The sequence below is a fragment of the Cetorhinus maximus genome, chromosome 1, assembly GCF_964194155.1.
Source record: "Cetorhinus maximus chromosome 1, sCetMax3.hap1.1, whole genome shotgun sequence".
In the NCBI taxonomy this organism is placed as follows: domain Eukaryota; kingdom Metazoa; phylum Chordata; class Chondrichthyes; order Lamniformes; family Cetorhinidae; genus Cetorhinus; species Cetorhinus maximus.
The window spans coordinates 170,221,406-170,509,763 of NC_135879.1; the positions used below are offsets into that span (position 1 = coordinate 170,221,406).

The 288,358-nt window shown below is 44.4% G+C and overlaps 1 protein-coding gene and 1 pseudogene across 1 annotated transcript; one reads left to right on the plus strand and one right to left on the minus strand.

The window, feature by feature from the left end:
* The first annotated feature begins 64,683 nt into the window (after positions 1-64,683).
* On the plus strand, positions 64,684-207,182 carry LOC144685388 (chondroitin sulfate proteoglycan 4-like). Its single transcript, XM_078549800.1, has 10 exons — positions 64,684-64,860; positions 89,841-90,004; positions 90,089-93,643; positions 104,028-104,501; positions 104,772-104,948; positions 111,439-111,637; positions 140,987-141,118; positions 189,128-189,297; positions 201,429-201,606; positions 204,643-207,182. The coding sequence occupies exons 1-10, from the start codon at positions 64,782-64,784 to the stop codon at positions 206,679-206,681; spliced, it is 7,167 nt and encodes a 2,388-aa protein (XP_078405926.1). The 5' UTR covers positions 64,684-64,781; the 3' UTR covers positions 206,682-207,182.
* On the minus strand, positions 196,294-196,443 carry LOC144688992 (U1 spliceosomal RNA; annotated as a pseudogene).
* Positions 207,183-288,358: the final 81,176 nt, after the last annotated feature.

Genomic DNA, 288,358 nt, shown 5'->3' on the forward strand with positions numbered 1-288,358 from the left:
CAAAGAAGTACCTTCCTTCTCCAACGGGTACCCGAGCTATTTAAACAAATTGACCAAGTTCAGACCAGCTCTTAGCTGGTCTAATCTGCACGGGATCTTCCGTGCCTATTGGCGTCAGGCGCATTTGATGATGTAAGCAGATAATATGGCGAGAAGGCCAAAAATCGGTTCCACGACGTCATGAAACCAGTTTGCAATCGTCCGCTCTGCCCACTGATGGAGAGCCGCGTTTTCCGCCATCGGGAATCTCATAGTAATACATCTGCAGTGCCTGGTCGCCTGCTGGACTTCAAGTTGAGGGGCGTTGGGCAGGGGGGGTGCAAGGGCTGCCCTGCAGGTGAGCGTAGCGCACAAGCACGTGCAGGGTGGGGGGTGTTCAGCAAGTGAAGCTGACTTGGATTAGGAAAACCTTGTATAATGTGACCATTCCTTTGCAGCTGAGACACTTCAGATGCAGCCACATTGATATATGACTGGAGTTGGGCCTTTAGCTTCTCTGCCTACTCAAGCAATGTGGGGGCAAAGTGCCACCAAGTGCTCCAGAGCTTTGGATCCCTTGTGCACAGACTACAAAATAATGAGTGTTTTAGTAGACTGCAGAACAGTTGGATGACTGGGCAAAGTTGAACAATCTCCTTGCTAAAACTGGCCATGGAGCAGTCTCTGGTGGAGGTGCACATAGCCCCTTGCAATGTCAGCATCCTGGTTTGGACCAACCTCCTCCATGGTTCAAGCTAAAAAAGTACACAGCCTTGCAGTGTGGGTTAGGAGAATGCGTGCTCCTGAGCAGAGAGCGTAGCATGCAGTCCAATAGGCAAAGCTGCCGCCAATCGATCAGGTGGAGTGGGGTTTTGGACAGCCATGCAGCGCACTAATCTCTGGCCATCCATGTGGTGGCCAGCACACTCTAGGATGTGGTAAAGGGCTTTCAGATTTAACCAAGACAGGTTCTTAGTACGCCCATGCTTGTTACTCACAATAAGTGAGTGAGGTGGAAGAATTAATCCAGGCTGATCTTTTGGTTCAAGCTGGCTTATTTTCAAGACAGTTCCTCATTGCTACTGACTTCCAAGTAGATTCCACATAAAGTGTTCCAGCTGCATCTTTTTATTCTGTTTAGATGGGATAATCAATGCCCATCACCTGTTTAACTAACAATTGCCTTTAACAAGGGGATTGCCATGCAGTGTGATTACTTATACATTAAATTAAAGAGGTGTCAGCTGTGGCTCAGTTCATAGCACCCTTGCCTTTGAATCAGAGGGTTGTGGGTTCATGTCCCACTCCTGGAAACCAAGAACTGTGATTATACTCAAAAGAGTTGCAATCTGTGACTGTTGATAACTCGAAAGAGTTTAAATTAAAGAGGTGTCAGCTGTGGCTCCGTTCATAGCACCCTCGCCTTTGAATCAGAGGGTTGTGGGTTCATGTCCCACTCCCGGAAACCAAGAACTGTGATTGTTCTCGAAAGAGTTGCAATCTGTGACTGCTGATAACTCAAAAGAATTTTTTTTTTAAATTAAAGAAAAAAAAGAGGAATCTGTCAAAACTTTGAAAAAAATTAAAAGAACATTCTTTTTTGAAACAAACAGAAGGAAATAATGTCACATATTTCCACATCTATAGATCCTGTATTTACTTTATCAAATATATAATTATATAATTTCTTAGAGCAGGCGCTTCTTTTCATAGATCAGTCTGATAGTTGGTGACTCATGTCAACCCATTTTATCTTAGAGATCTCTCTTCTAAGATTTCTTTTATGCTAGCTAGGTCTATTCTTAACCTTTTTTTAAAATGACACTTTTCATCCAATGAAAATTATCCCAAGGAGACTGGTTATCAACATAACATTCTATGGGAAAACTTCTCACATTGCCCCTTATATAAAATATTTCTGTCAGTATATTGGACAAGTAAGCCCACATATCTACTAATGCCAGTGTTTCAGCAGTTAAGGTGCTTTTTACTACCCTTTTTATTTTCTTGGCCTCCCAAGCCAGTTGACAACATTTATCATTATTTCCCACCAAGAATATGATGAACCCTGCTGTGCTAGAGTACCCATCTGGAAGATTGGCATGTGAAGCATTGCTAAAAATGACCAACCTCATATCTTCTGGTTCACCCAAGGCTGGAAACTTGAGCACACATCTCTCCAAATTTAATTTTTTGGTGTTTTATTTGCTCTCAGATCTTCAACTGTAGTATATTTCATCATAGTACTCTGCTCCAACACATCATAACTAGCATCAGGTCTAGTCTGAGTACACAACCAGTTCAACTACCCAATCAAACTTCTCAACTGTTCTGTTTCTTCCTTGGTAGCAGGATCCTCTTTTTGTGAGGATCTAACCAGAGTTATTGGGATATGATTAACATTTTCTAGATAAGATTGTTGATTCAATGTCACTCCTAACTTGCTCTGCTTAATGTCTAAACCTATGTATTTAAAGGCCCCTGAAGCCGGACTTCAGACCTTGAATTTCTTTATCTTCAATTACCCATTGCTCAAATTCTACAGAGCCTCCCTACAGGAACTCATCAACATGCATGAAGATTCTTGCTAGCTTATGATATCAGTGGAACATGGTGGGGTCTGCCTTTAACTGAATACAACCCGTTTTCAACAGGACAAACCTCACTGAAAAATACCATACTCTTGACACATCATTCAATCCATAAACACACTTGTTCAATTTCCACAGCTTTCCTTCTACATCACCAGCTTCTTTGGGCGGTTTCAAAAAAAACTTCCCTTTGAAACTTCTCCCTCTGTAAAAACATCCTTTATGTCAACAGATTAGCACTCCCAGGAATAGGATGCCAAAATAACTAAAAAAATCTTCAAACTCACTTTCCCTTCAGTAGGAGTCTCTTCAAAGCCTCGGGCTACTAATCTCGCTTTGGCCCTATATGTGCCATCTGGGGGTGCCTTTTCTGTATAGATCCATCTGAGAGATAAAGTTGGCTGTCTTCTGTCAGGTATTTCAGAATATACCCCAAATTCCTTCCAACTCTTTCCGTTTGGCTTCCTTTATTAGCTTATTTTCCAATTTACTAGCAGCTACTAAAATCTCTGTCGTAAGGACTTCTACTTATATTGAGATTCCTAGCTTGCTCTCTAGTCCTTGTTCTTGTTAAGCTACGGCCTCTATTCACATTCCTCTCCCTTTCTGGACTCCTACTATATGATCTTTCTCCTGTGTGAGCAGAACCCCATTCGCAAGTCGGTGAAGTTTTTCTGAGGTCACAACCATTTTCTGGTCCACTGTCAGAGCTCATGCTGCACTTTCTGGGTTTCCACAGCTTTGCCTCAGTTGGCCAATCCATAGATCTTGTTATAAAAACAAAAAACTACTGCGGATGCTGGAAATCCAAAACAAAAACAGAATTACCTGGAAAAACTCAGCAGGTCTGGCAGCATCGGTGGAGAAGTCGTGCGGACCCGAAACGTCGACTCTTTTCTTCTCCACCGATGCTGCCAGACCTGCTGAGTTTTTCCAGGTAATTCTGTTTTTGCCATAGATCTTGTCTCCTGTCCTTCAACCTGCACATTTAGCCAACGTTTGTATTTACCAGTGGCCTTTCCTGTCTTCCCTATGATGGTGGCATCCCTCCACACACAGGTCCCTTCTGGCATGTATGTTACCTTTGTTCCTACTTTTGGCAGTTGCCCTTTTGGACAAATGGTGTTATCCTGTAGCTCAGTGTTACAGGGTTGGCTGACTATGAACAAAGTATCTGCCATCACATGCACGCACACACACGTGAAGTGCATGGTGCCTCCTCGCTTTCTATGTCCTATTCAGAATCGGTAAAGGCATAGTCTGTACCAATTAACTGCAAAGAATGTACCCCAACAGTTTTATTGCTGTGTTGCACAATTACTACTTTCCCATCATTCCCTTTTACCTGGTCAGGTCCTTTCCAGCCTTCCCTTTCATAATATACCATGTCTCCTTATCTTAACCGTATTCCTGATGGCTTACGCTATGCTGTAGGGCTCGCTGAATTTTGTCCGAAACCTCAGCTTTAATGAAAGCTTTTCTGCCTGCATGCAAAGCAAAGCATTCAGATGAGCAGAAACAGTGGAGCTAATGCTAGTCCCTTCTAGAGCAGGGGGAGCATCTGATAACACAAAGGCAACTTTGGATTTCTGCTGTATGCCAACTGGTACAGACTATACCTTCCCCCCCCCACAAACCATTTACAAAGAGTCCTTGTGCGCACCACCCATGTTAACGCCATTCGCAATTAACAATTTCGTTGATCAACCAAATTGTATGTAACATGTCATCTATTACCACATGGCTTCTTTCGCAAAGAACATTTTTAAACAGGCTCACAGCTACAGTGCGCCACATAACAGTGATGTTTAAACTTTTGCACATCTTGAAGTTCCTCATTGATGAATTCCCCATCATTATCTGTCAGGAACTGGGTTGGAACTTGGCTCCTAATCCTGTTCCTACCCATTGCTCCATGACCTTATCGACAATGGTCCTCGTCTTTACTTTATCACAGTGTTTAGGCTAAATCTGGTTGCCACATCTATGAAGTGTATTAAAAAAATAGCCTTATCCCAAACTTAAGTCTATTGTCACTGCATCGTTAAACTCCCTGGCTAGTGGCAACCTCCCAACAGTGGTGGTGTCTTACAATACTTAAGACAAACTTCACAGAGCAGTGATTTGTTCAATGATTTTAGCGACCACTCCTGCATTTTACGCTTCAGCGGGGGCGGGCCCGACATGCTGAAGCGTAAAATGACATGATGACATCGGGTGTGAGTCCCGACGTCACCGTGAACTATCGTGATATTTTGGAAGGTGGGCATGCTGCCCGAGGTGCACCCGCCATTAATTAACACATCAGTTAAGGCCCTTGAAGCAGCAATTAACAACGATTTTTCGCAACCAGTGTGATTTTCAGGGCGTCGCATGGGTGCAATGGGCAGGCCACATTTTTAAAAACTTCATCCACAGGTGGGATAAGAGGGGTGAGTGGGCTCGCTAATGTGAGTTGTTAGTACTTTAGTTTTTAAAAACTTACTGCTCCTTGCTTGTGTGAACAGGTCAGAGCTGCTTTGAGAGAAAGAACAGGCTTCAGTTGAGAACTCTGGTGGAATTATAACTCTTGGGGCCTTGCAGGAAACAGACAGCCTTCCCTTACCCTGGGAATGGAGATCGTGCTCTCTCCAGGAGGTGCTTCCTCTGAGGAGGAAGAAAGGGCCAGAAGGGGGAGAAGGCCAAGAGTCCATATTCAGCTTCCAGGGGAGCCACCTTTGGGAGGACAGGCGCAGGCCATAGGGGCGCAGGGCCAACAGGAAGTCCAAGGCGAAAGGGGCCGTATAAGATGCCACTACCCTGCTGCCAGGGTTTACAGGCAGTGAAGCAGCTACCTCAATGTGTTTGAGGTGCAGTGCCGAAGAAGGGTCTGTCTCTCAAGGGAGACAGTGACCTCTATCTGTCAGATAATTGGCCCTGAGATCAGCTCCAACTGTGTGGGTGGACACCCCATGCTGGTGGCACTGAAGGTCACGGTTACCCTAACTTATATGCCTCCAGTTCTTTCCAGGGGTCAGTGGGTGATCTTTGTGGAGCCTCCCAGTCAGCCATCCACAGTTGTGTCAAGCAGGTGACAGACGCTCTGTTCAGGCATGCATTGACTTTCATTCACTACTGCTCGGACGAGGCCAGCCAGAGTGAGCCAGAGGCTTTGCAGCGATTGCTAGATTCCCCCGCACCCAGAGTGCAAGAGACTGCGCACGTGGGCATCAACCATCAACAGGAAGGGATTTCACTCCATGAACGTGCAGATAGTGTGTGATCACAGGATGCTGATTCTACAAATGTGTGCACGGTACCCAGGCAGCTCCCATGACGTCTTCATCCTCAGACACTCCCAGGTGCCGAGGTTCTTCAGTGCTCCAGCCCGGCTGGATGGATGGCTGCTGGGTGACAAGGGCTATCCCCTCAAAAAAAAAAGGTGGCTCATGACGCCCCTTGCCATCCAAGAACAGAAGCTGACCAGCGCTTCAATAGGAGCCACGGCACCACAAGGACTGTGGTGGAGAGAACCATCGGTCTTCTCAAGATGCACTTCCGATGCCTGGACCGTTTTTTTTTGGGGTGGGGGAGCGGTGGGCACACTGAAATAACCCCCTGGTCGTGTGTCACTGATAGTGAAGAGCGCAGCATGCAACCACTATCTGGCACTGGAAAGGGGGGACCCAGTGGAGGATGATGTTGACGCAGCTGCTCTGGCTGCAGACGATGAGCCCAGTAGTAAGTCTGAGGATGAACATGCACAGGAGAATGCTGAGGGGATAGATGCCAACCTGGGCAACCTTCAGGGAGGCAGGGACACCTGGGGGGGCTTTGATCCATCGCTCCTTCAGCTAGCCTACCAAATAAGAACCACTACCACCACCACATGCCAGGGCTGCAGGCCCCATACTCGATACCTGACAGGAACATCTGCCTGGTCAGGAACATAAACTATGTGCCATTTCAATAAAGCTCAATGACAAACAAGTCACTCATAACATCATGTGTTCCCCTTCCCCTGCAGAACTAATGAAACATCCAGAAGCCTGTTGAGAACCAAAACATTTAATGATTGCCAACTTGCATACAGAAATCAAAGTCCATTAAAAAAGGTGTTCAACAGCACACCTACTTACAAACAACCAAAACGGGGAAGCAAAAGAAAACCACCAGCGATAAGCTCGTGGTGTGCCCAAGGTGATTTATGTTCATGTTTGCGGGTGCTATGTCTAGGTGCTCCACCATCACCCCCAAATCGTTGGCACTGGCATTTGAGACAGCCTGCTCCCTCTGTTGTCCTGTTGGCCTTGGCGGGAGTCCTCTGGCCCATGATGGCCCCGACTGGGAGGGAGCAGCCAGTGTCACGGCTGGCATTTCCCCAGACGCTGCAGCATCATCAGGTGTTACGGTCACTGGCACGGGGGGTGGAGAAGCTACTGCCCTCATCCAGAGTGCCCTGAGAGGAGCCCGCAGAGACAGACAGCTTGCGTGCCAATGCGAGATCACTTTAGACCTCCTTGCTCACCATTGATGGACAGGCACCTAGCTAGGATACTGGGTGCCCAATCCATCCCCCACACTGACACTGACCACCTGAGGTCATTGCCTGTGTGAGGACTTGCAGGTCTGAGCGCATCCCCAGGAAGCCCCGATTGTTCTCCTGGAGGAGCCTCTCCATGAGAGAGTTGCCACTCTCTCCATGGAGGAGGCATTGCGCTTGGCCATGAGGGTCAAAGCATTGCCCATGGTCCACATGGACTCCTCCATTACAGAGACCATGGCATGCATTCCCTCATGTATCTCCGCACTTCCAGCATCTGCTGCCTCAGGGACGACTCGAGGCACATCAACCTGCGACCGAGCATTGTCCTGGTCCCCAGCATTCCCCTGACTGCCAGCACCCAGGGCACTGTCTCTGCTTGCATCTCAAGCAAGTGCCCTCACTGCTGTGCACCAAGATACTAGCTGACGATCTTATCCCCAGTGACGTGCTGGTATCTGCGCTGGTGCCTGCCTGGCTGAGAGAGAGTGTGACGTTGGTGTGTTTATATCTTCTGGGCCCTTAGGGGTCAGCGGTGGTCCCTCAGCCTGATTCTGGGCATGTTCTGGTGAGGCTGAAGGGAAGAACAAGGACATTTGATTAGAAGTCGTCGTTATACTGTTAATGTGCATGCCTGGCACCTGGATCAGGGTGCACTCCTCCTTCCATTATCAATGGGCAACCCATGTTGGAGGCTGAAATCAACATACAGTCAACAGTGGAATGTTTGCACTGAGACATTGTGACCTCAGTGCACAGCACTCTTAACTCCCAGTGGCACCCCAACCTCACCAGTGGGTTGAGCTGGGCGCATGGCACCTCTCCAGCTTGAGTGCCTGCTGCTCGTATCTGGTCACGATGAGACGGCGGGTTTGCCCTCCACCAGTCCGCAGCCGCTCAGCATTATTGTGTGCTGTCTTCTCCTGAAAGGAGAGGGGAACATTGACTAGTCCAACCTGTACCTGCATTGCCATTGCAGCATGGCCACCCCCACTTGAGTGAAACATTGCAGGGCTCATCCGATTCATGACTCTGGAGCCACTATGCTCAGTCCAAGCAGCCAGGGCTGACCCCGTTGCCCAGATGCTGCCTCCATCACATTTGCCACTCACACTAAGAGCTTCCAAACCCATAAGCACTTCCACCTAGAAGGACAAAGGCAGCAGATGGATGGGTACACAGCCACCTGAAAACTCCCCTCCAAGTCATTCAGCATCCTGACTTTGAAATTTTTCAGCACTCCATCACTGTCGCTAGGTCAAAATCCTGGAGTTCATCCCCAAACACTACTGTGGGTGTTCCAGCACCACATGCAGTAAATACAGAAGGCAGCTCAGCACCACCCTCTCAGGGGCAACTAGGGCTGGCCAACTTTTTGATGATAAATCTTTGGCTTCCTTAGGTGGCAAGCAGTAATGGCCTGACCGAGTGAGATGTAGATCCAAATTTTTTCCAAGCACGACTGCTCTATCATTCTTCATATCTAGTGCCATCTGAGCCTTCATCGCAGATCGACTTAACAATAGTGGTATCTCACTAGAAACCACATCAGTACTGATAAACAGATGATTCCTGCTATCTTACAAGGGAGGACCACCCATTTGGAGGATGTTAATGTATTGCCATCTCCGAACCTGAAGCAGATAGAGCTTTCATACTCCTTGACCTTCCGCCGGTCTGCCTCATCGAGCGACTCCAGATAGCAGTCAAGCCAGTCCATGCCACACTGTAGGAGTGCAACCACTGTCCAGAACTGCACAGTTGAAGGAATTGAACTTCAAGATGCTCATCACTGGATTCAAACTTGACCAATACAATTCCATCATGGCAGCCACTATAATCATTTTCAGTCTCAGATGAATCCATCTCATGGATCACTTCAAAAACATAATTCCTTCGCTGTGGGCAGTTCACCACATGATACCAGAGATCACACAAGCGCCGATTAACCATTCCCCATGCATTTTTGGGTTTAAACACCTACACTCAGCATTGCAGACACATTTCTTGCCCAGACTCTCAAATTGGCTAGGGTTACAATCATTTGACCTCTTGTCTTTGTATTGGAATCTCCATCTAATATTTGGTCAACCTTGAAATTTGGCTACCATTGAACCTTCTATCCTTTGTTTTACCGCATAGATGTTGACATTTGCTAAGAAAGCGTCAGGGAACGACTGTTTCCCCAGAAATTGTTTCAGGGCAGCAGCCATTTGATCTCAGAAAGATTCTTTCCCCCGGAATTGAACTCCCATTGGTACTAGAAGAAGACTATCAACATGGGAAAGGAGAGCACAGTCCAGTAATTTAAACACCAATACCGATTCCAGGATTTCAAGTTCAAATCTCCAGTCTCCTGTACCATTTATCAAAATCCATGATATATTCTTTCATGGGCTGATTATCTAATTTCCTAAACCTATCAAACATTGCCCAAGCTTCATATGCTTCCAATGACTCATCCTTTTTGTAAAGCTTATCCAAAAATTGTAACAGAAAGTCCAATCCCTCCATGATCCACATAATCCACTTTCCACTCTGAAAATAACTTACTCCTAACCTTACTTTTGGCTGGTATTGATAACACCAAAGCTTCTTTCAGGGGGTGGAAGTAACTAGGTCCACATTTCAACTTCAGCCTTCCATTGCTCAGTTCAGACTCAAAAAATTGGTGGATAGTCAAAGCACCTTCCATCCACCATTCCATAACTTAAATTGTTAGCAACTGAACACTTATTTCCCCTCAGAGGGTTAAGACAAAAAGCTTTATATAGAGCAACAAATCAGCAAAGCTTAAAGTTCATCCTCTGCTACCATATGACTCACAATAAGTGGTTGTGGTGGAAGAATTAGTCCAGGTCAGTCTTTTGGTTCTAGCTGATTTATTTTCAAGGCAACATCTCAGTACCACTGACTTCTACATACCTTCCAATCAAAACATTCCAGCTATATCTTTTTATTCTATTAAAATGAGATAATCAATGCCCATCATCTGTTTAACTAGCAAATGCTTTTAACAAAAACAAAAACAGAATTACCTGGAAAAACTCAGCAAGTCTGGCAGCATCGGTGGAGAAGAGAAGAGTTGACGTTTCGAGTCCAATGACCTGAGTGTAGTTAGGAGAGGGGTGAAATATAAGCTGGTTTAAGGTGGGGGGTGGGGTGGGGGGAGAGAAGTTGAGGGTGGGGTGGTTGTAGGGATAAGCAAGCAGTGATAGGAGCAGAGAATCAAAGGACGTCACAGACAAAAGGATCAAAGAGGTGTTGAAGGTGGTGATATTATCTAAGAGAATGTGCTAATTAAGAATGGATGGCAGGACACTCAAGGTACAGCTCTAGTGGGGGTGGAGTGGAAAGGTTGACAAGGTATTAGTTGTAGATTTAAAAATAATGGAAATAGGTGGGACAAGAAAAATCTATATAAATTATTGAAAAAAACAAAAGGGAGGGGGAAGAAATGGGGTGGGGATGGGGGGAGGGAGTTTAAGATCTAAAGTTGTTGAATTCAATATTCAGCCCGGAAGGCTGTAAAGTGCCTAGTTGGAAGATGAGGTGCTGTTCCCCCAGTTTGCGTTGGGCTTCACTGGAACAATGCAGCAAGCCAAGGACAGACATGTGGGCAAGAGAACAGGGTGGAGTGTTAAAATGGCAAGCGACAGGGAGGTTTGGGTCTTTCTTGCGGACAGACCGCAGGTGTTCTGCAAAGCGGTCGCCCAGTTTGAGTTTGGTCTCTCCAATGTAGAGGAGACCGCATTGGGAAAAACGAATGCAGTAGACTAAGTTAGGGGAAATGCAAGTGAAATGCTGCTTCACTTGAAAGGAGTGTTTGGGCCCTTGGATGGTGAGGAGAGAGGAAGTGAAGGGGCAGGTGTTGCATCTTCTGCGTAGACATGGGGAGGTGCCATAGGTGGGGGTTCAGGAGTAGGGGGTGATGGAGGAGTGGACCAGGGTGTCCCGGAGGGAACGATCCCTACGGAATGCCGTCAGGGGGGGTGAAGGGAAGATGTGTTTGGTGGTGGAATCATGCTGGAGTTGGCGGAAATTGCGGAGGATGATCCTTTGAATGCGGAGGCTGGTGGGGTGATAAGTGAGGACAAGGGGGACCCTATCATGTTTCTGGGAGGGAGGAGAAGGCGTGAGGGCGGATGCGCGGGAGATGGGCCGGACACGGTTGAGGGCCCTGTCAACGACTATGGGTGGAAAACCTCGGTTAAAGAAGAAGGAGGACATGTCAGAGGAACTGTTTTTGAAGGTAGCGTCATCAGAACAGATGCGACGGAGGCGAAGGAACTGAGAGAATGGGATGGAGTCCTTACAGGAAGCGGGGTGTGAGGAGCTGTAGTCGAGGTAGCTGTGGAAGTCGGTAGGCTTGTAATGGATATTGGTGGACAGTCTATCATCAGAAATTGAGACAGAGAGGTCAAGTAAGGGAAGAGAAGTGTCAGAGATGGACCATGTGAAAATGATGGAGGGGTGGAGATTGGAAGCAAAATTAATAAAATTTTTCCAGGTCCCGATGAGAGCATGAAGCAGCACCGAAGTAATCATCGATGTACCGGAGAAAGAGTTGTGGGAGGGGGCCGGAGTAGGACTGGAACACGGAATGTTCCACATACCCCATAAAGAGACAGGCATAGCTAGGGCCCATGCGGGTACCCATAGCCACACCTTTTATTTGGAGGAAGTGAGAGGAGTTAAAGGAGAAATTGTTCAGTGTGAGAACAAGTTCAGCCAGACGGAGGAGAGTAGTGGTGGAAGGGGATTGTTCAGGCCTCTGTTCAAGGAAGAAGCTAAGGGCCCTCAGACCATCCCGGTGGGGGATGGAGGTGTAGAGGGATTGGACGTCCATGGTGAAGAGGAAGCAGTTGGGGCCAGGGAACTGGAAATTGTTGATGTGACGTAAGGTGTCAGAGGAATCATGGATGTAGGTGGGAAGGGACTGGACAAGGGGAGAGAGAAGGGAGTCAAGATAACGAGAAATGAGTTCCGTGGGGCAGGAACACCTGACACGATCGGTCTGCCAGGACAGTTCTGTTTGTGGATTTTGGGTAGGAGGTAGAAGCGGGCCGTCTGAGGTTGGGCGACTATCAGGTTGGAAGCTGTGGGAGGAAGATCTCCAGAGGAGATGAGGTCAGTGACAGTCCTGGAAACAATGGCTCGATGTTCCGTGGTGGGGTCATGGTCCAGGGAAAGGTAGGAGGAAGTGTCTGTGAGTTGACGCTCAGCCTCCGTGAGGTAGAGGTCAGTGCGCCAGACAACAACAGCACCACCCTTGTCAGCGGGTTTGATGACAATGTTGGGGTTGGACCTGAGAGAACGGAGTGCAGTAAGTTCAGAGAGAGACAGATTAGAACGGGTGATTGCCATGCAGTGTGATTACTTATACATTGATAATGCTAAACCATGCATCTCTCTCTTTCAACCTGCAGGGGGAGTACATCAGTACTGATCATGGAGACTGCTGATTTAGCTGTATGTCTCGTGGCTTACAGAGAGTGAAGGTGATGGAAAAGAGAGCGACTGAAGTGCCTGGCTGCGCAGAGGGAGAAGCAGCACCCTCTGGAAGAAGGGGCGGCTGGGGCTCCAGCACACGCCGCTGAAGAGCCACAGTGAGCCATTGCTGGTCAGCCCCTAGCAAGACCCATGGTCTATAGATGCTGCCTTTCATTCCTGCAGATGACCAAGAACCAGTGTCGCCAAAGACCGCACATGCCTAGGGAACTGGTTGATCACATCTGTCAACCACTGCAGGGTTTGGCACCATAGAGACACAGAGGGCATCCACTGCCAGTGGCCATGAAAGTGATCACTGTGCTCAATTTTTACGCCAGTGGGTCCTTTTAGGGCTCCACAGGTGACCTCTGTGGGATATCATAAGCCTCCACCCACAAAGGCCTCCATGAGGTCATGGATCCCATTTTTACAAGGGCACACAGCTTTGTGCATTTTGCCTGGGACCAGGACAGCCAGGTTACAAGAGCAATTGGATTTGCCCAGATCTCAGGGTTCCCACAGGTGCAGGTTTCCATTGGCTGCACTCATGTGGTGCTCAGATCTCCATCGCAACATGCGGTCAACTATGTCAACCACAATGGATTCCATTCGCTGAATGTGCAGCTGGTGTGCGACCACCACAAATGCATCCTGCAAGACTGTGCACGGTTTCCAGGGAGTGTGCATGACTCCTATATTCTCAGTCAATGACAGATCTCTGATGTCTTCCAGAGTCCACAGAGGCTAAGGGTTGACTCCTTGGGGACAAAGCCTACCTGCAGAGGACGTGGCTGATGATAGCCATGCGGTGGCCTCAGACTGCAGCAGAGCAACAGTATAATGAGGCTCATGCTGCAACTCGCAACCTGGTGGAGCAAACCATCAGGATTCTGAAAATGAGGCTCCAGTGCCTGGACTGGTCTGGTGGAGCTCTACAATATAGTCCACAGATGATGTCACATATTGTTGTTGTCTGCTGCACCCTTTACAACCTGGCGCTGCAATGGTGAGAGGGGCTGGCTGAGGTGGAGATGGAGGAGCTGGGGGTTACCTCCGATGAGGAGGATGCCGATGGGGATGTGGGTGAGGAAGTCCTCAAGGGCGCGATGATGGGGATGAGGCCCTTGCACTGACCAGACGAGGCAAGTGCTCGGGAGGCCCTCATGGCTGCTAGATTTGTGGAGGATGATAATGACAAGCAGTGAGGAGACATTGTGTCTATGAACATTTGACTCCAATCTGGCTTATGGCAGTGCACATACCCTCTGTGATGATACTCCTGTCATGGAGACGCAGTGGAGGCCCTAATAGTCACTCAATTGCAGGAGGATGATGACGACATGCAGTGAGGACATCCATAGATCTTCATATAGCCTCTGAGAATGTCTGACTCCTGTCTGGCCGAGGGCAACTCGCTTGGGCTCCGTGATCAGGGTCATCTTATAGAGACGCAGCCATGAAACTTTAAAAGCATCTGATCCTTTTTCCGCCTTCAGCACCTGACCCCTTCAGGAGCACAGCATCACTGGTCACAGATGCTGAAGAGATGAGGGGCCAGCCCCACCTTAAAGGTGCTGAGAGCACACAGAGAATGACGGAACCCAGTGATGCCTGCCCACTACATTCTGGCAGCAATGACAAGCACCATCAAGGTGCAGGCCTCAGTAATGTGTGCAGGGAATGTGAGGCTGGACCATCACTTTGGTCTGTAGGCTGCACAAAGCACATGGAAGAGGCCCTGGACTGAGACATATCCTTTTATCTTGTGCTTTACATCTGAGTTCAGGAACACTGCTCATCAGAACAAGGAGCAATAGGCAGGGAGACATTCTTGGGGGTTTATTGACAATAGTGAGCATTATCTACAAGTGATTAATGCCCGTGCCCAGGCTGTGCAATTTATAGCTTCCTGGTTGGGCTCAGGTGCACCTCGCTCCTGCCTGAGTGAGAGCTGCTGCTGTGCGGCTCTTCCTGCTGCTGTGGAACTGCCTTCTAGCCCTCAACTGGAGGAAAAAGACTGCTGCCAACAAAGAGGAGAAAGGAGTTTGGGGAAGTGGGCTTTTTATTTCCTTTCTGGGGACTCAAAACACCCTGCTGTTATTACATTCTGCGATTGTACGGTGGGGCCTTGTGAGGCCTAGTAAAGCCTGAAGAGCCTGGGAGTGGGAGTTCAAGGAGAGCCGAGGGGAGAGGACTCAACTACAGCCAGAGAGGGAGGACTGCTCCTGTGCTGGAGGTGGGTGCCGGGGTGAAAGCAAAGACTCTGGTTCGACTGCTTGGTTGTCTGCTGGGGGAGGAAGGAAGAACTAAGGAGGGAGGGCAGAGAGAGACTGTACTTTCAGGAGGAGAGAAACCTGTACCCCACTCTGCCCTCCCTGACCTTGCCTTGGTTAGCAAGTGCTGCCCAGAGCCAGCTGTGTCTGAGGACTTTTACCATCTGATCCCAAACTGTGCCTGGGCAGTGCTAGCTGCCCAGGGGAAGAGTCCTCCCCCGCAGCAGAAGATCCGGAATTATACCACCACCACCCCCTCTCCACCTCCGTTAAAACACCAAAGCATCAGCCTATCTGTCCTCCTCTCCCTACCCCTCTCCACCTCCCCTACTCACAATCCTCTTTTCTCCAGACTTTTCCTTTCTGTTTTACCTGTATTGGGGTGAGTGTAACACTCCCCGATGGCAGCACCATGTTCATCGGTGGTGGGGCCCGCCCGGGCCACCAATGTGGGGGCAGTGGCCTCTTCGGCCCCTGCACATCCTGCAGCCCCATCACCATTTAAATTGCTGACCCGCCAGCTTGGGGTGAAGTGCCACCCCACAATGACCATCGAGGCCTGCGTGAAGGCTCTGGCCGGAGTTGTTGGCCCCTCGGCCATAGTTGCAGCCTCGAAAATGTATTCTTTTTAAAGGCCGAGCAGGTGGTGCACCTCGCACTTGAAAAGGGGCTCACAGAGGGTGGGACGTTCCTACCGGTGGACCCTCTGGAGGCCACCACCCCGAGGCTCATATTATCTAATGTCCTGCCCTTCGTCCCTGATGGGTTCTTCCTCCCCCATATTTGTCATCTGGGGGAGGTGAGGTCAGGGAAGGCGCCGATCCTGCTCGGCCTAAAGGACGTGAGCCTTTGTCATGCGTATTCCTTCTGGCACCAGGTTTCTGTTTGCCTGGCCAGCGAGGAGTGCACAGAGTGGGGCCTTGAAGTTGAATATGAGGGGGCTGCCTACCAGATCTTCTGGTTGGCAGATGGCGTACGGTGCTAAGCCTGCAAGGGGGCACGTAAGGAAAAACTGCCCCTCCTCCAAGGCTGCCACATCATCCAGGCGGCTGTGGCTGGCACCCCCGCTCCTCCCCCCACCACTACTCCATCTTCCTCCCTGCAAGGGGAGGTGCCACTGGCAGCCACCACCATCTCGGCTACCAGTGAGGCAGGGGGAGAGACCCCACGCCGTAAGAAGGTGCGGAGGAAGACCCGCCACGCAGCCCCCCAGGTCCCTCAGACCCCCCCAAACCCACCCTGAACACCAAACCCCAGAAGACACCGGCTCAGGGGACCAACATCATCCGGCCCCGGCGTCATGAACGCGTGTGCTCCCAGGCCCGTGTGTGCCCCAGTGCCACGTGCTGGGCCTGGCGTTGTTCCCGTGCGGTTCCCGGGTCCGGCGGCAGTGGGGCACATGACCCCGAGCCAGTGGTCTGACGGGAAAGGGTGAACCTGCCAGAGCCCAAGAGGGCGGAGTGTTAGGGGCTGCTGGGCGAGGCGGGTGGTGGACTCGCAAATGGAAGCCTCCCCAGCCTACCCCGGAAGAGGCGTCACCCCTCGGAGGGGGAGGATCTCATGACTCGTGAGGTATATTGTGTTTCCTGCCCCACTGAAGAGGTGGTGGCCTCCCCGCACTGTAGGCCCTCGCTCTGCCCTTTGGAGGGAGCCCAGCCCTCTGACTCTGTGCTGCGGTCCCCTGAGCAGGGCCCCTCGGGGGTCAGTGAGGGTATTGCCCTCAGGCTGACGCCCCACCCTGAGCCGCCCTATGTCCCCGGGATATCAGCCGGCTTCCCGGGGGACCACAGTGATTTCCCAATTGCTGAGTCGTTGGGTGGCAGTGGCTCCATCTCAGCCTTTGGTGCCGGATGCTATTGCTTCAGGCCTGGAACATTTTCTGGATTTGCCTGGCGACCTGGTGCCTGGGGCGGAGTGGGTCTCTGAGCCGCTGCCATCCTCTGACCCAGAGACCAGAGAGGAGACCAGGGAGGACCCTTCTGGCCTTGATCCTGGGGGTGGGATCGAGGTGGGGGTAAAGCCAGCTGGTGGCTCCGACTCAGCCCCTGCAGGGGTTGGAAGCCGGGGGGCGACGACCCAGAAGAGGATGGGGTGACGATAGTGAGCACCGCCAAAGACCTTGAGTCGTTGGAGCCAGGTGAGGTGTTGGGGGCTTTGGTGCCCACTGTCGATTCCCCCTCATCCCCATTGGAAAACTCCGGGACTTTTTAGTGAGCAATCGCGGTCGCCGAGACAGGGTCCAGTTGGCCTTGGACTAGTGGCATTCGTATCCGCTGGTGTTCTGGTCCATCCGCGAAACCCTTTGGACAGAAACACCCAGCGGAGGGTCCTTACATTTCTCGCTGGGCTCCTGAAGGAGAGGAAGACTTAAAAAAAAGTCCTCCCCTTCTTACACTAGGCATGGTGATGGTAGCACATACTTCTGACAATGAAGACTACCATAGCCAGCCTCAACATCCACGGCAGCAGGGACGCACAGTGCAGGTCCCAGAACTTCTCGGTCCTCAGGGGCAGGAAGTATACAGTGTGCTTCCTGCAGGAAACCCATACTGTTCCGGGAGACAAAGCTACATGGCTCCTGGAGTGGCGACGGGGGGTCACCTAGCCTCCAATTCTGGTGGGCTGGCTATCTTGTTGGCCTCACATTTTCAGCCAGAGATCTTGGGGGTCAAGGAGCCGGTGCCAGGCCTGTTTCTGCATCTTATTATGCACCTGGGGGATTCTGCACTTCACTTTGTGAATGTTTACACTCCCCTGGGCGCGCAGCGGCAAGTGAGCTTCATCTCGGCTCCATTGACATGGGTGAGTGCATCATCCTTGGGGGGGATTTCAACTGTATCCTCGAGGCCAGGGACCGTCTTGGTGCCCAGCACCACTCGCTAGGTGTGAGTAAGTTGAGGGATTCGTCGGGTCCTTTGACTTGGTGGACGTCTGGCGACATCTCCATCCTGACTCCAGCGTTTCCACTTTTGTGTCACCTGGAGTCAGAGCGTCCAGACTCAACCGCCTTTACATTTCCAAGGCACTCAGGTCCTGCGTTCCGTCGGCTTCTGTGCAGTGGGTGCCGTTCACGGACCACCGTCTGGTGTGGGCGGAGCTCACTCCGTTCTGCGCTCGGACGGGGTCCGCGTACTGTCACTTTAACAACCGGCTGCTGGAGGACGAGCAGTTCCTGGACTTGTTCCTTCGTTTCCTTTATATCGAGCCTCCTCCGAGATGGTGCGCCCTGGCGGTATAGTTCTTCCGCAGGTGCACGGCCTGAATTATGACATGCAGCTCCTGTATTTAGACCTGAGGGGCCTTCGGGGCTCCTTGCAGATGTTACCTGTCTTTTACCAGGACCTGATCAAAGTCCGGAACATGGTTGCCTCACAATGCAGCTCTCCACCATCAGGAGTAGTGGCTATCATCGGAGAGCCGCTGCTCCGGAATCCGCACCTCCACCCTTTTCAGTGGCTAGCGGAGAGGAGGGTTGTGGCTGCCGGGGTGACTAGGACCAGGGACGTGCTGGGTGGTGGAGGAGTGGGCTGGATGATTCCACAGCAACTGCCACATCACGTGTCTGTGGACGTCCGGCTCGCAGCCAATGCCATTCAAGACCTTAGGATGGTGTGCTCGGCCCTAATGTCATTCTGGGTCACAAGTTGGCACAGGTGCGCGGTGGTCTTCCATCTGTGCGTACCCCTGTTTGGATGGAATTCCACATTGGCCCCAAGCCCTGCATCCTCCCTCGGGAGCCAGTGCCCCGCAACCTGAGCCACCTTGCGGAAATGCCCTCCGTGTCCTTTCGCATGGCGCGGAGGGGTTTCCTGCACAGGCTGCTGCTGCACACCCTTCACTTCCTTGCCCTCGCCCACCGCCCGGACACACCCTGACGTGCCTTGTTGCCGTCCGGCAGCGGAGATCTCCGTTGGGGGGCCCTCCTCGGAGGTGTCCTCCCGCTTTCCATCGGGGACCTGGGGTGGAGGGTGTTGCATGCAGCAGTCCCATACAACCGTAGGATGTGTCGATTCATGGACTCCCAAGATGCTTGTGTTTTTTGCGGCATCATGGAGTCCATGGACCACGTGTATGTTGGTTGTTGTAGGCTGCAACCCCTTTTTAGTTTCATGAATAACCTTTTACTGTTGTTTTGTTTACACTTCAGTCCCACGCTCCTGATCACAGGCACTCGGTGCGGAGGGGGGCCAAGAGGAAGGATGACCTCCTCATGAACCTGCTCCTGGGTCTGGCCAAGTTGGCCATTAACAGGTCCAGGCAGCGGGTGATCGAGGGGGTCATCTGACCTGACTGCCTTCCCCTCTTCCGCGGCTACATTCATGGCCAGGTGTCCCTGGAGAAAGAGCACATGGTGTCTGCCGGCACCATCGAGGCCTTCCATACTCGGTGGACACTGCAGGGACTGGGGTGCTTTATAGATCCTTTTGATTTGATGTTTGTAAGTTTCCTTTGAGTTTTGTCTTTTATTTTTGCAATTGCCCTTTAAGGGGCTGCTTTTACTTTGTCCCTGATTTTGTTAATTTAGTTAATTTAATTGTTTTGACTCAAAAGGGTTATACTGAAGTCCTTCTATTCCTGTACCTCCTTTAGAGACTCTCCCTTTATTTTATACTGTCTCGCCATATCTTTCCTGCCAAAACGAATCACCTCACACTTCTCTGCATTGAATTTCATTTGCCACTTGTCTGCCCAATCCACCAACATGTCTAAGTCCTTTTGAAGCTCAAGACTATCCCCATCATAGTTGACAACATGTCCAATCTTCGTATCATCTGCAAACTTTGAAATATGCCCTGCACACCACAGTCTAGATCACTAATATGTATCAGGAAGAGCAAGGGTTCCAACACTACCCTGAGGAGCTCCACTACAAACCTTTCTCCAATATGAAAAACAACCATTTATCACTACTCTCTGTTTTCTGTCACTCAGCCAATTTCTCATCCAAGTGCCTACTTTCCCTTTTATTCCATGACCTAGAATTTTGCTCTCAAGTCTGTTGTGTGGCATTGAATCAAATGTCTTTTGAAAATCCATATATACCACATCAACAGCGTTCCTTTTATCAATCTTCTCCGTTACCTCCTCAAAGAAACTCCAGCAAGTTAGTTAAACATCCTACCAGTGTTGACCTCAGTGCGTTGCAATGCCGGCGCTATTGTCTCAGCCTGAAGGTGGATGGACTCCTCCATCGTGCCTTGCAATCTAAGGAGTACAGCGGACATCCCTTCTTGCCGTTCCCGAGCTTGCTTTTGCAGCTCCAGCAACTGTGACATGATCAAGTCCAGAGCTTGTCATCTGACTTGGACTCGTCAAATTTCTGGTATCCAGCAATTCTCAGAATGCCGGTCACCGGGAAGTCCCTGCCACTGCCTGCTGTGGATCAGACAGTATGATGTGCTCCCCAGGTTGTGATCCCAAGACTACTCTAAAGCTAGGTCCCACCCCGAGGTCTGTGTCTCTGCGCTGGTGGAGAGTGTGGGTGAGCACTGTGACGGGACTTGAAGGAAGGTGCCTTCAGATTCCTCTTCAGAGTTTTCTTCGGGGCTTGAGTCGAGGACCTGGGTCATGGACTCCATCGGCTGTTCCCAGATGTGCCTGCGAAAGCAAAGGGAGATAATTAGTGCATGGCAGTGGTCTGTGAAACAGGGCACATCACTCACAGCATGGTTGTCTGATGGATGTTGCACTGTTGGGTCCTCACTTGGTAGAACACTGCTGACCTCACTGTCAGCACAAGACCGGTCCCGATCATCACCGCCCAGCTGGGTGGCTCTGTTTTCAAAGTCTGCAAGGACCATGATTTCAAGAATTCCTCCATCAGTCTGCAATCCCTCCCTCTTGTTGTGTGCCAGCCTGGCCTGCATAATTAGAGGTGGAGAGAGTGTAAGCAGGACGCCTGCCAGGCTAGGTGATAAGTATGCCAGGCATGTGTGGGTGGTGAGTGGTCCCATGGACGGGATGAGGACAATGAAGGTGTGTGTGAGAGAGTGAATGGTGATGTCCCTTGCACTGGCAGTGAGTGAGGGCCCTGTGGATGTGTGATGGGGTTGAGAGTGATGAGAAGAGTGACTTACCCTAGTGGAATGGAGGAGATCATTCATCCTCTTGTGGCACTGCGTGGCTGTCCTTTTTTTTGCAGGGCATTGGTGCTTACCACCGGTGCCATCACCTCCCAAGCTGGATTACTGAGGTTACTGCCCTTCTGCGGCCAGAGCGGGGGTAGAGGACATCACAGCGGGCTTCCACTGCATCCAAAAGGCGCTTGAGGGATGCGTCACTGAACCTGGGGGCTGCAGTATTTTTGTCTTTTGGGGCCATGTCTTCTTTGCAGCAATCATAGTTTGGAAGCATTAAAAGGTGTGCATGCTGCTGCACTTTAAATATGGTGCCTGGCGTGATGAAGCGGCGAGGTAATGGCGTGGCAGGCGAATGAGAGCCCACCCGCCATGGAAACGGCATGTTTCCCAGGAGTGCATAATTAATGCAGCGGGTTTGGGATGTGAAAACCCGCCATTGTAGTCGGCGGGTAAAACAATGTTTTCCCCGCTCACTTAATGCAAATCTGGGACGGTTCCGTCCTATGGGTTTCACACTCCCGGCCTATGAAAATCCCACTTCGGTGGAGGCAGCTGGTGATTTAAATTGCCGGCTGTCTCTGTATACTGCGCCTGCGTGAACCCAGGCCCGACTCCAGGGCCACCCCTGTGAAAATGGGAAATGCCACGTTCGGGGATGGGACTTAGAATTCCTGGGCTCGTCTGCCATTTTCACCATGATGGAGAGGCTCTCCGTCATGGCAAAAATTTGGGCCTCTGTTTTAGGAAGATGTTGTCGAGTGGCAGCATGCAGAATAGAAATTCATGGGGACCAAGTATAGCTATTTGACGGATACCAGAGTTAATGTTGCGGGAGCAATGGTGATTGCTGCAATTAGATAAATAAGGATAAACTAAATGGGTGCAGTCCTACCCAGCTGGACAATGGTGGATAGACATTGGACAAGGATTGTGTGAGCAACCTTATGAAAAGCAGCGGATAGGTCAAGAAGCATGAGGAGGGATAGTTTACCATTTTCACAGTCACATAGGATGTCATCTATAACTTTGATAAGAGCTACGCATGTTTGAAGATTTGACCATTGAAGATCTGACTATCTGCCATGTGTCTCACCATTTGTCCGTGTTCGTGACCTTGGATGTCTGCTACTATCCTCCTCGGTGTATATTACTTTTACAGGGTTTAAAACACAATGCAACAATTTTAAAATGAAAAAAAATGAGGTAGCATATAGAATTAATTTTTAAAATATTGCTATAGTAGGCTATTCAATAAACCAGAAAGAACCACACGGAGTTTGCGGACCATCAGCTAGAGAATCTTGCTTTCCCAACTCATGACTACAACAGCAACCTACCAGAATTGTATGTAATTAAACTAAAACTCTGATTTTATGTCTGAAACTTCTGCTGCAGTCTGCATAAAAACACAAGGCTACTTTTTTTTTTCTGAGTGTTTCTTCTTGTGGAATTCAGATCTTCAAACTACTTTTCCTTTTATACACACCATTAAATGGAGAGTAAAGCATCAGCTGCTGCATAGCTGCAGCATAAATACAACACAACAAATTCCACACATCTCTGTGGCCACAGAAACAGTCAGGGGCAATTTTGTAAGGTCTGCACTTGATATGGCTGATTCTGATTGCAAGCTGTAAACATAAGTGAGAAAAGAGATTTCAAAATCACTAGATATAGACATGGTAGTCTGAACATGATATATTTCAAAAAGGATAGTAAATTATCAGGATTAAATCACAATAGAATTGTTACATTTGTTTTCGACAAAATCGCAAATGTACGCAACCCTTGCTGCTCGTGCCTTTTGAAGGCAAAACAGCAACAGGTACTGATACTGAAACTGAAATTCAATTTAAGTTCTGAAAATCTTGTATTGAAACATACTGAAGTCACCTTTTTTAAGATGCAGGATGACTCATGTTATCAGCCTCATCCAAAATCAATATCTGCATATTAGCTCTAACAAAGTAACAGGGCTAAAGTTAGTTGCTGCATCTGTGCCTGACTTTCTTTCCTGTTTCTTATTTTTAACTTCCTATACTGAGCTTCCTATTTTGGAAGTTGCTGAGCTTCCCTTTTGTTTCCATGTCAGCTTTTCACCTCCTTGCAGAGTATTTATTGTCTTCAATGTGATGAAAGTCCACCAAAAGCAGCCCAGTGCATAAAGAGTGTTGGATCCCACTCAGTAAACTCACGCAAGCAATCAACTTATGTAAAACACTTTTCAAAACTGTATTGTAAATATCCTCCACATAGTTAAATAATCAAAGGATGCTTTAAGCAAGAATCTCAACACATTCACAAGAGGATCCATTAGCTTCATTCCAAATTCCTTTTATTTCTATTATGGCAGAAAACAAAAAGCAACATACCAAAGTTATCAAAAAGAATCATAGCATTGAATGAGAAAATATTTACCAAACAATGAAAACAGTTCTTTATCTAATGAAAACAGGACAACTAGGTCATGATGAGCAGAGGCCAAATACAACACCCAAAATATAGTTTCATCTCAGTTTCCATCCATCCACAATCACTCTAAGATGTACGATTTTGTAGTATACTGGCATTTGCTTGATTGAGTTTTAAGACAAGGAGTAAGATTACGGGACTTTACTTCAGGAGATAAAATGAGCTGTGTGGAGGATCTGATGTCATGGTCTGTGCAAAAAGGTAAAGGAATAGGCTTGAAAGTTCTTAGGGATCTCTCTGTTGACTGACAATTTTGACAATTTTCAACTGCTAGTAATTGCAGGTTTACAGTCCAAAATTGTCTTCAATTGGTTAAAAATCAAGAGTTTCCTTAGGCAAAGACAAACAGGGCAAAAAAAAAAATTATCACATTGGCACAGCAGGAAGTTGGGGTTAAGGTAAGAGATAATTGGACTGACACTTCAGGATCCAAGCTCCACTAGTGGAAGTGGGGTGGGATTTAAATCTGCCAGTGTGCCCTGGAATTGACCACATCCCAAATTTCAAAGGTGGATTCATTTGAAGTGTTGGTGCAGCCATACTTTTAGAGAGGCAACAAAGCAGCCCACCCCAAAAGTATGCTGGAAACTGTAGCAGCACCTTGCCATTACAATTGGGGGTGGCAAAGGGTCTTAATGGGGAATAGATTGTAATTAAAACATTATTGCTTCCCCACAGGGAAACAAAATCAGTGATTATTAGGCAATTGATTCTCTCTGGGATTGATTGCCTTTCCTCAAGATGCTGGGGCCCTTCTTGAGGCCCGGTTTGAAACTCACACCTGCTGTCAGCACATGTGACTTCCGCTTGGTCCAAGAAGATAGTAAATGGGTGGAATTCCCAGGGTAGCCACAGGAACTTACCCCAGAAATTTCCCCCTAAAATATCTGTAGACATGGTGGAAATAGGCAGAAAACAGTCACCTGCCTTCCTCATCCTGCACTGGAACTGAGAATGCTTTTTATGTGGGGTGGAAACCCAGCTTCCGCTCCAAATTCTCATCACCGGAGACTGGAAGTGAGGTGGGTGGGAAGGAGGTTGGTCAGCCTGAGTTGCATCCTCTCCCACTCCATGAATTCTGGCTCCAATGAAAATTATTGATTGGGTTTAGTGCAATTTGTTCTATCACAAAAAATATATTTCCCAGATGCCTTAAGAAGAGGTGCTGATCATTAATTAAGTTAATTAATTAACTTTGTTTATGATTTCCAGACCTTTATTAGTTTTGACTATATGAATGGCAATTGTTTTCCATATCCTGTGACAGAATGCACCATCATTTTATCCAATGCAGTCAACTGAGATATTTATTACTTATTTAATCTACTTGTATTTTAAGAAACTTGCACTTTAAGAAAGGTGTTTGCAAAGTTAGCAGGAAAGTGGAATTAGTCAAGGTAGTAAATGTGCGGAAAATCACTGGCAAAGACTTGGTGGCCTGAATGACCTGTTTCTGTCTTGTAAAATTCAAGGGGAAGAATCGCCCATGCCCGCTGGTGTCAGGCGTGTTCGGTGGCGTGAACAGACGATATAGTGAGAAGGCCAAAAATCGGTTTCACGACGTTGTGAGGCCAGTTTGCGATCGTCTGCTCAGCCCGTCGATAGCGGGCCGCGTTTTCCACCATCGGATGTTGGGAACCTCATTGTAATACATCAGCATATCATTAAAAGGCTAGTCCCCCGGACTCATCACCCCCCGCTAGATTATCCGCCCACGTTGGCGCAACTGCATGTCGACATGTTTCACAACAGCATATAAAAGGCATGCACTTGGTGGTGTGCACTTAAAGGGGACTCGGAGGTGAGTGCACAGTAACATTGTGGAGCGCTCGCAAGGGACGTCTATTGGACTTCAAGGTCGAGGCGCGTTGGGTGGGGGGCACAAAGGCTGCCCTGCGGTTGAAGGTAGCGCACAAGCACATACGGGGTGGGGGGTGGTGGGCAAGGGAAGCCACACATCACCTTGTATAAAAAGACCATTCCTCTGCAGCTGAGACAGTTCAGGTGCAGCCACATTGATATGATTGGAGTCGGGCCCCTAGCTTTTCTGCTCACTCAAGCAATGCAGAGGCAGCAAAGTGCCACCAAGTGCTCCAGAGCTTTTCACCCCTTGGGCACAGACTGCAAAGTAATGAGCATTTTAGTAGACTGCAGAACAGTTGGATGACTGGGCACGTTGTACAATTTCCTTGATAAAGCTGGCCATAGAGCAGTCACTGGTGGAGGCACTCACAGCCTCTTGCAATGTCATCACCCCATTTGGACCAGTCACCCCCATGGTTCAAGCTAATAGCACAGCCTTGCAGGGCGGGTTAGGAGAATGCCTGCACCTGAGCTGAGAGCACAGCATCCAGTCCAGTGGACAAAGCTGCTGCCAATCGGTAGGTGGAGTGGGGTGAAGGTGGGTGGGGTTTCGGGCAGCCATGCAGCGCACTAATCTCTGACCATCCAAATGGTGGCCAACACTCTCCGCAATGCATTAAGGGGCATTCAGACACACCCATGCTAACCCATGCATTTCTCTCTTTCATCCTGCAGGAGGAGTACATCAGGATCATGGAGCCTGGTGAACTAGCTGTATGACTCATGGTGTATAGAGAGCGAAGATGATGGGGAACAGGGTGTCTGGCTGTGCAGATGGAGGAACAGCACCCTCAGGAAGATGGGGTGGCTGGGGCTCCTGCACACGCCGTGAAGAGCCACATTGTGCCGTCACTGGTTGTCGCCTAGCTAGATCCGGGTCCATAGATGCGGCCTTTCGAGACCAAGAATCAGTGTCGCTGGTTGGAGCTGGAGGTCTCCTCCAATGAGGAGGAGGTCGATGGTGAGGAGGGCAAGGAGGTCCTTGAAGGCGACGATGCCGATGAGGCCCTCGCCCTGGCCAGACGAGGCAGGCGCGCTCAGGTGACTCTCAAAACTACTAGATTTGTGGAGGATGATGACAACGTGCAGTGAGGAGACACCATAAGATCCTCACATTGCATCTATGAACGTTTGACTCCAGTTTGGCTTATGGCAGTGCCCATACCCTCTGTGATAATACTCCTGTCATGGAGATGCAGTGGAGGCCCTAATAGTCACTCAATTGCAGGAGGGTGATGATGACATGTAGTGAGGGCACCCCACTCTCCTTCACATTGCCTCTGTGAATGTCTGACTCCTGTTTGGCCGAAGGCAGCTTGCCTGTGCTCTGTGATCAGGGTCATATCATAGAGATGCAGTCATGAAACATTGAAAGCATTTGATCCTTTGTCTGCCTTCAGCACCTGACCTCTTCAAAAGCACAGCGTCATTGGTCACAGATGCTGAAGAGATGGGGGTCAGCCTCACCTTAACGGTGCTGAGAGCACACAGAGAGAATGAGAGAACTCTGTGATGCCTGCCCACGACATTCTGGCAGTAATGACAAGCACCGTTGAGATGCAGGCAACAGTAATGTCTCCAGGGAGTGTGAGACTGGACCATCACTTTGGTCTGAAGGCTGCACAAAGCACAGGGAAGAAGCCCTGGACTTAGACACCTGCCTTTATCTTGTGCAGAAAGGTTTCACATCTGAATGACAAGATCACTGCTCATCAGAACAAGGAGCCATAGTCAGGAAGACATTCTTGGGAGTTTATTGACAATAGTGAACATAACGTACAAGTGATTAACACCCTTGTCCAGGCTGTGCAATTACATCTTCTTAACTTTCCTAACACTGCAGCTACATCTTGGTGCTCCCTGGACATCCACAGCGGAGGTGGAGGCAGCCTGCTGACGGCTACGCTCTGTCTGTGATAACTTTGGCAGGCATCAACTGAAGGGCTGAGACCTGGAGAGCCCCGGCCTGCTTTCCGGGTCCTGCTGTGTCGCAGAGGCACCCTCCTGGGCCTGTGGAGCTGCTGAGGTCACAGAAAGAGGGGATTCAAATGGGCCGAACGCTCCTGGAGTCACTTAGATGGATGGCTCCGGGGAGTACACCTGTTAATCCTCCTCCCTATGGGTGCCCAAGGGCCCCTAGCTGACTCCTTGAGGAGAAGGGGTGGCTGGAGTGAGATCAGGCTGCCCCACACCCTTCTTGTGTGTTGGAGTCCAACTGTGGCATCAGCCTGCGCAGCAGTGCAGGAGCAATGTCATGGACCAAGGTCTCCATGGCGGCCACCATCCTACCAGTGTTGAACACGATGCATTGGCATGCTGGCGTTATCACCTCAGTCTGAAGGCGGATAGATTCCTCCCTCGTGCCTTGCAATCTGAGGAGTGCAGCGGACATCCCTTCCTGATGTCCCCGAGCTTGACTTTGTAGTTTCAGTAACTGTGACATGACTGAGGTCAGAGGCTCGTCATCTGACTCGGACTCAGCAACATTCTGGCCTCCAGCAGTCCTCCGAGTGCCGGACACCTGGGAAGTCCCTGCCTCTGCCTGCTGTGGATCAGACATTGCGATGTGCTCACCAGATTGTGATTCCGAGGCTACTCTAAAGCTAGGTCCCACTGACGTGTGTGTCTCTGCACTGATGGAGGGTGTGGGCGAGCGCTGTGACAGGTCTTCAGGGAGGGTGCCTCCAGATTCCTCCTCAGGAGTTTCTTCAGGGCTTGATTGGAGGCCCTGGGTATTGGACTCTGTTGGCTGTTTGGCAGATGTGCCTGCGAAAACAAGGGGAGATAATTAGTGCATGGCCATGGCCTGTGAAAGAGGACACATCACTCATGGCATGGTTGTCTGATGGATGTTGCACTGCTGGATCCTCACTTGATAGAGCAGCACCGACCTCACCATCAGCACAGGAGCAGTCCAGATCCTCACCGTCCAGCTGGATGGCTCTGTTTTCAAAGCCTGTGAGGACCTTGATTTCGGGCATTCCTCCACTGGTCTGCGACCTCTCCCTTTTGTTGTGTGCCAGCTTGTCCTGCATAAATAGAGATGGATGTAAGCAGGACGCCTGCCAGACCAGATGATAAGTATGCCTGGCATGTGTGGGTGGTGAGTGGTCCCATAGACGAGCTGAGGACAACGAAGGTGTGTGTGAGAGAGTGAATGGTAATGTCCCTTGAACTGGCAGTGAGTGAGGGCCCCGTGGATGTGCGGTGGGTTTGTGAGTGTGAGAATTGAGAGTGATGAAAAGAGTGACTTTCCCTGTCAGAACGCTGGGGGGGTCCTCTTGCAGCACTGGGTGGCTGTCCGCTTTTGAAAGGCGTTGGCGCTGATCACCACTGCCACCACCTCCCAAGCTGGGTTAGTGAGGTTGCTGCCCATCCTGTGGCCAGAGCAGGGATAGAAGACATCACAGCGAGCCTCCTCTGCAACGAAAAGGCGCTCGAGGGATGTGTCATTGAACCTCTGGCTGCAGATATTTTGCCTTTCAGGGCAATGTCGTCTTTGCAGCAGTCCTGGGCTGGAAGCACTGAGAGGTGGGCACAGGGCTGCACTTTAAATATGGTGCCTGGTGTGATGAAGCGGCGAGGTGATGGCATGGCAGGCGAATGAGAGCCCGCCCGCCATGGAAACAATGTATTTCCCGGGAATGCATAATTAATGTGGCGGGTTTGAGACGATACGGTGTGAAAAGCTGTCATTGTGGCCAGCGGGTAACCTCTACCTCACTTACTGCAAATCTGGGGCAATTCCGTCCTATGATTCTATCTAATAAATGTGATATCAGGATCAATATAATAATACCAATATGATACCACGTACTCACAGTACTGCACTATTTATAACAATTGTGAGGTGTATTATATAATTTGACACTGCACTGCCGCTATTAATCACGTGCAGAGAGGGTGAAACTCAAAACAATTACAATCATGAGGGAAAGGGTACTGGGGCCTCCACTTTTTACAATTTATATAAATGACTTGGATGAAGGGACTGCAGGTATGGTTGCTAAATTTGCTGATGGCACAAAGCTAGGTAGGATAGAAAGATGTGAAGAGGGCACAAGGAGCCTACAAAGAGATATAGATAGGTTAAGTAAGTGGAAAAAGACCTGGCAAATGGAGTATAATGTGGTGAAATGGGAAATTGTGCATTTTGGAAGGAAAAATGAAAAAAAGAAGCACATTATCTAAACGGTGAGAGTCTGCAGAGCTCTGAGATGCAGAGAGATCTAGGGGTCCTAGTTCAGGATTTGCAAAAGACTAGTATGCAGGTACAGCGAGTCAGTAAGAAAGCTAATAGAATGTTATTGTCTCTTGTGGGGGGAATTGAATGCAAAAGTAGGGAGGTTATGCTTCAGTTACATAGCGAGTTGGTGAGATCACATCAGGAGTATTGTGGACAGTATTGGTCTCCATACTTAAGGAAAGATGTTAATGTGTTAGAAACAGTTCAGAGAAGGTTTACTACACTCATACCAGGAATGGGCAGGTTGTCTTATGAGGAAAGGTTGGATAGGCTAGACTTGTATCCACTGGAGGTTAGAAGAGTAAGAGGCGACTTGATTGAAACATATAAGATCCTGAGGCATCTTGACAGGGTAGGTGCAGGGTGGAGTGGATGTTTCCTCTTGTAGGAAAATCTAGAACTGGGGTCAATGTTTAAAAATAAGGGGTCGCACATTTAGGAGAGAGATGAGAAGAATTTTTTTCTCTCAGAGGGTTGTGAGTCTTTATGATTCTCTTCCTGAAAAGGTGGTGGAAGCAGAGTCTTCACATATTTTTAAGGCGGAGCTAGATAGATTCTTGATAAGCAAGGGGTGAAAGGTTATTGGGGGTAGGCGAGAATGTGAAGTTGAGATTACAGTCAGAACAGCCACAATCTCATTGAACAGCAGAGCAGGCTCAAATGGCTGAGTGCCCTACACTTGCTCCTAATTCATATGATCGTATATTCATAAAAAGCTGTTAAAAATAAAATCTGACAAGTCCCCGGGACTTGATGGCCTTCATCATAGGATCTTAACAGAAGTGGCTATGGAGATAGCGTATGCATTAGTTGCAATTTTCCAAAATTACCTAGATTCTGGAAAGGTCCCATCGTATTGGAAAAAAGCAAATGTAACTCTGTTATTCAAGAAAAGAGGGAGATAGAGAGCTGGAAACTACAGGCCAGTTAGCTTAACATCTGACATAGGGAAAATGCTAGAATCCACTATTAAGGAGATTATAGCAGGACATTTAGAAAACTTTAATGCAATGTAATGCAGAGTCAACATAGTTTTGTGAAAGTGAAATTGTGTTTGGCTAATTTATTAGTGTTCTTTGTTGAAGTAACAAGCTACATAGATTAAAGGGAACCTGTAAATGTGATGTACTTGGATTTCCGAAAGGCATTTGCTAAGGTTTCTACACAAAGGGCAGAATTTTGCCCTTGTCAGGTGGGCTTGGTGAGGGCGAGTGGGGTGGGGGGGGGGTCAGGAAACTGAGCGCCACCTGCAATCAAGGCTGGAAAGTAATTTCACGCTGGTGGGCCAATTAAGGCCTTCCCAGTGTGAAATGTGAGCAGCAGTGCTCAGCGCTGCCTGTGCAGGCGGGGGGAGGAGGGCAGGCGGGTGGAGGAGGGCGCGCGGGGGGAGGAGGGCACACGGGGGGAGGAGGGCACACGGGGGGGAGGAGGGTGCGCAGGGGGGGGAGGGCGCGCGGGGGGGGAGGGCGCGTGGGGCAAACGCGAACTTCGCACATGTGTGAAAATCTCCTTGATGCTGCCTCAGGGAGATGAACAGTTTTTAAAAAAATGATAAAGAAATTAAAAATGTTATAAAGCATGTGACTCTGTCACATGAGCAGGGACATGTTATTAATTAAGTTTTAAAATTTTAATTTAAATTTTATTTGCTTTAGTAAACCCCATCCCGCCCATGGATGAGGTTCCTAAAAAGTGCAAAGGCCGCTTGGCCTTTTCACCTGCCCGCCAACCGTAAGGTTGGATGGGCAGCGAAAAATTTCTTTTAATGGCCTTAATAGGCCTTTTAATTATTGGTGGGCGTGCTGCCGACTCCGGTACATGCCTGCCGACTGAAGTATCATGTGACTGTGCATTGACATCGGGACATTCTCCTGAAGTCAACACGTGTCATTTTACGCTCGAGCGGGTCAGGCGTGCGCCTGCCCGCCGAGGTAAAAATTTATTAAATGCTCATGGTGTAGAGGTAACATATTAGCAAGGATAGAGGATTGGTTAACTAACACAAAAAAGAGAATAGGGATAAACGAGTCATTGTTGGATTGGCAAGGTGTAATGGGTGGAGTGCCACAAGGATCAGTGCTGGGTTCTCAATTATTTACAATCTATACCAATGACTTGGATGAAGGGACCGAATATATAGCTGCTAAATCTGCTGACGACACAAAGATAGGTAGGAGAGTAGGTTGTGAGGAGGACATAAGGAGCCTGAAAAGGGATATAGATGAGTTAAGCGAGTGGACATAAATTTGGCAGATGGAGTATAAATTGGGAAAATTTGAACTTGTCCACTTTGGCAGGAAGAATAGAAAAGCAGTATATTATTTAAATGGAGTGAGATTGCAGAATTCTGCAGTACACAAGGATTTGGGTAACCAGGCACATGAAACACAAAAAAGTTAGTATGCAGGTACAGCAAGTGATTAGGAAGGCAAATGGAATGTTGGCATTTATTGCAAAGGGAATTGGGTATAACAGCAGGAAAGTTTTGATAAGTTTGTACAGGGTGTTGTTGAGACAAATCTGGAGTACTGTGTACAATTTTGGTTTCCTTACTTAAGGAAGGATATAATTTAATTAGTAGCAGTTCGGAGAAGGGTCACATAACTGATTCCTGGGATGAAGGGGTTATTTTATGAAGAAAGATTGGACAGGTTGGGCTTTTATCCATTACAGATTAGAAGATTGAGAGATGGTCTTATTAAAACATATAAGATTCTGAGGTGACTTGACAGGGTGGATGTTGAAAGGATGTTTGCCTTGTGGGAGGGACTAGAACTAGGGGACACCCTTTAAAATTAAGGGTTCTCCCACTCAAGATGGAGATGAGGAGAATTGTTTTTTTTCTCAGAGGGTTGTTAGTCTGTGGAACTCTCTTCCCCAGAGAGCAGTAGAGGCAGGGTCATTGAATACATTTAAGGCTGAGTTAGACAGACTCTTAGTTAACAAGGAAGTCAAAGATTAGAGCGGGTAGACAGGAAAGTAGAGTTAAGGTCACATTCAGATCAGGTATGATCTTACCAAATGGCGGAGCAGACTTGAGAGACCGAATGGTCTTAATTCGTATGTTTGTTCATATATCTATTTATCCATGATACCCATGAGCATCTAATGTGTTTTCTTAATTCTTTCATGTTATGTGGTGCTCCCCTTTCATTGTTTGGCCCATGTTTGTGTTAATTATCACATATGCCCATGTTGTCCGAATATTCTCTTTTCTTTCAACCTATTAATCTATTCTTAAATGTTGACATGGTTTCTGCTGCACTAAGTACAGTAGTACATTCCATAGCCACATAAACCTCTGTGTACAAAAGTTTTTCCTGATCTCTCACATTTATTTTATATCCATGTGCCTTCATTCTACAATGCTTAACCACCGCTAGACTACATCAATTCCCAGGAGCAGACAGCAGTCTGGGCTGCTATCTGCGCAGCATTCAATGATATCAATGAGGTAAATTGCATTGGTAGTGGCCCGCTCTGCTGCCTGCCCCTGATGGATCAGCGTCAATCTCTGTAGCACCATTAGACACGGTGCTGCACGAACAAATATGCACCCCACCCCAGCCATTCTGTGACCATCTATTTTGATCCATCCCTTCATAAGTTTAAACACCTCTTTCAAATCCCCTTGATCTCCTCTGTTAAAATGAAAATAGGCCAGTTTTTCAAATCTTTCTTTCTATTGGTATTTCCTCATACTAAGTAGCACTTGTGCCTCAACACCCTCCCTATAATGTAGAATTCAAAATGGCACTGTTCTTCAGCTGTGGTCGTACTAAAGTTTTGTGGAGATTCATCTATATAATTGACCTATTAGTATAATTATCAATCCTATTACATGTCAAATTTTACATGTTGAAATACAGATGACAAACTTAACTTTTCCGAAGCTTTTACACTGGATTATATTTTAGAGAAAGAAGTCATTTCACTCTCATTCTATGATTTTACTTGACAAAGTTTCATAACCCAAATCTTTCATAAAAGTGAACTTCCATGTCATTGAGGCGAACATTTCTGATTTCAGTGTCATTAGTATTCAGGATTTTAGGACTCATTCTTAAGTAAACTATGGAAGTTTATTCTCCTTCGATAGTTTATGTTGTATACTTAATTGGTTAGATTATGAAAAAAGATAGTTCACATGTATGGGCTATATTACTGCATTGTTGACATTTCTCTAGAGAACCTAGATGTCAGGAGTTTACATCTAAACAATAGCAAATCAAAAACAGGAAACTGTTGGTGAGAAATACCCTTTATCTTCCTGCAAACTCGCGTCACCGTCGTCCTCGGAGACTGAGATGTGGGAACACCAGGGTAAATAATCAGGATTTCATAGGCGAACATGCAATAATGTTTACAGCAAAATAACAAAAAGGAATTGTTAACTTCACACATCCACATAACAGGAAATTAGGCTATGTCTGGCTCTTTCGCAGAAAACAAGTGTTTAGCTCTAAATAAAGTAATTACTTCTCGTAAGCAACTATTTACAGTTCACAAAGGGATACTGGAAAAAAGGGCAATTGTTTTGTCAACTTATGAAGAATGAGCCAGGTTTGACCTAATTGCTATACATAAACAAAATAAAAATCTAAAAATAATGAGTTCAATTTACTACATTCAGAACTTTTTTTTTAAACATAAAGGTGTTTAAAGGCAACAGCGATATTGGAACGACCACTTGTGTCTGTTGATTGCAGAATGCTGCTAGCAGACATTTGTTACACATCAGACAGATCTTGGCTTAACTGGTATTGAAGTACAGTAAGAACAGAGCTCTGCACGTCATGATCTCTTCACTGCTAATTTTGGGAGAGCAAGGAGGAGCAATTATTCTCTAATGTTTAAAACACACATTTTAAACTTCTCAGGAGGTTTGAAAAGTTGGTGAAGCAGATTCAATAGCAACTTTCGAAAGGAAATTGGAAAAACATGAAGAGAAAATATTTACAGAGCTATGGGGAAAGAACAGGGGACTAATTGGATAGCTCTATAAAAGAGGCATGATGGCCAATTGGCCCCCTTCTGTACTGTATCATTCTATGATTCTATTCTACAAGGTGCTCCCTGAGTAGCTTCAGCTTGGAATTGAGAAGGCTGCTAGGTCCATGATGAGGAAACATGAGATAGCTGGCAACCTGAAAATGTCCAGATTCATTCTGTGGAACCAGGACTAGCACTGGACAAGAGGGTGGCAGGGGAACAAATATGCTATCCTCCTGAGAGAGGGCACACCTCTCCCATGGTGCCACTGCAACTCACATGGAGCAATGCCCACCTGCTGTGGGAGAGCAGGTTTTAGGGCTGTCTTGGCTTCTTGGAAACCCATATCAGTGCTTTCCTTTCAGTTTAGTAAGCTGCAGGAAATGGTGGCACCCCGACACTTTACAGCTTCACTATGTGAATCCCGGAGATATTCTGCGACTGGTGCCAGAGATTCTTGAATAGCAGGCTCAACAGCAGTCTGTATTGAGATAGGTAAGCTCCATGGTGCACGGCAGTGACTCAAGGCCATGAGTGAACGTCAAAACAAGTTGGAAGTAGATGCCTTTACTGTATTACATAGCATCCCAAAAGGCATTCCCACTACATTGGCCACTTCCTGGTTATAGTTCTTTTAAAAACTGGCTCCCAGAAACCATCATCCCTGTCCTCTACAGCAGTGCAAGAAGATGGGCTTGTCTTCTGCTAAGCTGTGACCTGAGCCACCCCTTCCCCCTGAAACACCTGTGCTTGCTGAATAACCTAGTACTGATCCATCTAAATGATTTAATGGGTGTGGATGCCACTGATGTTTGAGAGTACAAGAGTCACAATGCATCTTCAGTTTCAGTGCCCGCCTCGCAATCGCCAATAGGCCTGAGACTTCAGCAAGACTTGGAAAGAGATAATAGAGAAAATGGTTTGCAAAATAGTGGTTTCTCAGTGACGGCATCACTCCTCTAATGTGGTTATTCTGTCTGTCTCTCTCTCTCTCTCTCTCTGTGTCTAGCATTAAGAGCTGGTTTGACCCACAAGAGGAATGGGAGGGTTTTAGTGAATGGTGTGCTGAAGTGTTCTAAACATCTGTGAAGAAGCGTCAAGTATGTTCAAGAGGGGGAATTAATAGTGAGAGCAGTTGGATCATTAAGAAGTGGTAGCATGAAGGGTGCTACGGAAGAGTGTTGCAATGATTAGATGAGAGGAGTGTGAAGCGGGGTGATCGCCTGTACAAAAATAAAATTCTGCAGATGCTGGAAACCAGAAATAAAAACAAAAAATTCTGGAAAATGTGGGTCAGGTGGCATCTTTGGAGAGAGAAGAGTTAATGTTTCAGGTTGATAACCTTTTGTCAGAATTGATGTTGTTAAAGTGGCACAGGGCTGTGCTGACAATGACAACAAAACCTTGAATGGCAGTCTTACCTTAACAGCCCAGGTAAGGCTGTTGAACCTCTTTTTGCTTTGCATCCAGGTACAAGGGGTTAAATATCGGATGTTTACAAACTCAGCAGCCTCAGATTGTGCTTCTCCCATCTGATGTAAATTAGGAAATTATTTCCTCTCCTAACCTACTTACTAAAGTCTCCAAAGCATTGTCAAACAATCTTGTCCCTTCCGGTCCACAAGCAACCTGTAGGTGAACTCTATGATGAGGACTGCACTGTGCATTTACAAGATGCAAGCCACCAGTAACTGGGGATGAAACTGGCCAAATTCCATGCCCCCCCCGCACCCCACCCCACCCCACCACCACCACAGTTCCTCCACCCCAGGTATCCATACAATTCAAGCCAAGAACTCACTTATCAAACTTAAAGGATCCACAAACTTGAAAAGCAATTGTGTCTTGCGTGGGGAATGTGGTTTCCCCCTGCTCATTTTATGCCCATTTTGGAGTTCAGAAACTCCCAGCAGGCTGTGGATGCTGAGTCAATCCAAATTTTCAAGATTGAAATTATTACTGTGTTAGGGTATCAAGTGATATGAATTAAAGAGAGGTAAGTAGAATTAAGGGGAAGAATCTTCTGTTCGGCGTGTGGGGGCGAGGCCTGCATGCCGGTGTGTAAAATGATGCGCGGTGATGTCAGGCATGCGTCCCGATGTCACCGTGCATCATTCTGATCTTCTGTTCGGTGGGTGCGCACCGGAGTCAAAGGCCTGTTAAAGCCATTTAAAAACCAATTAGCCCTATTGAGAAAGCTGCCCGTCAAACCTTAAAGTTGGAGGGCAGGCAAAGAGCCCAGGCAGCTTTCACATTTATCATGAAACCTCATCCACGGGCATAAAAATTTAATGAAAATTAATAAACATGCCCCAGCTCATGTGACACTGTCAAATGAGGGGACGTGTCTGAATAATTTTATTTTTTTATTTTTCCCAACTTTAACATTGCGTGAAAGAGCGCAGGCCCCAACTCTCCATCCTCCCCCCACCTGCACAGGTAGCGCTGAGCACTTCCGGGCACGTGTCATGCTGGGCGGGCCAATTAAGACCCAACCACGCAAAATGGCGACGTGCAGCTGATCACGGGCGGCAATTGGCTCCTTGCCCGCCTGCTCCGCTCCTGACCGGCCCGCCCGATGGGGAGTAAAATTTTCTCCAAGGTTTCAGTCAGCCATGATCGGCTTGTGGGAATGGCCTATTTCTGTTCTTATGTTTGCCTCCATATCCTGAGCAATGTCACTCGTGTTCTTTGGGGCAGATGGCAAAAAAACAGCACTAACCCTTCCTGGCATTTTACACACAACCACTGCTTCAATGCTTGGGGAGCAAACAAATTGCACGAGCATTGAAATAATACTTGGATTTGTCCGAGGTTTAGCTGAATTCTGTCACAACAAAAACAAAATATTTGTATAAAGTGCTTGATTTAGATGGCTTTTGCATGAACTACAATTATCACATTTAACTGTATATAATTTATATTAAAAAAAAATTCCTCATTGTTAAAGATAGAAAGAGGGTTTATTTTTCTTACTGAAAAGCAACTACTGCATTTTTTTTAATGGTTATAGGTAATTTCATAAAATCTGTGGCTACAAGTCCAGGCCAGAGCTTAAGAATCCTACAGCGAGTAACTCACCTCCTGACTCCTCAAAGCCTGTCCACCATTTACAAGTCAGGAATGTGATGGAATACTCTCCACTTGCCTGGATGAGTGAAGCTCCCACAACACTCAAGAAGCTCAAAACCATTCAGGGCAAAGAAATCCACTAGACTGATGCCCCGTCCATCTCCTTAAACATTCACTCCCTCCACCACTTGGTGCACTATAGCTGCAGTGTGTACCATCTATAAGATGCACTGCAGCCACTTGCTGAGGGTTCTTCAACAGCACCTTCCAAACCTGTGACCTCTATCACCTGGTAGAAAAAGGGCAGCCAGTATATGGGAACATCAGCACTTCCAAATTCCCCTCAAAGTCACGCACCATCCTGACTTGGAAGTATATTGGTATTCTTTCATTGTTTCTGGGTCAAAATCCTGGAATTCCCCCAGTCATAACAACAATGTGCGTAAACCTGCACCACATGGACTGCAATGGTTCAAGATGGAGGCTCAACACCATCTTCTCAAGGGCAGTTAAGAATGGGCAATAAATTCTGGCCTTGCCAGAGACATTCACATCCCACAAAAGAATAAAAACTAATGAGAAAATAATAGCAATATTTGCACATTAGCATTTGTCTTGAATGTTCACATATTGATTACTTAAAATCGATATGGTTGGAAAAAAGGGAAATACATGATTATTTAAAATTTAAATATAACCCAGAAATACAGCATAGGCAGGCAGACAAGCTCTCCATTTTAGTGAAAATAGTTGCAGGAACAAATTCGGAAGTCCCACCCCGGAACCTTGTCCCTGCCATTTTTGCATGGGCAGAGGGGAAGAATGGGTGGGTGGGTGAGTTCTAAATAGCACATCTGTGGTTCTTGGAGGCAACTGCACATGTTTAAGTGAAGCTGCCTCAGTCACAACTGATTTTCGCTGGTGGAATGTCCAAAACATGACTTGTGCACTTTAGACCAGGTACGAGAAAGTCTAAACTTACCAGAGTTCTTTGGAGAGGTAAGGTAACCTTTTGGACAGGTATGTTATTCTTTTGGACATGGTCCTGGGACACCTTTGGGAAGGGTTAGGTGCCGTTTTGGAGAGGTCAGATGTCCTTTTGGAGAGGTGAGGTGCCTTCTGGGAGAGATAATGTGCCCTTTGGAATTATTAACAGTGGACAGGAATGTGTGTAAAAAGTGCATAAATTCATTGCAACTGTCAAGCTCATTGCAACTGTCAAAAGAACTGTCAAAGGGAGTTGTCAAAGGAAGCTGTCAAGGTATTTAAATCTGCTGCCCCTTAAATATTTGAAAAAAACTGTCTGCAGTGTTAAAATTCAGTGCTTGTTATTTCACTCTGGCTATTGACACAGCAAAACGGTTACCATTATAGGATTACTGTTGCAAGACCGATTTTACAACCTATTATTATCATAGTGGGGTACCTGTCAGTTCACAGTTTGATTGACAGCTCCAAGTGCTTGCAAAGTCTTTGAAGTGGGACTATGAATACAAATGCTTATTTTTAATAAGGGATTAAAATAAGTTAAATATAGTGAAAGGGTTTTTATCAATGTGAATTTTTTTTTGAAAAATAGTGAATTTATCAATAGGCATTAAGAAATTTATTTAATCTCAGCATGGGTCCTGTGGTCTGCACATTGTGAATACTGGGTGAGTTGGCATGGACGGAGTAAGGACAAAGGGTGTTTGGTGGGAGGCATGGGTTGTCATGAGTTGGCAATGAAATGACATAGGGGCTATATAGGACTATGGGGATGAGTAGGGGCATGGCTTGGTATGAGGGTCATGGGGTGTCAGTAGAGGGGCATAGGTTGGCATGGAGAGTATGAGGGGGCATGCAGGATGGGTAGAGGGCATAGGTTGGCATGAATGGTAGAGGTGCCATGGGGTTGAGTAGAGGGGCAAGTGATGGCATGGGTTGGAATGGATGATATGAGGAGCCATGGGGGTGGTGGGCATGAGGTGGAATGGGTTGGCATGGATGGGACATGGGGAGAGTATGGAGGGTTAAAGGCTGAAAGGCTGTTTTTGCTTTATTCCTTTCTTTCTTGGCTTCAACAAGTACCGAGACCTCTACACCCAGCTGCCTCTGAACTCTTTCAGGCCTCCCCACCCTGGGAACTAAAATCCAAACTTTCGGGGCACTTTCTCCCGGGTTGGGTTTGTGCAGCCAGGAATTCTCCCGACTCTGCAATTCAAGCCATAGGGGGGAAATCATCCCAAATTTGCACTAAGTGCAGTAGCGGGCAGGTAAAACGACGTTTTATCTGCCGGCCGCAATGGCGGCTTTTCATGCCACATTATTCCAAACCTGCCGCATTAATTATGTATTCCCAAGAAACATGCTGTTTACATGGTGGGTGGGCTCTCACTCACCCACTGCACCCTCACCTCACCGCTTCATCTCGCCAGGCGCCATATTTAAAGTGCAGCCGCGTGCACACCTCTCAGTGCTTCCAGCCCACGACTGCTGCATGGAAGACATGGCCCCGAAAGGCAAAAAGGCTGCAGCTCCCTGTTAGTGATGCATCCGTCGAGCACCTTTTGGACGCCATGGAGGCCCACCATGATGTCCTCTACCCCCGCTCTGGCCGCAGGAGGTGCAGCGGCATCACCAATCCAGCATGGGAGACAGTGGCAGCGGTGGTCAGTGGCAATGTCCTGCAAAAGAGGACAGCCACCCAATGCCACTACAGCATGAATGGTCTCATCCATTCCACCAGGGCAATTCACTCTTCTCATCACTCTCAACTCACACTCACAAACCCATCACACATCTACAGGGATCTCACACCTCAAGGGACATCACCACTAACTCTCACGCACACCCTCACATCTCCATCAGGCTCATATCCTCTTGAGCTCACAACCTTATTCCTGTCCATGATGCCACTCGCCACACAAACATTCCATGCAGTGCCATGTGTCCCACTCACACTCTCTCCATGTTTTCATGCAGGAGAAGCTGGCTCACATCAGGAAGAGGTCCCAGACCAGTGGTGGAGTGGGCCACATTAGGCCCTTCACTCAGTTTGAGGAGTGTGCCATCAGGCTGACGGGTGAGGATGTGGACCATGCTTGCGGTGACAGTGAGGTCGGCAGCGAACACCCACGTGAGGATCCTGCACCACATCATCCCTCTCTATACGCAACTGTGAGTGCTCTCTCTCCTGCTTTTGACTCTGCTGCCTTGCACTAATTATTTCTATTTTGGTTCAAAGAGAGCTCTGCCAAGGGACCAACACCCCCAGCTAGCCAGTACTTCAGCTCCATCCAGGTCCTCATCTCCAGCCAAGAGGGCACCTCCTCCATTGAAGAGCTGGAAATAAGCAGCCTGGAAGACCTGGCACAGCCCTTACCTATACACTCCACCAGCGCAGACACAAACCTCAGTGGGACGAAGATCTAGAGCATGCTTGACAATCTGGTGGTCACCGCATGGACACGCGTCCGCAGCAGAAGGAGGCAGGTTCACCTGAGCTCCCTGGCACTTGGAGGACTACTGGGAATCAGACATCCGTGAGGTCCATGTCAGATGATGAGCCTCTGGGTTTAGCCTTCCACACATCCTGGAGAGTCAGCAGAAGGCATGCGAATATCACGCAGAGCTACTAAGAGCCCTCAACAGAGTGGCACGTGAGTCGAGGGAGTGCATCTGCCTTCTCCAAGATGAAGTGGTTCCCTCATTTGCGTGAATGAGGTCTCCATGGGGTGAATGGGGGATGCTATGGAGACCCTGGTCCAGCAGGACACGGAGGTGTGTGCAGACCTGCACTCCATCATACTCCATCACAGGAGCCGTGGCTGAGTTCCTGCCGTGGCAACGCGAGAGGGAAACGGGCACCTTGACGTCCCTCCAGCTGCTCCTTCCCCTCAGTGAGTCAGGCTGGGGCCCCCTGACACCCGGAGGAACAGCGGCAGCTGGACACCCCTGGGTCATCCACTCAGGAATCTCAGATGCTGTCCGCCCCCTCCGGGTCCCCTTTGCCTATGAGCCCTCAACCTCGTCCTCTGTCTGGAGGGAGAAGTGTGTGTGTGGCAGGGCCTTTCGGAACTTTGTGCAAGCACTCTCCCACGCACGCGGATCCTTCACGCATCCCACTCACCTCAATGTCCTGAGTATTTTCAGTGCTGCCTGCTGGGTTCGCTTTGAGTTGTCCATCTGAGCTGACCTGTATCTCTGCCACCCCAATGATCACACTCCCATGCAGCACCTGATTTCTCCCACCACGACTCTTGTTTCACTGTCAATTTGGACAGCATGGTGCTAATTCAGTTTTACCTTCACTCCCCCATCCTTTACCCTCCCCCAGTCACCCATTTCCTTTCCCCCATCACAATTGGCTCCCCGGCATCACCTTTCGCCTCCCCTCTGTGACCTACCAGCCACAACCCCTTTCTTTTGGGGATGTCCAAGTGAATGTGCACGTTCCCTACCTTCCCGAAAATCCCACCCCAATCCACATTCATCTCTCCAAGCTCCTCCTTCCCAACCTCAGGGTCTGTGTCTGCCTCCGAGTCCCCACCAACCACCCTCGCAGTCCCTTCTATCGCCACCGTCAAACCTTCACTCTCTCACCCTACCGCCTCACTCTGCCCTCGGTCATTCTCACCCTTTCTCCATACCACACCCACCCTCAGTTTGCTCCCCAGGAGGCAGACATGGACTTATCAGACCCCTCCCTTTTACGTTTATCTTAATATCTCAGCCTCCGGACCCCTTTCCTCCCCCCCTGGATCCCTTACCCCCTCCAGACCCCTATCCCCCCAGAATCCCTTCCTCGCCCCCACTTAATGCCACTCTCCTGGACTCCCCTACTTAGTCCCCCCTTTCCTGACTCCCTCAGACACCCTTACTTCTTCTGCCACCATTCGTCCTCCCCCCCTCGACTCCTTCCTCCAGTCTCACTTCTTACTCCAACTTTACTCCTTCCCCCTTCCCGACTCTTTCCTCCACTCTTACTTCTTCCTCCACCCTTACTCCCTCATCTCTCCGCACTCCTTTCTCTCCCTGGACTCCTTCCCCTCTCCACACTCCTTCCCCCTCCGAATTCCTTCCCTTACACCTTCCATGCCCTTACACCTACCTCCCCAGTTGCCATCTTCTCTCCAGTTAACCCCTCCCTCCCTCCCATACTCCCTCCCCCCTCCAAACCTCACCTCCCCAGCACGTTCAATCCCCCCCAACCCACCCCCTGATAGCTCAATTCACCCCCTCCCAACCTCATCCCCCGACACCTTCTCTCCAAAACCCCCACAACCTTACTCCCTCCAACATGTCTTCCTCTCCCAGTCGATCCTAATCCTTCCTCTTCCACCCCCTTGACCATCATCCATTGTGAGCATCAACGGTGACTTTCCAACTTCGGTGAGCTGCTTCACAGCAGAGCCATGTCTGTGAGAGTCCACCCAGCATGTCATGGACGTTCCTCCAGGGTGCCAGTGCTGTCAGGGTCCAGCATCTTCTGCTCCTCAGGTGTCCGCGATGTGAGCAAGGCTCTGGCGGTAAGTCCCAACTTCTGCACATCACACTTTTCAATACGTGTTCTGCACCGGCGTGTTTTCCCGCCGATGTGGGCGGATGATCTAGCGGGTGGGGGAATGAGTCTGCTGGACTGGCCTTATAATGATATGCTGATGTATTTCAATGAGGTTCTGATGTCTGATGGTGAGGAATGCAGCCCGCCATCGACGGGCTTAGTGGACGATCGCAATTTGGTTTCAAGATGTTGTGAAACCGATTTTTGGCCTTCTCGCCATATTGCCCGCTCATGCCACCGAACACGTCCGACGCCAGCGGGCACAGACGATTCCGCCAGAGTGTCCAAATGTTCAGGTTTTCTTCTGAAAGTCATGTTTGAATTGACAGCCGATATTATGTCTCCCTCTGCTGGTGATATATCAGTACTACTCTGACTTTCTGAATCTGTATTGGGGTAATAATATGTTACATATTCAAATCAAAAGAATGAGAAAGCATTGCAAATGCAGTAGCATTGCGCTTTTGTGCATTGTAAGTAAGAAAGCTTATTTAGTCGTATAAAGGAGGTTCACAGTCACAGATAAGACTCACAGCATTAAAGACTCAGGCACTGATACCTCACAAACACTGAAAAATGGGTAGAAAATGTTTCAAGATTGACATCACCAAAACTCATCTGATTATTCCTCTTTTCAATTGGGAAACTACAACGAACTTCAATTATGACATTTATTCATATATCTGATTTTAAAACTATTTTCTTCAATGTAAAAAGTGTAATTTTTTTTTAAATTATAGATCGCATTGCGAATTGAAGTTATTTTCCACAAAGTAAGAATCCACAGAGATTGATGAGGCTTAAACGGAAGACAAGATGAATAAAGATGCAGTGTTTGTGTGATACTTTTTTTATTCTTTCAAAGATGTGGGCTTCACTGGCTGGGCCAGCACTTATAGCCCATCCCTAGTTGCCCTTGAGAAGATGGTGGTGAGCTGCCTTCTTGAACCGCTGCAGTCCACGTGGTATAGGTACACCCACAGTGCTGTTAGGAAGGGAGTTCCAGGATTTTGAGCCGGCGACAGTGAAGGAACAGCAATATAGGGTGGAATTTTCCAAGCCCGCTGGTGGCGGGAGTGATAGGTGGTGTGCACGGAAAATATGGCGGGACCCACTTTACTTCCGCTCTGCCTGCCGATGGTGGGCTGTGTTTCTGGCCATCGGTCAGCGGGGAGCTAATTGTAATACATTAGCATATAATTAAAAGGCCATCCCGCCAGGCTCTTGGAACCCCACCGTATCGTCCATCCACGTTGGCAGGAAAGCACGTTGACATGTTACACAACAGCGCGCAGGCAACGTGCACTTGGCGGCCTTCACTTTGGGGGAACTGAGGTGAATAAGCAGCAGCGTTCTCCACAGCTCACCCATTGTTTACAGACCTCAGGGCACTGGGGGGTGGGGGAAACTGATGCCTGGCCCCACAGGCGAATGCTGAGAGGTGGTCGGTGCCTGGGGATAAGTGCTGGCCAGTCTCGAAGGCGACTGCTGAAGGGTGGGGAGGATGCCTGGGGGCAAGTGCTGGATAGCCTCGGAGTGACTGCTGAGGGGCGGGGTCAAGTGCTGCCCTGGCGCTACATCCCGGGCACAGGCAATCGAGGTGGGGGACAGGGTAAGCGAGGGGAGTGGCCACACAGTAGGGACACCTGTATAAGCTGACCATGCCTCTGCAACTGAGACAGGGAGACGCAGCCACAGTGATATGATTGGAGCCAGGATCCTAGCCTGCCTGCCCATGCAAGCAACATGGGGGCACCAAATGGCCACCAAGCACTCCACAGCTTACCTCCCTGCACCTCCCCCCAACCCCCTGGCATAGACTTCGAGTCTGTTGGACGCAGAGCAGTACAATCTCCTCGCCAACACTGGCCATGTAGCAGTCACTGCTGGAGACGCTCAGCATCTTGCAATCTCAGCATCCCGGTTTGGGCCAGTGTCCCCCATGTCGCAGGTTGACAGGGCAGCCATGCAGCACATCTCTGGCCATTCGAGGGGCGGCCAGTACTCTCTGGGAAGCATTAAGGGGCGGTCACACAGGGTCAGGAAAGGTGCTAAGTACAGCCATGATAACCACGTCTTGCTCTCTTTCATGCTGCAGGAGAACCACGTCAGGATCATGGATCCTGGTGGCCTATAGAGACCGTAGAAGATGGAGGAGAGAGTGACTGAGGCTCCTGGCCGCGCAAAGACAGAAGCAGCAACCTCATGAAGAAGGGGCAGCAGGGGCTCCCGCACACGCTGCCCAGGAGCGACAGTGAGCCGGGGCTGGTCAGCGCCTAGCGACAGCCAGGGTCTTTAGATGCCGCCTGCCATTCCTGTAGATGACTGAGAGCCAGTGTCGCTGACGACTGCGCATGTCCAGGGACCTGGTGGCTCACATCTGCCACTTACTGCAGGACTTGGCGCCAAGGGGACATGGAGGGCATTCACTGCCAGTGGCTGTGAAAGTGACCATGGTGCTCAATTTCTATGCCAGTGGCTCCTTTCAGGGCTCCACAGGTGGCCTCTGTGGGATTTCACAATAGCCACCCACAAATATATCCATGGGACCATCTTCTCCATGGCACACAACTTTGTACATTTTGCCAGGGACTGGGACAGCCAGGATGCAAGGGTCATTGGATTCGCCCTGATGTCGGGAGTCCCACAGGTGCAGAGCACTCATGTGGTGCTCAGGTCTCCATTGCTACACTGAGAGGAGTGCAGTGGACATCCCTTCCTGGTGTTCCCTAGCTTGCCTTTGCATCTTCAGCAATTGTGACATGACCGAGTCCAGAGGCTCATCATCTGACTCGAACTCAGCAACGCTCTGGTCTCCAACAATCCTCTGAGCACCGGGGACCTGGGAAGTCCCTGCCTCCGGCTACTGTTGATCAGAAAGTGTGATGTGCTCACCAGACTGATCTCGAGGCTACTCTAGAGTTAGGTCCCACCGAGGTCTGTGTCTCTGCGCTGGTGGAGGGTGTGGGTGAGCGCTGTGATGGGACTTCAGGGAAGGTGCCTTCAGATTCCTCTACAGAGGTTTCTCCAGATCTTGATTGGAGGCCCTGGGTCAGGGACTTTGTTGACTGTTTGGCAGATGTGCCTGCGAAAGCAAGGAGAGATAATTAGTGCATGGCAGTAGCATGTGAAACAGGACACGTCACTCACGGCAATGTTGTCTGATAGATGTTGCACTGCTGGATCCTCGCTTGTTAGAGCAGCACCGACCTCATTGCTAGCACAGGACCTTTCCCGGTCATCGCCGGCCAGCTGGATGGCTCTGTTTTTGAATTCTGTCAGAACTTTGATCTCCGGCATCACTCCATCTGTCTGTGACCTTTCCCTCCTGTTGTCAGCCAGTTTGTCCTGCATGGATTGAGATGGGGAGAGTGTATCAGGAGGCCTGCTGGGCCAGATGATAAGTATGCCTGGCCTGTCTGGGTGGTGAGTGGTCCCATTTGTGAAAATACAGAATATAATTCAGTCAGTTACCATATAAAAAAGTCATACTTACATATTTAAAAACAAAAAACAACCACTACCAGCCAACTACCAATAAAGCAGTCAACTTGCCAAAAAGCAATCCTCAAAAATAACCACAGTTCACAAACACTTCAGTTACTTCAACATCTACTCCATTTTACTACAAATTCACTTCTCCATCCCCTTCTACTCTGCTTGAATTCACTCCACCTTTCAGAAAGGGATGCAAGGAAGGTATCCCAAGGAATGTCCAGTGCAAAAGAACATAATAAAAAGGATAATTGTCAATCATGTGAAAACAGCATTTTGCTCTGGTTAGAAATAGGCAATCCAAATTGTGACAGCATGAAACACAGAAATCTAATAAACACTGAAGATGCGAACAATATTATAAAAGGTACCTCAAACATTAAAGATATTGGGAATTATTTGGTGCACATAAACAGCCACTGCAAATGAGCTGCTATTTGATAGCCCCTTCCTTGTGTCACTGATCAATCCACAGGATCCGGATGATCTTCCTAATTGCACAGGTTGTCTGGTCTTGTATCTAATGGCAATCATTTGGCCTGGAGAACTATTCTGCAATGTGGAGTGAGAGAACCCTCCAATTCTAGTCAAATGTAAAAGTAGATCAACAGATGAGACCATTACTGTTCCTACATTTCTGAGTAGAGTAAATAATGATTGACTATTTTGATAAATAAGCTTTCTCATAGAGACTTTCTTAGATCAATGACAGGCTTTATGAATTTCTTTACAGTTAATACCCTTGTTTTCTGACACAGGATTACTCACCCAACTTTAGTACATTGTATTCTGTACCCATTATAATGGTGTATTTACATTCTTTATCTAATAATCTGTTTGCTTACTAGATTATGTGCACTTAATTCTATTTTGAGAATGGGTTAATTATCCATACCTAGAATACTGTGGCTATGAGCAAGTGACAACAGTAATCCCAAACTTAAAAAAAGTATGTGCAGTTTATCTAATGATATTTTCTCAATCATTTCTAGTTACCTTTTATAGACATACATGATGCTGAATTTCTGCATCACGAAGTATAACCCTCATCATCGGCAGAATATCACTGGACTTTGTTACACTCACAAAGCAGAAGGATGAGCCAATTATGGAATAACTCTTTCTCTTCTTTACTGCGTAGCATTTACCTACAATAAATAAACTTTTATCTGTGCTGTGCTAAGCTTTAATAGGCTTTGGTACTTCATAGCTCAGGGATCAAAGATTTTTTGACATTTTGTTATGATCTCTGTAGAGACTGATAACTTTTAGAAAGAGATTCCAGCTTCCAGTTACTGGCTGAAAGAATGACAGGGTAAGATTTCACATTTTAAAACTTTTACTCTTACAGATGACTTAAAAAAAACACTATTGACTCAATAATTTTCTTTTCACAGAATCACAGAATGTTAACAATGCAGAAGGAGGCCATTCGTTCCATCGTGTCTGTACCAGCTCTCCAAAAGAGCATTATGACCTGGTGCCATTGCCCTGCCTTTTCCCCGTACCGTTGCACATTGTTTCTATTCAAATAATCATCTAATGTCCTCTTGAATGCCTCGATCGAACCTGCCTCCACCACACTTCCAGGCAGTGCATTCCAGACCCGAACCACTCGTTGTGTGAAAAAGTTTTTCTCACTTCACACTTGCTTCTTTTGCAAATCACTTTAAATCTGTGCCCTCTCGTTCTTGATCCTTTTATGAGTGGGAACAGCTTCTCTCTATCTACTCTGTCCAGACTCCTCATGATTTTGAACATCTCTATCAAATCTCCTCAGCCTTCTCTCCAAGGAGAACAGTCCCAACCTCTCCAGTCTATCCTCATAACTGAAGTTTCTCATCCCTGGAAACATTCTTGTAAACCTCTTCTGCACTCTCTCCAATGTGTTCACATCCTTCCTATAATATGGTGCCTAGAACTGTACATAATATTCCAGCTGAGGCAGCTTATACATTAAACTACAGAGAAGAGTTTCCCTATTTAACTTTTAGTATGACACTTTCCTCTAGCTCCTGCTGTGGTTATACATTACACTATCCTTTAAGTGGACACTTCAGCATCCAGGACCCAGTCTAAAATTATTCTCAGCTTCCAATGCCTTGCTTTCTTTTGACTTTCCCAGTTTGGTAACTTTTGTTCCCAGAACAGACTTTCACTGTGAGTGTTACACTGGAGATACCTTCCCTCTAGCCCAAGCGAGGTGAATCTTCCAGCCTCCTTTAAATCTTCACAAACTCAGTCTCTTCAATCTGAGCACAAGCTCACACCCACGTTCAACATGGTGAACAATAGAGTCAACATTTTCTCTGCTTCAGGTGCAGTACTGGCTGCCTCTATCTCCTGCTCTTTGCTCCTCAGATGGCTGCAGACTGCTCCAAACCAGCTGCTGCCTGCCTGTGATTAACTCATTGATTTGTAGGAAAGCCTATAACTTGACCTTAAAAATGGCTTTCTCTGCCCTTTTCCCCATGGCAACAACCTTGCATTCGGGTAGCAATGCTAATTAGCTATCTTTGATCCCAACTCCCTTTCGTCTGAGAAGTAAATGGACAGTTTACAGCACAACTGTTTATAACCCTGTTGTGGCACAACGGATGGTAAATGCTAAGCTGCTCAAATCCAAAAGCGAAACTTGAAACAACTGCTATAACTGTTTTGCAATTTGTATTTTTATTTTGAGATGTGTGCCTTGAATTCAATAGTAATAAATCCACCGAATCTTAGAGTTTTTTTAAACAAAACTAAATTAAACATTTATTAATAAAATAAATAATTTTAAGCACATACATAGGTTTACAAATTACTACTATGATAACTCCTAGCTCCCCTAATTAATCTAACTCCCAGTTATACCTCCGTTAAGGTGACAGTAAAAACAAAATAGATTTTAGCAGACCCAGACAAAGCACATAATACTCTATACAGAGATATTCACTGTGAATTCTCTTAGCTTTGGTTCCTGTAGGCAGCAGCTTGTTACATAGAGGCTAGAGGCTTTTCACATTTGTTAGATCTTAGACATACACATAACTTCATTATCTTTCCCCTTACGCATAGCTTCATCTCCTTTATACATGTTTCTTCCTTTTTAATGTAAATCCCATTGTTACAATATGTCTTTGGACTTTACCTTTCTAATAATAAATATCTTTCATAGTACCAATTTTATCAGTAAGCTTTGGGGAAAAATAAAATGTACACTGTCGGGCTTCTTCTGGCTAAATGTAACATTTCACCCTCTTCTTTGAAATTCAAACTACTCTGGCTTATCTAAAAATGCAAATTTTCCTTTACATTTCACTTTTTAAAACTTCAGCCATGTTTACTTATTTGGCATTTCAAACCCAGCTTCTCCTCTCATACATCAAAACCTTCAGACCAGCTATCTTTAAATCAATTCAGTCCCACACAGAGAGACTATCCAAACTCCACTATTCCTATTTTACAATAAATCCCAATAACATTATGAAAATTATTATATTTTCATGACAACCCAATACCAACAATACCTTTCTGGGACTTTGAGAAACCAAAAATCTACTAAAAGTAAAATAAGAGACTGCTGCTATTGTCTTCAAGGGGAAAATTTTTCCTATGGTGGGTGGACTGGGCGGGAGCGGGCGGGGGTGGTGCACGAAAGAGCGCAGCAATCTACCTGAGGCTTTGAGCTGCCTCAGGGAGATTGAATGGATTGTAAAACTTTTCAATAAAAAAAGTAAAAATATATTTAAACATGTCCCCCTTGTGACAGTGTCACATGAGCTGGGACATGTTTGTGAAGCATGTAAAATTTATTTATTTGTTTTATAAAATTTACAGGGAACCTCATCCCGCCTGTGGATGAGGTTTCCTGAAAACTCAAAGGCCGCTTGGGCTCTTTGCCTGCCCTCCAAAATAAGGTTGGACGGGCAGCATTCTAAACTAGTTTAATTACTTTTTTAATGGCCTTAATTGGTCGTTGACAGTTCGGCGGGCTCGCAGCTACCTCCAGTGCATGCCCGCTGAACGAAATATCGAAACGATGGGTGATGACGTTGGGATGCACGCCTGACATCAAAGTGCATCATTTTACGCGTCAACGTGTCGGACCTGCCCCCTCACACCAACAGCAATATTCTGCCCCAAGTGTAAATATCTTGCACCTTTTTCCCAATCTAAGGTTTCGTTTGATCCCTAACAATCAAACCATCCAGGTTCACTGTCAGGCAGACTATAGAACAGGTCACATGACCCTTTTCATTTATCCTAAATTTAAAGCTCCAGTCCCAAAATATAGTAATCTTATAAACCTCATAATTGTAACAATCCAGCAACTGGAGCTCATAGTCCCAGATGGTGCATCAACTATGAAACAGCTGGATGGTGCAGAAATGCCAGATTTTCACGATTACAAGACGAAGAGAACAATTCATGACTGCTAACGTGTTTCTCTTTTCTTTACATAATTGTAAATGTTATTCTTTGCAGGAAAGACTACTTGCATTAAAAGAATTTGATTCTTATCCTAGTGGCATGAATGGCACTCAGCTATGGTAGCGTAGTGGTTATGTTGCTGAACTAATAAACAAGAATCCTACACAGATAATAAATAGATACACAAGAGCAAATCACACCATGAAACTCTGTGAATAAAAACATTAAATAAATCTGGTATGAAAAGCTGGTACCAGTAAAAATGATCATGATTGTTGTAAGAATCCAACTGGCTCTTAAATGTCCTTCAGGTAAGGAAATCTGCCATCCTAACATGGCTGGTCTACAATATTACTCCAGCCCTACACCAGTGTGGTCAACTCTTAATTACACATTAAAATGTATCAGTCTTGGCTCAGCTGGTAGCGCTCTCACCTCTGAGTCTATAGGATGTGGGTTCAAGTCCCACTCCAGGACAAAAGTCAAGACTGACACTCAAGTGCAGTACTGAGGGACTCCTATGTTGTTAATGCCACGAGGCATTAAATTAAGGCCCCATTTGCTCTCTCAGATGGACATAAAATGTGGCAATATTTTGATCATAATCTATCCTTCAAATCAACATCACAAAAAACAGATTGTCTGGTCACCACCACATTGCGATTTGTGGGAGTTTGCTGGGTGAAAATTGCTGCTGCATTTCCTACAGTAACTATTCTTTAAATGTATTTAATTGGCTTAAAGCAATTTGGAATGTCTGGTGGTCGTGAAAGGCACTGTATAAATACAATTCAAGTCAAGTAAGCCACTCAGTTACATAGCCATAGTTCACAAACACTTCAGTTACTTCAGTACAAATCCACTCCATTTTACTACAAATTCACTTCTCAGTCTCCCCCTCTTCTCTGCTCTACTCTAATTTGCTTCAACTTTCAGAGTGGAGTACAACATAGGTAACCTCTTCCTCTTCTCCAATTTGCCACTATGAGAATTAGTACAAAGAATAAAACAAGATGGGCCACTCGGTTTCAGTGTAAGCAGCGATTTCAGACACACCTCAGCACTCCTCACTAACATCACAGGACATGTGCCAAAGTTTGCAAACTATTCCACAAACTAGACAAGCCACCGCCTACCCTTTTAAGGAAAGGTCATCGACTTGAAATGTTAACCCTGTTTCTCTCTCCACAGATGCTGCCTGACTTATTGAATATTTCCAGTAATTTCTGCATTAATTTCAGATTTCCAGCATTTGTTTTTTGGATTTGTAACAGCCTGACATAGTAGCACTCACAGAATCATATTCATCAGCCAATGTGCAAACATCTCCACCACATCACTGGTGATCCTATCCCAGCATGAGACACCTACCAGAGATAAGGACACAGTTGTAAACAGACAGCAATGACATGGAGTCTTCAGCAGTGGCTTTAGATCCCATGAAGTCTCGTGGTTTCAGGCAAAACATGGGCAAGGAAACATCCAGCTGATTAACACCTACTGCACTTCCTCAGATAATCAATCTGTGCTCCACTTGGATGAAATACTGAGGATTGGAAGGCCACAGAATGTACTCTGGATAGGAGAGTTCAATGTCCATCGCCAAGGTACCGCCACTGATCATGGTGGATGATTCATGAAAGACAGAGCTGTCAGACTGGGCCTGCAGCAAATGATGAAAGAGAGCACAACCTACTTGCACATACTGATTTATCTGTTGCAGATGCATCTGTCCATGATGGTATTGGTAAGAGTGACCACCACACAGTCCTCAAGGAGGCCAAGTTCCACCCTCACAGTGCAGACACCCTCCATCATGCTGTGCTAAAAGGGATAGATTGGGAACAAGTCTTGAAGATCAAAACTGGACATCCATGAGGCAGTGTGGGCCTTCAGCATCAGCAGAATTGCATTCAACCACAATCTATTGTTACAGACAGGAAAGGAGAGATAAACTGAAACCCTCAATTCCCTTCCCTTCTGTCCGTAATTAGTGTGGTTTATGTATGAAAAGGTAGATGTATGTGTTTCTAAACCTGTTAATGTGTGGTCAATTTAAAGAGTACCAGCAGCAGACTTTCATGGGTTTAAACAAAGAGGATTATTTATTCACAAATTCACCCCTAAAGATCTAAATGCTACATCAGTCACACACCACACAATCGGAAAGGCTACAACTGAAGAAGGCAGTGCACTTCTACAAGTATTAAACCAAAGGAATATTTAACAGTTCACATGTTTTTGAGAGTCCAGTGAAGAAGGACATTTTTCCACACTGGAATTGGTTTCCACCCACCCCCTCAGGCTGATCATGCCCCTTTTGTCCCCCTACCCACCCCCCATCGTGCCTCATGACCCCTATGGCAAGCTTTGACACTTCCATGCCTGTTGACCCACTGTACACTTTCTAGAACCAGGAAATGCCATAGTGTATAGAGGGTATGTATAAAAAAAAGCTTTGAAAAAAGTAATCCATTGATAACTTTCTCCTATGCTTGAAAAAAATAGTCTAGGCCCCAAGTTAATAAGTCTCAATCATCCAGGCCCTTTGAGGTTTCAAAAACAGTAAGCCACAAACCCTTGCAACCACTTATGTCAATAAACATTGTGAAATTAACTGCAGAGATCAGAGAGCCTGAGCTGTCAATCAAACAATGCTTCCTCTGGGGGCAGCTATTCAAATAGCTGTCTGGGCTCTCAGCCAAGCATATATAATAAGGCTTGGCTGAGAGCCCAGACAGCTATTATATCATAAGGAATGACGGGGTCTGATTATTACATGAAGCAGAGAGGATATCTAGCAAACAAAATTGTGTTAGTGGGGAAGAGCAAAAAATCTTTGGTACATTGCATTTTCATTCCATTGTATCATTTGCCCTCAGTCAACAAGCTTATTTTGGAGGGAGGAAGGACATGCATTTATGTAATCCTTTTCATGACCTCAGTTGGTCCCAAAGCTCTTTATAGTCAATTAAGTACTTCTGAAGTATAGTCACATCTACACGATATGAAAATGGAGCAGTCAATTTGTGCAGAGTTCACAGTTCCACAAACCACAATATTTTTATTCAATAGTGACCAACACTGCTTTATTTTAGTTACATAGATTGAGGAATAAAAATTGCCCAAGACACTGGGAGAGCTCTACTGCTCTTCTTAAAATAATCCATGGGACTTTTAAATTCACCTGAGGGGGCAGATAAGGCCATCTTAAAAAAACTTTTACAAGTAACAGCTCCAAAATCACGTAAGTTAACATGGCCACCTGCAAGATTCCCTTCAAGTCACAAGTCATCCTGACTTGGAAATATATTTCTGTTCTTTCACTGTCACTGGGCTGAAATGCTGAAACTCCCTCCCTAACAGCACTACGGATATATATATGCACAAGGATAGCAGTGTTTCAAGGTGGCAGCTCACCACTGCCTTCTCAGGTGCAATTAGAGATGGGCAATAAGTCTTGACCTTGCCAGCAAAAAAGATTATAACACTGCAAGTTATAACTCCAGAGGAAAATCAAACTTAATTACTCTGAAATTTAGGAAACAAAATAACCACTTTGCTAAAGTCTAAATCTAGAATTCAAAGTTTCCTAGCTTGTTCGGCTAAATCGTGAATGTTCCCTGTCTTGCCACATGACCTGCAAATCTATCCAATAACATGGAGCCAAATCCAGAAGTACTTTAGGTGTGTCAGACAAGCTTTTTCTTGCAACAATAATTTGGATAAAAGTACATTTTTCCATTTCTCTACACATAAAAGTGTTTTCAATTTAGAAATTTTAATAGAATGGTTGATAAATGTGGACAGATATTGATATCATGGAAAAAAAACTTCCTCGACAAATATGAAAATCTATCAATACCTCAACATGCCTTAACAAATTACATCTCTATAGATCTGGTTGTGCCAAATGGCCAGCTTCTGTGTTGTATCTTCTATTTAGACCTCCTCATATAAAGATTTCTAAGAGCACTTTGCCGGTCAGAGGAAACAATGGCTTCTAAGTAGAAAGATAAAAGAGAAATGGAAAATTGCGTGTACAAAAATATAGCCAAAAAGAAAACTTTTCAGGAATTTTTTGAAAGGAGCAAGCAAGGTAGCAGATGGAAGAATTTAGAGAAAGGAATCCAGAAGGCAGGGGTATACTGGCTGAAAGAATGAACATTGGACGATAGAGCAGAGGTGAAGGAGAAATCTAGCATCAGCAGAAATGGGGTGCAAGCAGGGACATGTTGCTGGGGAAGATCATAACAGTTGGATGTAGCAAAGAAGTGGAGAATTTTAAAATGTAGAAAAGGATTTTAAAACCAGTTCACTGAGACACAAAGGACAGGATTTTTGCTACTGAGGCAGGTAGATCAGGTTGGGAAATTTCCTGACTTCCCTTGGAAGAAAATGCCCATGAGTGTCATAATCTTTGATGCGTGGGGGAGGGTACATGATAGAGTTGGGCCTGTCGGCCCTGGAAGCATAGTGTTGGCAGCCAAATACTGAGGATGGCTGGTTAGAATACCTGCCTTGGTTCTCTGGATTTGTGTAATAAAATGTTAGACCTTTTAGTTCTCATCCCTCACACCCTTCACCCCTCACACCCCACCCATGCCCAATGGCCCTTTATGCCCCCATGCCAACTCATACCAACTCATCCAGTATCCGCCCTCTGCAGACATCAGCAGCCATGTGGAGATGAAATAAAATAAAATTCTAAAAATCTAATACAGCTCTCACTATACAGACTTGATAACAAAAACAAAAACACCAATTCACGGAAGCCCACTTAAAGCCTTTATTAATCTCAAGTGCTTAATTTCTTATAGAAACAAACAAACCTCTATTCGTACCCCACATTAAAAGCAGCTAATCCTTTAATAGTCTCTTTAACCTGTCAATCAAACTGTGAACTCAGAACTTTCCTGCAGAGATACCATTCTGGTAATAGCATTAATAAAGAACCCATAGGGAAATGTCAACAAAAAACTATTGAAATATTGAAACTGCTAGATCAGAGGCTGCACCATCTGGCATGTCAGTCGAAGCAATACAGCTGAGTTTTTTAAACTCTCATTGATGCCTGCAACCTGGTCTTTTTTACATGTTTAAAAAGTTGGGGATTAAAAATACTTCAGAGCATGACATTAAACAGACCTTATAGCCCTTTAAGAGCATTTATGGAAATTCGTAACTCCAAAACTGTGGGTTAAGATCCTCACAACATGGAGTCTGTTTGAACTCAGCCCTGAGTTCGAATGGCCCCGCTGAGTTTGGTTTTCACTCATGAGTGAATCATGCTCTGCCCCCTTTCCTCTCCCAGCAAAATTGGATCTGTCGGAAATGGGGCAGGACTCCTCCATCCGGGTCCTGCCTGCCATTTTTGAAGGTCCGCAGAGATTTTCCCAACAATGGAATCAAAGAGTGGATGGACTTTTCGTGGCATAACAACTTGATGCACCAAGAATCACAATAAAAAAAATTTTCAAAATAATTTGGACATTCACATCTATTAATTAATTACATAGTGAACTATTACTCCTACAACATCACTGTTAATTGAACAAGTTTGATTTGTTTGCAAATGTAGGGTGTGTGGAAGGAAATCATTCAGCCCTTCTTACTTCCACTGTATTTAAGCCGGGCTTGGGTTGATTTTAAAATCCCACATTTCTGCTTTCTCCCATACCCCTTTATACTTTCCTTTATTCTTTATGCAATTTAATTAATCACAATTTGTGACAAGCATTCCACACTCCAGTAACAATCAAATCGCTATTCCCTTTCTTGAACACCAAAACAACATGCACTTATATAACATTTATATTAGTAGAGTAGAAAAACATGCCAAAGTATCTTACAGAGGCATAGTCAGCAAATGGAGCCAGGGCCAAAGAAGGAGGCAATGCTGGAGGAAGGCAATGAAGACTGAGGGTGGGTTAGCAAATAAGGTCCCAAGCATATGCCTAGCATTAAAGGCGCAGCAAAGACAGAGGGATGCGCAAAAGGCCAGATTCAGGGAAAAAGGAACTTTGGTGGATTGTAGGTTGGAAAAAATTACAGTTGTGGGGTGGGATGAAACCATTAAAGGATTGAAACACAAGGAATGAATGGATTAAATTACAGGTGAATTTGATACACTGGGGACCGAGTCACGAGGGCCTTGGTGCAAGAATGAAACACAAATAAAATTTACAGGGGATTGAGGATAAGATCTGGGCCAGGAGAGCAGAGGAGTGGCTGAGTCTGGATGTGGCTTAGGCACTGGTGAGAGCTTCAAACGCAAATTGACATAATTAGGGGCAGAAGTGTTCAATATCACAGAGGTGGAAGTAGGTGGTTTGTGATGGAGGGGATAGGTTGTCAGAACTCAGGTTGTAGTCACACTGCTAAGAAAGTTGACAGAGAAACTAGGGAATTATAGACCAGTTAGCATAATATCTGTGGTCAGGAAATTACTAGAATAATTTACAGTAGGGTGACTGAACACCGTAAAAATTTTCAGCTGATCAAAGAGACCCAGCAGGGATTTGTAAAGGTAGTTTATGCCTGTGTTGGATCCTTGGTCACTAGGTTAGCTGGACTAATGGATTCGGGTTGCACGCTTGTTTCAGGATGACTGAATTGGTACCATGGACATAGCAGATCAGCAGACGGTTCTTATGTAGAACACATTCTATTTATTTACAGAGGAACTCAGCAGCTACACTTGTGTACTTACAACAAAAACCCTGCCTCTACATTACAGACTCTTACTCTAGACTACTGACTACAGACTACTAAGGTAGCTTGCGCTACTTTGCTATTGGGTAATAAGATCATGTGATCTTCTATTATAACATTCTTCTTAAAGGTATATTACACATCAGATTACTACATCCCTCCCCCTTTACTCAGAAATATATTTTACAGTTACAATTATAATTTTTCTCAAAATATCAAATTATTTACACAGGTAAGGAATTTACAAATTCAGTCTTTCTGGGGGTTTCCTTATGTATGTAGAATATCTCAGCTCTATAGCTTCAGATGTTTTGTCAGGAACCTGCTTTTTTGGTGTTTTCGAACATCAGGTTCTTTAGTGGGCACCTGCAAATCCATTTTGTCAAATCTTGCAGGTACAGCCTATCCTTCAAAGACATCTGTATCAGCTGAGTTCTTTCAACAGGAGATATTGACGCAGTCGTGAACACTGGAGGAATGATTTCCTAATACTTTGTTTCTCTCCTCCTTATCTGATCTATATGTCTCTGTATGATTCGGTCTTCTACATTCACGTGGTAAGAAAGAGGTCCAGTAACTGCGCTTATTTCACCTAATAATCACTTAAGTCTTTCACCAAAATTGTTCACATATACCAACTCTCCCACGGTAAACTTTCTGTCATGACTATGCCAATCATGTACAATTTTCTGACTTCCCTGACTCCTTTCCACCTTCCCCCCTAAGTTTGGCATTACTAAGCTCAATCTCATTCTGAGACGGCGATTCATCAACAATTCCGTAGGTGTGACACCTGTTGTCGTGGGAGGGGTGTTTCTATAATGGAAAAGAAAATGTGCTAACTTGGTCATTATGGAGTCTCCAGTTAACTTCTTCATACCATTTTTGAATGTTTGAACTGCTTGCTCGGCCAGTCCATTCGAAGAATGGTGGTATGGTGAAGTTTTACATGAGTAATACCATTGAGGCTGATAAACTGTTGAAACTCAGCACTCGTAAATGTTGTGCCGTTGTCTGATATGACCACTTCTGATAGTCTGTTGATGGTGAAACTTTGTCGTAGCTTGTCAATTGGAGCAGATGTTGGTGACTTTACTTCATATATGTCCATCCATTTTGAGTGAGCATCAACAATAAAGGGAAACATTGTTCCCATAAAAGAACCCTCATAGTCAATATGCAATTGCACCCATGGCCTTTATGGCCACTCCCACAGGTGTAACAGAGCTCTTGGAGGTCACTTCTGCACTTGCTGACACTGCATACAACTTTTCACTAAGCTCTCTATTTCTCCATCCATTCCAGGCCACCATAGGTAGCTGCGTACCATGGTCTTCATTTGGGAAATACCTGGATGTGCACTATGTAATTCAGTTAACAATGGCTTTCGTCCTTTTGGGGGAACAATCACTCTAGCTCCCCACAATAAGATACCATCCTGGCTGGTTATTTCATACCTTCTGTGAAAATACGGTTTCATTTTGTCAGATTGCTGTTCTTGTGACCAACTGTGAAGAACTTGTACTCATACTTTGGATAAGACTGGGTCTTGACTTGTCCAATCTCTGATCTGTCTAGCACAAACCGGTGATGAATCTAAGAAGTTCAATAATAAAATGAGTTCTTGAGGAACTGGAACATCGTCATCATTTTCTTCCAAAGGCAAACAACTAATTGCAATCTGATTTCCAGGCCTGTGGATGGAAGTATACTCTTACGCTGCCAGAATCAATGCTCATGTCTGTATTCTTGCTGAGGCTGTGGGTGGTTTAGCCTTGTCCTCGGTTAACAATCCTATCAAAGGCTTGTGCTCTGAAACAATAGTAAAATGATGACTGTGTACATACTAGTGAAATTTCTTGACACCAAAGGATGATTGCCAAGCTAAGCCTTCTTTTTCTATCCGTGAGTATCCCTTTCCGCTGTCTGGAGCATTCATACATATCCAATAGGCTGTTCTGAGCCATCGTTCATTCGATGAGAGAGCACTGCTCTCACTCCATGAGGAGATGTGTCACATGTCAGAACTAACTCTTTTCTTTGGTCAAAGTGTACTAATATGGTGGATAAATACAACAGCTGTTTCACTTTTGTGAAAGCTTCTTTCTGTGGTGCTTGCCAAGACCAACGTTGGTTTTTCTTGAGTAGGTAATACAGTGGTGCCAGTTCTGTCGACAAATTAGGCAAAAAGCGTCCATAGTAATTGATCATTCCCAAGAATGATTTGAGTTCGGGGGTGATTCTTGGTGCTGGTGCCTCTCTAGTGGCTCTCACTTTTTCTTCAGCTGGGTGGGGGCCCTGTGCATCTACCCTGTGATGTAAGTAGACTACCTCTTTCGCTTGGAACATACACTTTTCTTTTTTTGAACACACTGAAGTGAAAAACACTTCAAACCTTCTTCCAAGTTTGCCAAATATTCCTTTTCAGTGAGTTCTGTCACGAGAACATCATCTAAATAAACTATAACATGGGGCAATCCCTGCAGTAAACTTTCCATTGTTCTCTGGAATAATGCACAAGCTGAGGATACACCAAAAGGCAAATGGCTATATTGGTACAATCCTTTGCGTGTATTAATTGTGACAAACTTCTGGAAGACCTTCTCTAACTCCAATTGTTGATAAACATGGCTCATATCAAGCTTCGTGTAGGCGGTTCCACCTGCCAATTTAGCATACAAGTCTTCAATTTTGGTATAGGGTGTCTGTCCAAAATAGCCACTTTATTGACAGTCAATTTGTAGTCTCCATGAATTCGAACAGTTTGGTCAGTTAAGTACAGGCCTACTGGTGCTGCCCCTTCCGAGAACTGCACAGTTCTCCCAGTTTCTCTAATCTGTCCAATTCAGTGTCTACCTTTTCCCACATTGAATAAATTACTGGTCTTGCCTTCATAAATTGGGGGGTAGAGTCAGGAGTTTTTGCTTGTAGCCCTTGGATCTTCCCGAGTTCCTCTTGGAAAACTTGTAGTAGCTTAGGTAACCCAGTGGCTTTCAGTCAGAAGATCTCAGTCCTATCCAATTTAATTTCTTTCAGCTAGTTTCGTCCAAGGAGACTTGGCCCCTGTACCACCATCAAGGGTAATTTCACTGATTTGACTTCCATACTGTACAGTAACCCTGTTTTGATTTTTCAATTTGGCATCTGTTTCTTCCAAATTTAATTTACATTCCCCATGATTCAGGTATTTAAACATATGCTCACCTATCACCGTAGAGGAAGCACCTGTATCTACCTCAATTCTGATAGGCCTATTATTCACCCTCACAGTTACATTGGTTCTTCCTACCTTTAAATTATACAATGAATCTGAATCTGTCACTTCAGGCTCTTCTATGTTATGAATCTCAGGGTTTTTTTTCTTTTGATTGAAAGCCTACCTGATTCTATCCTTGCAATGTCTCATGAGGTGTCCATTTTGATGACAGTAAAAACATTTGACTTATTCAAATTTCGATTCATTACAAGGTTGTCTGTTTCCACCTCTGTTATCATTATTCCATGTTTTCGCTGCAAAGTCATTTCTTTTTATTTGTCTGTAAGCTGTGGCTGCTTCCCACTTCTCATCGGAGCTGAACTTTTCTGCACCCTTTTTGGCTGGGGCTCCCCACCCAATGTGGAGGATGGAACCATTTTGCACTCCCTGTATGGCTTTCGAGTTCCTCACTGCACCTTCCGTGGCCAGTGCTATTTCCTGCACCTTCTGAAAATACAATTTTTTTTCAGACAGTAATCTCTTCTGAATCACACTTTCATTTCATACCACACACCAAACGATCTCTAAGCATTTCATTTATAAATATACCAAATTTGCAATATTCAGTTAACCACTTTAGACTTGCCACATAACAAACAACTGTCTCCCCTGGGGCTCTATTTCTTGAGTTAAATTTGAACAGTTGCATCGTTACCGAGGGCTTGGGCTGGTAATGGTTCTTCACAAGGTTCACTAAATATTCCAAATCAATATTTTGAATCGGGGCACTGGGTGCCATTAAACTTCAGATCAATCTATAAGTCTTACTCCCACACGTGGATAAGAGGATCGCGTGCCTTTTCTCCTCCCCCGCAAGGTCATTTAGCTTGGAAAAAGAATGCGAGGCGTTCAACATAATGAGACCAATCATCCACTGTTGGGTTGAAAGGATCAACTCTTCCAAACTGCGGCATGATTTGAGGGGTCTACTTCGATGATTAGGACGGAAATTCTACCTACAATTACCATGCGAGGTACGGCCCGATTTCGGTTCACATGATTTCCTTCCTCGCTTATTTTTTTTTTCGTCCTTCCTTGTTTTTTCTTGCTTTTTTCACCTCGTTGCCAGTTTATTAGATCCTTGGTCACTAGTTTAGTTGGACTAATGGACCCGGGTTGCACGCTTGTTTTGGGATGGCCGAGTTGGTACCATAGGCATAGCAGATCAGCAGACGGCTCTTATGTAGAACACATTCTATTTACAAAGGAACTCAGCAGCTACATTTGTGTACTTACAGCTAAAACCTTGTCTCTACATTACAGGCTCTTACTCTAGACTACTCACTACGGACTACTAAGGTAGCCCATGCTACTCTGCTATTGGGTAATAAGATCATGTGATCTTCTATTATAACATTCTTCTTAAACAGCCTGACAAATCATTGACCTGGTTAGGAAATTGGCTGAGCAGAGGGAAACAGAGAATAGGGGTAATGTGCAGGTATTCTAAATGACAGGATGTAACTAGTGGTGACCTGCCAGGATCTGTGTTGGGGGTTCCACTATGCAGTAATAACTTAGATAATGAGATAGAAAGCCATATATCCAAACTTGCCAATGACACAGAGATAGGCGGCATTGTAGGAAGTGTAGATGGAAGCACAGACTTCTAAAGAGATATTGATAGATAAAGCAAATGAGCAAAACTGTGGCAAATGAATGTCAATATAGGCAAACCTGAAGTTATCAACTTTCAACCTTGAAAGGATAGAATAAATGAAAAGCTAGAAACAGCGGTGGTCCGAAGAGACTTGGGAGTCCAGGTACATAGGTCATTAAAATGTCATGAACATATTTCTGAAGGAGCTTCAGAAAATAATCAAAAAGGCTAATGGGGTGAATATTTAGATGTCTAGAATACAAGGGGGTAGACATTATGCTTCAGCTATACAAAACCCTGATTAGACCACACCTGGAACACTGTGAGCAGTCTGGGCACCACACCTTAGGAAGGATATATTGGCCTTGGAGGGAGTACAGCATTGATTTACTAGAATTATATCTGGTTAAATTATGAGGAGATATTACACAAGATGGGGTTCCATTCCCTTGAATTTAGAAGGTTCAGGGGTGATTTGATCAAAGTTTTCAAGATATTAAAGGAACAGATGGGTAGATTGGGAGAAAGTACTTCTGCTTGGGAAGTCTAGGACAAGGGGACATAGTCTAAAAATTAGAGTCAGGAGTGAAATTAGAAAAACATTTCTTCCTGCAAAGGGTGGAACACTCTTCTGCAAAAAGCAAGTGATGCTCGATCAATTGTTAATTTTACAACTGAGATTGATAGGTTTTTGCCAGCCACAGGTATCAAGGTTTATGGGACCAAGGTAGGAGGTATATGGAGTTAGCTTGCAAATCGGTCATGATCTCTTGAATGGAAGAACAGAGTTAAATGGCCTACTCCTACATTGAATGGGACACCAAGGTTATAAACTGGCTTTTTTATTCATTCTGGGGATGTGGGCTTTGCTGGCTAGGCCAGCATTTATTGCCCATCCCTAATTGCACTTGAGAAAGTGGTGGTGGTGAAGATGGTGGTATTTGGTTCAGCCCAAGACACAGATGGGATGGGTGAGGTGAGGTGTGGTAAAATCAGTAGGAAGAGCACATAACTTGTGGTAGGAGCCAAAAACATGGCTCCATCCTTTCAATGTTTAGCTGGATAAATTGCAGTTCATCTAAGGCTGAGTGTCAATTAAGACAGGTGAACCAGGTAGTAGAGACGAAAAGCTGTAAGGTTTATCACTCTTTGGTCATTTGGCTCAGGTCCCATTTCTAATGAAATCTGAAAAATCATGGTTATTCCTTTGTCTACTTCCTTACTAATCTTCACATTTCTGGGGTGCATACCAATTCATCCTTGGCACATCAAATTTAGCATCTTCAGTTCTTTAAGAACAATATCCTCATAACTGCATGTATCAGTTGGCTGCCTTTTGACATCCTCTTCCACCAGCCTTTGAACACTTCCTTCACTCTCCTCTGCATAAAGGAAAAGTATGCTCCGCCATTTACCTACTGTAATAATCTCACCACAACCTCTTTAATGGTTTTTCTTCTACTGAGTTACAACAGCATAATTAACAATGCAGTAGTAATTGCTCCGTTTCAAAAATACTTCATTGGCTGAAGACTGCTTTGGGAATTTGTGAAAATTGCTATATAAATGTAAACCCTCAAAAACTTGCACTATCATTGTCTGCAGCTTTTCTCTACTGTAATCTCTCAATTACCTCTTTTTGCAGTGTTGCTTTAGTGATCCTCCTTTGAGTTTATGGATATCTAGCTAAGACTGCCAAACTGTTTCTTTGCTCTTTAAGCATCAATTTGCTAAATGTGCACCAGAGTTCCAAGGAGGGGAGGGGAGGGGAGACCAAACCCCCTCATTTGTCCCATTGATTTATCTACGGTGTCAGGCAGCTCCTCACTTCCACTTCTCCCAGATGTCATTGTCCAGGTTAAAGAGCCTTCAGTTTATAAAAGACCAGGGAACTGACTGTGTGCCATCTTATTACTTGATCTTCTGAATTTTTGGTGTGGATATTGAAGCAGCAAATGACTCTCCTGAGAGGAGGCACGGATTGACAGGCGGGCACAGATGGTCGGGGGCGGTGCTGCTGAGGCAGGCATAGGCATGCGGGACGTACTTTGACGCCGTGCGTCGGTGCGGACGGAGCAGGTACGGCGCGGGCGCAGAGCCTGTGCCTTGATTGATACAAACTTTGATCAAAAAATGTAACAAAGCAAGTTAGAGGGGACTCCGCGATCAAACATGGGCTTCTTGGGGAAGTCAGGAAGCGTCCTGTTCTTCTTGGGGATATGTGTGTCTGCGGCTGGGCTTGCCTATGGAGGTAAGTACTTACAGCTGCTATGTTGTAAAGTCACCCGGGCAGTACTTCTCAGGGAATAATGCAGGCTTGGTCCCAGAAAGCAAAGGCTTCCACCAAATGAATTCATGTCTGCTGTGGCACATTTTCCTCCCTACTTGCTAGCCTTAGAATTTGAGTTGTAGTTTCCATACTGTTGACAAATCCCTTGTCGTGACTGTTAACAGATCGACCCAGCATCATTACCTTAAAAGGATATGGACAACACGGGGTTAAAATATTGACTTTTATATGGTATTTATCTGTGTTTAACTTAAAACTCTAGAAAACGTGAAGAGAAGTGCACAATATGATCATAAATACATAGTCGTTTGCTTATATTGTTTTTTTTAAGTTCAGGTTAGTTTACTCAAAAAATGTGCAAGGATATTTTTAAACTGAGTTTTTATTGTAGTTGTGCATATGTGCACGTGTATATATATATATATATATATAGGTAGGATATAAGTTCTACTCCAGTAAATGAGCCACTAAACCCACTTGATAGACCTTCCAGCACTTGTACAATAGCTGCAATTTCAACATCTGTCAGTCCTGTAGAATAAAGGCAAAGTACTGCAGATGCTGGAAATCTGAAACAAAAACAAAAATGCTGGAAAAACTCAGCAGGTCTGACAGTAAAGAAGGGTCATGCGGACTCGAAACGTTAATTCTGTCTTTCTCTCCACAGATGCTGTCAGACCTGCTGAGTTTTTCCAGCATTTTTTGTTTTTGTTTCTGTCAGTCCAGAGTTGTTTTCCACTGTGATTGCTATAATTTTTTTTACTGTTTCTTCATGGTATTGAGGATTCTATGGAGTTATGAAAGAACAAAATTCATTTTTTACTGCCTTATGGTGCATTTCATTATGGGCTATGTCTTCCAAATATACAAGATGACAAGTAACATCAGGATCCTTGTCAAATGGAATTTAGCATTCAGAATAACTTGCTGTCTTTCCAGTCTTCCACAGTACATTGTTGATTCTGATCCTGACATCCTCTCAGGTCTTGTCACTTGTCAAATCTATTGCAAAATTTGGAAATTCTTTAGATTTCATTGAAGGAGGTGCTTGACCCACTAACATGAGCTTACCTTTGAAAATGCAGAGTAGACATTTTCTACATCTTTGTGAGAGAAGATTTTGATAATGCGTTTCACATTTCTGGGTTTTTTGGGTCATATTTTCATATAAATGTTTTGGAGGGAGAAACTTGGCTTTTATGGATTGTTTTAATGCAAAATGCATTTGCACAAGTTTTGGGAGAAAAATGCAGTGAGACAGAAGTGATTAAAATGTTTTTGAACTCAGCTTTGAAATTGTTTCCCTGAAGGCTAATCAATAAGCAATCCATTAGCCTGTCTAAGTAATTAACAAACCTCACACCTGTTGTGTCAGGAGGTCTTTCGTCCCAGGCACTTGGTAGGGGCCATCTGGGATAGTTGCAAACACCGGGAGGTTTTAAAAAATAGTTGGGAACAAGTCAGGCAATCAGGTTTTTAAATAGAAAGCTGTGAGACTAAACCCACCTGGGCTTAAAAGAAGAGTGCAGGAAAGAACATGCATTTATATAGCCCTTTCCACAATATCCAGATGGCCCCATGTCTATTACAATTAATTAAGTACTTTTTGAAGTGTAATTATTGTTGTAGTGTCTGAATCACGGCACTCAGTTTGCACACAGTCAGGTTCTGCATACCTTTTCAAAAGCAATTAGGGACAAACAATAAATGCTGGCCCAGTCAGCGACACCCACATCCCGTAAATGAATTTTTAAAAAACAATGTGATAATGACCAGGTAATCTGTTTTTGTGGGATAAATATTTGCCAGTGCACTGAGGAGAATTCCCCTGCTTTTCTTTAGAATAGTGCCATGAGATCTTTTAAAGCAGATGGGACCTCGTTTTAACATCTTATATGACACCTCTGATAATGCACTGAAGTGTCAGCCTGGAATTTGTGCTCAAGGCTCTGGAGAGCAACAGGGACCCACAGCCTTCTGACTCAGAGGCGAGAATGCTGCCAACTGAGTAATGGCTGGCACCATTTGAGAGTGAGGAGTTTATGGGTGAGGAATTCATTTACAGCAGTGTTATGGGTGCTCTGCAAGCCACTAACTATGCAGTTGGCACGGCGTTCTCCATGGATACAGCACCCAGCTGTTTCCCTGATGTCCGCCCGAATATAGTGAATTGGCACTATCCTGATGTTGCCTACCCTAGCCGGCTGATGTGACGCTAGGATTCCAAATTTGAACAAAGCAGGTCCTGGCAATGTCTACATTTCCCACTCCTGAGAAAATAAATTTGAAGTAGGAAGCTGGGCCCTGCAGTGGCATTAGCTAAAGTGCCAGACATCTTGATTACAGGTAAATAAAATTTATCCAGCTTTCCCTGTTGGAAAGTGTCTGAAAGTTCCCTGGAGTATTTTTGCAGGTGTTTTAGTCCATTTGCCAGAGTGTGTTCGTCGTATCCTCACAGGGTTGGCAGAGGAGTAGGTGACCTGTCTGCAAAAGGGCTGCAACAGGTAGGAGGGTTGCAGTTGTTGTGCCTCTGGCTGTGCAAGGCAACAGGAAGATGGAGTGGTGGCTGCAAAGAGAGCAAGCTTCATGCCATTCCCCTTGCCATGTTGGAGCCGGACTCGTCCACGCTCCTGAACAGCGACAGGAGACTGACCGGCCAGTCAATGCATTCAGCCTTTCGGTCTACATACCCATGAGTGGCCTCCTGTATGTCACCTCATTGAGGTCCTCATGTGAGCTCTGCAGCAGCCTTTGTCTGCTACCTCACCCTTTGAGCTGGCAAACAAATCATCCTTTACCCCCAGCATGGTTACAGGCTATTTGTTCCCAGTGACTCAACATGTGCTAATCCAAACTATACAAGCCTTCATGGTAAATGCAGTGGCATTGTCTGAGTGTCAGATCAAGTGACGGGGCATCTTCATTACAGCATATGAGCGTACGAATTAGGAGCAGGCTTAGGCCATTCAGCCCCTTGAGCCTGATCTGATTGTCGCCTCAATTCCACTTTCCTGCCTACCCCCTATACCCTTTGACTCCCTTGTTAGCCAAAAATCTATCTACTTCTGCCTTAAAAATATTCAATGACCCTGCCTCCACTGCTTTCTGGGCAAGAGAGTTCCACAGACTCACAACCCTCTGAAAGAAAAAAAACTCATCTCTGTCGTAAATGGGAGACCCCTTATTTTTAAGCTATGTCCCCTAATTCTAGTCTCTCCCACAAGGAGAAACATCCTTTCAACATCCACCCTGTCAAGTCCCATCAGGATTTTCTATGTTTCAATAAGATCACCTCTCATTCTTCTAACACCAATGGATACAGACCCAACCTGTCCAACCTTTACTCATAAGATAACACCCCTTCCATCCCAGGTATCAGTTGAGTTAACCTCCTCTGAACTTCTCCTAATGCATTTATATCCTTTCTTCAACAAGGAGACCAAAACTGTTCGCATTGATCTAGATGTGGTCTCACCAATGCCCTGTACAACTGTAGCAAAACACCCCTATTTTTAGCAATAAATGACAACATTCCATTTGCCATCCTAATTACTTGCTGCACCTGGATACTAACATTTTGTGATTCACGTATAGGCACACCCAGGTCCCTTTGTACCGTAGAATTCTGCAATCGCGCTTCATTTAAATAATATGCCACTTTTCTATTCTTCCTGCCAAAGTGGACAAGTTCACATTTTCCCACATTATACCCCGTCTGCCAAATCTTTGCCCACAGGTTTCCTTTTGTACGCGTTGCTTGTTACATCCTCACAGAACTCTAATAAATTAGGCAAACGTGATTTCCCTTTCACAAAACCACGTTGACTCTGCCCGATTACATTGAGATTATCTAAGTGCCCTGCTATAATCGCCTTAATAATAAATTCCAGCATTTCCCCTATGACAGATGTTAAACTGCCCTGCGGTTTCCTGCTTTCTGTCTCCCTCCTTTCTTGATTTAGTGCTGTGCTGTTGTTCTCCCCCTTTCTCATTGGGCTGTCGTGGCTAGAGAGGTGGCAGTTCTTGAATGGCTGAAAGCTGTAATTCAGAAGGGGAAAGTGTGAAATGAGGTGGGAAGCAGGAGGTCCATGTTTACAACATCAGCAGCTTGCTTATCATGCCAGATAGCAGGATGAGTGTGAGGTGGAAGCTGAGAAGGGCGTAAAGCAGAAAGATCCCATAACATTCAAGTTCCTCAGTGACACTGGATGTTTCAGGCCCCATCCCAGCCTGCATCATGATGCTGGGAGCCATCTCCCCTGTAGGATTCAAGAAATATAAGCACCGTTGTCCCCTGTCCCGCCCATGCAGGTGTACCCATGAATCAATGAATGAAAAAGGAACACTTTTTAAAAATTTTTAAAAAACAACATGGAGAATGGGCAATCTGTGTTGTAACAACATGGATTCTAGGGGGTCAGGTTACCTCCCTCCATATCTACAAATATACCTGAAACTGCCCAAGGCTGGAAAAATCCTGCTTATTTGCTCAGGAAATGAAAATGTAAACGACCTTTTGGAACATTCCTTTGAGGAGGCATTAAAAACACAACAGATTTATTCTATGGGCTTAACAGCTACAATTGTCTCAATGTCTACAGAAACTGGTGCACAATGACCACACAGACTTAGTGGCTGTAGAATGAAATTCCACAGAAAGGGTGTAAATCAAAACCATTTTATCACAAAGCGATGCAAGTGGACAGGATTCAAAACCTCATTGTGTGTCAATGCTAATGTTGACAGGGACCATTTGTGTGGACAATGAGAACACTGATACTATGGTCACCTGACAGAAACCAACTTGTGATAAGAAACATTTATTAACATACATCTTGAGCAGCAGCCTCAAGTCAGTCAGTCTGGAAGACAAATAGACCATAGAGGGAACAGATTCCACCCAGCAAAGGAAGAACCCTGCTTAGAATCGACTAACCGGTGGAGAAATTTTACCTTTTACCTGCAGATTTGAAGAACCAAGCCAGATCTTCAGTACAAGATCTCAAATGCAACTTCCACTGGAAGAAAGCCAGAAGCTTGTTGTTGCAAGGAGTAAGCCACTGTGAGTTCGTCACCAGAAAAATCCGAACTCCATTTTTTTCAGTGAACCAAAAAGAAATCATCATGCCTGCAATGTTTGCAGTTTCCACCCCGAAAGACAAGAGTAATGGTGACTTTTTGGACTCTTTAAAAACCTAAGTGCATTCTACCCCTTCTGTAATTCATGGCATGCTACTTCTGCCATTTAGTATGTATGTAGTCCTTTGTTGTAACTTCACCAGGTTGGCACTTCATTTTTAGGTATGCCTGATGTTGCTTTTGGCATGTATCCCTACACTTCTCATTGATCCCTTGGCTTGATGTTAATAGTAGAGTGAGGAATATGCCAGGCCATGAGATTACAGATAATGGTGGAATATAATTCTGATGCTGGTGGTCCACAGTGGCTCATGGAGACCTGGTTTGGGGCTGCTAGATCGAATCGGAATCTATCTCATTCGTATAGTTGTAGAGTCACGCCACACAATGAAGGTGTCCTCAGTGTGAAGATGGGACTTTATCCCCAGAAGGTCTGTGTGGTGGTCACTCCTACTAATTCTGTTATGGACAGAAACATCTGAGAGAGGTAGATAGGTGCAGGTGTGTTCAACTACTTTTTCCACTCTTGTTGGTTCTCTCGCCAGCTTCCGCAGGCTGAGTTTGACAGATATGTCCTTCAGGCCTTGGCCAACTCGGTCAGTATTGGGGTGACTAAGCAACTCTTGATGATGGATATTGAAGTTCCCCCACCCAGAATAGAGGCTCTGTTCTTGCTACCCCAGTGCTTCTTCCAAGTAAGTTGAACATGGAGAGGCACTGATTCATCAGCTGAGGGAGGGTTTAGTGGTAATCAGCAGGATGTTTCCTTGCCAGTGTTTGACCTGATGCCGTGAACTTCATGGGTCTGAAGTCAATGTTGGAGGCTGAGTTTAAATTCCCCAGCTGCTGTAGTAGGATTTAATTTATGTTTCCAAAGAATTAATCTGGGTTACATTGGATTACACACCCAGCAACATTACAACTAGGTCACCGTCTCAATTCTGTTGATGGAAAATCTTGAATTACTTGACTGGTTAATATTTATGTAATAGAAATGTAGCAGCAGTGTTTGAAGCTAACATATGTTCTTGCTGCATACTATAAAATGTATGTATTTTGTAACAGTGCCTTGCATTTTTATAGCACTTCCACTTGGAAGAAAACACCTAACAACATTTTTACAAGAAAGAGAATAAATCAATTGAATGCAATGCCAAAGTAAAAGAGATGATTAGAACAGTTAACAAGTATTTAAACTTGAAACAAAAACAGTTACAATCTCTTCTTTTTTTATAGGCATTTAAAAAACTTTTGTTAACACTTTTCTAAAAAGTCAAATCATTTTAATTCCAAATTGTCTGTAGGCTACATGGTGACAGTACAAAAAATACAGCTCTTATGAGTCCTCTATGATGTCAATGGCAGGAAGACCACTGTATACATTGCAGTGCTGCCCCTGAAGTCAGGCCTACTGCCTACAGCAATGTGGTAATATAAAGATAGCATAACATTTCAATGAACACTGCTCAACTTAAAATTTGCATTCCTCAGATACCACGCCAATTATCCCAACAGCACAAGCATATAGTTTTCCATTGAGTATTTCATTACCTTTGCTAATACTTATTATTATAAATGCTGATAACATCCTTCATCACCAGATTTTCAATCAGCCTTATTTAAGAGTAGACAAGGTAGTTATAGACGAAGAAGGCAATTTTTATCTTCAGGACTCCAGGGTTTGTGCCTCCACTGCTTCTAGAAATCGATTCCATATGTTGATCAGTCTTTTTAAGAACAATCCCTGGCGATTAATCCAAAATTTGCCTTTTATGGTTTGAACCTGTGTTCTGTGTCCATTATTTAATTCCGTACTCATTATCTAATTTAATGATACTTCAATTTTATATTCTCGATCCTCCATGACTCTAAGATCATTTCTCAGAAGCCTTCTTTTCAGGCTTAAATTCTTAATTTTTTCAATCTTCCTCATGACTCAGACTTTGACACTCTGGTCGGCCTTGCAAACCTTAATTGAAATGTGTGCCAAGTACCCCACGTATGTCTCTGCAACCTCAGCAGGACTGGACACAATACTTGAGATGTGATCTGACCCGGGTACTTTATAGTTTAGTCTCAGCTTTCTCTGATCCTGTATTCTACTGATTTGGTTATGTTCAACATTGAAAAATAGTACAAATGCAATTGAGCTGAACAAAAATGGAAGAAAATAGATCTGTGACATGCAACCTATTTTGTGAAATAGCTTTAACTAAACAACAAAAAAGAGGATTAAGTTGAACAGCAAAGAGATGAGGTTAATATAGATGAATTGAGGTGTTTCTACTTAGCCTCTATGAGTATTGGCTCAGGCTCTGTCCTTTTCAGTTTTTTAAATTGGTTCTGATTTCCTTAATCTGTACATCACTCCTTTCTGACAACTACTGATGGTGACACCAAATGCTGGAATTGTTCTCTCAAATGTTGAAATTATGGCAAGTGATTATTTATGATTGAAATGTTGATCATATAACACTTCAACACATTATTTTTTCTTGAAATTGTTTGGCTTTTATGCAGGAAGGCTGCACTAACAAAAGCGCACCTATCTGAGGGATTATAAATATTTTCTCTCAGAGGGTTGATAGTCTGTGGAGTTCTCTTTCTCATCGAGCAGTGGAGGATGTGTCATTAAATATATTCTTAGATTAGATTTTTGATCGACAAGAGAGTCAAGGGTTATGGGGAGTGGGGTTTGGCGTTGGGGAGACAGGAAAGTAGAGTTGAGGCCTCAGTCAGATTAGCCATGATCTTCTTGAAGGACAGAGCAGGCTTAAGGAGCCAAATAGACTATCCCTACACCTAATACTTCTGTTCTTATGCTCTTATCACTCCTGTCTACTTAATCACGAATTTCAAATAAAAATTGCATTTTATAGCTTCTTACTTTATAGCCTGTAACCTCAGAAGCATGTTTCCTTGCCCAAACATGTGAAAGGTTGTTTACATTCCAGTAAAAAAAATATTCTAAACTGCCGCATCAATTTCCCTTTGATTTTTCAGTCAAGTACATAATTTTGCTGGAATATAAAGTTTTATGTCTAGACATAATTTGGCAATGTTTGAATAGATTTGCCATATATGGGCATTGATATTCAGTAAGGTAGCAGTCCTTGCTTGCTTGCTTGCTTTATATTCATTCACAGGATGTGGGCTTTGCTGGCTGGGCCAGCATTTATTGCCCATACCTAGTTGCCCTTGAGAAGGTGGTGGTGAGCTGCTTTCTTGAGTCACTGCAGTCCATGTGGTGTAGGTACACGCACAGTGCTGTTAGGAAGGGTGTTCCAGGATTTTGGAAGGTGCTGTCTAAGGAGCCTTGGTGACTTCCTGCAGTGCATCTTGTAGATGGTACACACTGCTGTCACTGTGCGTCAGTGGTGGAGGGAGTGAATGTTTGTGGCTGTGGTACCAATCAAGCGGGCTGCTTTGCCCTGGACGATGTCAAGCTTCTTGAGTGTTGTGGGAGCTGCACTCATCCGGGCAAGTGGGGAATATTCCATTACACTGCTGATTTGTGCCTTGTAGATGGTGGACAGGCTTTACGGAGCCAGGAGGTGAGTTACCTGTTACAGGATTCCTAGCCTCTGACCTGTTCTTGTAGCCACAGCCTTTATATGGCTAGCCCAGTTCAGTTTCTGGCTAATGGGGGATTCAGGGATGGTACTGAACGTCAAGGGGCGATGGTTAGATTCTCTCTTGTTGGAGATGGTCATTGCCTGGCACTTATGTGGCACAAATGTTACTTGCCACTTGTCAAGCCCAAGCCTGGGTATTGTCCAGGTCTTGCTGCATTTGGACCTGGACTGCTTCAGTATCTGAGGAGTCATGAATGGTCCTGAACATTATGCAATCATCATCGAACATCCCCACTTTTGACCTTTATGATGGAAGGAAGGTCAGTGACGAAGCAGCTGAAGATGGTTGGGCTGAGGACACTACCCTGAGGAACTCCTGCAGTGACGTCCTGGAGCTGAGATGACTGACCTCCAACAACCACAACCAACTTCCTTCGTGCTAGGTATGACTCCCACCAGTGGAGAGTTTCCCCCTGGTTCCCATTGACTCCAGTTTTGCTAGGGCTCCTTGATGCGACACTCAGTCAAATATGGCCTTGATGTCAAGGGCATTCACTCTCACCTCACCTCAGGAGTTCAGCTCTTTTATCCATGTTTGAACCAAGGCTGGAATGAGGTCAGGAGCTTCGTGCCCCTGGCGGAACCCAAACTGGGCGTCAGTGAGCAGGTTATTGCTGAGCAAGTTATTGCTGAGCAAGTGTCGCTTGATAGCACTGTTGATGACCTCTTCCATTACTTTACTGATGATGGAGAGTAGACTGATGGGCCGGGTTGGATTTGTCCTGCATTTTTGTGTACAGGACATACCTGGGCAATTTTCCTCATAGCCAGATGCCAATCCTGTAGCTGTACTGGAACAGCTTGGCTAGGGGCGTGGCAAGTTCTGGAGCACAAGTCTTCAGTACTATTGCTGGAATATATTCAGGGCCCATAGCCTTTGCAGTGTCCAGTGCCTTCAGCTGTTTCTTGACATCACGTGGAGTGAATTGAGTTGTCTGAAGACTGGCATCTTTGATGCTGGGGACCCCTGGAGGAGTGGATCGTCCATTCGGCACTTCTGGCTGAAGATTGTTGCAAATGCTTCAGCCTTATCTTTTGCTGATGTGCTGGGCTTATGATGATGGAAATCTCGTAGACTTGAGGAATATTGTTGAATCCATAAACCTCCAAGATGGAAAAGATAGAGATGCATTCGATAAATATAACAACAAAAGAACAACTCGCATTTGTATAATACCTTTGACATTGAATATCTTAGGCAATTTTTATGAGATATAATCAGACAAAAATGGACATGAAACAAAAGGAGATATTAGAAGGGGGTGATGAAAAGATTTGTTAAAGGGGTGGGTTTTAAGGAGGGATTTGGGGAAGGGTATGTATCCTCACTGGTGGTGATACTTTCAGCCAACGTTGGGCTGAAGGGGAATGCACAAGAGACTAGAGTCTGAGTAAAGGAGAATTCGTGAAGGCCTGTAGTGCTTCAGAAGGTAATGGAGATGTTGATGGACGATGCCACGATGTGGCGGCAGTGCACTTCAGCAAGAGCAGAAATGATGAATGGGATGGGTCTTGGTGCAGGGCTTGGTTGGTATATGAAGCAGAGTTTTAGATTAGTTCAAATTTACTCAAAGCAGAGGATTAGAGGCCATCCAAAATGTCAAGTCTGGAGGTGACAGTCTTGGATGAGAGCGTGTCGTGGATAACAACAATAACTCAAATTTATATAGCACGTTTAGCATAATAAAATGTTCCAAGGCACGTTACAGGCGGCTAAAGCAGGAGCAGAAGCAGGCAGTGTTAGAGATATAAGGCAGTGGTCTTTGTGGTTAGACCTATCTTGGAGTATAGTGTATAGTTTTATCTTAAAAGGACCCATAGAACTTCACAGGTGGGGTTATAAGCAAGGTTTGACATTGAGTCAAGCAAGGTACCATTAGGGCAAAGAGGATATGCTTGCATCAGAAACATACAGAGAAGGCAACAAGAAAATCCAAAGTGAGAAAATATTAGAAGGTTAAGCTCCATAGTGAAAAGACTTAGCAATGAAAAATGCTGAGTACATTTCAAATCTGAGAGTAACACACCAAGGACCACAAATTCAGTTGTCATTGTTTTTTTCCTGGAAACAATGAATGCACTAGTGCATAAGGAAGTCTCAATAATTGTGTGAATAATCATAATTTACCATCAATTCCCAACTATTTCTATTTTCTGAAACTTAGTATATTTATGTTGAAAATAGGAGTGCCATAATGCAAGTTATTAGCATACACAGATTAAGTTAAACTCAATAGCCCAAACCTTCCAGCCTCCGGATCGTCGGAGATTGAACATACAACCGTAGATGCGCGTAGAGACTGTGTGGAAGTCCTGATGTGCTGATCTACATAGGAATTGCCTGGGAAGTTTCAACTTTTGATGAAGTTTCCTTGCCCTGGGACCCTCCATGAATGTTTCCAACTCTATAGACGGAGACTTCAGAAGGTTCCCATTTCCTGGGTAACTATTCAGGTAAGTAAATGTTAGACTGAAAAACCCTAGTCTAACTTCTGGGTAACCCCAGAACTGACACCCCAATCACTCACACTGACCACCCACTGACTGCACAATTGCCAAACCACCCAGCTGCCACCTCACCCACCCCACCCACTTAACCTCACCCGCTCTACCACCTTACCCATTCCCTCATTCATCCATTCACCCATTCAGCCACTAACATCATTCATTAACAATTAAACTGGATCTTTAAACTTTCCATACAGCAGCTAGTATCGTTAAAAAGGGGGTGTGTCTTGCCTTCACCTGACTGTACACTGCTGCGATGAAGCTCTCCGAGGGACACTGCCCTCCACATTTCTGATAAAGCCAAAATGAAAATAGCTAAGAAAACTGAAACTGGAGATAATGCTGATCAGTATAAATGGAGCCCACTGAATCCCATCTCTCTCATACCCTAAGTCCCTGATTCCAGCATGGAACTTATCAACCTTTAAATGAAAAAGTTCTGTGCAAGTTTACATTTTACTAGTTTATGCTTGTGACCAGTGGTCTGTTATGCCTTTTTTTTGAAGTAAGGCTGGCCTAACTTGAGCCTTTTTTAATAATTTACATTTTTAAACAATATTTGCAATATGCAGCAAAAATTGAGCCCTTCTTTAATCCTTTCCTCATTGTACATCCACTTTTCACATGGAATTACTCTTGTTGCCCTTTCTCCAACAGACCCATGTAGTGTGATGACCAGAACTGCAAGCTCGTCCTCTGTGTGGTCTGATCAGCTGTTTTACGGCTTCAGCATAACATTGTACTGTCCCAGTATTTTGTTAACTGTTTTTCACTGCCTCACCATGTTATATGGAGCCTGGAATCATTTTGGTCACTCTGCTCTGAACATTTTCCGATGCACCAATGTCTTATATGAAATAATGATTAAAATTGCATTCCATATTTCAGAATTGCTCTCTGGATTGATCTGTACAATGTCAGTACAACATGTTCTGACTTGTAATCCAATGCCCTCTAAATGCATGCGAGCACTAAATTGGCCTTATTGATTCCCTACAACAGAGACCATGCTTCCAAAGTATTCCATTGGCTGTAAAGTGCTTTGGGTTAATCTTGAGGTGTGAAACACACTATATAAATGCAAGGTCTTCTCTTTCAAACTGAATAGATGGAAAATTAAATATCTGAGCATGATAAAAACTTGTGTTAATGTCACACATAATGTGTCCCAAACATTTTGGTGTTTCACATACGCTCAATTGCTTTGATGTTCAGTGATTGTTATGCAGTAGCTATTTTGCACACAGCAAGATCCCACATATAGCTGTGAGATGAATGACTAGATAATCACAGACCCAAGAATTTCTTAGCAGAGAATTAAAGATAAATGGCGCTGTTGGCCGTCTCAGTTGGTCGTGCAGCAGGCTGGTGCCAGTCTAGCACCCCAGCAGCCCTACCATACTCTAGTTGTGACTTACCTTAGGAGTAGTTCACAACACTATGGGTCTTGACTGGGTGAGCAGAGTATCTGTCTGCCACCCTCCCACTGAGAGCCATCAGCACGGTCCCAGTGTGTTTAATTTGCACTGGTGATTTTATTGGAGCAGTTTTAAAAAATACATCATGCCAAATAATTTTGTCTTCTGTTGAACCATCATCCACGATTTTATCACAAACTAAAACCCCTAGGATATTCTTAAAGGCAGGGACTTTATTTTGTTGAGGGCGAGAATTAATTCCACCAACAACAACTTGCACTGAGCCAAAGGAGGATATATTAGGGCAGGCAACTAAAAGCTTTGTCACAGAAATAGGTTTTGAGAAAGGTCTTTGAAGGAGGAAAGAGAAAAATGAAGAGACAGAGGTTTGGGAAGACAATTCTAGATGACTGAAGTCACGATCATAAATTATGTGGCGTAGTGGTATTGTCACTGGACTAGTATTCCAGAGACCCAGGGAAATGCTCTGGGGACCTGGGTTTGAATCCCACCACAGCAGATGGTGAAGTTTGAATTCAATAAAAATCTGGAAGTAAAAGTCTGATGATGACCATGAAGCCATTGTTGATTGTTGTAAAAACCCATCTGGTTCACTGACGTCCTATAGGGAAGGAAATCTGCTGTCCTAATCTGGTCTGGCCTACACATGACTCCAGACCCATAGCATTATGGTTGACTCTGAACAAGGGAAGTTAAGGATGGGCAATAAATGCTGGTTTAGCCAGCGACACCCACATCCCATGAATGAATTAAAAAAATATAATTTCTGGCAGCTTTAAAAAGTGTGAAAGATGCTCAAAAAGCTGCATGAGCACGCTATTAAACTCAGGCTGACACCTCATCGGAGCTGCATTTTACCACCCCCCCCCCCCCCCCCCCCCCCCACCCCACCCCAGGAGTTGCCTCATCATTTATCTCCAGAGTCAAGCTGAGCCCTGAGTCTAAATTTTTACCACTACTTCCAGTATTTCAGCAGTGCTAAAGTTAGAGTGTAAAATCAATGTTAAAATCTGTATTTACACTGTTAAAAAGCTCAGAGTTACAAAATGTCATAGAAATGTCAAGAGCTAGGGAAAAATACACCTTATTAAGCCAAACCTAACTCTGTTATTAAAAGTGATAACTGTTATGTGAAGCAAGCAGCTGTGTTATGTTATACTTAATAATTCAGAGGCTACCCAGTAGTTAACGTAAGAAAATACACCTTTTGTTCATGCCCTTTTAATGTAACAATCATTAAGAGACATTCTTGGAGTAGATTATCTGTGGAAACCAACAGTTAGTTGTGTTGTGTACTTTTGTAGTGAGATATCAAAGCTGGATTTTGAAAACCTCCGAACAGCTGCAAGACACATCTGGGGTAATTTTAATCTAACTCGCTGGGTGGGAAACCAATGGATTAGATGGAATGCTGGTTTTACACCTACTCCTGAAAGTGGCCATCCAAAAATGAACTAGTTAAGAGTTAAATGGCTACATTTTAATGAAGAAAATTTGAGTGGCTCTTTAGTTGGTGGCCAGTATTGAGGTCGATTTGCTGCTGTTGTGTAGTTCCTCATGATTGTGCAGATGACTTGGCCTACGCAGCTGTGTTTGAGCATGAAAGTTTTTTTTAAAGGAAACAATAATTAGTGGATGCAGGTAGGTGGGATTAATGTACTTGTTTTTAATGATAAACTCTATACATGTCATTAAAAACATAAGTGTAACAACTATTTTGGATGATATAGAGTCTCCGATATCTATCTGTTGAAATAAGAACAAAATCCGGTTTGAATTATCTCCTGTCACTTTTCCAAAGTTCTGATGTGCCTAATAGGTTTCATATATCAAATAAAATCTTTTGAACCTCATTGTTTATGATTTCATCTCCCTGTTGTGTGGCATGAAGACTAATGATAAATTAGTGGTTCTCAGACTGTTTTGGTTGAAGGACCCCTTTTCAAATGGATTAGTAATCACGCATCCAAATTACAATACCATACGATAATCACAATATGAAAGGGCTGTATGTAAAGAATCTGTAAGTTTGTAGCACTTAAATAATTAAAGAGAAACTTCCTGACTTGAACAAGGCTGAATTCACTTGGCCTCCACCACCAGCCTTGTGGGTCTCTCTGGTGATCTTCTTGCCACATTTAGCACTCCTCCATGCACAATCCCCTCCTAGGTGAGAGAGCTATCCCATTCTGCATGGTACATGTGGCAGCTGCACTCCGCTTCTGCTTCTCAGCTGTCTTCAAACTTGCCTCCAGCCTCTGCTCAACCACTTACTGTTGACCACTGCACCCAGGGCATTTATAGAAATTACCCACCTGTAAGGTCAATCCCTGCTTGGTAACCACTTACACATTATTTCACAGACCCCCCCCCCCTCGCAAAACGCCAGAAAGTCTTCCTCTCAGGGGTCTGCATATCCCAGTTTGAGAATACCTGGTAATAACAGTCAATGTTTTTAGCTGTGACTGGTTTAAGTTACAAATGGAACATGTATGGGCAGTTTATGTAATAGATACAAGTTCCCAGATAATGAAGCAGTCTTACCTGCATGCAGTAAAACATCGGAATCCTGTGGGGCGGATTGACAAGTAGTAAGTAATGTTTGTGCCACACAAGTGCCAGGCAATGACCATCAAGGCAATCTAACCACCACATGTGGCATTCAATGGTAATGCCAAAACCAGATCTCCCATCATCAACAGTTTGAGGATCGCCATTAACTAGAAGTTCATCAGGACCAGCTACATAGATACCGTGACTACTAGAGTAGGACATAAGCTGGCTATTCGGTAGGGAGTGGTTCCCCCGCTGACTCCTCAAAACCTGCCCACCATCTACAAGGCACAAGTCAAGAGTGTGATGGAATATTCTTCACGTGCCTGGATTTATAGCTGCAGCATCTCTGAAGAAGCTTAGTCCCATCCAGAAGAAAGTAGACCGGTTGATCAGCACTCCATCTACCACCAGCACCCAGTGGCAGCAGTGTGTTTAATACACAAGATGCACTGTAGCAGCTCACCAAGGCTCCTTTGACAGCACCTTCCAAATCTGTGCCCTCTACAACCTTGAAGGACAAGGACAGCAGATACATGGGAACACCGTCACCGCCACCTGCAAGTTCCCCTCCAAGCCACTCACCATCCTGACTTGGAAATGTATTGCTGTTCCTTCAGTGTCCCTAGGTCCAGTCGTGCAACTTCCTACTCAGTGGTTCCATTTTTTGTTTCTAGAAACTGTCTTTTTTAAAACCATTTAAAATAAACTGTTTACAGGCATCTTGTTTTAACCATGGTTCACTAAAGTATATTATCTGACATTATCACTTTGCTGTTTAGTGGCACCTTGCTGTGCACAAATTGACTGCAAATGTATCGGCCAAAGCTGTGTTACTACTCTGACTTCTGTTGTGGGTGTTGGTTACAGGCTAGTATGTCTTAAAGAAATCTTCGTGGTCTTCCATAAGTTTACAGTAAATCTTTATTAATTACTAGAACTATTTACACATGTGTTATGACATAGCAATTGGTAAAGGCTGAGTTATTTAAAATCCCAGACAGAAACTTTAAACAACTGGCATAACCTACATTTTTAAGTGCTATGTTTAAGATGCAGCTCTAAATTCAGGAATCAGACCACTAGTTCTCGAGGTTTTTACATCAAACTATATGAGACATTTATTAATTTACACAAGTTAAATATATACACATGGCTACAAATTACTACTGTCATAACTTTTAACAAATTCCCAAACTAATCTCCATTAAGGCAACAACAACCTATAGACTTTAAGAAGAAACCAGGCAAAGCATCTTCACCTAACAAATTCAAAATGAGGTTCCTTTCACTTTGGTTCCTTTGCAGACACAGTGGCAGGCTTACAGGCTTTTATGTTACATGCCTCTGCCCTGCAAACATGAAACTGCTGTCTGTTTATACCCAGCACATCTCATTGAATGTAAAATTTCATTATATCACCAGCCCCTTTGAACTCCACCTCTTCCAACCCCTTTCATAGTACCAATTTTATTAGTAATATAAACATTGCTTGGTCTCTGCTAGCTAGGTGCCAGATTTCACTCTCCTTCTTGAATGCTCTGTTCAACAAAATGCAAATGCATTATACCTCTCTTACATCTCAAAACTAGTATATATCAAAGCACCCAGACTAGCTGGCTTTAATCCAATTAAGACACACCCACAGATTAAACTTCTATTTAAAAAAAAAATCCAATAATATTATATACATTAATAGCTTCATGACACTTGTACAGTAAAGGGTACAAGCTAGGAGTTGTCTCCATGCTTAGGTCTTCACTCATCTCTGCTCAGCACCACACTGACCTTTGGGCCTGGGTCATGTGCCGCCTTGCATCACTGTATGGGCAATACTGTACTCAGTCCCACATTAAGGCTAAATGTGTCAGATCCTAATACTACACCTATCCCCAAGTCTTTATCCAATTTGTTTGGAGTTATACTAGTGTACTTCATGTCTAACACTGTTATCACTCCCATACATGTACATTGTTGTTACTACATTATTGCTGTTACTACATTATTATTATCACTACCCCATCTCCCCCTTCAAGTGCTTGAATTGAAAAGTTTATGAAATCTGGTGGCCTGATAACCCTTCCATATCTCGTTCGCAGTTCTGTCAGTGGAGTGTTGCTGGTTCTTCCTGTTGGTCTGGAGGATGAATGGGCATCTGTGTATATTTTCATTCTTTTCTTCTATTCCTTCATGTTGAATCATACTTGGTTGGTTTGACTCTTGCGTTGATCGGTGGTTGCTGCTGATCTAACTCGTTTCTTGCGGAGTGGATAAACATTGTGTTCATCTCCTTGTTGCTTCTTTCCATTGTTGTTTTGGTCAGCTCAGTGTTCTCTTTGCCTGATGAAGAGTGTTCCTGTGACGAGAATAGGGTTTAGTGGTACACTCACCTCAGCATTTCATTGTCAGTCACCAACGGCTGCTACCAGGTTCTGGTATCTCTTGTAGCTTAACACACCGGCTGGTAGTTGTAGTGTATGCACAGAGGTTGTACTGTTGACCCGCTGTACCGCCATTGGGGCCAGAGGTAGGGGCTTGACAGATTGCTGATCACTCTCGTTCATCTCTTCCACCAGAGGCATCGTGGTTCCCTCCTGGGTGATTGGCTGATCTGACCATTGAGGCTTTTCTGGGACCTGTAATGAGAATGGACAAACCTGCTCTGCAGAAATACAAGACAGCTCAGAGCTGAAGTCCCAGTCAGGATACTCTTTTTTAGTTTGAGTACTTGGGAATGTATAGTTCTGTTTGGTTAATGACAGTGGTTGTCATGAAATCTGCCATTTTGAGGAGATCCAAGGCTATGCATGCATCGCTGCTCAGGAGGAAAAAAGGCTGTTACAGATGAGCTGGTTACAGCTCGAAGATCTGTTTGCTGCCATACCTTAGTGGTTTCAGGGTCAAACCTATGACTGGAAGTCAGATTTCCCTGGGCCTGTAAAGTGTTGTATCTGTTGATCAAAGCCAGAGGTCTTTCAGCCGTGATTCTTTGTCTGACAGGACAGTTACGCTGGCTCCTGTATCCAATTTAAAATTTGTTAATACATAGAAACTAGGAGCAGGAGTAGGCCATTCGGCCCTTTGAGCCTGCTCTGCCATTCATTATGATCATGGCTGATCATCCAACTCAATAGCCTGCTCCCGCTTTCTCCCCATACTCTTTGATCACTTTCGCCCCAAGTGCTATATCTAACTCCTTCTTGAAAACATACAATATTTTGGTCTCAACTACTTTCTGTGGTGACAAATTCCACAGGCTCACCACTCTCTGGGTGAAGAAATTTCTTCTCATCTTAGTCCTAAATGGTCTACCCCATATCCTCAGACTGTGACCCCTGGTTTTGGACTCCCCCACCATCGGGAACATCCTTCCTGCATCTACCCTGTCTAGTCCTGTTAGAATTTTATAGGTTTCTATGAGATCCCCCTTCATTCTTCTGAACTCCAGCGAATATAATCCTAATCGACTCAATCTCTCCTCATATGTCAGTCCCGCCATCCCAGGAACCAGTCTAGTAAACCCTTCGCTGCACTCCCTCTATAACAAGTACATCCTTCCTCAGATAAGGAGACCAAAACTGCACACAATATTCCAGGTGTGGTCTCACCAAGGCCCTGTACAATTGTAACAAGACATCCCTGTTCCTGTACTCGAATCCTCTGGCTATGAAGGCCAAAATACCATTTGCCTTCTTTACCGCCTGCTGCACCTGCATGCTTACCTTCGGCGACTGGTGTACAAGGATACCCAGGTCTCGTTGCACATTCCCCTCTCTCAATTTATAGCCATTCAGATAATCTGCTTTCCTGTTTTTTCTACCAGAATGGATAACCTCAGATTTATCCACATTATACTTCATCTGCCATGCATTTGCCCACTCACTCAGCTTGTCCAAATCACACTGAAACATCTCTGCTTCACCCAGAGAGTGGTGAGCCTGTGAAATTCGTTACCACAGAAAGTTGTTGAGACCAAAACATTGTATGTTTTCAAGAAGGAGTTAGATATAGCTCCTCTCTGCATCCTCTTCACAGCTCACCCTCCCACCCAGCTTTGTGTCATCTGCAAATCTGGAGATATTTCATTTAATTCCCTCATTTAAATCATGAATATATATTGTGAATAACTGGGGTACCAGCACCAATCCCTGCAGTGCCCCACTAGTTGAATGGCCATTGACAGAAATGTCCATATTCCAAAATGAGATACCAAGATCTTTGATCTCACCCAAGAAGCATGGCTATGTCTCATCTGGGTTTGCAGTCTCAACCCCGTGGATAATCTTTGGGCCTTCCATGGTTTTTTCCTTGCAAAGTTTATCATAGTGTCCAATCCTGTTGCATTGGAAGCATTGGGCTGCACTTGCAAGACATTCATTTCACCTGTGAGGGTGCTATTTTTTTTTATTCATTCATGGGGTGTGGGCTTCGCTGGCTGGGCCAACAGTTATTGCCCATCCCTAGTTGCCCTTCAGAAAGTGGTGGTGAACTGCCTTCATGCTGCAGACCATTTGATGTAGGGTATACCCACAGTGCTGTTAAGAAGGGAGTTCCACAATTTTGACCCAGTGACAGTGAAGGAACGGCGACATATTTCCAAGTCAGGATGATGAATGACTTGGAGGGGAACTTCCAGATGGTGGTGTTCTCATCTATCTGCTGCCCTTGCCCTTCTAGATGGTAGTGGTCATGGGTTTGGAAGGTGCTGTCTAAGGAACCTTGGTAAATTCCTGCAGTGCATCTTATAGATGGTACACACTGCTGCTAGTGTGCATCAGTGGTGGAGGGAGTGAATGTTTGTGGATGTGGTGCCAATCAAACGGGCTTTGGGGAGTCAGGAGGTGAGTTACTTGTCACAGGATTCCTAATCTTTGACCTGCTTTTGTACCCACAGTATTTATATGGCTAGTCCAGTTCAGTTTCTGGACAAAGGTAACCCCCTGGATGTTGATAATGGGGGATCCAGTGATGGTAATGCCATTGAACATCAAGGGGCGATGGTTAGATTCTCTCTTGTTGGAGATGGTCATTGCCGGCACTTGTGTGGCGTGAATGTTACTTGCCACTTGTCAGCCCAAGCCTGCATTTGGACATGGACTGTTTCAGTATCTGAGGAGTCACAAATGGTGCTGAACATTGTGCAGTCATCAGTGCACATCCCTACTTCTGACCTTTATGATAGAAGGAAGATCATTGATGAAGCAGCTGAAGATGGTTGAGCCGAGGACACTACTCTAAGGAACTCCTGTAGTGATGTCCTGGAACTGAGATGACTGACCTCCAACAACCACAATCATCTTCCTTTGTGCTAGGTATGACTCCAACCAGTGGAGAGTTTTCCCCCTGATTCCCATTGCAGCCTTGATGTCAAGGGCAGTCACTGTCGCCTCACCTTGGGAGTTCAGCTCTTTTGTGCATGTTTGAACCAAGGTTGTAATGAGGTCAGGAGCTGAGTGGCCATGTTGGAACCCAAACTGTGTGTCAGTGAGCAGGTTATTGCTAAGCAAGTGCCACTTGATAGCACTGCTGATGACCCCTTCCATTACTTTATTGATGATGGAGAGTAGACTGATGTGGCGGTAATTGGCTGGGCTGGATTTGTCCTGCTTTTTGTGTACAGGACATACGTGGGCAATTTTCCACATAGACGGTTAGATGCCAGTGTTGGCGCTGCACTGGAATAGTTTGTCTAGGGGTGCAGCAAGTTCTGGAGCACAAGTCTTCAGTACTATTGCTGGAATATTGTCAGGACCCATAGCCTTTGCAGTATCCAGTGCCTTCAGCCATTTCTTGATATCGCGTGGAGTGAATCAAATTAGCTGAAGACTGGCATCTGTGATGCTGGGGACCTCCGAAGGAGTTAGAGTTGGATCATCCACTCGGCACTTCTGGCTAAAGATTGAAGCCAATGTTTCAGCCTTATCTTTTGCACTGATGCATCATTGAGGATGGGGATATTTGTGGAGCCTTCTCCTCCTCCAGTGAATTGTTTAATTGTCCACCACTATTCACGACTGGATGTAGCACAATTGCAGAGCTTAGTTCTGATCCGTTGGTTGTGGGATTGCTTAGCTCTGTCTACCACTTGCCGTTTATGCTGTTATGTATAGTCCTGTGCTATAACACCTCATTTTTAGGTATGCCTGGTGCTGCTCCTGGCATGCCTTCCTGCACTCTTCATTGAACCACGGTAGATCCCCTGGCTTGATGGTAATGGTAGAGTGCGGGATATGCTGGGCCATGAGATTCCAGATTGTGTTCAAGTACAATGCTGCTGCTGATGGCCCACAGCACCTCATGGATGCCCGGTCCACAGTGCTGGCATGGTCACTCTCCTAGCCTATTCGAGGATTGCTTTCCCTGACTTAGGGTATCCCCGTGTTTTTGTGGCCTAACAAGCTCAATTGAATGTTGGCTTCTGCACCATGTTTTGCTGATCATGTGCTGCTCCTCTGGTTCTGACTGTCTATGTGGATTACCCTTTTCAAGATTTGATCTTGCTTTGCTTGCAGGAGGTCAGAGAGTGCATCTTCTGTTACTCCTATCACTATTCTGGCTCTGAATTCAGATTTTAAATCTCCGTATTCACAATCTTCTGCCATCGTTCATTGATGAATGAATTGATTGGCTCACCCGGCAGTTGGACTCTCTTCTTGAATTTGTTGAATATTTATATTGCTTCTTAGATTAAAATAAATGACAAATGTTTTTTGTAACTCTTCCAATTTTGTGGATGATTCATTAATTCCCTATCTTACAACAATGTCATCTGCAATTGGACCCACCAAGTTAAGCAATGTGTTCACCTGTTCTTCCTCTGATTTTTTATTTGAACCTGAAGTGATACTGTATCTTAAGAATCTTTTCCTTCAAAGTCCCCAATTTTGATTGGCCTGGGCTTTGGATTAGCCCGAATTAACTTGGGAGTGTGGAATTGTGATCCATGTTAAAAATTTTTAAATGTGTTCAGCTTTTTTCTGAAATTTCTGAATTTCAAGATGGCATCGCTGTTCACTTGGAGACAGAGGAGTTTCCTGTGCTTGCTGGTTTTGGCAGGCTCTGCACAATGGCGATGGTGCTCCTCTTGGGGAAAAGATTAGCAATGGCTGCCTGGATCGGCTACCTTCAGATTTCTTTTGTTCAGACGTTTGCTTTTTAAATTGTCGAGTCGGTCGAATTGGAATTCTGCTTGTTTTTTTTGTACTTAACTGGATAGTTGTGACATTCACGAAGTATTTAATTAATTTGTTCTCTCTTTTTTGGACGAGCTCAGACGCCACGTGTTCAGGCTCCGACTCAGGGATCAGGTTTTATCGACGGGTTTCTTTAAAGCGACACTTCTGACACTGGATTACATTAAAGATATCTTGGGACTCACTGCAGCCTGGAATTTTAAAAGATTTAGCTCATCCTTTCAGTTCTGTTGACACTGCACTCTAAAGCTGGACTTCCAAAGGAGATTTATTGGAGTCTTCTGATACAGTAAGGAAGTTTAAATCGCTGCCTTCAGTTTCCAGGCCTTTCTGTGGTGCACTTTCTGGAGATTTTTTCTCTGCACCGCTGCTTCTTTAGGAGTTTCCTTTCAGGTCAGAGTGCTTTGTTGAATTTTTCTCAGTCTTCCAGCATTTCTGTTTGTCTCTGCATTTTAGTGAGGTGCTGGGTTTTTATCCCCTCGCTGCCACCATGTTGTGGGGTGTTGGTTACAGATTGGCACGTCTTAAGTAAGTCTCCGTAGTCTTCAGTAGGTTAACTGTAAGTCTTTATTAACTACAAGAACTATTTACGCATGCACAGTAAAGAGTACAAGCTAGGAGCTGTCTCCATGCTTAAGTCTACATACATCTCTGTTCAACACCACACTGACCTCTGGGTCTGGGAAAGAGTCATGTGCCTTCCTACATCACTCTGTGGGCAGCACTGTACTCAGTCCCACATTGACCCTATATGTGCCAGACCCTTGTACTATAACTTCTGAGTCAGCAGGTTGTGGGTTCAAGTCACAGTCCAGAGTCTTGAACACTAAACTAGACTTGTATTACAATGCAATACTGAAGGAATTTTGCACTGTTAGAGTTGTTGTCCTTTGGAGGAGATGTTCTTCAGAGGTGTCTTAAGGGCATTCAGGGATGGACAATAAATGCTGGTCTTGCTAGCAATGGCCACAGCCTATAAATGAATAAAGAATAACTAAGACCCCCATTTAGCATAAAATCATTATTACATTGCAGTTCACTATGCTCACATTAGCTGCCACATTTCCTATATTACAACAGTGACTTAACTTCAAAAGCACTTAAATGGTGCTTTGGGATGCCCTGAGGTTGAGAAAGGCACTATAAGTGCAAGTTTTTTTTAAAGCAAACTGCCAAATCACATATGATTAATGGTGATTGTTTCTCAAAAAGTTTAATTGAATGCCAAACTTGTTTTACAAATAAGACTTCATACTTCATTCTCCTCATGTCCGTGGCGACTTGCTGATCATTACTGTACTTCCTTTAGCCATTGCAAGAGCCCTATTTGGTGCCTTGGCCCTTTCCCACCTTTCAGTGGTACACTGGATCTTTGACTAAACTGTCACCTTTAGAGCCTGGATTTTAATGTAACCAAACCTGATAAGCTAAAGGTTTCTGCTGTTTGTTGACTGTGTAGCTCCTAAATTCAATGTGCATGGGCAGTTGAGCCCTTCTTCAAATGCACACTGGGGAGCTATAGAGAAAATTGGTTTGGTTTAAAAAATGGGGAGAAAAATCACACTGATAAAATTAAAAATTTTCTACCATTCAGACTACTGCATGTCACTGGGGCAAAGTGGAAGGTGCAAAATAACAAAAAATCCCTCAAAACAACAATTAAATTATGGCTGAACCTGTCATTTTTTGTCCTTAAAAGAGGCTATTTTGCAGTACTTTCAGTGAGATTATACATTGAGCTTTATAAAGTATAACTGGCTTTATGAAACAGTGTGCATCATTTGACTTCCTAAGAGCAGCAACATGGAAGATCCAGTGCTCATTTCTGACATACAATGAGTGCATTCATTATTCCGTTTTCATCTAGTGTGTAGACAAAATCTTAGAAACGCTCCATATTTCATTGCATTTGCTGGTACGAATAGTATTATTCAATATTTGTCATCACAACTGTTTTTAAAATGCTTTCATTTAATATTTATTAATGAAGAATAGGTGTATATTTGATCAGTTCTCAATGGTTTATCTCCATTTATCTAACGAAATGCATCAGACCTATCTCAACAAATTTAATTCCTGTAATCAGTAGTTGGACTAGGGCTAATAATTAACAGTGGAAGTCATTGGACTTTCCATTTGGGGTCAGGACTAAATGTGGGTCCCAACCCCACAAATGTCGGGAATGGTTACCCAACATAATTTTTGTAGGACAAAAACAGAATTACCTGGAGTAGGATTGGCCAAGTAATAGCCAGAGGGCGGGTTCACGATCCAATTAAGAATGGCAAGTGGGCTCCCGATGCTGGAGCGTCAATAGGAGATCCTCTAGCACTGCTAGGTTGGGGAGGGGAGTGTGAAAGAAATGATACGGAGTTTTCTAAATCCTGATGTTTATTATTGTGGTGATTTGTGTCGCAGATAGTCTGTCTGTTGTTGTGCACAGTGTCTCTCATAACATTTTTCATTTATTTCAGCATCATTTTTTGGAAACAGCTATGTGCAGCTTAAAGTAACAGAAACATCTAGCAAGACATCATTAAATTTACAATTTCACACCTCAAAGTCAAGTGGACTACTTTTCCTTGCAGCAGGGGAAACTGACTACTGGCTGGTGGAGCTGCAGTCTGGGCATATACAGGTACACTGGTTGGAAAACTGGATAAGTGTTTTGAAATGATGCTCATCTACTCTTTTGCTTAAATTCTGATTTTGCTGTTCTTAGGTGAAATTGGAGCTTGGTTCTGGTGAAAAGATTCTTCGGTCTGAAAGAGGAGTGAAGCTAAATGATTTGGCATTGCACACATTGAACATATACCATGAGGATGATAAAGTTACCCTGACAGTGGACAAACACTTCCTAACTACTGTGAAGATGCCAGGACTGCTTCATGAGTTTAACATCCAACATGGCATTTTTGTAGGTGGAATTGGCCTGTTTGACGAACCTTATATGGAAGGTGCAGCGAGTAACTTCCGCGGATGCATTGATGAGGTGGTATTCAACCAGCATGACATCTTGTCATCTTTAAGGACATATTCTGGCTTTAAAAATGTTCATGAAGTTTCAGCAGGCTGCAGTGATGAATTTTTTGCTGAAGACGGTGAGCCAATCAGTTTATTTACTTCCAAATCTTATCTTGAATTTGCCTCATGGAATGCACAAGAGGAGGCAATGCTTGAGTGTACTGTACGCACCACTCAATCATTGGGTCTGCTGCTATATAGTGCTGGTCGGCAAGGTGATTTTGTTGCTATGGAGGTTGCAGAAGGATTAATTCGAGTACTTATTGGAAAATCTGGAAAAAAAACACATCTTTCTTCCCTAAGTCACGTTAATGACAATAATTGGCATGACATTAAGCTGCGATTTACACCTAAGCATCTTTACCTTACAATGGATGAGGAGACTGTAAAGGTTACTCTGAGCTCTCGCGGCAAAAGTATTAAGTTGAGGGGCCCTCTGTTCATTGGTGGTATAGATGACAGCACTCGTGTCGAAGTCTTGAAGATTGGCCTTCTATCCTTTGCAGGAAGTAAAGCAAGAGGAGGATCCTTCAGGGGTTGCCTAAAGGATGTGAAAGCTAACTCAGAAAAAAAGAGTTTAAAGAATGTGTTAGTTACTAAAGACATTTCAGCTGGCTGCGCAGCAACGAATAAAAGTTCTACAACTGTTAAAACAACAACAGCTGAAATGGTAGTTGTTCCAACAGCTTCCACTCCTCAAGCGACAGTCAAACCTACTGCAAAAGCACAGAGGACAAAATTCCTGACTCTCAATAATCTGGTAGTTGCAGAAGGAGGGCAGACAACACTGGAGTCAAAACACATAAAGTTGAACCTAGATTTCAAGAAATTGGGAGTGCGGCAGTCACAAATAATATTCAAGATAACAAAGCAGCCAAACCATGGGCATCTAAAATTGAACATTGGTCCAGAGCGTGAAGAGAATTCCTTCACCACATTGGACCTCTGGTATGGGAGAATATTATATGTTCATGATGGATCTGAGTATTCCCATGATCAGTTCTCATTTTCTGTTTATACAAGCAGCAAGAAAGCAGTCCCAGATTACCTGAAGGGAGATAAACAATACCTATTTAACATTACTGTTACTCCAACCAATGATGCTCCTGAACTTGTCCTACCTGATGGTAATTTGTTCACTTTGCTGGAGAATTCCAAGAAATGTCTTGCAAGTAATGTGGTTAAGGCTATTGATATTGACACAAATTCCACAGGGCTTCAGTTCTCCATTTTAGGTAATCTTAATGCAGATGCTGGATTTTTGGAAAGTGCGATGAATCCTGGTACAGCTGTAACTACATTCTCCAACACTGATTTGGAAAAAGGAAACATATATTACGTTCACCAGGGTGTTCGCACCTCAAGGATTGTGTTACGTGTCAGTGATGGTGATAAAGTGAGCAACACTGTAGTTTTACGAATAATGGCTATACCAGTGGATTATAAAGTGGTCAATAACACCGGTCTAGTTGTGGAACAGAGTGATGTGGCTTTGATCACTAAATACAATTTGTCAGTTGAAACTAATGCTGCCAATCAGGAGATTGAAATCCGTTACAACATTGCTAAAGCCCCAAAGTATGGTGAAATTCAACGACTTCATTCTAGCGGCGAATGGAAGAAAATCACTTCATTTTCTCAACGGTCAGTGGAGCGGGGCCGCATCCGATACTTTGGCACTTTTCATGAACTTCAGCCTGCTAATGTAACTGAGATGTTCAGGTTTAAAGTTAATGTAGGGAGTGTGACGAGTGAGGAGCTAGTTTTCCCCATTACAGTGAAATGGGTTAATTTCAAACTCCTAAAAAATAACCCATTGGAGATTGATAAAGGAAAGAAACAAGCTCTGACTTCTGAAAATCTCCATGCTGTGTTGGAAGGTGCAAGAACCTCTGAAAGTGGGCTGCGCTATAGGTTGGTGACTGCACCTAAAAAAGGACAACTTCTGCTGAATGGCGCCATTCTTAAACAAAATTCTTCTTTCAGTCAGAGAGATATATCTGCACAGAAGGTGGAATATGAATTAATTGGAAAACCTCGTGAAGATATTGAGGATGTCTTCAGCTTTCAGCTTTTCTCCAAGCACGCAGTATCACTGATCCATAATTTCCATGCATTTATTAAAGCTGATGTTAACACCATTAATTTAACAAATAAAGGTCTCACCATGATTGAAGGTGAAGGAGAGTTAATAACTCAGGCAGAGTTATATGCAGAAACTTTGAACACCAACAATTTTTTGTACACTATTACGCAGAGTCCAAGATTCGGCAAGTTGAAGCGGATCAACCACTCTGATTCAACTGACAGTAATGATAATATAACAACCTTTACGAATGAAGATATTATTGGACAACGGCTCATGTACGTGCATGACGATTCTGAGTCAACACATGATGAGTTTATATTTATTGCAGCTGCTGCTGGAGAAGCCACAGAGAATTCTAAGACAGGCCCAAACTCTGTGTCTGTTGTGGGGACATTTACTTTCACTATTCAGCTAAAAAACGATGAGAAACCAGTTCGTGTGGTGGACCAAATTTTTCATGTGGTTAGGAATAGCCAGCGGTTGCTGACCTCTGAAGATCTGCGCTATCATGATCCTGATTCAGACTTCAATGATACACAGCTATTGTACACGCGCCGTGGTATTCCAAATGGTGACCTAGTTCTAGTAAACGACACCTCGAGAAAGCTTTTCCAATTCTTTCAAGAAGACCTTGAGCAAAAGCGGGTTTTGTTTGTGCATCGTGGTGCTGATAATGGCAGGTTTGTCTTGTTTGTAACTGATGGTAAACACTATACTTCTTCATTACTTGAGGTCAGTGCCTCAGATCCTTATGTTCGAATAGCCAACAATACAGGACTTCTGGTGCAGAAGGGTCAAGAAAAGTCTCTAACAACAGGTAATTTTAGTGTACATACAAATCTTTTTATTGCAGACGAAAGTGAGATTAGTTACAGAGTATTTTTGTCACCAAAGCATGGAGCACTGTACTTGAATGGTATACGCACAGAATCTTTCACTCAGGATGACTTGAAGAATGGTCATATAGTATATCGCCATGACAACAGCAACAACCTTGTGGACAAGTTCAATTTCACAATAAAGGTGAAGCATGTACTGCTGGATGCATGTGTGAATGTACGTATATATCTGGAAAGCCATCAGCGTGCTCCAACAATCGTGCACAACAGCAATCTATTGGTTGAGGAAGGGAAGCCTGTGAAGATCAGCAAAAAAAATCTTCAGGTGAGATGGCTGTAGGATGCACATCTGTGCTTGAATATACGCTGTTATCTCCTTGTTTAACTTCACATATCTGATTGTTTCTTTTCCAAAAAACAAAACATCCTTTTAAAATTACAGAAGTAATTTAGGGAATTGATTCAAAAGATTAACTTTGTTCAGAAGTTTTGTCTGCCCACGCAGTTTGTCATTGAATAAACAGGATGTTACATACCAGACCTGCTCACATTTTTCAGTACGCCAAGGTGTTCAGGTCTGATGTGCAGCGATGCAATGAAATAGAAAGGCTGGCTCCATGCTAAGTCCGTAATTTTTCCTAGTTCTGGTTAAATTGTTGTTGTAATGATATAATCCAACCTTTATTTCCATGTTAGTTGCAAAAGCAAAACTAACTGGGCAGCAGCTTAATGCTCAGCCAGTTTTAAACAAAAATACAATTTTTAGATATTGACACATTATAGTGGCACAATGACTTTTTGTATCAACGTAACATTTATTTTGTGAACTAACAAATGCTGTAATCTTTTATTAACATTTTATATGTACAATGTTTAGGTTACTTCAAATGTTCCTATAATCTGTTGCTTTAAGCATGCTACTAGCAGTGAAGTACCAGTACAATAATACAAAGGCAAAATAAAATGTACACTGCAATAGTAAAAGCATCTATGTAATTAGCAACAGTTTGGTTATAACCTTAATGACCATCTCTTAGCTCCTTTGACCTTTGACACATTTTCCATCAATCATTACCCATGCTAATTCCAAACTCATGGGGAGGCAATGGCATAGTGGTAAAGTCACTGAACTACTAATCTGGAGGCCCATGCTAATGTTGTGGGTTCACGGGATCAAATCTGACTATAGCAGCTGGTGGAATTTAAATTCAATTAATATATCTGGAATTAAAAAGCTTGTGGTGACCAATAGCAACCATGAGTCCAATGCCATAAAAACCCATCTGCTTTATGAATGTCCTTTATGATCTGGTCTACATACGTCTTCAGACCCACGGTAATAAATGTGGTTGACTAGTTTCTATGATTCTTGAATGCCCTCTGAGAGGACCTAACAAGCCATTCAGTTGGATCAACGAAGCCTGAAAGGAATAAAACCAGACGCACCACCTGACATTGACCCAGGCACCAGAAACAACAGTGGCAACACAGCCCTGTCAACCCTGTAGAGTTCTCCTTTGAGGGCTTGTGCCAAAATTGGGAGAGCTGTCCTAGCTACTAGTCAAGATACTTGTCAAGGACTGTTATTTGACTAGGACTGTTAATAGTCGAGTAACAGCCTGACATAGTCATACTGACGGAATCATACCTTATGGACAACGTCTTAGATACCACCATCACCACCGGCACCGTGGTATACAGTCAGGGAGTTGCCCTGAAAGTCCTCAACTTCGACCCTGGAACCTTTGAATTATCATGACATCAGGTCAAACATGGCAATAAGACATCAACAAAACATCCTGCTAGTTATCACCTACCGCTCCCCTCCCCCACCCTCATGAATCCTCATGTTGATGACCATTAGGAAGAAGCACTGAGGGTGGCAGAGGCACGGAATGTACTCTTGGTGGGAGACTTCAGTGTCCATCACCAAGAGTGGCTTAGTAGCACCACTACTGACTGAGCTGGCTGAATCCTAAAGGACATAGCTGCTAGATTGAGTTTGTGGCAGGTGGTGAAGGAACCAACAAGAGGGGAAAAACCTACTTCACCTCCCTCTTCACCAATCTACCTGTCACAGATGCATCCATCCTGGCAGTAATAGTAGGAGTGACTACCACACAGTCATTGTGGCGACAAAGTCCCATCTTCACATTAAGGATACTCTCCATTGTTTTGTGTGGCACTATCACCATGCTAAATGGAACAGATTTCAACAGCTCTAGCAAGCAGCTCAAAACTGGGCATCCATGAGGCGTTGTGGACCATCGGTAGCAGTAGAGTTATGTAAAACCACAACCTCACAGCCTGGTATATCCCCCGCTCTACCATTACTATTAGGCCAGGGGATCAGCCCTAGTTCAATGAAGAGTGCAAAAGGACATACAGGAGCAGCACCAGGCATACCTAAAAATGAGGCAACAACCGGATGAAGCTATAACACAGGACTATTTGCATGCCAGTAAGTGGAAGCAGCATTCGATAAAGTTAAGTGATCCCACAACCAATGGATCAGATTTAAGCTCTGCAGTCCTGCCACATCCAGTCATGAATGGTGGTAGACAATTAAACAACTCACCGGAGGAGGTGCCTCCACAAATATCCCCATCCCCAATGATGCGGCAGCCCAGCACATTAGTGCAAAGGAGAAAGCTGAAGTATTTGCAACAGTCTTCAGCCAGAAGTGCTGAGTGGATGATCCATCTTGATCTCCTCCCGAGTTCCCCAGCATCACAGATGCTAGTCTTCAACAAATTGAATTTACTCCACGTGATATCAAGAAACGGCTGAAGGCACTGGATACCGCAAAGGCTATGGGCCCTGACAATATTCTGGAATAGTACAGAAGACTTGTGCTCCAGAACTAGCCATGCCTTTAGTTAAGATTGGAACATCTTAGCTAAAGATGCAGCTACAACACTGGCATCTACCTGGCAAAGTGGAAAATTGTCCAGGTTTGACCTGTCCACAAAAAGCAGGACAAATCCAACCCGGTCAATTCCCACCCCATCAGCCTACTCTCTGTCATCAGTAAAGTGATGGAAGGGGTCATCAACAGTGCTATCAAGCGCCACTTACTCAGAAATAATCTGCTCACTGCTCAGTTTGGATTATGCCAGGGCCACTCAGCTCCTGACCTCATTACAGCCTTAGTCCGAACATTAACAAGAGAGCTGAACTCGAGGTGACATGCGATTCACTGCTCTTGACATCAAGGCAGCATTTGACCAAGTATGACAACAAGAATCCCTAGCAAAATTGGAGTCAATGGGAATCGGGGAAAACTCTCCACTGGTTGGAGTCACACTTAGCACAAAGTAAGATGATTGTGTTGTTGAAGGTGAATCATCTCATTTCCAGGACAACACTGCAGGAGTTCCTCAGGGTCGTGTCCTCGGCCCAACCATCTTCAGCTACTTTATCAATGACTTCCCTCCATCGTAAGATCAGAAGTGGGTCTGTTCGCTGATGATTGCACAATGTTCAGCACCATTCGCGACTCCTCAGATACTGAAGCAGTCTGTGCCCATGTGCAGCAAGACCTGGACAATCTTCGGGCTTGGGCTGATAAGTGGCAAGTAACATTTGTGCCAGGCAATGACCATCTTCAACAAGCGAGAATCTAACCATTGCCCCTTGACATTCAGTGGCATTATCATCGCTGTATCCCCAACTATCATCATCCTGGGGGGTTACCATTGACCAGAAACTGAGCTGGACCAGCCATATCAATACTGTGCCTACGAGAGCAGGTCAGAAGCTAGGAATCCTGCGATGAGTAACTCACCTCCTGACTCCCCAAAGCCTGTCCACCATCTACAAGACACAAGTCAGGTGTGTGATGGAATACTCCCCACTTGCCTGGATGTGTGCAGCTCCCACAACACTCAAGAAACTTGACACCACCCAGGAAAAAGCAGCCCAATTGATTGGCACCCATGCACTAACTTCAACATTCACTGCCCCCGCCACTGACGCAGAGTGGCAGCAGTGTGTACCATCTACAAGATGCAGTGCAGCAACTCACCAAGGCTCCTCTGACAGCACCATCCAAACCTGTGACCTCTATCAGTGCAGAAGGACAAGGTCATCAGATGCACGGGAACACCGCCACCTGCAAGTTTCCCTCCAAGTCACTCACCATCCTGTATTGGAAATATATAGCTGGAACTCCCTAACAGCACTGTGGGTGTACCTCTACCACATGGACTGCAGCGGTTCGAGAAGGCAGCTCACAACCACCTTCTTCAGGACAATTAATGATGGGAAATAAAATGCCTATCCAGTGACGCCCACATCCCATGAAAAATTTAAAAAAACAAATTCCCTGAACATTGGACACCTGTCCCAGCCCTTTGATGATGTAGCTGGAATCCTTGCACTTTCTGCTGCCAAATTGCCAAATGATTATTGACCTCCCGAACACACTTTCCAGCAGTTTCACTTTGGCAAGTACTTTTCTTGCCATACTTGTGAAATTTGACATGGTCATACTGAGAGTTAACCTGACTTTCAAGTTGTATTTTATCCATGCAAAATTCAAGAGTTCTAACCTAAAGTATTGTTTTGTTTTTGTCTGCATGGCATAACATTTCTGTCCACCAGATGTCATCTAATCCTTCCGTGTTTGTGATTTTTTTTTCATTGCTGACTGTAGTTGCTGCTGTGTTTTGCTGCACTGAAGTTTTATGGTGTTCTGTGGGCCATATCAGAACAAGAAAAAAAATTGAAAAATATCGTGAATTTAAGAATAATGTAAAAGTTTACACCATGTTTATTATTTTTAGGTTTTGTATAGGTATTAGTGCAGTTTTAATGGGGTGACATATGGTTTGTTCTTTACTGTAGTCCATATTTAAGTTACTTCTCTCCTCATGATAGCTACATCATTTTATAGCAATATATACATAAATGGCATGAAGATAGATTATTCTGGAATATTATTTTACATTAAATTGAGACAGGAAGGGCTGAATTATACACTGAGGGTGCGTTCCCCACACCCCAGCATAAATGTCGTGGCGAGTCTGCCTCAACTGGGCTAGCTCACCCAGTTAAAGTTTTTGGCTGTCGGTCCTTTAACTATGAACCTGGACTTCCGTCTGTCACTGGGAGGAAGTCCTGTCTGGCCAATTGGAGGCCAGTAACTTTACGCCACACCAACGTTGGTGGCCACTGCCAGTATTGCAAGGGGCCTGGGAGGAAGAGGAAACATGGATGCCCTGAAACCCAGGTAAGTCTGGGTACTCACCGGGGCGGGGTTAACAGGCCTGTGCAAGGGTTTGGGGAAGCATGTTGGGCAGGGCGGTGGGGTGAGGGTGGACTAGGGGAGGCAGACTATTGAGGGTGGGGGAGCCTCCAATTGACACAGGGGGCCTGGGAAGGAGGGCATGCCCTCACCCCCCCCGCCTTTCACTGACCAGCAACCCACAGGGTTAAACCTGCTGGGTTACATGTTGGGCACAGACCTCTCCTGCCACCCAATTAAATCAAAGCAGCAGCAGGATGAGGCCCTTAATTGGGCATTAATTGCCTACTTAAGGGCCTCAATTGGACCATGGGTTGGTGGCTCGCCCCAACTTCTCCCCCGATCCTGTAAAATCGTGGCGGGGTGAGAGTGGCAGGCACACTACCAATGACATTTACAGGTCCACCAGCCTGTTTTCCTGTCTGCAGGTGGTCCATAAAATTCAGCCCGAGGACACAGATTCAGGCCGGTTAAAATTATGGGGTAGAATTTCAATATTGTGTTCCCTAATCTGCCACTGTCATTTTGGTGACACATTGGTGAAGTCTCCAGAGGGATGGCATAAATAGCCATTCATTCTGTTTCTCTGGCTTTCACCTAAAATACAGTAGGAGGTCCAGAAATTCCTCATTACTGACTCATATATTTGGTGGTTTGTGTTAGAGCACTGTAAAATGTTTTTATTCCAAAGCAAAAGACTGTGAATACTACAGATGTCAAATAAAAACAGAAAATGGTGGAAAACACTCAGGCCAGGCAGACAGAGCAACTGCTTATGAATATGGATCTTCAACATTCTTGAAATGATGCTGCTAACATCTCTGCTAACATTGTGTTTAGTGTGACACCCTGCAAAGTGCCCAAGCTGCTCAGTTGGTAAACGATTCCACTGATAAAATACAATTCCCAATAAAGTACTGATTGTTACACAGTGGGAAAGCCATCACCCCACCGCCACTCATCAGTCCCCTTTGATTGGTTTGTGTTGAATTATACTAGTCTATTAACCCGGACTGGGTAGATAGTAGGCTCACCTGCAACTCAAAAGATCATTTTGAATGACAAAGTCCATTCAATTAATCTTAAGTATCTCTCTGGCTGGCTGACTTAAGTTCTCCTATTGCAACATTCTGTTGTTTCTAAAAAATTCCAGGTATTTTGCATCCACCACTGCACAGGAAGTCTAGACCATATGTTGAACACTCTTTAGGTGGAGAAGAATTTCTTGATATCGGCCTTAAATTTACCAATTACTAGCTTGTATCTCTATCCATCTTGTCCTACTCGGTCGATTTAATGTGTTACAGTTATAAGGTTTATAAGTTTATGTTTTGGGGCTGTGTCTTTAATTTAAGGTAAAATGAAGGGGGTCATGTGACCTGTTCTGAAGTTTGCCAGACAGTGAGCCTGGATGATTTGGCTGTTAGAGATTAAAGGGGGCCCAGAATATTTTACTGGAAAGATGGTGCAAAGTGTTTACACTTGGAGACAATGGCAGCAGCCTGTTTGCTAACAGTGGATAGACCTTGAGTCTCCAAAGCCCCAGATAAATGATGAGCATATCAGATTGTAAACAGTTGTGCTTTAAACTGTCCACTTACTTCCAAGATAAAAAAGAGTTGGGGTCTTCAGGATTGCTAATCGGCATTCTATCTGGATACGAGGTCCATGTGATTCACATTGAGAGGGCTTTGTGAGAGGAAGGGTTTCTAAGATAGCCCTGAAAATTCACAGACAAGGTTAGTCTGCCACGATCCAGGAGAAAGAGAGGCAGCAAGGCATTGTGATTCACCATGCAGGAATGTGGTTGGGAGTTCAAGCTCGGATTGAAAAGACCGAATTTGTGAGGAGTTAAACGAGGCTGGACAACTCGCTTAGCTTGTGCTACAGGAAAATTCCTTGTTGAGAAAGAAAGTTCTGAGATTAAAAGTTCCAAGTCTGAAAAAAGAAATGAACAGAAGTAACCCCGCAGGAGCTAAGAATCACCTGGGACTTGTTCCAGAAAAGTTGAATATCTACTTAAAGTACAGTGTAAAGTAGATCGGTGAAGCATGTGCTAAAAGAAAAGGGGAATGTTCTATTTTGTGTTTTAAAGTTGCCTACAAAGATAATGTTTAGTCAATAGTGGTTTTAGCCTTCTGTCACATTAGAAGTCTTAAGATGTGAAATCTTATGTCATCTCTTCAGCTGTTAACTGGAAGTCATCGGTCTCTATGGAGATTGTAACAAATGTAAGGCAATATTTAGAATAACATTCTTTACCATTTACTACCTTTCTTCATCACTATAAAATCATCTCATCGATGCTCAGATTCCTTTCCAGGCTGAAAAGCCCCTGGCCCATTCGCCAAAAGCGGTCACTGGCAGGACTATGGCAAATTATTCTGCTCGCCTTGTTTATTTATTTAACTATTTATTTATTTATTACTGGCAAATTGTGGGTGATTTAATTTAGAAATTCTGCAGGTTTGAATAAATTTGTAAACCTCTAATCCAACATATTAAAAATCAGAAATGTAGGCCTACTTTATTTTTTTTTTCTTCAGTTATTTTGACAAATTCATAAATGTCTCATTCCATTGGGTGTTGATCTAGGCTTAATTACTCCACTTTAAATATTGGCTCTGCAGTCAGTGACTTTTTCTTTAAATATTACTGGCATCAGCCGCATGCCGTTCTAAAATGTAGAGCCAAATTAAGTTTCAAAATTGTGTTTCACTAATTTATTCGCCTTCCTCCTTTCTTGTCTATTCTTATAGTGTGTAGTGGGTTTTATGTGTTTGTAAGAATGTGGCTTTTCATGGGGATCTGCGTCACTTTTTCCCTAGCACAGTGAATCATTATTCTTATTCTTTGTTTTCATTAAATCTGTGACTGTGAGGTGCTTCGAACTATGCTGCTGTGAATTTTCCGGTGTTATTGAAGGGTATGGTTCCGTAGACAGCAAAAGTTTGATCCACATAGAATTTGCAGCGTAGAAACGAGAGACCTATGCTGATGTTTATGCTCCAGACGAACCTCCTTCCACTTTATTTCTCACATTTTCAGCCTTTCTAATCCTTTTCCTCTATTATTGAACATCCCCTTAAATGCTTCTCTGCTGTTCGCCCAAACTACTTGCTAGTTCCTGGTAGCTGCTACCTTGCTGGTAGCCAATTCCACATTTTAATTACTCTCTGAGTAAAGTGGTTTCTCCTGATTTCTTTATTGGATTTACTAGTGACTACCTCGTCTCTAGTTTTCTGCCCTCTAGCTTTGACTTCCCACACAAATGGAACTGTCTTCTCCATGCCTGCACTCTCAAATCCAAAACTCAAAAACTTTAAAGACCTCTATAAGGTAATCCCTCAGCCTCCTCATTTCTAGAGAAAAGAACCCTAGCCTGTTCAGTTTGTGAGAAACCTCATCAGCAGAACTAACCATGCACTCTCCCTCTAATGGTACATTATCTTGAAGCAATGCTGCTCAAGGGAACCTTGGCTTATTTGGCAGCAGTGAAGCACGGTATGTCAGACATTTTATAAATACTGAAACTCATCTGAAGAATTAGATTTCCCAGGGTTTCTAAAGCTAGCAGCAACGTAAGTTCTAGCTGCCATCTTTCTCTGAAGTGCTTTTGCCCTTCTAGCAGCTAGCATGTGATTTCACAATGGCTGACCTGTACTGAAATTCCTCATCTAGTGGAGAATGTCTTGTGGCCAGAAAATAAAGTCACACATTTTGTGCAGAGTAGTTTGTTTTGATAGTACTGTAAATTCTGTCTTGCATTATAAACAGGGAGAGTAACAACACTGGGAGTCAAGGCCAGTACATATCTGCTGGTACTTGAAGAGTTCCACAAGAGAGGCAAATAAATGGCAGAATAAACTTTGTATGTTCTGCTTCCTACTTTTATTAGCCAATATCCTTAAGATCCTGTCTCAACTGCTATTTTGTGCATGTCTAATTTCACTGCTAAGCTTGTAGAGTTCAATTTGCAAGCTGGGTTCTTAGCAAATTTCAGCTGATTTTCAGGTTTTTAGCTTCCAATCTCATTAGTAGGTTTAAAATGGAGAGGCTTGTGTTATGACCACAGCTGTTGTTAATCACTGCACAAACCAAATCCCAGAGGGACACTTGACTTATGGGCCATACCTTTTTTGTATTCTGAAGACGACATACCGATCTCAACAGTCAGAGGCCCAGTAACAGTTTTGGCATTTTAAAAATTAAAAGTAAAAGTTTTATTAACAAGAATAAAAGAAAACTTAAGCACACAAGATTACAATTACACAATTAAGGTTTGCCTTACAAAACATTCCCCAAAAAGATTCTCTACTTGGTCAGACCCACAGGTAAACACCTCCAGGCTGTCCCTTATAGATGTTAACTATAAAAGAAGTACAGCAATATTACATGTTGTCTTTGCTCTTGGGTCAATAAAATATAATATCCCCACTGCTATTTACCTGTGGAACTCCTGCAAGATGCAAAAAGTTTCTTGGCGCCTCTGACTCCCTTTTGACATTCAGACAAACTCTTAACTTATCTAAAAATGCAAATGTTAGATCTAACCTATTTACTTGTACCTCAACCTTAGCATCTCTATCCTTTCTATGTTTCAAACCCCCCAGACAAGCTGACTCCTACCAATCTCTGCCCAGCTTAATTAAATCATACACAAACACAGACACCCAGCCTTCTTTACAGAATAACACAATATTCCCCAAAAATATTGAAAAAAACACACTTGGGACTACATTAATTTACAGCACAGAAAGCCACTGATCATCTCATTATATCTGGGTCAAAATCCTGGAACTCCCTCTTTAACAGCACTGTGGCTGCACCAACACCACATGGACTGCAGCAGTTCAAAAAGGCACCACACCACCACCCAAGGACAATTAGGGATGGGTAATAAATGCTGGCCTAGCCAGCAATGCCCACATCCCATGAATGAATAAAAAAATCTGTGCCAACGTTTTGTTAGAACTACCTAAAACTAATCTCACTGTCCCGCTTTCCCCACAGAACTATATCTTCCTCTGCTTTGAAACTTTATTTTCACTTGGATTAAAATAAACAATTTTCACTTTCTTAAGAGCTCCCTGTAATAAAGAAATCCACAATTTTAACAATGCTTGAAACAAAGACTCTTCTTCTCACTATCCTTGTGCCAATTATAAATCCGTAATCCCTCAAATACTCCCCAGCCAGAGGAAATAATCTTTGGTTTTCTACAATGAAAATAGTGGCAAGTGAATTTATTGGGGTTTTTTGATACTGGGGCTGAAACTTATGCAGAGGTGTTCAGATCTCCTGTAGTAACTTCAAGCCAGTTCACCAGGGTCTATGCTGAATTTAAATTAGACAATCTGGAGAAAAGCTGCAGAAATTCCAGGCATGGAAGTTCTTTCAATAAAAATGTGTTGCTGATCTGAACACTTTCACCCCTATTACTGCATTTTGTTTCTTTCAGGTGATGCATGAAGACAATCTACCATCTGAAATAATTTACAAAGTGAAAATTGCACCAGCTCATGGATACATTCGTCGCTTTGTTGAAGCAGAAGGGTTTTATGTTGGAACAGAACATGAACCAGTTCAATATTTCACACAACAAGATCTAAATGATGGCAGCATTCAGTATGTGCAGATGAGAGCAAATCAAATAAGGGACAGCTTTACTGCAGATATTTCTAATGGAATAGTGGAGCTGTCTGGAATTCTAATCCAGATTGATATTATTCCAAAGCTGATCCCAGTGGAAGTGCATAACTTTACAATCAAGGAAGGCGCATCGAAGGCACTGACAGAGGACTTTATAAAAGTTGCAAGTTCACACTTTGCAGAGATTAATTTTGAATATTCAGTAACAGAAAAACCAAAACACGGACATATAGAGAACTCCCGTTTTCCTGGCCTCCCGCTCCTGTCGTTTACCAGACAACAGGTAGTGTGAAAATGTTTCAATTATTTTTGTCCTGAAAAGTCAATGTAGAGTTTTCTGTACACTGAACGATTTAGCTTTGTTTTTCCCATATGATATCTTCGTCAGCCAGGGATATCTTGGCTACCTTTCTAATGGAGATCAATTCATCTCTGACTTGAAAAGTGTAGTTGTACTCGTTCAAATTCATCTGACAAATAAAAATTTTAAGAATCTGTGTATATTGAGAATAACACTGATTTTTTTTTCTCTACCGCTTACTTCATCTTTTAGGTTGAACAGGAATTTATTTACTATGTTCATGATGACAGTGAGAGTCTGCAGGACAACTTCTCTATCGTGATCAATGATACCCAACTGAGAAAAGAGAGTTTGCCTTGGACAATTTTTATTAATATTACATCAGTGAATGATGAAGCCCCTATCATTACTACAAACAAAATATTCAAAGTAAGTTCATTGTGTTTTGATGTTGTAAATAAGGTGAATGTGTGCACAAAAACACAAAAAAATCAACAGCTTACTAGATGATCACTCGTGATCTTGCTTAAAGGGTTTAAAGATGTTGGGGTACCCCCACTATTTCAAGTAAAAATTGGCAGCAGTGTGAGCACAGAGGGCTCAACTGTTCACAGGTTCAAAAGGCATGCGTGGGTCGGGAGCGATGAAGGAGGGTGCAGAATCGCACATGGGGAAAATCATGGAAGTCACCTTGTGGACCACGGGATTAATGCTGTAGTGAAGTGCAAGGAGAAATATAGGAACCCCTGGAAACAGCAACAGAAGGCAAGGCTGACGGTTGCTTGAAAAAAGATGTGGATAATAAGCCAAAAGTTGCTGAATCTAAGGTGAGATATAGGAAACACAATTGGTAGGCTTTGGATTTGTTGCTCAAATGTTTGAACTTTGCCTGTCTTCATTAAGTTGTTTGTTGAAGGACTTAATCACTTTGCCTTTTTTTTTAACTGTGGTGGGACCTGCTCCTCTTAATCTGTGCCAATTGGAAAATGTGTGCCTTTTTTTTTCTACTCAGTGCATGTGTACGCCAACACTAGAATTATAATCGTATATGTAAATCAATCCATTGTAAAATTTTGATTTGTTTTATGCTGATGATAAAGCCTGTATGGGATGGAAATTTGGCTTGTTTTGGGGTCTGAAATAGGTGGCCCAGTGGAATTGTGTGAGAGAGGCCTGAAAATTGGGATTCATCAACTGACGAGCTATGATGTCAGCTGGGCAATCTGAGGCAGCTCACTGGTTTCACAAAGACATATAACCAACTCCCTCCACTGCCATCAGGTAAGTCCAGAGGAGAAGCAATAAAGCAGGGGCCAGCAACAGTCTTCATAACTGTAGTGGAATTGAGAGTTACATTGGCCCCACATTCAGGTCAATATTTTCCAAAAGAGCCTCTGTATGGTTCAGTAAACATGACAGCCTTTGAAAAGATAATTATAATTTGCCTGGAGTGAGACTTTTCACTGTCTGTTGAGCATTAAAGAGTAGTGTTCAAGCGAAGTTGGAAGACTGAAAGAGGCTGGGAGTTGAAGAGTTTTCTAGGACTATTTGTAGGAGAAAGGGGGCTGTGTGGCATTAGAACTGTGTAACAGTACGTAGTGCAATACAAACAGAAAATGCTAGAAATACTCAGAAGGTCAGACAGCATCTGTGGAGAGAAAGAGTTAATGTTTCAGGTCTTGATGTCCCTTCCTCAGAAAGGTTTGGTGAAAGGTCATTGCCCTGAAATGTTAACCCTGTTTCTCTCCACAGATGCTGCCAGACCTGCTGAGTATTTCCAACATTTTCTGTTTCTTTTTCAGATTCCCAGCATCTGCAGTTTTTTGGTTTTGTGTAGTACAATAGCCCCTTCTCTCTAATGAAATCTTAGGAAACCACAATAAGAACCACAGAAGTTTAAAGCACATTCATATCTCCTGTCTGTGCTGACTCAGTGCATTACTGAATGTAAATCCTGTGTGATAAAGAGACTGGAACAGCTATGGGTCTAGAGTTGTTTATTTAATTACAGCAACCCATATCTGTTTGCTAGAAGCCATGGGGAAAAGCAGAATAACATATCTCGACAAATATTTGTGAAATAGGTACAAGCGTGCAACAGTTTGCTCATGGCTTACTATGCATTATAAAGAGGAACAGTGTATGTATTCCTCATGACAATCCGCAGGATTCCTAGTCTCTGACTTGCTCTTGTAGCCACAGTATTGTTAGTCCTGTTTCTGGTCAATGATAACCCCCAGGATGTTAGTTGGGGATTCAGTGACGATAATGCCATTGAATATCAAGGTTAGATTCTCCCTTGTTGGAGATGGTCATTGCCTGGCACTTGTGTAGAGCGAATGTTACTTGCTGCTTGTCAGCCCAAGCTTGGATATTGTCCAGGGTCAGAATTTAGCCCATGTCGGGCAGGCTCGGCAGGAGCATTTGGGAAGCTGACCGCTGCCCGCACTCAGGGCTGGACTGTGATTTCACGTTGGCGGGCCACTTAAGGCCCGCGCAGAATGAAACACGAGCGGCAGCGCTCAGCGCGGCCTGTGTGGGAGGGTGAGGAGTGGCGGGGGAGGAGGGCGAGTGGGCCGAGCACGAACTCGCAAGTGAGCGCTTGAAAATCTCCCTGAGGCACAGAGCTGCCCCAGGGAGCTGAAGCATTTTTAAAAAAGAAAATAAAAATGTAATAAAACATGTGCCCTCATGTGATTCTGTCACGTGAGCAGGGACATGTTGTTAATTAAATTTTAAAACTTTTTTTTTTATTTGCTGTTAGAAACCTCATCCTGCCCATGGATGAGGTTTCCAAAAAAATGCAAAGGCCGCTTGGCCAACCGTAAGGTTGAACGGGCAGCGAAAAATTAGGTTAATTGATTATTTAATGGCCTTAACAGGCCTTTCAATTGTCGGCGGGTGCACTGTCGACTCTGGCACGCGCTGACTGAACTATTGCACGACTGCGCATTGATGTCGGCACGCTCGGCCGATGTCAATGTGCGTCATTTCACGCTCGAGCAGGTCGGGCGCGCACCCGCCCGCCAAGCTAAAAGTCTTGCCCCAGGTCTTGCTGCATTTGGGCATGGACTGCTTCAGTATCTGAGGAGTCATGAATGGTGCTGAACATTGTGCAATCTTCAGCGAACATCCCCACTTCTGACGTTATGATCTGTGGGCCATGAATTTAAGCATCAGCTAGTCAAATGATTGATAATAAAAAGCACCATCAGATGTTAGTGGAGCTTCACTCTGATCCCATATGAGGCCTCCACATTTTCATTCCACCAGTCTCAGATATCCACACAAAAACCAGGCACACTGATGGCATTGTAATGATCACATAACCATGTCGACTGCCTATCAGAGACAGGGTTGCTGTCAAGAGACGCTAGCCACACCTTCAGGTCCAGAGCGGCATCCTCCCATGTCACAGTGCCGATCATTGAAGATGCCCAGTTTTCAGTTGCAAATCTGTTCGAAATCTATCCCAATTAGCACGGTGGTAGTGCCGCACAACACGATGGAGGGTATCCTCAATGTGAAGGCAGGACTTCATCTCCACAAGGACTGTGCGGTGTTTACTCCTACTAATACTGTCGTGGACAGATGCATCTGTGACTGATAGATTGGTGAGGGTGAGGTCAAATAGATTTTTCCCTCTATTATAAAATAAAAACAGAAAATGTTGAAAAAACCCAGCAGGCCTGGCAGCATCTGTGAAGAGAGAAACAGAGTTCTCTGTGAAGAAGAGTCATGTGGACTCGAAACATTAACTCTGTTCCTCTCCCCACTCAGATGCTGCTGAGTTTTTCCAGCATTTTATGTTTTTATTTCAGATTTCCAGCATCTGCAGTATTTTGCTTTTATCTTAGGCTTTTCCCTCTTGTTGTTTTCCTCACCACCTTCCGCAGTCTAGCAGCTATGTCATTTAGGATTTGGCCAGTAATGGTGCTACCGAGCCACTCTTGGTGATGGACATCAAAGTCCCCCACCCAGAGTACATTCTGTGCTCTTGCCACCCTCAGTGCTTCCTCCAAGTGGCTCAACATGGAGGAGCACTGATTCGTCAGCTGAAGGAGGACAGTAGGTGGTAACTATCGGGTGGTTTCCTTGCCACTGTTAGCCCGTGCCATGAGACTTCATAGGGTCTAGAGTCAATGTTGAGGACTCCCAGAGCACCTCCTGACTGAATACCACTGTGCTGTCACCTCTGGCGGGTCTGTCCTGTCGGTTGGACAGGACATATCCAGGAATGGTGACGGTAGTGTCTGGGACGTAATTATACTTATTGAATCATACCTTACTGACAATGTCAGGCTGTTAATTGATTAGTCATTGGGACAGCTCTCCCAATTTTGGCACTCACCCCCCAGATGTTAGTAAGGAGGACTCTGCAGTGTCGGCAGGGCTGAGTTTGCTGTTATCGTTTCTGGTGCCTAGGTCTATGCCGGGTTATCCGTTCGGTTTTGTTCTTTTTTGTGTACTTTGTTGAGGTTTGATACAACTGAGTGGCTTGCTAGGCCATTTCAAAGAGCATTTAAGAGAGGACCACATTGCTGTGGATCTGGAGTCATATGTAGGCCAGACCAGGTAAGGACGGCAGATTTCCTTCCCTCAAGGACATTAGTGAGCCAGGTGGGTTTTTGCGTCAATCGTCAATGGTTTCATGGTCACTGTTAATGAGACTAGCTTTTTAATTCCAGATTTATTAATTGAATTTAACTTCTAACAGTGCCATTGTGGATTCGCAATCGTGTCCCCAGAACATTAGCCTGGGCCTCTGGATTACTTCTCTGGTGACATTGCCACTATGCCACCGCATATTTTAATGCAGAGAAATGTAAAGTAATTAATTTTGACAGGAGGAAAGTGGACAGACAATATAAAATAGAGTACAATTCTAAAGAGCAGAAGGACCTGGCTGTATATGTGCATAAGTTAATGAAGATGACAGGACAGGTAGAGAGCATGGTTGATAAAGCATACAGCATCCTAGGGTTTATTAATCGGGGAATAGAGAATAAAAGCAAGGAAGTTATGATAAATTTGTATAGAACGCTGGTTTGGCATCAACTGACGTATTGTGTCCAGTTCTGGGCCCCACACTTTAGGAAAGATGTGAAGGCATTCGAGAGTACAGAAAAGATTCAAAACAATGCTCCCAGGGATGAGGAATTTCAGTTACGTAGCTGGATTGGAGAAGTTGGGACTGTTTTCTCTGGAGAAGAGAAAAAGAGATGAAACGTTTGAGAGGAGATTTGGTAGAGATATTCAAAATCATGAAGGGTCTAAAGAGTAGATAGGGAGAAAACTTCTCCTCGGTGGAAGGATCGAGAACAAACAAAAAGGCACAGATTTAATTGGCAAAAAAAAATGGAGAAAAGAGGAAAAAATTTTCACGCAGCGAGTGGTTAGGATCTAGAGTGCACTGCCTGAGAGTGTGTTGGAGGCAGATTCAATTGAGGCATTCAAGAGGAAATTGGGTTGTTATATGAACATACAAATTAGGAGCAGCGGTAGGCCATTCAGCCCTTCAAGTCTGCTCCACCATTCAATAAGATCATGGCTAATCTAATTTTAACCTCAATTCCACATTCCTGCCTACCCCTGATGATCTTTCACCCTCTTGCTTATCAAGAATCTATCTACCTCTGCCTTAAAACTATTCATAGACTTTACTTCCACCGCCTTTTCAGGAAGAGAATTCCAAAGACTCGCAACCCTCTGAGAGAAAAAAATTCTCCTCATCTCTATCCTAAATGGGCGCCCTCTTATTTTAAAACAGTGGACCGCTGGTACTAGTTTCTCTCACAAGAGGAAACATCCTCCCCACATCCATCCTGTCAAGACTCCTCAGGATCTTATATGTTTCAATCAAGTCGCCTACCACTGCTTCTAAACCTGAGCAGATCAATCCTAGCCTGTCCAACCTTTCCTCATAAGACAACCTGCCCATTTCTTTATTCGTTTAGTAAACTTTTTCTGAACTACTTCCAGTGCACTTACTATCTTCCTTAAATAAGGAGACAAACACTGTACACGGTACTCCAGATGTGGTCTCCCCTGAAAATGAAGAGTGTGTGGGGCTACAGGGAGAAAGCAGGGAAGTGGCACTAGGTAAATTGCTTCTATGGCGAGCAGGTGCAGACACGACAGGCTGAATGGCCCCCTTGAGTGCTGTAACAATTCTGCGATTCTGTGAATAGGAGCATGATTCAGAAGTCGGCTGTATCAACCAGCATTTTGTGCACATCCCTTTAGAACAGCCATAGCAGATTTATTTTAAGAAAAGCATTAATATAATTTATAAACATTTAAGCCTGTGATCTTAGTATCTCTGGGTGCACGATTGAATTTCCTATATAAAGACTCCATCTCATTCACAGAATGCAAAAGACACCAGAATCCACGATAATGCACATTTGATGGAAACCATCATTGGGTCCATAGCCACTTTTTATAGGCACAGTGTCTCTTTGCTTACACCTTCCTGCTATATTTATTGGGATAGATGTTTTCTTACATTGAGGAATTGGAGTGCAATAAGACGGAGAGGACTCTTGTCTTGCAATTTCATTGTCCCTAAAATGTCATGGGAAATTTTAGTTCACCATAAAGTCGCAACTAAAACAATTGCTCAAATAGGAAATGCCATTGTACAGTGGTTACAATGATTCAGTCACTGTATTTAGCTCGATGTAAACAACCATGATTCACATGCTCAGGATAGAAAGCAAATATAAAGCATAATTCAGTCATGTCACTTTTAACATAAGGCGGTCTCTTGTGAGTGTATGTGCTAATCAATAATTACTAAATTTCTCAGTAATAACTTTAATGCATTTAACCGTATTAAGTATTTTTTCTCAGTGATGGATAATTAAAAACAGGTGCAAACGATAATTTGACTGTTGCTTTATTTTTACTCATTTAGGTTTGGGTGGGCTCAGTTACGGAGATAACAAGAAATGACCTGAATGCGGAAGATAAAGACTCTTCCCCAGAAGAACTAGTGTATTCTGTCACTCCTCCTAGCAATGGCCACCTTGCGCTAAAGTCTTCTCCAAATAAACACATCCTCAACTTCACCCAACATCATATAAATAATGGTCAACTTGTATTTGTCCATAATGGTAAGTCTTCCTATTATTTCAACTTTCAAGTTTGTTCTTATGAATAGTCAGCATTGATTTAGAAACTCAGAAACATGCAGAGTGACCTGAGGAATTAAATAAATGGTTTGACATTCAGCTTAGTAGATATAATACTTCAGCTTTCAGAAGACAATTGATAAATTATAGCTAATTGGATAAAAAATTAGCTCAGCAATAGGAAGCAATGATAATGGGCTTGAACTTTCGTGGAGTGGCAATCAGAGTCAGATTGCCATTCCGGTCCTAGTTACTTATCTGGAAATCCAACTGCTCCTTCCTTGCGTGACCTTCCAACTCGGGCTCGGCAAGAGCTGTGTAGGCAGCATGCTTCTGAAGCGTTCAGTCGGAGGTAAGGAAGCCATATCCACTTTTTTACAGCAATGGGGGATGGTCATTGGGAGGGATCGTTAATGGGGGATCAGGTGGTCCGCTGGGTCCCGTGAAGGGGTCGGTGTGGGGGTGTTGGGGTGGTGTGGGCGTCCCTTGGGTGCTCAGTACTACAGTTACCCAGGTGTTAAAAGTGGTTTTAATTCTTCTAACTTTTCCTGGGTAACTATTCTTGTAAGACACCCGAACCAGCCAATGAGTGTGATGTAAATCATACTTTCAGATGTTCCCATTGCAGGGCAATTGCCCAAAGGAAGTTTGAACTTACCCTTACCTGGGGATTTCCAGGAGGTGGAGGTGCATCTTTGGGGTACTCCACATTTACGACACCTGGAACCTTGGAAGTTACAGGCCTAGGTGTGATTGAAATCAGCATGGTAGAGTTGCACAGGGTTTGGGTTCCCTGCTGTTGAAGGTATTGACTCAGCCAATCGTGTAATTTGTAATCCATAATTTATTGATGGGTTAAACCCTTCCACACATATTATGAGTGTAAAATGCACTGATAGCATTTAAATCTGTGCTAATTAAGCAGATAAGCTAAAACAGATAAATTTTAACATTGACCACGATAAATTGTCCCCTTGTGGTGTGTATGTGTGTTGTGCCCTGTGATGGACTGGCGTCCCATCCTGGGTATACCCCACCTAGCGCCCATTGCCTGTTGGGATAGGCTCTGACTCCTCGTGACCCTGAATTGGATGAAGCGGTTCTGAAAAAGTGCATGAAGAGTAAATTTAAGTTAAAGCACAGGAAAATAACGAAAAACTTCATTAGCAAAGACAGCAAACTTCATATGTAATTATTATTACTTCTTTGTGCTTACGTTTAGTATCCGAGAAATGTCAGCAAGGAAGTCAGTTCATTGTGCCTGTATCAGTGCTCTTCCGCACCAGAAATATTGGCTGGTTTAAAGTTATAATGAGTGAGGTAGGCTGCACAATAGGGTAGATTTTACATTAGTGGGTGGGAGCAAAAGGCTTGATAGGCCGAATGTTTTTTTTGTTATTTCACATTTTATGTTCTTGCAATAGACCCTGAGCTTACAGATCAATTGAAATGTCATACAAAGAAAGGCAAACCAGTAAAGGATGAATGATAGGGAAGATGTTTGAAGCTATTATTAAAGATGTTATAGCAGGGCATTTGGAAACAGTCAGGGTAATCAGGCAGAGTCAACATGGCTTTGTGAAAGAGAAATCATGTTTAACCAATTTATTGGAGTTCTTTGAAGAAGTAACACATGCTGTGGATAAAGGGGAACCGGTGGATGTACAATACTTAGATGTCCAGAAGACATTTGAAAAAGTGCCACATCAAAGGTTATTGCGGAAAATAAAAGCTCCTGGTGTAGAAGGTAACATATTGGCATGGATAGAAGATTGGCTGGCTAACAGGAAACGGAGGGTAGGCATGAATTGGGCCTTTTTCTGGTTGGCAGGATGTAACGAGTGGTATGAAATTTGCTGATGATACAAAGATAGGTAGAAAACTAAATTGTGAAGAGGATGTAAGAAGGCTACAAAGTGACAGATAGGTTAAGTGAGTGAGCAAAGACATGGAAAATAGAATATAATGTGGGAAAGTATGAAATTGTCCTTTTTGGCAGGAAAAATAAAAAAGAAGCATGTTACCTAAATAATGAGGAATTGCAGCGCTCTGAGATGGAGAGGGATCTAGGTGTCCTAGTGCATGAATCACAAAAGGTTAGTACGCAGGTACAGCAAGTAAGCGGGAAAGCCAGTAGAATGTTATCAATTATTGTGAGGGGAATTGAATACAAGAGTAGGGAGGTTATGCTTCAGTTATAGAGGGCATTGGTGAGACCACATCTGGAGTATTGGTCTCCTTATTTAAGGAAGGATGTAAATGTGTTGGAAGTAGTTCAGTGAAGGTTTACTAAACCATATCTAGATTGGGCTGGTTGTCTTATGAGGAAAGGATGAACAGGCTAGGCTTGCATCCTCTAGAGTTTAGAAGAGTAAGAAGCAACTCGATTGAAACATATGACAGGATCGATGTGGAGAGGATGTTTCCACTTGTGGGAGAATCTAGTACTCGGGGCCACTGTTTAAAAATAAGGGGTTGCACATTTAGGACAGATGAGAATATTTTTCTCTCAGAGGGTTGCAAGTCTTTGGAACTCTGACAAAAGATGGTGGAAGCAAAATCTATGAATATTTTTAAGGCAGAGGTAGATAGATCCTTGATAAGCAAGTGGGTGAAACATTATCGTTGGTAGGCAGGAATGTGGAGTTGAGGTTACAGTCAGATTAGCCATGACCTTATTGAATGGCAGAGCAGGCTGAAGGGCCGAGTGGCCTACTTCTGCTCCTAATTCTATGTTCGTATGTATCATGAAAGTTTGGAGTAGAATTATCACTTCGAGTGTAACTGGCAATTTGGGAGCAACTTGCTTTAATTTTCTGAATTGAATTTTTTCATCAGATATCTGCTCAAACTCATTTGCATATCACTGAATGTAAATTTTTCCATGAACCAGTACAATTGGGCTGCGTTTTAGAATGTACTTTTTGAAAAAATTTAGTTTGCATTAAAACAGATGGTCAAAGCTGTTCACCATACTCTGGGTGTGGTCTCACCAATGCCCTGCACATTTGTAGCAACACTTCTCTATTTTTATACTCCACCCCTCCTTGCAATAAAGGCCAATATTCCATATGGCTTCCTAATTACTTGCTGGATCTGCATGCTAACCTTTTGTGATTCATGTGTGAGGATACCCCAGATTCCCCTATACTGCAGCATTCTACAGTCTATCTGCATTTAAATAATATTCTGTTTGTCTGTTCTCCCTGCCAAAGTGGATAATCTGTCATTTTCCCACATTATACTCCATCTGCCAAATTTTTGCCCACTCATTTAACCTGTCTTTGCAGACTGTGTCCTCCTCACAACTTGTTTTTTTAACCTATCTTTGTATCGTTTGCATATTTGACTACAGTCAGTCCCTTCATATAACTTATTTAATAGGGATGGTAAATAGTTGAGGCCACAGCACTGATCCCTATGGCACTCCACTAGTTACAGTTTGCCATCCTGAAAATTACCCATTTATCCCAACTCTGTTTCCTGTTAGCATGGATAGAGGACTGGCTAAATAAGATATTGCGCTCCCCTCCAACTCCACCCCCCCACCTCCACCTTCACCATAAACTTATCTTGTGTAGTAACCTTTGATGTGGCACCTTTATCAGACACTTTCTTGAAACCCAAATACATTACGGGCTGGTTGCTATGCCACCCATCAGTGTGTTTGAAGTCGAGGGGGATGCTCGTAAAATGTAGCGCGTGGCCTTCCCACCTGCCCCCAACTTGTCTCCTATTGTACGCTGGGCGGGAGAGGCATCAGGCTGCCTGCCCACCTGTGGGCCTATTGAGGCCCATAATGGCCATATAAGTGCCTCATTAGACCATAAAACGTAGGAGCAGAAGTAGGTCATTTGGCCCATCGAGTCTGTTCCGCCATCCAATGAGATCGTAGCACATCTGATAATCCTCAACTCCACTTTCCTGCCTTTTCCCCATAACCCTTGATTCCCTTACTGATTAAATATCTGTCGATCTCAGCCTTGAATCTATTTAATGACCTGGCCTCTTCAGCCCCCTGTGGCAAAGAATTCCACAGATTCACTACCATCTGAGAGAAGAAATTACCCTCATCTCTGTCTTAAATGGGCGACCCCTTACTCTGAGATTGTGCCCCCTGGTCTTAGACTCTCCCACAAGAGGAATCAGCCTCTCAGCATCTACCCTGTCAAGCCCCCTAAGAATCTTATATGTGTCAATAAGGTCGCCTCTCATTCTTCTAAACTCCAGTGAGTACAGGCCCAACCTACTCAACCTCTCATCATATGAAAATCCCTCCATATCCAGGATCAACCTAGTGAACCTTCTCTGGACTGCCTCCAATGCGAGAAAACTTTCCTTAGATAAGGGGATCAAAACTGTTCACAGTATTCTAGGTGTGGTCTAACTAGTGCCTTGTATAGTTTTAGCAAGACTTCCCTATTTTTTTTCACTCCGTTCCCTTTGAAATAAAGGCCAACATTCCATTTGCCTTCCCTATTATCTGCTGAACTTGTATGCTAGCTTTTTGTAATTCATGCGTGAGGACCCCCAAATCTCTCTGTGCTGCAGCTTTTTGCAGCCTTTCTCCATTCAACTAATATTCAGCTCCTCTATTCTTCCTGCCAAAGTGCATAACCTCATTTTCCCACATTATATTCCATCTGCCAAGTTTTTTCCCCACTCACTTAACCTGTCTGTATCCCTCTATAGACTCCATGTGGCATCCTCACCACTTGCCATCCCACCTATTTTTGTGTCATCTGCAAACTTGGCAACAGCGCTTTCACTTCCCTCATTCAAGCCATTAATATATATTGTAAATAATTGTGGCCCCAGCACTGATCTCTGTGGCACTCCATTAGTTGCAGATTGCCATCCTGAAAATGCCCCCTTTATCCCAACTCTCTGTCTTCTATTAGTTAGCCAATCCTCCATCCATGCTAATATACTACCCCCATGGCTCTTATCTTAACAAGTAGCCTTATGTGTGGTACCTTATCGAACGTCTTTTGGATATCCAAATATATTACATCTACTGTTTCCCCTTTATTTATCCTGCTTGTTACCTCCTCAAAGAATTCTAATAAATATGTCAGGCATGATTTCCCCTTCATGAAGCCAAGCTGACTCTGCTTGATCATATTATGCATTTCGAAATGGTTTGCTATTACATCCTTTATAATAGACTCTTAACATTTTCCCAATGACGGATGTTAAGCTAATAGTTACCTGTTTTTTGTCTCCTTCCCTTTTTGATTAAGGGTGTTACATTGGCAGTTTTCCAATCCTCTGGGACTTTTCCAGAATCTAAAGATTCTTGGAAGAATATTACCCGTGCATCCACTACCTCTGTAGCTACTTCCTTTGATACCCTAGGATGCAACCTATCAGGTTCAGGGAACTTATTGGCCTTTAGCCTCATTAGTTCCCCTAATACTTTTTCTCTAGTAATAGTTATTGTATTTATCTCCTCCCCCCCCATTTTGCCTCTTGATTATTTAGTGTTTTTGGAATGCTATTAGTGTCTTCTACCGTGAAGACTGATGCAAAGTATTTATTCAACCCCTCTGACATTTCCTAGTTCCCCATTCTCATTCTCACTATGTTCACTTTGGCCTCTCTCTTCCTTTTTATATATTTAAAGAAGCTCTTACTGTCCATTTTTATTCCACAGCTACTGCGATTTTATCCACAGCAGGGGGAGGCCTATGCCAAGTGCACACTTTTTACTAGATGTGCTTGTGTTGGACATGTGCGCATGGGAGGCACCCCACCTCCCAAGGTGATAACCCCCTCCAACTTTCCCACCTGGCCTCTTAAACCCAGCCCCCCATCTCCCTCACCTCCCTCGTTGGGTCTGCCAGCCAGGCCCCGCCGATTTATCTTGAAGTCTTGCTTCATAACCTCAGCCTGAATTTTCGTAGCAATGGAGGCTATCCTTTGAGGCTCTCTGTCATTACGAATATGATTGCAGAGGCCCGGACCTGGAAGTCCCGCCCCTGAAATTGGCACGTATCATTTTCTGGGAAAATGGGGGCAGGTTCCAAATTGCACAATGATGGTTCACAGAGGCAACTGTGCAGAGTTACTTGGATAGGTGGAATACTCTTTTGTAGGGGTAAGGTACCCTATTCGATATGGTCCGAGATGCTTTTGGGAGAGGGAGGTGACCTTTGGGATTGTTAAATGTAGATGTGAATGTGCATAAAAAGTACATAAACTCATTGGAACTGTCAAGTGCTTTTGAATTGTCAAAAGGAACTATCAAGCTGTCAATGCATTTAAAATGCCTCCCCTTTAAATATTTGGAAAAAAAATGTCTGCAGTATTTAGATAAAAATATTGCTTGCTGTTTCATTCAGTCTGTTGACATAGCCTGAGGGTTATCATTGCTGGATTAGTGCTGCATGACTGATTTCACAACCTTCCATTATTTCAGTGGGGTGCCTATTAGTTCACAGCTTGATTGACAGTGATTACAGACTCTTTGAAGTGGGGCTTTGAATTCTAATGCTTGGCTTTTTTTCCAAGAGATTAAAGGAAGTTAAATGTAGTGAATAGGTTTTTAATCAATGGGGGTGTTTTATGATATAAGTGAATTCTTCAGTAGACACAGCTTTATTTTATCTTAGCATGGGTCCTGAGGTCTGCCCATGGTGGATACAGGGTGAGTTGGCATAGTAGGTGTAAGGGCAAAGGGTGATGGTTGGAGAGAGCATAGATTGGTATGGAGTGTATGGGGACCATGAGGGGTGGGTAGAGAGGCATAGGTTGGCATGGATGGCATGAGGAGCCATGGGTGGGTGGAGGGCATGAGGTGTCATGGGTTGGAATAGATGGGGAGGGTGTGAGAGATGAGGGCAGGGTTGCTATTTTATTTCCCAAGGCAGGGACATTTAAAGAAAACATGGATTGTAGCAACCACAGATCAGCACTTCTGCACCACCGTGTTCTGCACTTACACAACATTGAAGCTCTGGCTCTGCATTGGATCTGAATCTTCAACAGAAATAGAGGTCCAGGAAGGGGAGTCGGCGAGAAGGTGAGTCAATGGGTGGAAGGTTTGGTGAGAGGATGGGTTTGGGAGCCGGGAAGGCCACAACTCTGAAGCCGGGGAGGGGAGGGGCTGCAACTGGGAAGGTTGTGGGGGAGGAGGATCTGCAGCAACTAGGAGGATCAGGGACCGGGAGGTTTGGGAAGCAGAATCCGTGGCAAACATGAGGTACTGGAAGTAGAAAGTAACATTTTTCTTTTATTGTTTTTGAACTTGTTTGAAAAGTCATTTCATTTACCAATGTAAGAATTTGGCAATATTTCAATTTCGAGGGTGTAATGTTTTAATATTTATATTTTTTCTGATAAGGAAGATGCTGCAGAACCTAACTACAGTTTCAACATTGATTCCTCTGGGAACAATTGTTTCACTTAACGTTATTACACTTACAGTCGTGATTTTTCAGGAAGACAACCCCAAGATTAAGTGAGAATTTACTGTACTAGTAGAAGTCTGTTTTTATATTTCTTGCTAGTGTTCTCTCATATTCCAATTTCTCCCTCTTTTTTTTTTGGTCATCATTTGCTTTTTAAAATTTCCCAATCCTCTGGCTTACCACTACTGTTTGCAGCATTGCACATCTTTTCTTTCAATTTGATACCATCCTTAACTTCCTCAGCCATGGATGATGTATCCTTCTGGTAGAGTCTTTCTTCCTCAATGGAATATATCTTTGTTGAGAGTATTGAAATTTCTCCTTAAATGTCTGCCACTGCTTCCCTGCTGTCTTCCTTTTAATCTATTTTCCCAGTCCACTTTGGCCAACTCTGTCTTCATACTCTTGTAATTGCCTTTATTTAAATGTATGACACTAGTTATGGACCCACATTTCTCACTCTCAAACTGAATGTGAAATTCTATCCTGTTATGATCACTCTTGTTCAGGGGATCCTTTACTATGATGTTTTTGATTAATCACATTACACATTACCAGAGCCAAAATAGCCTGTTCCCTTGTAGACTCCTAAAAGTATTGTGTTAAGAAACTGTCATGAACACACTCTATTAACTCATCCTCCATGCTACCCATACCAATTCGATTTGTCCAACTGATGTGAAGATTAAAGTCACCTATGACTTTTTTAAGGGTATTCCTACGTTCGTCAGTGGCCATTTATGCACAGTGTGTGTGTGTGTGGTAACTGCCACCAAATTGTGAAAACCAAAGGAATCCATTTCCACTGTAAATTGGAAGGCACAGTAAATCCTTTTTCTACCACCAGATGGCATCTGTTTGCATGGTTTACTGAGTGACTGATAACAACGTTTTGCAGTTAGACAAAACCTAGAAAAATGCCTGAAAATTTGAATGTTAACTTTGCCAGATGCTAGATCAGAGAATAGCCAAAATATGTTCCACCCTTGTTTCTGGGCCTTTAAAGAGTGGAGAATCTAGTAAAATACAGCTAGCTTAATTTGGGTAGATTTTCATTACCATCTGTCTGCAATGTGTGCCAACGATCTGACCTAATCCTAAGGGACTGAAGTCATTAGTTTCACACCTGATCACCTAATGATGATCTGTTGGGCTTGAGGACAAAAAATAGCAAGTCATGACCTAAGGTTGTTTTTTCATATTGAAGGATGGTAGACAGTGGTGTCCCCAAAGGGTCAGTCCTAGGACCACTGCTTATTTTGATATATGTAAATGACTTGGATGCTGGATAGATAGATTAGCAGAATGGGCAAAAAATGGCAGATGGAGCTTAAACACAAGTGTGAGGTGATTCATTTTGGTGGAAGGAATAGGGAGAGGCAATATAAACTTAATCGCACAGTTCTAAAAAGTGTGCACAGACAAAGGGATTTGGGGGTGCATAGATGTTTCAAGGTGGCAGGATAGTTTGAGAGAGTGGTTAACATATAAGGCATCTTGGGCTTCACAAATCGAGGTAGTGAGTACAGAAAGAGAGAAATTATGCTGAACTCTAAAGCTCTGGATAAGGCTACAACCAGGATATTGTATCTAATCCTGGTCACCATACGAACATACGAATTAGAAGCAGGAGTAGGCCACATGGTCCCTCGAACCTGCTCCGCCATTCAATAAGATCATGGCTGATTTGAATGTAACCTCAGCCTCACATTCCTGCCTATCCCCGATAACTTTTCACCCTCTTGTTAATCAAGAATCTATCTGGCTCTGCCTTAAAAATATTCAAAGGCTCTGCTTCTACCACCTTTTGAGTTCCAAAGCCTCACAACCCTCAGAGAGAAAACATTTCTCCTCACCTCTGGCTTAAATGAGCGGCCCCTAATTTTTAAACAGTGACCCCTAGTTCTAGATTCTTCCACAAGAGGAAACATCCTCTCCTCATCCATCTTGTCAAGACCTCTCAGGATCTTAAAGGTTTCAATTAAGTCACCTCTTACTCTTTTAAATTCCAGTGGAAACAAGCCTAGTCTGTCCAGCCTTTCCTCATAAGACAACCTGCCCATTCCTGGTATTAGTCTAGTAAAACTTCTCTGAACAGCTTCCAACGCATTTACATCCTTCCTTAAATAAGGAGACCAATACTGTACACAGTACTCCAGATGTTGTCTCACCAATGCCCTGTCCAACTGAAGCATAACCTCCATGCTTTTGTAATCAATTCCCCTCACAATAAATGATAACATTCTATTAGCTTTCCTAATTACCTGCTGTACCTGCATGCTAGCCTTTTGTGATTCATGCACTAGGATACCCAGGTCCCTCTGAATCTTAGAGCTTTGCAATGTCTCACCATTTAGACATTAAGCTTCCTTTTAAATCTCCGTGCCAAAATGAACGATTTCACATTTGTGCACATTATACGCCATTTGCCATATCTCTGCTCACTCACTTAACCTATCTATGTCACTTTGTAGCCTCCTTATGTCCTCTTCACAATTTACTTTTCTACCTATCTTTGTATCATCAGCAAATTTAGCCGCCAAAGGAAGGACCCATTCCTTCGGTCCCTTCACCCAAGTCACTAATATAAATTAGAAAAAGTTAAGGCCCCAGCACTGATCCCTATGGTACACCACTCATCACATCCTGTCAACCAGAAAAAGACCCATTTATGCCAACTCTCTGCTTTCTGTTAGCTAGCCAATCTTCCATCCGTGCCAATATGTTACCCCCTACACCATGAGCTTTTATTTTCTGCATACTTTACTTTATGAAGGATGAGGTATGAAGGAAGAGATTTACCTGAATGGTCACAGGGATGAGGGATTTGAGTTACAAGGCTAGGTTGGAGAAGCTGGGGTTGTTCTTCTTGGAGCAAAGGAGATCAAGGGGAGATTTGATAGTGGTGTACACAATTGTTACAGGTTTGAATAAGCTGGAAAAGAAAGAGCTATTCCAGTTAGCTGATGGTCTAAGGTCTAGGGGACACAAATTTAAGGTTTCGGGCAAGAGGTGCAGAGGCATGTGAATTCATAGTGTTTTCAGGACAGTTTTTAGAGCAGCACATTCTAAAGCTACCCAAAGAGCAGGCAATTCTGATCTGGTACTGTGCAATGAAACAGGATTAATTAATGACCTCATAGTAAAGAAGCACGCTAGGTAGCAGTGATCATAACATGATTGAATTTTGTATTGTTTGAGGGAGAGAAGAGTGGGTCTAGGACTAGTGTTTTAAGCTTAAATAAGGGCAATTATAAAGGTATGAAGACTGAGTTGACTAAAGTGAACTGAAGAGTGGGTGCTGCCAGGACTGCAGAAAGAAGGTCAAAAAGGAACATGGCTGCCCCAAGAAGGTAAGCCCCAGGGATTTAGGGTGGGGAGGGATCTCAGAGCCCAGGGAGGGGTGGGCGGTGGGTGTGGTGGGGGTCCATGTTCTGTCAGGCAGGTGGCACAGAAGAAAGGGGGTGACATCTTTGGGATGGGGATGCTCACAATGTGAATTGGTCACCTCCTGAATGAGGTGTTCCCCCCTTCCTTCCTGCCTTTGTTCATGCTGGCCTTTAGAAACAGGCATACCCACCCTACTGTCCACACTGACCGTGTTATGGTGTGGGCAGCATATTATTTAGTCAATAAGCTTGCTAACAAGCCTAAATGACCCTTCATTATGGCGAGTGGGCTCCTGATTTTGGTGCCAGCCAACCTAGTGTATTATGGATGTGCACTCGGGGCTGGGCAGGAAGGCGGTGGGCTAGCCACCCGATATATTTTATGTGCCCCCCTCCCCCAGCCAAAAACCCACCTGGGGTGGGGGAGTGGGCACATAAAATCCAACCTAAAGTCTCCGAGTGGATCCCTAACAATGAGGCCTGGGAAGAGACCAGTTCATCCTGAGTAAGTGTGAAGAGCTCATCCATTATCTCCATTGTATAGCAATAGCTTTCAGCTAAGCCATTCTGGGTGGATAATACCAGTATTGGTCATGTGACTGAAACTGGCTGAAAATGTGGAGACCCAGCAAAACCTGGGCAGTCTGCTGAAGAACACTGAAAGAGACAGCAGCCGCAGCAATAGACTGTGTCATCTTTGGTTTTGAGAACCTGAAGGCAATACATCTTAAAAGAACTTTTCTACCTGATTCCAAAACTCCAAGTCCATCTGTAAAGAGATCCGACCTCCTGACACAAAAGCCACAAGTGTCTAGCTTCATGACCCGCTGAACAATCATCTCTTCTAGGGAATCCTATAACAATCCAGATAGCTGACTTAAGCTATTGAAACCCATCTGAACCACAATTCAAGAGTAGAAAAAGATTCCTTTCTTTTACGGGCCTGCCACAATGGCTTTCCTAAAACAAGCTAAACACGTGAACTGTTCTTGAATTTGTGGTATGTGAGTGATGTAGCGAATAGATTTTCGGGGTGTGTGTCAATAAAAATCCTTTTCCTTTAAATCCAGGAAAGCTGCTGTTATTTAAATTGACCACACGCTCTAGGGGCTAAGAAACACCACCTTCCTCTCCACACCGATTGCAGACAGTGGGGTAGAAAAGGCTACAGGGTTTAGGTTTATCTATCCTCCCCTGCCCATAAAAACAGGATGTCAAGAGAGGCATTAAGGGGGATTTTGAGGCCAAAATGGTAACTGGCGAGTAGAAGGGCAAAGGACTAGTGATAGGTTTGTGTAAAATTTAAGGGGAGAAATGAAATGAAAGACCAGAGATGGGCCATAGGGGAAAATGAAAAAAGATGTAAGTCATGGGGTTGGATGTGGAAAGGGAGTCAAAGGCTGGAATTTTCCATCCCCATTGACATTGGGCGTCACGGTGGGCGTGAGTGAACAATATGGCAAGAAAGCCAAAAATGGGTTTCACACCATTGTGAAACCAGTTTGCGATCGTCCGTTCCATTCGTCAATGGGGGACAGCATTTCCCGCTGCTGCACATCAGGAATGCCATTTCAATACCGCTGCATTTAAGCCTTGTTCGCTGAAATCATTGCCCCACACTGGATCATCCGACATCATGCCAATGCGTTTCACAATGGTACATAAGTGACGTGCACCTGGTGAGCTGCACTTCGCTGGGGACTTTGAGGCTTGTTTGTCTATCTTTCTTCAGGCAGCACTCTCAGTCATTAGTGACAGGCTTTGCGGGCAGCATCACATCACTTTTAGAGGGGGGCTCAGTGGCAGGTCTCTACTTAGCAGACCAGCCGTAAGGCAAGGGGTGGCTTTACAAAGGCTGCAGGGCTAGGGCTTGCTTGGGGAAGGGGAGAAATAGCCTCAGGCAAGGGAAGAGGCTGCAGGGTGAGGGCTGTACTGAGGAAGTGGAGTATCCCAGGCTGTGTGTGGGGCACATGTGGGACTGTGTAAGTGGCCTCAATATGATGAAGGCTGAAGAGGCAGTCTCCAGAGGAGATGAGGCCAGATGGTGATGTGAGGGTTCGTGTGAGAGAGCTTTTTTCAAATTCATTTACAGGATATGGGAGTCACTGGCTGGGCCAGCATTTATTGCCCATCGACTAATTGCCCTTGCGAAGGTGGTGGTGAGCTGCCATCTTGAACCGTTTCAATCCCTCTGATGTAGGTACATCTACAGTGCTGTTAGGGTGGGAGTTCCAGGATTTTGACCCAGCAACAGTGAAGGAATGGTGATATATTTCCAAGTCAGGATGGTGAGTGAGTGAGTGAGGTATTCATCACCGGATAACTAGCCTCTGACCTGCTCTTGTAGCCACAGTATTTATATGGCAAGTCCAATTCAGTTCCTGGTCAATGGTAACCCCCCCCAGGATGTTGCTAGTGGAGGATTCAACAATGGTAATGCCATTGAATGTCAAGGGGAGATTGTTAGATTCTCTCTTGTTGGAGATGATCATTGCCTGGCACTTGTGTGGCATGACTGTTACTTGCCACTTTTCAGCCAAGCCTGAGTGAGCGGTGATGTCCCGTGAGCTGGCAGTGAGTGAGATGCCAGTGAATGTGTGATGGGAATGTGAGTGTGTGAGTGTGGAGTGGTGAGATGGTTGCCATACCCTGGCGACACGGATGAGATAACTCATCCATTTTCTGCAATGGTGGCTGACCCCTTGTGTGCAGCATCGGCGCTGATCACCTCTGCCACTATCTCCGAAGCCAGAGTAGTGAGGGAGATGGGTATTCTGTGACCAGAACGGGGGTACAGAACATCGCAGCTAGTCTCCACCGTGTCCAGAAGGCATCCCAGGGATACGTCAATGAATCGTGGGGAGGAGGGGCAGGGGCTGTACTCTTGGCCTTTGGGGACATGTCTCCATGGGCTGCAAGCATTGAGATGTGTGCACGCAGCTGCAGTTTAAATATGGCACCCTGCGTGGGGAAGCGGTGAGGTAACAGTGTGGCAGGCAAATGAGATGCTGCCTGTCAGCGAAATAGCGTGTTTCTTGTGTGGCTGCATAATTAATGAGGTGGGAATGGGATGATACAGCGCAAAAAGCCACCATTGTGGCCGATGGGTAAAACGCCCTGTTTCCAGCCCATTGCCGCACTTAGTGCAAATCTGGGATGATCCCGCCTAAGGTATTCACAAATGTCTCTGAAAGATTTCAGTTTTTATAGACATGAATGAGATGAAAAGCAATATGTTCAAAAAAGGAAAATGCCCCTTTACCCTAGGTACCTTTTAATGTTGCAACAAAATATTGCAATATCTAATTAACCAATTAGCAGCCCCCAGTGGTTCAGAACTTCACTGGATCAATAACCTCACCAAAATTTAAAGCACACCACAAAGCCAGGCTCACAAATTGACCAGATATACTCTACACAGAAATGTGATTAATGGTCTAAGTGACCTGCAACCTGCTGAAAATAAGGGAAGAGTTTTTATTTCGATATTAATGATGAATCAATTCTAAGACTTAAGAAAAGAACATGCAAATAAGATAATAGTGTAACTAGGAAAAAGAGGGAGTGGAAACTGAAGGGGGAGAAAAAAATGCAAACCTTCGGAGGCAAATCTAAAATGAAACTGAAACACTCAGTGGCTATGTTAGTCCCACAAGTGGAAACGCCTAATATACACTCCCATGAGCGTTCATTTTAACTGGGTTCAAGCTCTGGGTGGGTGTAGGGCAGAAGGGGAATCAAACCCACCCATCATCAGTTTTAGGCCTGACCTATTTAACTCCTGGGTCTCATTTACATCTCATCAACCAGCTGGCCTCTCAAAACAGGTGGTAAGACATAACTGGCCGGTGGCCGAATGATTAAAGTTCTGCGACCCGAAGGCTGGGAGACAAATGGTGACAGTGTATCACAGATGGAAAATTGTGGGGGAAGCCCAGAGCAGAGGAAACCCCCTGGCCTGCGTTTCTGGATCCCATGAGGAAAGTTTAACCCTTTGTGGTCTCTTCAGCCTTCACAACAGTTTTCACAAAGTGGGTAAAAGCTTGAAGCTCGAAACTCGAAACGTTAACTGTGTTCCTCTCCGCAGATGCTGCCAGACCTGCTGAGTTTTTCCAGGTATTTTTGGTTTTGTTTCACAAAGTGGGTGTTGAGTCAGACACCCATCCAGACCACCTAGTAGGATTATGAATTGCATATTTGTGTGAGACTCCTACCTGATTTAGGTAGATGCTTCTTTTGCCAGAATAGTAACATTAAAATCCCACCGGAGCAAGTAATTGGGCCACTCATGTTTAACTGCCCCCACAACCCCATAATTACCCCTCTTTGTGTCAGAACTATGTTACGACGAAGGTTCTATATCTGGAATATCAAATTACCTCCTTTCCCTGAACACACACAGACCTACCCCACATCCCCTAACTCAAGAAAATGGACACTAAAGCTCAAGTCACTTATGTTAGTGTTCAAAGCAAAGAGCTGCAAAGTACCTGACAAGAAAATAAAATACTGTTCCTGAAGCTTGGTTGGAGGCCAGACAAGGAAATATCAGAGAGGGAGGGTGGTAAAGCGCAGAGAGGTTAAACTATATTTGCAAACAAAACAAAGGTGTTCAGCAATGACAGGCGATTAACTAATCCGCATTTTGTCTCCCCATTTAGAGAAAAGGTCGCAGTCTCAAATTAATACAATATACTAGATTGGAGGGAGTACATGTATCACAAAATCACAGAATTTTACAGCGTAGAAGGAAGCCATTCAGCCCAACGTGTCTACACCAGCTCTCCAAATGAGCATTATGACCTAGTGCTATTGCCCTGCCTTTTCCCCCGTACCCCTGAACATTGTTTCTATTCAAATAATCATCTAATGCCTTCCTGAATGCCTCGATTGAACCTGCCTCCACCACAATTGCAGGCAGTGCATTCCGGACCCGAACCACTCGTTGTGTGAAAAAGTTTTTTCTGACGTCACATTTGCTTCTTTTGCAAATCACTTTAAATCTGTGCCCTCTCGTTCTTGATCCTTTCACGAGTGGCAACAGCTTCTCCCTGTCTACTCTGTCCAGCCCCGTCATGATTTTCATGATGATCTCTACCAAATCTCCTCTTAGCCTTCTTTTCTCCAAGGAGAACAGTCCCAATCCCTCTAATCTACTTTCATAACTGAAGTCTCTCACCCCTGGGACCATTCTTGTAAACCACTTCTGCACTCTCTCCAATGTGTTCACATCCTTCCTTTAATGTGGCGCCCAGTACTGTACACAATACTCCAGCTGAGGCCTAATGAATGTCTTATATAAATTCAGCATAACCTCTCTGCTCTTGTACACCATGTCCCTATTAATAAAGCCCATTAATATGCTTTATTAACTGCTCTCTCCACCTGTCCTGCCACCTTCAATGATCTATGCACATATACACTCAGGTCTTTTTGTTCCTGCATCCCCTTCAAAATTTCACCCCTTATTTTACATTGTCTGTCCATGTTCTTCCTACCAAAATGCATCACCTCACACTTCTCTGCATTGAACTTCATCTGCCACCTATCTGCCCACTCCACCAACTTGTCTATGTCCTTTTGAAGTTGCACACCGTCCTCTTCACAGCTCACAACGCTCCCAAGCTTCGTATCATCTGCAAATTTTGAAATTGTTCCCTGCACACCAAGATCTAGATCATTAATATATATCAGGAAAAGCAAGGGTCCCAATACTGACCCCGGGGAACTCCACTACAAACCTTCCTCCACCCTGTAAAATATCCATTGACCATTACTCTCTGCTTCCTATTTTTCAGCCAGTTTTGTATCCACGTTGCAACTGTCCCTTTTATTCCAAAGCAATAACTTTTCTCACAGAGATAAAAACAAAAAACTACTGCGGATGCTGGAAATCCAAAACAAAAACAAAAACAGAATTACCTGGAAAAACTCAGCAGGTCTGGCAGCATCGGTGGAGAAGAAAAGAGTTGACGTTTCGAGTCCAATGTTCTGTTGAAGGGTCATTGGACTCGAAACGTCAACTCTTTTCTTCTCCACCGATGCTGCCAGACCTGCTGAGTTTTTCCAGGTAATTCTGTTTTTGTTTTTGTTGTGTAACTTTTCTCACAGGTCTGTTGTGTGGCACTGTATCAAATGCCTTTTCAAAGCCCATGTACACCGCATCAACAGCATTACCCTCATTGACCTTTTCACTTACCTCTTCAAAAAAAACTCCAGCAAGTTAGTTAAACACGATTTTGCCTTTAGAAATCCATGCTGGCTCTTCCTTATCAACCCATGTTTTTCCACGTGACTACCAATTCTATCCCGAATAATTGTTTCTAGAATCTTGCCCACCGCTGAAGTTAAACTGATTAGTCTGTAATTGCTGGGCTTATCCTTACAACCATTTTTAAACAAGGGTGTAATGTTTGCAATTCTCCAGTCCCCTGGCACCACCCCTGAGTCTAGGGAAGACTGAAAGATTATGACCAGTGCCCCTGCAATTTCTAATCTCACTACCTTCAATACCCTTGGATGCATCTCATGGTCCTGGTGCCTTGTCAACTTTAAGTACTGACAGTCAATTCAACACTTCCTCCTTATCAATTTTGAACCCTTCTAGTGACAGTTTCCTTGTCTGTCACCATGGCCTGGGTGGCACCTACAACCTTGGTAACGATGGATGAAAAGTATTCATTAAATACCTCAGCCATGGCCCCTTCGTCCATGTGTAAATTCCCTTTTAGACCCCTAATCGGCCCTACTCCTCCTTTTACCACCTTTATATTATTTATATGCCTATAGAGGGCTTCCCCTTTATGTTGGCTGTTAGGCTTTTCTCATAATCTCTCTTCGCTTCTCTAATATGCTTTTCCACCTGCCTCTGAACCTTCTGTATTCCTCTTGGTTCTCAATTGTATTTTCTGACACCAGTCATAAGCACACTTTTTCTTCATCTTAATTCCTATCTACTTTTTCATCCAGGAAGCTCTGGATTTGTTTGCCCTACCTTTCCCTTTCAATGGAATATACCTTGACTGTGCCTGAACCAATTCTTTTTTGAAGATAGCCAACTGTTCAGCTACAGTTTTTCCTGCAAATCTTTTGTTCCAGTCTATCTGGCTCAGCTCAGGTCTTGCCCCATCGAAGTCGGCTCTCATCCAGTTAATTATTCTTACTTTGGATGGCCTATCGTCCTTTTCTATCATCATCCTAAAACACACATTACAATGATCACTGTCTCCTAAATGTCCCCCCACTGACACTTGATCTACTTGGCCCACCTCATTTCCAAGAATCAGGTCCAATAGTGTGTCTTTTCTTGTTGGATTGGACACATACTGTAGAAAATTTTCCTCAACACAACCTAGGAACTTTTGCCCCTCTTTGCCCTTTACACTAGCACTGTCTCAGTCTACATTTGGGTAATTAAAGTCACCCATTATAACTACTCTATAATGCTTGCAACTCTCTGCAATTTCCCTGCAGATTTGTTCTTCTACGTCCTTATCACTATTTGGCAGTCTATAGACTACACCGAGCAATGTAATTGCACACTTTTTATTCCTTAGCTCTAGCCAAATTGGTTCTGCCCTTGAACCCTCTGGGACATCCTCCTTCTCCAGCACTGCAATGCTCTCCTTAACCAATACTGCCACCCCTCCTCCTTTCCTTCCTTTCCTATCTTTTCTGAACACCTTGTACCCGGGAATATTTGGCACCCAGTTCTGCCCTTCCTTGAGCCAGGTCTCTGTTATCACCACAACATCATATTTCCACATGGCAATCTGCACCTGTAACTCCTCAATCTTATTTACTATACTCCATGCATTCACATTCATGCATAGTTACCTTGATTTAGATTTTGTTACTTTCTCCTTCACCCCAACTTTATCTATTAAGTTACTATTCTCTAAACTAGTGCTATCTGTCCCTCCCAGTAGTTTGTGCACCCTGGTATTCCTCTCTAATATTTTCTCTTAGTTCTCACACCCCTGCCAAGTTAGTTTAAAGCCCTCCCAACAGCACCAGCAAAACACTCCGCAAGAAACTCAGTCTGGGCTCTGATCAGGTGCAACCCGTCCGGCTGGTACAGGTGCCATCTCCCCCAAAGCCAGTCCCAGTGTCCCAGGAATCTAAAGCCCTCCCTCCTGCACCATCTTTCCAGCCACGCATTCATATGCCTTATCCTCCTATTTCAGTACTCACTGGCACATGGCGCTGGCAGTAATCCAGAGATTACTACATTTGAGGTCCTGCTTGCTAATTTTCTACCTAGCTTCCTAAATTCTGATTGCAGGACCACATCCCCCTTGCTACCCAAGTCATTGGTACCAATTTGGACCACAACCTCTGGCTGTTCACTCTCCCCCAGAAGAATATCCTGCAACCACTCTGACATCCTTGACTCTGGCACCAGGGAGGCAACATACCACCTTGGAGTCATGCCTACAGCCACAGAAACACCTGTCTGTTCCTCTAACTAATGAATCCCCTATTACTATTGCTCTTTCTTTCTTCTTCCTCCCCTCCTGTACAGCCGAGCCGCTCATGGTGCTAGAAACTTGGCTCGGCCTGCACTCTTCTGAGGAACCAGCTTCCAAAAGAGAAAACCGATTTGTGAGCAGGACCCCAGGGGCCTCCTGCGCTATCTGCCTACTTCTCTTGAACTGCCTGGTGGTCACCCATTCCCTCTCTGTCTCCAGGCCCTTAAGCTGCAATGTGACCACCTCTCCGAATATGCTATCCATGTAGCTCTCAGCCTCACGGATGTGCCACAGTGACTCCAGCCGCCGCTCAAGCTCTGAAAGCTGGAGCTCAAGTTTCTGCAGTTGGCAGCACTTCCTGCACATTTGGTTGTCTAGGACACCAGTAGCATCCATGACTTGGCACATATTACAGGACACACATTCCACTCGTGTGCGCTGCCATGCCGTGTCTTAATTCTACTTCCCTTATGTTATCTTTATTCTACTTTGGATTATTTATATAACTTTATTATATTAGCCCTAAATTTCCCTTATTCCTGGCACTTCTCAGTTAAATCCAAGTATAGCTACTTGTTTTAAAAATACTACATTTTTCTAATTTACTCACTAAGGCCCTACGTACCAAGGCCGCTGCTCTTCTTTCTGAGGAAAGGTAGAAAAGGAAAGGATTACCTCCTCCCTCCTCACCGATCTCCCTTAGTTACCTCTGCTCTCGAACTCTTGCTGCTTGCCGCACTGTTTTTATAGCTCCTCTGTTCTCCTCTAAGTTCTGCTGACTGCTTGGCTTGGGGTCCTCCTCTCGCACTTTCCTCTAGGTGCTGCTGACTGCCTGTCCAAGGGTCTTCCTCTCACACTCTTCTCTAGTTGCTATTGACTGACTGTCCCAGGGTCCTCCTCTTGCACTCTCCCCTCTGTAGAGGAGATATAGATGTGGGCCTTTGGACAATGTTGAGGACAGAGGTGAATAAATATGTTTTTCACCTGCTATATATCCCTGGTATTTTCTGTTTTTGTTTCAGATATCCAGCATTTGCTGTCTTTTTCTCTTTTTAATTTTCACATTACGTTTGCATTGGAGTGTTTTGATTCATATGCTTCCAGTTGAATTTCCAGGCACTTTTAGAAGGAATTACTACTCCAGGATTATTTTCTCCATTAGTTTAAAAATACCAGCTGCAAGTCAACAAAGCGGCGATAATTTTCCACAATATGTTTTTCCATCAACAAAATGGTTACTTATCTAATCGGCAGATTGAGTCTTTATCTATCCTGCACTAGAGATGAATTTTTAAAAAAAAATCATAGTTCATTAAAAGAATTTAAACAATCTCTAATTTTCCTGATTTATGGTGTAAATACCTTTAACAGAAATAAAATCAATGTTATTATTTCCATATTTTAATTACTGCAATAGCCTACAGTGAGTTCAAGAACCTTGGGTAATTAGACTTTGTTAATTACAATCTATTGGAGTATTCCTTTTGGCCTGTGACTGCTGCAATGGAGAATCTTGCCTTTAAATTGGGGGAAATCCTGATCCTAAATAGAATAGATGACACATTTATGAAAACCTGTGGGAGATGATTTGTGTTCCACAAGTGGACTGACTGCTGAGTGAGTTATTTTCACAATTTAACATATATAAATGGTATTCTGTGGGTTTTCATAATATAACCTGTTTACACTATAAAAATGAATTTGACAACGGCATTTAGGCAAAAATACAAAAAGACTAGAGCAGTGTGCTATAATCTGTCATGGTGTGGATTCAGAACAGCTAAAGGAAGTATGAGTCATAGTAAGGTGATCGTTGAGTGGCAAATGCCATGAATGGTCGCACTTTGATAATTTAGAAGAAATTTGTCCTTGGAGGGAAAGACCTCTCAGTAATTGGAATGTGATGTGCCCTCCAGTCAATATGAAAAATATTAATGGAACAGTAAAATGCTTTTATAGCGCATACACTGTCATGTTTTTTCTCCTAAAATGTAGTTGATGAATAAACATTTTAAACAATTTAATCATAATATGGCAAATGATTAAATCTGAACTTACTTTCTCCTGTCAAAAATTATAGCCTGCTGGTCTTACCAAAATATATACATAATATATGTTACGTTAATTTGAAATTTTGTGCTCATCAAGATGAGGACCTGTACTGTCAAGAATCTATTACTTTCCTATCTTGGTATCCATCCATCCATCCATTTTCACACCGCTTCTCCGGGTGAGGGTCGCGATGGCAGTAAGCCGAGCACGGCTGATCAGACTTCCTTTTCCTCAGCCACAGATTCCAGCTCCTCCTGGGGGATTTCCAACCATTCCCAAGCCAGCCGAGAGACGTAATCCCTCCAGCGTATCCTGGGTCGGCCTTGAGGTCTCCACCCAGTGGACCGTGCCTGGTACAGCTCCAGCAGGAGCTTACCAGGGGGGCATCCTTATCAGATGCCCAAACCACCTCAGCTGGCCCCTCTGGAACCGAACGAGCATGTCTCTACTCCGAGGCTCTCCTGGAATGCCGAACTCCTCACCCTGTCCCAGAGAGTACATCCAGCGACCCTGGTACCCACAATCCTTTCAGTCATTATCCATAGTTCATGACCATAGGTGAGGATGGGGACATAGATCGACCAGTAGACCAACAGCTTTGTCCTAAAAGTCAGCTCCTGCTTCACCACCACGGACCGGTAGAGTGCCCACTGCACTGATCCGCTGGTCAATCTCACGCTCCCCCTGCCATCACTCGCGAAGAAGATCACAAGATACTTAAACTCCTCCACTAAGGAAAGCTGTTTCCCACTCACTTGGAGAGAGCAAGCCACTCTTTTCTGGGAGACAACCATGACCTCAGATTTGAAGGTGCTGATTCACATCCCAGGCGCATCACACTTGGCAGCGAAACATTCGAGGCAAGCTGGAGATCGCAGTCAGATCAGACAAGCAGCACAACATCATCTGCAAACAGCAGAGATGCCGCCCTCAAGCCCCCAAACTAGATACTCTCCGTACCTCGGCTGTGCCTTGATATCCTGCCCATGAAAATCACGAAGAGGAGTGGAGACAAGATGCACCCTTGGAGTCCAATGCCCAACTTCAACTAATTGACTTAACGCCAAGAATGCGGTCACATCTCTCACTCCGCGAATAGAGGGACCCGATAGTGCGCAGAAGCAGCACCGGCACCTCATATTCTCTTGGTATCCATTATCAGTGTTAAACATTCTCAAAACAGTTACAACACAGCCAATTCAGAATAAAGCTTCCCTTTGCTCAACTCCAAAAAGGTGTCTCAATGTAAGGGCACCATTCCAAATGGACCAGAGTGAATTTTCTTTTCTCAAACCCACCAGCTTCTCTGAAGAGAAGTGTTTTTTTCACTAAATTATGCGGAATGCTGTGACCCCCCCAACGGTTCATCAGTTTGAAGTTGAGGAATTGATGTTTTTAATATCTTTCCTTACTCCACCTCCAATCCATGTTACTGCTTACTCTCATTCTTACAAATAATATATCTGGGCCCGAATTTTATGACCGCCCCCCCCGCACCGCTGGCAGGTTTTTAGGCCTCCCGCATGAAATTGAAGGAATGGGATTCCCTCCGTGATCCTGCCGCCCTGACCACGCAATGATATTACACTTGGGTGGGCAAGGCCTTGGGTGGGAAGCCACCCCTTGCCCCAGTTGAGGCTCTTGAGTTACCAATTATTGGCCACTTAAGGGCCATTTCCTGCCTAGCCTTCAATTTTAGGCTAGCAGGAGGATTGACCTTGCGTGGGGAAGCCCAAACATCAACAGAGTTAGATCTTGGATGGGAAGTGGAGGAGCACCTCCATCAGAAGCCACTTCTGAAGTCGGGCCCCCAAGACCTGGTGGCCTCCGGACCTCCTGCCCCCAACCCGGCCTCTCCCGTGGGACCCCAACCATCTCCTTCCTGCCCTCCAGGCCACCCTGGGACCCTTTAAACTTACCTGGGCCTGCATTGCCCAGCCTTAGTATCAGGCGTCCTGATGTACTTCCTCTTCTGTCCACTGCAGCTCCCATCACTTAAGGGACTAAGGCCAGACTTCCCCCCAAGTGAGGGACGGAAGTCCAGACTGAAGCCACTTTACGCTCATTCAAGCATGAAATGGATGTGGGGCAGTCAGAGTCAGCAGGGATGTGTTCCTTGCCGACGTTTCAGATGGCGGGAAGCAAGACCCTGCCATCCAAAAAGTTCAGGCGCTGGATATTAAATACACAGGTCAGCGTTTGGAGTCACACACATATTAAGGAGAGGGTGATAAGAGTGGAGCAGAAAGAAGAAAACAGAACAATAAACCTGGTCAGAGTGACATAGATACCACATGAAGATAAGACAGAGAGATAGAAAAGATGGAAGACAAAAACAGAAATTTAAATAAAACAATGTGAGTGGGAAAGGAGAGAGGCAGTTGGTTAAAATGTATATTTTCTTTGTCCATGAGCAATGCCACAGGCTATCAACAATTTATAATACATTGTGAGTTGCACGGTGTAATGTTGCTGTATTTATAAATTAGCATTCATCCAACTAACAGTGAACATTGCCACTGGAGAGGTTTTGGTTTTCTATTTACCTTTAGTTTTTTGAAGAATATCAATGCCTACATGCTCTATTGAAGGGGATGTATAATAATATTGCTAAGGATGTGATGGAAAATGTGCAGAAAATCACAGAACAATGGTAGGTGAAATTGTGAAATTCAAATGCATGGACATGAATAAGTCCCAAGTCAAAATCATGACTGGCCCAATCAGGGCAGATGAGGAGAATCCGTTCCCGTTGGCAGAAGAGTTGAGATCCAGAGGGCACCGAATTAAGGTGATTGGTGAAAGAAGCAACAGCGATATGAAGAAAAACAGTTCATGCTATGAGTGATTAGAATCTGGAACGCACTGCTTGAGAGTGTGATGGAGGTGGATTCAAATTTGGCTTTCAAAATGCATTTGCATAGTGATCTAAATGGAAAAAAATTGCAGAGTCACAGGGAAAGGGTGGAGTAGTAGGACTAGCAGAGTTGCTCTTGCAGAGTGCTAACGTGGATGCACTGGGCTGACTGGCCTCTCTGCTGTAACTATTCTAGAATTTTAGGTGCTGGATTTTCCAGCAAGCTTGCCCATGTCGGCTGCACAACCACTCGCACAACCTTCAGGAGGGCAGCCTCCAAACTGTCAGCTTCCACACCCACCATCCTATTAAGGATGGTAGTTGGGCTTCCCAGGCTGCAGGACCAATCAGAGGGCCCGCAGCAACGTCAGGCCGGCAGCCTCACTAGGAGAGGCAGGCAGTCAAACTTGAGGGTTCCTCAACATGGAGGTGCCCTCAGTTGCCTGCATAGAATTCATGAAATAAAGAGGCCAAAAGCTGGTATGGACATCGGGGAAACCCTCCCGCAGGATTAGTAATGGATGGGGCTGTGAGACTTTCATTCCTTCTGACACCGTAACTGGGGCACTGTGAATCTGGCTCAAATTGCCACTCACCTGTTGTTCAGTGGCCACCTTAATTGAGCTGACAACCTCTGTACTCGTTGGGGGCTGCATAGGCATGGGGAAAATACCAATGCCAAATGTCCCCAATGTGGACCCTTAATTGGATTAATTCGCTGCTCACCTCCTTGGGAGTTGGCTCCTGACCTTGTTCTCCGTTGAAGGTGGGAATGTCTTGGGGAAACCATCCTAATGCACCCCCCCACCCTCCGCCCACTCCCCCCACCAATCTCTCCAGAACTGGGAAAATCCATCCCTATGATTCTCTTTAGCCATTCTGATTTCCTGCACTGGATTTAATTCTCATAGTCCACTTGCAGCTCGACTATCTTTTCTTTCATAGTTCACACAAAGCAGGATCCAATTTGCTGGTCTTCCTCTCCATAGGAGGTCAACTCTGGTACAGCTTAGCAACATCAATGAGAAGCATTAGGTCTGTTTCCAAATGCATGCTGACGATATCTAGCTCTGCTTCCGTCTTTAAATTAAAGGCAAATCAAGCAAGATCTAAATGATCCAAACTGTCCTGCAGCTCAGTGTCTTCAAAGCTGAGCTATTTTTTTTGGCTCTGAGCAGCTGCTATCTCAGACTTGATGTAGTGCTGAACTCCAAGCTCAGCTGCTCCCCCTCGCATCTCTATTATCAAAACAACTTCCCTCTACTTCAGCAATATCTGTTTCTTCCTAGCAGCTCCTGCCTCACACACATGCTTTTGTCATCTTGAAGCTCAACCTTTCAATTACTCGTTAATTGGTCATCCACCTACAATGCTGCAGCCCACGTCCTGAATATACAATGCACTGCATTCCCATTGCCCCCACCTTCTGCAACTTCACCTGGAACCCATACCACAGCAAGCCAACTTCACAAGTTTTCTTACTTTAAGATCTTTCCAGACCCCTCTCTTGTTCCTCCTTAATGATCTCATCCTGCTTTACATCCACACATACACTATCGACCCCTCTTAACACTGGGGTGACCCTTGTCTCTCGCTGCTCCAGTCATCACGCTCCTGCCCCCTGAAACTTTCTGCCCAGCTCTCTCTACCTTGCTACCTCCCTCTCTCCGTTTTGAAATGGCACCTTTGGGTTCCACCCATCTGTGAATTTTCTTAGAGTTCATAAGCCTCAAAAAATGTCAGCTTCTGGTTAACAATCCCGCTGAGGCACCTCCCATCATCTCGTATTCAGGAAATTATATTTTTAAATCCCCACGTAGTTAATTTGCTGTGCTAAACTTCACTGGCCAAGCATATACATAATGGAACTAACCTCATGCTGCAGAGGGTAAGTGCTGATAAGCACAGGATGTCACGAGGCTGTCATGTAACAATGAGTCACTTAACCTAACCATGAGTATCCAGCTTTTAAAGATAAAACTGGCATTACTTTTTCAAGTTTATTTAACATAAACATGACATTGTTCTGGTGTATATTAATGAAGAGTGTAGGAGGGCATGCCAGAAGCAGCACCAGGGTATTCCTAAAAATGGGGTGTCAACCTGGTGCAGTTATAACACAGGACTACTTGCGTGCCAAACAGCATAAGCAGCAAGTGATAGACAGAGCTAAGCGATCCCATAACCAACAGATCAGATCTAAGCTCTGTGGTCCTGCCACATCCAGTGGTGAATGGTGGTGGACAATTAAACAACTCACTGGACGAGGAGGCTCCACAAATATCCCCTTCCTCAATGATGGAGGGGCCCAGTGCAAAAGATAAGGCTGAAGCATTTGCTACAATCTTCAGCCAGAATTGCCGAGTGGACGATCCATCTTGGACTCCTCTGGAGGTCCCCAACATCACAGATGCCAGTCTTCAGCCAACTGATTCACTCCACATGATATCAAGAAACGGCTGAAGGCAACGGATAGTGCACAGTCTATGGGCCTTGAAAACATTCCAACAATAGTACTGAAGACCTGTGCTCCAGAACTTTCCACGCCCCGAGCCAAGCTGTTCAGTACAGCTACAACACTGGCATCTACCCGGCTATGTGGAAAATTGCCCAGTTATGTCCTGTACACAAAAAGCAGGACAAATCCAACCCAGTCAATTACCACCACATCAGTCTACTCTCAATCATCAGTAAAGTAATGGAAGGGGTCATCAACAGTGCTATCAAGCAAAACTTGCTTAGCAATAACCTGCTCACTGACGCCCAGTTTGGGTTCCGCCAGGGACACTCAGTTCCTGACCTCATTACAGCCTTGGTTCAAACATGCACAAAATTGCTGAATTCCCAAGGTGAGGTGAAAGTGACTGCCCTTGACATAAAGGCCACATTTGACCAAGTGTGGCATTAAGGAGCCCTGGCAAAACTGAAGTCAGTGGGAATCAGGAGGAAAACTCTCTGCTGGTTGGAGTCATACCTAGCACAAAGGAAGATGGTTGCAGTTGTTGGGGGTCAGTCATCTCAGCTCCAGGATATCACTGCAGGTGTTCCTCAGGGTAGTGTCCTCAGCCCAACCATCTTCAGTTGCTTCATAAATGACCTTCCTTCCATCATAAGGTCAGAAGTGGGGATGTTCACTGATGATTGCACAATGTTCAGCATCATTCGCAATTCCTCAGATACTGAAGCAGTCCATGTCCAAATGCAGCAAGACCTGGACAATATCCAGGCTTGGGCTGACAATTGGCAAGTAACATTCACGCCACACGGCGATGACCCTCTCCAAAAAGAGAGAATCTAATCATCGCCCTTTGATGTTCAGTGGCATTACCATCACTGAATTCACCACTATCAACATCCCGGGGGTTACCATTGACCAGAAAATGAACTGAACTAGCCATATAAATACTGTGGCTACAAGAGCAGGTCAGAAGCTGGGACTCCTGCAATGATTAACTCGCCTCCTGTCCCCCCCAAAGCCTGTCCAGCATCTACAAGGCACAAGCCAGGGGTGTGATGGAATAGTCCCCACTTGCCTGGATGAGTGCAGCTCCCACAACACTCAAGAAGATTGACACCATCCAGGACAAAGCAGCCTGCTTGATTGGCACATTATCCACAAACATTCATTCCCTCCACCACCTATGCACAGTAGCAGCAGTGTGTACCATCTACAAGATGCACTGCAGGATGTCACCTGGGCTCCTTAGACAGCACCTTCCAAACCCATGACCACTACCATCTAGAAGGACAAGGGCAGCAGAATGATGGGAACACCACCGCCTGGAGGTTCCCCTCCAAGTCAATCACCATATTGACTTGGAAATATATCGCCATTTCTTCACTGTCGCGGGGTCAAAACCTCCCTAACAGCACTGTGGGTGTGCCTATGCCACATGGACTGCAGCGGTTCAAGGCAGCAGCTCACCACCACCTTCTGAAGAGCAACTAGGGATGGGCAATAAATGCTGGCCCAGCCAGCAAAGCCCACATCCTGTGAATGAACAAAATAGAATTAAAGGTTTTGAAGCTAAATGTGAATTGGTGTTTTCTTGTGGGCAAAAGAACATAAGATTTTTATTGGCAAGAAAGAGATACTCATTTAAGATCAGCACTAGAAGCATAAAGAGGGTGATTTAGAAGAAATCCATTACCACAGATGACGAGTTAGAGATAAGCACAGCATTTAAGAGGAGGACTAAATCATTTTAATATTAAAGAGGACTAGGAAAGAGTAAAAAAAGGAGGGATTAAGTATAGCTCTGGTATGGAGTTTACAGTGATGCAAGATGATGAGCTAAAATGCCTCCTTTGCACTTAATAATTCTGTGGAGAACAGCTGTCAACAATGCAAGAAAACTGAATCAATCACTGCTTCTGTCTTTGTTAGCCCATGACACTTAATCTGTGTTCAATTTTTCATAGGCTCATTAATTTCTTCAAATTGGTCCCTCTGATATTGAGCACCACTGTGTTCAAATGCAAGCTTAAATAACCCATAGAATGACAGACAAATAGCAAGGACTACTAAATGAATCCTGTATGTTTTTATTATTTTAAAATCTTAATTTAGAAGACTTCACTCTGGAAGTACCTAATGGATGGCATGGAGAAGTATACCAATTGGCTGGATTGAAATTTGGGGCAGGATCTGATTACAATGGGTCCCCAGCCCTTTACCCCCACGAACAGTAATTCCAACAGCAGGGGGCAGGTGCTTTTTGCATCTGCTGCCTTCCGCCTAGTGTCACTGAAAGAGGCAGGAAAGGCAGAGTGATATTATCCACCAGCTCAGCTTTTCTTGGAGCCAGTGTTAAGTATTTCTACAAAACTGGGGAAGTAGAGCCCCAGAGTCAAACCCTAAAAACAATGGTGTCATTCCTTGGGTTTGTTCCAAAGCAATTCCAACCATCAGTTGATGTGATTTGATGCTGCTCTGAGATCCTTAGCCTAATATTGTGAACACCTGAACAACATCATAAATAGAGGAGGTGCACACCCACTCTGTGTAAGTGCCCTTGTCCTTGAAATTTGAGAGGGTGTCAGTGCTGAGGTTAAAGAAATTTTAGGGCCTTCCTGATTAAAAGAGTTGCTTTCTTAATGTGAATCTGGGCAGTTTTAAATATATTCAGTTTGTCATTCTGTTTTAATAGGAGCCATGTCGGGCGGATTTAACTTCCAGGTTACAGATGGATTGAACTTTGCTCCTCGGCAGATCTTTAGCATTACTGCTGGAGCACTGGTCATAAACATGGAAGCGAACAATGGTTTAAGAGTCTTTCCAGGTAAGCTGTCGGTTCTTCAACACTGTTTTGGTCAATTTTATGTTTTGCTGAAGTGCTGCATATGATGAAATTGTCTGTCACTGAAACAAATACAGATTTATTTGCAAATATTTTTACGTGAAATGTAACAGCCAAGTGAGGAGGGGTAAAAAATGACTCCCCTACCACTCCAAGTCTGACCATAACAGGATTATTTTTGTGAATTTGTAAGGATGGAAGAATTTACTCACCGTCTAGGCTTAACCATTTACGTGCTGATTGCAAAGAAGCTAGTCTTGCAGGCTTTCTTGAATTTAAAACAAAAAGGGGTTAGTTCTTATTGAATTAAAAACCCACTAGGTAAAGATATAAAAATATTTGAAAAGTTAAACCCGCGTCTGACCTTTGCAACACACGCACATACACACACAAGCATGCAGAATTACAAGTTTATAGTTGGTAACTACTTTCTTAGCCAAATTAAATCCCAATGCAAAAAGTAAAAAAAAGAGTTCCTTGTTGATACCTTTGACTGTGGCTGATTTCTCCACAGTGGTCTTGAGATTTCAGGAGTTGAAGTGCATATAAACCTGCAATTGCCAGAGACAATTTATATTTTAAACGTAACCTGTCTTTTCCAGAAGTTGGGTCCTTGCGATGGAAATTCACTATCTCTGTGCTGGATTTTTAAACTGTAGGAGATAGAGTTTTAACTTGGGAGAGAATAGAAGGGAGCTTGTTGTTGCTTTGTTAGCAGCTTTCCCAGATAACTACCTGTTTTAGCAGCTTGCCTGCTGTATTAAAAGAAATTTCAAAAATGGTTACTCCAGTCACATGACCTCTCTCCCTATAATGATTTCATTAGCTGATATCTGAACTGGCTGTGGCTATTGTCCCGTGGCCTATTATGTCCCATCCATTAGCTTTTGAATGATTCATTATCTACCTTGATGAGATAGGAAAACACCTTTCATATAGCTATTGTCCTGGTAGACTTCCTGCCTCTGCTTAAGAGGTAGCCTTATAGAAGTGTAAATGTGAGGTCCAGTACAGTTTCAGTAAATCTTTTGAAGTAGTTCTTGATATCAGCAGGCGTGAAATTCAACAGAAGAATGTTGTGGTACGTCTGAATTGTAATTCACATTGGAGTTTTCCAAAAACTGGTCAACTTGTAATACCATATGTCAGGTGACTTGTGGCAGCTATCTTAAGTCAACGTCTTTTCTTGCTTTTGAAATATCCTTTTTAAGTAGTTCAATATATGTTTGATCAGCCAATAAAATTACAGATGAATATAATTTATGCACAAGTCACATCATCGTGAGAGAAAAGCTTGATTTTTTTCTTTAAAGGACATGCATGCAGTAGCTGACCAAACCTATCCAATTCGTACCCGTATGTCACTTCACTTCAAGAACAAAAAAAAATTATAAAATATAAAAATAGGAGCTACTGAATTGGAAGTTGTGAATATATTCAGCAAGCAGGGAAATTTCTATAAGTTATCATAATGAATTTGAGTATCATTTCTGCCGCCATCATGAATACCACACCTTCCTATACAGTAATCTATTCATTGAATGTTTATGATCAAGATAGTTATTCTTCGGTACTTGAAATAATACCTTTTTACAAATAGTACTTTGGTCTGGTATAGCAATCTTTCAACATAAGCTTGATCATATGAAAATATGAAAAGACAGGAACAAACAGGCTGATCCATTGACCTCTCTTCCAATGTCGTTGTGTAACTTCAACACAACATCAACCCCATCTCTCCCTTCTACTTATAAGCTATACAAATTACAGGGAGAACCAAATAAATAAAGAAAGGAAAACATAGATCAGCTAGGGAAAAGCTGACCCCAAAGGTGATCAAATGAGATCTGGAAGGCTCATTTCCCCACCCTGCCCCAATGTCCAGCTGCTTTCTATAAGCAGGTTTGTGGCCACACTCTAGAACTCATCCAGCTCCTTTTTGAATGCTTTCAGTGAACTTGCTCTCACTGCTCCCTCTGGAGTGGCACTATTGTGCCACTGTAGCAGAAAATATATCCTTAACATTCAGTCCTTCATTGGCTGAAAACTAATTCCTGAGGCCTGTTCTCCAGATAATCAAAAGATTGGACAATATCAAGTTTCAGCATACAGTGACAGAGTCAAAATCTGATCTAATTTTTGGGCTATGCTTCAGGCACAACATGCTTGACAAGTTAACTTGGTGACAGAAAGATCCATTTAATAAGTTATCCTGTTGATGGTGGGGCAAACATTAAAGACGTATGCTGCAGTAATATTTTTTGCAAGAGATTATGATTAATCTTAAAACACTTCTGGTTCAATTTTTGTTAATGTAGCATCTTCTACTATGTGCTTTTTAATCTTCCCTACACCTTCAGGCTTAGCAAACCTTACAAGCCTGTACCCCTGATAATGTCAACAATACTTGTTGCTTTAAACAAAATTTGTCAACTGTTTTTAACCCAGTATACAGATGGTAAGCTACAATTAAGTAAGCATAGCTCCTTCCTATAAAAAAAAATGAAACTTCTTGACTGGTGCTAAGAATGACGCTTAAAATTTCTAAAAGACGGGAAGAGTGAGCTTTAAAAATCCACAAAATGATATTGTCATGGTGAGAGCAGCAGCTGTTGTGATCTGATGATAGCAGCAACAGCATGCATGTATCTGTTACTATGCTGGTCGAAGGCCATAGATTTCTAGGATTGTGCTGAGTGATAGGAAAAGACTGTATAGATTTTCCCAGAGAACCATAAATTCCAAAAAAAGTTGTTTGGGGGTTGGGTGGCTTATCCCTTGGGGCACTAGGAACACAAACCCACAAGCTTCCATTCTGTGAGCATTAAGCTCCAATGTAATGAGCTGTCCTCCTTTTATTGATTTTCTGTTTGTTCGCTCATCTCAGTTCTCTGAACAGACTTGAGCATATGCCATGTTCTTGTTTTAGTATTTTGTGCAGAAATGCAGAACTTCTTAAAGTAATTGCCCAGAAATGTGGTTATTTAGTCTTTAAAACAGAAAAGGTCATGTTACGGCCCTTTATGTCTACATTCTGGTGTCTTTGTGTTTAAAGCAAAACTATTTTGAACAACCAGTAATGTTCAGTAAACAAGCCTGTAGGCCAGAACTGTATTTGTTAAAAAAAGATCTCCTGATTCTTTGCAGTCAAAGCAAAGAGGGCGTTTCCATAAGCATGTCAACTCTGTGAAGCGAAGCGTATACCCTTGTGAGTTGGAGACTCTGATAAGAGATGATAAAGTTACCCTTTATTTCGATTTTAATAATACACCAGAAACCACTTGAGATACCTGCCATACCCTCATATCTGTTCCAAAAGGCAATAAATACCGCATTGTCAGGATATTGCATTCAGACTAAAACTAAATGGTTCTTTACAGACTGCTGGACAAGCAAAAAGACACAGCTTGACTTACACAATCTATAAACTGAATGCAAAGAAAAAAATGTTCAAAATCTTTGTAATTCTTTTCAGCCATATTTGATTGAGTCTCAAAAAGCAGTTTATGTGGAGATGACTATAGAATCCTTCTTAACTACCATAGGCAGTGCAAAACAGGAAACTGGAGACCCACAGTTGCTCCTCCATAAATGTCTGCCTTTACTTTAATATTATACCTAGCTTATTTGATCAAATTAACTCTCAATGGTCAGATAGTTGAGATGTGAGCCATTTCTAACACTCAAATACAATGGGAACAGTAGTTTCCAAGCCATCTGCTGGGATGTTTGACACTTCAAAAATAATTCCTTGGCTGAGAATGTGAGAAGCACTATCTAGCAACAAGTGAAATCCTACCTTGCGTGTTGGTGGTCTTTTATGAATCAAAGCATTTGCATTCAGGTTAATTTCTAAAGGGATGGATTTGAAAAACAGAGGGCTTGAATCAGATCTCATTTCCATTTTACAAAAAGGATATAGAGGCAATGGATTAGGTGCAAAAAAGATTTACTAGAATTATACCAGAACTGTCTGGGGTTCTTGAAAAGAGAAGACCATGGGTTGATCTGGTAGCAATCTTTGAGATTATGAATGGACTTAATGGAGTAGACGTACAGCAGATGTTTCCATTTTCAGGCAAGACCATAATATAAGATGGTCATTAATAAATCCAATAGGAAATTCAGAAGGAACTTCTTTAACAAGAGAGTGTAGAATATGGAACCCACTACCACATGGACTATTGAGGTGAACACCATAGTTGCATTTAAGGGGAAGCTAGATCAGCATATAGAAGAGAAAAGAACAGAAAGAATTTGAAGGGATGGGAGGAGGTTCATGTGGAGCATAAACACTGGCATGGACTTGTTAGGCTGAATGGTATGATTCTGTGCTGTAAATATTTTATCATACTTTATAAAAGTAGCATATGGTTTACAGGGGCATTAAAGGCACATTTTTCCTTGAGCTGCAGACTACGAAAACACAGCTGCTATACTGTTAATCTACCAGTATATTTAAATAATGTACATTTTCAGCCTCTTTCGGTGCAAGTCCCTTAATGGTTCAGTGATTTAGGATAGAATTATTTAATTTGTATACTCACATGCTTAGAAACTCCCATGCCGCTTCTAACTGGCATGAGTTGCAATCAATATATTAAAATACTTTCTTTCAATGGACCAACAAATTGATTAGTATCAAGCACCAAACATCTGCATTATTTACTGATCAGTGAATTAGCCTATGACGTGCAAACAAATGGGTTAGAGTCTGCACTATTAATTTTAATGAGAGTTTATTTCAATTTTGACTCTGGTTCTGAAACCCTTTATATCTAGGGTTATATAGCAAATAGAGGGCAGAAATCTCCAAAAACACTATAGCCAACATGAGAAACATTTTCTGATACTGTTTTTCTGTTTAATATGGACAGCCTAGACTGATGAAAATTTAATTTTACCTCAGCTATACATCATCCTGTCGCAGATACAATGCCGTAGTCGTGATTTGCAACAATATAAAAGTTGATTTTTTTTTATATATAGGCAGTTCCAAAAACAAAAATTGTTGAAAACACTCTACAGATGCTGCCAGACCTTGAGAGAGAAACAAAGTTAATGTTTCAGATTATTGACCTAAAAAGACCATCAACCTTAAATGTTAACTCTGCTCTCACCACAGATGCTGCCTAACCTGCTGAGTGTTTCCAGCATTTTCTGTTTTTATTTCAAATTTCCAACATCCCAGAGTATTTTGCTTTTGCAGTCCCAGAAGCAAACTGGCTCTCGAGTCAATAATGCCCCTTTACCTCTTTTATGCAGCTTGTATATTGCAGAAGCACCAACGCTGTCTCCGGCTCTTTTGCTGCCCTTCTATATTACTCGACAGGTTGCAAATCGTCAGAACAATATTTAGTTGTTTAAAAGCTAAGCGCTCTATTTTCTGCCTGCAAGAACTTCCAACTAAGCTGGAACCTGCATTAGCTGTTCTGTGCACTTAGCCTGCCCAGGGACCAGCAGAAACAGCAGTACTTCTCTCCAGTAGTAACATGGATATTTGCCATTTGGAATGATGCTGAAGAAGAAACACCAATACCATGTCAAAAGGCAATTAGCTTGGCTCAATACAAGTGGTTATTGCTGGTTGGAGATATACGATATATGAAAGACACGATTAGGTGGTATTTGGCACAGAGGCACAGGATATACCCCTCATCTACATTGGTACCATCAGTTTCAGCGGATATGTTGGTAGCAGTTTAGCTAAAATTCAGAGTTGAATTTTACACCAGTTTTCGAACAGTAATTCGAGGAGATTGACATCTATAATGTTGGGAGGATGTGAAGCCATTGTAATGGGCCGAGATGGATTTGGGCATGGGATTGATGGGTATAAAAGAGTGATAAAGTTTGTACACATGCCCAGATTTTTGCTTCCAGGTCGGTTGCACGGAGACGGGACAATTCTCGTTTCTGCGAACTCGACCTGGTCTGTCGGACTTTCAGTCCTGGTGGACAAGCTGATTTAGAAGTCGGGGTGGGTGACCCGGAAGAATTGAGGAAGATGCCAGATATGGAGGAAGGCTGTATGGCCACCCAACACCCTTTGCCCTTATGCCTGCCATGCCAAATCACCTGGTATCTACCATGGGCAGACCTGAGGACCCATACAGAGATGAGATAAAATAAAGGTGTGTCTATTGCAGACTCCACTATATTGAAAAAAAACTCTCATTCATATAAATCCAATTACTACATTGACATTCCTTCACCTAAACAAAGCCTTATAACAACAAACATTTTGTTCAAGTGCACAATCCCTTATAACAACAAGCATTGGAATTCATAGTCCCACATGAGAGAGTCAATAACCACTTGTTGCTGTCAATCAATCTGTGAAATGACAGGCATCCTACTGTGAAATCAGTCTTGTAGCACTAATCCAGTAATGGAAACCCTTTGGCTTAGGTCAGTAGGTGAAATGGCAAGCAAGTCAATTTTTTTAACTCCACATATTTTTTTTTAAAGATTTAAATGCCTTGAAAGCTTGACAGCTCCCTTAACAGGCACTCTTGACAGGTGTTTCTGACAGTTTTGACAGGCCTCTTGACAGTAATGAGTTTATGCACATTTATGTACATTTTTAACAATTCCAAAGGACACCTGACCTACGCCAAAGGGCACCTTAATTTCCCCAAATGTCCCCATGACCAAATTCAAAGTGGTTACTTCTCCAAAGGGGTACCCTGGCCAAATGAATCTACAAAGTTCAGACCAGCTCTTACCAGGTCTAATCTGCACACTTCGGGTTTCACACTGCAAGGCTACCAAAATCACACTTCAGGGGAGGCAGCTAATGATCTAAAGGATGAACTGCCTCCGTAAATGTGCACGCACAAAGCGAACCCTGTCCCCATTCCCGCCCCCGCGTAAATGGGAAGAGCTGAGTTCAGAGGTGGGACTTGGGCTTTTTGGGCAGTTCTGCTATTTTCATCACAACAGACAAAATCTGGGCCCTGGTCTGAACTTTGTAGATTCATTCGGCCAGGGCACCCCTTTGGAGAGGTAACCACTTTGGATTTGGTCATGGGGACATTTGGAGAGGTTAAGGTACCCTTTGACGTAGGTCAGATGTCCTTTGGAATTATTAAAAGTGTACATAAATGTGCATAAAAAGTGCATAAACTCATTGCTGTCAAACTCATTGCAACTGCCAACAGACCTTTCAAAATGGTCAGGAACACCTGTCAAGAGTACCTGTTAAGGGAGCTGTCAAACTTTCAAGGCATTTAAATCTTTGAAAAAAAATGTGTGGGGAGTGTTAAAAAAATTGACTGCTTTCCATTTTATCTGCTGACTACATTTGTCACACACTTGATTTTTGATGCTGTGTGTTCCCAATTATGTGTGATGGCAATTAGATGGGAAATACGACCTAAAATTTTGATGGGATCAATTCAGTTGAGTTTTACCAAAGGAAAAGCTAAGAGAAAGCATGATTTTATCAGGGATGGAACTTAAACTGGGCAGAACTTTACGTCCTGCAGCCGGGTGCGCACCCGATCCGATTTTTCATGGCCCATCCAACCTTACGGTTGGCGGATGGATGAATCGACCAGGCGGGCTCTACATTTTTCATGAAGCCTCATCCAAGGGCGGGATGAAATCTCCGTTATGGAATAAAATAAAAAGGCATGTCTGGGGACAGCATTTTTATGAGGTATGCTTTCAGGTGCTTGATTGTGATACATGGACATTATTTTTGCAGCTTTTTGGAGATTTGTTTCATTGTTTGCAGGTCTGCAGCTCCCTGAGGCAGCTGTCCCGCAGCGCTCACCCACGCTCGCGGTGACGCATCGCCCGCCCTCTTTCCGCCCCCACCCCTGCAGTGCTGAACTTTTCAGCGCACGTTTCACGCTGGCTTGGCCGTTAATTGGCCAGTCAGTGTGAAATCACAGTCCGGGTCTGTTTCCCTGCCGCTCTCAGGCTCACCAATCGCGCGTACCTGATGACCGAAAAGTTTTCAGGCCACTGTATATGCAAAGTTTATCCCAAGTTTTTTTTTCCCAAGAAATTATCTTGAGAGTCATACCTAAGTAATGTTGTGCTTTCAGACTCCATGCTGTGCTCTGATCTACACATACTACTTAACTGAAAAGCTAATTAATTTGAAATGTCCATATATTTCATTAATAGCCAGCAATATTTTGTAGTTTGCATTATTTCCTTGTGGATTTAAAGGTTGCATTTTGCCCCCTGTTATTTCTGATAACGTTTGTGTCTTACATACCATAACACATGCAGGAGCGAATAAATGTAATACAGCTGTTTCTTCAATGCGCCTAACTGTAGAGTAACATATAGCACTGATGCAGCTCACACTCTGTGAAGTCTTAGAATGCTATTTCTAAAGCTAAAGAGAAATACTGGCCTTTAAACCCCTTTGTCAAGTCTTTAGCGAATGTAAATACATATCAGAAGTGAAATAAAAGCAACAATTAAGAAAATTGAAAACACATTGCTTTGATGAAAGTAAAAAAAATGTCCACATCTATTATTTGTATAACTTTGACAATTGCATTGAATCCAGCAATTTTACATGTGGCACATTTAACATTAATTTAGCCAACCAGTTACTTTTGTTCAGTACATGCCTTGGCTGTTAACAGTTAAAAATATTGACGTGATGGCATTGCCATGCTACAGTTTGAACTTCACATATTACTTTATAACAACTGAACAGTTTTATGGAAAAAATAACCTCAACATTTGAAAGTTTGTTTTTGCTAAATCACACATATACACAGAAGGTTTATTTTGTAATCTTTAGGCATAAATCAAGTATTTGTGGAAAGCAAACCCATATAATATGGATTTGGGTCATGGTCCTGTTTTTGCTTGAGCATTGGAATTTGTATTTTATACATTATGGCTCTTAGGCCCTTCTAAAATACCAAATCAGCTTCACAAATCAAAAACATCAAGTTCCAAAAAGAAAATCAAATGAGATGTGGGAATACCAATTCAAAGTGGCACAACTGACTGATTGAGAGAAGCATGTTTTAACACCTTTCCTAATTAGCATGCATGCAAGTTGTATAAAAATTGACACAAATCAAGGAAATTGGAAATTGTAGCTGGTTTGAATGAGGACAGAGTTATTAAAATTAACTATTAACCGTTTCGATGAGAGTTTTCGCAAAGCCACACAAATGTCGCATAAAATTTTGGTGTGACGTAATTCACTTGCAACATAATTCTCTGGAACTTTTTGATAATCATAATAGCTTACGTTGTAGAAGCACTGTTACTGTGGCATAACTTTTAAGCAATTCCAGGCCAGAATATGTTTTTCTTTTAAGAAAGTTTCCCCAGCCTCATAAATTACAGTGTGTGTACATTGCAACAATGCACAAACCTCAAACAACAAATTATATACCTACCGTAAGAAGCATTTACTGTGCTGTAGGTCCCTAATTACAGGGGAAGGTTTCTTGTAAAACCAGAAACTTGGTTTTATAGAGAAAGCAAATTGCTTCTTTAAACATTCTGCATCCAGTGTTGGAGTTACGCCTAGCTTGAATGGTTCTGGAGAAGCCACATGCTTGGCACAAACAAAATAATTTTGGGAGGGAGATGGTATGCTGTATCTGGTCTATTGGTCCCATGTTGCATAAAGTCCCATAGCATATGCCAAATATTTGAAACACTGGGCAAAAATGCAGGAGGTGATTTCTACAATAGCTGATGAATTTGATTATGGTAAGTTGCGAATTGAATTTGGTAAAGTTTGGAAATTTGTAGGCTGGCACCAGGGAAGAAATGAGTATGAAAGTTTCCCGAAAGTCATAAAAACCCACTGAATCATATATGTTCTTAAGACAGGGAAATTATTACCCCTACCTAATCAGGTCTTGCATGCGTATCCAATCTTAAACTGGAGTTGTGCATCAGGCATCTTGCCCACCCCTGGACCCATTGTGCCACTTAAGTGCCTCATCCCAGCTGCGCCAGTATTTTATCCATGACGGGGGGAGGCCCATGCCATGCTGGAAGCCTGGCTGCTTTAGCTGCATGGACTGGTATCAGGCAAGAGCTGGGGACCCCTTTGGCGGGTCCCTGGGCCCATTGGAGGTACCTCCCCACCCCTCACCCTGACCCAGGTCATTCCCCAAATTTCCTAGCTCTTGCAACCAGCCCCCCTCACCCCTTTTGCTGAGACCCCTGACCCTGGATTTACCTGAGCTCTTCAATGTGATGGGAGTGACTGTAGTTCCTGCAGTGTCCACCACTCCTGACTGCCGCTGTTGGGACTACAGAGCTGCTTGTCTTCGGATTGGCCAACAGCTCTCCGAGGCAGGACTTCATCTCGAGATAGTGGTGGAAGTCTCACCTAAAGCAATTAACCCTGCTCCTAGTGTTAAATTGCTGTGCGGCAGCTGTCGGTACAGTTGGCGGGTTCCCCCCGATACTTTAACCAGTGGGAGGGGGGTGTGTATGGGGACCATAACACCCTGTAAAATCTAGCCCTTTGTTTCCTCTAACTTCACCAACAAAGCCTCTCCCTTGTGTTTCTAGCGATCATTTTTATTATTGGAGCAGCTAAAGATGGGCAATAAAAGTCTGTCCTTGCCAACATCACCCGCATGTCGGAAACAAGTTAATGCTTGTTGACAAAGCATTGCTCCACAGTCAGTACCTACTGATGTCTGTATCTAGCCACTGTCACTTGGGCACTGGTGAGCACAGTGAGTACTTATCAGAAAACTGCAGTGCATAGCTGCAATTTTCCACCCAGGATACAGGATGTGGTGCAGAAGCTCAGAAAATTTTACCTGGGTTTTTTATATAAATATATATATATATATATATATAAATTTTATATGGGTTGCCCATATTTTATTATTTGTTATGTAGATTTAGCACTGACTGTTTGCTTTTACGTCCTAACACTACTTACAAATCCTAGAAACCTGGGGCAGAAATTTTTGCTCGGCGAATGGGCGGGCGCCCGACCTGCTTGAGCGTGGCCAGAGGGCGCGCACCGGAGTCAGCATCGCGCCCACCGACAATTAAAGGGCCTGTTAAGACCATGAAATAATCAATGAAATTTAAATTTTTCGCTGCCCATCCAACCTAATGGTTGGTGGGCAGGCTAAAAGACCAAGTGGCCTTTGCTTTTTTTTTTTGAAAACCTCATCCACGGATGGGATGAGGTTTCCAAAAGCAAATAATAATAAACTAAAAGTTTTAAAATTTAACTAATAACATGCCCCTGCTCGTGTGACAGAGAACATGTTTCATTACATTTTTATTTTCTTCATTTTTAAAAAAAAAATGCTTCATCTCCCTGAGGCAGCTCTGTGCCTTGGGGAGATTATGCAGCGCTCACTTTCACGCATGCACAAAGTTCGCGCTCGGCCTACTCGCCTTCCTTCTCCCACCCGCCGCACAGGGAGCGCTGAGCACTGCCGCTCACGTTTCACGCTGGGCCCGCCCAGCGTGAAATCGTGGTCTGCTCCTGATCACAGGTGGCGGTCGGCTTCCCAACCGCCCCTGCCAAGCCTGGCCGCCAAGGGCAAAATTCTGCTCCTGAAGATTTTTGCAGTTTTTAAAGATTCGAGTACCCGAAACCCTACGTCACACTAGTATATATTTTAATGTGTTACTTTTTAGTATACATTTTTACAAACAAAAAGAATTGTAAAAACTCTCATTAAGGTTTGCATTAAATTTCATCTGACAGGCATCTGTGTCTTCCCCGTGGTACTTACAATCCACTTTAGTTAATCATGATGCTCATTTTTTTGTGCCGTCAGCAGGTTCTGATTTTGCACCTCTTATACTCATGTTTATATCATTCGAGAAGAGCAGTGGCCCTCATCTGGAACACCATTGTTCATATCTCTCCAGTCTAAGTACGACCCATTAACTACTATTTCCAGACTGTCACTTTCCCTTTAATACAATGTCCTTAATTTCATCAATAAGACCCATATGCATGCAAAATCCATATACTCAAAGTCCCTAAAAAGGCTTAGGGTTTTCTACGAGTTTCCCACTGTAACTCCAGTAAGAAAAAGGCGAACTCCGCAGAGCAATAGCATAAAAGGCCTGATCTGTCATTGACACGGACTCCTAAGATTTTGCTGGTCTCTGCTATAGTTATTGCAGGCAGCCAACTGGATTTCAGTGTCAACATCCATGTATTTCCTTTATCAATATTTGATTATTATTTTCTCAAGGAATTCTTAAATTTATCAGCCACACCTTGCCTATTACAAAAACAAAAATAACTGGAAAAACTCAGCAGGTCTGACAGCATCTGCGGAGAGGAATACAGTTAACGTTTCGAGTCCGAATGACTCTTCATCAGAACTAAGGAAAAATAGAAAAGAGGTGAAATGTAAGCTGGTTTAAGGGGGTGGGACAGGTAGAGCTGGATAGAGGGCCAGTGATAGGTGGAGATTGCCAAAAGATGTCATAGACAAAAGGACAAAGAGGTGTTGACGGTGGTGATATTAGCTAAGAAATGTGCTGATGGGAACATTAAAGGTAGAAAGCAGGATGAGCAAGGGACAGATAGCCCTAGTGGGGGTGGGGTGGGGGGAGATCGAAATAGGCTGAAAGGTAGAGATAAAACAATGGATGGAAATACATTTAAAAATAATGGAAATAGGTGGGAAAAGAAAAATCTATATAAATTATTGGGAAAAGGGGGATCAGAAAGGGGGTGGGGATGGAGGAGAGAGTTCATGATCTAAAGTTGTTGAAGTCAATATTCAGTCCAGGAGGTTGTAAAGTGCCTAGTCGGAAGATGAGGTGCTGTTCCTCCAGTTTGCGTTGAGCTTCACTGGAACATTGCAGCAGGCCAAGGATGGACATGTGGGCATGAGGGCAGTATGGAGTGTTGAAATGGCAAGCGACAGGGAGGTCTGGGTCATGCTTGCGGACAGACCGAAGGTGTTCCACAAAGCGGTCACCCAGTCTGCGTTTGGTCTCTCCAATGTAGAGGAAACCGCATTGGGAACAGCGAATGCAGTAGACTAAATTGAGGGAAGTGCAAGTGAAATGCTGCTTCACTTGAAAGGAGTGTTTGGGCACTTGGACAGTGAGGAGGGGGCAAGTAAAGGGGCAGGTGTTGCACCTTCTGCGGATGCATGGAAAGGTGCCGTGGGAGGGGGTTGAGGTGTAGGAGGTGATGGAGGAGTGGACCAGGGTGTCCCAGAGGGAACGATCCCTGCGGAATGCCGCCAGGGGAGGTGAAGGGAAGATGTTTTTGGTGGTGGCATCATGCTGGAGTTGGCGGAAGGTGAAGGGAAGATGTTTTTGATGGTGGCATCATGCTGGAGTTGGCGGAAATGACGGTGGATGATCCTTTGAATGTGGAGGCTGGTGGGGTGATAAGTGAGGACAAGGGGGACCCTATCGAGTTTCTGGGAGGAAGAGGAAGGTGTGAGGGCGAGTGCGTGGGAGATGGGCCGGACACGGTTGAGGGCCCTGTCAACCACCGTGGGTGGAAAACCTCGGTTAAGGAAGAAGGAAGACATGTCAGAGGAACTGTTTTTGAAAGTGGCATCATCAGAACAGATGCAACGGAGGCGAAGGAACTGAGAGAATGGATTGGAGTCCTTACAGGAAGCAGGGTGTGAGGAGAACAAAAACAGAATTACCTGGAAAAACTCCGCAGGTCTGGCAGCATCGGCGGAGAAGAAAAGAGTTGACATTTCAAGTCCTCATGACCTTTCAACAGAGTTCTGTTGAAGGGTCATGAGGACTCGAAACGTCAACTCTTTTCTTCTCCGCCGATGCTGCCAGACCTGCTGAGGTTTTTCCAGGTAATTCTGTTTTTGTTTTGGATTTCCAGCATCCGCAGTAGTTTTTTGTTTTTATATTAGGGTGTGAGGAGCTCTAGTCAAGGTAGCTGTGGGAGTCGGTAGGCTTGTAATGAATATCGGTGGACAGTCCATCACCAGAAATTGAGACAGAGAGGTCAAGGAAGGGAAGGGAGGTGTCAGTGATGGACCACGTGAAAATGATGGAGGGGTGGAAATTGGAAGCAAAATTAATAAATTTTTCCAGATCCAGATGAGAGCATGAAGCGGCACCAAAGCAGTCATCGATGTACCGGAGAAAGAGTTGTGGGAGGGGGCCTGAGTATTACAAATCTATCTTGGCTGTGTTAAATTGTCTCATGTAATTTCTAAGTTTTTAAAATTAATTCATAGGATGTGGGCATCGCTGGCTAGGCCAGCATTTATTGCCCATCCCTAATCGCCCTTGAGAAGATGGTGGTGAGCATGAACTGCTGCAGTCCATGTGGCGTAGGTCCACCCACAGTGCGGTTAGGGAGGGAGTTCCAGGACTTTGACCCAGCGACATTGAAGGAACGGCGATATATTTCCAAGTCAGGATGGCGAGTGGCTTGGAAGGGAACTTTCAGGTGTTGATGGTGGGGGATTCAGCAATGGTAATGCCATTGAATATCAAGAGGTGATGGTTAGAATCTCTCTTGTTGGAAACGGTCATTGCCTGGCACTTGTGTGGCACGAATGTTACTTGCCATTTGTCAGCCCAAGCTTGCATATTGTCCAGGTCCTGCAGCATTTGGATTTGGACTGTTTCAGTATCTGAGGAGTCATGAATGGTGCTGAACATTGTGCAGTCATCAGTGAACATCTCCACTCCTGACCTTACGATGGATTGATGAAGCAGCTGAAGATCACTGGGCCTAGGACACTACCCTGAGCAACTCCTGCAGTGATGTCCTGGAACTGAGATTGTTGACCTCCAATAACCACACTCATCTTCCTTTGTGCTAGGTTTGACTCCAACCAGTAGAGAGTTTTCCCCCTGATTCCCATTGACTTCAGTTTTGCTATGGCCCCTAGGTGCCACACTCGGTCAAATGCTGCCTTGATGTCAAGGGCAGTCACTCTCACCTCACCTTGGGAGTTCAGCTCTTTTGTCCATATTTGAAGCAAGGCTGTTAATGTGATCAGAAGCTGAGTGACCCTGGCGGAACCCAACTTACTGACTGCCAAGTTAGGCCCATAGTAATCAATTTTATACTTTTTTATTTTGTGGAAAAAGTCTCCATAAAGTGGTGTTTCCACCTTGAGTTTCACCAACTTGTTATTTACTATTACTTCATTGTGAGTCTATCTTTTGCCCCACCACATTGTCTTGTACCATTTTAATCCCACAATCACTATCATCTGTGAATGCTCAGACAGTGGTTTCAGACCGAAACAAACTGATGCTTGTCGTCTGACTGCTGTATAGGGAGAAGACACCACGAATGGCCCAGTCTACTTCCAATATCATGACAACACTTGTAAGCCTGTGCTAAGCATTTGATTTTCATAGGGCCAGTCAAGACAGATTTGTATGTGGAATATGCTAGTCAAGAGAGCTAATCATATTTTTAAATTCAGTGTACCTGACAACATAACCAGGGATAAAAACAAAAAGCTAAAAGCTACTGCGGATGCTGGAAATCCCTGGAAAAACTCAGCAGGTCTGGCAGCATCGGTGGAGAAGAAATCAGTTAACGTTTCGAGTCTTCATGACCCTTCGGCAGAACTGAGTATAGTTAGGAGAAAGGTGAAATATAAGCTGGTCTAAGGTGGGGGGGCGGGGGGAGAGAGAAGTCGAGGGTGGGATGATTGTGGAGGTAAGCAAGCAGTGATAGGAGCAGATAATCAAAATATGTCACAGACAAAAGGATCAAAGAGGTGTTGAAGGTGGTGATATTATCTAAGAAAAGTGCTAATTAAGAATGGAAGGCAGGATACTCAAGGTACAGCTCTAGTGGGGGTGGGGTGGAAAGACTAACAAAGTTTTAGTTTTAGATTTAACCAGGGAGCTGCCTAAAACCCACTCACCCACTTTTAATTTTAATGGAGGTGGATCAAGCAACGGGCAACCAATCTGCTAGTGGGAAGTGGATTGGTTATTTAAATATTATAGGCTTCCTGCCTTCATTTTAACTTTCATTCTATCCTTAACCTCAGGCAATTTCCCGGATCTCTGGAAACTTGACTGCTTAAAGGAGGAGAGATGGGCTGAATCCATCCTTTGCAGCAGTGCTTGTGGAACAGGAGGAATGTTTCCATCAGGCCCAACAAGCAGCCTAATGAACCACCCATCCCCCCCCCCCACCTCACCCTCTCCATAATTTTGGTTTAATTGATGTTAGTCTTATGAAGCAGGTTGGGGCCTTTTGGAAGTTTGTCAATCAAAGCCTGTTGGTGCGAACTGATAGAAAAAAATTTCAAGCAGCCTTGCAGTCAAATTCTGCAGGATATTCGGGAAACCCATTCTTCCGGGTTTCGGGAGCTCAAGACAGCCCCCCTCCCCCCCCCCCCCCCCCCCACCTTGCATGAAGCTCGTCTCCAGGTTAAAATCCAGGCCTGCGTTTCATGTCTGGATTTCATCAAAACTGGAAGATGTTATAGACGTATAAGGTGTTAAGCAAGCGCAAAGGCAGGGAAGGTAGGAGAGGAAAGAACGAAGGGAAGGTCTCTAATAGGATGGGGTCTGAACAGTAGAATCAAGTTATTTAAATGGCCAGCTCTTTGAAAATTGGGGGAAAAAACTGCCTGCCTGTATCTGTGAGAGTTGAAAATACTCAAGCTGTCAAATAATTTAAATGGCTAGCCCTTTATCCAGAAAAAGAACTGGCTGCCTTTGCCTGTGAGAGCTGAAAAAATTCTGTTCTAGTAGTTTAAGCAGAAGATTTGCTTGGTGGTTGGCCAATGCAGATTGTTACATTAAATCCTTCAATATCCAGTTTCTTTTTTAATTTTAAAATTAGGATGTTTGTCTTTTTGATCATTTGAACTGATTGATCTGATCTCCAATGGACACTGATAATAAATCTCATGTTTTATTCAAACACTGGGGAAAAGAGTGTAAACAAGTAGATTTTAATTGCTATAAACACATTCCGGAAAATTCCAGAATGCTCACAAATAAAGTTTTTTATTTGTTATAAAGATTTTGCGGACTCCAATATAATACTTCGATCTTTGTATTGTAAAGGTTTAAAGATACAAAAATTTGGATAGATATATATAAACAGGACACTGATAATAAATCTCATGTTTTATTCAAACACTGGGGAAAAGAGTGTAAACAAGTAGATTTTAATTGCTATAAACACATTCCGGAAAATTCCAGAATGCTCACAAATAAAGTTTTTTATTTGTTATAAAGATTTTGCGGACTCCAATATAATACTTCGATTTTTGTATTGTAAAGGTTTAAAGATACAAAACTTTGGATAGATATATATAAACAGTTGCTGGAATGTGTAAAGTATAGAATGCTTCAGAATTAAATGTGCTTTGATAAAGTTTGAAAAAACCTTTCCACTCTTGAATTTGGAGCTTCTCTGATGTTTAGGAGAATCTCTTGGGTAAACAGTTTGTCTGTCATTCTGCCATGAGAAGTACCTCGCCTAAGTTCCAGCAAGCGACAAACTGATTCTCCTCAGAAACTTCAACACCAGAGTTGGGAAGGACGCAAATCTCCGTAAGGGTGTGATTGGCAAAGGAGGAGTAGGGAAAGCAAACTCCAACAGAGTACTCCTCTTGATAAAATATGTAAAACATGAATCAACCCCCTTTTCCACCAGCAAGACAACAATGGCAACATCCACAGTCCAAATAATGGCATTTGCTTGACTAAGTTATCATTTTAGCAAGGGACCGCAGAGATGTCCACATCAGCCCCACCATGACAAGTATCAACGATTAAAGCACCAAGACCCCCTTATCTGATCTGCTATCTCCATCAGCCTGGCCCCTAAACAATGGCGGCAACAGGAGTAATGCCACAAGAAAATTAGCATCAAATGTCTCAGAGGTCCCACCAAGGCATTCCTTCTCAGTCAATGCCTCACTGTCAACCTCCAGTCACCAGGAGCTGCAATGGGCCCATAGTACCTGGCCGACTCTAAAATCATCCATAACAAACTCCTTGGCCTCTCTACCAGGAAACATTGTGACTGGTTTGACAAAAACAACCAAGAGATACAGGACCTAATCGAGTGTAAGCTCAAATCTTTCGCAGACTGGAAACTTTGCCACATCTCAGGACAGAAGCAGCAGTAGTACAGCATAAAACGTGCAACGTAAAGAATAAATGGTGGGTAGAAAGAGCATGGGTAATCCAACAACTTGTGGACACCAACAACATGCTTGGTTTCTTCAGCACTATCAAGGTGATCTATGGCCCAAGCAGTCAAGGGCTCACCCCTCTGAGAGCCAAGCATGGAGGGGAGCTCATCAAGGACAGGGAGGCAGATTGTACATGCTGGAGAGGACATCTTGAAGAACTCTTCAACTGAGATTCTGTGCCTGCTGGCGTGGACATGTTCGGTGGTGTGAGCAGACAATATGGCAACAATGCCAGAAATTGGTTTCACGACATCATGAAACCAGTTTGCGATTGCCCGCTCACCCGCTGATGGTGGTCGCATTTCCCACCAACAGACTTCGAGACCCTCATTGTAATACACCAGAAAATCATGAAAAGGCCCACCCGCAATAATCGCCCCCTGCCCCGGTTGGATCGTCTGTCCACATTACACCAACGCGTTTCACAACAGCATATAAAAGGCATGCACTTGGCGGGCTGCACTTTGAGAGGAACTCGGAGGTGAGTGCAAAGTAACATTGTGCAGATACAGTCAGAAACAGAGGAATTTATAATGGGGAACAAAGAAATGGCTGACCAACTAAATACATACTTTGGTTCTGTCTTCACAAAGCAAGACACAAATAACATACCAGAAATGTTGAGGAACACAGGGTTTAGTGAGAGGGAGGAACTGAAAGAAATCAGTGTTAGTAGGGAAATGGTGTTGGGAAAATTGATGGGACTGAAGGCCGATAATCCCAGAGTACTTAAGGTCGTGGCCCTAGAAATAGTGGGTGCATTGGTGGTCATCTTCTGAGATTCCATAGACTCTGGAACAGTTCCTACAGATTGGCAGGTAGCTAACGTAACCCCAGTATTTAAAAAGGGAGGTAGAGAGAAAACAGGGAATTATAAACCAGTCAGCCTGACGTCGGTAGTGGGGAAAATGCTAGAGTCAGTTATAAAAGATATAATAGCTGAGCATGTGGAAACAGTGGCAGAATCGGACAGAGTCAGCATGGATTTATGAAAGGCAAATCATGCTTGACAAATCTGGAATTTTTCAAGGATGTAACTAGTAGAGTTGATGAGGGGGAGCCAGTGGATGTGGTTTATTTGGACATTCAGAAGACTTTCGACAAAGTCCCACATAAGAGATTAGCATGTAAAATTAAAGTGCATGGGATTGGAGGTAGTGCATTGAGATGGATGGAAAACTGGTTGGCAGTCAGGAAATAAAGAGTAGGAATAAAAGGGTCTTTTTCTGAATGGCAGGCAGTGACTAGTGGAGTACCGCAGGGATCGGTGCTGGGACCCCAGCTATTCACAATATATATTAATGATTTAGATGAGGGAACTAAATGTAATATCTCCAAATTTGCAGATGACACAAAGCTGGGTGGGAGGGTGAGCTGTGAGGAGGATGCAGAGATGCTTCAGTGTGATTTGGACAAGCTGAGTGAGTGGGCAAATGCATGGCAGATGCGGTATAATGTGGATAAATGTGAGGTTATCCATTTTGGTAGCAAAAACAGGAAGGCAGATTATTATCTGAATGACTATAAATTGAGAGAGGGGAATGTGCAACGAGACCTGGGTGTCCTTGTACACCAGTCGCTGAAGGTTAGCATGCAGGTGCAGCAGGCGGTAAAGAAGGAAAATGGTATTTTGGCCTTCATAGCCAGAGGATTCGAGTACAGGAACAGGGTTGTCTTGCTGCAATTGTACAGGGCCTTGGTGAGACCACACCTGGTATATTGTGTGCAGTTTTGGTCTCCTTATCTGAGGAAGGATGTACTTGCTATAGAGGGAGTGCAGCGAAGGTTTACCCGACTGATTCCTGGGATGGCGGGACTGACATATGAGGAGAGATTGAGTCGGTTAGGATTATATTCGCTGGAGTTCAGAAGAATGAGGAGCGATCTCATAGAAATCTATAAAATTCTAACAGGACTAGACAGGGTAGATGCAGGAAGGATGTTCCCGATGGTGGGAGAGTCCAGAACCAGGGGTCACAGTCTGAGGATATGGGGTAGACCATTTAGGACTGAGATGAGGAGAAATTTCTTCACCCAGAGAGTGGTGAGCTTGTGGAATTCGTTACCACAGAAAGTAGTTGAGGCCAAAACATTGTATGTTTTCAAGAAGGAGTTAGATATAGCTCTTGGGGCAAAAGGGATCAAAGGATATGCAGAGAAAGCGGGAGCAGGCTACTGAGTTGGATGATCAGCCATGATCATAATGAATGGTGGAGCAGGCTCGAAGGACTGAATGGCCTACTCCTGCTCCTAGTTTCTATGTTGTGGAGCGCTCACCCGGATCACCTGTTTGACTTCAAGGTTGAGGCGCGTTAGAGGGGGCTAGGGGTGCCCTGCGGTTGAGGCGACTTGTGGGGACAAGGGCTGCCCTGTGGTTGAATGTAGTGCACAAGCATTCAGGATGTGGGGTGTAAGATCGGCGAGGAAAGCGGCCACGCATTAGGGACACCTTATATAAAGTGACCATTCCTCTGCAACTGAGACAGTTGAGGCACAGCCATTGATATAGTTGGAGTCAGGCCTCTAGCTTTTCTGCCCACTCAAGCAATACAGAGGCAGCAAAGTGCCACCAAGTGCTCCAGAGCTTTTCACCCCTTGGGCACAGACTGCAAAGTGATGAGCGTTTTAGTGGACTGCAGAACAGTTGGACGACTGGGCACATTGTACAGTGTCCTTGTGAAAGCTGGCCATGGAGCAGTCACTGGTGGAGGTGCTCACAGCCCCTTGCAATGTCATCGTCCCGGTTTGGGCCAGTCTCCCCCATGGTTCAAGCTAACAGTGCAGCCTTGCAGTGTGGGTTAGGAACTGAGAGCACAGCATGCAGTCAAATGGGCAAAGCTGCTGCCAATCAGTCAAGTGGAGAGCGGCGGAGATGTTTGGGGTTTTGGGCAGCCATGCTGCGCACTAAACTCTGGCCATCCAAGTAGTGGCCAGCACTCTCCGGGATGCATTAAGGGACCTTCAGACTTAACCAGGACAGGTTCTTAGTACACCCATGCTAACCCATGCATCTCTCTCTTTCGTCCTGCAGGAGGAGTACATCAGGATCATGGAGCCTGGTGACCTAGCTGTATGCCTCACAGCGTACAGAGAGCGAAAACGGCACTGAAAAGAGTGACTGAGGTGCTTGGCTGTGCGGAGAGAGGAGCAGCAGCCTTTGGAAGAAAGGGCGGCTGGGGCTTCCGCACACACTGCCAAAGAGCCACAGTGAACCACCACTGGTTGGTACCTAGCTAGACCCAGGGTCTATAGACACCGCCTTTCATTCCTGCAGATGACCAAGAACCAGTGTCACCGAGGACTGTGCATGCCTAGGGAACTGGTGGTCACATCTGCCAACTACTGCAGGATTTGGGGGCATGGAGGGCATCCACTGCCAGTGGCCGTGAAAATGACAGCAGCACTCAATTTTTACGCCAGTCGTTCCTTTCAGGGCTCCACAGGTGACATAGCACAAGCCTCCACCTACAAATGCATCCATGAGGTCATGGATGCCATCTTCACGAGGACACACAACTTTGTGCATTTAGCCTGGGACCAGGAGAGCCAGGATGTAAGAGCAATAGTATTTGCCCAGGGTTTCCCACAGGTGTAGGGTGCAATCGACTGCACTCATGTGGTGCTCAGATCTCCGTCGCAACACGCGGTCAACTATATCAACCACAAGGGATTCGATTCGCTGAATGTACAGCTGGTGTGCAACCACCAGAAACGCATCCTGCAGGCATGCACATGGTTTCCAGGGAGTGTCCACAACTCCTACATTCTCAGTCGGTCACAGATCTTTGAAGTCTTCCAGGGTCACAGAAGCTGCAGGGATGGCTCCTAACGAACAAGCAGAGGCCATGGCTGATGACACCCGTGTGGCGGCCTCAGACTGCAGCAGAGCAACAGTATAATGAAGCTCATGCAGCAGCTCGCAACCTGGTGGAGCAAACCATCGGGAAGCTGAAAATGAGGTTCTGGAGCCTGGGCCGGTCTGGTGGAGCCCTGCAATATAGTCCACAGATGGTGTCACGCATCGTTGTTGCCTGCTGTGCCCTTTACAACCTGGCACTGCAATGGGGTGAGGAGGTCGTCGAAGGTGACCATGATGTGGATGAGGCCCTTACACTGGCCAGATGAGGCAGGCGTGCTCGGGAGGCCCTCATATCTGCTAGATTTGTGGAGGATGATGACGACATGCAGTGAGGAGACACCATAGATCCTCACATTGCATCTATGAGCGTTTGACTCCAGTCTGGCTTATGGCAGCACGCATACCCTCTGTGATAAGGCTCCTGTCATGGAGACGCAGTGGACACCCTAAGAGTCGCTCGATTGCAGGAGAATGACGACATGCAGTGAGGACACTCCATAGATCTTCACATAGCCTCTGAGAATGTCTGACTCCTGTCTAGCCAAGGGCAGCTCACTTGTGCTCTGTGATCAGGGTAATATAGAGACGCAGCCGTGAAACTTTAACACCATCTGATCCTTTGTCTGCCTTCAGCACCTGACCCCTTCAGGAGCACAGCATCACTGGTCACAGATGCTGAAGAGATGGGGGTCAGCCACACCTTAAAGGTGCTGAGAGCACACAGAGAATGACGGAACACTGTGATGTCTGCCCACAACATTCTGGCACCATCATGGTGCAGGCATCAGTAATGTTTCTAAGGAGTGTGAGGCTGGACCATCACTGTGGTCTGAAGGCTGCACAGAGCACAGGGGACAAGGCCCTAGACTGAGACACCTGCCTTTATCTTGTGCAGAAAGGTTTCACATCTGAGTGACAAGAACACTGCTCATCGGGACAAGGAGCCATAGGCAGGGTGACATTCTTGGGTGTTTATTGACAATACTGAGCAGTACGTACAAATGATTAACACCTTTGCCCAGGCTGTGCGACATCCCACGCTCCTGATCTATGGACACCCGGTGCGGAGGGGAGCCGGGAAGGAGGAGGACCTCCTCATGAACCTGCTCCTGGGCTTGGCCAAGTTAGCCATTAACAAGTCCAGGCAGCGGGTGATCGAGGGGGTCGACGCACCCGACTGGCCTTCTTCCGCGGCTACGTTCGCAGCCGGGTGTCCTTGGAGAGGGAGCATGCGGTGTCTGCCGGCACCGTCGAGGCCTTCCATGCCCGGTGGGGACCGCGGGGTCTGGGGTGCTTTATCGAATCTCTTAATCACATTTTGATTTGATGTTTGTAAGTTTTCTTTAAACTTGTCTTTGATTTTACAGCTAACCTGACTTAGGAGCTGTGTTTCCTTTATCACTCATTTTGTTGAATTAGTTTATTAGGTCGGCTTTAAAAGAGCTACATCTTAACCTTCCTAACCCTGCCACCATGTCTTGGTGCTCCCCGGACATCCACAGTGGAGGTGGAGGCAGCCTACTGACTGCCGAACCCTGTCTGTGATGCCGTGGCGGGTGTCCTCTGGAGGGCCCTGGCCTGCTTTCTGGATCCTGCTGTGTGACAGTAACAGCCACCTCAGCCTGTGGAGCTGGAGCTGCTGAGGTCACAGGAAGAGGGGATTTGGATGGACCAGACACTCCTGGAGTCACCTGGATGGATGGCCCTAGTGGGGCCTCTTCCTCTCTATGGGTGCCCAAGGGCCCCAAGCTGACTCCTTGAGGAGAAGGTGAAGCTGGAGTGAGATCGAGCTGCCCCGCACCCCTCTCGCATACACACTATTGGAGGCCAACTAGGGCATCAGCTATGGAGTTGAGCCCATGCAGCAGTGCAGGAGTGACGTACTGGACCAAGGTCTCCATGGCAGCCATCATCCTACCAGCGTTGACCTCAGTGCGTTGGCATGCAGGCGCTATCATCTCAGCCTGAAGGCAGACGGGCTCCTCCATCGTGCCTTGCAATCTGAGGAATGCAGCGGACATCCCTTCCTGATGTGCCCAAGCTTACCTTTGCAGCTCCAGCAACTGTGACATGACTGAGTCCGGAAGCTCGTCGCCTGACTCGGACTCAGCATATTTCTGGCCTCCAGCAGTCCTCTGAGTGCCGGACACCTGGGAAGTGCCTGTCGCCACCTGCTGCAGATTAGACAGTGCGATGTGCTCACCAGTTTGGGATCCTGAGGCTACTCTAAAGTTAAGTCCCACCGGGGTGTGTGTCTGTGCACTGGTGAAGAGTGTGGGTGAGCGCTGTGATGGGACTTCAGGGAGGGTGCCTTCAGATTCCACTTCAGAGGTTTATTCAGGTCTTGATTTGGAGGCCCTGGATCGTGGGCTCCGTCAGCTAAGGACCGGTACAGATCGTCACTGGCCAGCTAGATGGCTTTGTTTTCAAAGCCCGTGAGGACCTTGATTTCAAGCATTCCTCCACCAGCCTGCGACCTCTCCCTTTTGTTGTTTGCCAGCTTGTCCAGTGTGAATAGAGATGGAGAGAGTGTAAGCAGGATGTCTGCCAGGACAGATGATAAATATGCCTGGCATGTGTGGGTGGTAAGTGCTCCCATTGATGGGATGAGGATAATAAAGGTGTGTGTGAGAGAGTGAATGGTGATGTCCCTTGAACTAGCAGTGAGTGAGTGCCCTGTGGATGTGTGATGGGTTTGTGAGTGTGTGAGTTGAGAGTGATGAGAAGGGTGACCTACCTTGGCGGAACGGAGGAGATCATTCATTCTCTTGCAGCACTGGGTGTCTGTCCTCTTTTGAAGGGCGTCGGCACTTACCACTGCTGCCACCGCCTCCCAAACCTGATTGATTACACTGCTGCCCAGCCTGCGGCCAGACCGGGTTAAAGGACATCACGGTGGGCCTCCTCGGCATCCAAAGTGTGTTCCAGTGAGGTGTCATTAAACCTGGGGGCTGCAGTCTTTTTGCCTTTCGTTGACATTTTCCCTGCAGTAGTCATGGGCTGGAAGTACTGATATGTGTGCGTGCAGCTGGAATTTAAATATGGTTGTGGGCGTACTGAAGCGGCGAGATGATGGCGTGCGGACGAATGAGACCCTGCCCTCTATTGAAACAATGTGAACGCATAAATAATGTGGCGGCTTTGGGACGATATGGCGTGAAAACACGCCATTGTTTTACCTGCCTGTCACTGCACTTAGTGCAAATTTAGGATGATTCCGCCTTCTGCCTTCGACTTGAACACTCTCAACTCCATCCCTCAGTACCCCAACTGACCTAGCATCAGCGCTACCACGGTTCAGAGCAAAGTTGAAAAAGCCATTCAACAGCTGAAAAACAACAAAGCCTCTGGAGCAGATGGAATCCCTGCTGAAATTCTGAGACATGGTGGAGATACATTCCTAGCACGGTTACTCAATCTCATTTCCCTTATCAGGGAAGAGGAGCGCATGCCAGCAGATCTCAGAGATGCTGCGATCATGATTATATTCAAGGAGGGAGACAAGTCCAATTGCAGTATTTACAGAGGAGCCTCCCTGCTGTCTGCCACGGAAGATCATTTCAAGGATTCTGCTCAATTGCCCTCTCCCAGTGGCTGAAGAGCTCCTTCCAGTGTTGCAGTGTGCTTGTCGGCCATTGAAAGTCACCACAGACAAGATCTTCACTGTGCTGCAAATCCAAGAAAAATGCAAATAACTGCACCAATCGCTTTACATGGCCTTTCTCAACCTCCTAAAAGTCTTTGACTCTGTCAACATGAAGGCTTATGAAGTGTCCTCCTCAAATTTGGCTGCCCTCAGAAATTTGTCACCATCCTCTACCTACTCCACAGTGATGTGCAAGGCATGATCCTCACCAGTGGAACCACCACAAACCCAATCTCAGTGATGACTGGGGCTAAAACAAGGCTATGCCGTTGAACCAACCCTCTTCTCCATCTTTCTCATTCCAGTACTGCGCATCACCTCCAGTAAATTACCCACAGGAGTGGAGATAATTTACAGATGGGAAACTATCCTATGCGACCTTCAATCCAAAACCAAAATCACTCCAACTTCTGTCACTGAGATTGCAGGTGACACTTGTGTGTGCGTTCACTCTGAAACTGAGCTCCAGGTCATTGTCAACTCCTTCTCCAAAGCAAGTAGAGAAAATGGGCCTTTCCCTAACCAAATGGAAAACTAAGATCTTCTCCTAACCAGCTTCCATGGTACAAAACGTCCCCCCACCTCCATCCCCCCTCCCCCCACCCACCCGTTGATTAAGATCAACAGCAAGATGCTGGAAAATTTGGGTCCATATTCTGGGAGCCTCCTCTCGAAGAAGGCAGACATAGACAATGAAACCCATCATCGCCTCCAATGTGTCAGCTTAGTCGTCGGCCGACTGAGGAGAAGAGTATTTGAGAACCAGGATCTCAAACCCAAGCCTAAGGTCACAATTTACTGGCCAACAGTGATCCTCCATTCCTATATGCCTCAGAGACTTCGACAACCTACAACAGGCACCTTAACGCACTGGAGAAATACCACCAGCAATTCATTCGCAAGATCCTCAAAATCTGCTAGCAAGACAGGCGGTCCAACAACACCTTCCTCTTCCAAGCCAACAGGCCCACATTGAGGCTCTAATCACTCAAAACCAACTCCAGTGGGACTGGACACCAGACTCCCAAAACAAATGTTCTACTCTGAACTCTGTCACAGCAAGAGACTCCAAAGAGGACAGAGGAAAAGCTTTAAGGATGTACTCAAAGCATCCCTGAAGAGGTCAAACATCCCTGCCAACTCCTGTCAGTCCCTGGCCTATGACCAATCAAAATGAAGAAGGCTTATTTAGGAAGGCATGGAAAACATTTGAGGGACTTCGTTGGGAACATGCAGATGCAAAGTTGGGGCATCGGAGTGAGCACACAAACCTCCAAACAACCCATCTGCCTGATCCTTCTAGCACCACCTGCCCTGTAAGTGGCAGAGGCTGCAGATTGCACATTGGACTTGTCAGCCATTTCCAAATCCATTGAACTGAGTGGAAGCAAGTCACCCTTGATCCCGAGGGACTGCCTAAGGGAGAGGATTTTTGCAATATTCTTCCTACTGGTTTGCCACTTTTTAGAGAACTTGGTCATAACATGGTCTCACCTATAATGCGATCTTATGATCCCAGTGGAACATATTATAACAGGCCCAAGAGCCCTTTTGGAAATAGTACATGTAAATTACTGTTTCACTTGGAAGGAGTCTTTGAGGTCTTGGATAGTGGGAAGGAAGCAGGTAAAGGGCAGGTGATGCATCTCCTGAGCTTGCACGGGAAGAATGTTAGGGGTGATTGAAGAGTGAAGCAGGGTATTGCAAGAGGAATGGTCTTTTAAGAATGCTTAAAGGGAAGGGAAGTGGAAGATTTGCTTGGTGTTGGCAGAAATGGCTGTGAATGATTTCTTGAATTTGGAGGCTGAGGACAAAGGGGAGCCCTAAAGTGGATCTGGGAGGGAGAGGAAGGGATGAGAGCATAAGTAGGGCAATTGGAATAGGTGGAGGACCGTGTCAGCTACGGTGGAGGAGAATCTTTGATTGAGGAGAAAGGAAGTTATATTGGGCAGAATTTTTCTGGCCCCGGTGTGGCTGGCTGGGAAACAGAGGGTACTGGGAAAAGAGGGGAGCCATGCTAGGATGTCAGCCCTGCCACTGCAAATTTTTCCCAGCAGCAGGATAGGCTGCATATCAGCTACTCAGTGAATAGGGGCAGCCAACCCATATAAATAATTAAAGTTTTTCCAGCTATTTTTGTTTTTGTTTCAGATTTCCAGCATCCACAGTATTTTGCTTTTAAATAATCAAAGGCCCTGGTAAGGGAAATTTTCCAGGGCCTCCAGCCTTTGTCCCATGGGGAGGTCCCACTTCATGGAGGCATCCTCCTTGTGGTCATCCGGGGTTTAATGAAACCAGGGACTCCAAGCTCTAAAGAGGGGTCAAAGGGAGGCAAGGCTGGTCCTGTAGCCCCAAGTGGCCTTCCAGATCGCCTACCTGCTTGGCCCCCCCAGGATTTTTGTTTTTAGACTTTACTTCGCTGAACCCCTCAATCTCCTATCTGCCTCAGCAGTGCCCACTTCTCATTGTGACGTGGCTGAAGTCTCAGAGCTGCTGGCCATCTGATTGAACGGTAACATTGCAGGCCCATAGGGAGCACTAGTGTGGAAAGTGGCATTGATCGTCTGAGCAGATATGACAAGGGAATCCCGGAATATGGACTAGAGTCCTTATAGAAAGCAAGGTGAGAGGAAATTTAATTAAGGTAGCTGTGGAAGCCAGTAGTCTTAAAGTAGATAGCGGCCGACAGCCTGTACTCAGAAATGGGGGCAGAGAAGTCGAGGAAGGGAAGTGAAGAGTTACAGTTCAGGAAAGCAATTTATTATCCAGAAAGACTTTAAAATTTCCCCATTGCAAAATAATTCCAGGATTTTGCCTTTACTGTTCTATTTGGAAGTCTATTCCCTGGATTGCTTCATCTTCATGTGGTGCAGAATTTTCTGTCCTAAATTTACCTTTTACTAGTTTCAACCTGGGTTCCCTTGTTATACTTGCACCATTTAATTTAAATTAATATTCCTGATTCACTTTTTCTATTCCCTTAACTATCTTGTAAATATGACAGTGTTGAGTTGCAGGATCATTATAGTCTTCAATGTCACTTTGTTTCTTGGTCATGTGGACTGCACTACATTTTAGAATTGGAGTTCTTTCAAAATTGTTTTGAAACTATCCATATTACACTAAAATGTTTAGCTGTTCCAATCTTCTCCCCTTCTATCTAAAGGTGCTGACTCGGCAGCTCAGCAGTCTACCAACAAGTCACTCAAGTGTCCATTCTTCGTGTGCAAGTTCAAAATGAATGTCACAAAGCTATTCCACTGTGGAGGGCATTACACCTGAGACCAATCCTGTCTTTAGCTGATGCCTGGCACCTGCATGCTTTCCACCAGGGGTTACTGGATAGCAAACAATTGCAGGAAGCATTGCTGATTTTATGTTTTCTCCCTAATCTGGGATTCTGAAACCAATTTACTTACTAAATCTTCAAGGAAAATACATGTCAGATTTTTATACCAACAGTGGTATCTGTAGACTTCACTAAGTAGCATCAAGGAATGTGGCCTGCTCCAGTGTGTGACCTTTCTCTGAATCAAAGCAGTGCCCACTTTGACCAAATTCTACAGACACTCATGGGAAGATTGCTGACGCCACATGCAGACATAATTTAAAATTCTAAAATGGTTGCGGTTCATTGAATTTTTTTTGAATGAAGGGATTTTGGTCATTTTCAACTTAATGTTTGTTTTTATACTTCAGGAAAAAAAAGTAGTGAAATCACCATACTAATTCAGCAAAAATAATTATGATATATTGGGGATGATTTTGACTTTGTCCAGTGATATAAATGAGGTGACGGCGCATCAGCAGCCCATTTTACATCTCCCAGTAATTATTTCAATTGATTTCAATGGAAATGAAAATCAGAAGAGATGTGAAGCGAGCTGTTGATGCTATAGCTATAGCCTGTTGTGTACTACCAGACAAGATTTATTAAAAAAAACCACACTGTCTGTCTTTGTAGGCTGTTATGCCTTAAAACTTGCTGTATGTTTGTGTGAATTGTGCACTCTTTGCTAGGATGGTGTACTATGGCATAATTATGTTGAGATTCCAAAATTATGTATTACATCATGTTCACCAGCTATCAAAAATATATTTATGGTTAAGTAACATGGTTTCTTACCAAAGTTTGTAACATACAAAGAACTGCTTATAGTTAAATGTTAGGGCATTGTTGCTTTTCTTTGGTTTCAACTTTTAAAAACAGTGGAAAATGTATTTTGTTTTATTTCTCTATCGAATGAGTGGTAGTTCAAACATAGATAAGGAAAATTTACAAACACTAGCATTGTTTAGTGCATCATGTAAATTGACTATTTGAGTTCATACCTTATATTTTTAGAGTGTTCAAATGTAGGAATTGGTGATTGGACTGGAATTCAGATTGTCCGAGTGGACCATGCCAGCTGTCTGTACACTTCCAAGATCCTGCTGTTCCCACGTTCATGCAACCTCCCTGCCTGAAATACGTGGTGCGCCCAGAGTTCACACAGTGGGGGGCGATAGAATTTATGATGCTATAGATTATGTTGAGAGCAGCAACAGTGATTTAAAGAGAACAGCACCCTTCAAAGTGAGTGGAGAAAAGTAAAATAGGGCCAGAAAAAACAATCAGCTTGATGAAAAGAAGCAGGTGGCAACAAAAATGTAGAGGCAGGGAATAAGCCAGCACACTAAAACAAGCATCAAAAATGCAAAACAACACAATCAATAAAAAGCTTTGGTCTTCAAGAGCTCCTTCACATGTGGAGATCCACTGCAGCCATTAAATAGCGGTGGGCTGTTCTGTGTGTATCACACACCCCTGTTGTAAAAAACTGAAAATCAAGCAAAGACTCCTTTCAGTGATATTTACATAAAATTCTGTGTGGTAATGAAGCTCTTGCTGATTCTGCATTCTGAAATTCAAATTCTGGTCTCTTGCACATCCTCCCCCCCCCCCCCCCCCCCCCCCGCCTCCCCCATTTTCATTGCTCCACTATTGCTGGCCATGCCTTAAGATGCTTTGGCCCTAAGCTCTGGAATGCTCCCACATCTCCCTGACCCCCCACCCTGCCAACCACTAAACCTCTCTGCATCTCCACCTCCCTTTGCTCATTTAAAGTGTTCCTAAAACCTTTTTTTGGTTCACATATCTTCCTTAAGTGGCTTGTCAAATTTTGTTTGATAAAGCTCCTATGAAGACCCTGGGGACATTTTACAATGTAGGTACTCGAAAAACAAGCTTTTTTTTTTGTTGTTGATTCAAAAGGCACTCATGAAATTTAAGTGCAGCTGACTATAACTGCTTGATTTCACTGCTTCCGTACACACATTTTGCATTCTTTCCATTAACAAAACAATCTAGCCCATAGCGTGCAAGCAAAATAGTGACCCTGTATTTGGTGTCATGACTAAACATCAGTACTGTTTACATCATGTTTTATGTTAGTGTACTGCCTCCTCTTCCACTCGTCATAACTTTCAGCTCATCCAAAGCTCTGCTGTCCATATCCTATACTGCACTATCACCCATCAGCCCTGTGCTTGTTGACCTACAGTCGCAGACTCCCAACGCCTCAAATTTAAAATTTGCATGTCATGTTTAAATCCCTCCATGATCTCACCCCTCCTTATTTCTATAACCTCCTATAAACTCTCCACCCCCCCCAACCCCCCCCCCGCCCCCCAAACTCGCTATCCCTCCAACATCCCCAAAATCAATGGGTAAAATCTTTAGCTTGGCGGGCGCGCGTCCAACCTGACCGAGCGTAAAATGACATGCGATGACATCAGGCAAGCGTCTCAACGTCATCGCATATTCACGTGATAATTTGGTTGGCAGGCGCGCGCCAACAATTAAAAGGCATATTAAGGCCATTAAGAAGTTAATTAAAAGAAATTTTTCGCTGCCCGTCCAAACTAATGGTTGCTGGGCAGGCAAAGAGGCCAAGCGATCTTTGTACCTTTTGGGAAACCTCATCCACGGGCAGGATGAGGTTTCCTAAAGTAAATAAAAATAAAATTAAAACTTTAATTTTTCATTAATAACATGACAGAGTCACATGAGGGGACATGTTTTATAACATTTATAAAATCTTTATTACTTCTTTTAAAATATGTTCATCTGATTATGAAGCACGCACTTGCGTGCATGTGTGAAGTTCGTGCTTGCCTCACTCGCCGTCCACACAGGCAGCGCCGAGCGCTTTTGATGCACGTGTTTCACGCTGGGCGGGCCTTAATTGGCCTGCCAGCGTGAAATCGCCTTCCGGCCCCGATCGCGGGCAGCAGTCAGCTTCCTGACCGCCTCTGCCTGCCCGCCCCCACCGAGCCCACCTGACATGGGTGAAATTCTGTCCAATATCCCTCCAACCCTTCCCCGAACTCAATGTTCCTCCAACTCCAGCTTGTGTATTATCCAGCCTCCCTTCAACCTCACCATATCGCTCCCCTACTTTAAGGTCTTCCTTAAAACCTAGCTCTTAACTTTCTATTAACTCCTTCTTTGCTTCTGTATCTATATTTGTCTCATTATCACCTCCTTGAAGAACCTCTAGGATATTTTTTCTACATGAATGCAAGTAGTTGTTACTCTTATGATTCTCGGCCCCAAAATTTCTGGCACTAGAATGGTGGTGGGGGGGCTGTATAATATTGGGCAGAATCAGGTTCCACTGGGAGCCAAAAAAATGCAAATAAAAAGGAAAAAAATCTTCAGCATCGTTGGGCTTCAGTGGAACCTCAGGAGAATGGTGATTGGAACTCCCCAATGTAAACACACACTTGTACAAACACACACTTGTAGCATTGGTGACCCACCCAACCGTGCAAATTACCTCATCTTGGGATTTAGGACAAGAGCTCTGACTTGGAGCTAGGGTGAGCAGTGCTCCATTCTATTGTACCTACACTAAAGAGGGAATCCAAGAACCCTAATTTTAATCCTCTTGAGCACTGTCTGTAGCACTCTGTTCAAAATAAAGTTTTTTTTTAAATTAAATGTCTTAAATGTAAATGTCTTTCATTTTCCTTCATTACCACTACCGTCTGTAACTGCACTGTCCTTGTCATCTCTACTTTAACAGAGAAATGTTTGAGGGTATTTGCAAAATGAAGTATTGCATTTGTGGTCTATTGAAGAAAGGAAAGAACATGCATTATTTCGAGCCTCTCATGATCTCACTACCTCCCAATGTGCTTTGCAGCCAGTGGAGCACTTTTGAAGTGTCGTCATTGTTGCAGTGTAGAAAATTCAGCAGCAATTCGCACAAAGGTCCGTCAAACAAGAGTGAAATAAATGACCAGATAACATTTTCAGTGATGTTGTTTGAAGAATAAATGTTGACCAGGTGTTTGGGAGAACCCCCTTTTCTTCATATTTAACCTGCGGCAGGCAGAAGAGACTCACAATCCACGGAGGCCGTCAGATTTGCCTTCAACCTTCTAGGAGAGGTCCCTCATTCAAAGGTGCTCTGTGCCTGATCAAGAGACAAAGCCAGGCATTGGTTAAGGAAGGGGGCCTACAGGAGGCCACACCCTGCCCTTTTGGATCCCCGTCTCCCCACCCCGGCTGGCACCTCCTTCCCTGGGAACCCCATCCTGCCCACTTACCTGTCTCCAGGGATCCATTGCCAATCCTCTGGATAGACTCCAGTGCAATACAATCAGTAGCCATGGCTCCAGGTGGCGCTCTGGTACTGCTGCAGAGCTGCTGATTTCTGATTGGCCAGCAGCTCACGGGACCAGGATTTGTGCCCCTCTCTGGATTTGATTCATTGGGAGGCCTGATGCTCTCCAGGTAAGTGCCTGATTACCTCGGGAAAGAGTTGGGCCGCCTGTGGAAAGGAGACGCAGGGCTCCCACCAGATTTCCAGCTGGTGGGTGGGACCCGTGTTGCTGCCACTAAATTCCACCCATAATATTTCTTCCATTAGAGCAGAAGTTATCAAGTTGAATGCAGTGTTTAATGACGATAAGTAAGTGGAACAGAAGGCAGGCATAGGTGGTGGAACAAAATTCCTGAATGGGTTTAAAAAGGGAATTGGACAGGTTCTACCAATTCAGGGATATTAGAAAGAGATTCTTGTGAATAGGTAAAATAGATGGACGAAACATATTCACCTGCCTGAAATTCACTGACTGCAATGTTTTCAGGGAGGTGGAGGCATTACAGACAGGAAACCCAAAAAGGTGGGTAATATAAAGGCAAAATATATGTGCAGGATTTCTTGGATTTACAAAAAAAAATTACAGTTTCCTAGCCAGCAGCTTGCCAGATTGAGAGACTGACTGTCGAGTGGGAAGGCCTGTAGCTCAGGAGCAAAGAGAAAGGAGCGATAGCCAGTGTGGAGGGCGATATTGTGGATGTGTGTCCGAAGCGCAGGGAGATTGTATCACAGGGAGAGACACGGATTTGCAGTGATACTGTTCCTCCTGGTCCACAAACAGCTGTCCGAAAGGTACTTAGCAGCTGGATCCAGTTGTTCTCACCTCCCTCCAGCTGCTGGGCTCCCTGAACCTTGAGAAACCCACCCCACAGCAATGAAATGTAAAAGTAAGGTAAAATTTGAGTTGGGTATCATGTCCATCATGTCCCGGAGTGGGACTCAAACAATATTACACACTACATGGGCCTAAAACTTCAGTGTTTTTAATGCAAAAATTGTGTGGTTCTGCCATAGAGGCTCGGAATTTAGATTGGAAGTCAAATATGCCAGAGTTACACCCATTCTAAAATAAGACATCACCTTTCAGTAGAATTGGCTTCAGGCAGAAGATGTGCCTGATCCGAAATGTTGCATTTATGTAAATAGCAGGATAATGGGATAAAAGCTGCTATCCCAGAAATTCCACCATTTACACCAGAATTGTCTGTATTTGAAAACAAACCAGGAAATAGTTGAACATTTTCTTTGAATATTTACAACTTTTGTCTGAATCATCGACTCTGATCTGATCTGGGGCGATAACAGAGACCTGGCTAAAGGAAGGGCAAAGCTGGGGGTTAAATATTCCCGGGTACAAAGTGTTCAGAAAAGATAGCAAAGGAAGGAAAGGAGGAGGGGTGATAGTATTGGTTAAGGAGAGCATTGCAGTGCTGCAGAAAGAGGATGTTCCAAAGGGTTCAAGGACAGAATCAATTTGGCTAGAGCTAAGGAGCAAAAAGGGTGTAATTACATTGCTCGGTGTAGTCTATAGACCGCCAATTAATGAGAAGCACATAGAAAAACAAACCTAAGGGAAATTACAGAGAGATGCAAACATTATAGAGTAGTTATAATGGGTGACTTTAATTACCCGAATGTAGACTGGGACAGTGGTAGAGTAAAGGGTGAAGAGGGGCAAAAGTTCCTAGATTGTGTTGAGGAAAATTTTCTACAGCAGTATGTGTCCAATCCAACAAGAAAAGACGCACTGTTGGACCTGGTTCTTAGAATGAGGTGGGCCAAGTAGATCGAGTGTCAGTGGGGGAACATTTAGGAGACAGTGATCATTGTATTGTACGTTTTAGGATGATGATAGAAAAGTACGATAGGCAATCCAAAGTAAGAATAATTAACTGGACGAGAGTCAACTTCAAGGGGGCAAGAACAGCGCTGGGCCAGATAGGCTGGAAGGGAAGATTGGTGGGAAAAACTGTAGCTGAACAATGGGCTACCTTAAAAAAAGAATTGGCTTGGGCACAGTCAAGGTATACTCCATCGAAAGGGAAAAGTAGGGCAAACAAATCCAGAGCTCCCTGGATCAAAAGGTTGACAAAACATCGGGACTGGACGAGATGCATCTGAGGATATTGAACGAAGTGAGAGCAGAAATTGCAGGGGCACTAGCCATAATTTTTCAGTCTTCCCTAGACTCAGGGGTCCAGAGAATTGCAAACATTACGCCCTTGTTCAAAAAACGTTGCAAGGATAAACCCAGCAATTAAAGACCTGTCAGTTTAACTTCAGTGGTGGGCAGGATTCTGGAAACAATTATTCAATTATTAGTGGTCACGTGGAAAAATGTAAGGAAGAGCCAGCATGGATTTCTAAAGGGGAAATTTGGAGTTTTTGAAGAGGTAACAGACAAGGTCGATGAGGGCAATGCTGTTGATGTGCTGTACATGAACTTGGGGCATTTGATACAGTGCCACACAACAGAGCTTTGAGAGAAGTTATTGCTTTGTAATAAAAGGGACTGTAGCAACGTGGATACAAAATTGGCTGAAAAAGAGGAAGCAGGGAGTAATGGTCAATGGATATTTTTTGGGGTGGAGGAAGATTTGTAATGGAGTTCCCCAGTGGTCGGTATTGGGACCCTCGCTTTTCCTGATGTATATTAATGATCTAGATCATGGTGCGCAGGGAACAATCTCAAAGTTTGCGGATGATACGAAGCTTGGGAGTGTTGTAAACTGCGAGGAGGACAGTGTAGAACTTAAAAAGGACATAGACAAGTTGGTGGAGTGGACAGTTGGATGGCAGATGAAGTTCAATGTGGAGAAGTTTGAGGTGATGCCTTTCGGTAGGAAGAACATGGACAGACAATATAAAATAAGTGATGAAATTTGGAAGGGGGTGCAGGAGCAGAAAGACGGGTGTACTTGTGCTTAGATCATTGAAGGTGGCAGAACAGGTGGAGAGAGCAGTTAATAAAGCATATAGTATCCTGGGCTTTATTAATAGGGGCATAGAGTACAAGAGCAGGGAGGTTATGCTAAATTTATATAAGACACTCATTAGACCTCAGCTGGAGTATTGTGTACAGTGTTGGGCACCACATTATAAGAAGGATGTGAACACATTGGAGAGAGTACAGAAGAGGTTTACAAGAATGGTTACATGGATGAGAAACTTCAGCTATGAGGATAGATTGGAGAGGTTGGGACTGTTCTCCTTGGAAAGAAGAAGGCTAAGAGGAGATTTGATAAGGAATTCAAAATAAGGGAGCTGGACAGAGTAGATAGGGAGAAGCTCGTTAAAGGATCAAGAACAAGAGATTTAACGTGATTTGCAAAAGAAGCAAATGTGACCTGAGAAAAAACTTTCACACGAGTGGTTCGGATCTGGAATGCGCTGCCTGGAAGTGTGGTGGAGGCAGGTTCAATCGGGACATTCAAGAGGGCATTAGATGATTATTTGATTAGAAACAATGTGCTAGGGTACAGGGGAAAAGGCAGGGCAATAGCACTAGGTCATAATGCTCATTTGGAGAGCTGGTGTAGACACGTTGGGCTGAATGGCTTCCTTCTGTGCCATAAAATTCTGTGATTCTATGATATTGTGATCTCAGAGGTGGATGGGGTGGGGTGACGGTTGCGTTACTTTTACAGTCAGCATACCTGGAAGAAAGAGTTTCCCTCAAGTCCTAATAAATGTAATGATAGGAACCGATTGTGGTTTTTGTCTCCGTTTCCCATTTGTAGCCAGCCAAATTGAGAGGCTGACAGGCAGGCGGCCTTTGACAGTAGGCCACAGCTACTGACAAAAAATGAAAATCAATTCCTTCCTTTACAGCTGGGAGTGGAGAGGTGGCATCAGAAAGGCTGGGTGTTGGTGGGCGAAGGGGGTTAGAGGGGAGCTCAGAAGGATTATGGAGAAGTAAATTGGGAGAGTCAGGGAGGTGTCCGATTGTGGGCATAGGTGAAGCAGGTAAACTGGATCCTGCAGGTTGGTGGAAGTGAACTCCTGAATCCAGCAATCCTCAGCTCCCTGTAGGTGCCAGATTTAATGAAACCAGTGCAAATTTAAAATGGTGGTTAAATCTGAATGCACAGTTTCTGATAATAGTTACATGACCAACCCACCCCCTGTGAGCTGATTGGTTGCCTGCCTCCTCGTCCCCCCTCCATTAAAACCATTAGTAGGTGGATTGGGTGTCAGGGTTCAGATTTTTTCCATCCCGCTTGTCCCAAACTCACCCTTTTTGGCGGGGATTAATTTCCTCCCCCAGCCACCCCCCATCAGCTTTGACTGCTGGGAAAGGATTCTGCATTTTGCCTTTTAGCAGTTTTGGGCAGGCAAATCTTTACACCATTTTGGCATAGAGCCTTTCTCATTAGGTTCATTAAAGGCATTTCCATTTATGTCTTTATAGTAGAAACTGAACAGGAGCAAGAGGAGATCATGGTCATTTGGGGTATACTTTGCACAGCTCCCTCCTAGTATATCCGAGGTGTTGTAGGATATATCCGAACAATTTATGGCAGAGTCATTACCACCAAGACCATGTTCAGGCCATATTATTTCAGTCTTATTCAGTGCCAAGCAGTGATTCAGGGGCACTAGTTTATCCATCCGCTGAAATGGGAATTAAAATTCAGATTTCCAGTTTAGTCCCCAATTATAAAAATGATTGAGAAACCTATTTGTACGTTGCCTACTTCGAGAAATACATAATAATTCCTCGTTTTTTTTACAACAGGGAGGAGACGGTGGTATAGTGGTTACACCAATTAAAACTCAGTTCATTAAAAAATCTAGATTGAAAACTAGGATTAGTAATGGTTACCATGGTGATTGTTGCAAAAACCCATGTGGTTCACTAATGTCCTTTAGGGAAGGAAATCTACTGTCCTTACCTAGTCTGGCCTACATGTGACTCCAGACATACAGCAATGTGGTTGATACTTGACTGCCCTCTGAAATGACCTAGCAATTCACTCAGTCCAAGGGCAATTAGGGATGAGCAACAAATGCTGGCCTTGCGGGTGACGCCCACATACCATGAAAGATTAAAGAAAAAAAATCAATATAATGACGTACACCATGGGCAGGATTTTTAGGTTGGTGGGCAAGTGTGATCGGCGGGCCCAGGATCGGCTGGGGAACGGACCGGCGCCCGCGATTGGCCCCCTGTCATGATATCACGCTGGCTCGCCAATTAACGGCCAGCCAGCGTAAAGCGCGCGCTGAAATCCTCAGCGTTGTCTGGGTGGGGGCGGGAGGAGGGCAGACGCTGACATAAGCATGGGTGTGGGGGAGCGTGGAATGGAAGCTCCCTGAAGGCAGAGAGCTGCCTCAGGGAGCTGAAGACCTGAAAGAAAGTTTACAAAATCAGGAAAAAAAATGTCCAAGCATCACAAACAGTCACCTGAACATATACATAGATTTTTATTTATTTTTTTTTAATAATGGAAACCTCAGCCCGCCCTTGAATGGAGTTTCATGAAAAATGCAAAGTCCAATTCGCCCGTCCACCAACTGTAAGGTTGGACGGACCACGAAATGTCGCAGACAATTACAACTTTAATGAGCTTAATAGGCCTCTTAATTGTCAGCAGGCGTTCTTCCGACTTTCACGTGCCCGCCGATCGAAATATCACCTGAGCGTAGGATGACGTCAACATGTTCGCCCGACGTCATCCTGCACAATTTTGCATCCCATATTTAAAATGTATTTCATATTGGTAATGCAGTGATGTAAGTGGTATATTGCTTGGTTAATTTAAGAAAGAAATCACCCCCAAAATAGTTTATGCAATAAATGATGGGAAATTGACATTTCCTATCCATTGTACATGGGGAACACTCAGTTCCTTTATTTTTAAATTATTTCATGGGATGAGGGCGTTGCTGGCAACGTCAGCATTTATTGCCCATCCCTAATTTCCCTTTAGAAGGTGGTAGTTAACCACCTTCTTGAACCACTGCAGTCCATGTGGTACAGCAACACTCAATGCTGTTAGGATGCAAAGGAGAGGATCAGAATGGAGATAAAAGCTCTCTGCTCCCTTTGTGCTGCCCAGGGATTTTTGGAGATTCCCTCAATAAAACAAGAAAAGGTTCTTTTTTTTGTCCTTTGGCTGGAACAAAACAATTTTGAGGATGCCCAAAGGCTGTAGGTCTTGGGCCTGAGTGCAGCCCATCTCTGATCAAAGTGGGGCATGCAGCACATACCAGAGGACAATCAGAATAACATTTATATAGCACATTTAATGCCAGAAAATGTCCAGCAGAGCTTCGCAGGAAAATAATAAACCAAAAATTGACACTAAGCCGAAGAAAAGAGATATTCAAGCAAAGACTAAAAGCTGGGTTGAAGACTGAGGTTTAATGAGGGTCTTCAAGGAGGAGGAAGAGAGACGAAGATGATTAGGGAAGGAATTCTAGAACTTGGGGGCTAAACATCTGAGAACAGAGCCACCAATGGTGGGGCAAAATAAATGGAGAATATGGAAGTTAGTAATTGAGAACTATACAGTTAGAACCATAGAACACTACAGCACTGAAAACAGGCCATTCGGCCCTTCTAGTCTGTGCCAAAATATTATTCCGCTAGTCCCATTGACCTGCACTTAGTCCATAACCCCCCAGACCTCTCCCATCCATGTATCTATCTAATTTATTTTTAAAACTTAAGAGTGAGCCCGCATTTACTACGTCAGATAGTAGCTCGTTCCACACTCTCACCACTCTCTGAGTGAAGAAGTTCCCCCTAATGTTCCCCCTAAACCTTTCCCCTTTCACCCTAAAGCCATGTCCTCTTGTGTTTATTTCTCCTAATCTAAGTGGAAAGAGCCTACTCGCATTTACTCTGTCTATACGCCTCATAATTTTGTAAATCTATCATATCTCCCCTCATTCTTCTACGCTCCAAGGAATGAAGTCCTAACCTGTTTAATCTTTCCCTGTAACTCAACTCCTTAAGACCCAGCAACATCCTAGTAAATCTTCTCTGCACTCTCTCAATCTTACTGATATCCTTCCTGTAGTTAGGCGACCAGAACTGCACACAATACTCCAAAGTTGGCCTCACCAATGTCTTATACAACCTCACCATAACATCCCAACTCCTATACTCAATACTTTGATTTATGAAGGCCTGTATGCCAAAAGCTTTCTTTACAACCCTATCTACCTGTGACGCCACTTTCAGGGAATTATGTATCTGAACTCCCAGATCCCTTTATTCCTCCGCACTCCTCAGTGCCCTACCATTTACTGTGTATGTCCTACCTTGGTTTGTCCTTCCAAAATGCAACACCTCACACTTTTCCGCATTAAATTCCATCTGCCATTTTCTGGCCCATTTTTCCAGTTGGTCCAGATCCCTCTGCAAGCTTTGAAAGCCTTCCTCGCTGTCCACAACGCCTCCAATCTTAGTGTCATCAGCAAACTTGCTGATCCAATTCAGCACATTATCATCCAAATCATTGGTATAGACAACAAACAACAATGGTCCCAGTACAGATCCCTGAGGCACACTACTAGTCACAGACCTCCAGTCTGAGAAGCAATCATCCACTACCACTCTCTGTCTTCTCCCACACAGCCAATTTCGAATCCAGTTTACAACCTCTCCATGGATACCAAGTGTCTGAACCTTCTGAACTAACCTCCCATGTGGGACCTTGTCAAAGGCCTTACTAAAGTCCATGTAGACAACATCCACAGCCTTTCCTTCACCTACTTTCTTGGTAACCTCCTCGAAAAACTCTACAAGGTTCGTTAAACACGACCTACCACGTGCAAAGCCATGCTGACTATCCTTAATCAGCCCTTGGCTGTCCAAATAATTATATATCCGATCTCTCAGAACACCTTCCAATAATTTACCTACTACTGATGTCAGGCTCACTGGCCTGTAATTATCTGGTTTACTTTTGGAGCCTTTTTTAAACAACGGAAGAACATGAGCTACCCTCCAATCCTCCGGCACCTCACCCGTGGCTAAGGACATTTTAAATATTTCTGCCAGGGCCCCTGCAACTTCTACACTAGTCTCCCTCAAGGTCCGAGGGAATATCATGTCAGGCCCGGGAGATTTATCTACCTTTATTCGCTGTAAGGCAGCAAGCACCTCCTCCTCTTTAATCTCTATATGTTCCATGAAACTACAGCTTGTCGGATTCTTGGAGGGTTGTAGAGCTGGAGAAAATCATTGACATAGTGAGACCATGGAGAGATTTGAACAAGAGGATAAAAATATTTTTTTTAAATGCTAAGTCCCATTTTCATTCAGGGACTGGGATCAGCGCTGTAGGCTGCTAATTTTGAACAGTGGCTAAAATACTGCAAGGATTCTGTGAATATTGTTCAACATCACATCACTGTTGGAAACAGGTGGGGAAATATGGCCAAGGCCTGCAGCAGTGGCATTCAAACAATTCTCTTTAGAGGTGGTTTTTTTTGAAAAAAATAAAGCATCGAAGTGTGCCTGTGAGGTGATGCTTGGCTACGTGAAGAGACTGGAATTTCTTCCCCATTCCTAATCTCCAGATCACTCTAGACTGTATGAATTATAGTTATTTGTGGTGGTTTTTGTTACAGCTAAGAGGCTTAGTAGCCCGTTTCAGCAGAGAGTTAGGGATCAACAACATTGTTGTAGATCAAGTCACATATATTGCTGAGAAAAGACATATGTTGTCGAAGCTTTTCGTCTTGCACTCTTCAGGACAATTCACAAGAATTCCAAGTTGTAAAGGAGAACCATTTATACAGCATGAGAAGAGAGTGCTGATTGGTTGGCAAGTGGACTCTGATTGGTAGAGGCGTTGCCATGGTCAAAACACCAGTTAATTTATAACTGACAGTTAGCTACTAAGCTTTGTTTAAATTAACGCCAGGCAGGTTGACCGATTTTTTTATTATTCATTCACGGGATGTAGGCTTTGCTGGCTGGGCCAGCATTTATTCCCCATCCTTAGTTGCCCTTGAGAAGGTGGTAGTGAGCTGCCTTCTTGAACCGCTGCAGTCCATGAGGTGTAGGTACACCCACAGTGCTGTTAGGAAGCGAGTTCCAGGATTTTGACCCAGCGACAGTGAAGGAACAGTGATATATTTCCAAGTCAGGATGGTGAGTGGCTTGGAGGGGAACTTCCAGGTGATAGTGTTCCCATCTATCTGCTGCCCTTGTCCTTCTAGATGATAGTGGTCGTGGGTTTGGAAGGTGCTGTCGAAGGAGCCTTGGTGAATTCCTGCAGTGCACCTTGTAGATGGTACATGCTGCTGCTACTGTGCGTTGGTGATGGAGGGAGTGAATGTTTGTGGATGTGATGCCAATCAAACGGGCTGCTTTGTCCTGGACGGTATCAAGCTTCTTCAGTGTTGTGGTAGCAGCACTCATCCAGGCAAGTGGAGAGTATTCCATCACACTCCTGACTTGTGCCTTGTAGATAGTGGACAAGCTTTGGGGAGTCAGGAGGTGAGTTACTCGCTGCAGGATTTCTAGCCTCCGACCTGCTCTTGTAGCCACTGTATTTATATGGCTAGTCCAGTTCAGTTTCTGGTCAATGGTAAACCCCAGGATGTCAATAGTAGGGGATTAAGTGATGGTATTGCTATTGAACATCAAACAGCAATGATTGGATTCTCTCTTGTTGGAGATGGTCATTGCCTGTCATTTGTGTGGCGCGAATGTTACTTACCACTTGTCAGCCTAAGCCTGGATATTGTCCAGGTCTTGCTGCATTTGGACATGGACTGCTTCAGTATCTGAGGAGTCATGAATGGTGCTGGACATTGTGCAGTCATCAGCAACATCCCCACTCCTGACCTTTAAGTTGGAAGGATGAAGCAGCTGAAGATAGTTGGGCCGAGGACACTACCCTGAGAAACTGCTGCAGTGATGTCCCGGAACTGAGATGACTTGATGTCTAACAACCGCAACCATATTCTTTTGTGGTAGGTATGACTCCAACCAGTGGAGAGTTTTCCCCCTGATTCCCATTGACTCCAGTTTTGCTAGGGCTCCTTGTTACCACACTCGGTCAAATGCTGCCTTGATGTCAAGTGCAGTCACTCTCACCTCACCTTGGGAGTTCAGCTCTTTTGTTCCATGTTTGAACCAAGGCTGTAATGAGGTCAGGAGATGAGTGGCCCTGATGGAATTGAAACTGAGCATCATTAAGCAGGCTATTGCGATGCAAGTGCTGCTTGATAGCACTGTTGATGACCCCTTCCATCACTTTACTGAGTGCGTGAGTTTAGAGTGATTAGATGGTTGCCTTACCCTGCGACATGGATGAGATCATTCATCATCTTTCTGCACTGCATGGCCAACCTCTTCTGTGCAGCTTTCGCACTGATCACCACTGACACCGTCTCCCAAGCCGGAGTGGTGAGATTGCTGGGTCTCCTGAGGCCAGAGCAGGAGTAGAGGACACCATAACCAGCCTCCAAAAGGCATTCCAGGGACTGATTACTGAAGTTCTTCTTGGCTTTTGGGGCCATGTCTTCACTGGAGCAGTCCTGGGCTGCACGCATTGAGAAATGTGTGCTTAACTGCAGTTTAGATATGGCACCCAGAATGAGGAAACGGTGTGGTAATGGCATTGCCAGCTCAAGGGACGTCACCACTCACTCTCTCACATACATCTTCACATCACCATCTTGAGGCACTTGCACAGATCAACTTGTGCCCCCACACACACCCTGGGATATCCTCCTTCCCCAAGCAAGCTCTCGCCCTGCAGTCATTGAAAAGCCACCCTGCCTTACCGCTGGTCTGGTATGTAGGGACTTCCCTGTGAGCCCCCCTAAAAGTGATGTGGTGCTGTCTGTGAAGCCTGGCGCTGTTGACTGCGAGTGCTGCCCGAAGCAAGGTAGGCGAACAAACCTCAAAATCCCGAGTGAAGCGCAGCTTGCCAGGTGCACGTCGTTTGTGTACCGTTGTGAAACATGACAGCGTGCAATCATGCTGATGTAAGCGCATGATCCAGCGTGGGGGGATGATTCTGGCGAGCAGGGCTTATAGTGAGATTCTAATATATTGGAATTAGGTTCCTGCCATTGACGGGTGAAGCGGACAACCGCAAACTGGTTTTACGATGATGTGAAACCGATTTTTGCAATCTCCCAATATTTTACGCTCCCGCCCACAAACAGCAGTGGAAAATACCGGCTTATGTTTTGAGTTTTGCAAGCACGAGCTGGTTGGGTGCAGTCAGTACTTCCCCGTTATGATAAGTCGAAGCTGACATGCTGTTTGATATGATCCACCAGTCTTTGGGATGTATGGCCTACATACCTAGCATCACACTGGCACTGAAATTCATTTACCACATTAAACATTTGTGTGATAGGTAGAACGTCTTTTTGGCTGGATGGCAGCATCATGTTGGTGGTGAATACTTCTCGTGTTGCTGCTGCATAGTAGCAGCTTGAAACGGCTAGCTTCACCTGTTGCTCAATTTTTGAGATACCAAGGTAATCTGTGGTAGACTGGGCACTTTTCAGGTCCGAAAGTGATGACCTTAGGCCCATTCATGAGTTTGCGTGATGTACAGTGAGCAGTGATCTGATCAGGATAGCCATTATTTCATTGGATGTCTTTGATGTGCCCTATTTCAGCATCAGGCATGCATGATGAGCAAATTTATGAGGTTGCCAATAAGGTCAATCTTATAGCGCGTGGAACTGTAGGAAACCCAACACATATATTGACCAAATAAGGTAGGTTTGTGGTAGTCGGTAGTAGAGAACCCCCTGGCAGGTTTCTCAACTAGTGTGTCAAGGAAAGGGAGCTCATTTGACTGCTCCATTTCAAAGGTGAATTTGAGCACAGAATTGAGCCCATTAAAGTGTGAAAGGAAATTCTTACATGCAGCTGCATGCTCAAATAATCCAAATTGGTGCATTCTCTGTGGTAATGCATCTACCAATCAGAGTCCACTTGCCAACCAAACAGCACTCTCTTCTCATGCAGTATAAATTGTTGCTCCCTTCACAATTTGGTATTCTTTCAAATTGCTCTGATGAGTGTGAGATGAAAAGCTTTGACAGCATGTGCCTTTTTTCGGCAAAACCCAAGTCCTGTACTACCAAACGACTACAAGTCACATATAGATAACACCAGGTAAAGGTGGTTGGTTTCCTTCCCTAAACATTAGTGAACCAATTGTTATTTTTTTCTGACAATCCAGTAGCTTCATGGTCACCATTACATGATACTAGCTTTTTATTCCATATTTATTTATTAATTGAACTCAAATTCTCCAACTGCTGTGACAGGATTTAAACTCAAGTCGCTGGAGTTCCAGTAGCATAGTAGCCATACCTCTGATGGAATTTTGATACCACCACTCAGAATGCATGTTTAACATCCTAGAGTAATACAATACGGAAGAAGGTCCATCATGCCAATGCTTTGTTGAGTACTTTTAACAAAGTTCTGCTCATGATCATTTCTTAGATATCAATTTTGTTTTGAATGAGTATGTTGGGAGCATATGCATGTTTGTTCTGACTTGCAAAAGTAATCACTTTAACTAAATTTCATGATGAACAACCTTTCATGAGACATTGGAACATATTTTCATGCCTCCATCCATGTGGAGGGATTTTAAAAAGGCAGACGGGACATGATTCCAGGATTCCCACCCCAATTCCCATTTCCAGAAATTTTTGCTGGAGCCAGATAAGGATGCAGGTAGCCTTCCCACACTCAGCACTACCGCCCTTGCTGGCCCCATTGCAAGGGTAGGCCACCCAATTCCTCCACACCTTCAATTTTTGTGGAGTCAGCGCCTTTGGTACGTATACATGATTCAGGGCCTCTCAGAGAAGTCGTGAACCACAGTCTGGATTCAGGAATCTTTTCACAGTCAAATTTATAAGATCTAAGTCATGCTCCCTCGTATCCCCTATGCCCCCTCCATGCATCCCTGCATCCTCCATGCTCACAGACCCAGTGTGCATGATGTACAGAACCATTGAGCCATATAATAACAGTGGCAAGTCTGGAAATGCTTATGAAAAGAAACGCTCATCAGAAATTTCCTTTAGAAAAAAAACTGCTCAAGCTTATAAAAGTGTCAATCAGCCATTCTTAGTATCAATAACAGAAGCTTTATCTCACTTCACACCTCTTAGTCATGTCCAAATAAACATACAGACATTTTTTTAAAAATAAAATAAAGAATAACTAATTAAAACCTCATAAAAATGCCAATCAATCAAAGAAAACACTTCCCTTCTACCTGTGTAAACAGACCCCTGTTTCTAATTCCATAGTGAACCTTGGAGTTCAGCCAAGCATTCATGAATGAGACCTTCTGGACAAACAGATGGCCAGTCATCGGTTTCTGTTAATATAGTTACCATATGGCCTCCTTTTGAATAGTTGGCTGAGCTCCAAGACTTCAAGGAATTCCAGGCCTATTGTGCTCCATTTGTAATAAAATGTTGAAAACTAATCAAATGTTTAGTTTCCACAATTCTGGACTTTCAGCCACGAGTATTTTGATGGTACTTCTATACATTCCGTCATGCACCTTACACCTACCCCACCCTGCTCTTCCACATGCCAAAGCAAACATTTCTCTTAATTTCAGTTTTAATGCTGTACTCGCACTGAACATTGCTGCTTACCCTGAAGTCCCACCCCTGGGGTCAAAATTGGGAGGTGACCCTAACTTTGACAGGTGGCTATACCCCAAGCAGAAATAAAGGCCACCAGAGCTGCCCTCCAATTTAGGACTGTGGCCTAAGCTCAAGTGCTGTCGGCCCAATCAGAGAGCCAGCAGCTCAGTGGTCTCAGCAGCAACACCAAGCAGAGGGCTCGTCAATGACAGGGTACCCTCGAACACAAGTGAGGTAGGCTGGAGGAAGCTGGGGCCTGGCAATCATGGATTGGGGGTAATTATTGAGCATTGGCTGTGCCGTTTCTGCGAGGGCAGCCATGGCAATGTTGGGAGTGGGGGGTGGGGGGGGAGTCCCTTTCAACAGCCATAGAGTTCGCCTCGGAAATTCGCTGTGAGCCACCAGATTTCACCCAGTGGTCCCCCCATTTGGTGGGGCCTCAGCCAATATGGGTAAAACACCTGTGGTGGGAGTAAGTGGCTCTTAATTGGCCAATTAAGTGGTTCAGTTGGCCTCCTGAGGGGCAGCCGAGCTGCTAACTTTTCCACTGCCATACCATATTGTCAGCAGAGGGAAGACTTCTCCTGCTGATGCCTCCTCCTGTCATTTTGTCAGCCCTCTGACTTAGGGAGGGTGCCCTTCAAATATGCGAAACAGTCAGCAAGCATGGCTATGGCAATAGAGTGACAGTGGTGACAATGGCTTGTAGACCTGACAGGAGGACAGAAGAGATGCACAGCTTCACTTAATGAAAGCAGAGACAATGAAAGATTTCAAAATGAAATTGGATGGGCACTTGAAGGAGATACAGGGATAGAGTGGAGGAATGAGACCTGCTCTACATGGACTCGATGGGCCTATTAGCCTCCTCCTATGCCATAAATGACTCACGCCTGCCCTTGCCAATGGGCTGGGAAAATTCAGCCCCTTTCAGTATAAATAAAACAGGGGAAGACTTACCGTGCGGGAGGGTTTCCTTAATTAAAGTCAAATGCTTTAGTGCCTGGAGCTACTGAACTGACCTCTATTCTTTCTATGGTCAACCAGAATCCGAACTTTAATCTTATTCACTGAATTTTATTCTCCCAGGAACACTTAAACGAATTATGCCCAAACATTTAAAAGCGGTAACCAATGATGACAACTCTGGAAATCGAACCATAATATACACTCTGGTTAGTTTTCCAAAACTCGGTAAAGTGGTAAAGGTTGGGACTGACAATGTGACATATGAAGAGACCAACTTCACCCAAAACATGGTAAGTGTTATATTCAGTAACTTTTTTTTGTCTACATCCTAAAGGCTCAGTAATAAATAAACTTGTGTTGATAAAATTGTCATTTTTATGATACATCTAATAATTAATCATTTAAAAGTAGAAAGAACTTGCATTTACATTACACCCTTCAAATCCTCGAGACATCCCCACATACATCACAGCCAACGGTTGTACTTTGAAAGTTTAGTTTAACCCAACGCAAGAACTCTCCTGCTCCTCTTCAGATTGTGCTATGAGATCTTTTGCATTGAGCTTCAAAAGAAACTGAGGCCTTTGTCTCATCCAAGCCCCTGGAGTGGGGCTTGAACCCATGACCCTCTGAGAGGCCAGAGTGCTACCATTGAGCCAAGGTGACAATTGATCTGAAGAAGGATCATACAGACTTGAAACATTAACTCTGCTTCTCTCTACACAGGTGCTGTCAGATCTGCTGCGTTTTCCCAGCATTTTCTGTTTTATTTCAAATTTCCAGCATCCGCAGTATTTTGCTTTTATCTTAGTGACAATTGATCTGCTCTTTAGTAATTAAAATCACCATTTTCACTTTAAAGCCCTCCAAACATAAAATAAAACATTTAAAAGCACATTTTAGTCAGAAAAGCAATGATTTGTGTATGTGCTCCTTTGACAGAAGCAAAATATTGCCTTGTTGGTTGTCCCTTAAGTCCAATCACAACACATAAGGAGGTAGAATTTCTGCAATGGTTTCCTGTATTCCCCACCAGAACTCTGCAAAAGATCCTGTTTATTCTGTCAAAAATTGGGAGAAGATCCACAGAAGTTATACCTTGAGGAGTTTAAAAATAATAGGGGTGAATTTCCCAGCCACCCACCCCCACCTTAATCTGTCCCCCATATTATGGGGGCAGGTCAGGCATCAGGTAGCCTGCCCACCCTGAGGCCTATTGAGGGCCATAAATGGGCAATCAACTGCCACTTAAGGGCCTCATTCCATCTCCACCGCAATTTTTCTGTCGGCGAGGGTAAGGCAGAAGCAAGGAAAACAGCCCGGCAGCTTTGATAGTGCGGGCTGCTGTCGGGCAGGAAACAGGCATACCTCTTTTGGGGGTTCCCAGTGCCCATCGGAGGCACCCCCCCTCCCTTACCTCCCCCCCTCCACCCCCACCATGATGGTAACCCCTTCTTTGTCCCTCCCCCACTGGCCCGGCTAACCCATCCCCCATCACCCCCCCCCCACCCATCCCCCCGACCTCCTCCTCCCCTGCCCCTGGCCCCCCTCACTGGAATCTCCCAGCTATGCCCGCCCAAAATCCCCAGACGTACCTGAAGTCTGGTAGACACCTGATTTCTCTGGTCTGGTTGTAGTCCCAGAAGTGGCCACTTGTGGCACAGATGGGACTACAAGTGTTGCTGGCCAATCAGATTGGCCAACAGTTTTCTAGGGCAGGGCTTCCTGTCTCTGATGAGAAGAAGTCCCACTCTGCACGTCCCCAATGTAATATGGCTGCAGGGCAGCCAGATTTTAAGTTGGCAAGATGCTGACGGACATTTTAGCTGGGGGTCTGGTAATCCGTCTCCCCCTTAAAATCCAACCCATAAACTAGATGCAGTCAGAATCTTGTGTTGAACTGAATTTGATACATGTTTCAAGTTTCATTCATTTGTCCTAGTAAATATTTTTCTAATGTTTTACTTAATTTATCTTTTGTTAGGATTGCTTGCTTTTACCTTTTGGGGAAGCAGAGAGAAATATTGTAAAACCTTTCATCAGATGACATTTCTGTTGTTTAACCGGCATTATATCATTGAATACTGAAGAGTGTTTGATAACTCGTGTATTCTTAAACGCTCTGTACAATTGTCCTTAATCTTTGCCTGATTTCCAGCTATTTTGTTTGATGTAGTTTGATATACTGATCGTAATCATGGATTTATAAAACAATCTTCAAACAATTGCCAAAAATATTTTTATATATAGCATCATGATTTTTGTCTAAAAAATGTACATGTATTGGCGGAATGAAACAGAAAGTAAAGAGTAGGGATAATAAATGGGATGAAGAACTATTGCATTTACTTTAAGTAATATAAATACATCTTAAATAATTCATACAGACAGCATTAAGAGGTTATGAAATATTCAGCCAGTAAGTTCTAGTCTTGCCAAAGGCAAAATTAAAGAGGGATCAGCCAGACCAGACACAATAAATAGTTTGTTTGCACAACTTGAAATAATTTGCTTATTTTTATTCAATCAATTCTTCATCAGTTAAAAAGGGGAACACTTGTTTATTTGAGTCTTGAGAATGTATGCCATTTTTTCATTATTTTTAGATTTCCCAGCTATATGTTTTGACCTTGGGCCTTGGAATTTTTGAATGTACTGAAGTACACAGATGTTCTACTACTGACAAAATCAAATCATTTACAGAGGAGTCACATAGGATCAAACCCTATCAAAATCCTATCAAATCCAAATCAAAAATAAGATTATTTTTGTAATCTTATATATTTCATTAGGCAGTAACCCAAATATTGTAAAACTTGTAGAATTCAAATAGAAAACAATTAATGAAGTGTAGTTAATGAGAAATCTTAAGTGGTTTCATTACGTCTAAAACACACTCACACCTTAAAGACCAAATTCCAGATTTATCAAAAAGCTGGTCAGCGCCTTGTGCTCACTTTGTTTTACCATGATTCACTTTCTCATAAGTTATACCCATAAACCATTAACCATTCTCCTCTTAATTCATGTATTCATTCCAAACAGCAAAGAGATTTCTAGTGGAGTCAAATACCTTTTTTTTAAAAAAACTGCTTGGAAGTAGGAGACAAAAATAATGCTATAACTGCATATAATAATCAATTATGTTCCGTTATTTCTCCATATTTTCAAAGCTTGTAAGGATATAATAAGGAACAAATAAAAGGATACAGGCCAACAAAGTCAGAACTAACCAGAGTCCATCCCATTACATACACTAATTTCAATCTGTATTCATGTGAATTTATTTGGAGAAGTTTATCCCAAATTTAAACCTATTGTTAAAAGTTCAATAACCTGAGTATTGCTGAAAAAAGAGACAGGTCGAGCCTTTTCATCTTGCACTCATCAGGACACTTTGCAGGAATACCAATGTAAGGGGCAAACAACAATTTATACTGTATGTAAAGAGAGTGCTGATTGGTTGGCAAGCTTTGTATTGGCTGATTTGTATTGGATGGCAAGTGGACTCTGATTGGTAGAGGCGTTGCCATGGAGAATGCACCAGTGATGGTGACTGACAGTTAACTGCCAAGCATTGTTTGAAATTTAAACCAGACAGTTTGACCCTGATTGGTCAAAGCATTGCCCTGAGGAATGAGTCAGCGAATGGCTCTCATTTATTATTTTCTCTGAAACAGGCACAATGTGTGTACATGTTCTTTTGGTCTGCAAAAAACAAGGGTGGTGGGGGTGTTGTGCAGGGGCTGGCATGGCGGGACGCGAATCCGACCGAACTTTTAAATAAAGGATTTTTAAACTTTTGAAACATGTCCCCTCATATGACAGTGTCACATGAGCTAGGACATGTTAATGAAATTTTGGAAAAAATTTTACTGATTTTTTAAGCACTTCATGAAACCTCATCCCACCCGTGGATGAGGTTCCATGAAAAATGCGAAGGCCGCCTGGGCTCTTCGCCTGCACTCCAACCTTAAGGTTAGACGGGCAGCTCATTTAATTGTTTTAATTAGTTTTTAACAGGTCTTAATAGGCCTTTGACAATTCGGTGGGCGCGCAGTCAAAAATCTAAATGACGCGCGGTGACGTCGGTACATGTCATTTTACGTGTCAGCGAGCGGACCATGACCCCCACTCACTGACGGGAAAATGCTGCCCTCTGTTCCTCTCTCCACAGATGTTTCCAGGCCTGCTGAATTTTTCCAGCACTTTCTGTTTTTATTTAGCAAATGCTGTCCAATTGCGGAATCACATCTAATTTTGGACACTGTGTTTTGAGTTTTGCAAGCAAGGACTGTTTGGGTACAGTCTGTACCTTGCCCATTGTGAACAGTGGCTGGTACATGCTGTTTGATACGATCCGCCTGTCTTTGGGACGGACAGCCTACATACTGGCGCTGTAATTCGTTTATCGCATTACTCTTTTTTAAACAATATTCAGTAACCCATTGTGTTTGAAGAAAATAAAGTTACTAAAAAAGCAACCCCCATGAATTGTTTGGATCAGGTACTTGTCGAAATGGGTGCTAATTTTCTTCTGGATAATAGTTTCTAAGAGCTTCCCCATCACTGACGTTAAAATGATTGATCTGTAATTGCCAGGATTATCCTGCTGCCCTTTTTTGAACAAGAGTGCAACATGGGGGAGGCAGTGGCATAGTGGCATTGCCACTGGCAGATGGTGAAATTTGAATTTTAAAAAACTGGAATTAAAAGTCTAATGATGACCATGAAACCATTGTCACCTGTCGTATGAAACCCACCTGATTCACTAATGCCCTTTAGTGAAGGAAATCTGCCGTCCTTACCTGGTCTGGCCTACAGGTGACTCCAGATCCACAGCAATGTGGATGACTCTTCACTGCCCTCTGAAATGGCCGAGCAAGCCACTCAGTTCTCAAGGGCAGTTAGGGATGGGCAATAAACGCTGGCCTAGCTAGCGATACCCCTGTCCCATGAATGAATAAAGAAAAGGTTTGCAATTCTTTACTCCTCGAGCATCACCCCTGTATCTAAGGAGGATCAGAAGATGCAATTTCTACCCTTACTTTCTTCAGCAACCTAGGAAGCATCCCACCCAAACTGGGTGACTTATCCACATATATTTATGATGCGATAAATGCATTCGACCAGTTACATTGTGACAATCCCAGCTGATGTTAACACTGGACAGGTCAGAACCCAGAGTGAAACCTGGCTTGATAGATCCTAAGTATTTTATGGAAACTGAGGAGGGAAGTTACTGAACAAATTCGCAGGAGCCTGCTGATGAACTTTTAACACAAAGAATAAAATATTAATTAAACAAGAAAAAAATGAACTATATTACACCAGATAAAGGTTGGAAAAATCTCAATACAAATACAAGGAGATCATTCAAATATTCACTATTTCTTCACCCCAACAATATCTTTACAGATACATAGAAATCAGGAAATATAAAACAATTTACCATATATATCTTATACTCTAATATTCAGGGTATGAGGTACATGTGAATTAACAGGTGAACTGTGGTTAGACACACCACACTCCAAAGTAAACGACAGACACAACCGAAGCAAATTCCATGGATTTCTGAACAAACCATCCAGACGTTTTTCACATTGTGAGCCAACCAGTCTCTTTGGCCAGAATGTTCCGCTCCTGTTGGCAGCAGGCATCATGGTGGGCGGGTAATATGGTGAGATGGCCAAAAATTGGTTTTAGGCCGTTGTGAAACCAGTTTGCAATCATCAATGGCGGTCTGCGTTTCCCGCCACCTCATGTTGGGATCCTAATTTCAATACTTTAGCATCTCATTATAAAGCCCTGCTCGCCAGAATCATCCCCCCGCACTGGATCATCTGGGCACACTGGCACGATTGCACCGACGTGTTTCACAACTGAACATAAGTGAGATCACTGGGCAAGCTGCACTGCGCTCGGGACTTCGAGGTTTGCTTGCCTACTATCTCAGGCAGCACTCGTGGTCATCATTGCCAGGCTTCGCAGACAGCACCTCGTCACTTTTAGGAGGTCTCATGGGCAGGTCGCTCTATCTGCCAGACCCACAGTAAGGCAGGGTGGCTTTTCAGTGGCTGCAGGGCTGGGCTTGCTTGGGGAAGGTGGAGAACTGGTCTCAGGCAAGGGAAGAGGCTGCAGGACAAAGGCTGTACTGGGAAAGTGTAGTATTCCAGGGTGTGTGGGGGCACATGTTGATCTGTGCAAGTGGCCTCACGATGATGAGGGTTGAGGAGGCAGTCTCCAGAGGAGATGAGGCCAGATGGAGATGTGAGGGTGTGTGAGAGAGAGTGAGTGCTGATGTCCCTTGAGCTGGCAGTGAATGAGATGTCACTGAATATTTGATGGGCTTGTGAGTGAGTGAGTTTAGAGTGATGAGATGGTTGCCTTACCCTAGCTGCACGGATGAGATTATCCATCCTCTTTCTGCACTGAATGGCCAACCACTTCTGTGCAGCATTGGCACTGATCACCACTGCCACTGTCTCCCAAGCCAGAGTGGTGAGATTGCTGGACCTCCTGCGGCCAGCGCAGAGGGTGGGGGACATCATGGTGGCCCCTCCGAAAGGCATCCCAGTGATGGGTCACTGAACTGTTCTTGGCTTTCAGGGCCATGTCGTCACTGGAGCAGTCCTGGGCCACAAGCATTGAGAACTGTGTGCACGACTGCAGTTTAGATACAGCACGCAGAGTGAGGAATCGCGTGGCAGGCAATTCAGAGGCCACCCAACAGTGAGACGGCGTGTTCCCTGTGGCTACACAATGGGGCGGAAAGCGGATGATACGGCACAAAAACCCGCCATTGCAGCTGCTGGGTAAAATGTCTTTTTTCATGCCCGCTACCACACTTAGTGCAAATCTAGGATGGTTCTCTTTCTCACAAGGGCTTCCAATCTCCACATTTGAAGAATTCACCTTGTAATTCTCTCCAAGTGTCGCTCTCACTTGGACAACTGCAACAATGGCCAACTTCTCAGTGTTTCAGTCTCCCTCCAAGATTCCTTTCCTCAGATCTCCAGGTACACTCAAACTTCACCTCCCAAGCACAATTTCAGATCCTTGGCATTGCCAAGCAGAACACCACTGCTCCAAAAAGCCCATAGTAAGGAGTCACCGACCTACAGCCAGCTGCCCGGATCTTCAGTGCTTCTCTCAAGCCCGCTTCACTTCAAGTCTGCTTCTCACAGCTCTCTCTTTAACTCGGAGCCAATTTCTTTCTTTTAACTTGGCTCCTGGGACCTCTTCCTTGTCCCTGTCTTTGTTCCTGCCTGGGACCTTTTTTTTTAGGGGAGAACACAAACCACAAATTTTGTAGCCGAGTATCTCGCATATGGTGACATCGCAGACGTCAGCACACCCTGAGTGCAATGGGATAGCCTCATCCTGGGGGCACAACCTTCATGATCATTGTTTCTCCCTTACCAGGTAAGAATTCCGGGACCTCTCTCTGTTCCTTGCTCACCCGCCCCCCCAACCCCCTGCCGCCGCCCGCAGCTCCCTGGGACACACTACTTGGCAATTGAGCTCTGATATCAGGTCATGTGACCTGCTTTTCGTACCATTTGTCATCTTCTCCTCTGCGCAGGTGCACAAGGCCAGTTCCAGCCAAACCTAAAGACGATGAAAGACACCAACTGAGCACATGTGGCCATTTCCTGGCCAGCGCATGTGCAGGAGACACAAGTTCCCGATGTTCGAATGCCAATTTAAAATTAAGGTAAGTACTTGTGTTTCTTAACAACATCTCCATTCAACATTTGCATTTCTTTTTCTGTGACCAGAAACCAACAAAGCTAAATTTGCACTGCAGCTGTTAAAATAGAGATAACTTTGTCTACATCTTATTATTCAACCTAATAAATACAAAGTAGATTTTCCTATGCCAGCACTGTCCTGGATCAGTTTGGGTGGAGCATGCTGATCTCGCACTGCACAGGCTGTTGAACTTTGCATTATTTTTCCTATGATCCCACATTTCAATAGCAGCAGATGTATGTATGTGCGCACAACACAATGTTTTGCTACCATCAGCAGTAAAGTGATGGAAGGGGTCATTGACAGTGCTGTCAAGCAGCACTTGCTTAGCAATACCCTGCCCGCTGATGCCCAGTTTGGGTTCCGCCAGGGTCACTCAGCTTCTGACCTTGTTACAGCCTTGGTTCAAACATGGACAAAAAAGCCAAACTCCCGAGGTGAGGTGAGAGTGACTACCCTTGACATCAAGGCAGCATTCGACTGAGTGTGACATCAAGGAGCCCTAGCAAAACTGGAGTCAATGGGAATCAGGGGGAAAACTCTCTGCTGGTTGGGATCATATTTAGCACAAAGGCAGATGGTTGTGGTTGTTGGAGGTCAATCATCTCAGCTCCAGGACATCACTGCAGGAATTCTTCAGGCTAATGTCCCAGGCCCAACCATCTTCAGCTGCTTCATCAATGACCTTCCTTCCATCATAAGGTCAGAAGTGGGCATGTTCGTTGATGATTACACAATGTTCAGCAACATCTGCAACTCCTCATATACTGAAGCAGTCAATGTCCAAATGCAGCAAGAGCTGAACAATATCCTGGCTTGAGCTGACAAATGGCAAGTAACATTTGCGCCACACCAGTGCAAGGCAATGACCATCTCAAACAAGAGAGAATCTAACCATTGCCCTTTGATATTCAGTGGCATTACCATTGCTGAATCCCCCACTGCCAACATCCTGGGGTTAAGATTGACCAGAAGCTGAACTGGATTAGCCATATAAATACTGTGGCTATAAGAGCAGATCAGAGGCTAGGAATCCTGTGGCGAGTAACTCACCTCCTGACTCCCCAAAGCCTGTCCACCATCTACAAGGCCCAAGCCAGGAGTGTGATGGAATACTTTCCACTTGCCTGGATAAGTGCAGCTCCAACGACACTCAAGAAGATTGACACTATGCAGGACAAAGCAGCCTACTTAATTGACACCCCTTCCACAAACATTCACTTCCTCCACCACCGATGGGCAGTAGAAGCAGTGTGTACCATCTACAAGATGCACTGCAGAAACTCACTAAGGCTCCTTAGGCAGCACCTTCCAAAGCCGCAACTGCCACCATCTAGAAGGACAAGGGCAGCAGATAGATGGGAATATCATCAGCTGGAAGTTCCCCTCCAAGCCATTCACCATCCTGACTTGGAAACATATTACTATTCCTTCACTGTCGCTGGGTCAAAATCCTGGAACTCCCTCTCTGACAGCACTGTGGGTGTACCTACACTACTACATGGACTGCAGCAGTTGAAGAATGCAGCTCACCAGCACCTTCTCAAGGGCAACTAGGGGTGGGCAATAAACGCTGGCCCAGCAAGCGAAACCCACATCCCATAAATGAATATAAAAAAAACCCACAGCACTAAAGTGGCCTGTGCATTTCTAGAGACTTAGGGAAGAATTTTCCCCCAGTTGGGGGTGGAAATGCAAGGTCAGGCACGGGCAGGCACACCTCCAATCAGCACCCTCGATTGGGGGCGTGCCACCATTTTACGTGGGCGGGCCAGTTAAGGCCCGCCCAGCATGACATCCGCCAGGAAGCGCTATGCACTCACTGTGCGGGCGAGTTTCCCTCAGCCAAGAGTGTGCTCTTTCATACATGTGCACGAAAGAGCGCACTGATCTCCCTGAGGCTAAGTGCTGCCTCAGGGAGATCGGCACCAAATTTAAAAATGTTACAGAGACAAATACAAAATATTCCTGACATGTCCCCTCATGTGACACTGTCACATGAGTTGGGACATGTCCATCACTTTCAGTCAAACCTTTATTAAAAATTTTAAAACCCTCATGAAACCTCATCCCGCCCGTGGATGAGGTTTCATGCTTTTTCTTAAAGTTGGACGGGCAGGTCCATTAACGACCTTAATTAGTTTTTCAATGGCCTCCATAGGCCATTGACAGGTTGGCGGGTGCGTAGCTGATTTGGCTGTGCCTCCGCCGACCTGAAAATTGAAATGACTCAGGGTGACGTTGGAAGTTCCACCCGACATCATCCTGCGTCATTTTACACGTCGGCGAACGGGCCCCACCCCCGCTCACCGACCTAAGAATCCTGCCCTTAATAACATAAATTTAAAGGGATGGTTCAGGAGGAGCCCAGGGACAAATACATTTACTTTGATGCCTAGATATTTAAACAATAAATTACAGTAGATTATAATCTCCACCATGTTGGATGGGTGCCGTTGGTAATAATTTAAGCTACTATGAGTTACTATATCACTGTACAATAATTTTTCTTTTCAGCATTGCTAATAGTTTTAGAAACTGGTTGTGATCAAAATATAAACGTTTAAACCATTTTCTCCACCTTAAACATTCCCAGAAGCTGCTTCTCAGTGCATAATTTGTGACCTTCCAGCACCGAAGATATCTCACAACTTCAGAAGTGCTAATGGCAGGTTTAAACGAGGGAAGTCTCCCCTACCTATCACCCCCTGTGTATTGTGCTCACTTTAAGGGGAAGAATTTTCCCCCCGTCGGGGGGGTTGTGCAGGGGCAGGCGGGAGCGGGTGCTAACCCGATTGGCGCCTCCAATTGGGGCTGCGCCGCCATTTTACGTGGGCGGGCCACTTAAGGCCCACCCAGCATGACGCTCGCCCGGAAGCACTGTGTGCTCCCTGTGTGGGCGGTGGGGGGTTCCCTGAGTCGGGGGCCTGCACTGCGCGCGAAAGAGCGCAAAAATCTCCCTGAGGCCTCTGTGCTTCATGGAGATCAGTCTGATATTTAAAAACTGAAATAAAGTAATTAAAAACTTTTAAAACATGCCCCTTGATGTGACACTGTCACATGAGCTGGGACATGTCAAAGAATTATTTTTTAAAATTTTTATTGAATTTTAAAACACTTCATTAAACCTCATCCCGCCCTTAAGATTGGGCTGGCAACTCATTTAATTGCTTAAATTAATTTTTAATAGGCCTTTGACAGTTTGGCGGGCATGCAGCCAAACTGGAAATCTAAATGACACGCGGTGACGCCGGGACACTGGCCTGACATCAGCTTGCGTCTTTTTACGCATCGGCGAGCGGGCCCCGCTCCCGCTCGCTGACCAGAGAATTCAGCCCTAGGTGTTTTTTGGTTACCAACATAAGTAAACAAACCCTATAAAGTCATTTTGTCTGGCTGAGCTTTACATTATGCCCTTGATCTAGATAACATTTCATCTATGCATTGTGGTATGACAAAATTGTAAACTTATTTTTAAATATTGCATTTATGTTTCCATTGCATGTTGGAGAGAAGAAACCTCTTGATGGGGATTTTTATTTAAGCATTTTAATTTTCTTGAAATGCTATTTTTTATTTAATGTTAATCTCAGTAATGGTAACCATGAAACTATCATTGATTGTCATAAAAACCCACTAATGTCCTTTAGGGAAGGAAATCTGCCATCTTTACCTGGTCTGGCCTATATGTGACTCCAAGCCCACAGCAATGTGGTTGACTCTTAACTGCTTTCTGAAATTACCTGGCAAGGTCAAATAGGGATGGCAACAAATGCTGGCTTTGCCAGTGACCCCCACATCCCGTGAAAGAATTAAGAAAAAAAATCTATATTGCTATCTATTGCTTATAATACATTGATTAAATATAGCAAGGGGAAAATCACTAAATTGAAATAATCTAAGAATATAGATCAAATACAAATATATTTTTAATTAAGAAAGGATAAATGTATGTATCCATAAAACAAAAACATGCAGAGATTTAAGTCCAAGCAGCTAATTTATTTTAAAATTAAACAAATGGGGATATAGAGAATTGACATAGAGGAAAAGTCAAATTGATAATCATAACTACTTCCATCTAATTCCACTAATTAGCTCAGGAAGATGTATATCAAAATACATGACAACGATGTTTTACATCTATTTTATTTTGCATTCGCTATTGAGGCACTGTTTCATTGAAAACTTTGGTACCTTTGTTACTTATGAGCATTGCACAGCCTTTACCACCAGATATGCAAGTGATGCTGTGTTTTGGTGCCTGGGATGTCACACTTTGCTTGTCAGATACTCACTCACCTAGCTATCCCACACAGCAGAAGTGATTATTCCTTCCTCTGAAAGTTCTAATAAAGGTGCACTAAAGTGTATAAATTTGCCAAAGCTTTAATAAAGTTCATGAATCCTCATGAGCTTTTAGCAACAAATTTGTCTCAGGCATTGATCCATTTTTAATTGTGGATTAATGGGTAAAATTAGTTAATAAAACAGGTAAAATTATATCAGAAACATAGAAAATTAGGTAAATCCTGGCAATTAGAAAGTGTCTAATTACAGTTATAAGCTACAGTATTGTACTTTTAATGTTGACTCTTTCCAGTTAACGAAGTTAAGCCTATTTTTTTTATAAGTACCATTTAATTTATCTTGTTTCCTACAGGTAAATGAAGGTTTGATTGCATATAAGCACACACACACTGACACCATAGGCTGGAGTGCTGAAGACTCGTTTCAGTTTATAGTGTTTTCCCCACCAGCCTCTTTGGAACCTCAAGAGTTTCACGTCACTATCTCATATGACAACACTGGGCGATCCAGTTGTCTACTTGCAAATACAGGTGAGATATTCAAAGTACATCTCTGGAGTATGAAAATACTGGAGCCTGCCAAACATTCTCCGTACGATCTTCTTTTGCATTTGTAAAAATTTTAGTGCTGAATTTCCTTACATGGTGACTCAGCAGCAGAAAGCCTGAGAAAATCCAATCCAAGGTCAATTTTCTTAACTAGTAAAATACAGTTTTCCTAAGTTGACACAGTGAAGGTGAAATTGGTTTTCTGTAATCAAAAGTAAAACAGCTGTTGATGTATTATCACTAATTTTGTGCGCTGTCCAAGACCACTGCACCCCCAATTCCAGTAATAAGAAATTGCTTAGACAGAGAAGCTTCTAAATATTTGATAAAAATATCAGAGTAGCTTTAATGACTATGTTTCTTCAAATCAGTGTACGTAGAGTGCTGTGGTTATGCTTGATTCTGAATTTGTCCAACCTCCACTTACAAACATTTGAACAGGGGTAATCATCCCCATTATCTCTTTTAAGGCAGCATTTTCCCTGCTGTATCCAAGCAAGCTGCGCAGCCTACCTTAATTTAAGGCTTTTGGGCCTCACCTGTATTTTCCCCATCATTGGTCGCCATTCTCTTGTTGCACACCGAGGTGAATTGAAGGGAAAAGCTCAGGTTTTACTCAAACAACTTTACAGTTCATTCATCAAAAGAGAAAGGAAATTGTAGTTGAAGAAAAGTATTAGTTTAAACTACACTCTCATTATATATGAGAAAATTATGCTCTTACCTAGAATTTCTTAATTGTTTTTTAAAGAGAGATAACATTTTTGCACCAATGTGACACCCATATATAGCCTTCCACCCCCCACCCACGCCCCCCCCCCCCCCAGACTATTGATGATGGAAAATGGCTCAGAGTAACACGATGGAAATGACATTTTTATCTCACTGAGATAACTTTTTATATTATCTAATATATTTCTGTCTAATGGTTCACAGATCATTTAACTAAACAACTTTCCATCTGAGATTGGAGTATCTGTTGCTTCTTTCTCAACTCCCCCTCACCCCTGCCCTCTTTTTTTCCAAATTACTACAATACCCGCTTATCATTTTCAGTTCTGATGAAATTAATACATGAAACGATACTGTCTTTTTTTTCTTTACATATACCGACTAACCTGCTGTGCATTTCCAGCATTTTATGTTTACATCCTAGATTTTACATCCTATCCTAGGATTTACATCCTAGGATGTTTACATCCTATCATTTCAGCCAGTAGCAAGGAATACAACCTGATTGATGTTGTCTGTCCATCGTTGGCTTCTCTCATTTAATCAAAAACATTGTTTGTTTAGATGATGTGTATTTCTTTTTAAATGCAATGGAGTCTTGTTATATCAAAATTTTATCTATTAACATAAACCTGCCTTGAATTTTATTTTGTTATTGAGTAGATAGTAGAAACAGGCAGGATGGATGAATAGATTTGGAGGAAGTTGTTTACGGACCTCCAGATAACAATAATAAAGTAGCAGAATGCACAAATGTGGAGATCAGGGAAGCTTGTGCAAATACATAGTGGTTAAAATGGGAGACTTTAATTTTCATACTGACTGGGGGAGGCAGAACAGCTCAAGTCTCAAAAACAATGCCTTTCTTGAATGTATTTGGGACAGTTTTCTGGAACAAGATGTTCTCTGATCCATCTTAGATGACTTGCCTGTCATTCCATTCCCTCTTGGTTCCTCGGGCTTGATTTTCAGTTGGGGTCGGGAACCTGCTGACAGGATAGTATTTTAATATACAGATCTTTTAATTGGGCCAAGTTGAGCTCAGTGCCCCACTAGTGGCACTGGCTGCTGCCAGGAGGTGGAATCAGACTCCAGAATCCAATGCTGAAAGGCAGACGGCAACCATTTCTGGGCTTGGGCTTGCCCTTGCCTTGCAGAATGGAGGAGGCAGGAGATCAATGGGCAGCAGTCCCATGGTGCAGACGAGTGTCCAAATGTTCAGTGAAAAGGTATTAGGCCTGCTCTATGTGAATAACCCCTTTTTTCAAAACATATTTCTACATCATTTAATTGCTTCCTGTATTGTACCAGACAGTAGTGCACTAATGTGCACCAGATTGATCACTTCTCTCAACCTGTGATAGAAAATTGTCTTCTTGCCCTCCCCAGCCCAAGCTCTTCAAGAAGCTTAATGAGCAGTTAATTGTAGGCGAACAGGTTGCCCCTCCCCCCACCCATACTTTGAAAATAGCAGTGCATCCCGGATGTGTCGGAAGATTGATGCACCATCCGGGAGTACTATTTTCAAAGCAGCCCACACCTGACCTCACCCCCACAGGCAATTGAAAACAAAGCCTTTGGTCACTGCAATAAGTAACCAACATGGGACCAAAGTTAACTGTTAGTGCTATTCCTATGCTGCAGGGTTCAATTGTTTGAATTTGTTTGGATACAGCAGAAAAGCAATATCTGTTCTCAGAGCTACTCCTGCTCTGACGGTGAAAATACTAACTCCATGACAAATTTTAAGCAATACATGAAATTTTTATCTTCATAATTATGAATTTGACTCAATTTGGGTTCATCATTAGCTCAACTCCATGTTAGTATTCTCACCCAAGCCAACAGATTGTGGCTCAAGCCCCACTCCAGGACTTCAATACATAATCTAGGCTGCCATCTCCATTCATTAATGAAGAATTGCTGCATTATTATCTTTCAGATGAAACACTAAACCAAGACACCATCTGTTGTCTCAGTGGATGTAAAGGATTCCATTGTACTATTTAAAGAAAAGCAGGGAAGCTCTTCCAGTATCCTAATCAATATTTATCCCCCAGTTAACATCATTAAAACTTATCATTTATCTATTGCTGTTTATGGGGCTTTGCTGTGTGCAAGTTGGCTGTTAGTTTTGGCTATAAAACAACAGTGAATCTACTTCAGAACTAACATCAATCGTATGAAGCATGCAAGGATATCCTTAAGACATGAAAGGTACTACATAAATGCAAAGTATAACTCAGCATAGTTTGTTTTACTTAAGGCAGTTTTTGTTCTCAACAGGTGCTGTTGTTACAGAAGGTGAAAGGATACTAATTGACAAATTTAAGCTGGATGCTGCAAACCTAATGGTCAAGCTTCCAGAATCCAAACACTCACTGTATGAAGTATGGTATCAAGTAATAGCTTTGCCTAGTCACGGTGTGATTGTTGTTGGTGAGCGTAACATCACTGAGCAGAAACCCTATTTTTCTCAGTTTATTGTTAATAAATATGGAATAACCTACTTACATGATGACTCGGAAAGTCTTAAGGATAATTTTACCTTTGCTGCATGGTTAAACCTAAAAAGCAAAGCTGCATCAAGGCCCTTGAATGACAGTGAAGTGGTACAAGAGATGTTCAATATTACCATTACCCCTGTTAATGATCAACCTCCAGAATTGAAAACCAAAGCCCCCAGTTTGAAGGTAGTGCAGGGATACAACGCTGCACTGAATTCAGACAATGTAAATGTTGTCGATTTAGATAATCTACCAGAAGAAATCAAATACAGCATTATCAGCGGACCCAATAATGGCTATGTAGCAACAGCAGCGAACCTGAATTTGTCTATCAAGCATTTCACTCAGGCTGATATCAATGATGGTAAAATTTGGTTTGTTCAAGATGGAAGCTCATCATCTGGTGTTTTTTACTTCAGTGTCACTGATGGTAAACACCGGCCATTATACAAATTATTTAATCTGGAGGTTATACCTATTACGATCATGCTTATAAATAACAGTCAGCTAGAGATTCAACAGGGACAAAGTATTTCTACCATCAACAATGAACACTTGGCTGCAGAAACTAATGGAAAGGTTACAGTGATACGTTATGAAATTACTAACCCTCCACAATTCGGACATATAATGATTGGAAACAAAAGTGTAACTTCCTTTGAGCAGGAAGACCTTGTGAGAGGACATTTGACTTATCATATGACCAACTTGTCTGCATCACAAGATAGTTTTGAGTTCACAGTGCTGACTTCTGAAAGTAATGTGTCTGAGCAGGTGGTTAACATTATGGTAAGGCCTTTGCTGAAAATGGCTAAAGACTTCAAAATTCCCACTGGAACTACCTATCAATTTGGAACAACTATGTTGGATGCCAGTAAGTTGGCCAACCAGACAACCAGTATTCCCAAGTTTGAAGTAAAACAATTCCCATCGTATGGCAGGCTCATGTTACCAAGCCACACGTTCAGAGGTCACAGAGAAGTTGCAAAGATTTTTACTCAGAAAGACATCGAACTCGGTCTTTTGTTGCTTGAGGTTGAGGCCAATATGACCGGATTAGACTTATTGAATGACTCTTTCACATTTGTTTTGACAGCAAATAATGTGCAACCAGCTGAAGGTACCTTCCTATACAGCATTATTCCATTTAATGGCTCCAAAGTACTAAACATAACATCAAATGAAAATCCATCACTTTTTAATTCACATATGCCAACTATTTCAGGACAGTTACCACTGGGAACTCAAACAGAGGTGACAACTCTAACGCCTGCTAAAACTGTGCCACGATGGCAAAACAAATCTCGCTGGGGGAATCGCAAAAGTAATACTTCTGCCTTTGCCCTGGATGTGACACTGGCAAGTTTTGTACAACAGACTACCACAGAACCAGTCAATGGAAAGCCAGTTGCTCAACTCATTCAGGATCCCAACTCTCTTCAGATAACTTTACCCATAGCTTTTCTAGCACTTTTGCTTATCATCATCATCATTGTTGTGGTTCTGATAAAACAGAAAAAGAAACCGAAGCACAAACCTCTGATTAGTAATTGCCCCAATAATGGTGGAACAAACAGTCCAACCTTTCAACCAGTGGAGAGGAGCCCAACAGTTCCAGCTGTCAGAGTCACCCGTCTTAATACAAGTGGCCCCTCTAGTCCTTCACCAATAGAAAGACATAACCAAATGGCCACAACAATCACCAGTTCAAAAGAAACCTCAACTCTACTTTATAATTGTAATCAGATTGATGCAGAGATGGTGCAGCATTGTCGCACAACCCATCCTACCTTGAGGCACAATCAGTACTGGGTATAACAAAACAAGATATTACTTTTACCCACTAGGAACCCTGCTGGATAGAGAGTAAGACAGACAAATTGCTGATGGGATCTCAATTCAATGTTAATTTTTACAACAAATGCTCAGAACCAGAAAGTGACTACACAGCGTTTTTGCAAGTCCCACTGATAAAGTGAGTTCAGAAAATAACTTTTAAAAAAGCATTTGTACACAACAATTTTTAAAATCAGTATTTTAACAGGTTGCCATCATGCTTTGAAATCCAACACTCCTTACCTTAGGACTGGATTTTTGCTACCTGAGCGGATAGCTCGAGTCAAGAAATTTCCTGACTTGGCAGACCTGCTTCGGTTTTTTGCTCTAGGGAGGCAGGCGTGGAATCATGTCAGGCTCACCAAACGTTGAAGCAGATACAGGGAGATGCTGTGGCGGGTTTGTTAGAGACCCGTCTCAGATCTCTGGGAATTTGTCCCAGTTACTTTAGAAGCTGTTAGAGTCTCTGGCCCTCACCCCTCACACCACCTCATTCCCCCCAACCACCCTCCATAGCCCCTAGGCCTCTAATACCCATCACCGTGCACCCCCCCACACACACACCCCCCCCCCCCCACCCCCATGCCACCTCCATATCCACTCATCTAGTATCCACTATGGGCAGACTTCAGGAGCCATGTGGAGATGAAAAGAAAATCTAATACAGCTTGCACTCCTACATACTTGATAGTGAGAAAAACTCCCATTCATGAAACCCAAATGCCTTTAAATTCCTCAATTGATAATATGTTGTAAAAATAAACAAACTTCTATTCAGATTCCAGATCAAATACAACTAACCCTTTAATAGCCTCTTTAGACCATCCTTCAAACTATGAACTCAGAATCCCCTGCTGAGATAATTGTAGCTTTTGAAACTCAGCTAAGCTTTCATAGTGACATAATAATAACCCTTGTGGAAATGTCAACAAAGAATGCTATTGAAACTGCACGACCAGATGGTGATTTCTTTTTCTAACCCACACCAGATGACCTGTCAAGCAAAGCAGTGCGGCTGAGGATTTTTTATTAACTGTCACTGACAGCTTCAGCCTGTGTTTTATTTCATGTTTAAAGAGCAGGGATTTAACAATACTTCAGATCATGACACTTAAACAGACCTTATCCACCCTTCAAACGTGTTTACACCTACTGCATAAATTCGTGAGTCCCACATGGCTGGTCAAAGCCCTTGGAGTATCTAATTTGGGGTCTGTTTAACGCAGTACTAAGTTCAAATGGCCCTGCTGAGTTTGGGTTTCCCTCAAATGTGAATGCCTCGCAGCTCCCCCCCCCCCCCCCCCCCCAGACCTGCCCACAAAAATTGGATTTGTCAGAAATGGGTGTGCAAATCCTCCATCCGGGTCCCACCCCTACCATTTTTAAAGGTCTGTGGAGTCTTCCTGACCCTTAGACTCTATCCCTTTTTAGTAGATCTGCTACCATAGAAATTATATTTAGTCCCTTTTCAAAATCTAGATTTGCTTAATTTAACTACACTTGAAAATTCTCTGAGACCCCTGAGGGTGGGATTTTCCTTACCCGCCCGCTGCCAGGATCGCCCGGCCCCACCAGAAATCAGTGGACTTTTGGCTGGGCCGCCACATCCTCGGCAGCGGGTCCCACCACGGCAGGGCCGGAAAATCCCGGCCTTAGAAGAATCAGTGAAACCTAAGATTTCATTTAAAATTAGATGACTTGCATTTTAAAAATTTTTCCAGGTTGTATCTGTGATAACTATGCAATATTGAAATATAAGCATTTCAAAAGCTTGGTGCCTTCGGCTGGGATTTTCCTGGGAAAATTGACCACTGCAAATTTTCCCTTTCTGCTTGCAATGATTGGAAAATCCCACCCTTCATTTTTACCAGGAGTGGATCTTTGTAATGTGCTTTTAACGGTGAGGGATGAGCAGCACTGGGATCAGAATGTTTGCTCTACATTTTGTCACTGTGTGACGACATAAAGTACTCCAAGGGCTGGATTTTATGGCTCCCCGCCGGGCCTGTTTTCGGAAGGGGGGGTGCAAGTAAAACATGATGGGTGTCGAGCCCACCGCCTTCCCGTCCACCCCTGATCTGGGATATGGTAGGTGCACGGGCGCTGAAATCAGCAGCTTGTCTGCCAGTTTGATAAATATCATTAACAGCCAATTGAGCTTCTTAAATATCCGAGGTGAAAAAGCGGGAAGGAAGGGCTAGGTACATCCTTCAAGGGATTCCCTGTGTGTATCAGAGGCATCCACCCCCCCTCCCCGCCCAAGATGATACCCTACTTTATGCCTCCCTGCCTGCCCTCCAAAACCCGTTCACCCCATCCTCCTCGCCCCCTCTCTAGGGTGCCCAATCCCTTCCTATCCTAAAAACCCAGCACTTATCTTAGTCCAGGATCCATTGCTCTTTTCCGGAACCTGCTTGCTGTTCCAGCAGCACACAATACTCAGTCTCAGCATTACAGGGACTGCTAGAGCTGCCGGCCAATCAGATTGGGACTTCCTCCTGCTGAAGGACAGAAGTCCCACTCTTTGTCTCTTTAGGCGCCTGCTGCACATTATTGCTGTGGGGCTACCTCTTTTTAAAGCAACCAAATTTTGTAACGGGATGAGCAATGCGCCCCCCATAAAATTCAGCCCCAAGGTCCGGGTATAGTTCAGGTTCGATGCAATTCAAAACTGTCACTCGTCTAATTCAACAATGTGCATTAACCACAAGTAGTATCCACTTTTGCACCAGCATGAAATTTTTCACTTTCAGATTAAAGGAATGCAAATGGAATTTTTAAACACATGATTAATATATACCAGTGAGAAATTAATAAGTTGTGAGGGAAATTTACTTTTGGCTGTATTTAAAGAATGAGTTTGTTACTTTATCAATTATAGGGATGTAATTCCTGTCTTCACTAATTTTGATGGAGAAACTGGTGTATGCATAAAGTGACAATATTTCCTTTTCACATACATATTTTGCAATAATTAGCAAGACAGGAATTTTTTCCTCCCAACTTGTTTCAAGTTACAGATTTTTAAAAAGCAAGTAATTTTTCCCACGGATACATATTTTAAAAAGTTAGAACACTGGACTGGAACTAATTTTATTAAACATAGCACTGTACTTAAATATTTAAAGTGCCTTTATCTATTCTGTTCTTGTACAGTGGTTGCGAATGACCCTGTTGGAAAAATATACTTCTATACCATATGCAATATTTTTACACCAATTTTACTCCCCAGAAATTAAGAGTGGATTTTCCAATGTCACACAATAGAGACTGTATGAGCTTGAGATGTCTTATCTGCACCGAAGAAAACGATGCCAATTTTCCAGTGACTCACTAGGTTCCAGAGGATATTAGGCAGTGTTATGCCACCCTATATAATTTTGAGTTAATAAAAAAAGGTTATATATACTTGCCCACCCTTAAAACTCGGAATTATTTTTCACAGAGTGTTTGAGAAATAACTTGAACCTTTTCAAATCCTCCAATTCTGGTATCTTGAGCGTTGTGATTTTAATTGATCCACTATTGGCAACAGCTGTTTGGTCTAGGCCCTATGTTCTGGAAATCCATCCTTAAACCTGTCTATCTGTATGCCTTCCTTTCCTTCTTAAAGAAGCTCCTTAAAATCTACCTCCTTGAATATCTCCTTATGTAACTCCATGTCAAATGTTATTTGGTAATGCTTTACTGATGCGTCTTTCAATTTCAAATGCTACATGAGACCATTGCTGCCACGTGACAATGTGAAAGCATGCCAAAAACACTTTAACATGATTTAATGAGTATTGAGTAACCTTCATTTCACATTGCTGAAGAAATTGATTTTCTTTTTCATTTGTTTTTCAGTTTTATTCATGGCTGAATTTTTTTGCATTAGTAACAGGGGGCAGAATTTTTCCGTCGGCAAGATGGGGGCAGGGCCCGCTCACCAACGCGAAAATGACGCAGGATGACGTCGGGGGGAAATCCCGATGTCATCCAGCCCCATTTAAATATTCAGGAAGGCAGGGGGCACAGCAAAATCATCTGTCTGCCCCCACCCAACCTGTCAATGGCCAATTGAGGCCATTGACAGGGTAATTAAACCAATTAAAACACCTGTCCGTCCAACCTTAAGGTTGGTGGGCAGGCCAGGAGCCCCAGCGGGCTTCTGATAAAACATGAAACCTCATCCACTGGCGGGATGAGGTTTCATGTCTGTTTTAAAAAACTTTAATAAAGTTTGTGATATCTATTAACATGTCCCATCTCACGTGACATTGTCACATGAGGGAGATATGTTAATAATTTTTTTATTTTTCTATTTTTGTAGTTTATAAAATTTTCAGCGCTCTCCCTGAGACAGCACTTAGTCTCAGGGAGATGTGCGCTCTTTTGTGAAAGAGCGCAATCTGACAGTTGGGGAATCCCTCCCCCCCCACACAGGAAGTGCATAGCACTTCCCGTCGGGCGGCCCACTCAAAATGGCGGCGGGGCCCGTTTCAGCAGCGGCGATCGGCTGCCCACCCGCTGCCAAGTCGCTGGAGCCCGCCCACCCATCAAGGGAAAAATTCTGCCCAGGGTTTTATTTAATTTGTCCGCAGAATGTGGTAACACTGACAAATTGAAATTTTTTAATTGTCCATCCCAAGTCGCTCTGAGAAGGTGTCAGTGGCCTTTCTTCAAACGCTGCCATTTGTCTGCTGATTGTGCTGCTATAATGATCATTGATAGGAATTTACAAGATTTTGATCCAGTGCTGATGGAGGAATGGGTGGCAGGGGTTGGAGGATGGTAGCATAGTAGCAATGTCACTGAACTAGTAATCCAGTGCCCCAGAGTAATGCTCTGGGGACATGGGTTCAAATCCCACCATTGCAGCTGGTAGAATTAAATTCAATGAATAAAGCTGGAATAAAAAGTGAGTCTCAGTAATGATGACCATGAAGCTATCTTTGATTGTCATAAAGACGCATCTGGTTCACTAATGTCTTTTTAAGAAGGAAATCTGCTGTCTTTACCCAGCCTGGCCTACATGTTGCTCCAGACCCATAGCAATATGGTTGATTCTTAACTACTCTCTGTCCTCAGTCCAAGGGCAATTAGGGATGGGCAGCAAATGCTGGCTTTGCCAACAATGCCCACATCCCAAGAAAGAATAAAGAAAAAAGAATGCCCACAATACAATGGGACATATCTTGGAGTTGGATTTAGAGGTGATGGTGTTCCTCCAAATCTGCTGCCCTTGTCATTATTGGTAGTGGAGCTTTGGGAGGTACTAACATCTGCCTACTGACCCATGACCAGCACAGAACTGCCTTGGGAAGCTAATCCCTATTAGGCAAAATTCTGTTTAAAAAAAGTTCTTAGCCTTTCCTTTTTCCAAATTCCACTTTTCTGTATTGCTATATTGAACTTTAGTACATATTTTAAGTTGAGCTGAGAGTTATAGATAGAGAGGTAGTTTCAAAGTCCTCAATATTTTGTTGTTTGCATGAGCTGGTTACTTTGCAATGAGCAGAGAGTAATCATTTGATTAATAATTAGAGAAATGTGTATGCCTTACAGTAAGTGCAGGTAATGGCCATGTAATTTACAGAATACAATTATACGGTTCATAGAATTAGAGAATGGTTACAGCACAGAAGGAAGCCAATTGGCCATCATGGCCGTGCTGGCTCTCTGCAAGAGCAACTCAGCTAGTCCCACTCTCCCCTACCCCATCCTCCTAGCCCTGCATTTTTTTTTTCTTCAGGTGATCATCCAACTCCTTTTTGAAAGCCATGATTGAATCTGCCTCCACCCACTCTCAAGCAGTGCATTCCAGTTCCTAACCACTCTCTGTGTAAAAAAGCTTTTCCTCATGTTGCCATTGATTCTTTTACCAACCACCTTAAATTGCTGTTCATTGGCTCTCAATCCTTCTGCCCACATCCCACGAATGGATAAAAAAAAGGGAACAGTTTCTCCTATCTACTGTTTCTAGACCCCACATGATTTTAAACACCTCTTTCAAATCTCATCTAAACCTCCTCTTCTCTAAGGATATCAACCACAGCTTTTCCAATCTATCCACGTAACTGAAGCCCAGGATTTCATTTGATTTTTTTAACCACTTTTACAGCCTCCCTGCCATCACTAATGATTTGTGAACATATACTCCCAGTTGCCTATCTGCTGCACCCCTTCAGAATTGTACCCTTATTTTATATTGCCTTTCCTAATTCTTCCAAAACAGACCACTTCCCACTTCTCTGCCTTAAATTTCATCTGCCACGTGTCCGCCCATTCCACCAGCCTGTCTTTGTCCTCTTGAAGTCTCCTTACAGTTCAAAGTGCTTCACAGTTTTGTGTTATCTGCAAATTCTGCCCTGAACACCCAGGTCTAGGTCATTAACATATACCAAGAAAAGCAGTAGATCTAGTTCAAAGCCCTGCAAAACCCCACTGTATACATCCCCAATTCCTCCAATCCGAACATCAACCATTTACCACTACTATATTTCCTATAATTCAGGTAACTTCGTATCCATGCTGCCACTGTCCCATTCATTCCATGAGCTTCAACTTTTCTGACAAGTCTATTACGTGGCACTTTAACAAAAACCTATTGGTCGTCCTTATCTAGCACATCAACCACATTACCATGATCAACCCTATCTGTTACCTCATCAAATAAACTCAATCAAGTTAATAAAGCATTGCCTTTAACAAATCCGTGCTGGCTCTCCTTAATTAGTCTACGCTTATCCTAGTGACTGTTAATATTGTCCCTGGATTATCATTTAAGCTTTCTCATCACTGAGGTTAAACTGACTGCCTGTAGTTGTTGGGTTTCTCCTATACCCTTTTTTAAACATTGGTGTAACATTTTCAATTCTCCAGTTCTCTGGCACCACCCCCATATTTAAGGAGTATTGGCAGTACCTCGGCAATTTCCACCCTTCCCTCAGCATCTTCGGATGCACTCCATCCACATCTCTTTATTAACTCTTAGTCCGTCATGTAGCCCAACTACATCCTCTTTCACTGTGACTTTGGCAGAATCCTCTTCCTTGGTGGAGGCAAATAGGGTCACCATGACCTGAAACATTAACTCTGTTTCTCTCTCCACAGATGCTGCCTGGCCTGCTGAGTATTTCCAATACTTACTATTTGTATTCCTCATTTGTTACTTCAGCCATGCTCCTTGCCTCAATCTGTAAATCCCCTTTTGGTTCCTTAATCGACACAACTTCTCCTCTTACTAACCTTTTACTATTTATATGCCTGTTGAATATACAATTTGTTTCACTCTGATGTTCTTACATTTTGTCTGACAGGCCAAGGCCTGTATTTCAGGGCACCGCAAGGTTAAAAGGACACCACAAGGTAAAAAGGAGTAGGCAGGAAGACAAAGTAACTCAGACTAGCGGCTAGATGACACCAGACATGGTTTTTAACATCCAAGTAGATAGCAGGATGAGAGAAGACTTCAGGGGAAGTAAAAAGTTTAAATGTTTTGTGATCTAGGAAGAAAATGGACTGGACTTTCAAAATCAAGGTGAGTTGGGAAATTTCCCAACTTGGCAGACTCAGTTTGGTTTAAAGGGCCCTATTAGACCTAATGTTCACTCCAGGGCTGGATCGAGTCAGGCCCACTGACCCCCTGGAGCAGATCCTAGGTGGCCTTGGGGGCGGGCGAATGCTGAGATAGGCTGGTTAGAAGGCCCACTTTGGTTCTGTGGGACATCATCCCAGTAATTTTAGAAGCTGTGAAGACCTCTAACCCTCACCCCTCACATCCTGTCACCTGCCCCAACCACTCCCTCCCGGTCCCTGATACCTTCACCACCTTGCCAACTCATGCCCACTCACATTCCCCATGCAACCTCCGTAGCCACTCACCCAGTATTCAAGGCGGGCAGATCTCAGGAGCTATGTGGAGATGGAAAAAGCTTCTAACAGTCTAATACAGCTCTTACTCCTACACACTTGATGGTGAAAAAAAAACTCCATTCATGAAACCCATTCAAAGTTTTGAAATCTCCTCAGGTGGTTAATCTCTTATAAAAACAAACTTATTTCAAGAACCCACATCAAAGACAACTAATCCTTTAATAGCCTATTTAAACTATCAATTAAACTGTGAACTCAGAAAAAACAACATGCTGGAAAAACTCAGCAGGTCTGGCAGCATCTGTGGAGAGAGAAACAGAGTTAACTTTTCGAGTTCAATATGACTCTTCTTCGGAACTGTAAACTCGGAACCCCCCCACTGAAATAATTGTGTAGCTTTTGACATAAGTAAAGCATTCAGAACGATAGCCCTTGGGGAAATGTCAACAAAGAACTCATTGAAACTGCATGACCAGATGATAGATTTTTTTCTAACCTACATCAGATGACCTGTCAATCAAAACAATGCAGCAGAGGGTTTTTATTAAGTCTCACTGACAGCTTCAGCCTGTTTTTCTTTTCATGTTTAAAGGGCGGGCAATTAAACAAAACTTCAGATCATTACACTTAAACAGAACTTTTCCGCCCTTCAAGAGTGTGCTTCATAAATAGTAAACTCTCATATTGTGGGTTATGACCCTTGGCGTAGCCAAAATGGGGTGTATTTGTACGTAGCACTAAGCTCAAATTGCCCCACTGAGTTTGGGTTTCCATCCTGTGTGAGCCATGACCCGCCCCCTTCCCCCACTAGCAAAACTTGAGGCTGTTGGGAGTGGAGGCGGGTCTTCCACATCCAGGTTCCATCCACCATTTTTAAAGGTCAGTAGAGTCAGGAATGCCTCCAGGGTCAGCATTTCTAAAGGTTTGCAAAGCCTCCCCGACTCCTTGAAAACCTGGCCCAATGAGTTAAAGTAGAGGACAAAGCAATGAACATTGATTTCAATGCAGTCAGGAATTGGGAGAGTGGAGAACATAACAGAGCAGTACATTTGATCATAATGGAGAAGAGTTAGAGGAGTAATAAGCATAGTAGTATTGGTAAAACAAAACCAAGAAAGATTACTCAGGGAAGAAAGTCTAAAAGTTAGAGGTGAGAGGAGGATTGTTTATGAGAAGATCTATTGTTCTTTTATCAGACATTATAGAGAGTTGTGAGTTATTTTCCATAACCCCTATTTGCTTAGTCGGTAACTGATATGTGGTGTGACACTAAACCATACGAAGCAGAAGGCCCTAGTCCCTGTCCTCTGAGCTGACTTAATGTCAACACCCCTAAGTTATGAGGTTTTGGAGCCTGGCACCCGTTGAACTGTATCCCTGTAAAATCAATATTGCAAAAATAGGAGAAGCAAAGGAAAGATACCAAGTTATTTAGGCAACACCAGGGTATTCTGTGCCAATCTACTAGTACCTTTGCGCCTACATCCGCAGCACCAACCTTGCTTTGGTAGTTCTCAAGGAACGTATCCATAGCAGATTCAATGGCATGTGAAAGTCTGACTAACCCACATACCTGGATGATTCTTCAGTGGCACCAGAATCATGCTATGATGTAAGTTGTCATATCTTCACACTGTGCACCACAAGGTGAACATGAAATAGTGGAAGGATTCACAGGCAACGTGATCACTCCTTCCATGGTGTAATCATCATATAATGGTCAGTTGGGTAGTTAGTGCAATACTAAGGATTTTGTGAGACTTCAAAACTTTTTAAATTGGTGGGAAGTGGGGGCATCCACACAAACCAGACTGAGTATCCCCACCTGTCAACCCAGAATTCAGAGCCTGAGCTTCACTCTCCACTTGCTGTCTGGTACAGGTTTCAAACCTTGCACTTTCTGATCTTGAGCTGGGAATGCCACCACCAGGCCAAAGGCTTGCTCCGTGCTTTAAATGCTACTGCATGAAAGAAGACGCGCCAGGGCGATCAGCCAGCATAACTAGATTGAGCACACGTACCTAGGTCATTCCAATAATATCTTCAGAGCCAGTCATAACTGGTTCATATACTGCAAGACCACCTACAGCTGACGTGAAGTGGATCCCGATCCAGTCAGTGACAGTACTGATCAGCTGAGACCTCAAACCTGTCTTCATATCCTTCCAAGCATACAGCAATTCTGACATTTGAGGATGGTGCTGTGCTGTGCGAAACAGGGTCACACAAAACCACTTCAACAACCATCAAATAGGAATTGGAGTGATGACCTGCTCCATTTGTTGCCTTCATGCTCATGCCTTCACTTTGGCTTTCCTGTTTCTTCACTTTTGCCCTTCACTTCTTAGCTTTCAGGTTCAGCCATGGTAAAGACTTATAATGCATTGAAGGACTTTTTGGGGCTTTGCTCGCATGTGAAGAATTTATGTCCATTTAGTTCGATCCTTGCTGTCATTATTCAGAATGTTTTAAATTTCACATACATGCACTTCTCTACTTCCACCACTAATGTACTTCCTGTACAATTAAATAGCTGCACTAGGAGCTGTGCAAAATGGGATTAAGATGGTACACAAGCACATCTCACTTCAGGTGAGCTTTTCTAACCATCTAAGAGTTATTGGAAAATCTACCCTCATGTCTCAAGGACTAGAGGCTGATGTCTTAACCAAATCCCAAACACATTCTTTGGTAGGTAAGAGCTTAGTATAGAATATTAATGGAATTGCATGCTTTTCTCGTACAGATTTGGTTCTGCTGCACAATCCATGCATGCTTCTTGAGAAAAATTACCACTTTATACTTTCTGTATTATTGCTACATATTCACTAGTGTACGCAAAATGGGCAGCTGCAAATGCATAATTATGAAAACCAAAATATAAACTGCAGCAGATTGAGAAACAGGCTTTATTAGCTGAAGGTGCTGCATCTGATGGCTGAAGGTTCCAGAACTAGATTTGTTGAACTTCTATTAAAAATGTTGCATTAAATGTGTTGTAATCCTTAACTGTGTAAAAAATGCAGAATATAGAATATATTTTAAAGTGATTTTTAAAAATCATATTTATCTTTCTGATATTCTAATAGATTATGTACATCTTTAAACTAATCAGAAAGGTGGTCAGTGACTTACTAGTATTTTACTTGGTTCATCTGATGCTTTCAACAATATGAGTCAACGAAGCTGTTTGAATTGGCACTCAAGTATATCAGATTTCTTACGAAATTGAACTTGTACCATTACTAAACACCATATCGACTTACCAGCTGGAAATTAACCTGAAGAATTTGTTAACTCACCAATTAATAAGTAGACTACACTGTATTCTTCTTTCTTTGCTTTTAACATCAAACAAAGCCTTGAATAATGGTCAACATTATTTATCATTTTTTGCTATGCCTACCAGACAAATGGGCATTTGCTCTTCTTCATGTTCTCATTCAAAATATTTAAAATAATTTGCATTTGTTGTTTGGCATGTGTTTTAATATACAATCTTATAGGGATTTATCTGATGCTGTAATTTTTTTTTAAGAACACACACTTATAATCTTTTATATGTTTTTAAATAAAGGAATTACATCAATCTGTTCAGTGAACTTTAACTTTGGAGTATTTTGGCATCATATGCTAGATATAAATGATTACTTTTTCCCTTGCCAGCTCTATGGGGAGATCTCTGGTGCAGCTCTCACTGTTGCCTCTTTAGGTTTGCTGCATGAGCTGGAGCAGACTGGAATACAGTTTGCTGTCAGAGCAAATCTCCGTCAGCTGTTCAGGAAATGGTGTTCTGTGGTATGGGACCAGTCCATATGGCTTCTTTGTTCCTTTTCAGCTAGAGCTCTGTATTACCACCAGCCCAGCCAAGGTACTTCTAAGCAAAATTGATGGACAATAGAGCCTTACAAATATGGAATATAAGGTGCAGGAATGAACAATTATTGAATAGAAAGTGCAGGAACGATAAATCTCCAGTCTTATTGGTGAATAAACTATCCTATCAATTGACAAAATAAATATTCTAAAAAAAAATCGCAATGCCAACATAATTTGGTAATCAATTCTCTTTCACTTTAGTGCTAAATACCAAATTTGGCTTTTATCCAGAGATTAAAACTGAAGCTCTTTGACAAGTGAAACAAAAAGAGACATATGAATAACATGCATAATTTATCATTTTGAGGCAGAATTTCCTCTTTGCAGAACATACTAAAACTTCTGACTTTTATTTTTACCCTCACCAGCCAAGCGTGAGAACAGTGAATTTTGTAGAGTTCAGATTAAGAGAAGTGCTGAGCTGAGGAACCTAATTGTGCCAAGCGTTAGCATTGAATCAATCCAGATTAAACTGGTTAATCTGATAGTCAGTCACTTTCTCACCTCGAGCTTGCAATGTCCAACACATCTTTACTACTTTGCTATTATTGACTCTACTGAGATCACTGCTTATCTGAACTTTTCCGCCCAACTCCTGAATTGTAAACACAGTCCTACAGCCCTTCCACCTCACTACATTCTCATATTGTAAGACAAATCACACCTCCTCCTGCACTAACATTCTTTCCCAGGATTGACACGCTTGGGGTAGAAATTGGTATGCGTTGTGCCTGTTTTACACCCAAATACAAGCGCAAAGCTAATCAATTTAACAGTGACAGCGTGCACAAGATTTGTGCAGGTGCACAGCTCACTGCTAATTTCATCAGGCCCATATTTTGTTTCTGGTGAGTGGGCGGACATCAGGCCTGCTTTGCTCAGAGTTCTTCAACAGCCCCTAAAGCCATGAACTGAAGGTAAGTTTTTTTTTAAATTATTTATTTTTGAAAAACCTTCCTGTGGAGTGAGGAAGAGCAGGAGTGCTCCCCTGACAACAACAATAACTTACATTTACATAACTCCTTTAATATAGCAAAACCTCTCAAGGCACTTCATCGGATTTGACACCAAATCGTATAAGGGGATATTAGGACAGGTGACCAAAGGATTGTTCAAAAGGGTAGGCATTAAGGAGCGTCTTAAAGGAGAAGAGAGAGCTAGCAAGGTTTAGAAAGAGAATTCCAGAGCTTTGGGCCTAGGCAGCTGAAGACACAGATATCAGTGGTGGAGCAATTAAAATCAGGAGTCTGCAGGAGGCTAGAATTAGATGGGCGCATATATCTCAGAGAGTTGTGGGGCTGGAGGAGATTGCAGCGATAGGGAGTGGTGAGGCCACAAAGGGATTTGAAAGCAAGGATGGGAATTTTAAAATCTAGGCATTGCTTAAGCGAGAGCCAGTGTGAATCAGCGATCATAGGGCTACCTTATCCTTCAAGAGAGAAGGAAGAATGTAGCACTGTGCTTGGTTGATGTGCCTGCCACAGGTGCTTAACAGTTGGGGGTGAGTCTGGCAGCATTGATGGGTGGGTGAGGTGGACTATCTGGATGTCAGAAATGAGTCCTGAGCACCCGGAAGTGCTACTGGGTGAGTGATGTGGTGTAGTGAGCAGTGAGAGGTTGGTGAAGTGGTGTGTAGGCAATGTCATGTGAACATGGCCTTAACCAGTGACCTTAACCACTCATGTGAAGTCATTAGATTTCTTTTGGCACTGCTGCCAGGTCCGCGGATCCAGACACTGAGAATTAACCTCCCTAGCTACCTGCTCCCAATCCCTTCTGAGGGTGGCCCTTGAGTCCCTTCTGGGCCCTGTGGAAGCATGCCATTATCTCCCTGTTCAACTCTGTTGTGAAGGTCTCCAGCACCAAATCCGTAACACTTGAGCCTTCTCTCTATCTCCTTTATAACCAACATGGGCAGGTCGCAAATCAACACCCTGCTCACCTGAAAAACAGTACAAACCAATTTTTAGTTCTTTATGTTATGTTTCTTTGTCATCCAGGAGGACCAGGAATGCCCCCTTCCAACTGGTGGCCAGGGGCCATTGCCATGGTTCTACAACAGTGCCCTCCCACTGCTGAAGTCTTGCTCCTGCACCCAGGATCTAGATGACAGGTTAGGCCAGGGTTTGGACAGGACTCCGGAAATGGTTGTAGAAGCATCACAGCAAAGTTCAAACATGTCCTCATCTGATATCTACACAGGCATGCACTTTTCAGTCGGGATCATGGGACAGTGATCAGAAATGGAAATACTTGCCAATTTTTCCCTACTCTAGCTCAAGGTTAAGAAAAGCATGTTTAGCCCCTCAGCTGCTGCCCCAGGTAGAAGTTAACTCCGAACACCCTCCAGAATCAATCCTTGAAGTATCATTGATCTACAATTCATTAACATTCTGGGCAATACACTTATCCATTGAGAAGCCAAAAGCACAACAGCTTTGCAATTACAAGTTGCCAAGTCAATTTACTTAATATTTGAAACTACAGAATTATAGAAAAAGTGAGAGACAAAAGTGCAGCAGTTTCTGAAACTTTTTTGTAGATTGCGCTGACAAATCAGTATTTTCCATTGTCAGTGACAACATTGATACAAGATTCCTTCATCATACAATGGAAATAAGGGGAATTTTAACTGGGAGCAAACTCAATTATGTGAAAATTTGGTGAATACTAAACATGCCAGATCTCAGCAGCATGAGGACTGGGTGATTCAAGCTCCAAACGATCAACTGACCACCTAAAATGGGTGGAAGGCAGGAAGGGCAGGCAAACAGAATCAGAGGTTCAGGCAACAGGAGGTCACATGCCAGTACCAAAGGATGGCTGTCCCTCAAAAGGAGTAACCTAGAGGAGTAAGGAGGCGTTCGATAAGGTACCGCACATAAGGCTACTTAATAAGATAAGAGCCCAAGGTATTATGTTAGCATGGATAGAGGACTAGCTAACTAATAGAAGACAGAGAGTTGGGAGACGGCGGGGTGGGGGGAGGGGCATTTTCAGGATGGCAACCTGTAACTAGTGGAGTGCCACTGGGATCAGTGCTGGGGCCACAATTATTTACAATATATATTAATGACTTGGATAAGGGAAATGAATGTACTATCGTCAAGTTTGCAGATGACACAAAAATAGGTGGGAAGGCAAGTGCTGAGGATGACACAAAGCATCTACAGAGGGATATAGACAGATTAAGTGAGTGGGCCAAAATGTGGCAGATGGAATATAATGTGGGCAAGTGTGAGGTTATGCACTTTGGCAGGAAGAATAGGGGAGATGAATATTATTTATGTGGAGAAAAACTGAAGAAAGCTGCAGCACAGAGGGATTTGGGGGTCCTCATGCATGAATCCCAAAAAGCTCGCATATAAGTTTAGCAGGTAATAGGGAAGGCAAATGGAATGTTGGCCTTTATTTCAAAGGGAAAGGAGTATAAAAATGGGGAAGTCTTGATAAAATTATACAAGGCACTAGTTAGATCCTACCTAGAATACTGTGAACAGTTTTGGTCTCTTTATTTAAGGAAAGATAGGAAATATTGGAGGCAGTCCAGAGAAGGTTCACTAGGTTGATCCTGGGTATGGAGGGATTTTCTTATGAGGAGAGGTTAAGTAGGTTGGGCCTATACTCATTGGAGTTTAGAAGAATGAGAGGCAACCTTATTGAAACGTATAAGATCCTTAGGGGGCTTGACAGGATAGATGCGGAGAAGTTGTTTCCCCTTGTGGGAGAGCCTAGGACCAGAAGGCATTATCTGAGAGTAATGGGGCACTGATTTAAAACAGAGATGTGGAGGAATTTCTTCTCTCAGAGGGTAGTCAATCTGAAGAATTCTTTACCGCAGAGGGCTATAGAGGCTGGGTGGTTAAGTATATTCAAGGCTGAGATAGACAGATTTTTAATCAGTAAGAGGATCAAGGGTTATGGGGAAAAGGCAGGAAAGTGTAGCTGAAGATTATCAGTTCAGCCATGATCTCATTGAATGGCGAGCAGACTCGATGAGCCGAATGGCCTACTACAGCTCCTATGTCTTATGATCTTATGGTAATGATGTGAGGAGGGAATTTCAGGAGACCATTATGGAAGGGATGAGGAGGAAGCCTAGAGTAGTGAAGGCCTAAAAGTTCATTGTCGGGCCTGGTCTATTGGTCCTATCGAGACAATTTCTTCCAAATGGCCCTGGATCTTCTTCGCACTGTTTTCACCTGGCAGGAGAGCCACAAGGCCTTGGGCTCAGGTCACACTGCCGAGGGACCGGAATTCCCACCTGAAGTCAACAGACCTTTTGCTGGTCCGTCAAATTTGCCATCCTGCCCTCGACGATTCCTGTGGTAGGCGGGACCAGAAAATTTAGCCAAAATTACAGTCAGCCATTATCAAACTGCAATCTGCCTGCCTAAAGAAGGACCCCACCAGCTTCAGGCAGGTACTTTCATCACCTGCTCAGAAATGTCAATTAAAATCAGGCAGGAAATCGGTTGATAAGTCACATGGAGCATTTTAACTGCCCACCCACCAGATTCTCACTGGGCAGGTAGAGCTAACATCGCCCAAATAACATTTACTCTAGTGTTAACGTAATTTCTATTTGTTTTATAGTTCATCAGATTATCTTTTTATTACTATTATTCATTCTTGGAGTGTGGGCATCACAGACATGACCAGTATTGACTTCCCACCCTTAAGTTTCCTTCTCTAAAGGAAATTGAGGAACCAGTTGGGTTTTGTGTGACAATTTCATGGTTATTTTTACTGGTATAAATGTTTTAGTTCCAGATTGTTTAATTGAATTTCAATTCCTCTTCTATCATGGTGGTTTTGAACTCATATTCTACATTGGTCCAGGCTTACAGATTGCAAGTCCAGTAACATAACCACTACACTACCATACCCAACATACCTATTAAAAGTGCACGTTATAAATTAATTATACATGCAATTTAGTAAGTGAGTCAGATTAGAAATAAAACACGCATCTTGAAAATATTCCAGGAAATAGGCAGCTCCTGTCTGATTGCATTTTTATCCAATTTTTCAACTTCAAGCATGTAAACTTACTTGTTAAAATGTAGATCATACAAGCACAGAGCTAACCATTTCAGCTTTTAGATTGTGATCAGCATACTTTCTGTAGAAGTTCAAATGTGGTTAGAATTAATTTTAATTATATCAGATTCTTGACATTTTTGCTGTTGTAGGTTACTGAAACTAATCAAAATATAACAAATGACAGATGAGATTCAAACCTTCTAGCTTCCGCAGACCCCAGTGGACGTAATTTGTACTTATTGCTCAGTTTGTGCACCAATTGAGAGTTAATTTATTTCTCCCTTTTTTGTGAAATGTTTACTCAGAGCACTTTTTTTGGAAGTTGAGTGCATTATAATAAACCCACAATGAACAGCCAATCTCAACAAATCGGTGGTACTGCAGCTGATCACCAGTTAGCCATTCTGATAGACATGAATCTAGCATTGAAGTTTACAAATGGATGCACTGGTGCAGGAAGTAAAGAAACAAGGGGACCACTTCACAGATGACACTGCAAATGGTAATGTATGGTATGAGGAAGCAGCAAAACAGCCTTCAAGAATACAAAGGCAAAACAGAAGATCCAGTACATAAATATCAGCTCACACAGTTTGGAATAGAAGAGCTTTTCTGACCTGAAGAAATGTGCCAAGGTAAGCAATAAGGATCGCAGTCAATGACCTCATACTGCTATACATAGTTATGACTGTCAAGAATCTAACTTTCCCATATTTGGGTATGAATGCTGATTCTCTGACATTAATAGACAAGACTTCAAGAATTTTATAAGTGCCAGCCATATAGTCCTGAATAATTTCACTGAAGAAAATTGTTAATCTGAATTTGTCCAGTAACTCGTCGCAAGTGAAACTTAAGTGTGAAGTGATGATGTTGAGAAGTGTTACAACTGGCTAGAAAAGGCAGTTTAATATTAAGTGAGAAAGATTCTTCCTTAACTATTCTTATGCTGAGGTATATTCAGGTAACAAATATTTCACATTTTATTGTACCAGACCTACCCATATATATGCTTTTGCAAAGCTTAGACATCAAGGAAATCATGCCGATCTTCTTGTGGAAGAAAATGATGTTCAATGGATGTACCTGGGGACTGCACACAGGAAATAAAGCTCCTTAACCATTACATGGAGGTAATTATAGAGATCACAGGCAGGCAGACCAGCAAGACTGAAGGATATTAAAGTTTGAGGAGACACCAGTGCCTTTTGGTTGTGCAATAATAATCACATATTAATTGTGGCAATGATCAACATTTCAACTGTTTCCTTTTTTATGGCCCTTTTGGACTTCCACCCCCGCCTTTGGAGATCTAAATACCGATACCCCAGGATTTCTCTGTTACTCAATTCTATTGAGAATCTTACTATTTTGCACATATTTATTACTGTTAATTTACCCAAATGTGCTACTTTATATTTCTGTGCATTCAACTCCACCTGCAATCTAAGTGCAGATTCCGCTATTTGGTTTATGTCCTACAATCTTACGCAATCTTCTTCACAGTGTACAGTACGCCCTCATTTTATGTCTTAAACAAATGATGGTATCATTCCTCTTAAGCCAAGTCCAAATCACTTATATAAATGGAGTCATTGAGTATGGACAAGGACCAAGAGGCTGGAAATGAAAAAAGACTGGCCTCACTGGGTTGCTTTGTGATCTCAACTTTTAGGGGCCAGAAATGAAAATGAAAATTTTCACAAGTCTAGACTATTGAACAAGGTGCTCAACTCAGAGTTCTGTTGAACATTGGTTTAGGTAGCCATGCAGATCCACTGAATACATACAATAGGCTCTGTTTAAAGAGGAAACAGTTCAGGTATAGTCATGATACATTCCCATGAGAGGGAGAGGTAGGACAAACAAAACCAGAGCTCCCAGGAGATAGAGAGTGAACTAGAAAAACAGTATGATAAAAGCAAAATACTGTGGATGCTGGAAATCTGAAACAAAAACAAAAATAGCTGGAAAAACTCAACAGGTCTGACAGCATCTGTGGAGAGGAAGACAGAGTTAACGTTTCAAGTCCGTATGACTCTTCATCAGAATTAAAAAATAGAAATGAGGTGAAATATAAGCTGGTTGAGGGGGATGGGACAGGTAGAGCTGGATAGAGGGCCAGTGATAGGCGGAGGCAAAGAAGAGATTGCCAAAGATGTCATAGACAAAAGGACAAAGGGGTGTTGACGGTGGCGATATTAGCTAAGGAATGTGCTAATGGTGACATTAAGGGTAGAAAGCAGGACGAACAAGTGACAGATGGAGGGGTGAAAATTGGAAGCAAAATTAATAAATTTTTCCAGGTCCGTCTGGCTGAACTTGTTCTCTCACTGAGCAATTTGTCCTTAAACTCGTCTTACTTCCTCCAAATAAAAGGTGTGGCTATGGGTATCCATATGGGCCCCAGTTTTATGCTTGTCTCTTTATGGGGTATGTGAAACATTCCTTGTTCCAGTCCTACTCAGGCCCCCTCCCACAACTCTTTCTCCGGTACATCGATGACTGCTTCGGTGCCGCTTCACGCTCTCGTCTGGACACCCTGGGACACCCTGGTCCACTCCTCTCTCAGATGCTATCAGGCCTGCTGAGTTTTTCCAGCTATTTTTGTTTTTGTTTCAGAAAAACAACGTGCCTATGACAGATGTCAGATGGATAATACAATTCAGATCCAGGCTGAATATAGAAAGTTCTGAGGAGAGGTGAAAAAGAAATGAGAAGCAAGAGTACAAGAAGGAGCTGGCAGTTTACATAACAGGGAATTGCTTGGTAGCACAGAACTTGAATATTGCTGAAAAGAGAAACATGTTGCCGAAACTTTTCTTGCACTTATTTGGACAAATGCAAGAATGCCAAATTTCAAATGATCACAACAGCTTATGCTACAGGAGAAAAGAGTGCTAATTGGCAGGCAAGTCGATTCTGCTTGGTTGAGGGGTTGCCATGGAGAAACCGATGAGGAACTATAGGCTCACCAAACGCCAGGATAATTCAAAAAAGTGCAAGGCTTGAACATATTCCTTTTGTTTGCAGAAAATGATCCCAATGTATGAATGCATATCACTTCCAGCAAGTGTAAATGAACCACGTTATGAGTCCAACTGACTATCTTAAATTTGCTGTTAGCATAGCTATTAACATACTCAGGATCCCAGCAAGCCAGCGATTGGCTAATTAAATCAAACAGCAAGTTCCTTTGGTTGTTCCTAATAGGCAGAGTACAGACTGCCCTCATACAGCCTTCAACTTGCAAATCCCAAAACAAAACATCTATTGTTAGATATGATATCGCGATTGTACAGCACTTGCTGAACAATTCTGAGTGCACCTGCCAGCACATTGCATACTCTTTGCTACTGGTCCAAAATATCCTCTTCAGCAATGGTCTTCAAGGCCCAGCATCTGAGTCCAGCTGAGCAGAGTTTGGAGTGTCCTGCAGCTCCAATGCGGATGCTTCACTGCTGTCCCTGTCTTTCTTGCTCATATCAGCTGTGAGTCATTAGGTGAAAACTCAACCATCTCTGTAACTAGTTTGAATATCTGGACCACACTCTGCATCAGTTCTGTGACAATTCACCCTCTGAGGGAGCAATCCTCTTTGAGGAGTCATTGTTGTCCTCCTGGACCACCTCCTGTGGGGCACTTGAAGGCCATGTGGGGGATTAAAGACATGAATTAGAACTGTCCAGGTTAGAAAGTTTTAAGTGGTCATTTTGCACATATTAAAATTATTATGTGACATCAAGTCACTAGGACTGAGTGTGGTATGCCCTGCAGCTGCCTGATATTTCATTCTGTCACCAGGTAGCTGAGAAGCCCCATCCCTAATGGTGAAGCATGCCAAGGCCAACATCTCCTCCTCTGCAGATATCAGTGGAGAGATGGATAGAGGACCACATCTGGTTCTCTGCCTTTCCCTTATGTTCTCCGCTCTCTTCTCATGCAAGGAGGAAAAGAGACCTATTAGTGAGAGTAATGGAATGTGTTGAACATGTGGTTGAAGAATATTTGTTGAGGGTGACTATGAGGGAGAGATGTGCCAATGCATGAAGATGAGTGTGAGTCTCAGTGGTGGATAGACAGCCAGGGACACGAGCAAGTGCATGGACAGAGAGAGATGGGTGTATCTGCAAGGTTAATTGGTGTGAGGAGTGATGGGTTGGAGTAGGCTTGAGTAGGCAGAGTGAGGTGCTTGGGGTATTATACACATCAGGATATTAATGAACATGGTTCAGTTCTCGCCTTTCCTGCCCTGCCTAGATCGTTGAATTGCTTTCATCATTGAATCCATGAGTGTGGCACCACACTTCCGCTGCTGACCTCATGGGCAACATCCAACTAGACCTCCTTTCTTCACTGGCAGGCTCCTTCCTCCCGTCAATAGAGGAGAGTATCTCCCTGCAGGCCCACACAAGGAGACATCACCACAACGAGGCACAGTTATTCATTTTCATTCTGGCAATCCCTTCTGTTGTGCTCCCAACTTCAAACTCCATCAAGTTGCATATTTGGATTGTCGATTTAAGCACTGGAGTTGAAATCATCTCATGTGGGTTGTCATCACGCCAGCTCACACTAATTGCTCGAGAAACCTAGAAATGAAACGGTAATGTATTAGTTAGGTTAAAAAAGCCACTAACAGGCACTCTGCACTTAATTCAAGGTTTCCCACAGGATATCAGCTCCACCACCCGCTCCCCTCCCCCAATCCCCACGCCACCCCCAACACATCAGGATCTTAAACCAGCCCATAATCATCAGCGGAAAGGTTATGGGTCGGTTATGGCCGGCTCACAAGTCATACATATTGCAATATGGCTTATATTTCCACTGGTATTTCTTGCCACAATTGGAAATTGTCAGACAGTTGCAGCAAGTGTTGCTGTTTTGTGCTCAGAATTCTAGTATATGTTGTTGGTGCAGTTGACCCCTAATGACCTTTATCAAACATAACCAAGCAAGTTTTTCTCATACAAACAGGAACATTGCTCAATTCCTTAGCACTGTGTGTGACCAATTATCTTAATAAAGAAGGAGTTCCCAATTTAAAATAAAAGTGAAACACACTTTGTTTATAGATTGTTTTGCTTTGGTTTGTAGTTACTGTCTGCAATTAGCAATTACTGTCTGTAGTAGCGAATTGTTCAGAAAAGTCTTCACCACAATTAGTCATGTTTTACTGCTCACCACCAAAGGGATTTTTAAGCCAAGATAAGACCAAAAACCACATATATGTGATTGAAATGCTTCATTTTGTGAGCTCCTCCTGTGGATCTTTTGATTAGTGCACTGCCAACGAGACATTAATCTTCCTGCACTCCTGTTAGCTCACACTGACACTATTAAATCTCCCAAGAATATTTTGTGGTGATTGCCAGACATTTCGTCACTATCTTGTCTTCCTTTCTCGGTCTCACGTATAACTGTTCTGAACATTACTTTTTCTCTTTACTTCTTCCTTCTAGGTTTTGAAAACTCAAGCTTGATGTCGTCAAGTCACTGCTTAGTGATTAAGCTCACCTCTTTTCCAACTTTCATTACAAACACGGAAGTATTGGGCAGTGTTAAAGCAAAATTTAAGAAGAAATAATCAACCCTCTCTCAATAATCCTGCATAACCTTTGACTTTGCCCTGTACCCTTTTGCACAATCAACTCTCAGCGATTTTGCCTTTACCTTTCATTCTTAAAACCAGAGAGTTTGAGTAAATTTCCGGTGTGGAGAGGGAACAGGAAAAACTATATGGACTAAATACACTTTGGGGAAAAAGCAGAAGGCCTAATTAATAATCAGTGAGTTTTAGGATTAGTGTGCTTTGGCTGATTGCTTCTTCTTTCAAAGTGACAAATAAAGCCTGCTTCCTTTCAATTGGTGCCTTATCTTTCTCATTGTAACCCTTTGAAATTATCAGCTGACTGGAAGGAAATTTAAGCCTGTTGAAAGAAGGAAATATAAATTGAACATAAGCCATTATCGTCCAGCCCATGTGATACTTGCTACTCTTCAACTGGTTGACAACACTTCCAGATGTACAACTGCACCAATCTGGAACTTACACTGCTCCAGGTTAGTTTCAGCCTCTTCTTTTCTCACTGAACTGATTTCCTCCTAGCTTGGATCTAATCTTTTTCAGTCTCTTCCCACCTACATCCATGACTCTTCCCATGCCCTCCCACACAGTTTTCAGTTTCCTGACAATAACCGTCTCCTTTTCACCATGGATGTCCAATCTCTCTACACCTCCATCCCCCACCAAGACAGTCTGAGGGCCCCCCACTTCTTCCATGACTGGATGCCCAGCTAGACCCCATTCACCAGCACCCTCCTTTTGACTGAACTTATTCCACAGCATTCTAAAGATTTCAGCCACAAAGCTTAAAAATATCTCAACCCTCAAAGCATTTCAATAAAGCTAAAATATAAAATTAAAAATGTGAGCAGCGAATAGAGTGTACTAAATTGAAAGAAGTGCAAGTAAATTATTGCTTTGGCTGAAAGGAGTGTTTGGGTCCTTTGGTGAGAAGGTGGTGAGATGAGAGGAGGTAAAAGGCAGGTATTACATCTCCTATGCTTGCATGGAAAGGTGCTGTGGGAAAGGGAGGGTGTTTTGGGGTGATTGAGGAGTAGACCAGGATATCACAGAAAGAATGATCCCTTTGGAATGTTGAAAGGTCAGGAGAGGCAACAATGTCTTTGGTGTTGGCATCACGCTGGAAGTGGTGGAAATGGTGGAGGATGATTGGTTGAATTCAGTGTCTGGTGGGTTGGAAGTTGAGGGCAAGAGGAATCTTATCATCGTACTGTGAGGAAGAGGAAGTGGGTGAGAGCAGAGCTGCTTGAAAGGGGACAGGTATTGTCAAGGCTCCTGTCAACCAAGGTTGGGGGAAATATTCTTGGCTGAGGGTAAAGGAAAACTTATCAAAACCACTGGTGTGGAAGGCTGCATCATAGAAGCATAGAAACATAGAAAAACTTCATCAGAACAGTTGCAACTGCAATGGAAAAACTGAGAGAATGGAATAGATCCTTTACAGGTAGTGGGGCGCGAGGAAGTGTAGTCAAGATAGCTGTGGGAATCAGTAGGCTTATAGAAACAAAAACAGAATTACCTGGAAAAACTCAGCAGGTCTGGCAGCATCGGTGGAGAAGAAATCAGTTAATGTTTCGAGTCTTCACGACCCTTCGGCAGAACTGAAGCATAGTTAGGAGAACTGCCAGACCTGCTGAGTTTTTCCAGGTAATTCTGTTTTTGTTTTGGATTTCCAGCATCCGCAGTAGCTTTTAGCTTTTTGTTTTTATCTCTAGGCTTATAGTAACTATTGATTGATAGCCTATCCCCAGAAATGGAGTCAGAGAAGTCAAGAAAGGGAAGGGAATAGTTGGAGATGAACCATGTGAAGGTGAGAGTAGACTGGAAATCGGAAGTAAAGTTGATGAAATTTTCCAATTCAGGGCAATAGCAGGAAATGGCACCAATAGTCATCAGTGTACCAGAAAAAGAGGTAAGGAGAGGGCCTGAGTAAGACTGGTATAAAGAATGTCCCAAATATTCCACAAAAAGACTGGCATAACTAGGATCCATGCAGGTACCATAGAAACAGCTTTTATACATATAGTCATTTGGTAAACACCTTTTATCTGGAAGAAGTGACTGGAGTTAAAGGAGAAGATATTCAATATGAGAATAAGTTCAACCAAGAGAAGGAGGGTGGTGGTGGATGGGAACTAGTCGAGCATCCAGTCAAGGAAGAAGTGGAGGGCCCTCAGACTGTCTTGTTGGGGGATGGAGGTGTAGAGAGATGGTTTCATCCATGGTGAAAAGGAGATGGTTATGATCAGGAAACTGGAACTGTGTGGGCGGGCATTGGAGGAATCATGGAGGTAGGTGGGAAGAGACTGAAAAAGATAAGATCCAAGGTAGGTGGAAATCAGTTCAGTGAGGCATGAAGAGGCTGAAACAATAGGTTTATCAGGGCAGTTCTGTTAGTGGGTCTTGGGAAGGGGGTAGAAATGGGTTGCTTGGGGTTAGAGTACTGTGAGGTTAGAGGCTGTTTAGTCAAGGGCTTCAGTGACAGTCTTCGAAACAGTAGCTTGATGTTCGGTGGGAGTGTCATGGTCCAGGGGAGGTTGGAGGATGTATCAGACAGTTGGCCTCTGCTAGGTAAAGTCGGTTAACAAACAACAACATGAACACGTTTGACGACCATGTTAAGGTTGGACCTGAGAAAATGGAATGTGGCAAGTTCTGAAGGACATAGAGGTTAGAGTGAGCAAAGGTGGCAGAGAAATTGAGCCAACTGATGAGCAGTTCTCAATGAAAAGATATAGAAAGGGTAAGAGGCCAGAGAGAGGGGTCCAGTTGGAAGGAGAATTCTGAAGATGGGTAAAAGGGTCTGCTGTGCACTATGATAATTGTTCATGTTCCAGCTTAATTTGGTTTCACCCTACCCAATTGATTTTCAATCTCTCCTTTAGCTCAGCATAGTTTTCATTACACCTCTGTGGGACATTTTTCTAAATTAAACGCACTATATTCAATTAATAAATTTGGAATATAAAGCTAGTCTCAGTAATGGTGATCATGAAACTATCATAAATTTTCATAAAAACCCATCTGGTTCACTAATGTTCTTTAGGGAAGGAAATCTGCTGTCCTTAACTGGTCTGACCTACATGTGACTCCAGAAGCACAGCAATGTGGTTGACTCTTAACTGTCCTCTGAAATGTTTAGTTCCAAGAACAATTAGAGGTGGGCAGCAAATGCTGGCTTTGCCAGCAATGCCCATACCCCATGGAAGAATAAAAATAATACATAAATGTTATGCATTGTTATTCTGATTTTTCTTTCCCCCAGTCTTCACAATTGGTAGTTTTTTCTCCTGCTGCTTTCTATCTACGATAATACATACTTGCCACTTAGATCCGGAGATAGAGTACAATAAGTGGAATAGTACTTCAGCTCACCCACTTTAACCATCTGGTAGGTCCTAAATCTTGAAAAAACTACTTCCCTGCAATGCTTATGCCTCTCATTTTTTAGTTGTTTAAAAATTCCAAATTCCTGTTAAGTCTGCCAACACCATCTGCTTCCATTGTCTGCCGGGACAGTCTGTTGCACACATTCACCACTCCCTGTATGAAGCAGTTGAAAGAAAACAATTCGTTCACCTTCCTACCTCTGAGGTTCATGACAAAAAGTGACATTTCTTCTTTTATTTTACATAATCTTGGATCATTAGGGTAAAGCTAATTTGTTTAAAAAAAAGGCTTCAGCAAGCTATGTCCCTGGGATGGCTTTGTGCCAGGATTCTTCTGTGGCTGCATTGCAATTACGCGTCATCTGACTCACTGCTTGAGACTCTCTTTCATATAATGGGATTTATTACTTGTAGCCCTCCTCAGGCAATGCAGCAGACAAATAATCTAATTTTTTCCTTTATCCAGTTTTTAGAACCAGTACAACTGGGAAGATGAAAACGTCAGTGAGTGAGACTTATTTTCTACTGAAATTGTTTTCTATAATGTCATAAGAGCATATAATCATAAGAAATAGGAGCAAGAGTAGGCCATTCAGCCCGTCAAGCCTGCTCTGCCATTCAATAAGACAATGGCTGATCTGATTGAGGTCTTAACTTCACTTTCCTGCCTGCCATCCATTACCCTTGACTCCCTTATAGATAAAGAAGCTGTCAAACTTAACCTTGAATATATTCAATGACTCAGCCTCTTCTGCTCTCTGGGATAGATAATTCCAAAGACTAACGATGCTCTGAGAGAAGAAGTTCCTCTTTATCTCCATCTTAAATGGGAGGCCCTTTGTTTTTAAACTGTGTCACCTAGTTCTAGATTTCCCCACAAGAGGAAACATCCTCTCAGGATCTACCCTGTCAAATCCCCTCAAAATCTTAGTTAACATTTCAAGTCCATTATGAATTGTCTTCGGAACAGTTTCGAAGAAGAGTCATATTGGGCTTAAAAGATTAACTCTGTTTCTCTCACCACAGATGCTGCTGAGGTTTCTATTTCAGATCTCCAGCATCTGCAGTATTTTACTTCTATTATCGCATCAGAATCTTATGTGTTTCAATAGGACCATCTTTCATTCTTCTAAACTCCAATGAGTATAGGCCTAAATTGCTTAACCTTTCCTCATTAGACAACCTTTCAATCCCTGGAATCAGCTTAGTGAATGTCTCTGAACTGCATCCAGTGCAAGTATACCCCTCCTTAAGAAATTAGTCCAAAACTGTACACAGTTCTCTAGGTGTGGTCATACCAATGCCCTGTCCAGTTGTAGCAAGACTTCCCTAGTTTTTGTACTTTGTCCCACATGTAATAAAGGCCAACATTCCATTTACCTTCCTACAGTACCTACATGCTAACTTTTTGTGATTCATGTACGAGTACACCCAGATCACTTTGCAGCATTCTGCAGTCTCTTTCCATTTAAATAATACTCTGCTTTTCTATTCTTCCTTCCGAGGTGGACAACTTCACATTACCCTACATCATATTCCACCTACCAATTTTTTCCCCGCTCACTTAACCCATCTATATCCCTTTGCAGGCTCTTTGTATCGTCCTTACAACTTGCTTTCCTACATAACTTTGTGCCATCAGCAAATTTGGTTACAATGCAGTCGTCCCTTCATCCAAGTCATTAATGTAGATCGTAAATAGTTGAGACCCCAGCACTGCTCCCTGTGGCACTCCACTCATTACAGCTTCCAACCTGAAAATGGTCCATTTATCACAACCCTGTTTCCTGTTAGTTAGCTAATCCTCTATCTATTCTAATATATCACCCCAAACATCAAGTGCTCTTATTAGGTGCAGTAATCTTTTATATGGCACTTTATCGAATGCTTTTTGGAAATCCAAAGACACTCCATCTTCCCCCTTATCCATCATGCAGGTTGCATCCTCAAAGAACTCTAATAAATTTGTCAAATAGTCACTTAGTAGTACAGAACTTGAATATTGCTGAAAAAAGGGACATTCTATCAAAGCTTTTCATCTTGTACTCATCAGGACAGATTTGCAAGAATACCAAATTTCAAAGGGAACAACAATTTATACTGCATGAAAAGAGGATGGTGATTGCTTGGCAAGTGAACTCTGAGGTGTTGCCATAGAGAATGCACCAGGGAGCAGTTAAGTGCCAAGCTTTTGTTTAAATTTAAACCAGGCAGGTCAATTCTGATTGGTCAAGGCATTGCTATGGGAATGAACCAGGGAATGGCTGTCCCCCAAGCTTTTGTTTAGTTGAAAAGGGCACAATGTGCAGACATGTTCTTTCTGTTTGCAAAGGACAGGGCCCTAGGTGTGAATATATGTAGCTTCAAGCACAGGTGAGTGAGCCATACTGGAGCCCGACTGATAATCTTAATTTGGTTGGCAGTGTAATTATTAGCACAATCAGGATTGTTTAGCAAGTGTTGTTCAATCGCATTCAATGTTGGACACTATGTTCTGAGTTTTGCAAGTATGCATTGGATGAGTATGGTCTGTACTTTGCCTGTTGCAAGCAGCCAAAAGGACATGCTGTTTGATACGATCCACCAGTTGTTGGGATATACGGCCTTCACACCTGACATCACACCGGCACTGAAATTCACATATCACATAACTCATTTGTGTGATAGGCAGAACATCTTTTTTGCCTTGACAGCAGCATCCTGTTAGTGGAAAATGCCACTTGTGTTGCCACTGCATAGTAGCAGAGTGAAACAGCTAGCTTCACCTGTTGCTCAAATTTTTGACCTTACCCTTCCAGGGTAATCTGAGGTAGATGGGGCACTTTTCAGGGTTGAAAGTGGCAGCCTTAGGCCCACTCATGAGTTTGTGTGATATGCAGTGAGCAATGATCTGATTAGGGTAACCATTATCCCACAGGATAGCTTTTATGCACCCTGTTTTGGTATTAAGCTTCCGTGGTGAGCAAATGGCTTGGGCCCTATTTATGAGTTTGCCAGTAAAACCGATCTTATAGAGTATGGAACTGCAAGAATCCCAATGCATATATTGACTAGTGAAGATAGGCTTGCAGTATGTGATAGTAGAGAACCCATTGGCAGATTTCTCAACTAACACATTGAGGAAAGGGAGTTTGAGTGCAGGTTGGAGCCCAATAAGGTATGTAAGGAAATTCTTACATGCAACTGCAGATTCAAATATAACAAATGTAGCATCTACGTTTCGAAAATATGTGAGGGATAGGAGGTTAGGGGTCATTCCATCGAAGCCGTGTTTCTTGTGGAGACTGACATGTTGGCAAGAGCTGGGCCTATAGGGATCCCAGGGCTAAAACTATCTATTTGGACATGCATGTTGTTATTAAAACTGAACTCAGCTGGTGGGGGAGGCAGTGGCTTAGTGGTAATGTCACTAGACTGGCAATCCAGAGACCCAGGATGGAATTTTCCCAAATTTCGGTACCAAGTGCGATAGCGGGCAGGCAAAATGGCGTTCCACCCACCGATGGTGATGGCGGGTTTTCACACTATATTGTCCGGAACCCGCCACATTACTTACACATTCCCGGAAAAGACGCCACTTCCATGGCGGGCAGGCTGTCATTCGCCTGCCTGCCGTCATCCCACCATTGCAGCACGCCAGCTGACATGTTTAAAAGTCAGCCACCAGCACAGCGCTTATCACCACCAGCTCACCACCACTGCCTGGGAGACATGGCCAGCCAAGGAAAAATGACTGCAGCCCCCCGCTTCAACGGTGGGTCCCTCGAGTGACTGCTGGTTGCAGTGAAGGCATGCTAGGATGCCCTGTACCCCTTTCTGGCCACAGGATGGGCAGCAACATGACCAATCCAGCTTGGGAGACAGTGGCAGCGGTGGTCAGCGCCAACGCCCTTTGGAAGAGGACAGCCACCCAGTGTCTCATAAGGATGAATGGTTTCCTCTGTTCCACCAGGATAAGTCACTCCTCTCGTCATTCTCAACTCACACACTCACAAACCCATCACAAACCCACAGGGCCCTCACTCACTGCCTGTTCAAGGGGCAGCACCATTCACTCTCTCACACTCACTGTCATTGTCCTCATCCCGTTCATGGGACCACTCACCACCCACACATGCCAGGCATACTTACCATCTGGCCTGGCAAGCGTCCTGCTTACACTTTCTCCATCTCTATCCATGTAGGACAAGCTGGCAAGAGAGAGAAGTCACAGACCGGCAGTGGAATGCCCGAAATCAAGGTCCTTACGGACTTTGAAAACAGCCATCCAGCTGGCCGGCAAGGATCTGGGCTGTTCTGTTGCTGACAGTGAGGTCGGCGCTGCTCTATCAAGTGAGGATCCAGCAGTGCAACATCCATCAGACAACCATGCTGTGAGTGATGGGTCCTGTTTCACAGGCCACTGCCATGCACTAATTATCTCCCCTTGCTTTCACAGGCACATCTGGGAAACAGCCAACAGAGTCCATTACCCAGGTCCTCCAATCAAGCCCTGAAGAAATCTCTGAAGCGGAATCTGAAGGCACCCACGTGAAGCCCCGTCACAGCGCTCACCCACACCCTCCACCAACGCAGAGACACACACCTTGGTGGGACCTAGCTTTAGAGTAGCCTCGAGATCCTAATCTGGTGAGCACATCGCACTGTCTGATCCACAGCAGGCGACAGCAGGGACTTCCCAGGTCCTTGGCACTTGGAGGACTGCTGGAGGCCAGAACGTTGTTGAGTCCGAGTCAGATGACGAGCCTCTGGGCTCGGTCATGCCACAATTGCTGGAGCTGCGAAGGCAAGCTAGGGAACATCAGGAAGGGATGTCCGCTGCACTCCTCAGATTGCAAGGCAAGATGGAGGAGCCCGTCTGCCTTCAGGCTAAGGTGATAGTGCCGATATGCCAATGCACCGAGATCAATACTGATAGGGTGGTGGCCGCCATGGAGACCTTGATCCATCATGTCGCTCCTGCACTGCTGCGCGGGCTTAACTCCATCACTGATGCCATTGTTAGAGGACAACTGTGTGTACACAAGAGGGGTGCTGGGCAGCTCGATCTCACTCCAGCTACCCCTGCTCCTCAAGGAGTCAGGCTGGGGCCCCGAGGCACCTAGAGGGAGGAGGATCAGCAGGTGCGCACTCCAGGCCCATCCATCCAAGTGACTCTGAGGGTGACCGGCCAATCCAACTCCCCCCACTCCTGTGACCTCCGCAGATCCAGCTCCACAGGCCGAGGAGGGTGCCATTGCCACACAGCATGATCCCGAAAACAGGCCGGGGCCCTCCAAGTCTCGGCCCTTCAGAGGGCGCCCGTCAAAAGTTATCACAGACAGGGCGTTGAAGTCAGCAGGCTGCCTCCACCTCTGTTCTTGCCTTGCAGTTCAGTGATAATCCAAAACAGCAGCAACACAGCAGCAGCTAACACCCAAACCTCCCTACTCCCAGACTGCAGCAGCAGCAAATGACCCACAGATGAAAGCAACTGGGGAGAATTAACTCCTTTTGGAGTCAACCAATTAAATTAAATTAACAAAATGAGGGATAAAATAAATGCAGCTCCTTAACTCTTTTTCGAGCCAACCGAATAAACTAAATTAACAAAACGAGGGATAAAATAAAACACAGCCCCTAAATTAGGGAACTGCAAAACCAAAGACAAAATTTAAAGGGAACTTACCAACATCAAATCAAAATTTGATTAAGAGAGTCGATAAAACACCCCAACCCCCGCGGTGCCCACCGGGCATGGAAGGCCTTGAAGGTGCCGGCAGACACCGCGTGCTCCCTCTCCAGGGACACCCAGCCGTGAATGTAGCCGCAGAAGAGGAGCAGATACTTGGGTCAGACGACCCCCTCAATCACCCGCTGCCTGGACCTGTTAATAGCTAACTTGGCCAGGCCCAGGAGCAGGTTCATGACGAGGTCCTCCTCCCTCCCGGCCCCCCTCCGCACCAGGTGCCTGTAGATCAGGAGCGTGGGGCTGAAGTGCAAACAAAACAGTAATAAAATGTTTTTTAAATAACTGAAAAGGGAGTGCAGCCTACAACACCCTACGTAAACGTGGTCCACGGACTCCACAAGGCAGCAAAAAGCGCCGGTCTCTTGGGAGTCCGTGAACCGACACATTCTACGATTGTAGGGGACTGCTGCATGCAACACCCTCCACCCCAGGTCCCCGATGGAAAGCGGGAGGACACCTCCGAGGAGGGCCCCCCAACGGAGATCTCCGCCGCCGGATGGCAACAAGGCACACCAGGGCGTGTCCGGGCGGCAGGCAAGGGCAAGGAAATGAAGGGTGTGCAGCAGCAGTACAGGAAACCCCCCCAGCGCCATGCTAAAGGACATGGAGGACATTTCCGCGAGGCGACTCAGGTTGGGGGGCACCGGCTCCCAAGGGAGGGGTCGGGGCTTGGGGCCAATGTGGAATTCCGTCCAAACAGGGGTACGCTCAGACGGAAGACCACCGCGCACCTGTGCCAACTTGAGGCCCAGTATGACGTCGGGGCCGAGCACGACCATCCTGACTTCTTGAATGGCATTGGCTGCGAGCCGGACGTCCACGGACGCACGACGTGCCGACCCCTGCTGAAGCATCCAGCCCACTCCCCTGCCACCCAGCACGTCCCTGGTCCTGGTCACCCCGGCAGCCACAGCCCTCCTCTCCGCCAGCCACTGAAAAGGACGGAGGGGCGGATTCCTGAGCAGCGGCTCTCCGATGATAGCCACTACTCCTGACGGGGGAGAGCTGCGTCGTGAGGCGACCATGTTCCAGACTTTGATCAGGTCCTGGTAAAAGACAGGTAACATCTGCAAGGAGCCCTGAAGGCCCCTCAGGCCTAAATTCAGGAGCTGCACATCATAATTCAGGCCGTGCGCCTGGTGGAAGAAATACGTCGTCAGGGCACACCATCTTGGAGGAGGCTCAACATAAAGGTATCACTGCAGGGCCTGAAGGCAGAAGGTCGCCACCTGGGTGCGTATGCACACCAGCGCCTGACCGCCTTCCCTAAGCAGGAGACTCAGAACCTCAGCAGCGACCCAGTGCAGCCTTTTATCCAAGAAGAAGTCGACGAGCATTCTCTGGATTTTCGTGACAAAGTCCGGGGGAAGAGTCAAAGTGACCAGTCGATACCACAACATGGCGGCAATCAGCTGGTTTATGACCAGAACTTTACCCCGGTAAGACAGCACTCGGAGCAGTCCTGTCCAGCGCCACAGGCGAGTGGTGACTTTGGCCTCCAGCTCCTGCTAGTTCACCGGCCAGGATTCCTCAGCAGGGCAGAGATGGACCCCCAGGTAGAGGAGGCTGGTCCTGCTCCAGTTGAAAAGCCTGAGCTCCTCGGTAGGGGACCCATGTGCCACTGACCAACCAGGGGTCCAGAATATTTGCCCCAGTTGATCCTGGCAAAGGACGTGGCAGAGTAGACCTCCTGGCATTCACGCATCCTCCGCAGGTCAGCTGGGTCGGTGAACATGAGGAGCGCATCATCGGCGTAAACTGAGAGGACCATCCCGATGCCCGGCCCACACAGAACCAACCCCGACAACCTCCTCCGCAAGAGGCGCAGGAAAGGCTCCACACAGATAGAATACAATTGGCCTAACAGGGTGCAGCCCTGACGCACTCCTCTCCTAAAGCGAAAGGGGGCCGTCAGGGACCCGTTAACCTTAACTAGACACTCTGCGGCAGCGTACAGAAGTCTGATCCGGGCAATGAAATGCATCTGTACCCAAATGCTCGCAGAGTCCCGAATAAATATTCGTGATCCACTCTGTTGAATGCATTCTCCTGGTCAAGAGACAGGAAGGCGCTCGACAGACCAGTCCTCTGGGAATAATGAATGATATCCCGGACCAGATGGATATTATTGTAAATGGTATGGCCCGGGACCAAATAGGACTGGTCAGGGTGGTTCATGTGGTCCAGCACGGTGCCAAGGCGAGAAGACATGGCCTTGGCAAAGATTTTGTAATCCGTGTTGAGGAGGGAGACCAGGCGCCAATTTTTAAGAAGGCGGAGATCCCTCTTCTTAGGCAGCAGGGTAATCACAGCCCTGAGCAATGAGAGGGGCATCTCCCCAGAAGCAACACTCTCCCCCAAAACCCCTTCATAGTCATTCCCCAGGATGTCCCAGAATGCCCTGAAGAACTCCATGGTCAGCCCGTCCAGCCCCGGGGACTTGCCCCTGGAGAGACTGTCGAGGGAGCCGGTCAGCTGCCTCAGACTTATAGGGGAGTCAAGCTTTCTGGTGCCCTCCAGGCCGACCTGCGGCAGGTCCTCCCACAAAACTCTGTGAGCATCCTCACTGGATGGATATGGAGAGAACAGGGCAGTGTAATAGGATTTGACAATGGCCCTGATGCCCTCTGGATCTGAGACAAGGGATCTGTCGTTGGCCAGCAACGTAAGGAGCTGCTGACGGACCCTGTGCCTTTTTTCCAGTGAGTAGAAGAAGGGGGAGCCGCAGTCCAGGTCCTTGAGGAACTGGATCCGTGACCTCACAAACGCGCCGCGGAACCCGGTGAGTTGCAGGTCCCCTAGTGCGCCCTTCCTCTCTTCATACACCGACCACAGGGCCGGGTCCGCATCGGGCTGTCGGAGACATTCTCCAGGTCGAGCACCTCCTTCTCCAACTCCTCGACCCTGGATTTCCGCCTTTTTGTCGACCCCCTCGCGTTCTCCTGACAGAAGATGCAGACGTGAGCCTTGTCCATGTCCCACCAAAGCCTCAAGGAGGGGTAGCCTCCCCGCTTCCTCTCCAGCCAGCCCAGAAACAATGGAACGAGCCCAGGAACTGCTCGTCCTCCAGCAGCAGGTTGTTGTTAAAGTGCCAGTATGCGGACCCTTTCCGAGCGCAGAATGGAACGAGTTCGCCCACACCAGACGGTGGTCCGTGCACAGCACCCACGGCACAGAAGGCGACGGAACACAGGACACGTACGCCTTTGAAACGTAAAGGTGGTCGAGTCTGGACTCCAGGTGACACAAAAATGAAAACGCTGGAGTCAGGATGGAGATGTCACAAGACGTCCACCAAGTCAAAGGGCCCGACCAGGTCCCTCAACTTACTCTCACCTAGCGAGCGGTGCTGGGCACCAAGACGATCCCTGGCCTCGAGGATACAGTTGAAATCCCCCCCAAGGATGTTGCACTCGCCCACGTCGATGGAACCAAGATGAGTGGACACTTCATCAAAGAAGCTCACTTGCTGCTGCGCGCCCAGGGGAACGTTCACATAGTGAAGCGCCGCGCCCCCCTAAGTGCACAGGGGGGCAGCAACCAGCTCCTTGACCCCCAATATCTCTGGCTCCTCTTAGTGTTCCGGTCCAACCCAGGGGCTTTGAGGGCCTCGCAGAATGCAAGAAGAAAAGAATGCCACCGGTCCAATGCCGACTGGACCCTGTCTAGGCAACCGCAATTACTCACTAAAAAGCCCTGGAGCTCCTGTAAAGGGATGAGGGGAGAATCGGTGGGGGGCACCAGGGGATCCACCACCTCGCCTGACAACAACTCTAAGTCTTCCCCAGTGCTCACCCCCGAAACTCCATCCTCCTCCAGGTCGCTGCCTCCAGCTTCCAACCCCTCCCCCATATTGAGTACGGGGGCTGGTTCGGAGCTGCCAGTAGGCTCCACCTCTATCTCGATCCCACCCCCAGGATCAAGAGCATAGGGGTTCTCTTTGGTCTCCTCTTGGGGACATGGGCCAAAGGGCATCAGCAGTTGAGAGCCCTGCTCCCCTCCAGGCACCGGGTCGCCCAGCGAGCCCGGAGAAAGCTTTGGACCTAGCACGGAGGCACCCAGCACTGAAGGTTGGGAGGGAGCCAGGAGGCCCTCCTCGCCACTGCCGCCCGATGACCCAATGGTTGGGGCCATGAATGGACTGCCGCAGTCCCTTGGCAGGCCAGCTAGCACTTCGGAGCTACAAGATGGGTCGGGGTCGGGCACCACTGCAAGGGCGATACCCTCACGAACCCCCGAGGGGCCCAACTCAGGGAATGGGGTTTGGGCTTCCCCTATAGGGCAGAGAGAGGACTTATGGGGCGGAGACACCACCACAACCACTTCACTGGGGGAAGGGACACATCTGACCTCGCGAGTCATGAGGTCCTCCCCCTCCGGGGTCTTACGTGGTAGGCTGGGGGCTGGGGAGACCACCATCTTCGTGGGCCCCGCCGCCTTGTCCAGCCCCTCCGGAGGACGACGCCAGGTCCAGCACATGGCGCTGAGGTGTACACGGGCCCGGGGGGCATGCGCAGACACTTCGCCAGGGCCGGATGATGTTTTTACCCCTGAGCCGGTGTTTTCAGGGGTCTGGGGATCAGGGTGGATTTGGGGGAGATCTAGGGGGGGTCACCTCCAGGTGGCGGGTCTTACAGCCTGGGGTCTCTCCTCCCGCCTCACTGGCAGCCATGACGGCGGCAGCTGCTGGCGGCACCTCCCCTTGCAGGGAGGGCAATGGAGTAGGGGCGGAGCCACACCCATCCCGAGCTCTATATTCAATAATATCCCACCCTGGGGAGAGGAGGAAAGGAAGGTGTAACCTCCCCTTCCGGGATGACAAAAACAGGGAGGAGAGGAGGGAGAGGAGTAAAGAACAGGAAGGAAAGGTTAGCTGGGTGTCACTCAGTGGAGCGGAGTGTGGATGGGGGCCTCAATGTTCTTCCCATAGGGGCAGGGCGATGTCTTCACCAGGCAGCTGGTACTGCCTGGCACACAGGAATCAGCTCTGTCCCTCTTCACCAGGCAGAACCAGCTACCTGGACTCAGACACAGTCAGAGCGAATGGGGGGGGTGCGGTGGGGTGGCGAGATCTTAAACAGCACACACACGCACACACGTCTCTTCTCCCCCCAGTCTCTGCAGTGGTCTTCTCTCTTCCCCCTGCAAAACACACGGCTGTCTTCAGCCCCCACCGAACAAAGGTCCAGCCACCCTCTGGCCTCCCTGTCCTGCAGCAGCAGTAGCAGCATCTCCCCTCTCTCTCTCTCTCTCCTCCAGGCCTCAGTAATGGACACATTACTGATGCCTGCCCACTGCAGTGCTGGTCATTGCTGCCAGAATGTAGTGGGCAGTTGCCACAGCGTTCTCTCATGCTCTCTATGTGTTCTAGCACCTTTAAGGTGGGGCTGGCCCCCATCACACCAGCATCTACGACCAGTGATGCTGTGCACCAGCTCCTGAAGGGCTGAGGCAGACACAGCATCAGATGTGTCTGAAGTGTTATGGCTGCGTCTGTATGAGATGGCCCTGATCATGGAGCACAAGCGACCTGCCCTCAGCCAGACAGGAGACAGACATTCGCAGAGGCTATGTGAAGATCTATGAGTGTCCTCACTGCATGTTGTCATCATCCTCCTGCGATCGAGTGACTATTAGGGCTTCAGCTGCATCTCCATGACAGGAGCATTCTCACAGAGGTTATTGGCACTGCCATAAACCAGACTGGAGCCAAATGTTCACAACTGCGATGTGAGGATCTACGGGCACACCTCACTGCATGTCGTCATCATCCTCCACAAATCTGGCAATTATGTGGGTCTCCTGAGTGCATCTGCCCCCCTAGCCAGTACGAGAGCCTCAACCCCATCATCGTCACCACCGATGACCCCCTCACCCTCATCCCCTTCGGCATCCTCCTCATCCGAGGAGACCTCCTGCTCCTCCATCTCATCCTCAGCCAGCGCCTCTCCCTGTTTCAGCGCCAGGTTGTAAAGGATGCAGCAGACAACGAAAATGTGTGACACCCTCTGTGGACTATATTGCAGGGCTCCACCAGACCGGTCCAGGCACTGGAACCGCATCTTCAGCATCCCGATGGTCTACTCCACCAAGTTGCGAGCTGCTGCATGAGCCTCATTGTAGCGCTGCTCTGCTGCAGCCTGAGGCCACCGCACGGGTGTCATCAGCCTCAGCCTCTGCGGGTAGCCCTTGTCCCCAAGGAGCCAACCCTGCAGCCTCTGTGGACCCTGGAAGACTGCAGGGATCTGCGAGCAACTCAGGATGTAGGCGTCGTGCACACCTGCAGGATGCGTTTCTGGTGGTCGCATACCAGCTGCACGTTCAGTGAGTGGAAGCCCTTGTGGTTGATGAAGTCCACTGAGTGTAGCGACGGAGACCTGAGCGCCACATGAGTGCAGTCAATCACACCCTCTACCTGTGGGAATCCCGAGATCAGGGCGAATCCAATGGCCCTTGTATCCTGGCTGTCCTGGTCCTGGGCGAAATGCACAAAGTTGTGTGCCATGGAGAAGATGGCATCCGTGACCTCATGGATGCATTTGTGGGTGGCGGATTGTGAAGTCCCACAGAGGTCACCTGTGGAGCCCTGAAAGGAGCCACTGGCATAGAAATTGAGTGCCGTGGTCACTTTCACAGCCACTGGCAGTGGATGCCTTCCATGTCCCCTTGGTGCCAAGTCCTGCAGTAAGTGGCAGATGTGAGCGACCAGGTCCCTAGACATGTGCAGTCGTCGGCGACACTGGCTCGCAGTCATCTGCAGGAATGGCAGGTGGCGTCTATAGACCCTGGGTGTCGCTAGGTGCTGACCAACCACGGCTCACTGTCATTCCTGGGCAGCGCATGCAGGAGCCTCTGTTGCCCCTTCTTCATGAGGTTGCTGCTCCTGCCTTTGAGTGGCCAGGAGCCTCAGTCACTTTCTCCTCCATCTTCTACAGTCTCTGTAGGCCACCAGGCATATAGCTAGGTCACCAAGATCCATGATCCTGATGTGGTCCTCCTGCAGCATGAGAGAGAGAGAGACATGGTTATCATGGGTGTACTTAGCACCTTTCCTGACCCTGTGTGACCGCCCCTTAATGCTTCCCGGAGAATGCTGGTCACCCCTCAGATGGCCAGAGATGAGTGCGCTGCATGGCTACCCTGTCAACCTGCGACTTGGGGAACCCTGGTCCAAACCAGGATGCTGAGATTGCAAGAGGCTGTGAGCACCTCCACCAGTGACTGCTACATGGCCAGCGTTGGCGAGGAGGTTGTACAACGTGTGCAGTCCAACTGCTCCACGGTCCAATAAAGTGGTGGCGTTCTCGAATTCTGTGCCAGGGTGGACGGGGGGTTGGAGGGGTGCAGGGGACAAGGTATGGAGCACTTGGTGGCCCTTTGGTGCCTCTGCTGCTTGCATGGGTAGGCAGGCTAGGAGCCCGACCCCAATCATATCACTGAGGCTGTGCCTGATCTGTCTTAGTTGCAGAGGCATGATCAATTTATACAGGTGTCCCTAATGCGTGGCTATTTCCTTCGCTTACCCTCCCCCCCCATCTCGATCACCTGTGTGCGGGATGCAGCGCCAGGGCAGCACTTGACCCCCCCCCTCACCACCACCACCACCAACAGTTGCCTCCGAGGCTGGCCAGCACTTGCCCTCCGGACATCCCCTCCCCCCTCTGCAGTCGCCTCCAAGGCTGGTCAGTACTTGCCCCCCACCCCCAGGGCACCCCTGAGGTCTGTGGAGAACGCCGCTGCTCACTCGCCTCAGTTTCCCCAAAGTGAAGGCCGCCAAGTGCACGTTGCCTGTGTGCTGTTGTGAAACACATCAGCTTTCCCGCTGACGTGGACGGACGATACGGCGGGGTTCCAAGAGCCTGGTGGGATGGCCTTTTAATTATATGCTAATGTATTACAATTAGCTCCCCGCCGACTGATGGCAGGAAATGAGGCCCGCCATCAGCGGGCTTAGCGGACAATCGCGACCTGCCTTCCCACCATTGTGAAGCAGGTCATGCCATATGTTCCGCGCACGCCACCTATCACGCCCACCGCCAGCGGGCCCGGAAAATTCCACCCATTTATTTCTATTTGTCCTATCAATTGATCCACCTTGTTATGAATGTTGCCCGCATTCTGATAAAAAGAATTTAATGCTGTCTTTTATCATTTTCCCCTATCCTGACCTTATTTGTTGCTGCACTCTTAAATTTGTATGCTCTATCCTTTCCTATCACATCTCCCCTTCACCTGAATCTGTCCATTTCCATAACCCCAGCCCCTGCGCCCACCCAGGAAATTTAGTTTAAAGTGTATATTTAACACATGCTTGGGAAGGTAAAACCTTCAAAAGAGATGATGGCATGTTGGCAGTGTCACTAGTCTATTAATTCAGAGGACCAGACTAATGTTTGGGGACAAAAACAAAAAGCTAAAAGCTACTGCGGATGCTGGAAATCCATCTTCTCCGCCGATGCTGCCAGACTTGCTGAGTTTTTCCAGGTAATTCTGTTTTTATTTTGTAATGTTTGGGGACATGGGTTCAAATCCTACCATAGCAGCTGGTGGAATTTAAATTCAATTAATAAATCTGCAATATAAAGCTAATCTCAATGACGATGACCATGGCAACCATCATTAATTGTTGTAAAAACCTATCTAGTTCCCTAATGTCCTGTTTGGGAAGGAAATCTGCCACCCTTACTCAGTCTGGCTGACCTGTGACTCCAGACCCAGAGCCATGTTGTTGACTATTAACTGCTGTCTGAAATGGCCTAGCAATCTACTCAGTTTAAGGGGCTATTAGGGATGGGCAACAAATATTGGCCTTGCCAGCAATGCCCACACCTCATTAAAGAATAAAGGCAAAAAAAGAAAGACTTACAGTTTGTACGTGCCATATTTTCCATGCCCGCCGCCAGTGGGCTTGGAAATTCCAACCATTTATTTCTATTTGTCTTATCAATTGACCCATCTTGTTATGAATTCTGCATTCTGATAAAAAGCATTTAATGCTTTTTCATTTTCCCCTACTCTGACCTTATTTGTTGTTGCACTCTTACGTTTGTATGCTCTATCTTTTCCTGTCACACTCTGGTTATCATTACTCATATCGTTACCCTGTAATATTGCCGTTTTCACAATCTCAGAATGTCGCAAAGCTTTTTACAGCCAATTGATGTGTAATATAGGAAACATGCCAGCCAATTGTGCAAAGCATGGTTCCATCACAGCAATGACTTAACTACCAGGTATTCTGTTTTAGTGCTATTGGTTGAGGAATATATATTGACCATGATACCAGGGTTAACTCCTCTGCTGTTCTTTGAAATAGTAGGCATGGGATCCTTTATAATTACCTGAGAGGGCAGAAGGGAGCCTCTTTACAGCAAAGATAGGCTCCCCTTATTACAGAGCTATCCTCTCTGAGTCTTTAGGTCTCTATTAGGGCCTACAGGGCATCGGAGATTTTGGCTGGGAATTTCGATGGATTTTCTCCCCATTTCCACAGAAACCACAATAAATAGAAATCTGGCTATGCTTCCAGTGAAGTTACAATTGTGGAGCAGGACAATTCCTGGAAGTTACAAAGTGTCTATCTTTTCTTGTTTTTAAACAGAAAGGGCATTTCATATATTTAATAAGTTTGATTATTGTATTTTTTAAATATATACTTTGATGGGATGTGAGTATCACTGGTAAGGCTAACATTTATTGCCCTCCCATGGAGTGGCTTGCCACACCATTTTGGAGGACAGTCAAGAGTCAACCACATTGCTGTGGGTCTGGAGTCACATGTAGGCCACATAGCAAATTTCCTTCCCTAAAGTGCATTAGTGAACCAGATGGGTTTTTACAACATTTGATGATAGTTTCATGGCCAGCATTACTGAGATGAGCTTTATATTCCAGATTTATTAATTGAATTTAAATTCCCCTAGCTGCTGTGGTGGGATTTGAACCCATCTCCCCAGAGCAATAACCTGGGTATCTTGATTACTAGCCCAGTGAGTTTACCACTATACCATTGTCTTCCCCCACCGCAAATAAATATTATTGTTTTAACTTGTACACACCGCCCGTCAGAGGTGACCGAAAAGGATCTTGGCCTTCTTCATACAATCATAGAATGTTACAGCAAAGAGACAAGGGCTGGCAATTTACCAGTCGTTTGGATATAGGCTAGGAGGCAGGGGCAGTAGTAAAATGGCAGCAGAAGGCATTGGGAGGGAAGCCCTATGTGTTTCCACCACTATGGTTGCCAGCTGTGATTATATGTGTTCTTGAAGGTTTCATCACATGACTTGCCCCCCACGCTCCAATCACTAGTTGGCCAACACATCCATCCTTGTGATGCACTGCCTTCCTATGCCAATTGGAAAGCAAAAAGACTCATTACCCAATTGGATGATGCTTGACTGTCAGCCAGACAGCAATTTATCCCCATTTTCAATATTTTTATATCTGATGAATTTATTTTTTGTCCTGGATTTGTTAAATTCTGAACAAGACCAATAAGTCTCGACTGAAGGAAGCAATCAGATGTTGGAAGAAAGGATAATGGTAATGCTTATCTTGACTGTTGGTGTATTGGGGTGAGATGGTTGATTTACGTGAAGTAGTTCTCAATGAGCTGGTCTCTGAGGGCTTTGCTACAAACAGCACTGATGGTTGCTGCCTTTCCTCCTCCAATTACCATTCCTCCTCCAAATTCTCCTCCTCCTGCTGCCCAGGTGGTAAGATTCACCTCTTGTGAGGAGAAAGCTGTGGAATATGCAGCAGATGACCGCAAATCTGAATACCCGCTCAGAGTGTACTGGCCCAGGTAGTAGAAGAGTTGCTTGAGCATACTAATACTTGTTCAGTGTTGTTTCTTGTGGTTGCATGGCTACTGCTGTAGGTGTGGTCTACAGCTGTGCATGGGTCCCTGACAGGAGTCAAGAGCCATTTCCAGAGATGATAGCACTTGTTGCTCAATAGTCAGCCTGTAATCTGTTTTAATAGCCTTTTCAGCACCCGAAGAGTGGTTGTTGCACAGCTGATTTTCTAGATCACTATTCCAGATGTAGCCTAACTATGTGGCTACAGTGGTCAGGATTTTAGGATGGCAGGATTTCCTTTCCCACCATTCAAGGAGTCAGCAGAGAACAAATCCCTACTGATACTGGCTGCCCTGCAGCCACTTAAAGCTCCAACAAGTGTTAATTGCCTGGAGGCTGGACTTCCGCCCCTCACTTGGGAGCAAGTCTCGCCTCGATCAGGTTGGCCGGCAGCTCTCTAATCCCTGCAGCACCAGAAGCTACAGTGGACAGGATTAGGACTGCAAGCAGTCTCTAGTGCCTAAATCCCAGAGTCCAGGACCAGGTAAGTGTGGGAATCTCAGGGCGGAGTGGGGAGGTGAGCCCCAAGGTGAGTGGGCAGAGGGGGGTGGGGTTGGTAAAAAGGCCGGTGGGGGGCGGAGGGGAGGGAGGACCTGCAGGAGCCAGTCTTTTTGGAGGGGGAGGGTCACCCTATGTTAAAAGGAGGCTGCTGATGGAGGCTCCCCCCCACCCTTCCCATCCAAGGCCTGAACAGGTTGCTTTCCGAGCTTTCCCCTACTGCTGATCTCCTCCCTGCAGCCTGAAAATTGAGGCTGGGTGAGAAATGACCATTAAGTGGTCAAAAATTGGCCTCACCCATCCCAGCATGTAATTGTGGACAGGTTGGGGTGGGAGGGAGCCCAGTGGGAAGGCCATCCGAGAAATTTTATGGCCACCTCCCACCTACAAACCTGCTGGCAGGGGAACATAAAATTCTGCCCAGTAAAACGTCCTTGCTTTTACATTCTACAGTCTACCCCTGTGTTGAAGCTCAATCTCCTGTTATCCTCCTGAACATTTTATTTTGCATCTTTTTGGATTCTGGGTTAATATTTTCCCTTCCCTAATGACAGATTTTGGGGCTTTTGCAGTTTTCTATTGCTTCCCTAGATAACTGAATAAAGAGCCTGCAACCTCTGTATCTGTATGTTTAGCTACATGGTGCTTTTATCAACCAGGCTATTTAAAGCATGTGCTAAGATTTTAAAGCTAATGCTTTACGCACGTCATTTGATACAATTACAGGCTGACAGTCAGCCACCAACAGCTTATTATTCGTTCATGTCTTCACATATCACCAACAAAAACACACAATTTACGGAGTTCATTTGTTGATGGAAAGTTAAACGTTACTGTTTTCCATTGTTGGTAGTGAAACAGCATGAGTCACAAGATGAGCCGTTTAGAAAGTCAGCACTGAGGACACAAACAGGACACTGGTTAAACCATTTGTTTCACATCTCTTTGCAACGGAGATGTTTGCCATGTATAGATATAAATTTTAATAGATACCTTGCATTAAGGGGCTAGAGGTAGATAGTGACTAGAGAACTCAACAGAATGAGTACTCTACAAAAATGTCTTTGTTATAGTTTGGTCTTTCTCCTAATACTTTTTTCTTCTCATCCTGAAAGGGACTTCTGCAAATTTACAGTCTACAAGATTGAGTGATCATAATATGATGGAATTTTATACTGAGTCTCAGGCTGGAATTTTCCACTTCCATTGGCGGCGAGTATCATGGCGGGCGTGAGCAGACAATATTGCGTGAAGGGCTGTGAAACCAGCCTGCGATCATCCGCTCCACCTGTCAATGGCGGGTCGTATTTCCCGCCACCGCATATCAGGAACCTAATTTCAATACTTTAGCATCTCATTATAAGCCCTGCTCACCGGAATCATCCCCCCATGCTGGATCACCTGGACATGTCTGGCATGATCAGTGCCAGGCTTCGCAGACATCACTTTTAGGAGGGATCATGGGCAGGTCTCTACCTACCAGACCAGCCGTAAGGTGGGGGTGGCTTTTCAATGGCTACAGGGCTAGGACTTGCTTGGAGAAGGGAGAGAAGTGGCCTCAGGCAAGGGAAGATGCTGCAGGGTGAGGGCTGCACTGGAGAGTAGGAGATATCCCAGGGTGTGTGTGGGGGCACATGTTGACCTGTGCAAGTGGCCTCAAGATGGTGAGGGCTGAGGAGGCACTCTCCAGAGGAGATGAAGCCAGATGGAGATGTGAGGCTGTGTGTGAGGGAGTGAGTGGTGATGTCTCTTGAGCTGGCAGTGAGTGAGATACCAGTGATTGTGTGATGACCTTGTGAGTGTGTGAGCTTAAAGTGATGAGATGGTTGCCTTACCCTACGGCATGGATGAGATCATATCATTTCTTTCTGCACTGGATGGCTAACCTCTTCTGTGCAGCATTGGCACTGATCACCACTGCCACCGTCTCCCAAGCCAGAGTGGTGAGAGTGCTGGATTTCCTGCAGCCAATGCAGGGGTGGAAGACATCACAGCGGGTCTACAAAAGGTATTCCAGTGACAGGTCACTGAACTCTTCTTAGTTTTCAGGGCCATGTCTTCACTGGAGCAGCCCTGGGTCGCAAGCATTGAGAACTGTGTGGGCAGCTTCAGGTTAGATATGGCGCCCAGAGTGAGGAAATGGTGAGATAATGGTGTGATGGGCGATTCAGAGGCCGATTGCCAGCACAATGGCGTGTTTCCTGTGGCCGCATAATTAATGAGGGTGAAGCGGACGATAAAGCACAAAAACCCACCGTTGCGGCCGGCAGGTAAAATGTCATTTTTCACACCCGCTACCGCACGTAGTGCAAACCTGGGATGATTCTGCCCTTGAGCAATTGGTAAAACAGCTGGTGGTCCCCCAGAGCAGGATTGGGATCAGTGCAAGAGGAATAGCAGCCTTGGTAAGATTTAAAAAGAGTGGGAGCTGAGAGTTAGAGCGGTGATTTAAAAAGACCAGGAGCTGAGAGTAAGAGCAGAGATTTAAAAAGAGTGGGAGCTGAGAGTTAGAGCGGTGATTTAAAAAGACCAGGAGCTGAGAGTTAGAGCGGTGATTTAAAAAGAGTGGGAGCTGAGAGTTAGAGCGGTGATTTAAAAAGAGTGGGAGCTGAGAGTTAGAGCGGTGATTTAATAAGAGTGGGAGCTGAGAGTTAGAGCGGTGATTTAAAAAGAGCGGGAGCTGAGAGTTAGAGCGGTGATTTAAAAAGAGCGGGAGCTGAGAGTTAGAGCGGTGATTTAAAAAGAGCGGGTGCTGGACTTAGGGCTGAAAGCGGTGCGAGGACGTGCGACCCAGGGGAAGAAGCTCATTGGTAAGTAAGGTCAGGTAAGGACTTTTACTTCTACATTTTCTACAAATTAAACTGCTGCAGTCCATTAGCTTAAACAAAATAAGGTGAGGACTTTGGACTGTAGTGGGAGTGTTTGGAGTGGAATAAGGAACCTAGCGTAATTAGTATTCTTTAACGGGTGTAACTAACAAGCTTAATCTAAAGGGAAGACATGGCAGCGGAGCTGGCATCCGTGATATGCTCCTCCTGAGCTATGAGGGAAGTCATAGACACTTCCAGTGTCCCTGGCGGCCATGTGTCCAGCTGCAGCTACTGGCTAACCGCATTTTGGAACTGGAGCTGTGGGTGGATTCACTGTGGAGCATCCGCGATGCTGAGATTATCGTGGACAGCTCATCCAGTGAGGTGGTCACACCACAGGTAAAGACTAAACAGGCATATAGGGGATGGATGACCACCAGGCAGAGTAGAGGAAGGCAGGTAGTACGGGAGTCCCCTGTGGCCGTCCCCCTCTCTAACAGATATACCATTATGGATACTGTTGGGGGAGACAACTTCTCTGGGAAAAGCAGCAGCAGTCAAGTCCATGGCACCATTGGTGGCTCTGCTGCAAAAGAGTGGAGGAAGAAGAGTGGCAGGGCTGTAGTGGTAGGGGATTCAATAGTAAGGGGAACAGACAGGCATTCCTGTGGCCGCAAAAGAGTTTCCAGGTTGGTATGTTGCCTCCTTGGTGCCAAGGTCAAGGATGCCTTGGAGAGGCTGCAGGACCTTCTGAAGGGGGAAGGATAAACAGCCAGTAGTTGTGGTACATATTGGTACCAGCGACATAGGTAAAAAATGGGATGAGGTCCTGCAAGCTGAATATAGGGATTTAGGACGTAAATTAAAAAGTAGGACCTCAAAGGTAATAATTCAGGATTACTACCAGTGCCACGTGCTAGCGAGAGTAGAAATTACAGGATATATCAGATAAATATGTGGCTGAAGAAATGTTGTAGGGGGGAGGGATTCAGATTCCTGGGACATTGGGACCAGTTCTGGGGAAGGTGGGACCAGTACAAATAGGACAGTTTGCATCTGGGCAGGACCGGGACCAATTTGCTCAGTGGGGATGTTTGCTAATTCGGTCTGGGAAGGTTTAAACTAGAATGGCAGGAGGTGGGAACCTGAACAGGGAGACAGAGGAGGGGGAAACAAGGATAGAAACAAAAGACAGAACAGTAAGAAGCATAAGTGGAAGGTAGAAAAAACAAGGGCAAAAAACAAATAGGGTCATAGTGCAAAATAAAGCTAAGATGACTAACAAGGTTAAAAAGACAAGTCTAAAAGCATTGTATCTTAATGCGCGGAGCAATAGCAATAAAGTAGATGAATTAACAGTGCAAAAAGATATAAACGGTTATGATATAGTTGCAATTATGGAAACAAGGCTGCAGCGTGACCAAGGATGGGAAGTGAACATCCAGGGGTATTCAATATTTAGGAAGGACAGACAAATAGGGAAAGGAAATGGGGTGGCATTGTTAGTAAAGGAGGAAATCAATGCAATAGTGAGGAAGGATATTGGCTTGGAAAAATCATGATGTGGAATCTGTTTGGGTGGAGATAAGAAACACCAAGGGACAGAAAACGTTGGTGGGGATTGTCTATAGGCCCCTAAACAGTAATGGATATGTAAGGGGAGGCATTAAGCAGGAAATTAGAGACGCGTGGAATAAGGGTATAACTGTAATCACTGGGTGACCTTAATCTACATATAGATTGGATAAACCAAACTAGCAATAATACTGTGGAGGAGGATTTCCTGGAGTGTGAGCGTGATGGTTTTTTAGACCAATATATTGAGGAACCAACTAGAGAGCAGGCTATTCTAGAGTGGTTATTGTGCAATGAGAAAGGATTAATTAACAATCTTTTGTGCGAGGTCCGTTGGGGGAGAGAATTGTTCATTCGGATGGAGAGTGAAGAAGTTGAATCCGAAACTAGGGTCCTGAATCTAAATAAAGGGAACTACGAGGTTATGAGGCACGCGTTGGCAATGATGGATTGGGGAACCTTACTAAAAGGGTTGACAGTGGATAGGCAATGGCTAATATTTAAGGAACGTATGCATGAATTACAACAATTATTCATTCCTGTCTGGCACAAAAATAAAACAGGAAAGGTGGCTCAACCATGGCTTACAAAAGATATTAGGGATAGTATTAGATCAAAAGAGGAGACATGTAAAATTGCCAGAAAAAGCAGCAAGCCTTAGGATTGGGAGCATTTTAGAATTCAGCAAAAGTGAACAAAAAGATTGATCAAGAAGAAGAAAATGGAGTACGAGAGTAAATTTGCAAGGAACTGTCTGTAAAAGCTTCTATAAATATGTGAAGAGAAAAAGATTAGCAAAAACAAATGTAGATCCCTTACAGTCAGAAATGGGGGGAATTATATTGGGGAACAATGAAATGGAAGAAGAATTGAACACATATTTTGGTTCTGTCTTCAAAAAGAGGACACCAATAATTTTCCAGAAATGTTAGGGAACCAAGGGTCTAGTGAGAGGGAGGAATTGAAGAAAATCAGTATTAGTAAAAAATGGTGCTAGAGAAATCAATGGGGTTAAAGGCTGAAAAATCCCGAGGGCCTGATAATATACATCCCAGAGTACCAAAGGAAGTGGAAAAACACAGCAGGTCTGGCAGCATCTGCAGAGAGGAATACAGTTGACATTTCGAGTCCGTATGACTCTTAGGACTCTTATGGAAGAGTCATACAGACTCGAAACATCAACTGTATTCCTCTCCGCAGATGCTGCCAGACCTGCTGAGTTTTTCCAGGTATTTTTGTTTTTGTTTCAGATTTCCAGCATCCGCAGTGTTTTGCTTTTACTAAAGGAAGTGGCCCTGGAAACATTGGGTGCATTGGTGCTCATCTTCCAAAATTCTATAGACTCTGGAGCAGTTCCTACAGATTGGAGGGTGGCAACGTAATCCCACCATTTAAAAAAGGAGGCAGAGAACACAGAGAATTACAGACCAGTTAGCCTAACATCGTTAGTGGGGAAAATGCTAGAGTCTATTATAAAAAGACGTGGTAACAACACTTGGAAAGCATTAACGGGATTAGACAAAGTCAGCATGAGTTTATGAAAGGGAAATCATGCTTAACTAATCTACTGGAGTTTTTTGAGGATGTAACTACTAGAATAGATAAGGGAGAACCAGTGGATGTGGTGCATTTGGATTTCAAGAAGGCTTTTGATAAGAGGCTAGTGGGCAAAATTAAAGCACATGGGATTGTGGGTAATATACTAGCATGGATTGAGAATTGGTTGAGACTGGAAACAGAGGGCAGGATCTTCTGGTCGGCGAGCGGGGCCTGCTCATCGACGCATAAAATGACGTGGGATGATGTCGGGTTGAACTCCTGACGTCACCCCGCATCATTTCCATTTTCAGGTTGGTGGAGGCGCAGCCAAGTCAGCTGCGCACCCGCCGACCTGTCAACAGCCTATTGAGGCCATTGAAAAAGTAATTAAGGTCGTTAATGGACCTGCCCGTCCAACCTTAAGATTGGCAGGCAGGCCGGGAGTCTTGGCGGGCTTCAGAAAAAGCATGAAATCTCATCCATGGGCGGGATGAGGTTTCATGAGAGTATTTAAATCTTTAAAAAAGGTTTAAATAAAACGTATGGACATGTCACATGAGGGATCATGGCAGGGAAACTTTTTAAACTTGTTTTAAATCAGAGCTGATCTCCCTGAAGCAGCACTTAGCCTCAGGGAGATCTATGCACCACCCCCCACCGCCCGCATAGCGCTTCCTGGCGGACGTCATGCTGGGCGGGTCTTAATTGGCCTGCCCATGTAAATGGCGGCGCGCCCCTGATCGGGGGTGCCGATCGGAGGTGCGCCCACTCCTGCACTTCCCCCACCGATGGGGCGAAAATTTTTCCCAGAGATGGGAACAAATGGGTCTTTTTCCAGGTGGCAGGCGGTGACTAGTGGTGTACCGCAAGGATCAGTGCTTGGGCCCCAGCTGTTCACGATATATATAAATGACTTGGATGAGGGAACCAAATGCAATATTTCCAAGTTTGCTGATGACACAAAACTGGGTGGGGTTGTGAGTTTTGAGGAGGATGCAAGGAGGCTTCAGGGCAATTTAGATAAATTGTGTGTGTGGGCAAACACATAGCAGATGCAGTACAATGTGGATAAATGTGAAGTTAAATGCTTCGGTGTGAAGAACAGAAAAGCAGAGTATTATTTAAATGGTGATATATTGGGAAATGTGGATGTACAAAGGGATCTGGGTGTCTTTGTACACCAGTCAATGAAAGTAAACAGGCAGGTGCAGCAAGCAATTAGGAAGGCAAATGGTATGTTGACCTTCATTGCAAGAGGATTTGAGTTCAGAAGTAGGGATGTCTTACTGCAGTTATACAGGGCCTTGGTGAGACCACACCTGGAGTATTGCGTGCAGTTTTTGTCTCCTTATCTAAGAAAGGATATACTTGCCATAGAGGGAGTGCAGCGAAGGTTCACTAGGCTGATACCAGGGATATAAGGAGAGATTGGTTCAACTGGGCCTGTATTCACTAGAGTTTAGAAGAATGAGAGGAGATCTGATTGAAACGTATAAAATTCTAACAGGGCTAGACAGACTGGATGCAGGAAGGATGTTTCCTCTGGCTGGGGGGTCTAGAACCAGGGGCCACAGTCTCAGGATACGGGGCAGGCCATTTAGGACTGAGATGAGGAAAACTTTCTTCATTCAGAGGGTGGTGAACCTGTGGAATTCTCTACCACAGAAGGATGTGGAGCTGGATCACTGAGTATATTCAAGAAAGAAATTGATAAATTTTTGGATATTAGGGGCATCAAGGGGTATAGAGAGAAAGTGGGAATATGGCATTGAGATAGAGGATCAGCCATGATCATATTAAATGGCGGAGCAGGCTCGAAGGGCCTAAAGGCCTACTCCTGCTCCTAGTTACTATGTTTCTATGAAGTCCAAAACTCAGATCTTAAATCTGAACAAAGTAAAATACATAGGTATGAGGGTCAAGGTGGATAAGGTTGATTAGGAAACTATATAAATAGATGTGACGGCTGATCGACAATGACATCAATGGAAAGAATTAATTCATAATTTGCAATAACTATACATTTTTGTAATAAATAAAAACGTCATAGGAAAAGGTGGCCCAACCATAGAAGTTAAAGGTAGTATCTGATTAAAGGAAGAGGCTTACAATGTTGCCAGAAATGTAGTGAGCCTGAGAATTGGGAGGATTTTAGAATTCAGCAAAGGAGGACCAAGAAATTGGAAAGGAAGGTGAGGATGTGACACGATAGTAAACTAGTTAGAGATATAAAAACAGGTTGCTAAAGCTTCTACTGGGATGTAAAAAAGGAAGAGATTACCAAGGGTAAACGTGGGTCCTTTAGAGGCAGAGACAGAAGAAATTGTAATGGAGAATAAGGAAATGATAAATGCACTAAACAAAAACTTTGTACCTGTCTTCACTGTAGAAGATACAAAAAACATTCCAAAAGTAATGGGGGACTAAGGTCCTTGTGAAAATGAGGGCCTAAAGGATATTAGTATTTGTTAAAAAATAGTACTGGAGAAATCAATTAAACAAAAAACCAACAAATCCCTTAGACCTGATAACCTACATCTCAGAGTTTTAAAAGACCTGGCTATGGAGATAGTGGACACAGCTGTTTTAATCTTCCAGAATTCTATTCTTCCATAATACTAAAATGGTTTCCATGGATTGGAAGATAGCAAACACATTATAGGAAGGATGTGATTGCACTAGAGAGATTGCAGAGGAGATTTACCAGGATGTTGCCTGTGGAGAGTTTTTGTTATGAGGGGAGATTGGATAGACTGGGGTTATTTTCCTTGGAGCAAAGGAGATTGAGGGAGGGACATGATTGAGGTGTATAAAATTATGAGGGGCATAGATAGGGTAGACAGGAAGGAACTTTTCCCCTTGGTGGAGGGATCAATAACCAGGGGGCATAGATTTAAGGTAAGGAGCGTGAGGTTTAGAGGGGATGTGAGGAAGAATTTTTTCACCCAGAGGGTGATGGGAATCTGGAACTCACTACCTAAAAGGGTGGTAGAGGCAGAAACCCTCGTAACATTTAAGAAGTATTTGGATGTGCACTTGTGATGTCATGGCATACAAGGCTATGGGCCTAGTGCTGGAAAATGGGATTGGAATAGTTAGGTACTTGTTTGACCGGTGCAGACTCGATGGGCCGAAGGGCCTTTTTCTGTGCTGTAGACCTCTATGACTCTATAACACTGCTATTTAAGAAATGAGGAAGTGGGAAGGCAGGGAACTATAGACCAATTAGCTTGAAGCTTTTTGTCCGACACTCACCAGGACAGATCGCAAGAATATCAAGAGTAAAGGGAGTAGCAATTTATACTGCATGAGAAGAGATTGCTGTTTGGTTGGCAAGTGGCTCTGATTGGTCAATGCATTGCCATGGGGAATGAACCAGACAATTGCTATTCTATCTGGCCTATTATTAGGAATGTGAAAAGGGACACTTAAAAATCACCATAAGATTAAGCGGAGAGAACATATATTTATGAGAGAGAATCATGGGCAGAATTTTCAGTTTGACGTGCGGGGGGCCCGCATGTTTGTGCGCGATGATGCGTGGTGAGATCAGGCGAGCGTCCCAACGTCACTGTGCACCATCATGATATTTCGCTGGGCGGGCGCGCGATGAAGTTCGACATGCGCCCATCATTAATTAACGGGCTAGTTAAGGTCCTTAATTCGTCAATCGGCAGCGATTTTTAGGTGCCCGTGTGATCTTCAGGTGGACACATGGGCGCAACGGGCAGGTGGGTAAGAGGCATTTCTATAAACTTCATCCACGGGCAGGATAAGAGGGCTCAGTGGGGTTGTCAATCTGCTTTGTGGAGTATTTATTGGAGAAAGTCTTTTAAACTTACCTGTGTGATCTGTAGCAGTTCAGAACACATTCTAGCAGCTTTCTGTGTACTTTGAACCTTCAGGTCAGCAGTCTTCAGTCAGGAATCTTTATCAGGCCTACAGCTTTCCGGAGGCATCCCCTTAGCCTGGGTATGGGTTCTGACATGTCCACTGGAGGCAGCTGCTCTGAGGAGGAAGGGAGGGCTAGAAGGAAGAGGAGGTCAGGAGTGCCCAATCAGCCTCCAGGGGAGCCACCTTTGGGAGGCCAGGCGCAGGCACAAGAGGCGCTGGGCCAATAGGTAGCCCAAGGTGGAAAGGGCCGCAAAAGACGCCATTATCCTGCTGCCAGGGTATACAGGCAGCGAAGCAGCTACCTCAATATGACTGAGGTGCAGTGCTGAAGGAGGCTCCGACTGTCAAGGGAGACATTCAATAATATCTGTCAGATGATTGGCCCTGAGATCTCTCCTAACTGTGTGGGTGGACACCCCATGCCAGTGGCTCTGAAGGTCACAGTTGCCCTCAACTTCTATGCTTCTGGCTCCTTCCAGAGGTCGGTGGGTGATCTTTGCAGTGTCTCCCAATCACCTGTGTACACTTGTGTCAAGCAGGTTACAGACACTCTGTTCAGACGGGCATTGACCTTCATCCACTTCCACTGGGACCAGGCAAGCCAGACACAGCGAGCCAGAGGCTACGCGGCCATTGCTGGCTTCCCCTGCGTCCAGGGTGCAATAGACTGTACACATGTGGCCATCAAGGCGTCTGCAGGTGAGCCCGGTGCCTTTGTCAACAGGAAGGGCTTCCACTCCATGAACGTGCAGATAGTGTGTGATCACAGGATGCAGATTCTACAAGTCTGTGCAAGGTACCCAGGCAGCTCCCACAACGCCGACATCCTCAGACACTCCCAGGTGCCGGGGCTCTTCAGTGCTCCGGCTCGGCATGATGGACGGCTGGAGACAGGGCTATAATGGAGGGTGGGGATTCAGTAGAGGAACTAGAAATCACTGTTTCCACGAGGACTGTGCACTCTGGAGGAGGTTCCTCCTGTGAGAAGTAAATGAGGAGAAGGAGACAGAGAAGACTAGCTGTCCAGGGACAGATGGACTCCATGGTCCAGGCAGGTGAGGAACCTGCTACTGTAGCATTGGCAGAACAAGACAGACAACAACAATAGCCAGCCCATGTTAGGTGAAGACACTAACCTGCACAGAGAGTCTACAGGCAAAGGATGAATTACCATCAACTCTCAGAGCACCGGTGTCTTCACAGACTTCGTCCCTGCAGGGAGACTGTGGGGGCGGGGGAGAAACAGTGACCTCCCTTTTGTATTGCTAGCTGGGGAGATCAATTCAAATTGCATTGGTGACTACCCTATTTCTGTCACTCTCAAGATGATTGTGGCCTTGAACTTTTATGCACTAGGTTCATTCCAGGAATCAGCCAGAGATCTTTGCAGCATATCTCAAGCTTCAGCTCACCATTGATGAGAATCTTATATGTTTCAGTAAGATCACCTCTCACTCTTCTAAATTCCAATGGGTAAAGGCCAAACCTGCTGAATCCTTCCTCATAAGATAAGCCCATCATCCCAGGAATCAGTCAAGTGAACCTTCTCTGAACTGCTTCTAATGCATTTATATCCTTTCTTAAGTAAAGAGACCAAACAGTACACAATACTCCAGATGCGGCCCTGTAAGGTCCTGTATAACTGTAGCACATTTCACTACTATTATATTCTATTCCCCTTGCAATAAACACCAACATTCCATTTGCCTTCCTAATCACTTGCTATACCTGCATACTAACTTCTTGTGATTCATATACCAGAATCCAGATCCCTCTGGACAGTAGAGTTCTACAGTCTCACACCATATAAATAATAAACTGGTTTCCTATTCTTCCTGCCAAAGTGGACACATTCACATTTTCCCACATGATACTCAACCTGCCAATTTTTGCCCATACATTTAATTGATCTAGATCCCTTTGTAGACTCTTAGGTCCTCTTGACAACTTACTTTCCTACCTATTTTTGTGTCATCAGCAGGTTTAGCTACCATACATTCAGTCCGTCCATCCATCCAGGTCATTGGTATAGATTGTAAATAGTTGAGGCCCTAGCACTAATCCCTGTGATACTCCACGAGTTACAGCTTGCCAATCTAAAAATATCACATTGATCCCTACTTTATGCTTCTTGTTAGCTAACCAATCCTCTATCCATGCGATTATGTTACACCCTTCACCATGAGCTCTTATTTTGTGTACTGACAGCTTTGGTAGTTGGAGGTCAATCATCTCAGCTCCAGGACATCACTGCAGGAGTTCCTCAAGGTAGTGCCCTAGGCCCAACCATCTTCAGCTGCTTCATCAATGACCTTCCCTCCATCATAAGGTCAGAAGTGGGGATGTTCACTGATGATTGCACAATGTTCAGCATCATTCGCGACTCCTCAGATACTGTCTGTGCCCATATGCAGCAAGACCTGGAAAACATTCAGGCTTGGACTGATTAGTGGCAAATAACATTTATGCCACACAAGTGCCAGGCAATGACCATCTCCAACAAGAGAGAATCCAACTATCTCCCCTTGACATTCAATGGCATTGCCGTTGCTGAATCCTCCACTATCAACATCCTGGGGGTTACCATTGGCCAGAAACTGAACTGGACCAGCCATTTGAATACTGTGGCCACAAGAGTTGGTCAGAGATTGAGAGTTCTGTGGTGAGTAACTCACCTCCTGACTCCCCAAAGTCTGTCCACCATCTACAAGGCAAAGTCAGGAGTGTGATGGAATACACTTCACCTGATGATTGGAGCTGGATGAGTGCAGTTCCAACAACACTCAAGAAGCTTGACACCTTCCAGGACAAAGCAGCCTGCTTGATTGACACCCCATCCACCACCTCCAACATCCATTCACTCCACCAATGACGCACAGTGGCAGCATTGTGTACCATCTACAAAACGCACTGCAGCAAATCACCAGCTCCTTCAATAGAACCTTCCAAATCTGTGACCTGTACCACCTAGAAGAACATAGGCAGCAGTTGCATGGGAACACCATCACCTGCAAGTTCCCAGCTAAGTTACACACTATCCTGACTTGGAACTATATTGCCATTCCTTCACCGTCACTGTGTCAAAGTCCTGGAAAACTCTTCCTAACAGCACTGTGAGTGTACCTATGCCACATGGACTGTAGCAGTTCAAGATGGCGGCTCACCATCACCAACTCAAGGGCAATAAATATGTTGACCTAGCCAGCGATGCCCACATCCCGTGAAGGAATAAAAAAAACTAACCTTGATGTGGAACCTTATCAAATGCCTTTTGGAAATCCAAGTTCATCACATCGACAGGTTCCCCTTTATGCACCTTGCTTGTTACTTACTCAAAGAACTCTAATAAATTATAGAGTCATTGAGTTATACAGCACAGAAACATGCCCTTTGGCCCATTGTGTCCGTGCTGGCCATCAAGCACCTACCTATCCTAATCCCATTTGCCAGCACTTGGCCCTTAGCCCTGTATGTTATGGTGTTTCAAGTGCTCATCTAAATACTTCTTAAGTGCATAAGAGGAGGGGGCAAAGCTCAATAGTAGGGTCACCTGAACACAAGGAAGGCAGCTGGCAATGGGAGCATGGTTCTCAGATTTTGGGCCCAGTGTAGATGAAGAGAAACACCCTCCACAGGAAGGCTGTAGCTTTGGCCATCAGGAGGGCCAGGGAGAGGAACGAGAGTCAGGAAGAAAATGAGGCCATACCTTCACATAGGATCTACCACTGAATAGGGAGCTAACTGGACATGACCAAGAACAACTGCCATAGGAGACTGCAACTTTCCAAGCAGATGGTCACAGACATCTGTACCCTTGTTGCAGAATACCCCATACCTCACAGCACTGCACCCCTTAATGAGCACATTGCCCTCTCCATGCCCTCCCATCTTCATGGCCAACATCCTCATTGTCTGTGATCCTGACTATTTCCATTGCTCCTTCCCCCAGTGTTGCAGTGATGTGAAGGTGGGGGACACCTCTTCTTGTCTTAGCCTGCTCTCAGGCATTTTGTGCCCATTGCTTCTGCAAGGACTAAAGAGAATGAGATAAGACACTACTGTCCTTTCTGGTCAAAGCCAGCTGCTTCTATTCATTAAAAGCTGTATGGATCAGTGCTGTCAGGCAATGGTGTTGTGGCATTGTCACTGGACTAGTAATCCAGGGACCCAGGTTTGAATCCTGCCACAGCAGATGGTGGAATTTGAATTCAATAAAAATCTGGAATTAAAAGTCTAATGATGACCATGAAATCATTGTTGATTGTTGTAAAAACCCATCTGGTTCACTAATGTCCTTTAGGGAAGGAAATCTGCTGTCCTTACTTGGTCTGTCCTATATGTGACTTCAGACTCACAGCAATGTGGCTGACTCTTAATTGCCCTTGTCCAGAGGGCATTTAGGGATGGGCACTAGCCAGTGACATCCACATCCAATGAATAAAAAAAAAAGGTCCTCTGAGCCATTCTGATGGGTCAGAAAATGCCCTGGACAAACACCCCTCCCATGTTCATGAGTAGCATACACCCTGAGGCTCCTCAGTTGGTTTGTCTGCTGGAGCAAGAATACCCACTCAGAGGGTTGAGGGTTGTACTCACTTTGCCAGAGAGGTCACTGAAGCTGCAGAGTGAAACTGCACTGGATTCAGTTCTTCTGACCACACTTCTGCTGACTGTGGTAGTAATGTCCGTCCACGCATGCTTGGTGTGTGTGGGTGGCCTCCTCCTGCTACTCTCTGGGAACAGAATGTCCCATCTCTCCCTTACAGCCTCAAGTAGGACATCAAAGTCCACATCTGGTTCCAGGCCTCTGGCTCTGCTGTGACATTGTGGGTTTGAAGTCTTATTTGACCTTTCACTCTGCAGCTACAATAGTGAAATGGAGCCACAGTAATGTCTCTAGAATGGTTGTGGTGTACAGTGCTCTACACAACATCGCACAGCAGTAAGGTTTGTACCTACTGGAGGAACAATGCACAGAGCCTCTTCAAGTGATGCTGAGGAGGAGGAGGGGGAGGAGAGAAGGAAAAGGAAAAGGTGGCAAAGGAGAAGGAGGAACATGGCCCCGCCAAGATATCAGCAGTAGTGCTCATTGCTGCCTAGGTTATCCTCAGTATTGTAAGGTTCACTCAGGTTCCACTATTCCACCCATCTGACAACCACAAGCTAAAACCACTTGCCTTCCCACTCCCAACACACAATGCCATTGATATACAGCAGTCCTGTAAATGACCAACTTCCCTTTCACAACCCCCCATTATTCAGCATCGGTTCATGTCTTCCCATTAATCAACACACAACTGAGAAGACCACATACCAACCAATAACTGAGACTGGGCAAGACATGAAAGTGACTAAAACCACTCATATTTACGTGGCTCAACAACGAAACAGAAACTCCTTCCTCACACTTCCACGTGCATTGGCAGCATTCTGATTTGTTTGCCTTGTTCAATTGGTATTTATCACTGAACAGTTGCAGAGCGGCATTGAAAGTTTCCTGCCCTTCCAGTCAACTATTGCCTTGTTTACTTGGCTGAAGTTAAATGCTTTGGTTTCATTATTGCATGCACTGTTAGCGCAGAAGTGAAGAAAGCAAACAATCAAATACACTGCACTTGAGAGCAACAGAAACACAGGGCCGAATTTTCCTTGGAGTGGCAGTCACCACTGGATTGTCACTCTGCTCCTATTTTCTTACCTTAGTTTGGAGGTCCACATTTCTTGCCCAGACTTACGAGCTGGGCCTGCTGAGAAACATAGAGCTCCTGGAGTCCTTCCCTCGGAATGTAGGAGCACTGTGGGAAACCAAGCCACGCCCCCTCTTTACAACACCAGCTGCCATATTCCAGTAAGTTTAAAAGTCCCAGCCACTTTGACAAGCTAGGAGAGAAGGTAAGTAAGGTAATTGGGTGAGATGGTACGCTGGGTTGGGGTCTGGGTGGTAGTCAGGGGTTGGGAGTTAGTCCGGAGGATGGGGAGGGTAGCCAGGTGGTCAGGGGGGTCAGGGTGGAGGGTAGTCAAGGGGTTGGGGGTACTCAGAGGATTGATGGGTAGTTGGGGGGTTGGGGGTTAGTCAGCGGGGTGGGGAGGGTAGTCAGGGGATGGGGGAGGACAGTTGCAGATGGGGTTGTCGGGTGGTAAGGGGCATGCTTGTCATTGCCCCACCTTCAATGTTTCAGCTGGGAAAGGCAAAATATTCCTGAGACACCAGGTAAGCAAGCCCCAGGTAGGGTTCCTATTGTATGCTAAGTTAGTTGATTACAAGATCCATGGGCTAGTAAGGGAATATATCAGGCCAGCTCCCACTCCAGATTGCTGTCCAGTGTCTGCTGTAACAATGTGTACGTTGAGTTAAGCTGTTATGCCTCCCGCTGTGATCAAATGGATTAATGACATTCAGGGGCCATAACTCATTGACTCAGCTTCACTGCCATGTGTTCAACAGAGCAGGAATCCCACTGCACTACTCCTGACCATACCTGAGTACCTGGGGTCAGGATGAGGTCAGTCTTTTTAAAGGGACCACCTTGGATACCCTAAAGAGAGAACAGAAGAAAGAAACACAATTCTGAAAGGTGCTTGGTGCCCATGCAACTGAACAACAGGAAACATCCTTGGGAAAGGAAGAGAGAAAATTGTCAGAAGACTTACGCTGGAGTGTTTCCACTTGAGAGTGGGGATGTAATATGTGCCAGAATTTGGCTGAGATTCCATCCATCTAAGCTAGACTTTTAAATTTTGATTAGGAATGCCTAGGGCAGATTTTCATCTGTCCCTCGCCCACAACCTCCCCACCTCCCCCCACAATGTCAATGTCAGGGGGAGGTGGTGGTATAGTGGTATTGTCACTGGACTAGTATTCCAGAGAGCTAGGGTAATGTTCTGGGGACCTGGGTTCAAATCCCACCATGGCAGATGAATTTAATAAAAATCTGAAATGAAAAGTCCAAAGGTGCAACCAAAACATGAAATGATTGTCATAAAAACCCATTTGTTTCACTAATGACCTTTAGGGAAGGAAACCTGCTGCTCTTACCTGGTCGAGACTCCAGACTCACAGTAATGTGGTTGGCTTTTAAAAGCCCTCTGAACAAGAGCAATTAGGGACAGACAAAAAGTGCTGGCTAACCAGTGATGCCCACATCCCATGAAAGAATACATTTTAAAAAACATATAGCCTGGAGCTGTAAAATGGCAGTTAATATGCATGCTACATAAGAATTGATTGATATGAGTAGAAATCGTGCTATGTCTCGACTAAGCTAAAATAGATTTGTTTATGTTGATGTGTTTTATGAGGGCACATGACCAAACAAGATCAGAGAAGGAACTATATGATTAGTTTGTTAGGATAAGTGGCACACTCATTGATGACAAATAAAAAGCAAATGAGGGAAGAAGGTTGGAAGGAGGTGGTGGAAGGAAAGAATGTACTCACAGGTTCACTGTTTCTTAATTAAGTTAGAAGGAAGTCAGGTCTGGTCTTGAGCACAGCAGTAATACAGGAAACACATTTACAAAATGTGCTTGGATGACAACACTGTATGTTATCCATTTGTTCTAAGTATCTCATTACTCAATGGAGCGAGTAAAGACCATCTTTGATAAAATAAAAACTGCAATTAAAAAGTATAAAAGGAGAACACAAAGTGGTGGAATCCTAGGTTTTGTCCTACAGAAATGCTTCTTCAAATGTTTAAATAACATACAGATATAGTGGGACAAAGTAGTCCCTATCCAATTTTTGCATCATGGTTTGCTATAACCAAAAGACTGAGAAATTAATTTGATTTAACGTCATCCACACAACCAAATGAAATGGTCGGCAGAATTTGAATACATTTTTGTATTTGAATATAACAGATGACAAGTGGATAATACAATTGAGAATCAGGCTCAATGTAGAAGGTTCAGAGGGGAATTGATAAAAACAAATAAAAGAAGCAAAAAGAGAGTATGAGAAGAGATTGGCAGATAACATAAAAGGGAAACCAAAGGCCTTCTATAGGCATATAAATAGTAAAAAAAAGAGGTAAAAGGAGGAGTGAGGCTGACTAGGGACCGAAAAAGGGGGACTTGGGGGCATATGTGCACAAGCCATTGAAAGTAACAGAGCAGGTTGACAGCCTAGTTAATAAAGCTATATGGGATCCTTGGCTTTATAAATAGGAACATAAAGTACAAAAACAAGGAAGTTAAAATAAACATTAATAAAACACTGATTTGGACTCATTTGGAGTATTATGTCAAGTTCTGGGCACTGCAATTTAGGAAGGATTTAAATGCATTAGAGCATTGCAGAAAAGATTCACAAGCATGATTCTGAGAATGAAGAACTCCGGGTACATGGATAGATTGAGAAGTTGGGGCTCGGAGAAGAGAAAGTTGAGAGGTCATTTGATAGTGGTGTTCAAAATCATAAGGGCCTGAATTTTGCGCTCATCAGGCACGCACAATCAGCAAGCTCGGGAGCGGATGGGAAACCATCCCCCAATCGCGATTTTATGCTGGCTGGCCAATTAATAGTCAGCCAACGTGAAACGCGCCCTGAGAAAGGCTTGGCACTGCCGGTGGGGGCAGTAAGAGGGCGGGTGCCGACCTCACTGCAGGTGCTGATGAGCGCTTCCACTGAGCTCCCTGAAGGAGAAAGATGCCACAGGGAGCTTCAGACCTCCAAATAATAAAAGAAAGCACAAGTATGCTGCAAAAAGTGTCCATGCAGCACAAACAAGCACCTGAAAGCATATCTCATTAAATAAACAGTCCCCAGATATTTCTTTTTATTTTAAATCCTAATGGAGATTTCATCCCACTCTTGGATGAGGTATCATCAAAAATGTAAAGCCGGCCTAGCCAATTGGCCTGTCCGCTAACCATAATGTTGGGCGGGCCACAAAAAATCACTTACAATTGGGCCACTGTGAGCTTAATTGCCTGCTTAATTATCGGTGGGTGCTCTTCCAACTTTTGCATGCACCCACCAAGCGAAATATCGCACGAGTACACGATGACGTCGGGACACTCGCGTGATTTTATGCCCGTTCCGTGCAGGCATGAACCCAACCGCGGGATGTAAAATCCTGGCCAAGAGGTCTGGATAGAGTAGATTGGAAGAAATTGGTCCCATTGGTGAAAGGATCGAGAACCAGGGGGAACAGATCTAAGGTAATTGGCAAAAGAAACAATGGCGACATGAAGAAAAACATTTTTACACAGTAATAGTTAGGATATGGAATGCGCTGCCTGGGAGTATGGTGAAGTCAGATTCAATCAAGTCTTTCAAAAAAGGGCTGGATCATTTTTTGAAGAGAAAAAAATTGCAGGGCTATGGGGAAAAGGTAGGTGAGTGGCACTAGGTGAATTGCTCTTGCAGTGAACAGACCGGCTGAATGGCTTCCCGCTATGCTGGAACTATTCTATGATTCTACGGTTCTATATGCGTTGACTGTTACATTAACATTTTCCATAGTCAACTGTAGCATAATGGGAATTAAAGAAATAAAGTAATGAGTCAAATGTTGCTATTAAAACAATTCATAATCCTAGCAACTGATCAACGCCTTTTGAAGAAGCTCAAATTTTCCAGACTCTTGAGAGGAAATGTGAAGGGTTTGCTGGGATTGCACTCAGCATGATCTGCAGACTTTCTGTTGTAAAGTCAAAGTTTAGTGGTGAGGTAAATGGTTCACTGCCAGCACATGAGAAATGGCATTAAAAAGAAATTTATCTGACATCTTTATCACCATGTTGCACTATCAAATTAATTTTTTGTTGGAGAAGACTTGAAAGTCTGAAGTTTTACATCTTAAATGATGTGCTGCTGATCAGAAATCCAAAAGAATTTTCCAATTATACGTTGGAAGCTGTGGATATTATGCAAAATAAGTTCAACATTCTTATACTTCAACAAATGTTTTTTGTTTCTGTCTTGTTTCTAGTAAAGATCTCTTTAAATTAGTTACACACAATATAATTAATTTCCATAATGACTGGTTTGAATTATATTTAGCATTTCTTTCAACTCTTTTGTATGATACCACATTGCCAAATGACACATTCCCCTCCATACTGAACTGTTTTATTATCCAACTTTACAATTCTTTTTCTACTAGTTACAAACGCTAAGCAATCAATTCAGACTTGGATTATTTAAATGTAAAAACACTGGTATCTGCAATATTGGAGTGGTTTCAACATTTGCATATGCAAGCCACTTAAATCCCTTAAATATAATTGTTTAACTTAAAGGCAGTACATTTGTTTACTCTAACTTTAAGAGCATGTTAAGAGAACCTATTGCCACAAAAGCAGCAATTGCCTCTTTCTCACTCACATAGAAATCCATCGTGGAACAATAACACATCACAGCAGGGGACCATCATGGCTCTTTGCTAAAGCAATCCAAACAAACCCGCTGCCTTGCTGTCTTTGGGGAAATTTCCAATGCAATTATTTCTGCCTCAACCACTCCCTGTGGCAAAGCTTTCCATGCTCCAACAGCCCTCTGTGTAAGAGATTTCTCCCAGCCTTGTTTCTCGCCATCAGTGACAATTTTAAATTGATGTTCATTTGCCACTTACAATCCAACCAGAAGACACAAGCCCTAATATTAACGTGAAATTACCTTCCACCAGCACTGTCTCTAATGTCTTCCAAACAATGTTCATATTCGGTGAAAAAAATCACCTCTTCTTACCTTTCCCAATTAACAAACTAATTAAAATTTTCCCTTCCTTTCCAAGATCCTGGTGTGTTTCCTTCACAACATCATTCCCATTTCTATTACCTTTCCCTGTACGAAACTGGGCAATCTAACCAAGTTTCTGACCTGCCCAGAATGCTGGCACACTGCACCCACTGTGGCTGAGGCCAGAATTCATGTCGCTCCTTATTCTTCTTGACGTCTCCATTGCTTTTGAAATCATTGATCATGTTATATAGGACCCTTGCGGCTGCCCTGCTATTCAGTTAGATCATAGCTGATCTGTGCTCAATTCAGAGCAATTCCATTGACTTGCCATTGTTCCATATCTCTTGATACCCTACGCTATCAAAAAATTATCAATTCCATCTTGTAAATTTTAATTGCTTTGCCTCCACAAACTTTTGGAGGAGAAAGTTTCAGATTTCCACTATCCTTTGCGTGAAAAAGTGCTTCCTGATTTGATTCTTAATGGTCTAGCTTTAACATTAGGTTTATGTTCCCTTTGTTCCAAATTCCCACACCATAGCCCCACTGCATTATTAGAGGCTCCGATAATTTTAAACACCTCAGTTAGATCACCCCTCAACCTTCTAAGCTGGTGAAGGGCTGAGGGTCCAATATAGTCAGATCCCTAGGAATGCTATTTGCTACATTCTGCCAATCAGAGCATTCCATTTATCCCTACTCTTTGTTTCCCACTTGATAACCAATTGCCAATGCATGTCACAAGGTTACTCTCAATCCTGTGTGCTTTTACTTGGCTAATAATGGCTTGTGTGGAACATCACAAAATGTCTTCTAGTAGTCATATATACAATATCCATAGACAATTCCCTGCCCACTATATGTTGGAGACTTCCTCAAAAAAATCAGCTCGATTAGTCAGACATCACCTACGCTTCATAAGTCCATGCTGCCGCCCCTCATCCGTTCGTACTTGTCCAAGCGTTCAGTCATTCTGTCCTTGATGATATATTCTAGTAACTTCCCAACATTTGATGTCAAACTAATTGTGTATAGTTATCTGGCTTCTCCCTCTTACTCTTATTAAATAATGGAGTGACTTTTATAATTTTCCAACCCAGTGACATAATTCTCAAATTTAGAGAGCCTCTTACCCAAGTAAAGCAATCAATCCAAATGACACCTCTCTCTCTCTCCTGACTTCATTCAGAATTATTCGAAACATAATACTATCAGGTGATTTTTTGGATCTCACTATCCCTGTGGGATCGTCAGCTGTGGAAAGCACATTTTGGGCAGGATTTTCCTGTTGGCATGCGGGGACAGCCCCATCAGGACGCACAATGACGTTGGGCGTCAAAGCTGTACTTCCATTTCAAACCTAACCCCAAGAACAGGCCCAGTAACAACCCAGCAAAGAAATTTCGAGTCAGCTATCTGAAAACCTCATTTGCAGAGATAGATATCAAGCAACCTTATGAACCAAACTGGAACACCCTGATCTCACTGCTGATTGCACGCCAGAAGAACTCTGGGTACATTTCAAAGTTGCAGTACTGGATACTTCCAACGAGGTCATCAGACCCGGCACCAAGAAGAGCAGGGATTGGTTCGATGAAAACGGCAAGGAAATTCAAGATCTGCGAACAATAAATAGGTCAGCTCATCAGGCTCGTCCAGCTGGCTGGCCAAGAGGAAAAGACAGCCTATCGTCAAGCATGCAGCGCCCTTCAGCATCAAATGAGGAACATCCAAAATGACTGATGGATCACACTTGTGGAAAAAACTCAACTCTACTCTGATAATGGCGACATAAGAAGCTTCTATGAAGCACTAAAACCTGTCACTGGAGCATCATGTCAAACCCAAAACCACCTGACGAGTGTCATGGCAAGAAACTACACATCGACAGGGAGTCAGACCTGGATTTCTGGCCCGAGCACTTTGAAAAGCTCTTCAGCGCCAAGTGCACAGTGCATGATACTGCCATCAACTGCATCCAACAACAACCGGTCAAAAAAGAACTGGATGAAAGACCAACTCTGGAGGAAACTATGACTGCCATCAACCAGATGAAGAGCAGCAAAGCTCCCGGAGTCGATGGACTTCCACCAAAAGCCTTGAAGCACGTTGGCCCTGCCCTATATACCAAGATTCATGAGTTACTCATGGCCTGCTGGGAACAGGGCAGGATTCCACAGAATCTTTGTGATACCATTATCATCACTTTGTACAAAAACAAGGCAGAAAAGTTAGGCTGCTTCAACTACCGTGGGATCACCCTCTTTTCTATTTCAGAGAAGATCCTGGCTAGAATACTTCTGAACAAGCTTGTGCCTACCTTTGCAGAAGAAAACCTCCCAGAGAGCCAATGTGGCTACAGAACAAACAGGGACACCACAGATGTGGTATTTGCACTTGGACAAAGTGAGTGTTATGAGCAAAACAAAAGCCTGTACATCACTTTTGTAAACCTCACCAAGGCAGTTGACACTGTGAGCAGAGATGGACTCTGGAAAATCCTTGAAAAACTTGGATGCCCACCCAAGTTCCTGACCATGGTGAGGCAGCATCATGTAAATCAGCACGGACAAGTCAAGCACAACATAGACCTCTAGAGTCCCTTCTATATTCCCAGTAGTCTGAAGCAGGGATGTGTGCTGACCCCGACCTTATTCACCATCTTCTTCAGCATAATGCTGCAGCAGGCATCGGAAGACCTTGAGGAAGGAGTTTACATACACTTCTGGACAAATGGTGATCTTTTCAACTTTAGGCATCTTCAGGCTCACCCAAAGACACAAGAAAAGCTTTTCCGTGAACTTCTTTCCATTGATGACTGCAATCTCCTGGCCCACAGTCAGTCAGACCTGCAACTTAATGCAACCCGCTTCTTTGAGGTGGCACAACTCTTCAGACTAAAAAGCAGTTTAAAGAAAACTGAAGTTCTGCATCAGCCTGAACCCCAAGATGATTATAGGCCACTAAGCGTTGTCATCAATGGAACCGAGTTGAATGCTGTCAAGCATTTTACCTATCCCGGGAGCATCATCTCTTTTGAAGTCACCATAGGCAAGGAGGTGGACCACAGGCCTTCAAAAGCAAATAGTACATTCAGCACATTCTACAAATGAGTGTGGAGGAATCACAACCTCAGGGCACAGAGCAAACTCAAAGTGTGTAAAGCCTTAGCCACCCTCCTGTATGGCACCAAGTCATGGATCCCATACCGCCCCCATGTATGCCTTCTAGAACGCTTTCATCAGCGCTGCCACCAGAGCATCCTCGAGATTCACTGGCAGGACAGTATCACAAACACAGAAGTCCTGGAAACAACTAACATCTCCAGCATCGAGCCCACCCTTCTGCGCAGTCAACTGCATTGGGTGGGTCACGTTGCCCGAATGGACGACAGCCAGCTGCCTAAGATCGTGGAGAACTGACCACTAGCAAACGGAGTGGAGGGGCCCCATGCAAACATTTCAAGGACTCCCTGAAGAAGTCCCACTCTGTGTGCCACATCGACCATCATCAGTGGGAAGCACAGGCTATAGATCGTGATGCCTGGAGATGTTACATTGGGAGCGCTACAAAACCCTTTGAGACTGGGTGAAAAACCAGCATGGAAGACAAGAGGAGAACAAAAGATCAAATTGCCCCCCAGCAGTGACGGCACCTTCACTTGCACCTGCTGTGGGAGAATCTGCTGGTCATGGTTAGGCCTGACTAGCCACCAGCCGGCCTGTAATCATTGAGCAGAAATCTTCTAAAATCTTCATCCATGAAGAAATGCCGAGAGAGAGGAAGATCAAAATTTCCTTCAGCTTAATGTAGGTAAAATTACCGTTACCTTTTCCATCAACTGCTTTATTCTTCTGCCTTTGATTGCACCAACCTCAATGTCTTCCTGCTGTGTCAATGGTTCATTTCATTGTCATGTTGTTTGATCCTGAGCTCTTTTCTTTTCCCATAACCATTCTGTCACTAAAGCATTAGTTGGTGGTTGACAATCTTGGAATCATATCTCAGCCTGTGTCAGCTTCTGCATGGGAGAAAAAGACAAATTGGACAGAGACTTGTTTTAATAAAAGGAAATATTGTAATGCATTCCATCCATTTTCCATCTTCCTGTGCTCCTTTGTTCTGAACAAAACTCTCCATGTTACTGTGCCAGATCAAATAATCTAAATCAATCATAGAAACAGAAAGTGCTGGAAACTCTTAACAGGTAGGGCATCATCTACAGAGAATGAAACGTAGAGTTAATGTTTCAGTCAATGACTTTTCATTAAAACCAGATGTTACCGAAGAGTGTTGATCTCTAACATATTCTAGTTCTGAGGAAAGGACATTGACCTGAAATGTTAATCCGACATTTCTCTCGCCACAGTTGCAGCCTGACCTGCTGAGCATTTCCAGTATTTTCTGTTTTCACTTAAGATTTTCAGCATCGGCAGATTTTCGTAATTTGAATCAGACATTGTTCACTTCCAAGGTCTCACTTTGGCTCTAGCTATCTGTATTCCTTTATGGTCCTTCTGTACATTAATTTAGCATTAAAGAAACAGCATTCAAAATTGTCCAAGATCTATAGCATCATGAAATATCTGAACAACATTTAAATCAGCAACCAAAGTTACTTTAATTGAAAAGTTGACTATTTGTATGCTTTGATTATTTAGCCCTACAACTATCACTATAATATATTATTCTGTATCTGCATGAGGAAGATTTAATATTATGAAGTCTTAAAGTTGTGGTAGAGATTCGCATGTGGCTTCATCATAGTTGAATTCCATGCATTAGATTTTTTTACTGCATAATACACCATTTGGGTTTAGATGACTTATAACATGTAAGCGGACTTGACTAAGTTGGGAATAACACCTTGCTAGTGAAAGAGAGAAGTGAATAAAAATTGTTTGGTATAATAGGTATTAGAGTATCTGCCAACAACCACACTTAAGCTCCCATTTTTCTTAAAAATATATATTCTTTTAATTTTAAAATCTCTTCGATTGAAGGTGCTAACTCATGCTGGGATAAAATGACTGATGGAGTAAACAGTGGAATGTCTGTGGGTTTTATTTATATTGTCTTCCAAATAGCATTTGATAAAATATCTCATTAGAGACTGTTAGCTAAAGTTGAAACTCACAAGGCAGATCTTACAGACCTCTACTAGTAACTTTGCAGATGGGGTGACCTTAAGATTCCTCAGGTGACCTTCCTGCTACCCTCCTGCCCTCCTGTAACCTGCCTGCAATTTTATGGGGGATGGGCAAGGCCTACTGGGGCCTTAACAGTCACTTCCTGCCGGTGGGGGGTGTTCATGGTTGGCGGAAAGCCTGGCAGATCACACTGCATGGAAATCAGGTGGGAAAGGGGTGGTCAACTCCATCACTGGCCTCCTATCCTCCTATCTTATCCCACCTCTCACCGAGAGCTCCCTCCCCACCAGGTCTTGCCATCACGACATCCACGCACCCTCCACCTCTTTCCTCAACTCAGGGGCCTCCCCTCCCATCCCTGCTGTGGGACCCAGCACTTACCTGATTCAGTGGTCACTGGGACTTAGAATCTGGGGACTGCTGTAATCCCAGCAGTGGTCAACACCTCCAGTGACATTGCTGGAACTACAGAGCTGCTGGTCAATCAGATAGCAGACAGCTCTCTGAGGCAGGATTTTCTCCCGAATGAGGGGCAGAAGTCCTGCCTCCAGCCATTTAATGTTTTTTGGAGCATAAATAGCTGCTGGGCACTTGACTCTTCAGGTGGTGGGGCAGGAGATCTTTGGAATTGAAGGCAAATTATTGACCTACTTAGGGAATTGGCTAAGCGAAAGGAAACAGAGTAGGGATAACGGGCAGTACTCTAATTGGCAGGAGTGACTACTGGTGTCCCAGAGGGATCCGTGTTGGGGCCTCAACTACTCACTGCATTCATTAGTGTCTCAGGTGATGGGATAAAAAGCCACATATCCAAATTTGCCAATGACACAAGGATAGGCGGCATTGCAAGCAGTGTAGATGGAAGCGTCATATTACAAAGATACTAATAAATTAAGAGAATGGGCAAAATTATGGTGAATGGATTTCAATAACAAGGGCAGGTGATAGCGTAGTGGTATTGTCACTAGACTAGTAATCCAGAAACCAGGGTAATGTATACCACGGCAGTTGTTGGAATTTGAATTCAATAAAAATCAGGAATTAAGAGTCCAATAAATGACCATGAAACCATTGTCGATTGTTGTAAAATCCCATCTGGTTCACTAATGTCCTTTAGGGAAGGAAATCTGCCATCCTTACCTGGTCTTGCCTACTTTTGAGCCCAACTCTTAAATGGCCTAGCAAGCCACTGAGTTGTGTCAAACCGTTAAAAATCAGTCAATAAGGAATGAGGCCGGACGGTGTTCAACAATTGGTTCAAAATGGAAGAGTACTGAATTATCAGCTGAAGGGGTGGGGGGTGTGGTACATGGTTAATCAGCAGGAGGTTTCCTTGCCCATGTTTGACCTGATGCCATGAGACTTAATAGGGACATAGCATGACATAGGCACGGGAAATGACAATGGCAAACTCAGCCCTGTTGATCCTGCAACTTTCTCCTTAGTAACATCTAGGGGCTAGTGCCAAATTTGGAGAGCTGTCTCACAGACTAGTCAAGCAACAGCCTGACACAGCCATACTCAGTGAATTATACCTTACAGATAATGTCCTAGACACCACCATCACCATCCCTGGGTATGTCCTGTCCCACTGGCAGGACAGACCCAGCAGTGGTGGCGGCACAGTGGTATACAGTCGGGGGGGAGTTGCCCTAGGAGTCTTCAACATCGACTCCGGACCCTATAAAGTCTCATGGCATCAGGTTAAACATGGACAAGGAAACCTCCTGCTGATTACTGCGTACCACATCCCCACCCCTTCAGCTGATGAATCAGTACTCTCCCATGTTGAACACCATTTGGAGGAAGAAGTGGGGGTATCAAGGGCGCAGAATGTACTCTGGGTGGGAGAGTTCAATGTGCATCACCAAGAGTGGCTTGATAGCACCACCACAGACCAAGCTTGTCAAGTCCTAAAGGACATAGGTGCTAGACTAGGTCTGTGGCAGGTGGAGAGGGAAAAACATACTTGATCTCATGCTCATCAACCTGCCTGCCACAGATGCACCTGTCCATGACAGTATGGGTAGGAGTGACCACCGCACAGTCCTTGTGGAGGCCAAGCCCCATCTTCACATTGAGGATACCCTCCATCGTGTTGTGTGCACTACCACTGCATTAAATGGGATAGATTTCGAACAGATCTAGCAGCACAAGACTGGGCAATCATGAGGCACTGTGGGCCATCAGCAGCAGCAGAATTGCATTCGACCACAATCTTTAACCTCATGGCCTGGCATATCCCCCACTGTAGCATTACTATCAAGCCAGGGGATCAATTCTGGTTCAATGAAGAGTGCAGGAGGGCATGCCAGGAGCAGCATCAGACATACCTAAAAATGAAGTGTCAACCTGGTGAAGCTATAATACCGAACTACTTGTGTGTCAAACAGCATAAGGAGCATATTATAGGCAGAGCAAAGTGATCCCACAATCAATGATCAGATCTAAGCTCTGCAGTCCTGCCACACCCAGTCACGAATGGTGGTGGACAATTAAACAACTCACTAGAGGAGGAGTCTACGCAAATACCCCCATCCTCAATGATGGGGGAAGTCCAGTACATCAGTGGAAAAGATAAGGCTGAAGCATTCGCAACAATCTTCAGCCAGAAGTGCCGAGTGGATGATCCATCTCGGCCTCTTCCAGATGTCGCCAGCATCATAGATGCCAGTCTTCAGCCAATTCGATTCACTCCACGTGATATCAAGAAACTGCACTGGATACTGCAAAGGCTATGGGACCTGACAATATTCCAGCAATAGTACTGAAGATTTGTGTTCCAGAACTTGCCGTGCCCCTAGCCAAGCTGTTCCAGTACAGCTACAATACTGGCATCTACCTGGCAATGTGGAAAATTGCCCAGGTATGTCCTATACACAAAAAGCAGGACAAATTCAACCCGGCCAATTACCGCACCATCAGTCTACCCTCGATCATCAGTAAAGTGATGGAAGGGATCATCAACAACGCTATCAAGCGGCACTTGCTTAGCAATAACCTGCTCACTGACGCTCAGTTTTGGTTCCGCCAGTGCCACTCAGCTCCTAACCTCATTACAGCTTTGGTTCAAACATGGACAAAAGAACTGAACTCCCGAGGTGAGGTGAGAGTGACTGCCCTTAACATCAAGGCAGCATTTGACCGAGTGTGGCATCAAGGAGCCCTAGCAAAACTGGAGTCAATGGGAATCAGGGGGAAAGCTCTCCGCTGGTTGGAGTCATGCCTAGCACAAAGAAAGATGCTTGTGGTTGTTGGATGTCAATCATCTCAGCTCCAGGACATACTGCAGGAGTTCATCAGGGTAGTGTCCTAGGCCCAACCATCTTCAGCTGCTTCATCAATGACCTTTCTTCCATCATAGATCAGAAGTGGGGATGTTCACTGATGATTGCACAATATTCAGCATCACTCATGGCTCCTCAGATACAGAAGCAGTCCATGTCCAAATGCAGCAAGACCTGGACAATATCCAGGCTTGGACTGACAAATGACAATTAACAATTATGCCACACAAGTTTCAGGCAATGACCATCTCCAACAAGAGAGAGTCTAACCACCGTTCAATGTCATTACCATCACTGAATCCCCCACTATCAACTTCCTGGGGGTTACCATTGACCAGAAACTGAACTGGACGAGCCATTTAAATACTGTGGCTACAAGAGCAGGTCAGAGGCTAGGAATCCTGCAGCAAGTAACTCACCTCCAGACTCTCCAAAGCCTGTCCGCCACCTACAAAGTACAAGTCAGGAGTGTGATGGAATATTCTCCACTTGCCTGGATAACTGCAGCTCCATCAACACTCAAGAAGCTTGATACCATCCAAGACAAACCAGCCTCCTTGATTGGCACCCCATCCACAAACATTCACTCCCTCCGCCACCGACGCACAGTAGCAGCAGTGTGTACCATCTACAAGATGTACTTCAGCAACTCACCAAGGCTCCTTAGGCAGGCAGCACCTTCCAAACCCATGACTACTACCATCTAGAAGTACAAGGGCAACAAGCACATGGGAACACCACCACTTGGAAGTTCCCCTCCAAGTCAATCACCATCCTGACTTGGAAATATATCGCCATTCCTGCACTATTGCTCTGTCAAAACCCTGGAACTCCCTTCCTAACAGCACCAAGGGTGTACCTACACCGCATGGACTGCAATGGTTCAAGAAGGCAGCTCACCACCACCTTCTCAAGGGTAATTAGGTATGGGCAATAAATGCAAGGGGGCAGAGGTCATGCTTCAATTATACAAGGCCCTAGTTAGAACACACCTGGACCACTGTGAGCAGCTCTGGACACCAAATCTTAGGTATGATATATTGGCCTTGGAAGATGTATACTGTAGAATGATACCTGTTTCCAAGGATTAAGCCATGGTTCAACAAGGGTTATATTCCCTAGAATTTGTCATGTTAAGAGGTGACTTGATCAAAGTTTCAAGATAATAATGGAAACCGATAGGGTAGATTGGGAGAAGCCATTTCTGCTAGTTTGGGAGGCCAGCACTTGGGGCATAATCAAAAAATTAGGGCCAGACCTTTCAGTAGTAAAATTCAGTAAACCCTCTACTTGCAAAATGTGGTAGTAATTTGGAACTTTCTTCTGCAAATGGCTATTGTTACCAGATCAGTTATTACGTTTAATACTGAAATTGATTTTTTTTTTAGCCAAAAGTAACCATAGGTAATAGGCTCAGGTGGCTAAGGTGGGTGTAGGAGATACGTTGCAGATTAGCCATGCTCTCATTGAAAGATGAAACAGGCTTAAGGGGCCAAATGGCCTCCTGTTCCTATGTCCCCATGATACTGTTCAGAGGGAGGGGCAGTTTCACAATGAAACTTAGCAATTTCCATGGATATCCTGTATTTGTTTCCACAGCTGTTTTATTACTTTTATTTAGCATACCAGCATATTTATTTCTCTCACACACAGTTAAGCACAAGAATCAGCCAGATATGGTTAAAGTAACCCATCTGGAATTTTCATTATGGGTTTGGGTAGTGGGGGGTGGGTGGTTGCGGGTGAAAGGGAGAGGTGATTCTCCTGATCTACTGCCAGAGCTTCAGTGGCAGGACCAATAAAGCAACAACATTTACAGACATTTGTGCCATTAATCTCGATTTCTGCTAAATTTTAGTGCAATTGATCAGGAGAACCCTGACCCCAAACTGTCCTTTAGAAACGTGGTTCGTTTAACTGAGAACAGACCAACAGTACCAGCTACTATATCAAATAAGCAAATGGTTAGAAAATTGGCAATTTTTCAGAGAAACTTGGTTATTTGTAATATCATTATTTAATTTTAGCTGGCCTGCCCTGTTTTATATAAACAACTTAATGCAGTTGTATGCAGGAAATCCATTTCTACATGTACTCGTTTAATACAGGGTCATGGCAATGACATCAGGTTAGTGGAGCAAACTGTAGGAAATGTGGGATTGGGAAGCCCAGGTCTTATTTCAATTTTTAAGGCCTAGTACCTGGTTTAAAAAAAAAACACCAAATAGCTGGCTACTGGTACTTTCCTGGTGCCCAGTTGTAGCCCCACATTTTCCATACACAGTGTGCTGGAGCCAATGTCCCCATAATTCCTTTCAAATGTTAGCAGACAGAGAGTGAATGCAGCAGTGACTGTTCACTACTTCAAGGTCATCCTGAAGAATAGAAATAACTATTTTCCCCCATCAATCTGCTTCCTCAAACTTCCTTCCTCTGCCTCAGATTCTAATCTCCCTTTTCACTTACCACTTCTCTTTCTATATTCGGCTGCCACTTCCATTGCTGTAGAAACCACTCCAATTATACAGAAGGGCCATTTGGCAGCCAGATGCAGCTTAAACCAACTTGGGCATGCAGCAAAGACCCACGATATCAAAGCCATTCTGCTGATTTATATGCAAGAAGGTGGGAGAACTGAAACCACTCAGCAGGCTGTCACCATGATTTATGGCTAGCACTGGATATATTGGTATCTGAGGCAGTTCCGTTTTTGGAATCATCAGTTTAATTCTGCACATTGATTTGGGGTGGTAAGAACACCACTTCATTTACTTTGCAGGTTTACCACTACAGAGGTTTGCTGACAGGATGTTGGAATTCAGCAATTACCTGTAATCAAACATGAACGGCTCATAGCACTTGGCATGACCCTGTATAGCACTGGTCTAATGTGCCATTCAATAGCTCCAACAACATCACATTGCTGGTCAGCCTGGTGCCTCTATTATAGAGAGACTCAATTCCTCCCCGGGGTGGGGGAGGAGTTTTTTTGGGTCAACTGCCTCCTTGGCGGGCATACTTCCAGCTGGCTGAATGCAGAGTCATGGAAAACTGACCTAAATCCTGGAGCACTGGCTCCAGACCATCTAATCCTCTAGCCTGAAAAAAGCCACTTATCAGTGAGCAGCCAACAGGGAGAAAGGACATTTCAAAACAAAGTTACAGAAAACAAACATATTTTACTAAACTTCAGTTTGGAAAACGCAAGATGCAATTTTTAATATTGTAGAATTATTCTGGAAGGCAGTACAACATCATCTTCTCAAATCCAGTTGCATACTCCTAACCCATTCAGCTGCTACCAAAAGTATTCATGAAAGAATGAAATGCTGACTGAGTGTTTTCAAGCATTGTATTTCAGCCATCACATGACTACATCTTGGCCTGGTTCAGCACAAGGGGCTGGACCCTTACGTTGCTTTCCAGACATCTGTTCCTTTTCAAACGACAGGAAACAGCTGATTCATAACAATTTTGTCAGTTACAACCTGCCAGCTTGTTTTCCTCCCCAGAAATTAAAATTTAGACTGATATTCCCTTTGTTCATGAACACTAACCTATTATTAAAAGCTTTTCTGGAGCTACTTTAGGCAACTCTGCAAAAAAGAGCACATCTCTAGTTAATTACCTTTTTATTTATGCAGTATTATACCATCTCACGAAAGAGTGTTTCTCCTCCAGCTGCACTGCTATTATGAACTTTGAATATAGGAACATTTAGGAAAGTAGCTGTTAGGTCTAATAAGTCCTTGGTAGGTCAACCTCACCTGCCTGCCTTCACACCTTATCCTTCAAGTCCTTCTCTTACGAAATGTATCTTGAAAAAATGATTTCATTAGTATTCTACTCAATATATTTATCAGGCTCAGGCTGTGAAAGTTTTGCTTTCCTGGCTCTGATTTCCCAGATTCAACCTTTCATAAATTTGAGGTCATCCTAAACTCTGCTGCCCATCTTGTAACTAGCACTAAATTCTGTTCTCCCATCACCCCTATGCTCGCTGACCTATATTCACTCCCGATCAAGCAATGTCTCGCCTTTAAAATTCTCCTCCTTGTTCTCAAATCGTTCTGTCACCACCTTCCCTATCTCTGTAATCTCCACAACCCTCTGAAATATCTGTACTCCTCCAAATCTGAACTCTTGTGCACCATGATTTTAATCACTTCACCATTGGTGGCCGTACCTTCAGTTGCCCAGGCTCCAAGTTCTGGAATTCCCTCCCTACACCTCTCTGTCTCCCTATCTCACATTTGTCCTTCAAGACACTGCTTGAAAATTACCTAGCTCTAAAGTTGCCAAGCTTTAGGTCATCTGACCTAATACTTCCTATGTGGCTCGGAGTTATATTTTGTTTTAAGAGGGTCCAGTGAACTGCCTAGGAACATTTTATAATGTTTAAAGGCACTATACAAATAAAAGTTGTTGTTCTGTCTGACTTCTTCATTGCTCCATAGTTGCTCATTTGGAACTGCTGTCTTCCTGATATGTAAACAATTTCTAAGAATCAATTATACCAGTTCCTTCCTCATGTCAAATTCTTCCAGTTTCTGAAAAAAAGTACACCAAATTACTTTAAATTGCAGAAAACGTTAGAAATTGTGCTAAACCTGTAAAATATCATTCCAGGAAAAACTCCTTCATATAAAGGCTTGTGAAAATGTTGAATTTATTCCTGCAGAAATCCAATGCAGTCAAGTGCTTAAAAGGGAAATAGATACTTGGAAAGTCAAGACATTAAGGGATAGAGAGAAAAGGCACAAAATTAGAATTGAAAAGACTGCTGTGGATGATAAAATGGTGGAGCAGATTTGGTGGGTCAAATGATCTACTCCTGTTTCTATATTGCAGTGTTCTTATCCATTCCTCATAACTTAAAAGTATTTTCCTTTGATGACTCAATACCTTTCAAAAACAATAATATTTTTCATATAATTAGGGCAGGAGAACTATGCACAATGCCTCAGATAGACCAAAGCCTTCTCTAATCAAAATATATGGCCAAATTTTAATGAAGCGGAGCAATTTGCATTGTACACCTTTGGTTAGATTTTTTTTCCTGCACCCTTCATCTTAATCATTTTTTGTGCCATTTGCTGAAAATACAAGCTGATAATGGCATTGGGAGGGCAATGTGGGGACCCTCCATCGTGTTGTGTGGCACTACCACCGTGCTAAATTGGATAGATCTCGAACAGATTTAGCAACTCAAGACTGGGCATCCATGAGGCGCTGTAGGCCTTCAGCAGCAGCAGAATTGTACTCACACACAATCTGTAATCTCATGGCCTGGCATATCCCCCACTCTAGTATTACCATCAAGCCAGGGGATCAACACTTTCTACCTCCTCTTTAAATACTCCCAGTGATCTAGCCTCCGCAATTCTCTGGGGTAGAGAATTCCAGACATTCACTACCTTCTGAGAGAAGAAATTCCTTCGCATCTCAGTTTTAAATGTACCCTAGTTTGAGATTCCCCCACTAATTGAAACATCTTCTCAACATCGACCCTGTCAAGCTCCCACAGAATCTTGTACGTTTCAATAAGATGGCCCCTCATTCTTCTAAACTCTAATGAATAAAGGCCGAACCTGTTTAGCTGTTCTTGATAAGTCAACCTCTTCATCCCAGGAACCAGCCTAGTGAATTTCTTTTGAACTGCTTCCAATGCCAGTATATCCTTTCTTAAATACGGGGACCAAAACTGTACACAGTACTCCAGGTGCAGTCTCACCAACACTCCGTACAATTGTAACAAGATTTCCCTATTTTTAAACTCCAACCCCCTAGCAATACAGGCTAAAGTTCCATTTGCCTTCTTAATTACTTGCTGCATCTGGAAAACTGCCAATGTAACACCCTTATTCAAAAAAGGAGGGAGACAAAAAACAGGTAACTGTGGCCAGTTAGCTTAACATCTGGGAAAATGTTAGAGTCTATTATAAAGGATGTAATAGCAGAGCATTTAGAAATACATAAAATAATCAAGCAGAGTCAGTGTGGCTTCATGAAGGGGAAATCATGCCTGACAAATTTATTAGAATTCTTTGAGGAGATAACAAGCAGGATAAATAAAGGGGAACCAGTAGATGCAATATATTTGGATTTCCAAAAGGCATTCGATAAGGTACCAGACACAAAGCCACTTAATCAGATAAGAACCCATGGTATTGGGGGTAGTATATTAGCGTGGATAGAGGATTGGCTAACTAATAGAAGACAGAGAGTTGGGATAAGGGGGACTTTTTCAGGATGGCAACCTATAACTAATAAGTACCACAGGGATCAGTGCTGGGGCCACAATTATTTATAATATATACATATTAATAACTTGGATGAGGGAAGTGAATGTACTATTGCCAAGTTTGCAGATGACAAAAAATAGGTGGGATGGCAAGTGGTGAGGATGACACAAACATTCTACAGAGGGATATAGACAGGTTAAGTGAGTGGGCATAAACTTGGCAGATGGAATATAATGTGGGAAAGTGTGAGGTTATGCACGTTGGCAGGAAGAATAGAGGAGCTGAATATTATTTAAATGGGGAAAGACTGCAGAAGGCTGCAGCACAGAGAGATTTGGGGGTCCTTGTGCATCTTTTTATTTCATTCATAGGATGTGGGCTCTGCTGGTTGGGCCAGCATTTATTGCCCATCCCCAGTTGCCCTTGAGAAGGTGGTGGTGAGCTGCCTTCTTGAACCGCTGCAGTCCATGTGGTGTAGATACACCCACAGTTCTGTTAGGAAGGGAGTTCCAGGATTTTGACCCAGCGACAGTAAAGAAACAGCAATAAATTTCCAAGTCAGGATGGTGAGTGACTTGGAGAGGAACATCTAGGTGGTGGTTGCCCTTGTCTCTCTAGATGGTAGTGGTCGTGGGTTTAGAAGGTGCTGTCGAAGGATCCTTGGTGAATTCCTGCAGTGCATCTTGTAGATGGTACTGCTGCTGCTGTGCGTCGGTGGTGGAGGGAGTGAATGTTTGTAGATGTGATGCCAATCAAGCGGACTGCTTTGCCCTGGATGATGTCAGGTTTCTTAAGTGATGTGGGAGCTGCACTCATCCAGGCAAGTGGGGAGTATTCCATCACACTTCTGACTTGTGCCTTGTAGACGGTGGACAGGCTTTGGGGTGTCAGCAGGTGGGTTACCCGTCGCACGATTCCGAGCCTCTGACCTGCTCTTGTAGCCACAGTATTTATATGGCTAGTCCAATTCAGTTTCTGGTCAATGATAACCCCCAGGATATTGATAGTGGGGGATTCAGTGATGGTAATGCCATTGAACATCAAGGGGTGATGGTTGGATTCTCTCTTGTTGGAGATGGTCATTGCCTGGCACTTGTGTGGTGCAAATGTTACTTGCCACTTGTCACCCCAAGCCTGGATATTGTCCAGTTCTTGCTGCATTTAGATATAGACTGCTTCAGTATCTGAAGAGTCATGAATGGTGCTGAAGATTGTGCAATCATCAGCGAAAATCCCCGCTTCTGACCTTATGATGGAAGGAAGGTCATTGATGAAGCATGAAGATGGTTGGTCCGAGGACACTACCCTGAGATAGAGTTGGAGCTGAAAGCACATGTGTAGTTGCTGCTGAGTATATTGTAAATTAACTTAACATTTCCACCCAAGAAGTATCTGCAAATCAGCTCTATCACTAATAGCACAACTCAGCCACCCTACAACAGGGAGTAAAACCTATAACTTAATCCATAGCTTGACGGCTCCGACCGCACCAAATTCCAGATCCTTCATCAAGCTAGTCAACCTCGTGAAAGGACATTTTCAGCCTAAAACCTCAGTGATCATGCAAAGATTCAAGTTTACCTCTCGAGTAAGGGCCCCGGGTGAGTCAATTGCAAAGTACATCGCTAATTTAAAACAGTTAACGGAGCACTGTGACTCCGGTGATAATTTAAACGACATGTTGTGAGATTGTTTGGTTTGCAGTGTAAATGACAGCGCCATTCAGCGCAGTTTGCTTGCAGCAGTTGAGATAGACCTGAAGCGCGGCATGGAGATAGCACTGGCAATGCAGTGCTGAGAGGGACTCACAGGCTCTGCAGAGTGTGCAACATGGCGCCATTTTGCAGCTAGGGCGGGAACTTGCCGGTGGGAATGGCGCAAAGATCAGGGAGGCTACAGTGAAGCAGGACACAGTCCTTACCACTAGAAAAACAAAAGAAATACTAGAAGCAGCTCACCAGTAACCTAGAAGTTTAAATGTTACTGCTGTGGGGGAAATTATGCAGCCAAAGTTTGTAGATTTAAAGAGGCAGAATGCCACTACTGCCACTAAAAAGGGCATGCTGTTAAACAGTGCAGAACTCGATCAAGGCAGCCATTCTGACAACAAGTCAAGCTAAATGAAGTGCACAAAATAGAAGAGCCATAGGTTACTGAGGCTGATATTTATTCCCTACACAATCTGAAGGCCAGGAAAACTGAACCAATCACTGTTACACTTCAAGTGCCTCTGGTCATGGAGGTGGTCACAGGACATCAAACACAGTGGTGGGAGAACACATCTTTAAATACCTCAGAGAAGGTAGCCAGCCATTGAGTTTAGAGAAAACCCCCGCTCTGTTAAAAATTTGTACAGGAGAAGCAAAAAAGGTGAAAGGCATCACCCCTGTACCTGTATTATTCAGACAACAGATAGCCCCGCTGCCAATAACTGTAACTGGAGAAGGACCTAGCCTTCTGGGCTGTGATTGGTTGAAGGAAATTGAACTAAATTGGTCAGAAATTTTTCAGGTCAGGAGAAGAAGAAGTCCTGAATTGACCAGGGAATATGATGGTGTCTTTTGGGATAAGATAAAAGAACCAAAGGACCTTCACAGGAAGCAAGGATCCCTCAGGTCAGAGTTGGTTCCACGGGAAAACCATGAAAAGAATGCAGTGCCACTCTGAACCAACTGAAGAAACAGTTGGAAGAAAAAATCCAACAATGTTCAATGTTCCAAGAGGAAACCAAAAGATTCAAAACAGAGACAGAAAAACTGAGGAATCAGTTGATTGAAGCAAAAGAGGCATTAGATAGAAAAGTCATGAAACTTTCCAAGATGCAAATGGGTAAGTCAACCCTGAATTGAACCAAGTTAAGATTTCACCCAAGAGAAATTTGGCCAACTGTGAAATCAAAATGAAAGATGAGACAAAACCCTGTGGCAAACACGAGAAGAAAAAACAGAAATCAAATCTGAAAGGCCGATGGGATATGTCTCCAGAACTCTCTCTCAGCCGAGAAAGGATACTCACAAATTGAAAAAGACGGCTTATCTATCATAGTTGGAGTAAAGAAGTTCCATCAATATTTACACAGTCGACACTTCACCACCGTGTCAGATCACAAACCACTGTTGGGCTTGTTTAGTGGAGAAAAGGCAACCCCACCAATAGCTTCTGCTAGAATTCAAAGATGGGCTTTAATTTTGTTGGCATACGAGTACATTTTTATGCACCGTCCGGGTGTGCATATAGCAAATGCAGACATCCTCAGTCATCTCCCTCTGCTTGATAGTATTACCCATATTCCAGTACCTCAAGAAGTAGTATTGCATTAACTTTCCTGGACTCCTCATCAGTTTGCACAAGACAGATAAAGAATTGGATAAATTGGGATCCAAATTTGGCAAGAGTCTGTGAACAAGTGTTACAAAGATGGTCAAATACACAAGTTCCTGAAGAATTGAAATGATTCTTTGTACATAGATCCGAACTGAGTTGTCAAGTTGGTAGCTAGTTATGGGGAGCAAGAGTCTTTATCTCTGTGCAAGGAAGAGAACCATTCTTAGAAGAACTTCGGAGCGCACATCCTGGTATTTCAAAAATGAAGATGCTTGCACAAAGTTATATCTGGT

What these genes read in the sequence shown, in the direction of transcription:
- LOC144685388 (XM_078549800.1), top strand. Translation starts at nt 64,782, where the DNA reads ATGGGCTTCTTGGGGAAGTCAGGAAGCGTCCTGTTCTTCTTGGGGATA. An exon ending in GGCTGGGCTTGCCTATGGAG is followed by an intron (nt 64,861 to 89,840) that starts GTAAGTACTTAC and finishes CATTTATTTCAG; the next exon opens with CATCATTTTTTGGAAACAGC. An exon ending in ACTTGTATTTGTCCATAATG is followed by an intron (nt 111,638 to 140,986) that starts GTAAGTCTTCCT and finishes CTGTTTTAATAG; the next exon opens with GAGCCATGTCGGGCGGATTT.